Genomic DNA, 283706 nt, shown 5'->3' with positions numbered 1-283706 from the left:
AATGAAGGTGCTCATCTCCTCAAATGTTAAAGGAGTTCTCGGTGTCCTATGTTTTATTATGTAATAGTGCAACTAGATGGGCCATAGACAGAACAAAGCAGGTCTCACCTCTCCCAGGGCCACCGTTCACCCAAACCGAACTGCCTATATAATTCACAGCCATGATAAGGGCATGTGGCTGCCAAATTGCTGGTGGACAGCAGAGCCAAGACTCTATGTCAGGTAACACATTTTAGTTCCTGGAGGGGGCGCTATTTTCACCAGTCCTCTCTATATTAAAAACATGCTTGGCAATTATTGGTGATGGAGACCATGAATTTTTTTGTGGACATTATGTATGAGTCATGTTGCGGGAGGTTGAATGTCACAACGCAATGGTTATATGCTGTAGAGGGATTATGTAAGAGTTTGTATTGGTGACCATCACCCCCGCTGTCTCTACTAAGCTGCAAATATCAGTTTGTCAAGGGTCGGGCTGGCTTGTAAGTGCTGCACCCAGGCTTAATATATGCCTCCATGTTTGCCAGTAAACTAAACACGTTCCTGTATGCAAGCCACAGCTGTAAAGTAATTTACTGAGCTATGAAATCTCAGTTGGATGGAAAGCAAAAAATCAATTGATCAGTAGGATGAAGGGTGGGCTCTGGCTGCCCAATCTGACACTGACATGATGCCAGTGACAAGCCCTCTCTATATGTCCTATTAGGGCATGTGGACCATATAACGGGGATGCTCCGCTTGGGACCTCAATCTACGACATGCATACTAGATTCGGCTGAGTGTGCCTGTGTTCTAACAAGATGGTGCCAGATACTTATGGTGCAGGTATACAGTATATGCTTTGAGAGATGAAAGATGGGGAGTGTTGATCTCCAGTATGTCCAACCCTTCTTTTTCCAACATTTGCCCATACAGTGCCCATACAATTGAGTAGTTCACAAGCACGAGCTGAGATAACTAGCATGTTCATGACAAGGCTGCAGACATTGCAGGACAGGGGAAGAAACACTGTGCAACCGTGACCACCTCAATGGGTATAGTTAATGGACGTGTCCACTAGCAAAGGGAAAGAAACAACTTCCCGGACTTCTATAGACTTTTAATAGCAAAATTTTCTCAGATTCCAATTTATGATAAGGTTAAATAGGGAATTTCCAAAAATGCTATCGGCATTGTGATTAAAGGGAACGATGAAGAAGCTTTCTGGGAATTGACTATTGAGTATAGCAGTAGCTATAGCAGATCAGTGTCAGTGGCCTGAGCTTCCTAATAAATCAGACGCACTCCCATGCACCAGAATGGAGATTTACAGTTTTCTGGCGTAACATATAATAAAATTGTCAGGACAAGACGCTCTCAACCTGTTCACTATCGCAAAAAGTGGTGAGCAAGGTGCAGAACAAGGGAGGTGGCATATATTGAGCCAAGAATGGGCAATGCTGCACCAAAGATGGACCACATTAACCCCCATCTACACAAAAAAACTGACATAGATGTATTAATTCCCCCCACCACCATAGTGTACCAGGAATTACAACACAGTATACTAAGTAGTGACCACGTCTGCTTACTGCAGCTTTCTCCTATTCACATGAATGGGACTGAGCTGCAGTAACCAGGCACAGCCACTACACAGTGTATGGCTTCTGGATGCTAAGTTGTGTAATTACCTCTTGTGTGACCCTGCTGTCAACTGACCAGTGGTGGTGCGAGAAGTCAGATCCTCTGCAATATGCTACTGCTGACCTGAGAGATGATCAACAGTAAATTCCCAGAAACCCTCTTTAAACCGGGGCCCCACCTGGCGTAAATGCCGCAGAAAAAAAAACCCACATCATTTTGCAGTCACTGCAAGGTGGATGAGATTCTAGTGAGTCCCATCCACACCTTGCAGAAAAATATGCACAACATACTGTGATTTCCAAAACCGTTGCAGTTTTGGAAATCGCAGTATGTCAATTATACCTATGGAAACCACTGTGGTTCCCTATAGATATAATGTAACTGCTTTTTTGCTGCAGCCAGCTACATGAGGCCTTAGCTTTAAGGAAGAACACATTTGGATGACAATGTATCGCAATACAGAACAAGACAAGAAACACACACATTAAATAAAAACATTCACCATATGTAGCATGACATACAGCACAGGCTAACCTACATAATATAACACGCCACATGCCTGACAAAACACATAGACGTGATAATGGATGACAAAAGGGGATTGGGAGGAAAATTAAAAGAATTATTAAAATAAAGACACACTGAGGGGAGAGAGGTGCTTGCCCCTTATGAGTACAGAGCAGAGCGCAGCTTGGCTGGGTAAGAGGCCTGTGACAGGGATCCAGGGGGCATCAAGAAGGCTAAGGGGTGTTGTGGGTGATGTAGAGCTCGGCTAGGGAAAGGGTACACAGATTAGCAAAGCTTCCAGAATGTCACCTGTTGTACGGCTACTATCAGATAGATAATGAGACAGTAATTTATATAATACCCACCTGCCAGCAGGTGGCACTAGAGACACAGTTTTATTGTATTGCACACAGAACTATAATAATAATAATAATACATTTTATTTATATAGCGCCAACATATTCCGCAGCGCTGTACAATTTATAGGGTTCAGATACAGACATACATAACAAAGAACGTCATTTCACACAATGGGACTGAGGGCCCTGCTCAAAAGAGCTTACAATCTATGAGGTAGAGAGGGTGACACAAGAGGTAGCAGGGGCGGCATTGCTTATACAGTGTTCAGACAATTTTGTGCATTAGGAATTGTGATAGGCTTGTCTGAAAAGATGCGTCTTTAGTTTGCGTTTGAAACTGTAGAAGTTGGGAGTTAATCTGATTGTCCGGGGTAGAGCATTCCAGAGAAGTGGTGCAGCTCGGGAGAAGTCTTGTATACGAGCATGGGAGGTTCTGATAATAGAGGATGTAAGTGTTAGGTCATTGAGTGAGCGGAGAGCACGGGTTGGGCGGTAGACAGAGATGAGGGAAGAAATGTAGGGAGGTGCGGCATTATGGAGAGCCTTGTGGATGAGAGTAATAACTTTATATTTTATTCTATAATGAATAGGCAGCCAATGTAGCGACTGGCACAGACCGGAGGCATCGCTGTAGCGTCTAGCCTGATAGATGAGCCTGGCCGCTGCATTCAGAATAGATTGTAGAGGAGAGAGTTTAGTGAGGGGAAGACCGATTAGTAAGGAATTACAGTAGTCAAGGCGAGAATGAATCAGAGAGACAATAAGTGTCTTTAGTGTATCTCTGGTAAGGAAAGGGCGTATTCTGGAGATGTTTTTGAGGTGGAGGTGACATGAACGTGCGAGTGATTCAATATGAGGGGTGAAGGAAAGGTCTGCGTCAAATATGACCCCAAGGCAGCGGGCATGCTGCCTAGGAGTTATAGTAAGGCCTGAGACTGCAATGGATATATCAGGGACAGATCTGTTAGATGGTGGAAACAGTAGTAGTTCAGTCTTAGAGAGATTTAGTTTCAGATAGAGCGAGGACATGATATTAGAGACAGCAGAGAGACAGTCACTGGTGTTCTGAATGAGTGCAGGGGTGATGTCACGGGAAGATGTGTATAATTGGGTGTCATCAGCATAAAGATGGTACCTGAAGCCAAATCTGGCGATGGTTTGTCCAATGGGGGCTGTGTAGAGAGAAAAGAGCAGGGGGCCGAGGACCGAGCCCTGAGGAACCCCAACAGCAAGGGAAAGAGGAGAGGAAACAGAGCCCGCAAATGATACACTGAAAGTGCGGCCTGAGAGATAAGAGGAGAACCAGGAGAGCGCAGTGTCATTGAGGCCAACTGAGCGGAGCATAGTATACATTATAGAAAAGTATCTTCTATAATAACCAAAGAACTTCTGACAATATTTTATTTTACCATCACCCTCTAAGTTGTATATTTATAATAAAATAGAATTTTTTTAATCAGCATTCTCTCTACAAGACACAGTCTTATTTTTGGGGAAACAGGGTAATAGAATATATTTACATGTTCAGGTGTTCAGATAAAGTTCTTGAAGACAAAACCAGCCATGGATTTAAAAAAAAAAAAAAAAAAAAGTAGCATGTGTTCTCATTATGGCTCCTTCTGTTATAATCCACAACAGATTTTGGCTTCAAAAACTGCATCTGAAAACCAGAACACGCAAACCCAGCCTTAGAACAAGGCACCACATTGCAGAAAAGCTGCTTATTTTGCTGCATTTTTTTTTCTTTAGCCAAAGTCAGGAGTGGATTTAGCAGAAGGGAAACGTCTAAGAGCTTCCTTTATATTTTCCATTCCTTTTCAAGCTACTCCTGACTTGGGCTCAAAAAACTGAAGCAAAATCTGCAGCAGCAATATAAAATAAACTGCATACGGTTTTCAACTGCAATAATGAGTAGCATGTTACAATATAATTCACCTGAACTCTAATGGCAGGTAAGCCAAAAAGTTTTCCATTTGATGACCATTACAAAACTGGTAAAATACACAGTAACATGTACTACTCAATACTACAATTGTAAACTGCATGCATTTCTTCAGTAACCCAGGCCTTACCCCACATTCACATGACCAAGGTTCACCCATGAATCTTGGTCTACACATTTTCTGGATTTACCGGCCTGAAGAGTATGCGGGACTCCTACCATTACAGTGATCTGCCTTCCAGAGACACACTGTCCCATAGGGACTATATTATGGGGATATTGTCACTCCTTGTGGAGAGACCACCTTGTAAGGTGTGTGGAGTCTTACAAAGTGTTTTTCGCTCCACTGTGGGGAAAGTCGGGCATGATGTTCAAGGGAGCTTCCCCTAGAGGGCAGCATAACAGAGGCACTTTCTTCCTATTTACATCTTGGGAAACAGATTTGCAGATTCTTCCCATGGACCCCACAGTGGAGCGAAAACAGCTTTGTAAGACTCCACACAACTACATGGTGGTCTCTCCACAAGGAGTGACAATATCCCCATAATCTGGTCTAGAAGTCTTTCACCTCTGTCAAGTCAGTTCTCCCTCCTAGGCTGTGCTGATGAGATGCAATCAGATCGAAACAGCGTTGCCCACAGCTGGGATACTGACTTGGTAAAATCCCACATCATTGCAGCAAAGGCTTCTAGGAAAGTCAGGCATTATGTTCAAGGGAAACAGATTTGCATATTCTTCCCATAGTGACTATAGTAAGCTATTTGTGTGGAAGCAGTGTTAGGCCTAGTTCACATCTGCGTCGGTAATCCGTTCGGGGAGTCCGCATGGGGATCCCCTGAATGGACTACCAAACTAATTGGCAAGTGGTGTGGAGTGAAAGCATATGGACCCAATAGACTATAATGGGGTCTGTGTGCTTGCCACCTGATCTCCGCAAGGAACATGCAGACAGGAAAGTCGTTCACAATCGACTTTCCTGTCCACATGATTTGTGCGGGCAGCACTGGGCAGGCACACGGACCTCATTATAATCTATAGGGTCTGTGTGCTTTCACTGCACACCGCTTGCCAATGCGTTCGGTAGTCCATTCGGGGGATCCCCATGCGGACTCCGGCTTACCAACGCAGATGTGAACTAGGCCTTAGGCCTGGGCTACTTTGCAACCTTTTGTAGCGCTACAGATTGTTTTTAACTATTGAGTGACCGATGCAGTCTGTGACTGCAAACAGGATGGACTGCAGCTGTAGCCTAATAGTTAAAATCAATTGGTAGTGCTATAGTGTAGTCTTTCAAGACATGTCTGTTTTAATAAAACCTGAACTCAAACAATTCTGTAGCATCTTCTGAGAACTCTCATGCCAGTCTTCATGGCCCCAGAGCTGGCAGATGGTGCACCTAAAAAAAATGTACACTAGCTCGTACTTGGCATACATTTCCCCAAACATTTATAACAGATTTCATACCCCTTTTTGTAAAAAAACCCCCCAAAAAACGGAAAGTATTTTCCAGTCTTCCACGTGTGAATACACCCCAACAGATATACACAATCTGATAAAACACGGCACAGATAATGCTACCTGAGAATGACTTGTAAGCACCTCTGCAGCTCATCCCTTAGCTGTAGCTGCATTGTCAGTGCTGATCTGTAACTCAGGGCTCGATCACAAGCTTGATATTTCAGCCGGTAACACAGACCAGTTTTCCCAGTTTCAGCATTTTCATACCGGTCTAGCAACTGAATATCTACAATGTTTCCCTTAGAAATTTGCAGCGCTATGGTGTGAAATTCCACATCGTCAAATATGGAGTTTCCCTCAACCCAAAAACTAACATCATGAATATAATATGGCGGATATAGAGAAAAGCTTTGAAAAGGTTTTAGGTTATGAGAATGAAATTGTTCTATGAATCTTTCGTCTTCCGTCCAAAGCATTCGCCAGTCCTCAATTCCCAGAAGACACATGGCCATTAGATCTAAATTCAGAGCCACTATAAGAAATCCAAGTTCTCTGCACCGATTTCCAGGAGGAACCATCTTGATCGTCCCTATTACTTGATCACAATCGGCAGGGGACATGGTGATCGTATAATCTTCATTTACCTTATGAAACGTTACACTGAGTGTAGACAAAGGATTTTCCGTTTTCTCATTATTCGTAGTTTCGGAGGAATCAGAGATGATCGATGCTGAAACAGTCTCTATGGCATTTGTAATAGTGTCCATCAATAGCTGGAGCTGAACTGTCGGAGTGTCATCTTGGTAATCCTGTAACATGAGGACCTCATGATAAACCGGCATAGACACAGGAGAAATCAAGCACTTCCTAAAAACAAGCCCACTCACGATGGTCAGAAGGTTTGGTCTTAGGTTAGATCTATGAGTGAGCTCCTCAATATGGCATGTGAGGGATGGTCTTAGATGACACCGCCCCATGGTAGGATTTGTATGAATATTGCCCAAGTAGGCATTGCCCTCTTCTTTACTAGGCGTCATAAAGTAAAGGTTGGCTTGAGTTCCCAAATACGGAGGACGATGTAAACAATCCTTATGACAAGTAAGGGAAAAGGTGTCTTCTATGACGTTTACAGACATCTTCTGTTGACACAACTTTATCAGGTCTTCATATAGTAAACGGATAGGGTGACGTGATGCTTTCCCTAGGAAACCCCTAAAAAAAGATATAAAAAATACATTTATTAAAATTGTCTAACAAGATGTCTCTTCTTGTCCATAACAGCCAATCTTAAATGATCCTGGAAAAGTTAACGCTTTGTGAGGGCGACAAAAGTTTTTTCCACCCAGACAAAATTAATGTCATATCCTTCACTGAACAGCTGGATGAAGGGGGCGCAAGTATCAGTTTTGAGGCCCCATTAATTCTCTCACTTGCAAACTTATAACACAGCCCATAGTGGTTGTAGCGGTATTAAAGTTTCCACATACACTTTGAGGGGGAAACTATAATGAGACGCAGTCACCACATTGTCACAGCATTTCACAAAAGTGAGTAGTGACGAGGCACCCCGCCCATCAGCTGGTTGAAAGGTGCGCAAATTTGATTTCTGATGCCCCATTAATGCTCACACTTGCCAAATGCCATATCAGTCCATAGCGGCGGTCAGTGGTATTACATTTTCCCAATAGACTTTGATGGGGAAACTATGATGTGACATTCAGCCACCACATTGTCACAGCACTTGTCCAACGCTTACATAGAATATCAAGGAATAGATCACAGAATTCTGCGACTTTGTTTATATTTAGTCACAGACAATGGCACCCAATGTAGACGACTCACTGTGCAGCTTTGGTTTATTGCTGGTTAGCTCCTATTCAAGTGATTGGGAGTGAAGATGCAGTAACCCAGCACTGCCGCTGTCTTCAGCTAGGTCTGCTGTATAGTTCCGACGCTGATGGCTCTCCAGATCAGTTAGCTCAGATGTGGGGGGTATAAGGAGCTAGACTCCCATCGATCCAATATAGATAACCTGTCCTATGAAAAACCAGTATTCTCTTGTATTGAATAAGCAGGCAGCTTTTTGGTCCATCTAGTGATCCACATCACTGGCTGCACAGCTAACAATAACTTGAGCCATCACACATATTCCTGTAGAGATCTGGTGGTTTCATTCTAAGGACTGCAGAAGGAATTATGCTGAGTATTGATACATAACACCAGATATTCCAGGAGAAAATCACTGAAATATTCTTATTTTCTTTCTTTCTTTCAATGTATATGTGTTAAGGAGACAATGAGATGTTAAAGAATCCAGAATCCATAGGACTTGGATTACATAGTCACCTATCAGCTTCTACATCAATGCATTTTGCCTCCTGTCCTGACGTTAACTTCTCGATTATTTGCAACGCCTTTATGTTCTCCAATGGTAGACCTCTGGTGAAGACGTGATTCAGAGCTCCGACCACATGGAATGATTTCTCCTGGCTCCTACAGCAACAAATATTAGTGTCATAAAATACTAATATTCAAAGACTATTACAATTCCAGCAAATAAATGTTATTCCTTATACATTAAACAGTTATACAATATTCTGATATACTTATGCATCCATTCTTTGCAGCTTGATGTCATTCAATAGAAGCCTGCACAGGTTTACAGCTCTCTACAGGACATGGCATTGATACCTGTACTGTAACAAGCCATGCACCGGTTAGAAAGATGGAAGTGCACCATGAAGATTCCTAGTGAATGACTTGCAAGCAGCAATCTTGAAAAACACAAGGAATTAATGCATAAAGTATATTGGGAAATTATATGGCTTTTTTTTGGTTACATAATCGATAACCATTATTTGCTGAAACTATCGGCTGCCCCATCACATGCAGTGCACCAAGAGCAAGATAACACAGATTTCTCTGTCATGCAACCTACATGATAACCAGCCCAAGTACGTGTATACTGCTCTCCCTGTCCTCTATATACTGCTGACAGACTCTTTTCAGCAGAAAAAGCATATAGTCCCATTACCTGTACCCAGTGCTCTGGTAACCATTGTGCAGATCAGGATCAAAAGGGACCACTGAAGTGAGAATGAACCCTGCCGATGCAGCCATGGCAACCACTTGCCAGCTGTTATGCCACTCTCTCTTAGGTTGATCAGCAGGAGTGCCACCTTGCCCTTGGCATAAGGCTACATGGATTTCTCCTTTTGGAATAAGAACATCTGCACAGCTGAGACAGAAGAAAAAAAGAATAACATTAATTTAGTGTACACCATTACATCCAACTGATACAGAGCAGACATTAACAAAATTTCTTACAATGTCGATCTAAAACCTACAGGTTTTTCAATTTTGCAAGTATGGTGAGAGCTATATGTGAAATCAGTGTACCCCTTGGCAATAAATTACAAATGTAGGAGCAGCCAATCCCCGCCACCACTTATTTTAGCTCAATCACTGCTAGGTTAGGGCCTGTTAACACCATGTTTTGGCCCTACGTGTGACGTATACCCTGATGGAAGACCCAGTATATATGCCAAATATATCTATAGTGCCCCTATTGCTATGATGGTCTCTATGATACTGGTATATGTCAGCATACGGTGTACCTTTCGGTTACTGTATAGAAAAGCATAGTTGAAACAGTGACATATGTCAGACCCTTCCTCCAGAGATATACATCAGGCCATTTTTCGATGTAAATGTCTTTCAGACCGCTCTGAAAAGATGTGACCAGGCTCTTAGGCCTCCCGACCAACATATGCTCCAGCTTTAGAGTCTATGTTCAGCTCAGACCTTCACTTGACGTCATAACCAGGTAAGTGGCCCTGTCAAACAGGGAAGTTCCTTGCTCAGGGCCAATGTAACAAAGCAAAAGTACAAAAAAAAAACAAAAAAAAAAAAACATGGAAATGCATTACTTTTTTTTCTGCAGTGTTTTCCATTGTGTTTTTCTCAGCAGATTTTACTCCTTAATTAAACCTATAGGGAAATTGCCAGCGTTTCCACTGGTATATGCTGCAATTTTCGGGCGTTTTTAAAATTGCAGCTTTTCTTCTGTAATGTGTGCATGGGATTAGCCAGAATCCCATCTAAGGGTGCATTCACACTGAGTAAACGCTAGCTTATTTTGTAGTGTAAAATTACACTTGTAAATTTTGCTATCCCATTGACTTCAATGATATTTTTTTACAAGTGTAAAAATACGCCTGTAAAAAATACGCCTGTAAAAAATACGCCTGTAAAAATACACCTGTAAAATGTCATTGAAGTCAATGGGATAGCAAAATTTACAAGTGTAATTTTACACTACAAAATAAGCTAGCGTTTACTCAGTGTGAATGCACCCTAATTTGCAGGGACTGTAAAAGCGGTTTTTGCCACGGCATTTCTGCAGCAGCATAAACACTGCATTTTTTCAATGTGGGTCTTTAGCCTTTATTCCAAATGTGAGAGCTTCCAATAAAGTTATTCCTTACACAGTCGCCAATTCATTCCAATGGCTGGTATTTAATACTACTTCTACCCTGCAGCGATAGCCCTTACCTACGAAAGAAATTAGACAGCAAGTCTCTGTTCTTCTTAACCCCTGCCTTTCTGCCACAGTGTGGAAAGTTGAAAACAATCCTGTCATAGAGTTGATTGGCGAGAAAGGTGTATTCATGGAGCTTTGTAGCATCCACACCAAAGTAAACCACTGCCCCTACAAAAAACACGTACACACGTTAGAAATAGGAACGTAATAATTCTGTTACATCATGAAATTGGGAGTCCAATTCTGAACAGTAAGGCTGTATCTGGCCAGTCGCTTTTTGATGATGTGCACAGACCAGGCATCTATAAGCAAAAATTAAAATAAATGCGAGAAACGACCCTATAAAAACCCCAAAACTATAGGATCAGAACACCGTTTTTTTAGCATGCTGGAAGAAAAGCGACACACGACATATGTGATCCCATCCTATAGTAACTTATTGATGCCATAACTATCTCCAAACCGTCCTGTATGGTGCTGCAGTCACAGTGAAAGTACAGCTGGCAATGCATACATGGCTCCCTTCAATCCTCTATAGGTGGAAAACCACCGAGCACACTTGCTGGGTTCTTTTTGAAACTTTCATATGTGAAATAAAAGGGTTGTGCCAGATTTACAACTCATCCAAATACATTACTTGGCTATTGTCATAAGTTTCGTATAGGTGAATGCAGCAGCGCTAAGGGGAGCTGCTGGTGCAGGAACTATAAAGTAAGCAAAAGCAAAATGCTCATTCCACTGTGTAATGGCAGTTCCAGGTTACTGAAGCTCACCTGAATGGGAGCGGAGTTGCAGGTACCGTCACTGCACAGTGGACAGACTTCTGCATTTGGCTCCGTCCACTGCATAGATCCTGCATTGGAAGCTGGAAATATCTACTGATCAGTGGGGTTCCAGGTGTTAGATCCCACCGATCTGAGATGGAAGAACTATCCAGAGGATAGGTCATCATTGTGAAAAGAGGAACCAACCATATTGACCCATAGGCCAACTACCATATAAGAACAAAAAATCGATATAAAACGTATAAATTTATTGAAAAACATAAATAACAATAAATATGGATTCAGAGGCAATTTGTGCAACCAACAGTGGATGCAATGAAATACATACTAGCAGGTTTCCATGAAAAATGCGCTTTATAATTAGTCAATGCAATACTGAATGACAAAAACAAGAGTACTCCATAGGGTGGGTATCATTCATTGTGTTCAAATAGGTATATGAAAGGATCATAGATCACTAGCAATTGCTGAAAACTAACACATCAACCCACAATATTGCAGACATAAGAGGAAGCATTTGAGATACATTTACATTACCTGTATGTATAACATGCATTAGTACGCGCCCCGACGCGCGTTTCACCACATAAGTGGCTTCGTCAGGGGGAAAGGCTGATAGCCTTTCCCCCTGACGAAGCCACTTATGTGGTGAAACGCGCGTCGGGGCGCGTACTAATGCATGTTATACATACAGGTAATGTAAATGTATCTCAAATGCTTCCTCTTATGTCTGCAATATTGTGGGTTGATGTGTTAGTTTTCAGCAATTGCTAGTGATCTATGATCCTTTCATATACCTATTTGAACACAATGAATGATACCCACCCTATGGAGTACTCTTGTTTTTGTCATTCAGTATTGCATTGACTAATTATAAAGCGCATTTTTCATGGAAACCTGCTAGTATGTATTTCATTGCATCCACTGTTGGTTGCACAAATTGCCTCTGAATCCATATTTATTGTTATTTATGTTTTTCAATAAATTTATACGTTTTATATCGATTTTTTGTTCTTATATGGTAGTTGGCCTATGGGTCAATATGGTTGGTTTCTGTTAAATACTACCTAGATTTGCCCTATATATTTTTTTGTTTGGTACTAATTGTGAAAAGAGGGCAGTGAATTTTTAAAGGTGCACAGCCCCAAACAGCAGGGTTGTCATTCCAGTTATCTACTTATTTTACCTTTACTTCTAAGGTGCTGGACATTCCTCCAAGCAAGCTGCTGTTTACTAACAGTATCTTCAGGCTCAAAGCAGGTGGTAGTAATATGGTCTTGGCTGATATCACAGAGGGAAGCAGAGAATGAAAAGTTTCCCTCACCGACCAGCAGAATTGTAAATACCTTCTTCTCTGGATCTTGATCTGAAGAAGAAATGCAAAGTGTATAAAGCATATAAACAAAATGGATGAGAGCATGAATAAGTAGTGCGGGCTTTAGGGGTATCCAGAATCAGAACAGATTACACACAGTATAATTTTATATAATACGTTTATAGTAGCAATGTAAATACATTACTTATCTTTTGGTGACACAGGGCTGCAGGGTTTCCGCGGGTAACCATTTTTTTATGCAGATTGGGTTTCTGTTTTTCAGATTCCCAAAAGGACCAAAGAATGTAAAACCAAGCACAGGTGTGAACCTAGAGTAACATTGTTAAAGGGGTTGGCCACTCTCAGACCAATATTAAGAGATAAATGTAATTGTTTGTATAATAAAAAGATATACAATTTTCCAATATACTTTCTGTATCAGTTCCTCGCGGTTTTCTAGATTTCTGCTCGCTGTCATTCATTCTGTTACTTCTAGTGGATAAAACTCTGACCATGGTCATGTGATTTACGGTCCATGGTCATGTGATTTACGGTCCATGGTCATGTGATTTACGGTCCATGGTCATGTGATTTACGGTCCATGGTCATGTGATGAGCACACAGGCGCAAAGCTGATTATCAGGCTTATGTCTGAATATTGTGCTGTGACTGTAACGAGCGGCACCTGTGTGCTCATCACATGACCACAGTCAGAGTTTTATCCTCTAGAAGTAACAGAATGAATGACAGCAAGCAGAGATCTAGAAAACTGTGAGGAATTGATTCAGAAAGTATATTGGAAAATTGTTTCTCTTTTTATTGCACAAAAAATAACACTTGTTTCTCAATATTGGTCTGAAAGTGGCCAACCCCTTTAATGTCCATTGCTGGTCATCCTATGACGAAATACAGCAACGGACATTAACAACTGCACGTAGCTTAGTCACAGTAATAACAGAGCTTTCTAGGCCAGTGTATACAGTATATACTGAGGGTCGGACAGTTGGTATACTCTAAATACTGTATGTCCATCAAATTCAACCAGGGGAATAGTGATCTTATATTATACAGACAAGGTCAGGATGTAGAGCTAATAATAATAATAATAATGGTGCATTTTATCATGTCTGCCTTTAATCATAGAAAACTCCTCTACTGCTTATACTATACAGTGTGAATAAGATCTAACCCGACCTGTACTGAGTGACATCTGCTGACAGGACTGGCGCCCACCCTGCACGTCCTCCCGGGGTGTCACAGACATCTCTGTGTACGGCACATGGAGCTCTACAGGCTCTGCTTAGCGGAGAACTAACACCAAGACCACGTGACACGCTCCTGCTAGTGCCAAAATCGTGCGTCGCAAACTAATGACGTCACATTCTGTTACTAAGCAAAGAATATCAACAAACCGGAGTTGGGCAACAAAACATCATGTAAGTGTATTCATCTAGCCTGCGCCTATATACTGCATATAGTAGGGCCGAAGTAATAGGTGAGCTGGGTCTCCAATTATTATTTATGTACATACATATAGTAGGTATATAGGGTATGAGTTTCTTATACATCACTGTAGCAGTGGTTTATGGGTAACATTAAAATGGTAATAGTTGATCAGACATAATAAGGAGCCATCAGACAAGTGGGAGGATCTATCAAATGTAGGGAGAATCATATATATATATATATATATATATATATATATATATATATATATATATATATATATATATTATACCAGTCTTTTTATAGACAATACCTCCCAGATAATTATAGCACACAAGCCCTAACATATTTCTCTTCTGTACTCAGACTATGTACATTAAAGAAGACAATAAGTTTGTCACATCTTACAACAAGTTTTCAAAAATTGTTCAGATACAATGAGCAACTTCAAGGGGGTTTCCAGGTAGACAGTGAAGGGAGACATGCAGTTTTCATGAGAAACGGGTCTGGACACCATCCCCTGACATATCAGACATTTAGGATACACCCACAGCACCACTTCTGGTATCTGCAACGATTGGCAGAGGCAGCAGTTGTATCTAAGTAGTTAATGAATATAAAATTGGCTGTACATATGATGTGAGAGTCTAAAGGCCCTTGTTTTCTAGACATGGTGGGATCTCCTGACCTATCAGACATTTTTGACTTATCAACAGGACCACCTCTGGGATCCCCTCCTGGGGAGATAGTCATTGTATCCAGGTAGGATGTTGTGCACATAACATGTAAGTCACAGGATATGCCATAAATGTCTACAGTTGGGAAATATCTTTGGTGTCACTGGCACTACTTTTATGGGGCACTGTTAATGAGTTTTAGTAAAATGATAAGATATATGGAAGAGTATGCAGCCACAACAATATGGAATGGCGTAATCTATGTGGTCAAACCTGCTAATAAAAAAAACCTACTCAATGGGCTATGAAGGAGTCCCTAACAAATCATTACAGGGGGGAGTCATTTTTTAACTCATTTGCTTTTCTTCTGCAGAATGTTGCATTTTGGTTCTGATCTAAAAGCAGATGGCCATGGTGAAGTATGGGTAGACACAAGACCTGACACTAAATTCAAGCAGTATGGATGGAGGTGCACGACCAAAGAGGACTCATACTGCAACAAGACTCTAATTGGAAACTGGAATCAGGAGCGTTATGATCTGCGTAAACTAGAGGAAAGAAAACCAATGCCTTCACAGGTACTGAGGAGTGAAGACAAAGGCTGTTCTTTCATGGCTAATACAAATGTGGAGCCAACATAAGGGTAGGATTAGCAACAGAGTGACCTTTGAGACTGTGGAGTCTTCTCTAGGCGGGAAACACTGCAGGTCTTGAAGTTTCCTGTGCTAGTTTCCTACATTTAAATACTATGTTCCAAGCATAAACATGTATTTATGTCATTGTACAGATCGATAGGGATGCCAGGTGTCAGACCCTGACCAATCTGATATTGATGTCCGATTGTAATGATATATGTCATGAATATTTATGTCCTGGAAAACCTGTTAAGGAGGTGAAGTTACTGTGGGTGCAGGAGAAGCCACGGTGCCTGAGAGTGCACAAAGGCCCCCTCGGACACTTTAGAAGGGAGCAGTATTATATTTGGCACATAGATGGGATCCTTATTGCAGACTTTTCATTATGTCCCAGAAGCTTCACGTTATTCCTCTATGCTCTATTCCTCTATTAGTTCTCTCTAGCTACTGCCCTGAGCCACTTTCTTTAATTTCTGTCATCCAAACAGAACAGAAAGAAGAAGGTGAGAGTGATAAGCCTGTGACATATGGCATCAAGCTACCTGTTCTTATAGGAGTTTTTACAAAAATGTAAAACCTACTAACTATCCATGGAATTATTATCTGATCAGTGGTGTTCAACCACTGGGACTGCCACAATCACTTATATGTCTAGAAGTCCTATAGAGTTTGAATGGAGTATAGTTATTTTCATTATGGGAAAACCCAAAGGGGCAACATACTGCTTACACATCTTTATATATATAGGCCGTGCATAGTGGTATCTATACAGGACTAAACATAGTGTTGTGCCAGGTGTAACACACTTACCTGTAACCAGGACACTCAGACACTCCGGGTTGGGAGGCTTTTAGTGCAATTTGTCTGTGTGGTTGACTCTCAGCGCGCCTCTACTTTGCACTATTGTCTGCACTAGTTATTGTTTATTGCACTTGGTGCACTACCCTAGTGATATCGGACTGTGTAATTCTTTACTCTGTCAATTGGCAACTTCTCTGCAGGTGTAACCTGAAGATTCACAGCAGCAAAGTCCAGATCCAGGGGTTAAATGGTTAAAACCTGAAGTCCCTTAGAATCTGCTAACCACAGTGACTCCAGCCAAGTTAAACTGACAGCCAGATCTTTGCTTTAATACAGCTTTCATCACACCAGGTCCCTTCACAGAGGGCATCCACGGGCAAACGGAATAGGAGAGGACGAGCTATATTTATGTTGAGAATGACCATGAGTCAGAAAACTGATCAATCTGGTTTCTGTTTTTCAGTATGGTCACTACTATCAGACCTCGTATAATGCTGAATATCTCAGGAACAACGGCTCTGCTGGAAGACAAGGTACAGAACTAATACCGTGTTTTACCCCCAAAAGTCCCACTATGTCTTACTTTCGGGGTAGGTCTTATATTGGAAAAAAAATGTCGACGGGTTAATGTGAGGGAGGACATGATGGGGTTAACTGCTGTTAATGTCAGGCACATGGAGTTACTGAAACTAAATTAATAACTCTAAATGCCTGACATTAATAGGCAGAGTACAGCCTGTACCCGGTGCTTTCTTTTTTCACTTTCACTTTGCTGGGAGCTTCTATTTCCCTCTGCTCTGCTCCGTCTCTTGTGTGCAGTATGGAGACGGCAGGAGCCCTCACTGCAGGCGGGACCTGGATCTCTATAGGGATAAGCTCCGCCCCCTGAGCTCACTTCTCTCCTCTCATTGGTGGGCAGAGAGCAGCCAGAGAAAGAGGAGCGTCCTGAAAGCACTGAAGGGACGCTCCTCTGCTGCAGCTGCTGTCGTGCCAGCCAGATATGCCTCGCGTGCCAAGAGCGGCACACGTGCCAGGGGTTGCCGACCCCTGGTTTACTATGTCTTACTTTCGGGGTACGTCTTACATTAGCCCACCCCCCAAAAGTCCCACTACGTCTTACTATCGGGGGTGTCTTACTATCGAGGAAACACAGTAGATTACTTATCACCCTAGGAATTAGGACCATCGGGCCACTTAAGGTAACTTTGCACGGTGCATAACAGCAGTATTTGCTATGCACTTATTACTGTGCTGTGCCTGTACTTTCCATTTAAAGCAAATGAAACAAATGCAGCCTGTGAATTAGCCTTCATATGCGATTATCGAGCTGCACCCCCAATACAATAGGGCGGCAATGTATAAGAATAGGTAGGTCATTAATATGTGATTGTTACCCAGGGCCCCCATTGATTCTCTGGTTGAAGAGACTATAGTGTTTGGGTAAGTACTGCAACCTCTTCACAGAATACTAACCACTTCGCTATACATTTTGTAGGGGTTGTGTTTGGTATAGCAGTTCTGCCCCAATACCCTCATTGATCTGATACTGATGAACTTTTTTATGCAAGGTTCACACTAGAGTTTGACCCGTCCACTAAAAAAAGCAGTTACCTGAGGTCACCCTCAGCCTCCATAGACTATAATCCTCTGTGCAGGACGGAGACCCTAATGCAGATGTGAACGGAGCCATAAAGCATACTTTTCATAAATGGTTTAACCTGGTTCAGGTTAAAATTAGAGATGAGCGAACACTATTCGGAACAGACGTTCCGAATAGCACGCTCCCATAGAAATGAATGGAAGCGGCTGGCACGCAGACTTTGCCGGCAGCCGGCCGCTTAACCCCCCGCGTGCCGGCTACATCCATTCATTTCTATGCGAGCGTGCTATTCGGAACAGCTGTTCTGAATAGTGTTCGCTCATCTCTAGTTAAAATTTAATTTGTAATATATCTTATTAAAGAAATATGTTTTCCTCTCCATTTTTCAAGCAGTTACCTTCTCTATATTAGACTATGAAGATGGGATTAGAAAAGACACTCATGTAATTGCCGCTGTTCCTTGCTTTTTAACACTGCTAAGTTGTAGAGAAGAGGCTTTGAGAGCACAAAATGAGGCAATAAATCAGTTAAGAAGCTCCCAACCCCCCTCCATAGAGGTCTATATGTGAGGCTGAATATGGAAATGTACTGTATATAATGTAAACAAAGGCGTCAGATTGAAGATAAAAATAAGCTTAATAAATGGAGAAGGAGACAGACATCTCCTTAACAAGATATATTACAAAGCTTCTTATTTTCACCTGTACTATTCATTTATGAAAAGTTACAGTCCTATGAAAAAGTTTGGGCACCCCTATTAATCTTAATCATTTTTAGTTCTAAATATTTTGGTGTTTGCAACAGCCATTTCAGTTTGATATATCTAATAACTGATGGACACAGTAATATTTCAGGATTGAAATGAGGTTTATTGTACTAACAGAAAATGCGCAATATGCATTAAACCAAAATTTGACCGGTGCAAAAATATGGGCACCTCAACAGAAAAGTGACATTAATATTTAGTACATCCTCCTTTTGCAAAGATAACAGCCTCTAGTTGCTTCCTGTAGCTTTTAATCAGTTCCTGGATCCTGGATGAAGGTATTTTGGACCATTTCTTTCTACAAAACAATTCAAGTTCAGTTAAGTTTGATGGTCGCCGAACATGGACAGCCCGCTCTCAAATGATCTGAAAACAAAGATTGTTCAACATAGTTGTTCAGGGGAAGGATACAAAACGTTGTCTCAGAGATTTAACCTGTCAGTTTCCACTGTGAGGAACATAGTAAGGAAATGGAAGACCACAGGGACAGTTCTTGTTAAGCCCAGAAGTGGCAGGCCAAGAAAAATATCAGAAAGGCAGAGAAGAAGAATGGTGAGAACAGTCAAGGACAATCCACAGACCACCTCCAAAGAGCTGCAGCATCATCTTGCTGCAGATGGTGTCACTGTGCATCAGTCAGCAATACAGCGCACTTTGCACAAGGAGAAGCTGTATGGGAGAGTGATGAGAAAGAAGCCGTTTCTGCACGTACGCCACAAATAGAGTCACCTGAGGTATGCAAAAGCACATTTGGAGAAGCCAACTTCATTTTGGAAACAAAGATTGAGTTGTTTGGTTATAAAAAAAGGCGTTATGCATGGCGTCCAAAAAGAAACAGCATTCCAAGAAAAACACATGCTACTCACTGTAAAATTTGGTGGAGGTTCCATCATGCTTTGGGGCTGTGTGGCCAATGCCGGCATCGGGAATCTTGTTAAAGTTGAGGGTCGCATGGATTCCACTCAGTATCAGCAGATTCTTGAGAATAATGTTCAAGAATCAGTGACGAAGTTGAAGTTACGCCGGGGATGGATATTTCAGCAAGACAATGATCCAAAACACTGCTCCAAATCAACTCAGGCATTCATGCAGAGGAACAATTACAATGTTCTGGAATGGCCATCCCAGTCCCCAGACCTGAATATCATTGAACATCTGTGGGATGATTTGAAGCGGGCTGTCCATGCTCGGCGACCATCTAACTTAACTGAACTTGAATTGTTTGTCCAAAATACCTTTATCCAGGATCCAGGAACTGATTAAAAGCTACAGGAAGCGACTAGAGGCTGTTATCTTTGCAAAAGGAGGATCTACTAAATATTAATGTCACTTTTCTGTTGAGGTGCCCATACTTTTGCACCGGTCAAATTTTGGTTTAATGCATATTGCACATTTTCTGTTAGTACAATAAACCTCATTTCAATCCTGAAATATTACTGTGTCCATCAGTTATTAGGTATATCAAACTGAAATGGCTGTTGCAAACACCAAAATATTTAGAACTAAAAATGATTAAGATTAATAGGGGTGCCCAAACTTTTTCATAGGACTGTATCTACAACTGGTGGTATACTTTAAGGATAGGTCATCAATATGTATGTCTTGGGAAACCCCTTTAAAGGGCCCCTCATGTTTGACTCTATTTCTCCATTTCATCATTAGCCATCCATGATCTTGAGTAATAACAAAAACAGCAAAGATTACACACTGTTATCCTGGTGCCTATTGTGCAATATTGTATACATTCAGTACAATATATACAGTACAAGGAGGTATAGATACAGATCTGTGTGCATATATATCTAAACTCTAATCTTTTTTTTTTTTAGTTTTCAAGAGAGAAGCTCATGTTTTCCCAGGACATCAACCTGAACTAATCCCACCACAATGCAGACCCCAACAAAAATCCTGCTACATGATCGATTACGGCAGCTCATAACTATCAGCCAGATTTTCTTTTCTGAGGACAGTATGGAGAAAAATTCTCAACCTTTTAGACTAACTGGGTAGTTAGGAAAAGCATTTAAGGTCCTTATAATATTGCAACCCCTTTATACCAATTACCCAGGGCTAAAAATAGTTAATAGGTGCTGCTCCACTGATTGCGGTGCGATAGGAATTTTTTTCTGTAGACTGTCCATCAAACAGTCAAAGCCACCTCCCCCCAGCTTGCTGAAGAATAAAAACACAGGCAGATGCTTCTTCTGGCTTTTATTTGCATTAGTAGTTTGATTTGGTCACAGGACAGCACAAATAAATACATGTAGCAGTGTAGTACGCGCGCACTCTCTCTGGCAGGGTGGAAAGGTATCTTCTCTAGCTGAAAATGCTGAGAGACTCTACTTCTTGGGGGCAGCACCAATGGCCGCCTTCTCTTCACGGGTGATGGGGATGGAGCGTTCAGGAACGTCTGCCATTTTCCTTGGTCCAGTCACGGTCAGAACTCCATCTGGGGATAAGGATGAGGTGATGGAGAGGGGGTCAACATCCACTGGAATTTTATATCTACGTTGGAAGTCTCTGGAAACGTATCCATGTTCATCCTGGAAAGCAAGAGAAGAAACAATAACAATGTTAAAGGTTTTGTAATAACAATCAATGCTTTTTTTCTAGAGTTACTTTCCTGTCTCCCTCTTTAAAGGGGTATCCACTATATATGCCATAAGGGTTTGCAACCTTTGACACCTGTTAAGGTGTCCCTTAAGCACTTTCCCACCAGGTGAATAAAGTGGTAGTCTTACATGTTGTTGTTGTTCTTGCTGTTTATTTCTGAGGGATTTCCAAAAACAGCAAAGCACATGACCTAGGTCAGACTACCCAATTTAGGTGGGGCTGGCCAATTATCTTATAGGTATGGGGACCAACTGACTCTCCCTCCACAAATTATGTCAGGGAAGGAAAGATTAAGCCCCTCCCCTGACAAAATCTGTCATGGAAGAGTTGGGAGACCCCCATACACATAAGATAGTTGGCCAATCCTAACCAAATTGGCCTGTTATAGGTATGCTTCCTTTTAGACCCTGTTCACACCAGTATTATGGCTTCTGTTTTTTTTTTTTTTTTTAAATGCTCTGACTGCTCTGATGGATCTGTTTTTTAATGGATACTGGTGGACCTCAGTGACTTTAATAGGGTCAGGCTTCCACTATTTTTCAAGGCCTGAAGAAGACTATTATTGCCATCAAATATATCAGAAGTCTGGATGGAAACCTTAATAGAATGCCATAAAGTGAACAAAACCTACTAGAGAAGGTTCCAATTGGGATCTTCTAAGTTCCTGAATATGGAAGCAGAGTCTTCTGTACCAGTTCACCACTTATTACCTGACGTTCCTCATGTTTTCCATGGATTTCAATGAAATCTCCCATCACTTTGACTTTCAGTTCCTCTGGGGAGAAATGTTTCACGTCGATGTTAACAATAAACTTGTCCTTTTCCAGTCTCAACTGTGGAAGACAAAGGGGTAGATTTCTATAGAAGTAGACAAATCACCATGAAATCTACAATGAGATAACTATAGTCTGAAATGGTTTCTCTGCTAGTGTCAGACGCTCCAGAGTTATAAAAATTCTACAATTTTCCAATATACTTTCTTTATTAACTCCTGACGGTTTTCTAAATCTCTGCTTTTTGTCATTCATTCTGTTTACTTCCAGTGGATAAAAATCAGCCCATGGTCATGTGATATACAGTCCATGGTCATGTGATGTACAGCCCATGGGTATGTGATATACAGTCCATGGCCATGTTTTGTATAGTTCATGGTCATGTGATGAATACACATCTGCCTGATAACCAGCTGTGCACCTGTGTGTGCATCACTTGACCATGAACTGCATATCACATGATCATTGACTATATATCACATGACCATGGACTATAAATCACATGACCATGGACTGATTTTTTCAACTGGAAGTAAGCAGAATAAATGACTGCAAGCAGAGATCTAGAAAAGTGTGAGGAACTGATCCAGAAAGTATATTGGAAAATTATATCCCTTTTCATGATACTAATAACATTTATATGCTGAAACTGGACAACCCCTTTAAGGGATTTCAACCACTTAAAACTTCTTGCTCATCTCAGGTGGTCCAGTGCACCAGAATTTAATTCTACACCAGCCAGGGACCGGCGTATATTTCAGCTAGAACTTGTAGTAAATCTGTGAGACCAAGGTGTCCCCGCCCTAATCCCGCCTCGATTACCGATATCCTCTGCCCTTATTTTGTAAGTGGAGACTGCACAGGAAAAAGGATAACTTTGACCCATCTTGGTGCCACTTTGGGCCCCCCATGTCCACAGCTTATTTGGGCCCCCTTTTCCTCAGCACCCCATAGCACATGCCCAAGTAACCCCTTGCATTATGCCATCAATACCCCAAGTCCCTGTATAGACAAGTTCAGTATTTGTCAGTCGGGGTAGTGTAAATCATTACATTGTTACACTGAGCCGATTGTTTGGCCGCTCTGAGTGTTTTATTGTTAGCACAGTGGCAATGTGACAATGCGTAGTCTGCTGGCTTCTCTTGGCACTGATAAGACTGGGAGAACAAGAATGTGTGTTATGTAAGAAGTCAATCAGAGATCTGACTGACATCATCCCATCCTATATACTTCACATTTCGCTTCTTATTCCTTGTACATGTATGTTTTGCACTGGCCAGATAAGAATATTGAAACCTTTTTTTAAAAAAAAAAAATAATAAATTTTAAGCTTTTCTTCAGTCTTGACATTGATGAAAATCCTTCAAGAGATGTCAATACTGTTCATAGACTACAAATGAACATATGACAGTATAAAATAGTGGTTTTACATAGCATTAGTGTAGGAACACTGTGGCCAAATATTTGGGACACAAACTCTGAGGACCTAAATTAGTAGAGGCAACTATAGAGGGTGCAAAGGAGTCAGTGGGACTCCCTGCTGTCTTTGGCCATCTTCAATGTCGTCACAGATGTGTGGCTACTAAATAGGCCCGAAGACGATGGTGAGTTGTGCCGGACCCCAGGAGAAGTAAGTGACGCTGGTTTTTATGCTTGCTCACCTCCCCATGGCTTCTGATCATTATAACCCGGGGTCTGAAGAGTTCCCAGAGTATAATAATAGCAGTTTCAGGGTGCATTCACACTGAGTAAACGCTAGCTTATTCTGAACGTAAAACACGTTCAGAATAAGCGGCGTCTAAAGCAGCTCCATTCATTTCTATGGGAGCGGGGATACGAGCGCTCCCCATAGAAATGAATGGGCTGCTTCTTTCACTCCGTGCAGTCCCATTGAAGTGAATGGGGAGTGCCGGCGTGTACGCTCCGGCATGAGCAGAGCTTGCCGTATACGCCGGCACTCCCCATTCACTTCAATGGGACTGCACGGAGTGAAAGAAGCAGCCCATTCATTTCTATGGGGAGCGCTCGTATCCCCGCTCCCATAGAAATGAATGGAGCTGCTTTAGACGCCGCTTATTCTGAACGTGTTTTACGTTCAGAATAAGCTAGCGTTTACTCAGTGTGAATGCACCCTCAGTTCAGACATATTCTGTCCGAATGGAACCACCTTGCCCAACAAATACCCTAGCCACGCCTGCAGCCTTACCTACTGATCTCCACATCTATTCACGGCCTCCTCAGCTTCTGACCTCTAGGGGCCATGCGCATCCTGTCACTGACAACATAATATATGAGGCCCCCTTGAAGGCAGAAGTGAAAGCGGAGGCAGCCCTGAGCAGGAACCCGGACTGGTAAGTAAATGAGGCCCAGCAGATTATGGCCTATTTAAAAAAAAACAGGCCCCCTGAGGTGGCAGACCCTGTAACATTGGTAGTTATGCCACTGTTCTTGGCTTGACTCAGTGTGCTTATGTTCTCACTATGTCCAGACGACTGTGGTAGTGGCTTATATCCTCTGAGAACAAAAGAATCAGGTATATATCTATAAAAACCAGCACACAAAGCCTCTAACATCTTCTGTTGGGGAGAGTCGGGGCATCTCCATACACAAAAAGATGACTAGCCAGTCACACCAAAATTGGCGGATTTGGCTGACATTCTTCTATCTAATATAACTGTAAAGCCTTTGAACATTGGGTTATCTAGCTGTAGAAATTGTACAATAATAGGTTAAGTGCTTTTTCTTTGATGATTTTGCCCCTGTCTCAAGCCGCGGAATCCTCAGCAAGATTGAGGAGGACATTTATTTGTTTCAGAATCCTATTCCAATCCCTCCTTCCCAATGAATACAATGGAGACAGTACGAGTGCAGTATCTGCTGCTGATTTTGGAGCGGAATCCACATCAAAGTCAACAGCAGATTCCGCCCTGGGATCATACCCTAAGGGCTAGTTCACACGGGGTTCCACGTGAACACATTCCGTCGTGGTTTTCCGCTCCGGATTAGGCCTAGTCCGGACGGTGGTGTAATAAGCCGCGGAATCCACCTGAAGAAAGGGCAGCTCACTTCTTTTTTCCTCTAGCGGGAACAAACCGCTCACTGACATGACCAGCTCCCATTGATTTCAATCAAAGATTTTGACACGGATTCTGCGTCAAAATCCTGACCATTTTGCCCAGTGCGAACTAGCCCTCACCCCCAATCCTTTTGTTATCCTGCCACCAGAGATGCATGTGAATGGGAGACTAAGGAGGAATAGCTATGGGCCAAACAAGCATATGGTAATAAAAATGTATATACCACAACTGTGCACATTAATACAGTATATGACAGTGTAGTAACTCCGAAGGCTAAATTCACATCTCTGCCTAAAAGTGTCATTGAGAAAGGTCCTGCAAGGAGGGTTCAGTATGAAACTATTGGAAACCTGATGGACCCCATTATAGTCTATGGAGTCTGCAGCTGTCCATGGGTAACCACTTTTTTAGCAAACGGGCTCTCTGTCTTTCGGGTCCCCATACAGACCCGAACGATGATGAGACTATGCTAGTGTGAACCTAACCTAACTCACATATCCTGCTATGAAGAGAAAATAAATATACCTGTAATCTGACATTATTGCATAATACAATATCCTATAACATTACTGTATGGCGGGTTGTGTTCCTTTGCTTTATCAGGAGAGCTAATAATATATTAGGGTGTGCTGTTTACTTCCAGTGTAAGGTTATACGTACTTGCCAATGTGCTGTAATGGGATCCATGCATATTAATAAGGGATTCGCAATGTGACAACTGATTTATTACCGCAGGATTAGAATGTACTTCTGTGCCCACACTGGCGCCATAAGAAGACTCAATTTATTATCAGGGACAGTCTCAGGGGTTCTTAGGAGAAACTGTTTTAAAAGTTTTTCATGGCATTCATTGATCAAATATAAAGTCGTAGGAAATTGTACCAGTCTTGAATATACAAGGCAAACCTATGGTATTAAAGGGGTTGTCCCTAGATTACAACTTATCACGTATACTAAGGTACTAAGTGTCTGATTGGTGGGAGACAGACCATTGGACCTCCATTGAGACCCCCACTGGTCCCGTGTCCTCCCATTTGAATGGAGTGTCAGTCACTATCATTCTATTCCACTGTCGAGTGTTGCTGCTCACCTCTTTGGAGCAACAGCAAACCCCTAGTTGCTCCAAAGAGCTCATTTGCAATTTGACAAATCTTGGCAACAGAGACACCGATTCATAAAGGGAAACCCTATTTGATTCAGGCGATCCTAACCTACTTATCTGCAGGGGGGTTTCATATGCTGGAATCTGAATCCCTTTAAGACAGCTATATTTGTGAACGACTAAGTTACACCCCTTGGAAACAGAAACTAAAGCTTGCCCTTCAGGCTGTTAATTTAGGCATACTGCCATTAAGTTGCAAAATAATACTGCAAAATACTGCCAATATAGAGCCCATAATATAAGTGTTTGCAAATAATACTGCCTAAAAGAGCCCACATAATACCGCCAGATGAAACTACCGGATGTAGATATTGTACAAACCTTCTGATGCAGTGTGTAAAAAATATTTTTCAGCTAGGGGTGGGGTAGGGAGTGGTCACTGCTTGTTTACAAACAGTCCATAGACGTGGCATATATCCATAGGCTTCTATGTAAGAACGACCACATGTAACAAAATACTTCCAACATGGCAAAAGCAGGAATATAAGTAATGTGTAAGCTGTTAGTTTACGTATCCACCATGTTCTTCTATTATACTATATATCGCCCTATTATCTGAAAACTAAGAATAATAAGGGAACAAATACACTTTGATATCTAACATTATTATACAGCTATGCATTCTGGGACATAAATAGTTAAAAGCCATATCTCCGGACTGACACTTCAGAAATTGTCGAGGCGATGGTTCTCACATCCACCATAAAAGCATCACCATATTCAACTCCCAGCCTTTGGTGTAGGGCATGCTGGGAGTTGTAGTTTTTGCAACAGCTATAGAACAACATAGTTGATAGAACAAACAATGTAAAACAAGGAGTGCATTACCTCCGACAAGCCATTTTCTATCCAGGATGGAAGTCTGAGGAAAGGATATTTGAAGTAGAAAGGGGCCAGCACGGTTGGGAACAGGTCAGAATCTTGCAGGTGATCCCCAAAACTCTGTTCAAACATCCTGTTTGGTCCAAAGAAGGAGAAAAATTGGCGGCGGAACCAGGGATGTTGGATAGTCACATCCATCTTCCTCGGGCTTCTTGTAGTAGCTGTCAGAGAGAACTGTGTTCAGTGTTTGATTCACCCACCAAACCAAATGGTCTTATATACCAAGCGGTGGATCCTGTGCTCCTCCCCAGCACCCCAACATTGAACTTTCTGGAAAAGTGCTGTCAGATGGTTTCATTATCTCCGCACGCTTGTCTGCTCCCATTCACTGGCTCCATGGAAGATATGAGCAGTGACACATCTGCTGTTCTCTCGGCAGCCCATTGGGTCAGCACGTCGAGGTGCGGATTGTCTCTCGCTGGGCTGTGCACACTGGATTAACAGACAGGAGGATCATTTCAGCTACCGTACTGCAACATGACAAGAGATGAGTTCACACTGAGATCTGACAGCTGATAATGTCATCCCAGCTTCTCACAGACAGAGAGCAGCTTATTCCTTCTGAATAATCCAGCTCTGGCCCCTTTCCCTTCTGTGGGTCCACATTATATAAAGTGGGATGGAGAACAATGTATTGTGCCCTCTCCGTCATCTCTCACCAGTTATTTTGCATGTGTCGCTGTGCGTTTTACTGTGTCACGTTACTATTACATAACGTCTCTTTACGTATACATTCCAACTTTCTATCACAGTCAACAGGAACTTTTTAAGAATTTTTGCTACAGTAACTCTTCTATGGGATCAGATTTGATGGACTAGACTTTCCTTCAGTTCACCAACTGTCCTTCTTTGGACCACTGTGTACTATAACACCCAACAAGACTTATTACTGTGGATATACTCTGACCCAGCCATCTAGTCATCATACCGTGACCCTTGTTGCTCAGACCCTGCCTATTATTCCTGTCTATCAACTTGTACTCTTGAAGTTAGCGCTATGTACAATGTCTCCTTATGGAGACTGCCATTGCGGGCCACCATGTGGTATATAGAGTCTAGCCATGCTCTACTAGAAATTCTGAGAAAGTGATAAACAAATACATCTTCCTTGATCGAAAGACAGAAAACTTGCTCTAGCACCATCTTTTGAAAGGTAGCTCCCTATGGCTCAATGCTTGGTTTTCTACCTAGTGACAATGACTGGGGCTATAGCCAGACCAGATAGAGAGACCCATCCGCAGATAGTTGTTTTGGGGTTATTGACCTTCATCAATGTGAAGAAAACCAGACATTGATATATAGGGAGTTATCTTCCAAAAGGTAGCGATAGAGTAAGTTTTCTTATTTGCATATGCCTTTCCTAGTTGAGCATGAATAATCTGTAAGACTCTATGAAACCACAAAGTGGCCTGCAAAGACAGTTTCCCTGAGGAGACATACCGTGTTTCCCCGATAGTAAGACACCCCCGATAGTAAGACGTAGTGGGGTTTTAGGGGGGTGGGCTAAGACGTACCCCGAAAGTAAGACATAGTAAACCAGGGGTCGGCAACCCCTGGCACGCGTGCCGCTCTTGGCACGCGAGGCATATTTGGCTGGCACGGCAGCAGCTTCAGTGCTTTCAGGACGCTCCTCTTTCTCTGGCTGCTCTCTGCCCACCAATGAGAGGAGAGAAGTGAGCTCAGGGGGCGGAGCTTATCCCTATAGAGATCCAGGTCCCGCCTGCAGTGAGGGCTCCTGCCGTCTCCATACTGCACACAAGAGACGGAGCAGAGCAGAGTGAAAGAGAAGCTCCCAGCAAAGTGAAAGTGAAAAAAGAAAACACCGGGTATAAGCTGTACTCTGCCTATTAATGTCAGGCACTTAGAGTTATTAATTTAGTTTCAGTAACTCCATGTGCCTGACATTAATAGCAGTTAACCCCATCATGTCCTCCCTCACATTAACCCCTGTCGACATTTTTTTTCCAATATAAGACATACCCCGAAAGTAAGACATAGTAGGACTTTTGGGGGTAAAAAGAATGTAGGACACTGTCTTACTTTCGGGGAAACACGGTAGTACCCCTTTTAACTGACATCTGTGACCTCTCATCTAGCCTAACCAGTTCAATGCATTGCACTCATGGGGGCAATAACCTCAAAACAACTGTCTAGGAATGGATCTCCCTTTCTTTTGGAAGAGATTTTCTTGTTTGGCTTTAATACGAATCAGTGAAACTAGCTTTTTTTTTTTTTTAAAGAAAAATCAGGTATTGATATATAGGGTGTTACCCTCCAAATGGTGGTGCTAGAGCAAGTTTTCCTTTTTCAACCAAGGAGAACTTATCTCAATGTCCATGTTCTCTTTCAGGTAACAGGTGTCTTGTTACAAGATAATGCTATTCATTTCACTTCTCAATGTTTTAACTAGAGATGAGCGAGTAGTATTCGATCGAATACCTCCCCTGCATAGATATTGGTGTACTCAGTCGAATACCACGTGGTAAACGCAGTAACAATTCGATGCCCCTCCCACCTTCCCTGGTACTTTTTTTACACCAATATCTATGCAGGGGAGGTATTTGATCGAATACTACTCGCTCATCTCTAGTTTATGTTATGGATGATCTGTGTGTGTGTATGTGTACATAGTACGTTATCTTTTTAACTCAAATAAAATAATTGATATATGTGTTGATACTGCAGCCCAACTATATTCTTTTCTCAAAAACACAGCAAATAGTGCAAGTAACATTATAAAAAACATGAAAAGAAGAAATTCCATTCTTTTCTGTATGTGTGAATTCATTTTAAAGAGAGTCTAAGGAAAGTTCATGCGGGATTTTTTGGTCCGGAACCTGAGGCGGAGGCTGCCTCATGTTTCGGACCAAAAATCAGGTAGCCGCGACTGAAAGCCAGTGCACTGCATCGGCATCCAGTCGCGCACTCCGCTCCGGATTAGGCCCAATGAATGGGCCCAATACAGAGGATGGGGTCAATGGGGTCCGCCGGTGTCTGCATGTGATCGCTAAAACATTGATCTGGCGCAGATGTGAACTTAGACTCAGAGTGTGCAGGGACGCCCAGGACGGGTAACATCCACTTAATTCATCCCTAAAGTTCTTGGAGGAACTGCACAATAGACGGTTGTGAAGAAGAAAGAAATGAAGCTCCAAAATTGTTATATTTAGAGATGAGCGAACACTAAAATGTTCGAGGTTCGAAATTCGATTCGAACAGCCGCTCAATGTTCGTGTGTTCGAACGGGTTTCGAACCCCATTATAGTCTATGGGGAACAGATACTCGTTAAGGGGGAAACCCAAATCCGTGTCTGGAGGGTCACCAAGTCCACTATGACACCCCAGGAAATGATGCCAACACCTCTGGAATGACACTGGGACAGCAGGGGAAGCATGTCTGGGGGCATCTAACACACCAAAGACCCTCTATTACCCCAACATCACAGCCTAACAACTACACACTTTACACACTCAATACCACCTCTCTGACAGTAGGAAAACACCTTGAAACATGTGTATTTGGCACTTGCAGTGAGGAGAGCTTGTCACCAGCAGTGAATTTGGCCCTTGTAGTAAGTTGAGGTTGGCACCAACATTTGTTTTGAAAATCAGGGTGGATTGAGCCTCTAACCAGCAGAGTTTGGGCAAATTCATGGTGGAGGGAGCCTCTAAAAACCCCAGTTTGGACCAATTCATGGTGGAGGGAGCCTCTAACCAGCCCAGTTTGGGCAAATTCATGGTGGAGGGAGCCTCTAAAAAACCCAGTTTGGACCAATTCATGGTGGAGGGAGCCTCTAACCAGCCCAGTTTGGGCAAATTCATGGTGGAGGGAGCCTCTAACCAGCCCAGTTTGGACCAATTAATGGTGGAGGGAGCCTCTAACCAGCCCAGTTTGGACCAATTAATGGTGGAGGGAGCCTCTAACCACCCCAGTTTGGACCAATTCATGGTGGAGGGAGCCTCTAAACAGCCCAGTTTGGGCAAATTCATGGTGGAGGGAGCCTCTAAAAAACCCAGTTTGGACCAATTCATGGTGGAGGGAGCCTCTAACCAGCCCAGTTTGGACCAATTAATGGTGGAGGGAGCCTCTAAACAGCCAAGTTTGGACCAATTCATGGTGGAGGGAGCCTCTAAAAACCCCAGTTTGGACCAATTCATGGTGGAGGGAGCCTCTAACCAGCCCAGTTTGGGCAAATTCATGGTGGAGGGAGCCTCTAAACAGCCCAGTTTGGGCAAATTCATGGTGGAGGGAGCCTCTAACCAGCCCAGTTTGGACCAATTAATGGTGGAGGGAGCCTCTAACCAGCCCAGTTTGGACCAATTAATGGTGGAGGGAGCCTCTAACCAGCCCAGTTTGGACCAATTAATGGTGGAGGGAGCCTCTAACCACCCCAGTTTGGACCAATTCATGGTGGAGGGAGCCTCTAACCAGCCCAGTTTGGACCAATTCATGGTGGAGGGAGCCTCTAAAAAACCCAGTTTGGACCAATTCATGGTGGAGGGAGCCTCTAAACAGCCCAGTTTGGGCAAATTCATGGTGGAGGGAGCCTCTAAACAGCCCAGTTTGGGCAAATTCATGGTGGAGGGAGCCTCTAACCAGCCCAGTCTGGACCAATTAATGGTGGAGGGAGCCTCTAACCAGCCCAGTTTGGACCAATTAATGGTGGAGGGAGCCTCTAACCACCCCAGTTTGGACCAATTCATGGTGGAGGGAGCCTCTAAACAGCCAAGTTTGGACCAATTCATGGTGGAGGGAGCCTCTAAAAACCCCAGTTTGGACCAATTCATGGTGGAGGGAGCCTCTAACCAGCCCAGTTTGGGCAAATTCATGGTGGAGGGAGCCTCTAAACAGCCCAGTTTGGGCAAATTCATGGTGGAGGGAGCCTCTAAAAAACCCAGTTTGGACCAATTCATGGTGGAGGGAGCCTCTAAACAGCCAAGTTTGGACCAATTCATGGTGGAGGGAGCCTCTAAACAGCCAAGTTTGGACCAATTCATGGTGAAGGGAGCCTCTAAAAACCCGTTTGGACCAATTCATGGTGGAGGGAGCCTCTAACCAGCCCAGTTTGGGCAAATTCATGGTGGAGGGAGCCTCTAAACAGCCCAGTTTGGGCAAATTCATGGTGGAGGGAGCCTCTAACCAGCCCAGTTTGGACCAATTAATGGTGGAGGGAGCCTCTAACCACCCCAGTTTGGACCAATTCATGGTGGAGGGAGCCTCTAAACAGCCAAGTTTGGACCAATTCATGGTGGAGGGAGCCTCTAAAAACCCCAGTTTGGACCAATTCATGGTGGAGGGAGCCTCTAACCAGCTCAGTTTGGGCAAATTCATGGTGGAGGGAGCCTCTAAACAGCCCAGTTTGGGCAAATTCATGGTGGAGGGAGCCTCTAAAAAACCCAGTTTGGACCAATTCATGGTGGAGGGAGCCTCTAAACAGCCAAGTTTGGACCAATTCATGGTGGAGGGAGCCTCTAAACAGCCAAGTTTGGACCAATTCATGGTGAAGGGAGCCTCTAAAAACCCGTTTGGACCAATTCATGGTGGAGGGAGCCTCTAACCAGCCCAGTTTGGGCAAATTCATGGTGGAGGGAGCCTCTAAACAGCCCAGTTTGGGCAAATTCATGGTGGAGGGAGCCTCTAACCAGCCCAGTTTGGACCAATTAATGGTGGAGGGAGCCTCTAACCAGCCCAGTTTGGACCAATTAATGGTGGAGGGAGCCTCTAACCAGCCCAGTTTGGACCAATTAATGGTGGAGGGAGCCTCTAACCACCCCAGTTTGGACCAATTCATGGTGGAGGGAGCCTCTAACCAGCCCAGTTTGGGCAAATTCATGGTGGAGGGAGCCTCTAACCAGCCCAGTTTGGACCAATTAATGGTGGAGGGAGCCTCTAACCAGCCCAGTTTGGACCAATTAATGGTGGAGGGAGCCTCTAACCACCCCAGTTTGGACCAATTCATGGTGGAGGGAGCCTCTAAACAGCCAAGTTTGGACCAATTCATGGTGGAGGGAGCCTCTAAAAACCCCAGTTTGGACCAATTCATGGTGGAGGGAGCCTCTAACCAGCCCAGTTTGGGCAAATTCATGGTGGAGGGAGCCTCTAAACAGCCCAGTTTGGGCAAATTCATGGTGGAGGGAGCCTCTAACCAGCCCAGTTTGGACCAATTAATGGTGGAGGGAGCCTCTAACCAGCCCAGTTTGGACCAATTAATGGTGGAGGGAGCCTCTAACCACCCCAGTTTGGACCAATTCATGGTGGAGGGAGCCTCTAACCAGCCCAGTTTGGACCAATTCATGGTGGAGGGAGCCTCTAAAAAACCCAGTTTGGACCAATTCATGGTGGAGGGAGCCTCTAAACAGCCCAGTTTGGGCAAATTCATGGTGGAGGGAGCCTCTAAACAGCCCAGTTTGGGCAAATTCATGGTGGAGGGAGCCTCTAACCAGCCCAGTTTGGACCAATTAATGGTGGAGGGAGCCTCTAACCAGCCCAGTTTGGACCAATTAATGGTGGAGGGAGCCTCTAACCACCCCAGTTTGGACCAATTCATGGTGGAGGGAGCCTCTAAACAGCCAAGTTTAGACCAATTCATGGTGGAGGGAGCCTCTAAAAACCCCAGTTTGGACCAATTCATGGTGGAGGGAGCCTCTAACCAGCCCAGTTTGGGCAAATTCATGGTGGACGGAGCCTCTAACCAGCCCAGTTTGGGCAAATTCATGGTGGAGGGAGCCTCTAAACAGCCCAGTTTGGGCAAATTCATGGTGGAGGGAGCCTCTAACCAGCCCAGTTTGGACCAATTAATGGTGGAGGGAGCCTCTAACCAGCCCAGTTTGGACCAATTAATGGTGGAGGGAGCCTCTAACCAGCCCAGTTTGGACCAATTAATGGTGGAGGGAGCCTCTAACCACCCCAGTTTGGACCAATTCATGGTGGAGGGAGCCTCTAACCAGCCCAGTTTGGGCAAATTCATGGTGGAGGGAGCCTCTAACCAGCCCAGTTTGGACCAATTAATGGTGGAGGGAGCCTCTAACCAGCCCAGTTTGGACCAATTAATGGTGGAGGGAGCCTCTAACCACCCCAGTTTGGACCAATTCATGGTGGAGGGAGCCTCTAAACAGCCAAGTTTGGACCAATTCATGGTGGAGGGAGCCTCTAAAAACCCCAGTTTGGACCAATTCATGGTGGAGGGAGCCTCTAACCAGCCCAGTTTGGGCAAATTCATGGTGGAGGGAGCCTCTAAACAGCCCAGTTTGGGCAAATTCATGGTGGAGGGAGCCTCTAAAAAACCCAGTTTGGACCAATTCATGGTGGAGGGAGCCTCTAACCAGCCCAGTTTGGACCAATTAATGGTGGAGGGAGCCTCTAAACAGCCAAGTTTGGACCAATTCATGGTGGAGGGAGCCTCTAAAAACCCCAGTTTGGACCAATTCATGGTGGAGGGAGCCTCTAACCAGCCCAGTTTGGGCAAATTCATGGTGGAGGGAGCCTCTAAACAGCCCAGTTTGGGCAAATTGATGGTGGAGGGAGCCTCTAACCAGCCCAGTTTGGACCAATTAATGGTGGAGGGAGCCTCTAACCAGCCCAGTTTGGACCAATTAATGGTGGAGGGAGCCTCTAACCAGCCCAGTTTGGACCAATTAATGGTGGAGGGAGCCTCTAACCACCCCAGTTTGGACCAATTCATGGTGGAGGGAGCCTCTAAACAGCCAAGTTTGGACCAATTCATGGTGGAGGGAGCCTCTAAAAACCCCAGTTTGGACCAATTCATGGTGGAGGGAGCCTCTAACCAGCCCAGTTTGGGCAAATTCATGGTGGAGGGAGCCTCTAAACAGCCCAGTTTGGGCAAATTCATGGTGGAGGGAGCCTCTAAAAAACCCAGTTTGGACCAATTCATGGTGGAGGGAGCCTCTAAACAGCCAAGTTTGGACCAATTCATGGTGGAGGGAGCCTCTAAACAGCCAAGTTTGGACCAATTCATGGTGAAGGGAGCCTCTAAAAACCCGTTTGGACCAATTCATGGTGGAGGGAGCCTCTAACCAGCCCAGTTTGGGCAAATTCATGGTGGAGGGAGCCTCTAAACAGCCCAGTTTGGGCAAATTCATGGTGGAGGGAGCCTCTAACCAGCCCAGTTTGGACCAATTAATGGTGGAGGGAGCCTCTAACCAGCCCAGTTTGGACCAATTAATGGTGGAGGGAGCCTCTAACCAGCCCAGTTTGGACCAATTAATGGTGGAGGGAGCCTCTAACCACCCCAGTTTGGACCAATTCATGGTGGAGGGAGCCTCTAACCAGCCCAGTTTGGGCAAATTCATGGTGGAGGGAGCCTCTAACCAGCCCAGTTTGGACCAATTAATGGTGAAGGGAGCCTCTAACCAGCCCAGTTTGGACCAATTAATGGTGGAGGGAGCCTCTAACCACCCCAGTTTGGACCAATTCATGGTGGAGGGAGCCTCTAAACAGCCAAGTTTGGACCAATTCATGGTGGAGGGAGCCTCTAAAAACCCCAGTTTGGACCAATTCATGGTGGAGGGAGCCTCTAACCAGCCCAGTTTGGGCAAATTCATGGTGGAGGGAGCCTCTAAACAGCCCAGTTTGGGCAAATTCATGGTGGAGGGAGCCTCTAAAAAACCCAGTTTGGACCAATTCATGGTGGAGGGAGCCTCTAAACAGCCAAGTTTGGACCAATTCATGGTGGAGGGAGCCTCTAAACAGCCAAGTTTGGACCAATTCATGGTGAAGGGAGCCTCTAAAAACCCGTTTGGACCAATTCATGGTGGAGGGAGCCTCTAACCAGCCCAGTTTGGACCAATTAATGGTGGAGGGAGCCTCTAACCACCCCAGTTTGGACCAATTCATGGTGGAGGGAGCCTCTAACCAGCCCAGTTTGGACCAATTCATGGTGGAGGGAGCCTCTAAAAAACCCAGTTTGGACCAATTCATGGTGGAGGGAGCCTCTAAACAGCCCAGTTTGGGCAAATTCATGGTGGAGGGAGCCTCTAAACAGCCCAGTTTGGGCAAATTCATGGTGGAGGGAGCCTCTAACCAGCCCAGTTTGGACCAATTAATGGTGGAGGGAGCCTCTAACCAGCCCAGTTTGGACCAATTAATGGTGGAGGGAGCCTCTAACCAGCCCAGTTTGGACCAATTAATGGTGGAGGGAGCCTCTAAACAGCCAAGTTTGGACCAATTCATGGTGGAGGGAGCCTCTAAAAACCCCAGTTTGGACCAATTCATGGTGGAGGGAGCCTCTAACCAGCCCAGTTTGGACCAATTAATGGTGGAGGGAGCCTCTAACCAGCCAAGTTTGGACCAATTCATGGTGGAGGGAGCCTCTAAACAGCCAAGTTTAGACCAATTCATGGTGGAGGGAGCCTCTAAAAACCCCAGTTTGGACCAATTCATGGTGGAGGGAGCCTCTAACCAGCCCAGTTTGGGCAAATTCATGGTGGACGGAGCCTCTAACCAGCCCAGTTTGGGCAAATTCATGGTGGAGGGAGCCTCTAAACAGCCCAGTTTGGGCAAATTCATGGTGGAGGGAGCCTCTAACCAGCCCAGTTTGGACCAATTAATGGTGGAGGGAGCCTCTAACCAGCCCAGTTTGGACCAATTAATGGTGGAGGGAGCCTCTAACCAGCCCAGTTTGGACCAATTAATGGTGGAGGGAGCCTCTAACCACCCCAGTTTGGACCAATTCATGGTGGAGGGAGCCTCTAACCAGCCCAGTTTGGGCAAATTCATGGTGGAGGGAGCCTCTAACCAGCCCAGTTTGGACCAATTAATGGTGGAGGGAGCCTCTAACCAGCCCAGTTTGGACCAATTAATGGTGGAGGGAGCCTCTAACCACCCCAGTTTGGACCAATTCATGGTGGAGGGAGCCTCTAAACAGCCAAGTTTGGACCAATTCATGGTGGAGGGAGCCTCTAAAAACCCCAGTTTGGACCAATTCATGGTGGAGGGAGCCTCTAACCAGCCCAGTTTGGGCAAATTCATGGTGGAGGGAGCCTCTAAACAGCCCAGTTTGGGCAAATTCATGGTGGAGGGAGCCTCTAAAAAACCCAGTTTGGACCAATTCATGGTGGAGGGAGCCTCTAACCAGCCCAGTTTGGACCAATTAATGGTGGAGGGAGCCTCTAAACAGCCAAGTTTGGACCAATTCATGGTGGAGGGAGCCTCTAAAAACCCCAGTTTGGACCAATTCATGGTGGAGGGAGCCTCTAACCAGCCCAGTTTGGGCAAATTCATGGTGGAGGGAGCCTCTAAACAGCCCAGTTTGGGCAAATTGATGGTGGAGGGAGCCTCTAACCAGCCCAGTTTGGACCAATTAATGGTGGAGGGAGCCTCTAACCAGCCCAGTTTGGACCAATTAATGGTGGAGGGAGCCTCTAACCAGCCCAGTTTGGACCAATTAATGGTGGAGGGAGCCTCTAACCACCCCAGTTTGGACCAATTCATGGTGGAGGGAGCCTCTAAACAGCCAAGTTTGGACCAATTCATGGTGGAGGGAGCCTCTAAAAACCCCAGTTTGGACCAATTCATGGTGGAGGGAGCCTCTAACCAGCCCAGTTTGGGCAAATTCATGGTGGAGGGAGCCTCTAAACAGCCCAGTTTGGGCAAATTCATGGTGGAGGGAGCCTCTAAAAAACCCAGTTTGGACCAATTCATGGTGGAGGGAGCCTCTAAACAGCCAAGTTTGGACCAATTCATGGTGGAGGGAGCCTCTAAACAGCCAAGTTTGGACCAATTCATGGTGAAGGGAGCCTCTAAAAACCCGTTTGGACCAATTCATGGTGGAGGGAGCCTCTAACCAGCCCAGTTTGGGCAAATTCATGGTGGAGGGAGCCTCTAAACAGCCCAGTTTGGGCAAATTCATGGTGGAGGGAGCCTCTAACCAGCCCAGTTTGGACCAATTAATGGTGGAGGGAGCCTCTAACCAGCCCAGTTTGGACCAATTAATGGTGGAGGGAGCCTCTAACCAGCCCAGTTTGGACCAATTAATGGTGGAGGGAGCCTCTAACCACCCCAGTTTGGACCAATTCATGGTGGAGGGAGCCTCTAACCAGCCCAGTTTGGGCAAATTCATGGTGGAGGGAGCCTCTAACCAGCCCAGTTTGGACCAATTAATGGTGGAGGGAGCCTCTAACCAGCCCAGTTTGGACCAATTAATGGTGGAGGGAGCCTCTAACCACCCCAGTTTGGACCAATTCATGGTGGAGGGAGCCTCTAAACAGCCAAGTTTGGACCAATTCATGGTGGAGGGAGCCTCTAAAAACCCCAGTTTGGACCAATTCATGGTGGAGGGAGCCTCTAACCAGCCCAGTTTGGGCAAATTCATGGTGGAGGGAGCCTCTAAACAGCCCAGTTTGGGCAAATTCATGGTGGAGGGAGCCTCTAAAAAACCCAGTTTGGACCAATTCATGGTGGAGGGAGCCTCTAAACAGCCAAGTTTGGACCAATTCATGGTGGAGGGAGCCTCTAAACAGCCAAGTTTGGACCAATTCATGGTGAAGGGAGCCTCTAAAAACCCGTTTGGACCAATTCATGGTGGAGGGAGCCTCTAACCAGCCCAGTTTGGACCAATTAATGGTGGAGGGAGCCTCTAACCACCCCAGTTTGGACCAATTCATGGTGGAGGGAGCCTCTAACCAGCCCAGTTTGGACCAATTCATGGTGGAGGGAGCCTCTAAAAAACCCAGTTTGGACCAATTCATGGTGGAGGGAGCCTCTAAACAGCCCAGTTTGGGCAAATTCATGGTGGAGGGAGCCTCTAAACAGCCCAGTTTGGGCAAATTCATGGTGGAGGGAGCCTCTAACCAGCCCAGTTTGGACCAATTAATGGTGGAGGGAGCCTCTAACCAGCCCAGTTTGGACCAATTAATGGTGGAGGGAGCCTCTAACCAGCCCAGTTTGGACCAATTAATGGTGGAGGGAGCCTCTAAACAGCCAAGTTTGGACCAATTCATGGTGGAGGGAGCCTCTAAAAACCCCAGTTTGGACCAATTCATGGTGGAGGGAGCCTCTAACCAGCCCAGTTTGGACCAATTAATGGTGGAGGGAGCCTCTAACCAGCCAAGTTTGGACCAATTCATGGTGAAGGGAGCCTCTAAAAACCCGTTTGGACCAATTCATGGTGGAGGGAGCCTCTAACCAGCCCAGTTTGGGCAAATTCATGGTGGAGGGAGCCTCTAAACAGCCCAGTTTGGGCAAATTCATGGTGGAGGGAGCCTCTAAAAAACCCAGTTTGGACCAATTCATGGTGGAGGGAGCCTCTAAACAGCCAAGTTTGGACCAATTCATGGTGGAGGGAGCCTCTAAACAGCCAAGTTTGGACCAATTCATGGTGAAGGGAGCCTCTAAACAGCCAAGTTTGGACCAATTCATGGTGGAGGGAGCCTCTAAACAGCCAAGTTTGGACCAATTCATGGTGAAGGGAGCCTCTAAAAACCCGTTTGGACCAATTCATGGTGGAGGGAGCCTCTAACCAGCCCAGTTTGGACCAATTAATGGTGGAGGGAGCCTCTAACCAGCCCAGTTTGGACCAATTAATGGTGGAGGGAGCCTCTAAACAGCCAAGTTTGGACCAATTCATGGTGGAGGGAGCCTCTAAAAACCCCAGTTTGGACCAATTCATGGTGGAGGGAGCCTCTAACCAGCCCAGTTTGGACCAATTAATGGTGGAGGGAGCCTCTAACCAGCCAAGTTTGGACCAATTCATGGTGAAGGGAGCCTCTAAAAACCCGTTTGGACCAATTCATGGTGGAGGGAGCCTCTAACCAGCCCAGTTTGGGCAAATTCATGGTGGAGGGAGCCTCTAAACAGCCCAGTTTGGGCAAATTCATGGTGGAGGGAGCCTCTAAAAAACCCAGTTTGGACCAATTCATGGTGGAGGGAGCCTCTAAACAGCCAAGTTTGGACCAATTCATGGTGGAGGGAGCCTCTAAACAGCCAAGTTTGGACCAATTCATGGTGAAGGGAGCCTCTAAAAACCCGTTTGGACCAATTCATGGTGGAGGGAGCCTCTAACCAGCCCAGTTTGGGCAAATTCATGGTGGAGGGAGCCTCTAAACAGCCCAGTTTGGGCAAATTCATGGTGGAGGGAGCCTCTAACCAGCCCAGTTTGGACCAATTAATGGTGGAGGGAGCCTCTAAAAAACCCAGTTTGGACCAATTCATGGTGGAGGGAGCCTCTAACCAGCCCAGTTTGGGCAAATTCATGGTGGAGGGAGCCTCTAAACAGCCCAGTTTGGGCAAATTCATGGTGGAGGGAGCCTCTAACCAGCCCAGTTTGGACCAATTAATGGTGGAGGGAGCCTCTAAAAAACCCAGTTTGGACCAATTCATGGTGGAGGGAGCCTCTAAACAGCCCAGTTTGGGCAAATTCATGGTGGAGGGAGCCTCTAAACAGCCCAGTTTGGACCAATTCATGGTGGAGGGAGCCTCTAAACAGCCCAGTTTGGGCAAATTCATGGTGGAAGGAGCCTCTAACCAGCAGAGTTGTGGGAAAGCAGGGTGGAGGGAGCCTCTAACCAGCAGAGTTGGTGGAAATCAGGGTGGAGGGAGCCTCTAACCAGCAGAGTTGGGGGAAATCATGTTGGAGGGAGCCTAGTATTAGCAGAATTGTGCAACGCTTATGGTGGATGAGTATGAGGATGCGGAGGAATTGGAGAGGTTGAGTACAGACATGGAGTTTCATGTTGGGGTGCTTTACACAGGTGGGCACAAAAATGACGGCTCTACCCAGTGGTGGTTCATTTTTATCAAAGTGAGCCGGTCGGCACTCTCAGCTGACAGACGGGTGCGCTTGTCAGTGATGATGCCACCGGCTGCACTGAACACCCTCTCAGATAGGACGCTGGCGGCAGGACAGGACAGCACCTCCAAGGCATATAGGGCAAGTTCAAGCCACAGGTCCAACTTCGACACCCAATACGTGTAGGGCGCAGAGGGGTCGGAGAGGACAGGGCTGTGGTCGGAAAGGTATTCCCGCAACATGCGCCTATACTTCTCACGCCTGGTGACACTAGGACCCTCCGTGGCGGCACTTTGGCGAGGGGGTGCCATCAAGGTGTCCCAGACCTTAGACAGTGTGCCCCTCGTTTGTGTGGACCGGTGAGAACTTGGTTGCCTACTGGAGGAACTGCCCTCCCTGCCGCCAACGTCACATGCTGGAAACATCTCCATCATATTCTGCACCAATTGCCTGTGGCAAGCATTGATGCGATTGGCCCTCCCCTCTACCGGAATAAAAGACGAGATGTTGTTTTTATACCGGGGGTCAAGGATAGCAAAGATCCAGTACTGGTTGTCCTCCATGATTTTGACAATACGCTTGTCGGTTGTAAAGCACCCCAACATGAACTCAGCCATGTCTGCCACAGTGTTAGTTGGCATGACTCCTCTGGCCCCACCGGAAAGTTCAATCTCCATTTCCTCCTCATCCTCCATGTCTACCCATCCGCGCTGCAACAATGGGACGATTCGAAGTTGCCCGGAAGCCTCCTGTATCACCATCACATCATCGGACAACTCTTCTTCCTCCTCCTCCTCCTCCTCCTCCTCCATTAAACGCAGTGAAGCGGACAGATGTGTGGACCTACTCTCCAGCTGTGACGGATCGGATGCTATCCCTAACTCCTCTGTGTGATCTGAGTTATCCCTGATGTCAATCAGGGATTCTCTCAGAACACACAAGAGCGGGATTGTAAGGCTCACCATCGCATCCTCAGAGCTCACCCTCCTTGTGGACTCCTCAAAGACCCGTAGGATGTCACAAAGGTCTCTCATCCATGGCCACTCATGGATGTGAAACTGAGGCAGCTGACTTTGTGGCACCCTAGGGTTTTGTAGCTGGTATTCCATCAAAGGTCTCTGCTGCTCAACCACTCTATTCAACATCTGAAACGTTGAGTTCCAGCGTGTGGGGACGTCGCACAAAAGCCGGTGTTGTGGCACATGCAGGCGTTGCTGGAGAGATTTTAAGCTAGCAGCGGCTACTGTCGACTTGCGAAAGTGGGCGCACATGCGCCGCACTTTCACCAGTAGCTCTGGAACATTGGGGTAGCTCTTTAGGAAACGTTGCACCACTAGGTTGAAGACGTGGGCCAGGCATGGAACATGTTGGAGTCCGGCAAGCTCCAGAGCTGCTACCAGGTTCCGGCCGTTATCACAAACGACCATGCCTGGGCCCAGGTGCAGCGGCTCAAACCATATTGCCGTCTCATCGAGGAGGGCATCCCTCACCTCGGAGGCAGTGTGCTGTCTGTCCCCCAAGCTGATCAGCTTCAGCACAGCCTGCTGACGTCTACCAACGCCAGTGCTGCAACGTTTCCAACTCGTAGCTGGGGTCAATCTAACAGCGGAGGAGGAGGCGGTGGCGGAGGAGGAGGCGGTGGCGGAGGAGGAGGCGGTAGAGGAGGAGGAGGAGGGGGGTGTTCTTCTCGTGTCCCTGCCAGGAATGTTAGGCGGGGAGACGAGGTACACCGGGCCAGTTTGGGAAGCAGTCCCAGCCTCAACTACATTCACCCAGTGTGCCGTCAGTGAAATGTAGCGTCCCTGTCCGCATGCACTTGTCCACGCGTCGGTGGTCAAGTGGACCTTTGTGCAAAGCGCGGAACTAAGGGCCCGCCTGATGTTGAGTGACACGTGCTGGTGCAAGGCGGGGACGGCACACCGGGAGAAGTAGTGACGGCTAGGGACGGCATAGCGAGGTGCCGCAGTTGCCATCAGGTCCAGGAAGGCGGGAGTTTCAACAAGCCGGAACGCCAACATCTCCTGGGCCAGCAGTTTAGCGATGTTGGCGTTCAAGGCTTGCGCGTGTGGGTGGTTAGCAGTGTATTTCTGCCGCCGCTCCAATGTCTGAGAGATGGTGGGTTGTTGTAAAGAAACGCCTGATGGTGCCTTTGATGGTGCAGGAGAAGGAGATAAGACAGGACCAGGGGAGGATGAGGTAGAAGTCAACAAAGTGGCGGAGGCAGATGAAGTGGTGTCCTGGCTCGTCCTCTGGAGTGCATCGCCAGCACAGTCAGCAGTGGCAGTGGCAGAGGCAGAGGCAGTGGCAGTGGCGTGAACGGCAGGCGGCCTTTGTCCTGCCGTTGCTGCCTGCCACTGATTCCAGTGCTTGGATTCCAAATGACGGCGCATTGAAGTGGTGGACAGGTTGCTCTTCTCAGAGCCCCTAATCAATTTCGAGAGGCAAATTGTGCAGACAACACTATATCTGTCCTCGGCGCATTCCTTGAAAAAACTCCACACCTTCGAGAAACGTGCCCTCGAGGTGGGAGTTTTTCGGGGCTGGGTACGAACTGGAACATCTTGGGAGATTCCGGGTGTGGCCTGGCTTCGCCTAAGCTGCTGACCTCTGCCTCTGCCTCTAGCTACCCTTTTTGGTGCTGCACCTGCCTCAACATCCACACTACTTTCCCCGCTTGACATCCCCCCTGTCCAGGTCGGGTCAGTGTCCTCATCATCCACCACTTCCTCTTCCAACTCCTGTCTCATCTCCTCCTCCCGCACAATGCGCCGGTCAACTGGATGCCCTGACGGCAACTGCGTCACATCATCGTCGATGAGGGTGGGTTGCTGGTCATCCACCACCAAATCGAACGGAGATGGAGGAGACTCTAGTGTTTGAGCATCTGGACACAGATGCTCCTCTGTTAGGTTCGTGGAATCGTGACGTGGAGAGGCAGGTTGAGGGACAATGAAAGGAGCGGAGAACAGCTCTGGGGAGCAGGGACAGTTTGGGTTATTGTTCTGTAAAGCTTCGGAATTTTGGGAGGAAGGAAGACAAGACTGTTGGGTAATAGGAGGAGAGGAGGCAGAGTCTGACTGGCTGCTGGACAATGTGCTGTAAGCGTTCTCTGACAGCCATTGCAAGACCTGTTCCTGGTTCTCGGGCCTACTAAGGTTTGTACCCTGCAGTTTAGTTAATGTGGCAAGCAACCCTGGCACTGTGGAGTGGCGCAATGCTTGCTGCCCCACAGGAGTAGGCACGGGACGCCCTGTGGCTTCACTGCTACCTTGCTCCCCAGAACCATTCCCCCGACCTCGCCCACGGCCTCGTCCACGTCCCTTTCCGGGAGCCTTGCGCATTTTGAATTCCTAGTTAGAAATTGGCACTGTATACCAGTAGTAAAAATTGTGGGTGCACGTAACCCCAATATATTCTTTGAATTCCCAGTCAGACACTGGCACTATATGGCAGTAGCAAGAAATGAGGGTATTTGTATTCCCAATATACTCTTTGAATTCCCAGTCAGACAATGGCACTGTATACCAGTAGTAAAAATTGTGGGTGCACGTAACCCCAATATATTCTTTGAATTACCAGTCAGAAACTGGCACTATATGGCAGTAGCAAGAAATGAGGGTATTTATAACCCCAATATATTCTTTGAATTCCCAGTCAGACAATGGCACTGTATACCAGTAGTAAAAATTGTGGGTGCACGTAACCCCAATATATTCTTTGAATTACCAGTCAGAAACTGGCACTATATGGCAGTAGCAAGAAATGAGGGTATTTGTATTCCCAATATACTCTTTGAATTCCCAGTCAGACAATGGCACTGTATACCAGTAGTAAAAATTGTGGGTGCACGTAACCCCAATATATTCTTTGAATTACCAGTCAGAAACTGGCACTATATGGCAGTAGCAAGAAATGAGGGTATTTGTATTCCCAATATACTCTTTGAATTCCCAGTCAGACAATGGCACTGTATACCAGTAGTAAAAATTGTGGGTGCACGTAACCCCAATATATTCTTTGAATTACCAGTCAGAAACTGGCACTATATGGCAGTAGCAAGAAATGAGGGTATTTGTATTCCCAATATACTCTTTGAATTCCCAGTCAGACAATGGCACTGTATACCAGTAGTAAAAATTGTGGGTGCACGTAACCCCAATATATTCTTTGAATTACCAGTCAGAAACTGGCACTATATGGCAGTAGCAAGAAATGAGGGTATTTGTATTCCCAATATACTCTTTGAATTCCCAGTCAGACAATGGCACTGTATACCAGTAGTAAAAATTGTGGGTGCACGTAACCCCAATATATTCTTTGAATTCCCAGTCAGACACTGGCACTATATGGCAGTAGCAAGAAATGAGGGTATTTGTATTCCCAATATATTCTTTGAATTCCCAGTCAGACAATGGCACTGTATACCAGTAGTAAAAATTGTGGGTGCACGTAACCCCAATATATTCTTTGAATTACCAGTCAGACACTGGCACTATATGGCAGTAGCAAGAAATGAGGGTATTTGTATTCCCAATATATTCTTTGAATTCCCAGTCAGACAATGGCACTGTATACCAGTAGTAAAAATTGTGGGTGCACGTAACCCCAATATATTCTTTGAATTCCCAGTCAGACACTGGCACTATATGGCAGTAGCAAGAAATGAGGGTATTTGTATTCCCAATATATTCTTTGAATTCCCAGTCAGACAATGGCACTGTATACCAGTAGTAAAAATTGTGGGTGCACGTAACCCCAATATATTCTTTGAATTACCAGTCAGAAACTGGCACTATATGGCAGTAGCAAGAAATGAGGGTATTTATAACCCCAATATATTCTTTGAATTCCCAGTCAGACAATGGCACTGTATACCAGTAGTAAAAATTGTGGGTGCACGTAACCCCAATATATTCTTTGAATTCCCAGTCAGAAACTGGCACTATATGGCAGTAGCAAGAAATGAGGGTATTTGTATTCCCAATATACTCTTTGAATTCCCAGTCAGACAATGGCACTGTATACCAGTAGTAAAAATTGTGGGTGCACGTAACCCCAATATATTCTTTGAATTACCAGTCAGAAACTGGCACTATATGGCAGTAGCAAGAAATGAGGGTATTTATAACCCCAATATATTCTTTGAATTCCCAGTCAGACAATGGCACTGTATACCAGTAGTAAAAATTGTGGGTGCACGTAACCCCAATATATTCTTTGAATTACCAGTCAGAAACTGGCACTATATGGCAGTAGCAAGAAATGAGGGTATTTATAACCCCAATATATTCTTTGAATTCCCAGTCAGACAATGGCACTGTATACCAGTAGTAAAAATTGTGGGTGCACGTAACCCCAATATATTCTTTGAATTCCCAGTCAGACACTGGCACTATATGGCAGTAGCAAGAAATGAGGGTATTTGTATTCCCAATATATTCTTTGAATTCCCAGTCAGACAATGGCACTGTATACCAGTAGTAAAAATTGTGGGTGCACGTAACCCCAATATATTCTTTGAATTACCAGTCAGAAACTGGCACTATATGGCAGTAGCAAGAAATGAGGGTATTTGTATTCCCAATATATTCTTTGAATTCCCAGTCAGACAATGGCACTGTATACCAGTAGTAAAAATTGTGGGTGTATATAGCCCCAATTCTATTGCTAGGGGACTTGCAGGGTATTTCTGGGGTGAAGGTGGGGGGGCACACCGTTGGAACGGGTATCGGGGTATATATCGGGTATACGGGAATACACTGACAGTGTATTCCATTCAGGATCCTGGGAAAGCTGGGTTGCGGCGATTGAGCCCGTCAGTGCCACGTTACACTGACAAGCTTCTCCCTGGAATTTAGCTCTTACAAGAGCTGTTGGTTGTCTTCTCCTTCCTATCCTAGCCTGTCCCTGCCTACCCAGAATCTAAGCCCTAGCTAGCTGGACGGAAACCTCCGTCCTCGGTGAATTGCAAGCTCAGAATGACGCGAACCTGGGCGGCGCTGTTCTTTTAAATTAGAGGTCACATGTTTTCGGCAGCCAATGGGTTTTGCCTACTTTTTTCAACGTCACCGGTGTCGTAGTTCCTGTCCCACCTACCCTGCGCTGTTATTGGAGCAAAAAAGGCGCCAGGGAAGGTGGGAGGGGAATCGAGTAATGGCGCACTTTACCACGCGGTGTTCGATTCGATTCGAACATGCCGAACAGCCTAATATCCGATCGAACATGAGTTCGATAGAACACTGTTCGCTCATCTCTAGTTATATTATATGGAATAAAGTTATTTCACAAATAAGGGGGGAGAGCCGAGGGGTCCTCTTAAGATAATGCATGTTACTATTCATCTGAAGAAAATTAGTATTAGTAAGTGTTGTGCAGGCGACTTGTGCAGGCAGCTAATGATATCATATGACACGGGGATGTTTGTTCACATGGAATGCGCTGCGGGTACAGAAATAAACAAACACGTGCAACAGAGGAGACATTGTTTCCTACAGAGATGCTGGTGGATTCTTGTTTTCTCACAAAGCCATTCTACTTGATCTTGTACTGTACTTCAGGTTTTGCAAAAACATTCACGTACCTAGTGAAGCCAGGTTATTGGATAACAGAAAAATATGAGCACATGAGGAATCGCTATACCACAAAAGAAAGCATAAACCCTAATACAGAACAAACATGGCTAATCCAAGGAATCATAAAGCACTAGGAAATAATACAACACAGGGATGATGTAACACTAGCCTCAAAGACTTGATCAAAAAACAATCATATGATCAATAGAAATGTCAATACAACATTATAAGTGTGCATTTACAAATTTAGGTTTTTGCATGCAGTTTTTGAAACAAAAAAACAGAAGTGGATTGAAATGGATTATTCCAACTTTAAAAATGAATGGCCTATCCCTCTGATCAAAAACTTCATGTGAAAACCTGAACCTGTAAGCCAAGCCTCTGCTATCCATCCATGTGTGCTAGACAGAGAATCTGTTTTAAACTGTTATCTCCTGCCCCCTCCATGTAAGAGCTGACAGGGAGAAACCAATGACAAGCAGGAGGCAAGGGAGATAGGCTGAACATTCATCACATAGAAATACACTGAGACAATGCAGAAGCCTAATGTAATTGATCTATCACTTGCAGATCTTAGATAGGATTCAGAGAAGGTTCAGTGTCTGCTAAACCAGAGGCCTGATGGAAAATTAAGCCTGTATTAGGGTCCATTTACACGGAGGAAAATGGTGCTGAATTTGGTGTGGAATCCATGTCAAATTCAGTGCTGAAAAAGGAGGCTTTTTTTTTCAGCGCTGAATCTGACACGGATTCCACACCAAATTCAGCACCATTTTCCTCCGTGTGAATGCACCCTAATACAGAAGAAGAATATCTACATTATACTTTAAAGGATATTCCCAAACGATTGGTCATCAGAATGTAATATGTAGTGAACCAACATCCGAAACCCACACTACCAGAAGCTGCTGGAATATACATATACAGTCCTATGAAAAAGTTTGGGCACCCCTATTAATCTTAATCATTTTTAGTTCTAAATATTTTGGTGTTTGCAACAGCCATTTCAGTTTGATATATCTAATAACTGATGGACACAGTAATATTTCAGGATTGAAATGAGGTTTATTGTACTAACAGAAAATGCGCAATATGCATTAAACCAAAATTTGACCGGTGCAAAAATATGGGCACCTCAACAGAAAAGTGACATTAATATTTAGTACATCCTCCTTTTGCAAAGATAACAGCCTCTAGTCGCTTCCTGTAGCTTTTAATCAGTTCCTGGATCCTGGATAAAGGTATTTTGGACCATTTCTTTCTACAAAACAATTCAAGTTCAGTTAAGTTTGATGGTCGCCGAACATGGACAGCCCGCTCTCAAATGATCTGAAAACAAAGATTGTTCAACATAGTTGTTCAGGGGAAGGATACAAAAAGTTGTCTCAGAGATTTAACCTGTCAGTTTCCACTGTGAGGAACATAGTAAGGAAATGGAAGACCACAGGGACAGTTCTTGTTAAGCCCAGAAGTGGCAGGCCAAGAAAAATATCAGAAAGGCAGAGAAGAAGAATGGTGAGAACAGTCAAGGACAACCCACAGACCACTTCCAAAGAGCTGCAGCATCATCTTGCTGCAGATGGTGTCACTGTGCATCGGTCAACTATACAGCGCACTTTGCACAAATAGAAGCTGTATGGGAGAGTGATGAGAAAGAAGCCGTTTCTGCACGTACGCCACAAATAGAGTTGCCTGAGGTATGAAAAAGCACATTTGGACAAGGCAGCTTCATTTTGGAAACAAAAATTGAGTTGTTTGGTTATAAAAAAAGGCGTTATGCACGGCGTCCAAAAAGAAACAGCATTCCAAGAAAAACACATGCTACCCACTGTAAAATTTGGTGGAGGTTCCATCATGCTTTGGGGCTGTGTGGCCAATGCCGGCATCGGGAATCTTGTTAAAGTTGAGGGTCGCATGGATTCCACTCAGTATCAGCAGATTCTTGAGAATAATGTTCAAGAATCAGTGACGAAGTTGAAGTTACGCCGGGGATGGATATTTCAGCAAGACAATGATCCAAAACACCGCTCCAAATCCTCAGGCATTTATGCAGAGGAACAATTCCAATGTTCTGGAATGGCCATCCCAGTCCCCAGACCTGAATATCATTGAACATCTGTGGGATGATTTGAAGCGGGCTGTCCATGCTCGGCGACCATCTAACTTAACTGAACTTGAATTGTTTGTCCAAAATACCTTTATCCAGGATCCAGGAACTGATTAAAAGCTACAGGAAGCGACTAGAGGCTGTTATCTTTGCAAAAGGAGGATCTACTAAATATTAATGTCACTTTTCTGTTGAGGTGCCCATACTTTTGCACCGGTCAAATTTTGGTTTAATGCATATTGCACATTTTCTGTTAGTACAATAAACCTCATTTCAATCCTGAAATATTACTGTGTCCATCAGTTATTAGATATATCAAACTGAAATGGCTGCTGCAAATACCAAAATATTTAGAACTAAAAATGATTAAGATTAATAGGGGTGCCCAAACTTTTTCATAGGACTGTACATGGATATACAGTGGACATGGCTGCAGCGTCGTCCACTGGCCCTAAAAGCCCCTATAATAATCCATTACTGATTGTACCCCGGCATTCTTCACCTTATCTGTGAATACATTGTGAAGCTTTGGGCTGCTGTCCTCTATAATTTACCATCTGATAGATTTAGTGTTATTCTCTCTAGAACACCATTAATAAATCTTCCCCTTTGCCTCCATTACTTTATTATATAACATTTACATTACATAATAGTTCTCATTATCTCGCCGTTATGATGAAGTCCTCCTCATTGGCGACACATTTATAAATACTCCGCTCCAGCCCCAAATACTGGACCTGCTGCCAACTTCAAAGAGACAGGAACGTTGTTTTCTGCTGAAGGCACTTTATATATAGCTGCTGGGCAGTGGCCATACACCTGGATTTCTACTTTAACTTAAAATAGACCAGGATAAAATGGTGTCACTTTTAACATCTGCTGCAGCATCATTTGTTAACATAACCTTGTGGCTTGATTTTTGGAAACTGAATCCAATCCATCAGATACCACCTCCTCAAATGTATCCGAGCGTCATCACCTGTTATATCCACTAATGCGAAGCAGTCCTATAGTCCATTTAGGGTATGTTCACATAGCAGAATATTCTGGCATATATTCAGCAAAGAAAACTAAGTGAAAACTTCCTTAAAGGGGTTGGACACTTTCAGACCAATATTGACAAACAAATGTACAATAAAAAGATATACAATTTTCCAATATACTTTCTGTATCAATTCCTCACAGTTTTCTAGATCTCTGCTTGCTGTCATTCATTCTGTTACTTCTAGAGCAGGAGTGCTCAATACGTCGATCGCGATCTACCGGTCAATCGCAAAGGGCGTATGGGTCGATCGCGGGATCGTTGTCTGCTTGTTGACAGCGCAGGCTGAGAATCATCTCCGGACACTGGCAGGCCGGGGCCTTGCCCTCGTTCGCAGTCAGGGCTGCGGCGGCCCCGCCTGCCAGCGTCCGGAGATGATTCTCAGCCTGCGCTGTCAACAAGCAGACACCGGAGAGTTATCTCCTGCTCTCACGCTCTGCCCCGCCCACAGGCCCCGCCCTATTTTCCCTCCTAGTTGAATCTCAGGACTTCCCAAATAATTTTTGTCAACCCTTATACCAATTACCAATCTCCCACTACAAACTCACTGAGCTGTTTTCTCAAAATTGACCCAACTACCAGGGGTATCATATCTTAACTCTAATATAAGATGTTTCTTGTGGTTCAGTGGGTAAGAGATCTCTATAGTGGGCAGTTACCAGACTCCTCTTATCTCTTGCCGCATTGTGTCTATTAGGTTCTTACTAGAGATAAGCGAGTACTATTCGAAACTGCCGTTTCGAATAGCACGCTCCCATAGGAATGAATGGACACAGCCGGTACGAAGCCTGTTCCGCTGTTCGGCCGCTTAACCCCATGCGTGCTGGCTGCGTCCATTCATTCTTATGGGAGCATGCTATTTGAAGCGGCAGTTTCAAATAGTACTCGCTCATCTCTAGCACTTCCTACCTATCTTCAATAAATATATAGTTCAGTGTCACTAAACTTTTTTTAGGGTTGTGATGCTAGAAAAGTTATTCCCCATATTTGGTGGACGTTCCCAGTAGAGATGAGCGAGTACTGTTTGGATCAGCCGATCCGAACAGCACGCACGCATTGAAATGAATGGAAGCACCTGGTACTTCCGCTTTGACGCCGGCCGCTTAACCCCCCGCGTGCCGGCTACGTCCATTCATGTCAATGCGTGCGTGCTGTTCGGATCGGCTGATCCGAACAGTACTCGCTCATCTCTAGTGCCCAGTTGTCCAGTCGCTGTAGCAAAAATGTAACTGCTTGAGGATCACTTTCATAGGCTAGGTTCACATCTGCGCACGTGTCCACATCGCTCACATCGGCTGGGGGACTCGGACAACAGAAAGCCGGCCCACCGAACAGCAGTTACCCACAGACATCCGCTGACGCCATAGACTATAATGGGGCCCGCAGGGTGTCCTCCGATTTTATCCTGATTTTCGGCGGTCTGCAGTGCAGATGTGAACCTAGAATTCCTATTGGCACTCAATGGCAGTCTGCATTTCTCTCTTGCTCAGTATTGGAGGGGATCCATGTAATAATGCTTACTGAAAACACTGAGGCTGCACGGATAGACAACAGGAACCGTTTCAAAGATATATGCAGGTTCAGCCATTCTTTGTCACTCTGTCAAACAGCCCTTAAGCTATTGTATTAGAACAGGGACCCCTGACTCAGATTTTACTACTACTAAGAATGGCTAGTTCTCTGCACATGCCTGGCGTTTTCCATTCATTTCAATGGGAGGGACACAATCTCATCTCTTTTCAGACCTTTCATACACATAAGTGGAACCGCGCAAGCACAGAGAACTATCTATTCTTAGTGGCTACAGAATTAGGGTCAGTTACCCCTGTTCTTGAGATAGGGGCAGGCAAAACAAAAAAATGTATCCGGGATAACCCCTTTAACTTACTATTAAAGAGTACCTGTCATTAACTTAGGGCCCTAAACCACCAGCTTGTCCTTGTCTATCTGGCAAACCTGACAATATATGATATCCCTTTAAATGATCTGAAGAAGGAGAAAATAAGCAGAACAGGGGAGGCAGAGCACCTCCGGGCCCAAGCTGTGCTTTGCAAACCTAAGAACGGTGACCATGGGGAGACAGCATATATATTAGTACGCAGTGGCGAAACTAGGAACGGTGGGGCCCCCAAGACTGACACCCGCCGAAGACCCTGACCAAATCCCCCTGCATTCCTGTGCTCTCTATTATGCCCCATAGTGGTCCCCGTACACACTATTATGCCCCATTGTGGCCCCTGCAACACAATATTATGTCCCATAGTGGTCCCTATACACACTATTATGACCCATAGTGGCCCCTGTACACACTATTGTGCCTCATAGTGGCCACTGTACACACTATTTTGCCCCATAGTGGCCCCTGTACACATTATTATGCCCCATAGTGGCCCCTGCACACAGTATTATGCCCCACTGTGGACACTCATGAACAATTATTATAATTATTAAACCGAAGGGGGGTACCAACATATAAAAACAATGTTACTTACTTATCCCCGGCTCTGCTGTAGTCCTGATGGTGTTAGCCATCTTCAATGAAGTCTGTGACGTCCAGTAACTCCAGCCGGTAACGGCCTATTAAGAAAACAAAAAAAAACACAGCAGTAGCGGCTGTCGCCGGACCCCTAATGTCCTGGGCCCTGTGGCAGCCGCTACCCTGGTAGTCAAGCCACTGTTAGTACATGGGCTTATCCAGTAACTTTTTATTTCGCCATGTAACCCCTTTAAGGCTGAGGCCACATGTTCTGGAAGAGCTGCATTTTTTGCGTATTTAGCAGAAGGGAGAAATAAGAATTTTACATATTAGATCAACTCTTCATTATTATTTGGTTTTGGGGAAAATATTTCATATTTCTGAAAACATTTAGTTCCCCTTGACATAAAGGTGAATTGTATGATTGACCTGGTAACTGCTGCGGTGTCGCGGGTATAAATAGTCGGGCAGCTGTTTGGCCCTGATTGTCTGCTGGCATAGACAGGGCAATGACATTTTATTGAGATGACTTTGCATTCTTTAAATATGACACATACACAGGACACAACAAGTGACATTAGAGCAGTGCTGTATCTGTATCAGCAGCCCCCATGTATCCTCTATAGGATCCTTGTTTGCAATGCACATGTACTTGAAAACAAGCACAAATATGAGAAACCCAACAGAAGATGATATCACTGTACACACTGTACTTGAGGAGTTTCATTACACTTATGTATATTGCTCTGCGTAACATACACATCTTATTTCACAATCATGGCCGCTGTATAAATAACCATAGCACAATTGCATTCAGGCTGGGACTGGCCTTCAGGTAATAAGGTGAATCCCCTGGTGGGCTCATGAGTTATGTTAGACCCCCAGCCCTTCACCCCCTGCACAAGGGGTGCACAGCACATACACTCACTGTTCTATATACAGCTCCATATAATAAACTAGGAAGATATATTATCCAACTCTAGGCACTCCAGTCTCATAGTGACTCGATAGTCACTGATAGTTGAGGACAGAGGCATGACATGAAGTTCCTGTGTCCAGTGTGAAATCTTTAATGTTTAGAGTACTGGTCTTTCATACTGGGAACTGACACCCTATAGGTCGCCCTAAGGTTCCTGCACCCTCTGCACCCCCTTATGCCCCCGGTTGACAGTTGTGATTATAGGGGGGGTGTAGACTGTAGGTGCAACTGGACAGTTGTGCTTGTGAGTACCCAAAGACCAGTCTGCTACATAAGAGCATGGCAGTGCAAAAAATGACTTGGTCGGGGTTCAGGGGCTTCAGGATAAGTGTCTGGTTATCGTCTGGTCTACAAATGTAAAGGTACCTTAGACGGACTGAGTTCCATCCTACATGGATACCATAGCTGTAAATAAGTAATGAAAGGAGACTACTGTACTAACACCCAGCATATGATCTATAACCTGACCCTGCAGACTGAGCACCCACTACCAGGAGGAACAGTGACACCGAGCATAACCTTACCAGAATTACAGGGATGTCTCATCTGTCAGGGTAAGATTAGAGCCGGGGTTTACACAACACTTTCTCTTCCTACCAGGATGTCTTTACAGAAAATTGAAATAATATGGGGCTCCATAGTACAGTCTGAAATGGGGCCTCACTTCATCAAATCTGCATTCAAAGTTTACCGTAGTTTAGAGTTTTATTATTATTACGATCACAGTAACATCACAGTACAGGAATAGTGCTCACAGTGATGTCTCAGCACAATGATGTCACAGTACAGGAATAGTGCTCACAGTGATGTCACAGTACAGGAATAGTGCTCACAGTGATGTCACAGCACAGAGATAATGCTCACAGTTATGTCACAGTACATGAATAGTGCTCACAGTGATGTCACAGCACAATGATGTCACAGTACAGGAATAGTGCTCACAGTGATGTCACAGCACAGTGATGTCACAGTACAGGAATAGTGATCACAGTGATGTCACAGCACAATAATGTCACAGTACAGGAATAGTGCTCACAGTGATGTCACAGTACAGGAATAGTGCTCACAGTGATGTCACAGCACAAAGATAACGCTCACAGTTATGTCACAGTACAGGAATAGTGCTCACAGTGATGTCACAGCACAATGATGTCACAGTACAGGAATAGTGCTCACAGTGATGTCACAGTACAGGAATAGTGCTCACAGTGATGTCACAGCACAAAGATAATGCTCACAGTTATGTCACAGTACATGAATAGTGCTCACAGTGATGTCATAGCACAATGATGTCACAGTACAGGAATAGTGCTCACAGTGATGTCACAGCACAATGATGTCACAGTACAGGAATAGTGATCACAGTGATGTCACAGCACAATAATGTCACAGTACAGGAATAGTGCTCACAGTGATGTCACAGTACAGGAATAGTGCTCACAGTGATGTCACAGCACAGAGATAATGCTCACAGTTATGTCACAGTACATGAATAGTGCTCACAGTGATGTCACAGCACAATGATGTCACAGTACAGGAATAGTGCTCACAGTGATGTCACAGCACAGTGATGTCACAGTACAGGAATAGTGATCACAGTGATGTCACAGCACAATAATGTCACAGTACAGGAATAGTGCTCACAGTGATGTCACAGTACAGGAATAGTGCTCACAGTGATGTCACAGCACAAAGATAACGCTCACAGTTATGTCACAGTACAGGAATAGTGCTCACAGTGATGTCACAGCACAATGATGTCACAGTACAGGAATAGTGCTCACAGTGATGTCACAGTACAGGAATAGTGCTCACAGTGATGTCACAGCACAAAGATAATGCTCACAGTTATGTCACAGTACATGAATAGTGCTCACAGTGATGTCATAGCACAATGATGTCACAGTACAGGAATAGTGCTCACAGTGATGTCACAGCACAATGATGTCACAGTACAGGAATAGTGATCACAGTGATGTCACAGCACAATAATGTCACAGTACAGGAATAGTGCTCACAGTGATGTCACAGTACAGGAATAGTGCTCACAGTGATGTCACAGCACAAAGATAACGCTCACAGTTATGTCACAGTACAGGAATAGTGCTCACAGTGATGTCACAGCACAATGATGTCACAGTACAGGAATAGTGCTCACAGTGATGTCACAGTACAGGAATAGTGCTCACAGTGATGTCACAGTACAGGAATAGTGCTCACAGTGATGTCACAGCACAAAGATAATGCTCACAGTGATGTCACAGAGTAGGAATAATGTGTACAGTAATATCAAAGCGTAGAGTTAATTCTCATTGTCAAGTCATAGCACAGTGATAATTCTCACAGTGATGTCACAGTACAGAGATATTACACACAGTGATGTCACAGTCCAGGGATAATACACACAGTGATGTCACAATACAGGGATAATACTCACAGTGATGTCACAGTACAGGGATAATATACACAGTGATGTCACAGGACAAAGATAATACACACAGTGATGTCACAGTACAGGGATAATACACACAGTGATGTCACAGGACAGAGATAATACACACAGTGATGTCACAGTACAGATAAAGCACCCAGTTGAACAATGAAACCAGTGGTGTCACAGTATAAAGATACTAATTATGTCACAGTACAGTGTCGCTGATTATAGTGATGTCATAATGGAATAATAATGTACAAAGAGATGCCACAGAATAGAAATATTGCAAAATGTGATGTCACAGTGCATGAATAATGTAATGTACAGGACTGTAATGTCTTTTTCATGGTCTACTTACAACACCTATAGTCATCACTAACTGTAGGATTTCTGAGTGAAAAACAGAGTAAGGGGGCGTTCACACTACCGTCTGTGTCCGACAGGTAGTGTCCGCTCCTAGTGTCCGTTCAAAATCTGGCATGGACATTAGGAGCGGACACTAGCTGTGTCTGTGACACCTGTCATTTATTTAAATGGCGATCGGGTGCGTTCTTTTGCACTCCGTGCCCTTCCTTCACTGTCGGGTTTTTCTGTCTGCTTGAAAAGTCGGACATCTTTACATGCGGACAGTGAAGGACAGGCAGTGAAGGACAGACCCCCCTCCTCATGTCCTCCAACCACGGTCGGGCTGTATTATTAACATCACTTCACACAGAGAACTAAATGATCCTGCAGTGTGTCTGTTTCTTTCTTTTTAGTTGCTATGATTCCTAGGATTTCTCTATCTGCCATGAGCTGTATGTGTTTTTCTCTCTTGTTATATACTACTGTACCATCTATGAAACTGTATCACTGAAATTTCCCCATTGTGGGACTATTAAAGGATTATCTTATCTTATCATATCCTATTAATATTATAAATGTGAAAGTTTGTGAGTTTGTGGGTTTGTGGGTTTGTGTGTTTGGATGTTTGCATGTTCGGATGTTTGTTCCTCAATCACAGAAAAACCGCTCCACCGATTTGGCTGAAATTTTCCACAAACATAGTTAATACACCCGATTAAACAATAGGCTACTTTTCGTCACAATAACGCACATACGTTTGTGCCAGAACCCCCACAAAACCCAAACTCACACCACCATCTCTGCAATCTCACACACTTTGGACCATAGCAAGCCCCAAAATTCATATTGCCCTCTACAGCCTAGCCCCTAACCCCACACAATCACATATACATATACTTTACCACTTTGCCCCTCACCTTAACGATACTCCAGGAGGCTCTCTTTAACGCTCCTGAGCAGCCATGTTTGCTGACCCCCACCGCTCTGACAATCCGCGACACCGCCCACCCATGTTAGTACCCCTAGGCGGTCTAATAAATGCAAAAAAAAAGTTTAAAAAAAGTAAAAAAAAAAATAAAAAGGATTAAAAATTCAAATCACCCCCCTTTCCCTAGAACACATATAAAAGTAGTTAAAAACTGTGAAACACATACATGTTAGGTATCCCCACGTCCGAAATCGCCCGCTCTACAAAGCTATATAAATATTTTCCTGTTCGGTAAACGCCGTAGTGGGAAAAATGGTCAAAAGTGCCAAACTGCCATTTTTTCACTGTTTTGATTCTGATAAAAATTTGAATAAAAAGTGATCAAAGCAATAGCATTTCCCGAAAATGGTAGAATTACAAAGTACACCCGGTCCCGCAAAAAAAGATGCCCTATACATCCCCGTTATGGCTGTCGGAATATGGCGACTTTTCAAAAAATAATTTTTTAACACAGTTTTGGATTTTTTTTACGGGGTCAAAATGTAAATAAAACCATATAAATTTGGTATCCCCGGAATCGTAACGAAACACAGAATACAGGGGACATGTCATTTTGGTTGCACACTGAACGCCGTAAAACCAAAGCCCGTAAGAAAGTTGCAGAAATGCATTTTTTCTTCAAATCCACCCCATTCTGAATTTTTTCCCTGCTTCCCAGTACATTATATAGAATAAATAATGGTGGCATCATGAAAAAAATTTGTCCCAGTAAAAAATAAGACCTCATATGACTCTGGGAGCGGAGAAATAAAAAAGTTATGGGGTTTAGAAGGAGGGGAGTCAAAAATGAAAATCAAAAAATGCCATCGGCGGGAAAGGGTTAACTTCAAATACTTCTGTCCCAAAGTCACTATGTAAAGTTTCTCACAACACCGTATATATAGCAGCTGAAATACAAATTAACTTCAACACAAAAGTCTCACGTATTCTCAGAATTACAGCAACAACAAGATACAAAGTTACATTTCATATCCCATACCTTATACACAGTACGAAACCCTTACCCACGCCTGTATATACCCACAGCTACAATGACCGCAGACGAAGTCGCGGGTACCAGCTAGTAACCCTATATATCACAAAGCTCAGCTTCTCTCCCTCTATTACATACCCCTATATATCACAGTGCTCAGCTTCTCTCCCTCTATCATATACCCCTATATATCACAAAGCTCAGCTTCTCTCCCTCTATTACATACCCCTATATATCACAGTGCTCAGCTTCTCTCCCTCTATCATATACCCCTATATAGCACAGAGCTCAGCTTCTCTCCTCTATCATATAACCCTATATATCACAGTGCTCAACTTCTCTCCCTCTATCATATAACCCTATATATCACGGAGATCAGCTTCTCTCCTCTATCATATAACCCTATATATCACAGAGCTCAGCTTCTCTCCCTCTATCATATAACCCTATATATCACAAAGCTCAGCTTCTCTCCCTCTATTACATACCCCTATATATCACAGTGCTCAGCTTCTCTCCCTCTATCATATACCCCTATATATCACAGAGCTCAGCTTCTCTCCTCTATCATATAACCCTATATATCACAGTGCTCAACTTCTCTCCCTCTATCATATAACCCTATATATCATGGAGCTCAGCTTCTCTCCTCTATCATATAACCCTATATATCACAGAGCTCAGCTTCTCTCCCTCTATCATATAACCCTATATATCACAGAGCTCAGCTTCTCTCCCTCTATTACATACCCCTATATATCACAGTGCTCAGCTTCTCTCCCTCTATCATATACCCCTATATATCGCAGAGCTCAGCTTCTCTCCTCTATCATATAACCCTATATATCACAGTGCTCAACTTCTCTCCCTCTATCATATAACCCTATATATCACGGAGCTCAGCTTCTCTCCTCTATCATATAACCCTATATATCACAGAGCTCAGCTTCTCTCCCTCTATCATATAACCCTATATATCACAGAGCTCAGCTTCTCTCTTCTATCATATAACCCTATATATCACAGAGCTCAGCTTCTCTCCTCTATAATATAAACCTATATATCACAGAGCTCAGCTTCTCTCCTCTATCATATAAACCTATATATCACAGAGCTCAGCTTCTCTCTCGCTATCATATAACCCTATATATCACACAGCTCAGCTTCTCTCCCTCTATTACATACCCCTATATATCACAGAGCTCAGCTTCTCTCCTCTATCCTATAACCCTATATATCACAGAGCTCAGCTTCTCTCCTCTATCATATAAACCTATATATCACAGAGCTCAGCTTCTCTCGCTATCATATAACCCTATATATCACACAGCTCAGCTTCTCTCCCTCTATTATATAAACCTATATATCACAGAACTCAGCTTCTCTCCTCTATCATATAACCCTATATATCACACAGCTCAGCTTCTCGCCTCTGTCATATCAACCTATATATCACACAGCTCAGCTTTTCTCCTTTATCATATAACCTTATATATCACACTCAACTTCTCTCCTCTATAATATATCCCTATATATCACACAGCTCAGCTTCTCTCCTCTATAATATAAACCTATGTATCACAGAGCTCAGCTTCTCTCCTCTATCATATAACCCTATATATCACAGAGCTCAGCTTCTCTCCTCTATCATATCAACCTATATATCACACAGCTCAGCTTTTCTCCTCGATCATATAACCTTATATATCACACTCAGCTTCTCTCCTCTATAATATAACCCTATATATCACACAGCTCAGCTTCTGTCCTCTATAATATAAACCTATGTATCACAGAGCTCAGCTTCTCTCCTCTATCATATAACCCTATATATCACAGAGCTCAGCTTCTCTCTTCTATTATATAACCCAATATATAACAGAGCTCAGCTTCTCTCTTCTATTATATAACCCTATACTGTATATCACAGAGCTCAGCTTCTCTCCTCTGTAATATAAACCTATATATTATAGAGCTCAACTTCTCTCCTCTGTCATATAACCCTATATATCACAGAGCTCAGCTTCTCTCTTCTACTATAGCCTGCTCTCAGACAGAGTATCAGAAATTAAAGGGTTGCTTAAGGAAGGTTGTTCGTTTTTTGCAGACATAAGAGTAAAGGGCTTTGGTTCTTTCAAGTTCTACACTCCTGTGTTTGATGGATGAAAATAGCGCAGCCATACAACCAGTAAAATGGATGAGTATGATGTAAAAAACACAAGAAAGGTTAACAAGGTGATTCAACTACAAAGCTGACCTATTGGGAACATGTATGTGAGCTATTAATATGAGGCTGTCTATTTTACCAATTTGCATTACCTCCAGATATGAGTGAAATTGTGTTAACGCTCTCAAATAATAAACTGGGTTATGTTATTTAATATTACAGCCTTTGATCAGAGTGCCAAGTCCAAAACTATGTGAGCCAAAGTGGCAGACCTCTGTCCATGTGCCATGCTTCCTAAGCAGAAAATATAATTGACTGAGCATGTTAGAGATCCAGACTAGAGCCCCTCTTTTCTTCTGTAAAATGTAGGAATGCAGGTGTCGGGCCAAATGTCCGCTTTTCCTGCCAGTGTTGATAGCCACTTTTTGTCCCTGGTACTGCTAAAGCAAACAACTTGATCTGTCTTTGTTTTGCCCCCCTGGCAATGATGGTGGGACTCAGAGATCACCCAGCTTCTCATTGATTTAACCAGACACCAATATACAGACTGGCTCTGGGAAAATGGGGCTTGCCAGTGAACTTTGGCAAGCCTGGTCCCACCAAATGTGCAGCAGACTTACTTATATATGGGGTACCGTACTGTAAACATTTTCCCCTACATTTTATCTATTTCTCAAACAGTGGCATATGATGGATATACGTAATGGTGATTGCCTATGAAGCCATTTTTTTTTATTCTTCTGTGAATTCTGCATTTTCTTAATTGGAATGGATCTACTGTATGTGATAATACATGGATGGAGTGGATCTACTATACAGTGTTGGCCAAAAGTATTGGCCCCCCTGTAATTCTGTCAGATAATACTCGTGTTCTTCCAGAAAATGATTGCAAGCACAAACTCTTTGATATTAATATCTTCATTTATTTTGCTTGCAATGAAAAAAACAAAAGAGAATGAAAAAAAAGTCACATCATTGATCATTTTACACAAAACTCCAAAAATGGGCCGTACAAAAGTATTGGCCCCCTCAGCCTAATACTTGGTAGCACAACCTTTAGACACAATAACTGCAAACAACCGCTTCCGGTAACCAGCAATGAGTTTCTTACAAGGCTCTGCTGGAATTTTAGACCTTTCTTCTTTGGCAAACTGCTCCAGGTCCCCCCTGAGATGTGAAGGGGGCCTTCTCCAAACTGCCATCAAGAGATCTCTCCCCCACAGGTGTTCTATGGGATTCAGGTCTGGACTCATTGCTGCCACTTTACAAGTCTCCAGTGCTTTCTCTCAAACCATTTTCTAGTGATTTATGAAGTGTGTTTTGGATCATTGTCCTGCTGGAAGACCCATGACCTCTGAGGGAGACCCAGCTTTCTCACTGGGCCCTACATTATGCTGCACAATGTGTTGGTAGTCTTCAGACTTCATAATGCCATGCACACGGTCAAGCAGTCCAGTGCCAGAGGCAGCAAAGCAACCCCAAAACATCAGGGAACCTCCGCCATGTCTGACTGTAGGGACCATGTTCTTTTCTTTGAAGGCCTCTTTTTTTTTCCTGTAAACTCTATGTTGATGCCTTTTCCTACTTTTGTCTCATCTGACCAGAGAACATTCTTCCAAAACGTTTTTGGCTTTCTCAGGTAAGATTTGGCAAACTCCAGCCTGGCTTTTTTATGTCTCTGGGTAAGAAATGGGATCTTCCTGGGTCTCCTACCATACAGTCCCTTTCCATTCAGACGCTGACGGATAGTACGGGGTGACACTGTTGTATCCTCGGACTGCAGGGCAGCTTGAACTTGTTTGGATGTTAGTCAAGGTTCTTTATCCACAATCTTGCATTGAAATCTCTCGGCAATTTTTCTTTTCCGTCCACATCTAGGGAAGTTAGCCACAGTGCCATGGGCTTTAAACTTCTTGATGACTCTGCGCACGGTAGACACAGGAACATTCAGGTCTTTGGAGATGGACTTGTAGCCTTGAGATTGCTCATGCTTCCTCACAATTTTGCTTCTCAAGTCCTCAGACAGTTCTTTGGTCTTCTTTCTTTTCTCCATGCTCAATGTGGTACACACAAGGACACAGGATAGAGGTGGAGTCAACTTTAATCCATTTCAACTGGCTGCAAGTATGATTTAGTTATTGCCACCACCTGTTAGGTGCCTCAGGTAAGTAACAGTGCCAATACTTTTGTCCACCCCCTTTTTTATGTTTGCTGTGGAATTATATCCAATTTGGCTTTTTGACAATTCTTTTTGTGGTTTTCCATTGAAGACAAATTAAATGAAGATAATAATACCAAAGAATTTGTGATTGCAATCATTTTCTGGAAGAAAATGAGTATTATCTGACAAAATTGCAGGGGTGCCAATACTTTTGGCCAAAACTGTATGTGATAATACATGGATGGAGTGGATCTACTATATGTGATAACAGAAGTTATGTATTATTACTTAATCATTTTAGTCACATATATATATCTTTAGTGAATGTTTTACTCATCTTTGTGTTATTGATATACCTCAGTAGTTTGTGAATAGAAGGGGGAGAGGGTAAGGGTACGTTCACATGGAGGAAAAGGTCGCGGAAACCTTTTCCACCATGTGAACATTCCACAGCATCGGCATTCAGTCGCGGCATCCCGCTGCTGTGTAGACCCGAATGTTTGGGCCTACACTGGAGTGTGTCTCGCACCATGGAATCCACGGCAAAAAGGGTCATCTCGCTTTTTTCCGCTGCTAGCTAGCAGAAAATAAGAAGTGAGCAGCTCCCATTGGAGTCAATGGGAGCCGTTTTTAGCAGCGGATTTTGAGGCGGATTCCGCCTCAAAATCCACTGCCAAAAAACTGTGTGTGAACAGACCCTAAGAGAGGAAATTTCTTTTCCTGGTGTGCAAAACCAGATATTTTTTATGACATTGTGGTTAAGTAGATAGAGAAGGAGGAAGGGGGGGCGTAGTGACCCTAGGCTAACTTCCAGGAACACAGCTCTCCAAGGTAAGGAAAGGGATTCCTCTTTCCCAGATAAAGATGAGTTGCTCATCTCTTACCTCAGGGATTAAGAGGAGGGGGGCACCCTGGCAGGAAGGTGTGGCTAAGTGTGGCCTTAAGAGACTACGAGACTAGAACTGTTGTCACATCTGTGGAAGCCAACTAAAAGAGCTGGGTATGTCCAATTCTATCAGAGGAAATCTTCCCAACTTCCTGGAACCAAAAGGACTCTTAGGTAGTATCAGGTTATATCACACTATCCAAGGCTTTTTGCAATTTTGTGCTATTTTATCATCTTTTCATTGTGTTGCTCTATAAACCCATTACATTTTTGAGGTGTGTGTGCATCTGTTTGTTGGAGAGACACCAGTATATGTTTTCTTGGTTTCAATGTTCTGCCTAAATGAATGGAGAGTGCAAGACTGAGTAAGATGACTTGTGCTGACCCCCGCACCCGTATCACGTGCTAGGACGGCCCATATGTGACACTGTATAATGAGTATATTTATATATTTACTTTCCTCATAAACTCCTTACCATGTATTATGCTTTATGACATATAAGGGTGGAACCTGCTCTATAAGGATTATCATTTTCCGTGCATGATACAAAGTAAACATTAAATCACTCCTGAAGTCAATATACAGAAGATTGCAATGTCACAATTCTGTTATAATGCAATGTAACCATACAGCAAAACTATTTGTAATGGTAGTAGTCAATTGTAGTAGTCAATTGTCTTGAACAGGCCTTCTGCTAGCTGGGCTTGGTTTGATCAACTCCATCTGGCAGTGTCTAAGGGTAAGTTCACAAAATCAGCTGCAAATTCCATCCTGAATCTGCCTACCATTGTATTCAGTAGGATGCTGAAAAAAATAAGCGTCCTGCTGGATCTTGACGTGGATTCATGAGTTGAAGACATACGTGGCTGAAGCAAGGAGCTGACACAGCTCAGCTCTTTGCTTCGCCGCCACTGCTACTGGCTTGTAGATGCGATGTGATGACGTCACATCGCGTCTACAACTGTGCGCCAGTGAGAGAGAGGCGCACAGAGAGCTGCGAGGGAGCGGAGGAGAAGGTAAGTGTAATGTGTACTGAGGTGGAACGTGAAACTGGGGGCAGATGAAGGAGAGGACGGCATGACACTGGGGGCAGAGATGGAGAGGACGGCATGACACTGGGGGCAGAGATGGAGAGGACGGCATGACACTGGGGGCAGAGATGGAGAGGACGGCATGACACTGGGGGCAGAGATGGAGAGGACGGCATGACACTAGGGGCAGAGATGTGGGGACATGAATCTGGGGGCAGAGATGGAGAGGACGGCATGACACTGGGGGCAGAGATGGAGGGGACATGAATCTGGGGGCAGAGATGGAGGGGACATGAATCCGGGGTAAGAGATGGAGGGACATGAATCTGGGAGCAGAGATGTGGAGACATGAATCTGGGGGCAGAGATGGAGAGGACGGCATGACACTGGGGGCAGAGATGGAGGGGACATGAATCTGGGGGCAGAGATGGAGGGGACATGAATCTGGGGGAAGAGATGGAGGGACATGAATCTGGGGGCAGAGATGGAGAGGACATGAATCTGGGGGCAGAGATGGAGGGGACATGAATCTGGGGGCAGAGATGGAGGGGACATGAATCTGGGGGCAGAGATGGAGGGGGGACATGAATCTGGGGGCAGAGATGGAGGGACATGAATCTGGGGGCAGAGATGGAGGGGACATGAATCTGGGGGCAGAGATGGAGGGGACATGAATCTGGGGGCAGAGATGGAGGGGGGGCATGAATCTGGGGGCAGAGATGGAGGGGGGACATGAATCTGGGGGCAGAGATGGAGGGGGGACATGAATCTGGGGGCAGAGATGGAGGGGGGACATGAATCTGGGGGCAGAGATGGAGAGGACATGAATCTGGGGGCAGAGATGGAAGGGACATGACTATGGGGGCAGAGATGGAAGGGACATGAATATGGGGCAGAGATGGAGGGGACATGAATATGGGGGCAGAGATGGAGGGGACATGAATCTGGGGGCAGAGATGGAGGGGACATTAATCTGGGGGCAGAGATGGAGGGACATGAATCTGGGGGCAGAGATGGAGGGACATGAATCTGGGGGCAGAGATGGAGGGACATGAATCTGGGGGCAGAGATGGGGGGCATGAAACTGGGGACAGAGATGGAGGGGACATGAAACTGGGGGCAGAGATGGAGGGGGGGACATGAAACTGGGGGCAGAGATGGAGGGGCGGACATGAATCTGGGGGCAGAGATGGAGGGGGAGACATGAAACTGGGGGCAGATGAAGGGTGTATATGAAGATGGGGGAGAGATAGAGGGGGGACATATAATGTACGGGTGACTGTAGGAGGATTATACTGTGTGCGGGCACATGAAAAATGAATGAGAATGGGCGGAGTCAACATAACAGTGGGTGGGGATAAATTTGCCGCGGCGCGCAAAGCGCGCGCACATTTTGTCCCTCTTTTGGTTCTTCAAATGTTGGGAGGTACGGGTACAGGGGGCAATGGAAAGATGTTAGAAGGTGGACGGGGGGGGGGGGGGATTGTTGGGACATCGGGTGTGCGGCACTGCGGAGAGGGAACTGGGGCAATAATATATAATATATAAGTTTTTAGCTGGAGAAGTACAAAGCACACAATACCTCCAAAGGTCTGTGTGCTTTGTATTAATAATGATGTAGGCTGATATGCTACTAGCATAGCACCCTGTTTGGGGGTGGGACTCTCACTTTAAAGGAGTATTCACATTGTGTTTTTGGCCTCTCTTGCCGGGATATGTTGGTAACCAGTCACAATCAGCTCCCCACTTATCCCTGCACGGAGAACTGCAGGCCCCCGTTTTTTTTAATGGCCAGTTCTTCGTGCAGGGATAAGTTGACAGCTGATTCTGACTGTCTTACCAACGTATCCCGGCAAGGGAGGCCAAAAACGCAATGTGAAAAAGCCCTGAGGATTTATTAAGAGAGCTCTTATAGATGGTGTTGGCTCTCTATAGGCGCTGTCACACGTAGCAGATTTTACCTGCAAATAGAATCTGATTAAGCCTTGTAATGCTGCTAAATAAAGGGAAATGTAATACAGAATTGGTATGTCGCAAAATAAGGTTGTTTTAAAATGGCGGGGGGGGGGGGGGGGCAGACACTTAGGCTGTATGGGGCCCCAAAATTCCTGATGGCGGCCCTGTAGAAACCTACATGTCGGGTTTTGCTGTACACTTGAAAAGTCGAATATCTTTGGGATTGGACACTTAAGGACACCCACGGACTGTAAAAGAACGCACCCGATGTCCATTTAAATCAATGCAAAATGTCACAGACACAACTAGTGTCCACTGCTAATGTCCGCACAAGATTTTGCACGGACAATAGCAGTGGACACTAGCTGTCGGACACCGACGGTAGTGTGAACGCCCCCTTAACAAAGGAATCAACTACAAATTACCTAGAAGGGAGACACCTAGTGTCAGAAAGTTTAGAGGGCCATATTACATTTTGGTCCAGAATCAAATGCTCTATAAAAAGAAAGTAAGCTGTCAGTGACAAAAATTCCCTAATAGATTATTTAGCAAAAATGTTTGAAAACACATCCCATAAAAAAATCAACCAATGTAACTTAAAAACTGACTGATGCCAGGTTCACACTAGCGTTTGTCTCTCCGTTGCTCTGGTCCACATGGGAACCCTAAAAATAGAGAGCATGTCCACTAAAAAAGTGATTACCCGCGGACCCCAGGACTTTTCTCTCTGCCAATTTCAGTTGGAATCTGTGGTGCAGTCTCCTATGGAGACTCCAAGGCCAGGGGCGTAACTACCAGGGTAGCAGCGGTAGCAGGTGCTACAGGGTCCAGGACATTAGAGGCCCCGGTGACAGCCGCTACCATAGCATTTTTGTTTGTTTTTTAAAATAGGCCCCCGAGTATAATGATTGGAGGCCCAGGGAAGGTAAGAGAACATAAAAAACATTGTTACTTACCACTCTGCGCTCCAGGCAGGCTTCGGGCCTACTTGAGTGACGTCCCTGACGTCGCAATGCAGGCCTGGATCATGTGACGTGCCATATGTCATTGAAGATGGCCGACATCAACAGGGATCGCATCGGAGGCATGGCTATGTAAGTAACAGTGTTTTTTATGTTTGTATCCTCCCCCGGGTCCCTGATTATTTTACTCTGTAGACTGAAAATACCCCAGAGTATAATAATTGTACATGTATGTCCACTATGGGGCAATAATAGTGTGTACAGGGGCCACTATGGGGCATAATAGTGTGTGCAGGAATGCGGGGGGGGGGGCGTCCGGTAGGGGTCTTTGGCGTCGGTCAGGGGGCCGCATATCAAAAGTTCACCACAGGACCCCACCATTCCTAGTTACACCACTGTACAGAGGCAGATATGAACCTAGCCACAGTAGGATGGTCTATCAGCATTATGACATAACTTTGTTTACTGAATTTTCAGTCTTCTGCCATACTGATTTGTGGCCACTAGAGGTCACTAAACTCTCTTCTTATTTACCCTGCTGCTAGCTCTGAGTACTATTAGGTGACTGTACACACTGCTGTACATGACCCATTCATGAGTACAGTGAAGTAGTCAGAAAGTAGTTCATGTTACTTTTACTCTTGTTTTGAGCTCTTGACCATAAAACATGGAAAGTTGTAAGCAAATAATAACGTAATTGCCTATAACCTGCACAGATAAGTTATCAAGCGCTGAGCAATGATATGTACTGGAGTTTATTATCAGGCTATATTTATCACACGGAGTAGTTAACAATCTGTATAAACAGATAAGACATTGCAGTTACAGTATGCGGACATTATCCTCCACTATACCCGCCACATGAAATAACAACAACTGCCTCACAAAACTGGTTTTATGGCAGAAAGATATTCCATAAAAGTATCATGGACGGGAGCCTGACTGCACGCAGCTTGTAATAAATCCGGGACAAGTCACAGCAACCACCTGCTCCACTATCATGCATGTAGAATATTCTTATTATATGTGGGATATTGTCTGTTATCTGATTTATGTTCCACTCACTGAAAACTCTAAGGGCTTATTCACACAACCTCGAAATACAGACGTGTGAAAATAATGGCTGTTGCATTCACATGTCCGTGTACTTGCACATAATGTCTGTGATAAACGGCACCGCCGTGTGCAAGAGGACTTATTATTTGTAGGCTATTATCTTCAGTCCCGGTTATCTGATTTATGGTCCACCCTCTGAAAGCTATAAGGTTACAGTCAGAACACCCCCTCACAGTACAGGGCTATGGACGAGTACTGTCAAGAGGGGCGTTCCTCATAGCCCAGCTAGAACGCACTTCTGGCAGTAGGCAGAGATTGGTAACGGCACTGATATGTTTAGCCCCGGGGCACATGACGGGAAAGCCGTCGTCTTTCAAGCGGTACATAAAACTGCATGTGCCCGAGGACATGAAAGGTCCTCTTTAAGTATTAGGGCATGTTTACATGGCAGAAAATCAAGAGGAATTCCTCTTCATTTTTCGCCATCTGCATTTTCGCCCCGATTTTGCCACTGATGCAGTGAATCGGCATTCTGTCGCAGCATATCGCTTCTGATTAGGCCCGGATGAATGGGCCTGTTCTACAGGAAGGCTCAAGCTGTGAACTCCGTGGCTGAATCTGTCGCGGTAAGATCAAGAAGGATGTTTCTTTTTTCCATGACATGCTGTGAGCTCTGCCTCCCATTGAAAACAATGGGAGGTGGATTCCGGGAAGAATCTGCCCCGGATTCGGGAAGCGAAATCACCCCCAAATCCGCGGGGGTAGCAGGAGGGGGACATTATACTGTGGGGATAGCAGGAGGGGGACATTATACTGTGGGGGTAGCAGGAGGGGGACATTATACTGTGGGGGTAGCAGGAGGGGGACATTATACTGTGGGGGTAGCTGGAGGGGGACATTATACTGTGGGGGTAGCAGGAGGGGGACATTATACTGTGGGGGTAGCAGGAGGGGGACATTATACTGTGGGGGTAGCAGGAGGGGGACATTATACTGTGGGGGTAGCAGGAGGGGGACATTATACTGTGGGGATAGCAGGAGGGGGACATTATACTGTGGGGGTAGCAGGAGGGGGACATTATTCTGTGGGGGTAGCAGGAGGGGGACATTATACTGTGGGGGTAGCAGGAGGGGGACATTATACTGTGGGGGTAGCAGGAGGGGGACATTATACTGTGGGGGTAGCAGGAGGGGGACATTATACTGTGGGGGTAGCAGGAGGGGGACATTATACTGTGGGGGTAGCAGGAGGGGGACATTATACTGTGGGGGTAGCAGGAGGGGGACATTATACTGTGGGGGTAGCAGGAGGGGGACATTATACTGTGGGGGTAGCAGGAGGGGGACATTATACTGTGGGGGCAGCTGGAGGCAGTGGCGTAACTAGGAATGGCGGGGCCCCATGGGGAATTTTTGACATCCCCCCCCCCCGAAACCATAGACCTCGACTGCCCCCCTCCCTAATCTCCCGGGCCCTGTGGCATCTGCCTCTGCTGCCTTCGCAGTAGTTACGCCACTGGCTGGAGGGGGACTTTATACACGTATACCGTTTTGTCCATGCTTGTGATCCCATGGAGGACCACAAGAATTAAAATGTAGCTCGAGGAATCCCACTGACTATAATGGAGTCCATCAGCTTTTTTGTCAGGAGATTTGTGATGGCTCTGCGCCTAGTGTGAATGCAGCCTTACTGTGTGATGTGCCCTATCTGTATACCTGTACATTATATGTGTAACTGAACATGATTCTATTATATATATATATTCTGCTATATACTGTATATGTCACTATTCGCAGTCCTTCTGCTCTGTACAGTGCACGTGTTGCTCTGCCCTAGTTCACACACAGCCGCTTCTTATTTTCCATCCACTTTTTCCTTCTCCACTTTGCAGCATTGCTTCATACGTTCCCTGTGGGTTATCTGCATATCCCCGCCCTAAGCACCTGACAGGCCCCGCCCCTCCTCAATAACCTAGCGGCACGAGCAGTAATATTTTCCTATCCCCTCCTCCGTCTACCTTAGAAGCCCCGCCCCTCACCTAGCAGCACACTGTAGTCTATCAGCGTCTCCCCGCCCATAACCCCGCCCCTCAGCAGAATCACATAGCGGCACAGTGAGGGCTCTCTCTGTCCCCACCTGTCAGGCCCCGCCCCGTCTCCTCCCGTGCCAAGCACTGCACAGACCAGGAAGCTGCGGGCGCTCCATGGAGGTGCCGGGACGAGATGGGGAATAGCAGCAGTAGCGGCGGCGGCGGCGGCGGCAGCAGTAAGAGCTTCTGGCCGTAAGTATATCTGGAGTATATATGTATACATGGTGTGAGTGCTGGAGACTGTCAGCAGGGCGGCAGCTGCAGCAGCTCCGGACTAGTCACTTGTCTTACTTCTGCACCTGTTGTCCTTCCCGGAAAGTTTGTTATAATGGGGGAAAGTGAGGGCAGAGCGGAGGACTTGTCAGTGCGGAGGCCTGGGCTCATATGTGGGAATATGCTGCAGTTCACATTGTACAGATTGCACTTTTTATGAGTTTTGAGAAGTTTTTGTGTAGAAAAGTTTATCCTGTGACACCTTATGTCTAGGACTATACCAATACGTATCTATAGGGGGGATTTACTATTGTCTGGCATATAATAGTAGCAATCTTTGGTGCCAATGTTTCTGCACCATCTTATGTGATGTTTTGTAATATTACATTACACTTGACAGATTTTTTTTTTTTAAGTGGGGAGGGGCGCGGCCTCCTGGGGTACGGCCTTATACACTTGTACTAGGGCCGGGCGATTCATCAAAAAATAACCAAAACCGAATATCAACCAGAATAGGATCTTGTTCACATTGGTTATTTCAGTTTGGTTATTGTTCACGAGGCTCCGCCTGCAGTTTCGATTGGACTGAACAGAAACTGTTATTGTTATATTTAGGGGTCTTCAGACCCTAGAGAATAATGAGCAAAGGCGCAGGGGAAGGTGACAAATATTAAACAAAAAAAAACCTGTGTTACACCTATGCTCGGGTTTCCGTTTTTGGGGACCCGAAAAATTGAAACCCAATCTACTTAAAAAGCGATGACCGCCGACTCAAAGACTATAATGGAGTCCACCAGATTTCTGCCTAAAAAATAGTTACTCCGCTTTTTTCAAGCGGAATGGGGGACAGTATCCTCAAACAGAAATCGATCGCAGATGTGATCCCAGCCTTACTCACCTCCCCCGGGCTCTGGCATGGCTCTTTGCTTTCTTCAGGTCTTCTGACTGATGTCAGGGACTGCTGAAGGCTGTGATTGGGTGTCAGCGGGTTAGGTGGCGTAGTGACGCATAAGTGCAAGCATCATGATGTTATGTGACCAAATCACAGGCCTCAGAGGTCCCTAATGTCAGTCAGGGCTCGTTCACATCTGCGCCTGGTCTCCGTTCTGCAGGTTTCCGTTTCCTGCATAAAACAGAGCAGGAGACGGAAACCTGCAGGAGAAAGATGTCCGGCGGTGAGCGTTTTATGCTCTCCGCCGTGAAACCGGGTTTTTTAATCCGGACACAGAGTCGGACATGCAGTACTCTGCGTCCGGATTAAAAAATCCGGTTTCGTGGCGGAGATAATAAAACGCTCACCGCTGCTCATAGCCGGACCCGGTCTGTGCTTTCCGTCTTCTGGCATGCAGAAGACGGAAAGCACAGAACGGAAACCAGAACGCAGGTGTGAACCTAGTGTCAGAAGACGTGAATACAGCAGAGATTCATACGAGCCCAGGGGAGGTGAGTACGCAATGTATTGATCCACACATATATTTATTTAAAGCACTACTGGACCACCCATAGACTATATACATCTGGAAGTGGTTTTCTGCAAGGATGTACCGATACTGATTTTCAGTATCTCCATGAAATGGGGAGCCGATATGATGCCGCTCCACTCTAACACGGCAGTCACGTGATCCACCAGGATCCGAGTCTGTTATAGCTGATGGGTCCTACAGGACCCAGATCAACTCTATAGTTAAGGGTAGGAGGCCGTATTCCTCCTGTAACTGGGGCTAAATGTACCAGTCACAGGGGAAATCAGCCTCCCCATCAAAAACAATAGAATTCAGATGTCCCCAAAGGTCATTTATGACTTTATGGGGACTCAATGTAAAATAAATAGAAAAGTTTAAAAAAAAAATTAAAATAATTTTTTTTAAAAAATAACGCCCCTATTACAGGTTCTAGCTTCATCCCCCAATACCATGCAAAAAAATTACCATAACGGACAGGAAAAACTGTTTAAAAGAAAAAAAAATTGTAGCATTTTTTGCTATTAAATAAAAAAAAAAATATGAAAAAATGAAATAGACACTTTTTCCCTTCGTTTCTGTTTATATTTTCACCGTTATAAAAAAATTGCAAAAATAAAAACAACATAAAAATAAAGCCCTAGGTGTCATTGAAAAAAGACGCAGTTGAATAACGCAAATGATGAAAATGTGATAGCCCTCAAAACCGCACAAACAAAAAACCTGAAAATGTACTAAGGCAGTATATGAGATGTTCTTATTCAGGCAGTATATGAGATGTTCTTCTTATTTGGGCAGTATATGAGATGTTCTTCTTATTTGGGCAGTATGTGAGATGTTCTTCTTATTTGGGCAGTATATGAGATTTTCTTCTTATTTGGGCAGTATATGAGATGTTCTTCTTATTCGGGCAGTATATGAGATGTTCTTCTTATTCGGGCAGTATATGAGATGTTCTTATTTGGGCAGTATATGAGATGTTCTTATTCAGGCAGTGTATGAGATGTTCTTCTTATTTGGGCAGTATATGAGATGTTCTTCTGATTTGGGCAGTATATGAGATGTTCTTCTGATTTGGGCAGTATATGAGATGTTCTTCTTATTTGGGCAGTATATGAGATGTTCTTCTTATTTGGGCAGTATATGAGATGGTCTTCTTATTCGGGCAGTATATGAGATGTTCTTCTTATTCGGGCAGTATATGAGATGTTCTTCTTATTCGGGCAGTATATGAGATGTTCTTCTTATTTGGGCAGTATATGAGATGTTCTTCTTATTCGGGCAGTATATGAGATGGTCTTCTTATTCGGGCAGTATATGAGATGTTCTTCTTATTTGGGCAGTATATGAGATGGTCTTCTTATTCGGGCAGTATATGAGATGTTCTTCTTATTCGGGCAGTATATGAGATGTTCTTCTTATTCGGGCAGTATATGAGATGTTCTTCTTATTTGGGCAGTATATGAGATGTTCTTCTTATTTGGGCAGTATATGAGATGGTCTTCTTATTCGGGCAGTATATGAGATGTTCTTCTTATTCGGGCAGTATATGAGATGTTCTTCTTATTCGGGCAGTATATGAGATGGTCTTCTTATTTGGGCAGTATATGAGATGTTCTTCTTATTTGGGCAGTATATGAGATGGTCTTCTTATTTGGGCAGTATATGAGATGGTCTTCTTATTTGGGCAGTATATGAGATGGTCTTCTTATTTGGGCAGTATGTGAGATGTTCTTCTTATTTGGGCAGTATGTGAGATGTTCTTCTTATTTGGGCAGTATATGAGATGTTCTTCTTATTTGGGCAGTATATGAGATGTTCTTCTTATTTGGGCAGTATATGAGATGTTCTTCTTATTTGGGCAGTATATGAGATGTTCTTCTTATTTGGGCAGTATATGAGATGGTCTTCTTATTCGGGCAGTATATGAGATGGTCTTCTTATTCGGGCAGTATATGAGATGATCTTCTTATTCGGGCAGTATATGAGATGGTCTTCTTATTTGGGCAGTATATGAGATGGTCTTCTTATTTGGGCAGTATATGAGATGTTCTTCTTATTCGGGCAGTATATGAGATGTTCTTCTTATTCGGGCAGTATATGAGATGTTCTTCTTATTTAAGTTTCCCCCCTTTTGTTTTTTTTTTACTACTTTTGAAAGATAACAGCAGGCTTCATTGGAAAAAATATAGTTTTTGGTGTCACTGCAGTTCAACTTACCAGTAAGTTGTATTTTTCCATCAGTGTTGCCATATGAGGGCTTGTTTCTTTCAGGATGAGTAATATTTTAGAACTGAACTATTTTGAGGTTATATATATATATATATATATATATATATATATATATATATATATATATATATATATATTAGTATTTCTAGATAACTTTTAATTCTTTATTAAGATAGCGGAAGGGAAAAAAAAACCTGAAGGGTCGGCTTTAGCTTTCTGGCACGGGTTCCATGGGGGGGGTATTTGTAGAGCAGGTGGGTACAGACCATTGTGTTACCACACAGAGGCCCAATAGGTAAGGGGGCGCACTCTCACCCTAAATCAGCTTCCTACTGTTTACTATTGAATTCTATAGATAATAGTTACAGATACATTGTTAGAGAGACATAAGGGTGTGTTCTGTGACAAAATCTGGAATAACAAGGGGCCCGTATACTGTTCCTGTGCAGGGGCCTGCTGTAGTCTGTGTTTGCCACTATTGGACAAGTATCTAAAGACAGAAGACCATTGCAGATTCCTTTCAACATTCCTCTGTGTGAAAGTGTCCTTACTGCCTTGGTACTACTGAGATCTTGTAGGGGCAGTACTCATTAGATTCCAGCAATGGAAGGAACTAGCACCCGCCAAGGATGGATATATCGTTCATTGTCATTATCACAGCTAATTATTTAGGGGAATAACTGGACGTGAGTTCCGACCATTAGTTTAGCACATTTAGGTATTCTGTTTCCTTAATTTTGGAGCTATGGATACAGTGCAGCTAACCTGTGCTCTATGTCCATGGCTTCTATTCACCGCTATGGGAACCCCCTTAGAACAGCGCTCCTCCTGGTGGTCGGGACTTGTGACATCTTTTCCCATCTCCGCCATGATTTGCCTAGTTGGTAAGGGTAGTGAAGTCCATAGAAAAGTTTCACAATTATTTTAAAATCTGTTGAAAAGTTATCTTATGACCTGTCAGACACCATACGGAATGAATCCTTGGAGTCCTGACAACAGAAGGAGGGTCGGAGACCCTGGTGTCAGCAGTGGGGGTTGTCCTTTGTCAGTGGATGGTACTTCTCTGCTTTCTGGATCAGTGGAGATCTCAGTCTCCAGGACCGTCACTGTGCACACATTCATGGCATGTTTAAAGGGGTTGTCCTGTCATAGGAGATCCAGTTCTCGGGGTGATCAGCACGCGCTGTGGACCTGTTTCGGGCTCCCCGTCTGATATTGTGGTGAAAGCACACTGAGGGAAAATATTATGTACCAGCCATTTGTATATTTGGCCATCCTTGTAATACAAGGATGGCCAATACAAGAATCTGCTAAAACAGGGGCTAGCTATGATGTCCATATAATTGGGCATGTGGATCGGAGTCGTCTTCATGTGACATGGGAGAATCCCTTTAAAGGTAGCAGAATTGGTTGTACAACACTTGTGTGGTTTCGGCAGACACAGTTATAGTAACAATTGAATACCACACCTTGCTTTGTTGATTTTTCGGGAGGCTTCCTCCTTGTGGGAGTGCAGACTTTTACTTCCAGCTCAGTTACCTACATTGATTTCCTTTATTCTTTCTTCTAGCCGTTGTATGTGATGTATTTAACGCTTTGTTATGTAGTTGCCAACAGTCCAAGGTTATGGAGAACAAGGAGCATAGTCATTGAAGCAAGGGCACAGTCTGTGCAATCGTTTGTGGGGGTAATTTCATAGGCATTTTAGGGGCAATCCTGGGGTGAGGCTTCAATGTCCCGATTATGTTGGCAACTATGTTTTTGTTGCTTTCAGGAGGAGGCCGAGGCCAGCCATACCTTATCCATAGTCTTACCCACCGGCCATTCAGATGAAATTGATGAATGGCCAACCATGTAAACCATTGCTGGGACAGGGATGCCAGTGTGTAGGCCACTGTTTTCTAGTAGCTTTCTGTTTTGACCAATAGAGTTGGACCTTAAAGGGGTATTTTATCTCATTTACTTCCTCCAAAGGTTTCAAGATGCTGTACTCAGGGATTCCTGGTTGGTTCCCAACCTGGGTCACATATTCGAAGCTAGCAACTTACCCTCGGGCTCCTCCTCCTCCTGCTTTCACCATTACTGACCTGAGCTATGGGGGCTGGCTATACTATGGTCTGCAAACAGAAAAGGGGTGGGGGGCATTTGTAAATATAGATATATAGCCATGAGATGAAAATAAGCTCTGCAGCAATATAAAGAGTGGGGCGGATTTTCTAATGAAAATGTTCCTAAATTCTGGTACAATATGTAACAAAAAAAGAACATACGTAACCAGCGCCGCATTTATGAATCATTGTTAAGCCTCGACAAAAGGTTTGTGGTTTGTAGGGAGGGTGCGGGCTACTAGGAAAGGGGCTTGGCTTAAGATTCTACATTGAGTGCATTTTTTTTAGACAAAGCCAACAAATAAGTGATGTAAAGCTAGACCAGGCGGTCTAGAGATGCAGCAGTCACCCGCAGACCCCGAGCGTTTGTTGGGTTTCTGCCTGTTTTATACTGAAAGCAGCAGATAGAAGTCCTCCGTACAAGACTTTTCTCTCTAATTTTAGAAGGAGACTCCAACACAGATGTGAACTTAGCCTTATACTGCATCACTATCAGACAATGTTACTAAATTTGCTGTAATATTTCAGGTCTTCAGCATTTCCAAAATACAATCAGTAATCAATACTTGTTTTGGGTCAGGTGTATGTTTGGTGGTCTTGCCGATGGTAATTGGCCACTAATATGATCGAATTATGCAAATGTTTGGTACAAGTCGATTGTCATAACTCATAATTGCTATAGCTGATAGGTTTAAGGGGCACTATTTCTTATTGTGGGGACCACCAAGCTGCTGCAGGTCGCCTTAGGGCTTGTTCACACGGGGCAAGAGGGGGCGGATTTTGACGCCGAATCCACCTCAGAATCTGCCCCCTCACAATAGAGGTCTATGTAGATCGCTAGCTTCCTTTTTTCCGTGAGCAGTATGTTCCCGCTTATGGAAAAAAGAAGCGAGATGCCCTTTCTTCAGGCGGATTCCGCGGTTGATTCAGCCCCGGCGTTCGCCTCGCGATACCACCCTCCAGACTAGGCCCATTCATTTGGGCCTACTCTGGAGCGGGGAGCTGCGACTGTCGGAAGCCGCAACAGTCACGGCAGGCGCATTTTGGTCCTATTCAGGACAAAAATACGCGGTCCGGTGCCCCGTGTGAACGGGGCCTTATAGGCCAGACATTGGTCTGTGAGAAAAAGCATAGGCAAATTAGCTCTCAACCATGAGAATAAGAGCTGACAGTCTAGTGCCATATACTGAATAGATACCCTATCATTTAATGTCTGACCCTTCAATATGCCCTGAAATAGGACTTAGGATTTAAGGCAAACCATAGTCTTGTTCATAAGCAAAAAGCACCTACGGGCAGCTGTTTCAGTGTTCTTGCCCGTGTCAAGCCAGAGAAGGATACTAGGTGAGAGCAATAAGTAAGAGTCTTTAAATGTAGGTCTACTTGTGATCTGGATTTACACTGGTGGTGGCAGAATAGGTGTGACTAGACACCGGCGTAAATGTGTCACAAGCACTACGTCACTCTCATTTACAGGATTGGGGGGGTTCCAGTGGTTAGACCATCACCAGCCATAAAGTGGAGGCATAGTTATAAGTATTATATATGTAAGTTGATCTGTTATATTCTAAAATATGAATTTTCTTGTTTTTTTTCGGCTAGTTGCTTTGTATACTGTGAATTCTGAAGCTTCTGAACTTACAGCAAAGCTAGAAAGCATGTTCTTGTTCTGGATGTGACCCAAAGATCACTAAGTCCCAGTCATTCACTAGCGAATATCTAAGGGTTCATTAACACTGCCTGATGCTTTTGCACAGTAGAGTTGATCAATGCGGTAACGCATGGGAGCAAATTTATTAAAACTGATGTATCATACTCCAGTCTTAATAAATGGCCTAATTGGCGCAGGGTCTGAGGGTTTGATGTAGAGGTTGCGGCCTTTTCGTAAATCTGTCGGAGGTTCCTGTGTCTGAATGGAAATCTATGGAAGGTAGGAACTGGCATAGCTTTCCATCCTCATTCATACTAGGAAACTGACATGAGTTCCAATAAATCAACTGGGCCAAGGTGATCCTGCCTTGGACTGTCCCGCCATGCAACGCCCACATAGGCATAATGTGGCAGGCATGTTGCGGATCGGGGCTTGAGATGCAAGTTGTGCCAAAAGTGCACCTAAATATCATCCTTCATCGCCAGAAAACTGGCATAGAGGGAACGATGAATTCCCCTTATTCATTGGCATCGGTCTTTTCTTGCAAACATGCTAAAGGAACAAAGCAGAAGCGAAGCTGAGACAACATGCACCCTCATAGAAAATACAGTAAAAATTACAATCCGGAAAAGAAAAAAAGAAAAAATTACATATTTCATTATCTGGTTTTAAAAATAGATAAATACAATTGTTAGATTCCTTTTTAAGACCTGTACGGGGGAGTTCCATAGTTCACGGCTTCCTTATCTAGAAAGGGAAATAACCAGGTTATTGAGCGTCCGTGCAGTCTGCCTGGGTTATGGCCTTGTACTATGAATATACATTAGTTACATCACTTGTAAACCCTGATAATCTGGACTGATGAGTGTAATATTTTTAATAACTTTAATCTTTCCTTATATCTTGTAATGGTCGTTCCTGGTCCCGTTCTGCGATTGAGCAACGTTCGCGTAGGTCATTAGTGAATTCCTAACAGGTTAAACGTTCTAATCTCCCATTACCTTCCTCTCTTATCCTTCTGTTTCCTGTTATTAGATATTGACCAGATGGCTACAACTATGGCCGCCACTCTTTTTTTCAACTTAGTCATGGTATATGGGTGAGATTTGTCAGGGTGTGCCTGTGTCGCCTCCATTATTAAAGGGTAGATAGATAGATTTCAGTAAAGAGAACCCGTCACCGTCTATGGAATAGTTGTATTCGCCATGAAATAACAATTTTGGAGCATCTCTTCATACTACTGATAAGGTCAAAGCCGTGTTTATGACTAATTGACCAATAATCCTGAGTAACTGTCGTCGTCCTAATTAATAAGGCTGAGTGCCAGCAGTAAGGCAATGACACCAGACACACAATGTTGGTATTAGTTCCACTCTCAACCAAGAAGGAAATACTGACGCACTTTTATTAAAACAATGTGGGGTTACATAATAGCAGAGAAAGGAAGAGAGATAACAACAAGGTAAGTTTTCATCTTCATTCCTGATTGGTATGGGACATCTCAATCAAACAGAAAAAGTTTAAAGGGGCTCTATCAGCAAAAATATGCTGATAGAGCCCCACGTATGTGTGAATAGCCTTTAAAAAGGCCATTCAGGCATTGCTAATGTTATATTAAACTACCTCCTCGTTTTAAAATAATACCCTAAAAAAGAATATGATACTCATACCGTATCGTGCACGCTGGGCGGGCATGCACGGTCCGACGTCATCTTTAGCCACACCTACATCTTCTTTCTTCTTGCAGCAATGTCCTCGGGTCCCGTCTTCCTCGCCTTCTTCCTCCGGCGTCATTTCTTGTAATCCCGCGCCGGCACAGCAGCAGGGGAACTGAGCATACTGAGCATGCTCAGTTCCCCTGCTACTGTTTCCCCTGCTACTCCTCGGGTCCCGTCTTCCTCGTCTTCAATCCTGCGCCAGCGCAGTAGCAAGGGAACAGTAGCAGGGGAATTACAAGCGGGATTACAAGTAATGACGCCGGAAGAAGAAAACGAGGAAGAAGGGACCCGAGGACATTGCTGGAAGAAGAAAGAAGATGTAGGCGTGGCTAAAGATGATGTCGGACCGTGCATGCCCGCCTAGCGTGCACAATACGGTATGATTATCATATTCTTTTATAGGGTATTATTTTAAAACGGGGGTGGGCGGGGGGTAGTTTAATATAACATTAGCAATGCCTGAATGGCCTTTTTAAAGGCTATTCACACATATGTGGGGCTCTATCAGCATCATTTTGCTTATAGAGCCCCTTTAAGCAGTTGTATATATAACCAGCTACTCCCGGTCCTGGGTCCTGGGGCGCTGTCTTCTGTCACCAAGCCAAACATTTGTTTTTCTTGCAACCATCTTGGATGCAGGCGCCATCGTATCATATAAGATTATACCAGTTTCAAGCATAAGCAACTATATCTAATATTCAGTTTTTAAGGATAACAATATTTTTCATACATTATACATGCATATAGCCTTCACATTACTGTGTGTTGTGCTGGTCCTCTGTTATTCCTCAGAAAAATGTATGTATAAATTGGCAACTACGTGTTACCAATGGTAACACCCAGTTGTCCATGTATTCATATAGTTCAAGGAGGAATAACAAAGGAACAGCATATAAGGAAAGAGTCTCCAAAATTGTAAGTTCTTGGGGAATGAAAGTATTATCACAACAGACAGCCCCATTGCGATGACTGCTATGACAGCCCCTATGCCATGGTATTAGCAGGGCTGAGGGGCATCAGTCGCAGCATAGGGGCCAAGTTGGGGTGTCTAGAGTGTGACTTGTTCTGTTAGCTCTGCACCCACTTGACCTCATTCTAAAATGGAGTGAAAGTTTTGGAGGCTGTTTCCAGCCCTTGGACATCAAAGTCATGGCTGGATAACACATGAAATACGCAGTGAGGCAATAACAGTCACATTAAAATTGCAAGAATCCTCCCAAAAATGTCTTTTTTTTTTTTTAATTGTCAGTTGTGAATTTATAGCTCAAATTCCTGGCACATAACTCTGGTGACTTATGTACATTTTTGCCTTAATTCTTTGTACATTTTATTTTTTTCTGAGTTCCTGCTTTCATAACTTCGTACATTTTAGTTCAGTGTTGCTTTACAAGACTTTTTAGGCTTTTGGACGTGTTACAAATGTGGTTATAAAAGTTTTGTGTATTGTAGTTTTTTTCAATAACAAGGGGGGAAAAAACAAACAAACAATTTTTACTTTTTTTCTGGAAAATGCCTTAGGGGCTGAGATCTCAGCTCTAGCTCCCGTGTTTAAAGAGAATCTATCAGTAGGAAAATCACCATCAGACTGATGACAGTGCCTTGTAGAGCTGCTTCTACACTTTCCAAGGATGTCTCTTTTATTCTGTATTGCAGCTCCATTTTTATGAAAATCTGTGTTTTATTCTTATGCAAAAAAGCCTGAAGATTTGCGAGCGTGGGAGATGTCATTCAAGTATTGGGGGGAGGATACACTTAGCCAGACCCCTGTCCACCATTTAGAGTGCTATCCAGCCTTTCCGAGCAGTGGGTCCGGTCCGTCACGTTATGTCGCAACTTTAATTTCGATAAAGGGGGTGATTTGAATTTTTACTTTTTGAAAAAAAAAAACTTTTTTTTTTTTTTTTTTGAACCTTCGATCATTAGATTGCTTGCTCCACAGACTGCGGCACAACTGTATTGCGGTCCATGGGATCATCACTGTATAACTATTGAGGCCAGCCATCGACAAGCCTCAATACTTATTCTTAAGACAGGCTGGGGAGGCTTCAGTAGGCACCCGGCTGACATAGACACAAGACTTCCAAAATCTTGCTGTGTGGAAGTCGTAGTGTCACTTAAATTTAATTGGTGGGGATGGGACTGGCAGAAGGTGGGCATGAAGGAGCGATCACGGCCTCAGATGCACTAAATGCCTGAAGTCAGAGAGGAAGCTTATGTGTTGAAAGTCTCAGGCATGTTAATAGCATAACAGATGCTTCTCTGAGATCATTGCTGATGCCTTTCCTCTTTGCATTGCATTAAAACACACCTAAATGCTCCAGACCAGTAAACTGGCAAAACTTCTGCTTTTATAGAGGTGGTTACACTTGAGAATGATCAGCTAATCTAAGGCATTAATACCAATTAATCGGGAGACTTTGAAGGAGTCAGTACGCTATGACTAAGGGGTGTAATAACGCCGAAACGCGTCAGCGATCCTTTTAGCTTGCACTTTTTTGTATGTTTTTTCCTACTTTCACATTCTGTTTGGATACTATATTTTTATGAAGATGAAATAAAGAAATACATTTAGAAGATTCGGCGTGATGCGGACTTCTCTCTCCAAAACATATATATTTACATAGATTTGTTTTTTCCTTGTAGCCCATACTCTAAATGTAGATTAATGTGCCCCTTAGAGGCGGTTTTAGGAAGGACCTTTCTGTGTGTTTCCATGTTGATCTTTATAAGTGACAAGCTTGCCTCATGTGAGAACAGATTAGGCTTTTTGCAACCCAGGTTATTTGGAGAAGTTATTACTTAAAATCCCTAATAAAGGCCAAACTTCCCAAACCACGAGGCTCTGGTTCTAGGAGTTATTCTCTTGCAGACGTTCTGCCCCCACCTCTAGGATTACCACACTTACTGGGAGATGAGGCCTTATTGGTTTGCTGCCAGGCTGGTTGCCTAGCCTACGAATGCCATTTGGACGCTGGATTGTGTAAGTTGGCAGGAGCCGCAGCGTTACGGTCATGCCTTTCTCCTTGAATCTGGGTGACAAGTTCAAGTTGGAGTGAGTGCCAAAATAACTGAGTGTTTGGAACTGCTGCCCATGGCGAAGATTCGGGCCAGCCTTTGTCTAGTGTCTGTACTTTTTCTGGTTTCCTCCCTGTGCCCCTTTTGTACATTATTTCTTCATTCAATGAATCCCAAGTGCAACCCAACAAAACCTGTGACTTCAACAAAGAAAATAAAATACATTGTCGCTGAGAGTCTAAACGAGATAACATTAAGAAATATGCAAATTACAAGTGCCAGTTGTGCCCATGCCCCTCCTTAAACCTCATACAAGTAGGCCACAGGACATATCAATGGGGTTTTGCAAATTCCCCTGCGCACACTGCAAAAAAAAAATTCTGCACAGATCTGACAGCCTTCTCAAACTGCAAAGTATGTAAAGAGGTTTTTCCACATTGATGACCTGTTTGTAAACTTTCGAGACGGTGTGGGCTTTTTTTACATCAATCTTCTTCTTGGTAAATTTGATAATGTGTTATGCAACGAGGTTGTGACAGTGGTAGGGAAACTTGGAGAGGAGGTGAGACATTCCTGTGCACTGGGTTATGTAACCTTATAAACAGGGGTAATGTCTCTCATTAGGGAGAGACTGGTACGGAGACTTATTAGACCATATATGCCCTGCTAAGAATTCTGGGTAAGGAATATGCAAAGAATTTGAAAGCCAAGTAATAATCTATAAGGAGCCTTCCAATAGGTGACGCTAGGAGCAGATTCCTCTTCCTCACCAATTAGAACTCACTTGTATTCCTTACTTTTATAAGCCGGACAAATGTGAGCCAATGTCGCAACGATCTGCGGTTATCCCTTTATCCCTGTTGAAACAAAACATGCATGACACTCTTTAAGTGTCCATCTGAGAACTATCTAATGCTGACCATACACTTCCATAGCTGCGACTGGCATTGCTGACCGTTACTATAGTTCTTCTGACCCTTCCCATAAATGAGCACACTATGTCTATGGTCTAAAAGGGGAGAGAGGAATAAGCTGCTGCCTCGGGCGGCAGCTCATTTCCAGTAGGAACAATAGCACATGCCTATATGACTTCTCACTACATTTTAGGGCATAGAAGTCTAAGGAGCAACTACAGAATCTGAAATCTGATGTATGTACAGAGGTATTCTCCCCTAGAAGAATTGTATGGCCTTTCTGCTCTTCTGGTTTTTTTTAAAACTGGTGGAAACGCAATGGACGCCCTAAGAACCCCATTATAGTCTATGACAGGAATACGGGCCGTGGGCTACATGCGGCCCGCCGAGAACATTTTTCCAGCTTGCTGGCAGGGGCACACCTATAATGAAGCTCCTAGGGCTGAGATGGCGAACCTATAGCACGTGTGCCAGAGAGGGCACGCAGAGTCCTCTCTGCTGGCACGTGTGCCGTCGCCTGGATTGCTCTCTCCAGTACAGGATTCCCCATTAGTGAGTGATCACTTCTTTTAGCTGTATGTGTAAATGAACATACAGCTGAAAGCAACTGAAGCCTACACTGACTGCTGAGTGTGAACTCATGTCATCGTGCCTGCAGTCTGAAGGAGGTGGACACCTGGTGACTCTTCATGGGACTTCAGGTAAGTATAATTATGTGTGTGTGTGTGTGTGTGTGTGTGTGTGTGTGTGTGTGTGTGGAGTGGGGCTACTGTGGAGCATTTAATATTGCGTGGAGAAGGGGCAACTGTGGAGCATTTAATATTGTATGGGGAGGGGGGCTACTGGGAAGCATTTAATATTGTATGGGGAGAGGGGGCAACTGTGGAGCATTTAATGCTGTGTGGGGAGGAATTGGCTCATAGTTTTTTGTAAACTATATTTCGGCCCTCCAATGGCCTGAGGGACAGTGAACTGGCCCCCTGTTTAAAAATTTTGAGGACCCCTGGTCTATGGGATCTATGGGTAACTGCTTTTTTAACAGACGAGCTCTTTGTCTTTTGGGTCCACATGTGGACCCAAATGACAGAGAGCTGAACACTGGTGTGAACCTAGCATAAGTTCTACATGCAGAACGTTTTCTTCTATTCCGAAAGTAAACAACCACAATGGAAGTCAATGTCCCTCATGTTATTTATATTAGCGTCTGAGGGGTTGGACACAGACGGAAGGGGGCTCTGCTGCGGTTAATGTCCGTTGCTGTCATTCTTTAACGGTAGTATGAACATAGCCAAAATTTGAAGGGCTCTACATTTGTGTCATTTGCACCCATTGGCACTGAAATGATCATCCTTTAAATGTAATGTTAGTTGCCCCATATCATACACATAGCTAGCTGCCATTAGCATCTTCTTTTTATATGTGTAGCTTGTGTTCTGACCACAACCAGTCTCTCTTTTTGGCGCTCAGCGATGTAACAATTGCTCTTTGCATAAAGCTGTTTCCTGTATCTGTAAATATCTAATGTCATTACATATGTTTGCTCTTATGTTGAGTAGATGCCTGTCACTTGGATACTGCTTCTCCTGCTCGCCAATGGAAGAGCAATAGTATATTACCATAGACACCACAAAGTATGACTAGTGACTTGTCATGCCAAGACAATTAAAAGACATCTCTACTGTTTGCAGGGACATCCGCTGGATCTTCAGGCTCCATAAAGTGCGACATTACATGATTCAGAGCTTAGTTAGTAAGGAGGGTAATCCTATACTTTGCACTAGGAGTACCAATGGCTCCATAGTACATACTGGCATGGGCTCCATGTTCCTCTGCACACTGCAGGCTATGGTGCATTGCCATGTTGTGGTGAACACTTCAGAGCTGACATTCTCGGGCTCTCCGCCAGCGTTGGTTAGTGAATGTTTGGAAGTGAAGTTGTTTGCTTTCTTTCAATCGAAACTTCCTCGCTGAGCTGTCAGGAGACACTGACCCTGGATGTGTGACAGGAGGAGCGGCTCTGCTCAATGAATTCCATTGTCAGGACTGAAGCACATGCCACATACTTTCAGCATAGTTACCAGCGTCCCTTTAATATGTTGCTCTTAAGGAGCATCTGCTACGCAAAAGAACAATTACTTGCAAAGTTTTGGTAAATTTTGGTGATATTAAAGGTAGATGCGCAGAAGCATTGCCACGTATGGGTCTGTGAATAATGGAATGGACAGCACATTGATGATATCTGTATGCCGTCCTTGTCCTTCATGGACTCTATCAGTGAAATGTATGAGACGGACAGGAATAGAACCTGCACTGAGTTATGCAGCTCAGTCCCTTCACCCCCACATGGACCTGTGAAAATCACGTCCATGTTTATGGGGCCAAACAAATGAATGGGTCAGTGTGCTATTTGTTTGTGTACATGACGTCTTACTTTAGGTTCGCACCTGTGATTTGGTTCCACTAGGGGACCAGAGAAACAAACCCAATCCGCTTAAAAAGTAGCTACCCCATAGACTATAATAGGGTCTGCTGGGTTCTGCCCAAAAATGCGGAGACAAAAGTCCTGCTTGCATTTTTCAAACGGATTTGGGGATGAAATCCCTGAACCGTAACCAAACGCTGGTGTGAACCTAGCCTTAGAAATTTGTTTCAATCATTGTAAAGATGAGCTGACACTCATGTCCCTGCAGTTTACCCTACGAGTACATGTATTTGGTAATGTTCATGGAGTGAAAGTAGCGATCATGATCATCGACAGATCCAAAGGGAGCTTTCTATGTGGCCCCCCTGAACTTTACAACAAGGGAGTTTTGTCCCCCCATTATGGTTGATATTTGTCAGGCCTCTGTCTGCATCATGGTTGTCTGTAGGAAAATCTGGCAAAACAGGCTCCACCCCCTGGGCACTTGCAGACTGAATTGCTTATTCGTAAAAATATGATTTTTTTTTTTCTGTATTGCTTCATCAGTTTATGGCCAGAGAGGGTTTTTTTCTGATCCTATTAAAGAATTGGACCTGAAGCACTCAATAAAGATGCCTGATGAGTGTAATAGTCACATTATATATCCTACTATCCTACTAATATTATAATTTTGTTCCTCAATCACGCCCGCACCGCCGAATGGATTTCAATGTATTTTCAAACATACCTAGAATGTGCCCCAGAATCAAACATAGGCACCTTACTATCCACGTATATTCCCATGCACGCCAACCGCGAGCACCGAAAGCACGTTCCGTGAAGGCTGAAGGACCTGAGATGACTATATATATATATATATATATATCAGAGATAGCCCAAACATCTGCAATTGGTTACATTGCTGCAGTGCGAGTAAAACACAATTGCAGAAGTTGTGGTTAACGCTGCTACAGCGTTTTTTTTTTGTTTTTTTTTTACTTGTATATGAATACATTTTTGTTACATAATTTGTCCCAATGTGGTCATAAGAGATCTCTGGGGAATATTAACACTTCACTATATATATATATATATATATATATATATATATATATATATATATATTGTATTTTGCAGTTCTCCACTATGACTAGTGTCTACATAGGAGCCCCAGTTACAAGTGTACCCATCCCCTATAGTGATGGTAGTCACTGACAGCGCTGATCTAAGTCTGCTAAGAACCTGTTCGATCCACTCTTCAGGGTCTCGGGCCGTCTCTGACCTGACCTGCACATTGCAGAAGAGTTTCTGTAGCGTTACTGTCAAAGACAATGGACATTGAGCCAATACAAATAACAAGCTGCTTATTGTGCAGATTTATGTCCACACAAAGTCTTCTAAGTACAATAGAAATAATAATACATGAATATACAGTAGGCAAGAAGGCAAAAAAAATCCTAGGGAAATGTGACACTAAAAGACTTGGATTTTTATATAGCTGTTAGTCAGACCGGTTTCTGTGTCATAGGTGATTTAATCCACAGCAAAGTTCCTCATTCTTTTTATAGTCTTACATAAAAAAGTACAACTTACTTAAAATACAAAAGTAAACTAGTAAATCAGCATTACATAGCACAAGTGTAGTATCCTCAGTCAAGGGGTATACGTGGGGGATACCTTGTGGTCCATTTATAAGAATCTTTTTGGCTCCTTTTTGAGATTTACATAACTAGAAATCTCCAGCACTACTTCTATACTGGATGTCTCTGTGTATATTGGTTCCAGGACATTTACTATAACATCCATTACAGCAGAGTGCAGCTAAAAAGGACACCTCTCACTATGGCGGGCGCAGCATTACCATACCTTACCTGGACAGTCCATTGTCCATACTGTCAGTCCTCTGCTGCTCTTGTGCCAACGCTTCTTGTCCTCTGTCCAGGATTAGGTTCCAGCAAAGTTGTGTGGACGTGACAAATGACCACTGCAGACAGCCAATGGGCTGCAGCAATGATGTATCAACACCAGTAAGGGGCTGCTGCGGTCGACACCAGTAAGGGGCTGCTGCGGTCGACACCAGTAAGTGGCTGCTGCGGTCGACACCAGTAAGTGGCTGCTGCGGTCGACACCAGTAAGTGGCTGCTGCGGTCGACACCAGTAAGTGGCTGCTGCGGTCGACACCAGTAAGTGGCTGCTGCGGTCGACACCAGTAAGTGGCTGCTGCGGTCGACACCAGTAAGTGGCTGCTGCGGTCGACACCAGTAAGTGGCTGCTGCGGTCGACACCAGTAAGTGGCTGCTGCGGTCGACACCAGTAAGTGGCTGCTGCGGTCGACACCAGTAAGTGGCTGCTGCGGTCGACACCAGTAAGTGGCTGCTGCGGTCGACACCAGTAAGTGGCTGCTGCGGTCGACACCAGTAAGTGGCTGCTGCGGTCGACACCAGTAAGTGGCTGCTGCGGTCGACACCAGTAAGTGGCTGCTGCGGTCGACACCAGTAAGTGGCTGCTGCGGTCGACACCAGTAAGTGGCTGCTGCGGTCGACACCAGTAAGTGGCTGCTGCGGTCGACACCAGTAAGTGGCTGCTGCGGTCGACACCAGTAAGTGGCTGCTGCGGTCGACACCAGTAAGTGGCTGCTGCGGTCGACCCCAGTAAGTGGCTGCTGCGGTCGACCCCAGTAAGGTGCTGCTGCGGTCGACCCCAGTAAGGTGCTGCTGCGGTCGACCCCAGTAAGGTGCTGCTGCGGTCGACCCCAGTAAGGTGCTGCTGCGGTCGACCCCAGTAAGGTGCTGCTGCGGTCGACCCCAGTAAGGTGCTGCTGCGGTCGACCCCAGTAAGGTGCTGCTGCGGTCGACCCCAGTAAGGTGCTGCTGCGGTCGACCCCAGTAAGGTGCTGCTGCGGTCGACCCCAGTAAGGTGCTGCTGCGGTCGACCCCAGTAAGGTGCTGCTGCGGTCGACGCCAGTAAGGTGCTGCTGCGGTCGACGCCAGTAAGGTGCTGCTGCGGTCGACGCCAGTAAGGTGCTGCTGCGGTCGACGCCAGTAAGGTGCTGCTGCGGTCGACCCCAGTAAGGTGCTGCTGCGGTCGACCCCAGTAACTCAGTGCTGCGGTCGACACCAGTAACTCAGTGCTGCGGTCGAACTAGTAACTCACTGCTACGGTCGACACCAGTAAGTGGCTGCTGCGGTCGACACCAGTAAGTGGCTGCTGCGGTCGACACCAGTAAGTGGCTGCTGCGGTCGACACCAGTAAGTGGCTGCTGCGGTCGACACCAGTAAGTGGCTGCTGCGGTCGACACCAGTAAGTGGCTGCTGCGGTCGACACCAGTAAGTGGCTGCTGCGGTCGACACCAGTAAGTGGCTGCTGCGGTCGACACCAGTAAGTGGCTGCTGCGGTCGACACCAGTAAGTGGCTGCTGCGGTCGACACCAGTAAGTGGCTGCTGCGGTCGACCCCAGCAAGTGGCTGCTGCGGTCGACCCCAGTAAGGTGCTGCTGCGGTCGACCCCAGTAAGGTGCTGCTGCGGTCGACCCCAGTAAGGTGCTGCTGCGGTCGACCCCAGTAAGGTGCTGCTGCGGTCGACCCCAGTAAGGTGCTGCTGCGGTCGACCCCAGTAAGGTGCTGCTGCGGTCGACCCCAGTAAGGTGCTGCTGCGGTCGACCCCAGTAAGGTGCTGCTGCGGTCGACCCCAGTAAGGTGCTGCTGCGGTCGACCCCAGTAAGGTGCTGCTGCGGTCGACCCCAGTAAGGTGCTGCTGCGGTCGACCCCAGTAAGGTGCTGCTGCGGTCGACCCCAGTAAGGTGCTGCTGCGGTCGACCCCAGTAAGGTGCTGCTGCGGTCGACGCCAGTAAGGTGCTGCTGCGGTCGACGCCAGTAAGGTGCTGCTGCGGTCGACCCCAGTAAGGTGCTGCTGCGGTCGACCCCAGTAACTCAGTGCTGCGGTCGACACCAGTAACTCAGTGCTGCGGTCGAACTAGTAACTCACTGCTACGGTCGACACCAGTAAGTGGCTGCTGCAGTGAATGATTGGCCGTACGGATCACACGGCATTTCATTGCATCTTTGACACTGGAAGAACAGAGACTGGCAGGAGACCAGGAAGGTGTCAGCACAAGAGCTGCAGGGAATTGGTAAGGTGAGCTTTACTTCTTTTATTCAGGGCTGTGGAGTTAAAGTTTGGTAAAAGTTACTGATTCTGAAACTCCAGCTTCAAAATAAAAGAATGAATTGTTAATGAGACATTATGCCTTTGTTATTATTGTATAACTAGATGAATCATTTGTTACCTATTTACTTTCATAGGATTTCAGTCTCTAGCTCATACTGACTATTAGCCAAGGCTGTGGATACATCGAGGTGCTGCATAGCATTGTTTTTTTTGTTATTTTATACCATTTTAACCATTTCTATGGCTAAACCATCAATTTTACAGAATCAGGAAACAAAACCTTTAACATTCCCCAAAACTCTGCTGATGTAACATTGACATCTTCAGTCCCTAGTTTAGACAGTAAAGGGCAACAACGCTCTCTGGCCCACTGCTTTATAGATGTTGGCGCAGTTCATACTTTACATTTTTCTACTTTTTTTTTGTTTTTAACCAAAAATAGATAATAAATACAAAGTATAAAGAAGCCTTCTCTAACCTTTAGGCTCCAAAGTAGCTTTGGGTTTAAAATAAAAAAAAAAAAAACTATAAAGCACCATATTCTATCCTTGGAGCAAATGCCTATTTTTTTTCTCACATATTTTTCCATAAACTCGCCTCCATGTAACATCAGAAACATGCAACGGAACAGTATAGCCCCTAAGCAAGCTATGGGCACAAGGATCCAAAATATGACAGTGTACTGCTAGATTCACACTATTGCACAGGTCTCCATCATTTGAGTCTACAGGGGGACCCGAAAAACAGAGACACTCTTAAAAAGTGGTTACCAGTGGAAATCCACGGACCCCATAGACTATAATGGGGTCTGCCCGGTTTTTGCCGATATATACTGAAGGTGGCGGAGAGAAAAGTCCTCCTTGCAGAACCATGGAATCCAACGCAGATGTGAACCTAGCCTTTTTCCAGGATTTTAACATAGGTCATCTATCTTTAGGATAGTTCATCAGTATCAGACTGGTTGGGGCCCGACACCCCCATTAGTCAGTTGATATGTGCGGTAGAAACACAAAGGGGCAGATTTATTAAGACTTATCATAGAATTATTTAAAGGGTTATCCACTTTTTACAGTCGATCACCAGTGTTATATAATCAATTATAAATCATTCTTAAAGGAATTATCCACTTATAATTGATAGGCCATCAGTATTAGATCTGTGGGGGTCCAATACCGAGGTCCCCTACAGATCTCCAGTACCGAAGCAGCAAGTACCAGTACTGCAGTGCTATCCTATCGAATTTCATTGAGGAGCCACGCGGCCTTGGTAACTGGGATCTGTGAGTGTCCCAGGTGTCGGACCACTGCAGATCGGATATCAAATTAACCTATCATTTGTAGAAAGTGGACAATCCCTTTAAGGGTTAGATATAATTGCTTATATGGAAACTAAAAGTTTCTGGTGTGAATCTGACTATGGAATACACTGTGGGAGGGAATAATGTGAAATCATTGTTTCTTGTGAATATATCAGTGATGTATAACACTATAAATACATAATACACAATATAATATACATGTTTATAACATAAATGAATTCAACACTACTGCCACTAGAGGGCGAGTAGTTCTATGTTGTAGCAATATCCTAAAGCCTGTGTGAATGGTTGTGAGATCTTCTAGGGACAGGGCTATGGAATATGTTGGTGCTACAGTATATACCATGTGTGGATGGATGGATGAATGAATGAAAAATAAAAATGTTCCCTTTTGTGAAGGGAATATTTTCATGTCCTTGTGATATCGATTCGTATAACCGTACAGGATAATGTGGTTTAGTCCCAATTTTTGCTAATTTTTATTTTTTTTCTTTACAGAAAGCTATTTAAAAGGCAGAACAAACCTAAAAGTAAGTATGTGTGCGTATGGATGTTTCTGTAGCTAGGTATATAAACCTTGATGCATTTCTGCTGCGGTTTTTTCCCACAGCGCTTTTTTTGCTGCAGCCCACTGTGTGAGGCCTTAGCCTAAGAAGGGTTTTTTTCATAAATGTAAAGTATATGATCGATGGTGGATCAGCACCAGAATCCTGCACCGAAAACCCGATGCAACTGCCTTCAGGTGCTGGAAGCTATAGCAGAAGCAGATACTGTATGCTTTTCTTCAGGAAGAAGGCTCAGTCCACGGTATAGCAGCGGTGCCGGAGTACTATAGCTCCTAAACTATTCTTTATCAAGGTTCAGTCCGTCGCTACAGCGTCTGCTGCTCACTGATCAGATACCGATGACCTATCATTTGGAAAACCCCTTTAATGGGAAGGAAAAGCAGCACCATTCTAGTCAGTTGCGCAGTAGATGGAGCGTTGCCAAGCATAGCTCATCATTATAAAAGACCTGGAAACCCCCTTAAGTTTTGTTTTGTTATTTTTTGTAGATTCTAAAAAGAAGAAATCAAAAAAAAGAAGAGTAAATGTAAGTAAATCAGTGTAACATAGACTTGTGGGGTTATCGGGAACCAGGGCCGCCGATAGGCCAGTACTACTGGTACTGGTGTCAGGGGCCCGGCCAAATTTAAAAATGGGGGGGGGGGGCCCGGTTTTGGCCTGCCACCGTGTGCCGGCCCCCTGGCGCCCGCAGCAGTCATTGTATGTCTGCTGTTTCAACTCAGATCTGCGTCCAGAGGACGCAGATCTGAGTTGCAGACATACGCGGCTGAAGCAAGGAGCTGACCTGTATCAGCTCCTCTCTTCGCTGCTGCCGCCGGTCTCGCTGACACATATGCGGCTGAAGCGAGGAGCTGACACAGGCGGCAGCAGCGAAGCGAGGAGCTGACACAGGTCAGCTCCTCGCTTCAGCCGCATATGTGTCAGCGAGACCGGCGGCAGCAGCGAAGAGAGGAGCTGATACAGGTCAGCTCCTCGCTTCAGCGCTGCCGCCGGCTACCCGGCAGTGTAGACGCGATGTGATGACGTCACATCGCGTCTACAACTGTGCGCCAGTAAGAGGCGCCGAGAGAGCAGCGGGGGAACGAAGGAGAAGGTAAGTGTAATGTGGAACGTGAAACTGGGGGCAGATGAAGGAGAGGACGGCATGACACTGGGGGCAGAGATGGAGGGACATGAATCTGGGGGCAGAGATGGAGGGGGCATGAATCTGGGGGCAGAGATGGAGAGGACGGCATGACACTGGGGGCAGAGATGGAGGGACATGAATCTGGGGGCAGAGATGGAGGGGACATGAATCTGGGGGCAGATATGGGGGGACATGAATCTGGGGGCAGATATGGGGGGACATGAATCTGGGGGCAGAGATGGAGGGGACATGAATCTGGGGGCAGATATGGGGGGACATGAATCTGGGGGCAGAGATGGGGGGGGACATGAATCTGGGGGCAGAGATGGGGGGGACATGAATCTGGGGGCAGAGATCGGGGGGACATGAATCTGGGGGCAGAGATGGGGGGACATGAATCTGGGGGCAGAGATGGGGGGACATGAATCTGGGGGCAGATGAAGGGTGTATATGAAGCTGGGGGAGAGACGGAGGGGGGACATATAATTTACGGGTGACTGTAGGAGGATTATACAGTGTGCGGGCACATGAAAAATTAATGAGTTGTCGAAGTCAACATAACAGTGGGTGGGGCTAAATTTTGTCCCTCTTTTGGTTCTTCAAAAGTTGGGAGGTATGGGTACAGGGGGCAATGGAAAGATGTTAGAGGGTGGACGGTGGACGGGGGGGGGGATTGTTGGGACATCGGGTGTGCGGCACTGCGGAGAGGGAACTGGGGCAATAATATATAAGTTTTTAGCTGGAGAATAATAATGATGTAGGCCGCTATGCTACTAGCATAACAGCCTGTTTGGGGGTGGGACTTTCACTTTAAAGGAGTGTTCACATTGTGTTTTTTGCCTCCCTTGCCGGGATACGTTGGTAACCAGTCACAATCAGCTCCCCACTTATCCCTGCATGGAGAACTGCAGGCCCCCCCCCCTTTTTTAATGGCCAGTTCTTCGTGCAGGGATAAGTTGACAGCTGATTCTGACTGGTTACCAACGTATCCTGGCAAGGGAGGCCAAAAACGCAATGTGAATAAGCCCTGAGGATTTATTAGGAGGCTCTTATAGATGGTGTTGGCTCTCTATACGTAGCAGATTTTACCTGCAAATAGAATCTGATTAAGCCTTGTAATGCTGCTAAATAAAGGGAAATGTAATACAGAATTGGTATGATGCAAAATAAGGATAGTTTTAAAATGGCGGCGGGGGGGGGGGGGGGGGGCAGACACTTAGGCTGTATGGGGCCCCAAAATTCCTGATGGCGGCCCTGTCGGGAACTATGGCAAAGCCAGCAGCATGTGAGGCCCGGTCACATCTGTGTTCGGGTTTCCGTTCCAGGAGTCCGCTTGGGGATCCCTGAATGGAGAACTATATGCATTAAAAAACGGTTACCTGGGGTCCGTGTGGTTTCCACACAAATCAAGCGGAGAGAAAAGTGCTGCTTGCACTTTGCACTGAGTGGAAACCACACGGACCCCATTGTAGTCTATGGGGTCTGCGGGATTCTTTTAGACAACTGCTTTTTAATGAGTATAGGTTTCTATCACATGGCTGCACTGTACACATCATAGACAAGTCTTCTAGTTCTGCCTGCCTAGTTTGATATGGGGAGCTCATATATAAGGGGCGATATTTCTCATGAGCATGCAATAAAATAAAGTGTGCCCCGATTCCTTCCTAGAGGTAGAGTATGCCATATTCAGTAAGAGGGCACACGCTTCCCTGAAGATTATGTCACAAAGGATTACTAGCAATGTGGTGAAAAATCTGGATAAATGAGTTGGACAGGGTGCGCCAGTGAAGGGCCACCCGCTTTTTGGATGTAAGTGCTTAAAAGAGGTAGGGGCTTCAAAAATATGGCATTTGACCCAAATTATCAGTATATACAGTGAATATATTGATCAATCTGCTATATGTCATAAGGACCACCAATATTTTGCCTTGAAGAACCTCATAAATAGATCCAGAAAAGTTTTCCTACCAGAGAGATTTCAGGAATCTTGATGACCATGTGGTAATGTCTGTCTTGATGGAAACCTCTGGGCCACAGGTTTCAGCTTCCCAGATCTAAAGTCATTGTGTTTTTGTCTCGTAGAGCGCTCCTCCCGTATCCCCAATGTACGACACTGTAGCTGAGGTGCCCCTTTATTCAGTTGTGGACAAGAGTCGGAAAAAGAATGTCAGCCCTGAAGACAACGTGCAGTATGCGGAAATAGAGGTGGTGCGGAGACCAGCACCACAGAAGAAATCTCAGAAGAAGCCCGCCAGCTGGCAGCAGCCGCCAGAAGCCACAGAATATGCCACCATAAACTTTAACCCGCAGGAGAACCATACAGGCAAAAATGCCCTGGTGAATCAGAATAGTTCTGCCCACCACAGCCGTTCTGCTGGTCAGAGCAAGCCGGGTCGGAGATACAATTCTGTCGGCGGTACCTTGGTGTAGAAGAGTCCGCTGGGAATCCATTGGACTGAATTGCAGATAATGGAGCTGAAGGACTCAGAGATTTCTGTTTTTAATGGTTAAATGTCAATGCATTTTTGGGCATTATCTGCTGTAGATATGGTGACCTTTGGATGTATTCTTTTGTATTACCCTTTATAGATCACGTCGAGATTCACAGCTTTGTTGTCCTATCATCAACAATAACACCCTGGTTAGACTATGTTCACACCTGCAGCTGAGACTGCATTAGGAGGCACCATTGTAGAGTCCATAAACAAATCAGCGATGTAATAGCATAGTAAGCTGCCCTATCTCGTACGGTGATATGTTAGATACTATATCAGAGCAGGCGGGGTTAATGAGGGGCCGTCCTAAGATGAAACAGTCTGTGCTGGAAAAGCAGCTAGAATGTGAACTTAGTCTTAGACCATTACTTTGGTTGCTCCACTTTATTTCCTAGCTTTGATAAATTTGCACAAAGTGTGGAGGTGAATATGACAGTGATGACGGAGTCAGGGGGCATTCACACTTGTGTCTGTGCAAGGGGATGGCTTCATTTGAATGTGTTTTTAAAGCAAACCGCCGGTGTCCGTATGCAGCCTAAGGTCGGGGTCACACAAGGTTTTTTGGTCTGGAAACTGAGGCGTCAGTTTCCGGACCAAAAAACGGGTAGCTGCGACTTGGTGCCGGTGCAGTGCACCGGCATCTAGTCGCACACTCTGCTCCGTATTAGGCCCAATGAATGGGCCTAGTCGGGAGGAAGGAGTGTCTTCAGGCGGATTCGCCTCACCTGAACAATGAGCATGTCACTTCTTTTTTCCGGGAGCCGGAATAAATGGCTCCCCGAAAAAAAGAACTGACCGGCTCCCATTGATTTCAGTGGGAGCCATCTATTTGGAAAGGATTTTGAGGCGAATTTGGCCTCAAAATCCTGACCAAAAAACTACGTGTGACCTCAGCCTTAGATGGCAATGAAAATCTCAGTGAGACTGTATTCACATTGTGTTTTTTTTCTTCTTAAATTAAGGGTTGTTGTTTTTTAATTGCTGTAATGTGTAAGGGCCCGTGCACACGGAATTAACGCGAGCGTATTTTAGCATAATACACCTGTATAGAATACACGTGTAAAAATAACACTCCCATTGACTTCAATGAAATCTTTTACACGTTAAAAAAACGCATCAAAAAACGTGTTGTGTTTTTTGGTGCGTTTTTTTGACACTTTTTTTTTTTTTTTACACGTGTAAAAGATTTCATTGACGTCAATGGGAGTGTTATTTTTACATGTGTATTCTATACACTTGTATTATGCCAAAATACGATCGCGTTAACACGAGCCCTTACACATTTTACAATGCCTTATATTATTATATTATAGTTATAAGGCTGGGTTCACACAATGCATTGTCACTGAAAATAAACATGTATTCTTATGTAAAGGCAATAGTGTACAGTTCTAATGCTTAGTAAAATATGCTAGGTGTTACTGCAATCAAAAAAAATGCAGATCTTAATTAAATAAGCAAAGTGTGAACACAACCGAATACTCCCAACTATAAGCTTCACACTGAAACAGTTGTTTATCCATTTATTTGATTGGTTGATACCTTCATATAGTGTCAGCCCGAATATGAACACACCCTTTTGTCAATTTATTCATAGATTTTCAAAGGATTAACAGAGGAATGCCAAAGTTGTATGAAAAGATGTTTCACAATTGATATTTTATGTGGAATGTAATTGTAATTATCTTATAACATAGACATCGGGGGCAAGTCTTTAAAGAAAAAATAAAAACAGAAATAAGCCGGGGAAATGCCACAGAAAAGACTGTGTATTACAGTCACAGCAAAGTGAATTCCATCACTACTTTACTAAAAAACGCGCTGTGGACACACGGGACTTTCCAAACTGTTGCAGCTTTGGAAACCGCAGAATGTGAATTATACCTATGGAAATGATGGAGGTTTCCCTATAGGTATAATTGAAGCAGAAAGTTTGCAGAGGAAACCTCTTCGACCTTTCTGTCCAAAGCGCTGCAGGAAGAACCGCTATGCATTGCCGCTGCAGTTTTTCTCACATCGCTTTTTTTTTTTGCTGCGGGACGTCACATGGGGCCTTGGCCTAAGTCAGCCTAAGATCCTGTTCACTTCACTGAGTTCTTCGGACATGTGCTTTCCGTGTTCTGTGAATAAAATCAGACATGCTTTATATTTTTTCAAGAGTCGGATGCTCCGTTCCGTTATCATGGACCCAATTCGCCCATCATGATGATCATCATAATAATAATAATAACAACATTATTTATGTAGCGCCAATCATATTCCACAGCGCTTTACAAGTCAGAGGGTGAATTGAGATGAATAGGTCCATGAAAGCTTTGAATCCACACAGATGTATTAAATGCACAGCCAAGAATCTGCTTGGCCGTGTGAATAGGGTCTAAGATTGAAGCTTTTTCATCTCCAGTGTAAAGTGTTGATATCTGCAGACTGTATACCGCTATACAACAACCCTACATTCATAGACACTAACCTAAAATACACAGTGATCAAAGTGTAAGGTTGTAACTTTCACTAGTGCGTATCGATGAGTGTGACGAACAATAATCGCCGTAACATTACACTGTAACAATGTGAATTCTACTGTTACCTGCTGTTATCAGCCATTGTACGTCTGGTCTTCCTTGAATACAGTAATAAAATTTCAGCATTAGTTTCCCATATCTTATAGATCACTTATGGTTTTAGTGACCTGGTTAGAGCTCTGAAAGTACAAAAATGCCCAAGTTTGTAGACTTCGCTGTGCCCAGATGCGGCTATTTGCCCTACTTGCTATAGAAGTATGTAGATGGACTAGATTTAGGATTCACAACCTGGAAATTACAGTGATGGTGCCCCACACTGCGACTTAGGTCCTGCTCCAAGAATACATTACATTTGGTGGTTAATTTATTTATTTTATTCATGATAGGTTATAGACACATCATAGTTAATGGGCGATAACCTTCAAATTTGTGTAGCCGCAACATATGTCCTTACCCCTATAGTGTTATTGTGGGCTCGGATGTAAGGAACCAGGAAGACCTTCATTAAAGTGCTCCAAAGTGCCATCACCATTTGGAAACAGAATCTTTTTTTTTTTACCACAAATCCCAAAGAAAAGGGTTTTATTCCTCTTTTTGAATACCAGGTAAAGAATATGTCAATAAGACCTCATTGGTGAAAACGAGGAACTTCCAGCACCACCTTTTTGGACGGTAGATTCCTATAGATTACATGGATTTTGAAGAAGCCTAAGGACATAATCTAGGAATCTAGCCAAGCCAGTATAATGGCGAAAAAACGAAGAGGTTCCCATCTGCAGACAGATTTTAAGGTTATTGCCCCTGATCAGTGCTGAGCAGGGTACGGACTAGCTATACACATTAGAGAGCTGACAGCTGAATGAGGCAGCTATCCCTATCAATGCCCCCATGCATGAGAGTAGGAGGATCAAACATCGCGAAATCCAACTGCTTGATCCTTCTGTCCTCTGACAACTGGATGGTTGGCAGGTTCCTCTGGCATTTGTTTCATGTGCACAGCCAGTGTAAAAACCGGTATTTCTAAGGAACGGCGTGGTGGAGATCACATCTAAACGTAAGAGACGAATAGCCTTTCTAGAGGCTATTCCGATGTCTTATCCACAAAAAAAGGTTTTAATGGTAGAATCCCTTTAAGGCAAACCATCCACTTGGGACCTCCCTGTATGAAGCGTCTGGTGGATTTGAGCATCCATGTAAAATCATCTATATGTGATGGAGCGAGGAGCTGCCACTGCTGATTGCCAATGGGGGATTTTTTTTTCTTAAAATGGATATTACTGATGAGAAAACCCCTTTCACCGGGTCACGTGTACGTAAACTTGTTACATGAGAGGGGTAAGTTCCTGGGCCAGAATTTGTAACAGGCCCCACCTATCATGTGTCATTTATAATAGTGGGGTCTTGTTATGCGCTGAAGAGGCCATTGGGCTCCCTCAGACAATAGGACCCAGCTGACTCTGTAGCCATTGTAGCTATGTAGCATGAATGTAATATCTAATAGATCTCCCCCAGTCACATGACTTGTCATCACTATGGACAACATATCACATACTGTAACACAGTCAATAAAGTTTATTAAAAATTTGCTGAGCTTTCGCTTATTCTATAGTCAAATTCCAAAGCTTTATTAAAAAAAATAAATCAGCAGCGTACAATGACTACCAAATACAAAGCCCCCTATAATGATGACGTTAATAGTGCGCTCCTTGAAGTAACATCACACTTCACTGCAGCCCGTTCCCCATGCCGGGACACAAGTACTATAAGGTCAAATAAACAAGTCGCCATCCTATGCGGCTGACAATCATCTCTACTAAGGGACCTGTCTACCAATCACACAGCGCGCTCTAGTCCCGCCCCGCTCTTCACTTCACCAATCGTATGCTGATGGGGGGAAGTAGAGGGCAATGCTGACCAATGAGGATCCCCGCCGGCTGGACGCAGGGTTATGACCACACCCCTTCTCCGCCGAGTGTATAGGTCGCTATAGTAACTGCTGCACGCTGCAGCCTTGTGAAGGGATGCGGCTCTCGCTAGACTTCTCCGGAGTTGTCGCAGTTATCAGCCAGTGTGTGACCCCTGCAGGCAGGAGATGATCTGCTGCTGTATGGTAAGTATACGGCTGCAGCCTGTTATTGGGATGCTTTACATTGGCTATTTGTGTAGGACTAGTAACTGAAGTGACAAAGCTTCACATGTGTCATCATAAGGCTGTGATCACACTTGGCGATTTTGTTGCAGTTTTTGTTGTGTATTCTGTGCACAAAGTCACATGCAATCTGCTAAAAATCTGAGTGAGTGAGGTTTTTGCAACCTTAGTCACGCCTATTATTATATTTTGCTTCTATAGCACCATCATATTCTGCAGCGCCTTACACACATGGCGGTCACTGTCCCATATAGGGCTCACAATCTACATTCCCTATCAGTATGTCTTTGGAGTGTGGGAGAACATACAAACCCCTTACAGACGTGTCCCTGACATTATTGCTAACCACTGAGCCACCCTATCACGCTCAGTGGTGCAAAAAATCTGCAAAAATAAGTTGTGTGTCACTTATTAAAGTTTTTTCCAGACTGGGGGAATATTTGATACTGATGATCTATGTCAAGGATAGGTCATGGGTATCAGATGGGTGGTGGTCTGACATCCAGACCTGTACAGATCAGCTATTTCAGATTGCCTCTGTCAAGGAGCAGAGCTGCAGTGTTGCTATATATTGTATTATATTGCATCCGGCTCTGTCCACAGTATAGGATCCAGCTGCAGAGTATACATAGAACAGCTGTTTTGTTTGTCAGTATCACAACCCCCCCCCCCCCCCCCACACACACACACACAGTGTTTCTCACCTCCCCTGGTCTTCTCTTCTGTCCTCCTGAATGAGGTCAGGGACTGCTGAGGCCTATGGTTGGGCCTTAGCAATCACATGAGCCACGGCAGCGTAATGACGCTTGTGCCTGTGCATCATCAAGAGATTTCAGAACATAATACTAGATTGTGAGTGGCAAACCCCAAAAACTTAGTGTTTGGCCAAACCTGATATTTTTGGAAAATTCATAACAAGAACCCATTCTGTTAACCTTATGTATGTTCCATTATAGCACATTATACTATGTTGTATGTGGAGGGGCCACTATGGGATATTATAATGTATGGGGGTCAGTATGGGACATTATACTGTGTGGAGGGGCCGCTATGGGACATTATACTGTATTGAGGGGCACTATGGGACATTATACTGTGTGGAGCGTCCGCTATGAGACATTATACTTTATGGAGACTGCTATGGGACATTATATTGTGTGGAGTGGCCGCTGTGGGACATTATACTGTGTGTGGGGCCCCGTGGCGAACTTTTGACATGGGTCATTCCGTGTCAAGTGAACCAATGATTTTTCCCTCTATATTTTTAATTCTTTTGAGATTTTGTTATTTGGTAATAGTGTGTCAGAGAATGCAAAATGTGAAGAAAAAAAAATTCTAGAAATTTTTTTTTATTTTTAATTGATTTTCAAAGTTCAGAAAAAGTGCGAATTTCTGTGTTGCCTGCCTTTACATTTCTCCTCATAACTTAGGCTAGAAAAAAGATAGAGAAACAAAATAAACGCCATTCTACTCAGAACTATACAGGCTTTCACCAAATATGTCACAAGAGTATCTTTGTTAATATTTTACCCATGTGAACGCAAACGCAAAATTTTAAAACGCATTTCCGAAAAAAACGTTTTATTTAAAAATTTCAAAAAAATGCACATGGGCCTGCTATGCCCTTAGCCACATCTGTACCAAAATTCAAGTTGGGATCGCGATGGGATAATATTTTAAAATATAACTATTACAGTGTCATTCCGAAAATCTTGAATTCAGATCTGTTCAGCCTGTGGTCTAAAAGTGTGGGGTCTATATGTGAGATATGTACAGAGAATGATCCACCTCACAAAATGTTAATGTTAACTAGTGTCAGACTAGCAGTATACAGGTAATAATGTAATATGACACTGGAGTGGGACCATGTATCTCAGAGGTGTGTTTCTGGTAGGACACTTATTGTAGTTCACCTCAGATAACCACAAGAAGGGAGGTTCCAATCTTCATGTTTGATGCATGTCCCTTATTATTAAAGGTAGAGTACAGTAATTAATACAGAAGTCATGTTGTTATGTTCTCATATTGCATTGCTCAGTACAGGGGTGAACCTTCCCCTTTCGCCACCCGAGCTAACTGCAGAAAGCCGCCCCCCCCCCCGCCGGGAGGAGGGGGCGGATCGGGGGCGTGTCCGGGTGGATCGGGGGTGTGGCAGGTGGATTGGGGGCGTGGCCGGGTGGGTCAGGGGCGTGGCCGAGTGAAGGGGCGGGGCTTAGCCCCATTCGCCGGCAGAGAGTAGGCCCGGAGACTGCCTGCTCTCTGCCTGAGCGTGAGGGGAGGCTGCCGGAGCAGCGCTGCTCCAGTGGCCTCCCCAAACCACCGCTCGGTGATAAGCCAGTCCAGGACAGCTTGTCCTGGACTGGCTTAGGTTAGGAAAAATGCCGCCCTCCCTGAGGCCCTGGCATAGTGCCGCCTGAAGCGCTCGCTTCAGGTCGCCTCATGGGAGGTGCGGCACTGGCTCAGTATATGTTGATGCAGTCACTGATGTAAGGAATGACTGAGGACTTGATGCTAATGTACAATTACTAGGTAGTATGGAAGGACACTTATTGTAGTGCACCTCAGATAACCAGCCAGGTGGCTGGCTACTGTACTCTCCAAAGATTGTGAAAATGAAGACAATAAAATTGACTTTTTTGCATCCTTCTGGTCCAGCACCATCCTTTGTGTATCCAAAAAAAACAGACATTTTACAAGTCAACAAAAATCAGATATTAACTCAGGTGGAGCCAAACACCATGACAGGCCGTACATACTCTTTGACACAAAAGGAAATGGCCATTGCTAGTAAGCGCTTATGGACAAGATTACATTTCACTCACTAGAAAGGACAAATTGATGATAAAAGGCCAGTAGTTTAAAAATGTCCTATTAATTGTTTGATTAGTTCATATTTTATAGAATGAGGATTTATCTACTGGACTATTTTTCTTAATAAATTACATGTTTAGTGATATAATAAAAAAAACAATTGTTACATGTAGAAATAGATGTTATAAATATTGGTTCTTGTACTCTTGTTAACATATAATTAGGATGAGACTATTTAGAAAATCGCACTTGAGGATACGAGCAGCTTTTTTCTTTCGGTTTGTTCAATGCATTCAGGTTGAAAATGCTGAACAAGTCGTGTTCTGATGATAAGATGTATTTGTTCTGGCACTTACAGTATTTGTTTTTTATGTTTTTTTTATTGTTGCATATAAATGTTGAATTCAGCAAGTTGTAATTTGAAAAGAAAAAAGGAAGAAGCTCACACAAACATAAAATCAGATGATTCAAGGCTTAAAAAAAAAAAAAAAATTGATCCCAATTTGGTCCCAAGTTGCAAACCTGTACAAATATAGCCAAGAACACAAGTAACACAAATGCATTTTTTCACAATTTTAAAACATACGTTTTTTTCACAATTGCGCATCAAAATTTTGAATTTGATTTCTCCAAAAGAAAATATAAAGAAACATCGTCTTGTGACATATCAAATGAAAGCCGGTACCGCTCTGAGAAAAATGATGCCTCTCCCACCTATTTATCTTAATTCTAGCCCAAGATATGTTTAAAAATGTAAAGCCATACCAGGCCAAAATTCACACTTTTTCAAAACTTTAGAAGTCTATAAAAAATTAACTGATGAAGAAAAAAAATTCAAAACTTTTTATTTGTAATTAACATAAGTTGTACTTCATAAAAAATAAAAATAAAAAAAATCTAAAGACTTCAGGTAAAAAAAATATTCCTATTTGGATCACTTGATATGGAATGACCCACATGGGGCCCTCCCCCCATCCCAACTGACGCCGAAGACCTTGAACGACCCCCTCCTCCGCACTCTATTATGTCCCTTAGTAGGCCCAGCACACAGTATTATGTCCCTTAGTGGCCCCTGCACACAGTATTATTCCCCATAGTGACCCCTGCACACAGTATTATCCCCCATAGTGGCCCCTGCATACAGTATTATGTCCCTTACTGGCCCCTGCACACCGTATTATCCCCAATAGTGTCCCCTGCACACAGTATTATCCCCCATAGTGGCCCCTGCACACAATATTATCCCCCATAGTGGCCCCTGCACACAGTATTATCCCCCATAGTGGCCCCTGCACACAGTATTATCCCCCTTAGTGGCCCCTGCACACAGTATTAACCCAATAGTGGCTCCTGCACACAGTATTAACCCCAATAGTGGCCCCTGCACACAGTATTAACCCCAATAGTGGCCCCTGCACACAGTATTATCCCCCATAGTGGCCCCTGCACACAGTATTAACCCCAATAGTGGCCCCTGCACACAGTATTAACCCCAATAGTGGCCCCTGCACACAGTATTAACCCCAATAGTGGCCCCTGCACACAGTATTAACCCCAATAGTGGCCCCTGCACACAGTATTAACCCCAATAGTGGCCCCTGCACACAGTATTACGTCCCTCTGTGGACACCCATAAACAATTATTATACTCTGGGGTCTTTTCAGACCTCAGAGTATAATAATCGGAGACCCGGGGAATAAAAACATTTTAAAAAAAACGCTGTTGCTTACCTGTCTCCCGGAGCAGCGCAGCGGTAGCGGCTGTCACCGGGCCCCCTAATGGCCCGGGCCCTGTGGCAGCTGCCTCCACTGCCTCTATGGTAGTTACGCCCCTGGGGGCCACTATGGTCAATTATACTGTATGGAGACTGCTATGGGGCATTATACTGTGTGGAGGGGCCATTATGGGACATTATACTGTGGGAGGGGCTGCTGTGGGACATTATACTGTGTGGGGGTCCACTATGGGACATTATACTGTATGGAGACTGCTATGGGACATTATATTGCATGTCCGTCCCTGTCTGACATATATGTTTATGATCCAAAATAAATTTGATTTGTTACATGCTACATATTGGTTTGTCCTTTTTATATTAAGGCCCTACGTAGCGAGCTGCATTGAAAACTCGCTGCGGGAAAATGTGGTGAAAGCGTATTGCAGTTTTTCCCACAGCGCTTTTCACACAAAGTCAGCAGAGTTTTCTTTGCAGACTTTTTGCTTCCATTATACCTATACAGACAATGTTTCCGTACAATTTTTGAATATTTTTCTGTAATGTGTGGATGGGATTAGCCAGTGACTGTAAAGTGCCGCGATTTTACCACGACGTTTCCACGGTGGCAAAATTGCAGCGTTTCTGCTACGTAGAGCTCTGGCCATAAAGTACTCTTGGCTCTTGACATTTGCCATTATTTTTCTGTTCATGGATCCTAGTGATGTCATCTGGATCGAGAAATCTTGCGCCTCAGTTCCTCTTAAGGTTTTCATGTAGTTGTTAATGAAGTTGCTTGTATAGATCATGATTTGACCCCTGAATGATGCGCTGAACTTGCTGCCCTGGTCTGACTGAAAGGAATTGATCTTGAAGATTAAACATGGCAGAGACCTTTATGAAGAAGTCAAGTGACAGGGTGAACTCCTAAAGCCCCCCCCCCCTTCCCCCGTACCACCCCTGTCAGTCTTCTGCTGGTCAATTTATTCTTATTGTCTCATGACCCCATAGTTTGAACCATGGGCTCTATTCACAAAGAATGAATCGGGGGAGGGGCGGCTGGACCCATGTCTACTTAACAGACCACTGGGCTACAAAAGACGATAGTAATGTGGACTTTGTTCTTCAGTCTTGTATTTAATCTCTTTATTATATATCTTGTCTCACTTGCCCTTCCCTTTGTCATATTTGGGCTCATATTTAATGCAAGGTGGCCATACGTTCTTCTTATGCTTATATTGCCCAGAATTGAAAAGTAAGGTTTTTTTGTGTCATTCAGTTCCTTGGACCTGCTGTATCAAGAGCTGACACCATCGATAAGCACCTCTTTTATTCCTCCTTGAGGGTAAGGACACACAGTCAGGTTTTTTGATGCAGTTTTTGAAGCCAAGCCAAAACAAGAAGTGGATTGTAAAATAGAGAATTACCATCTGTCCTTTATAGGTTCTCACCCTTCTCATCCATGTCTGGACTTGGCTTCAAAAACTGCATGAAATTAAAAAAATGCTGTTATTATCCTAAGGCTGAGGCCACACTATGCAGAAATGCAGCTTTTTTTGTTGCAGATTTTGCTGCAGTTTTTTGAGCCAAAGCCAGGAGTGGACTGAGCAGAAGGTAGACGTAGAAGAACTTCCTATATATTTCACATTCCTTTTGCCACTCTTGGCTTTGGCTCAAAAAATGTAGCAAAATGGAGAGAAACAACTTTGAAGTCTTATGCAAATGAGGCAGTTGGTGCACAGGGGGCGGGCCTTCAGTTCTTGTCACTCAGACCCCTACCATCTTATACCTGTGCGGTGACAGATAACCCATTCATTTCTATGACATCACCTTTCCTACCTGAGAAGCTAGAGCAGTGCTCCCAGGGCTGAAGGTCCGCCTCCAGTGCACTAAGTGCTTCATCTGCATAATACTTCAAAGTTAATTTTCTCCAAATCTACAAAAGTGAAAAACATAAGAAAGATAAATTATTTATCACAACACAATGGTGGCAGGCACTTAGCTATACACCAACTCCAACTCTTTGCATCCATCAGTAGGCTCTGCTCCACTAGCCCCCACCATACCTGAGCAATCCTTTCTAATTTTCACATAAAATGATTAGATTGAATGGTCTGTATTGTCTATACTGTGTTCTCACAGTGTGTGACACTATTCTAGTATCATTGTTCCTTTAAACACTCATGTCTAATGTAGTTTATGGAGGTTTAGTAACAGTTCCCACCCACAATGACAAGCCCTAGGTGTAGCTGATGTGTCCGTGCCTTGTGTATAACCAGTGGTATATGTTTTTTGTATGTTCCAGGAGTAGTTGAAGCCTGGCTCGGTATAGAAAATTATGGGGACTCAAGCTCAAAACCTTCCTCCTACAACACATGTAAGTACTCCAAGACAAGCAACCCTTCTGAGGTTTTGCCATGTCCCTAAAGTATGGTCTGTCTGTACACACAGGTCAGGAGGGGTACTATGTCTCTTTGTAGGTGTACAGAGGCTAATGTTGGCCATACACATTAGATGTTAGACTACTATCGCACCTCTGAAAAGAACTGTGGTTGGTCGTACAACCAACTATTCCGAACACACGAACAACTATGAACCTTCCAACAAGCGTTTGACTACCTTGGACGCTTGAAAAATTAAGAAATGAAAGTTGTTCAATGTTGAAGGGATGTGTTTAAGATTGATGGCCTATCCTTATCAGTGGGGGTCCGACACCTGAGGCCCCTGCAGATCACCGGTATCAGTGAAGCATGGGAGAATTGCACTGCTCACAATATATAGACAACGCATTTCAGTGGACAACATGTGGTACCGTAGGAGAATTACGGCTAGTTCACATGGGGGCAAGGAGGCGGATTTTGACAGCGGATTTTGCCTCAATATCTGCCTCCATATAATGGTGGTCTATGGAGACCACTAGCGTTCGGCTACCATTCATTTGAGCCGAATCGTGGCAGGCGAGTTTTGACCTGAGAGTGACGCAGCTCCCCGCATCACTCTCGGTGCCAAAATCCGCCCCACCGCCCCCTGTGTGAACGAGCCCTTAGACTGTGGTTTCCTGGTGTCCTCAGATATTTTGAGTTTCCAGGAGCAGGACAGCCAGTGTTCAGTATTTTGTACTACAAAGGTATATTTTTGACAGATCTTAAACTCATGGAATACACTTTTAGGGCCAGGTAGGAGATGACTAATGGTTGCTTCTTCCATCTTGGAAAAAGATAAGTAATGCATTTGTTATACAAGATACAGAACAGAGATTTCCCTGTAAACATGAAGAAAAAGATGTCCGGCAGCTCTCCGATAAAATATAACTTTTAATGAAAAAATGTCATAAAATAACAAAAAATTGACATAGCACAGAAAAAAAGGAAAATGAAAACCCCCTAAAAACGCAGACGCGTTTCGGAACGAGATGTTCCTTCCTCAGAGCTCTGAGGAAGGAACATCTCGTTCCGAAACGCGTCTGCGTTTTTAGGGGGTTTTCATTTTCCTTTTTTTCTGTGCTATGTCAATTTTTTGTTATTTTATGACATTTTTTCATTAAAAGTTATATTTTATCGGAGAGCTGCCGGACATCTTTTTCTTCATGTTTATTGGATTACTAGACACTTTCGGAATAGAGTGTCTGTGCCGTGCACCCCGGACATATTATACAGCCTATGGAACCAAGATATATATGGGTGAGCTGAGCTTTCTTTTTTGATTTTTTTTTTAGAGATTTCCCTGAATGGTCATGTTTTTTTTCCTGTCCATCTCTTGTCTGTCTCCATCACATTTTGGGTAGATAAAGCTCGGGATGGTTTGTGTGATGGGAGGAGTTACTAGGCCGAGCTGTGGAGTCGGTAGACCAAGTAGGCCTAACCACTGTCACTTACGCCCCCATTTTTCCACAGCCCAAATCCGACTCCTTCATAAATGGCTGACAGCCACAGTCAGAAGCAATAAAGATCTTCTAATTCATGAGAAACCTTCTGATTATATTCTTATAATAGTAAATATGTAATAGTTAAAGTCAGTAACTTTTTTCACATTTCAGTTCTGACTCTACCCAAAATTGGTTCCAACTGCGATTCTGCATGTTCGACTCCACATCCCTGCTCAAGTTCAAACTTTATTAATTTTTTCAAAGTACAGAGAACAACAACAGTACCATAGGCAAAATAAGAGAACAGCAGAGAAAATGAGCATAAGACCAAAGACCATGACCATCCATAGAATAACAGCTGTCCATGGTATACGAAAAACAGTCAGGACCAGGCCCAAGCGCAAAGATGCGCTTCAGCATAAAGAGGCCAGAAATAACAATATCAATATAAAATTTGAAAATAGAGAAAGGTAAAGGAGGGGAGTGAGGCAGACGGGAGGGTAGGAAGGAAAAGGTAAAAAAAAGAGTGAGGGGGGAGGAGGGGGGGAGATGAGTGAAAAGAGCAAAATGAAATGAGTCGCAAACCAGAAAAAACTCCAATATGAAAACAAGCAAAGTCCGCGCAACCATCTGGAAAGAACATGGCAAACGGAGCTATCAACTCTCAGCAGAGGCCGACGCAGCATCCAGGGATTCAGAGCAACTCGGTGGAAGTTGCCAAGTCGCCGGTAACTGTAGCGCCTCTTCCTGCACCGGCATCCAAGAGGGAACAGTGATAGGAGGGATGTTCAGAGCTCCCCATAGGCGCTCCAAGTCCTGAGGCATACGGACCACCAATCTCTTGCCATTGTGAGGAACCGAAAAGCCGAAGGGAAATAACCAGGCATAGTTAAACCCCTTAGCTCGCAGGTAATCCAAAAGTGGCTTCAGCACCCGGCGCTTCTGAAGGGTAGAAGGTGCCAAGTCCTGATACAGCTTCAGCAAGTGTCCCTCATAGGATAAATCAGCTGCATCCCTGGCTGCACTAAGAAGATCCACAGTATGCATATGGGAAAAAAGGGCACACACCACGTCCCGTGGCGGGGCCTCTGCACTAGGTTTGGGGCGAGCAGCTCTCTGGTTCCCCCCAACTTCATTTTTGAAGCGACATCCACACCCACCAATGAGGAGAAGACACTGGCTGCAATAGAGGGAAGCTGTTCTTGCATGTAGGTTTCTGCGAGACCCCGTATACGCAGATTTCTGCGGCGGGAGCGATTATCCAAGTCCTCCAGCGCCAAATAAGTGTAGTTAAAGTGAGCGGCATGGGTATCTAAGAGTTCAGACACGGAGGAAGCCACATGCTGCAATTCTCCCTGACAGGTCTCCAGCCTATCCACCCGGTGGGTCACATTAGCAAAGTCCTCGCGAAGAGCAGTGAGCCCTTTCAGCACAGGGGCCATAGCATTTGAGAGAGATTGAGACAAAGTCTTTTTTAAATACCCCTTAGAGATAGATGACGAGGAATTATCCTGCAAGGAGCCATCCTCGTCGGAGTCAAGTGGCACTGCACGCTGTGCGCTCGATTCCTCAGGTGCCAACTTCCCTGGAGAAGAAGAAGATCCCGAAGCCTGCTGTTTTTTAAGGAATTTTTGCATTCCCACTGACTGGAGTGGCCTGTCTTTTGGTTCCGGAGAGTCACCAGCCTTACCCCGGCCAATCAAAACCCATTTTTAATTAGATTAATTATTTGTAATTACATTATATAGTCATTAATATTGGACAGTTAAGTAGATGGATAATTTGTTACATATTTACTTTCGTAGGAATCAATCACTGGATAATAAGTTAGAGGATCATTACTGCTTCTGGCTGGCCATGGCTGTCAGCAGTCGTAGTCGGTGGTTTGGTCTACCAATTTCACAGCCCTGGCACCGTTGCTATGAGTATGCTATTACATATTACTTATGTATGTCTAGCCAAAAATGGTGCAGCTGGTCGTGTTTGTATATGATGTTTGTTCTTGGACTATCATGGAAAAAATTCTAGGATAGATGGAAAGATATGGCATATTCTATATAAAAGTATCATGACATTTTTCATGGAGTTGTGGAATCCTGGATAATAGACTGTAATGAGAGGAGCAGCAGGCAGAGCAACGTGAGCTGAAGATTCAGGCTTTTACTAAGTGGATGTGTTTCCTCTGATCCTTTGATCTTTCCTGGAGTTATGCCGAGCTCAGTACATGCTTAATAACATAGGAGTGTGCCTTGTATGTCAGTACGGTAACATCAGTCCTGTGCTTAAAGGGAACCTGCCATGTTAAAACTGCTGGGCTGTCAGCAAACAGCATGTTATAGAGCAGGGCAGACTGATATATAGTTTTGTGTGAAAAGGTTCAGTATAACTTTTTAACTATTTTATTCAGTTATTTGCTCAGTAGTCCAGGGGGCGGTCCTACCCAGTGATTGACAGATAATGAGAAAGTGAAAAGGCCCTCCTACTAGACTCCTAAGCTAAGAATAATCAAGACAAGTTATATTAACTCCTTTCCTACAATTCCCATATATCAATCTGCTCAGCTCCTCTTGCTCATGTAACATAGATCGGTTTCCAGGCATATGGATAGCTTTGTGTTACTTGTACTTAAAGTGCATAGTTTTTTGTTCTGCATATAACAAGTTTTGTTAGGCTCTGTAGTCCTGATTACCCCGCCCAAACACAGTGATTGACAGTGAGAGTCCTGATTACCCCGCCCACACACAGTGATTGACAGTGAGAGTCCTGATTACCCCGCCCACATACAGTGATTGACAGTGAGAGTCCTGATTACCCCGCCCACACAAAGTGATTGACAGTGAGAGTCCTGATTACCCCGCCCACATACAGTGATTGACAGTGAGTGTCCTGATTACCCCGCCCACACACAGTGATTGACAGTGAGAGTCCTGATTACCCCGCCCACATACAGTGATTGACAGTGAGAGTCCTGATTACCCCGCCCACATACAGTGATTGACAGTGAGAGTCCTGACTGCCCCACCCACATATACTGATTGACAGTGAGAGTCCTGACTGCCCCGCCCACATATAGTGATTGACAGTTAGACTCCTAATTACTCCACCCACACAGTGATTTTCAGGGGCAGCCCTGATAACCCCACCCATGCACAATAATTGAAAATGAAATATCTGATTAGACCGCCCACAAACAGTGATTAAAAGTGAGAGTCCTAATTACCCCGCCCATATACAATAATAGAAAGTGAGAGACCTGAATACTCCACCCACACACAGTGATTGACAGTGAGAGTCCTGGTTACCCCGCCCTACACTGTCAATCACTGTGTGTGTGAGCGGGGTAATCAGGACTGTCACTGTCATTCATTGTGTGGGTGGGGTTATCAGAGCCCTTTCTGTCCCTCCTAGGGGTCCTCTTAAGGTAGCAAAATATAGGCTACCTTAGGCTACGACTAAGAGGATCATACATCCTCGAAACGCGTCAGTGAATAGTTCCTGATATGTTTTATACATGGATATGAACAGAAAGATATGATGATGTATGGTTTTAACCATTGAAAATAAGGGCTAAGTTTTAAGAAAACTCCACGTTGGTGCTGGATACCGTCTGTATATTTTGCTACTACTCACACCGATGGAGGCTGTTGGTTCCGGGCATCCGTGATTGCTTCAAAACACAGCACAAGTGAAGGTCGTATTATATTACCATCTGACTCGAGTAAGTGGGCTGTGATTTTCCCTTTTCCCGTACCCTCTGCATACAATATATGTCCTCTTAAAGTATACTCCACTTTATCCCTGAGGATAGAGTAGTCCGAAATAGTTGGTAATATTGCACTCACCAAATTTTATTAAGTTCCCGTTCACATGGTGAAATGTGCCGCTGACTTTGCTGCAAATTCCGCCCTGATTCTGGCTCCCTTGTTTTGAAAGAGCAGCAGATATCAAAGCATTTGGACAGTGAATGGAGCCGATCCCTGACTATATTGATTGTACTGTTTGCTTTATATTACTTTCATGCCTCTTCCATGGTTCTTCCTGTTTCTCATTCGCTGCTGGTTTCTAATGTTAGTTTGGAGATGACGTATACATGTGCAGGTGGATTAGTGACTTTTAGTAATATTCAGCAAAATCCTATATGATTGGTTTAAAGGCCATAATAGTTCTGTAAAGTACAGGTTTAATGATTTCCATCCTGCAGTTTTCCCTTTTAACACAGTAGATTGTATATTTTTTTTCTTTTTGTAATCTCTTATAAATGTAATATTTAGGGGTATACATATATCCTGGTCCAGGGAAAGCTTTGTAGCAAACAGTATGGTTGCCATTACAATTCCCAGGGGTGTAAGCACATGGCCGTGATCACTGCCACAGCAAATTCAGAACAACAAATGCTTACGGTTAAAAAAAAAGATGCCAAGAAGCAATGCAGAGTAATGTAACTTTACAGAGATACACAGTGAGGTCACAGCATTGATATAATAGACGCAGTGACATCACAGAATAAATGTAAGTCACTCATTGAGGTTACAACCCAGAAGTGTGCCTTGTGACATCACAGGAGTGGGATGTGTAAAATGTATTTCACAGTGCAAGGATAATATGCTTAGTGACGTTCTAGTGCATGTATAAATTGGTGATGTCAGAAGCAATTATAATCTACTCATTGATATCACAGTGCAAGGATAAACTAGTGATATCGCAGTACAGAGGTAATACACTGAGTGATGGTATAGTTATATTAATAGGATATCCTACTCATTAATGTTACAGTGCTGTGATAATCTACTCAGTGATGTCACATTGCAAGGACAACCTACTCAGTGATGTCACATTGCAAGGACAACCTACTCAGTGATGTCACATTGCAAGGACAACCTACTCAGTGATGTCACAGTGCTGTAATAATCTACCCAGCGATGTTACAGTGCTGTGATATTTTCAACCTAGTAATATTACAGTGCTGTGATAATCTACCCAGTGATGTCACAGTGCAGGAATAACCTACTCAGTGATGTCACAGTGCAGGGATAACCTACTCAGTGATGTCACATTGCAAGGACAACCTACTCAGTGATGTCACAGTGCTGTAATAATCTACCCAGCGATGTTACAGTGCTGTGATATTTTCAACCTAGTAATATTACAGTGCTGTGATAATCTACCCAGTGATGTCACAGTGCAGGAATAACCTACTCAGTGATGTCACAGTGCAGGGATAATCTACTCAGTGATGTCATAGTGCAGGAATAACCTACTCAGTGATGTCACAGTGCAGGGATAACCTACTCAGTGATGTCACAATGCAGTGATAACCTACTCAGTGATGTCACAGTGCAGGGATAATCTACCCAGTGATGTCACAGTACAGGGATAATCTACCCAGTGATGTCACAGTGCAGGGATAACCTACTCAGTGATGTCATAGTGCAGGGATAATCTACACAGTAATATCACAGTACAGGGATAACCTACCCGGTGATGTCACAGTGCAGGGATAATCTACCCAGTGATGTCACAGTGCAAAGACAAATTATGTAGTGATGTCATAAGGCATGAGTAAACTATTTGTAAAGTTACAGCAGTGAAATATGACAGGTGTCGCAGTACCAGGATAATGTCAGAGCACAATATGCTGTACCCACATGTAGCAGACTTTTAGTTCAGGACTGTAGGAAAGCTGGATGATAGTCGTCAGGGAGCCAGCCTGTTTGTTATATCACTTCTGTCAATGTTCACAACCTGTCTGGAGAAGACGTCAGGACTGGTCTCTCTTGTTTGCCACATGAAGACTGACATGACAGGTTCTGCGTCCCTCCTTCTCCTTATGTACATACAGTGCGCCTGGGTCTGAGGTAATAGAGATAGACATCCTGGATAAGAGTGACCCGAATGTGCCTATAAGTTCTCTCCCTCCCTCTATAGACATAACCCGCCGAGTCCAATGGGCCACTCACTGAAGAGATCGAAGAAAAGAAGAAGTCTGTGACCACCTCAATCCACATGCAGTCTATTGTCCTCAGTTATCTGCTGTTTCTGGCTGGGAGAGTTGTGTTTTCAGAGGGGAGACTGACAAGAAGTCAAGAAATAATCTGCTTGTACGGTCACTACTAGTTTATCTCCCAAATCTCCAGTTCTGAGAACCATACTATATATAACCCGCCGCTCGTATTACTGTATGTTTAGGCAGATACGGATACATGGCTGTGACACAGTTCACATGGCCTACATACATTACATGCAATGTAAGTCAATGCCACTGTGACACTATAATCGGGGTGGCATTTTTGCAATTCTCGTTTTGCAGTTGTGACAACTTGACGGTTGCAACGTGTCTGCATTTACTTTCATAAGAAGCAATGCATCCAGGGTGACACTGCGATTTTTGGATGTTTGTCACGGCTATAGCTGCATAGTCCTAGCCCTTAGGCCACTTTCACACAGTCAGTATTTGGTCCATATTATTTTTTTTTGTAGATTGTGAGCCCCACATAGAGCTCACAATGTACATTTTTTTTTCTCTATCAGTATGGCTTTGGAATATGGGATGGAAATCCATGCAAACACGGGGAGAACATACAAACTCCTTGCAGATGGTTTTTGGCCCTTGGTGGGATTTGAACACCAGGACTCCAAGCTGCAAGGCTGCAGTGCTAACCACCAAGCCACCATGTGGCCCCCAGTATTTGTTTGGTCCATATTTTGTCAAAACCAATGGTGGATCCAGACTGACCCTCAGATTTCTCCTTCTTTCACCAGCTCCATAGACAGGGAGTCTTTACTGTAAAAGCAGTGAGATTATGGAACTCCCTGCCCCAGGATGTGCTGATGGGGATTCATTGTGCATGTTCAAGAGGGGCCTTGACACCTTTCTAGAAAAGAAAAGAAGAAATATTGCAGTATGTGTATCTGTCCTTTGGGAGAATTCATATTCAGCAGTTTTGCTGCAGTAATGTTTCTGACCATCACATTTATCTGGGAGGGGGGGGGCTTCTGGAGATCCATGCACTTGCTGCAGAAACAAAGACATTCGGAAGCGATTTTCGGTCGCAGAGATTTCTGCAACAAATTTGCCAGGTACGATCTCATCCTAAGGCTGAGGCCACATGTAGTGGAAAAGCTGCATTTTTATTGCAGATTTTGCTGTGTTTTTTTTTTTTTAGCTAAAGCCAAGAATGGATACAAAAGGAGTGAGAAATATGCAGAGGAAACATTTGGGGTATGTCAGGTTTGCAGTTGATTCTAAAGGGGATATCTGGTTTCTAAGGGTCCATTCACACGGAGTAACGCGAGGCGTTTTTTGTGCTTATTTTTACGGCCGTAAAAAGACGTTTCCATTGAGTTCTATAGTAAAATACCCTACATGTCGGGTTTTTCTGTCCGCTTGAAAAGTCGGACATCTTTACATGCGGACAGTGAAGGAAGGGCACGGAGTGCAAAAGAACGCACCCGATGCCCATTTAAATAAATGACAGGTGTCACGGACACAGCTAGTGTCCGCTCCTAATGTCCGTGCCAGATTTTGAGCGGACACTACCTGTCGGACACAGACGGTAGTGTGAACGCTCCCTTAGATCCGCGGCGTCTGACACTTGCGACCCCTGCAGGTCACCGGCATCCAGGCAGTGCGGCTCTTAGGGTAAGTTCACACGGGGTTTTTGAGACAGGAACCTGAGGCAGAGGCTGCCTCAAGTTCCGGTCCAAAATACGGGTAGCTGTGACTGGATGGCACTGCACCGTCATCGAGTTGCGCACTGAATGGGCCTAGTCGGGAGGAGGGAGTGTCTTCAGGCCGAATCACGAGGCGAATCCGCCTGAACAAATGAGCATCTTGTTTTTTTTCCGGGGGCCAGAACAAACGACTCCTGGAAAAAAGTACTGACCGGCTCCCATTGATTTCAAAGGGAGCCGTCTTTTTGGTCAGGATTTTGAGGTGGATACGGCCTCAAAATCCTGATCAAAAAACCCTGTGTGAACTTACCCTTACCGTTTTCTTTACATATCGTGAGCCACACTGCTCTCTGTGTACAAACTATAGCACGGTCCAGTCCTGGTGGTCTGTTCTTGTCCCCGCCGTACGTGAGCGCTGAGACTAAATCAGTACACCACCCATGAAAAGCAGGGTGAGGTGCTGTCCATGATAGGCCCAGACCGCAGATGCGGATGTGTGAATGAAGCCTTATACTTCTTCCTTCTGCTAAATCCACTGCTGGCTGTGGCTCAAAAACACAGCTTTCCCACAACCTGGAGTCACAGACTAAGGTACATGCACACGTGTGCAATTGCAAAAAATCGAAGAAAAAAATCTGCGGTATTACTGAATACAATGGGTTTCAGGGACATTATGATGGGACCGCAGCCCCGAAGCCTAAATGACTTTTCCTCACTCCTGCATGTGCCCGTCAGTGTGCCAGTTTCTAGGTGTATATGACCATGGGGAAGATTGTCTGATCTGGAGCATATCCTGCGTGGGCCGGACTTGCCCCATATACCGCTGCTTTGATGTTAGTCTTCTGGGTCCTAGCAGGCGCAGCAGCTGCTTTTACAGACATTTGCATCTGTTTTCTGTTACTTCTTCCTGTGTCTCCATCCTATAAAGTGCTGGTTGTCTTAGTGATGTAAGGGCTGACACCACACACGCCGCTAGGAGATCCCATTACGAGCATGCTCAGTGCGGCTTTGCATCTCCCCCTTCACCCCCTCCTTCCCTGCAGCTTTGCTCTTAGTCTCACATTAACAGGCGGAGAGGACCAGCGTTATCCCCGATGGCTACTAATGCTTTGTGCTTGGAAATAGCCTGGACACACTGCAAACTCCGGTGGGATTAAGTGGAAGAGACAGGCCATTGCTGCGGTGGATGATGATCGCCTATCTGACCAGGGGCAACCTGCAGGAAATTTTACATGAAGGCTTCCCGGAGGTATCTACATGCTTTATTCATGTATATATGTATATGGAGGCTGCATGGTCTGACATTGATGTGAGCAGAAGTTTGGGAGTTCTGCTGAAGTTGGGTGGGTGTGATCGCCTTTGCAGCACGGTCAATGTCATTTCTATGTCTCACACGTCTCTACCTAAGGGCTGAAGCCAAACAGGATATGGAGAGAAAGTAAAACTATCATATGGTTTAGACAGATGTAGCCGGATGTGACTTTGTCATTTGGTCTAGGTCATTCGTGATGTAAAATTTGTGGTTTTACATAGGACTGCATGGAAGGAGGATGGGCGAGTCTTGCAATTTTGGAAAGTTAACGGCAAGTTTGTTTGGTAGTCCGTGGCTATGTGTTATGTTGTATTGTCACACGTTTCTGCATATACATTATTGATGAATGGATCATGTACAGGAAGCAGTGTGTGGTTTGTGTATTACATTTCATATGCTTCATCAGTACAGCTTGGACCATGTTCACATTTGTGTTAGGAGCCTCAGTTGCAGAGTTTGTCAGAAATTCTAGAAAATATTGCGTGACCTGCAGTGGAATGAAGACCGCTGATAGACGTCATTGTAGTCAGTGGAATCTATTGGGCATCTTTGATGTCCATCTTGTGTAAATTTTGATATTCTGATGGTAAAATGATAAGTACAAATGTGAACAGAGCCTTACATAGTTTGGTGACTGTGCAACTGCATGAGGGAGACTATATACAAACAAATGGAGTGTAGCGGTACATAAACCGAGTACCGTATATACTCGAGTATAAGCCGACCCGAATATAAGCCGAGGCCCCTAATTTTACTACAAAAAACTGGGAAAACGTATTGACTTGAGTATAAGCCTAGGGGGGAAATGCAGCAGCTACTGGAAAATTTCAAAAATTATAATGGTCAGAGTTTTTGGGTGCAGTAGGTGCTGGGGAAGGGGAGGGGGTGTTTTGGTTGTCTGTCTGCCCCTTCCCAGAGCTTGAGGACTGTTTTTTTTCCCCCCACGTGGAATTCAGCCTGGCTGACTATAGGGGATCTGCAGTGCTCCTATTAACCCCTTCCCGACAGAACAGGAGAACTGCAGATCCCCTATATTCAGTAGACCAGGCACTGTCAGACACAGGGATACCTAATGTGTATGTGTTTCACGGTCATTTTCTACTTTTATATGTATTCTAGGGAAAGAAGGGATTTAGAACTTTTATTTTTTTATTTTTTCTAAAGCTTCTTTTTTTCCCCATTATTTTATGGGAGATTCTATACATGGATATTGCGGCTGATCATAGAGTTAGCGGATACCATGTGCTAACTGCTAAAGCTGGATATACATGTAATATATTGGTTGTAGATGAAGCATCACTACATTTATGGCAGATTCCAAAAGTTAAAGCCTTCAGATTTTTTTTTTCAAAAACTCAGAACTCAGGTTCTGTTCACACATAAGACAGAGAACATAAGAACATAGGGGCATCAGAGTTCCAATGCTTTTTCTAGGCTGGTGTTCACACATCACATTAGTGGGGCACACAACCAAAATCCATCTATCCATATTTTTGACGTGCAATTTTTAGTAGCCGAGTTATACAGGTGACGCTAGGTTCACACTAGCATTTGGTTTCTATCCTTCATGCAGACCCAAAAGATGACACCCAGTCCACTTAAATAATGGGGTGCACCTGGTGCCCGATTTCTGCCAGCTTTATCATGAAATTGGTGGAGAGAAAAAGTCTTCTTTGCAGGACTTTATCCTCCGATGACCTTAGGCTGGGATCACATGTCACGTAACGTTTTACAGTCCCTGCAGAAAAATACGCGCAGAGGAAGTGCTGCTATTTACAAAATCATTACGTTTTTGGAGATCGCGGCATGTGTAAGGCATGAGGTGTAATTGAAGCAGAAAGTCCACAGAGGAAAACTCTGTGCTGCAATGGGTTGCCGCTGCGGTTTTCCCGCTACGTAAGCAGATTCTGCGGCAGACTCCAATGCAAGTGTGAATCCAACCTGAAATGTGTTTCCCCTGTATAGATTGTGCAAGCAATGATCTGACGTGTGAACCCAGCCCTGTGGACAGTATATGTTGTGTGTTACAGATGTGCCGATCACCAGGTCAGAACTGACAGATTCACTGTTGTCTTCTGTGTACTTTGACACTTGTTGCTAAGCGACATCCCAAACATATGTGACACCTATAGGCAGGATGGGTGACAATGATTCTGTAGGGAGGCAGGGACTTCTCTCACGAAAACCAGGAATATGTACCTACTACATGGATACGGCACACTCCAGCTCTGTTTGCTTTCCATTAAATTGACAGGAGGATTTACAGAGTGTCTTGAGAATATCTAAACTGAATCAAAGGAGCAAAGGAGGTGCTTAAACTGTCTAAGTACCAGATCTTGTGTGTTGTATAGGAGTATGAGTATTGGTTTACACACATGTATCCATATACTCGTACATAGAGCTCGGTGTACATAGCATGGTATGGAAATGTAAGCAAGTCACAGCTGTGTATACAGAATGGCCTCTTGTGTCGGGGCGGAAGGGGTAAATTGAAAGAATGTTATACCAAGATGATGTATTTCTCTGCCGAGGGCAGGTGACCCCATACTATAGCCCTGGATTAGTCTATGATAGTCATTCTGTAGCCAGACACTTCAGCTGTGGCCCCGCAGTCGGGATGTTACATCTGGTCCTTGCAGCTACAATGGAGCGCTGCACATTATGGCGAGGGGCCGCAGCTGCTCCTGTGTTTCCTTCAGGCTGTATTCACACAGACATAATACATCCATGTGATAGGGTCTGTATTACTGCCACAACCACGGATCTAATCACCTAAACATACAATATCATTGGTCTCCATGGTGCTGCTAGTTTGGGTTATTAGGCCTGCGGTCAGTATGGGATTTACAGCTGTAATATGAAGAGTATTACATGGACATATTACGGTTGTCTGAATGTGGCCTTAATAATATTTACTTGCCAACAAATGAAATCTGTTTAACTATTTACTACACGCCCTATTCACTAAAGCTGGCCAGCTTAGGCCATTTACCAAAATTGGTCTTTTTTTGTGACCAAACAGGCAGGACTGATGGTATATACCTGTCAGATAGTGGATCTGCTTTGCTTGCTTTTTTCTGCCATTGCAAGTCATCCATTGGTGACATCAAATGAAGCCCAGACCATGCCAATGATCAATCGTCTGCCCCTGTTTGTGAATTGTCGCAACTTTTGTGGTAATGTAGCCGTTCAAAAACACAACGTTCATATATCAATCGTGTCATAGAGAAAATGGCCATCTTAGAGGGAGTTTGTCATCCAGCATATCAACACAGCTCTGCCAATTGCAAATTAGGTCGTTGGAGCAATAAGGGCATTACCATTGCTCCAAAAGGGTAAGCGAACACATGTACAGTACTCATTGCTCCAAAGCATTTGGGCCAAAACAGCAATTTATCTGCAATGGAGGCAATGATCCACCATGTGGGTTGGTATGCTGGGTTTTTATGTTACACTCTCTTTAAGGCTAGAGCCCTATGTTGTAAAGCCAACGCAACTTGGCCATGTATACGTGCCAGATTTCGCGCCAGTTTACTCTGTGTGAACTGCCCCTTAGGGAGATTTCTAGGACTTATATTGAGGGTCTATCCTTAGCATTGTTTATGGACATCAGATTTAGGGTGTTTGATTCCCAGCACTCCTACCGAATACCTGACTGAAGGGGCGATGGTGCTTATGTGACCAGGCACAGCTCTGTACATTTTATAGCACATGTGCCTGATGCTGCCACCCCTGGTCAGCCATACTAGCCCAAGCCACTACCAACTAGCCACTCCTGACTTTGGCTCAAAAAATGCAACAACAAAAAAAGCTGCCTCAACCTAATGCTGTGTTCACACTTGTATTCAGGAGTAATACCCAGTTTTCTGTCTCCTTATCAGTATTTTGAAGGTAAGGAAAGCAAAGACTACATTGCTGTTAAAAATACTGGAACCCCAGTGGACACCAGTGAAGTCTATTGGGAATCGGCATAGCTGCCATGGCTTTCTTATGAATGGATGCCATGACACTGATATGATATTCTGAGCCCGGTTCCTGGAGAATATTCCCTTTGTAGTCTTAGCCATGTAGCACATTGTTTGTAGTGGTCTGTACACGTGTGACTAGGTTTAGAGACTAGTAAGGTTAGCTAAATAATCCTAACACCACTAAGCACACGTGCCGGGGCAGATAAAGCCAACAGCATGCAGACCCCTCTGTGTCATTTACTCCCAGCAGAGAGGTAGAGAGCATCAGGTTCCTACAAGCAGGGGAAGTATCCAAACTTCTTTTATTATAGCACATTGACGGGTGCTAAACTTGGCACCGGATGTAAATGCATCCCGAATTTACAAGACTCTGTCCCGCACATGCAAACCCACACTAGTCAGCATCTTCTAATACAGTGTGGATCCTTCCTAAAATGGTGCAGAAAATGTTTTGGAGTGCAATTGGTGCAGAGACATGTATCATATGTATCTACCAGGTAAGGGACACTTTTATTACCTCTTTTTCATGGTTTTTGTTAGTAGGTATGACTGTTTGCACAGACAGATCTGAGTCATAAAGTGTGGAAAATTTTTATAGAATTACTTGGAATATGTGCAAAACCCGTGACACAAAGCTGGCAGCAAACAACTCCAGTTAGTGGGAGCGACTGGGTAAAGGGGTTGTGCATTGTTGGGGATGTCTGGGCACAGTAGACCATCTGTTCTGTCTTAGTTACTAGGGCACAATAGAGAAAGCAGTTGTAAAGGTGTGTGCATAGATAGATAGATAGATAGATAGATAGATAGATAGATAGATAGAACATAGTTGTTGGTTCTGCTCACTGCTACTCCACCAGAACACATGCACCCATACAAGGCTGAGCATGCATGCATTCTTAATGGGAAGGGTGGAATAAGCTGCTGTAAGCACTACTGCCATTGTCTTATCTCCCACAGGAATAAAGAATCAGGCATGTCAAAATCCAACACGCCCAATCCTTATTTTTTCACACATCTTCCGATTGGAGTAAGAAATCCCCCATACACATTAGGTAGTCACTTGGTTGGACTAGTCCTGCAAATACACAAAGTTTTTAAATTGTAAAACTTCATATAAGGGTATATAATAATTGGGGTGAATGAGGCTTAGAAGGAAACCTGTCACATTGTGTATGCGTCCAGGGGTAAACAAAGAAGAGAGCAGGAGGCACGCTGGCCCAAGTCAAGTACTTTTATTTAACACACTTGAAAAAGGGTGGCTAACCCGAAACGCGTTGTATTGTAAAATAAGATTTATTGATTTGGACCAGCGCGCCTCCAGCCATTTTCTTTTGTTTACCCTTGGAGGTCCTAGTCGCCTACACCAGCAGTCGTCGTTACAGAGGTTTGGCTGCTACTGGAGTCCATTTCATCAGAGGGGTTCCTCCTACAGGTTGGAGGCCCCCAACTACATGTCTGCATAGTGGTTGTGAGCTATCATCACAACCACAGAAGGTGAGCCTTCATGCATGTGATTTTTATATTGATCTTATCCATCACAGTATCACACTATTAGCGCTTGGCGCTGCGCATTTTTTTTTCTTCTCGGTACACTGTGTATGCAGTCAGAGCAGGAGGAGCTGAGTGGATTGATATATGGTGAAACCTACTCAAAAGACCACCTCTTTAAGAAGACCAACTTTTTCATGCAATTTTGGGTGGTCTTCTCAAAGAGGTTTTACTGTATGGTTAAGGGGGTTGTTCTAGAACCAAGTGTAATGGATAATAATGACATAGCTTCAGGACTGGTCATCAGTATCAGATCAGTGGGGGTCTGACTCCTGTATTCAGCATCGATCAGCTGATTCGGCTTTCTGTATACAAGGTATCTGGTTGGAAGCAACTTCACTCCTATTCAAGTGATTGGGAACAGAACTGCAGTGCCCTAGCACCACTACTACAGTGTACAGAGCCGGAGCCACACACTGTAGCGTTGGGTGCTGGAGAACTTGAGCTCTGCCCCCATTCACTTGAATAGGAACAGAGCTGCTTATCTCTCTATATACCTTGTATATATTTACAAGCGGCTGAATCAGGGTGTCAGACCCCCACCGATCTGAATCTGATGGCCAATCCTGTCTCATCAGCATCCATTGGGCTTGTATCTGTGGCACGTGCTTTACATCAAAATATTTTTAGTATAACTTATATATTTTTTGCATTTTATTTCTTGTTCACTTTCGGCTTGGAAGTTCAGTGGGTGGTTCTACTAAGTGAGTGACAACTATCTCTATATGGACCCTCATACAAGGGGGGTGGTCTGTCACTTATAAGCCCGCCCACTGGACTCCCAATTCCCAAGCAGGAATTAACGTGAAATTGTTCTGATTCTTTTCCCAAAAGCTATGAATCAGCCTGCTCAGCTCCTCCTGCTCTATAACATATAACATACTGCCCAAGGACACGACATGATCTGCAAAGTGACAGGATCCCTTCAAGGAGAACCAGCATTCAACAATTTACACGATATGTAGTTCATAGGTCATCTACTCTTGTAATGTTATAATTCCAGTATTAGTATGTGACCAATTCACCATTATATTGTGATTTATTACACTGCAATTGTGTCATATGCACTGATATTATAAACTATAACCTCCTTCCCCTAATGACGCATGTTCATTAAAGGGTCTGATGTATGGCTGGTCATATGGCAGCCCTTTATAGGATAGATTTGAGCAGATGCATTTGGTATAAAAGTACCAGACCCTGCATAATGATCACTCAGGATGGATAATCTGCCAGTATGATAAGCACATAGGGCCAGACACAGATGCAGTAAGGGATATTCCAGCCGGATTAGTCATAGTTAATACGTAACATTGCTGATAAACATACATAATTAAAATGTGAACGACCATGGCCGGCACGCCACTATAGCAAGGGGAGATCTGTAAAGTTGTAGATCTCCTAATACTAATTGCTCTGCATTATTACATGTTCATTCATTTGATATTCATCTACACAGTATAATAGTGAGTAATGGCCTGGAGGCAATGTAGGCACAATGCGGGCTGTAACACTCCTAAATACGCCAGTCAGACCCTGTCCTTACTCCGCTCGGAGTGATGATGTCATCGCCATGAGATTAATTAGTACACCACTTCTACTCTCAGTCCTCACATTAGAGAAAACCCTCAATTTCCCCCCATGTCCCAGCCTTCATTGCTCTAGCTCTATTGAAAGCAAATTCTATAAGCCTGGCGTGAGACTGCACTTTCCTAGGACTGTCTGCATCATCAAGTCTTAGGGTTTTATAATTGTTATCTTTATATTGATGCATGGGGATAATGCATGCAGTGATGTCACTGTATAGGGATCACACACACAGTGATGTCATAGAACAGAGATAATGTACTGTACACAGTAATGTCACAGTTCAGGGATCATGAACACAGTACAGAATGAATACACACAGTGATGTCACAGTACACAGATTATTCAGTGATGTCATCACACAGCAGTGATGATGTCATGGTGTAGAGAAGGGATAATGCACAGCGTGGGTGTCTATAGTAAAGAAAATTAGAATGGGGCCCACTTTCATCGTCATCAGTAATTGACCTCACATCTGACTGGACGTCCGCTATCCTGAGCAGTGATAGTAGTTACGTCCATGATAGACTATGAACTATTATCCCAGGAGTCAGCAAAATCCAGTCTGGAGACAATGGACACAACTAGCCACTGTAGTCAGTCTATTCACAGAGTACAGGTTGTAGTAAATTGGGTTTATGTTCTGCTGACAGGATAGGGGTAGATAATTTCCTTAAGTAAAGGTTCAGATTTCATTGGGTACATATTTTGCAATTACTCCCAATTCTTGGGAGTTGTAGTTCATCAATTTTGGGGCTTTCAGGGAACTCTGAATCCGCTTTTCTAATCATGAGGTTTGCGGTGGTGTTTAATACCGTCCTACAGCGCGACTAAGCTTAGAGTTTATGGTATAGGGGACATCCTGCCTGACATTAGACTACAGGATATACATACAGAATAAACAACCACTTCCTGCACTGTCGATAAAGCTGGTTAAAACCTTTAATCCTACTCTAGACGCGAGGTAGAAATGGCAGCTAAAGCTTATCTTTACACAGCGAGGCATGTAAACACTACAGCAAATACCGCACTGTCAGATATGTCCATGACGGCCGCCGCATGATATATAAGGACAGATTTATCAAATGGGTCTGAAAGATAAACTGATAAAGATAAACCTACATGTCGGGTTTTGCTGTCCGCTTGAAAAGTCGGACATCTTTGGGAACAGACAGTTAAGGACAGGCACAGACTGTAAAAGAACGCACCCGATGTCCATTTAAATGAATGCAAAATGTCACGGACACAGCTAGTGTCCGCTGCTAATGTCCGCGCAAGATTTTGAACGGACATTAGCAGCAGCCACTAGCTGTCGGACACCAACGGTAGTGTGAACGCCCCCTTATTGTTGTCCGCAGTGACCAATCACAGCACTGGTTTCATTGCACTAGAGTATGTAAAAGAAGTAAAAGCTGAGCTCTGATTGGTTATTATGGGCAACAAGGACAATTATGGCAAATGAGACCCATATTAATGGCTTCTTCTTGGGATACGCCATCACTATCAGATACGCCAGGGTCTGACTCTCTCTACCCCAACCATAAATGTCAGATTTTGGAAAACCCCCTTAATTTGTTTGAAGACTACTTAATGTTTGGATATGTTTACTAGCAATAGAAGTAAGACGAAGTGGGTGACAGCACTAAGTGGGTGACAACATTAATGTGCTCCTTGCTTTGTCAGCTGACAATCTGTGGACATAGTAGAGACCAGATACTGATGATGCTTCTCAGGATTTTGGGGTCTGTGGTGAGGATTGTCTATTTCAGGGCCCCTCTCCCCATCTCTGATAGTGGCGGTAGATTCATTCCAGGTCTATGATTATTATATATTACAAGCCTCTGTCTGCGACTTCGTCTGCGGGTTGTTGGAGTGAATGATCTGCCTATATTCAGCAAATTGCTGCCGTCAATGGTTTGCCTGCGCTGGGACGCCGTATAATAAGCGTGTTGTTGGTGTTCATGATCTGCCTGCTCTGGCGTTTCGGCAACTCTCAAGCTGGCCTGCCGCTGAACTCATTCCTCGCGCTGTGCCCGTGATTCTTGCAACATCTCAGCAGCTCGCTGGGACGCCATATAATGACCATGATTTTGGCGTTGATGATCCGCTTGCTCTGGAGTTTCTATAGCTCTCGAGTTGGCCTGGCACGGAAGTTGTTCTTCGCACCGTGCCTTTAATTGTTTCGGCATCTCAGCAGTTCGCTGCGATGCCATATAATGCATGTGTTGTTGGCGTCGATGATCCCCCTCAGCTCCACTTGAGGAGAAGTCTGTGACTTCTGACTACCTTCATAGCTCTTGTTGTTTGCAACAAATTAGATTCTCTTTTTTCAGGCATGTTTAAAATTAACAAACTGCTAATTTGGATTAAAGGTGTTTGCCCATGTCAGTTTGTCTGCACTGCCTGTAGCAGATAATATGCAAGTGCATGTACACTGAGGGTTAGTGTGTTTTTACACGGAGAGATAACAGACCTGGGACCTGAGATAAGCTTCTGCAGGAGCAGTGTAATATAGTATAGTATATTGATACTGCTTTTGTCATCAAAGACTGAAGGACCCTTCACGACCTTTCGGACGATTTTTACCTGTTACGTTTTTTTTAGGCTCCCTAAGGGCCACATAGCAGCCGCATGCTCTGCTCTGTGATACATAAGCACTTGTATCTGTGGTCCCTATTTACTTGTAGATTATATAACCGGACATCACCAGGTCAGGCTCTGCCCAACTACAGTCACGGTAATCTAATTACACTAAATGCAGATTAGGTTTACCCATTACTAGTTCTCATGTAAACCGGAAGATCACCTAAGGCCGCAGTCAAGCTTCAAATCCTTAGCAATGTCTTACAGGTATCCAAGAGGGTTTGTGAGGAGCCCCTGTCACAGATACTGTCCTAAATCATGGGTGGAGAAGTCATGCATGCTGGACATTATCATATAGCGAAATGAGGGACATTATAACAGCCATATAATAGTCAATAAGGTCTGCTATAAAGAATAGCCTAAGACTAGAGCAGATATGGTAGTCATAGAATAGATAGCATATATTTAACCCCTTCATACTAAAAACATTAACCTAAGGCTAGCCATACACATTAGATTGCTGCACCAGGTTCGGCCATATCAGTAGGTGTTATACACATCAAGAAGAGGACAAGCTGCTTCCAGACACCCCTTCCAAAATGAAGCCCATTGACACACCCTATACACTCACCGGCCACTTTATTAGGTACACCATGCTAGTAACGGGTTGGACCCCCTTTTGCCTTCAGAACTGCCTCAATTCTTCGTGGCATAGATTCAACAAGGTGCTGGAAGCATTCCTCAGAGATTTTGGTCCATATTGACATGATGGCATCACACATTTGCCGCAGATTTGTCGGCTGCACATCCATAATGCGAATCTCCCGTTCCACCACATCCCAAAGATGCTCTATTGGATTGAGATCTGGTGACTGTGGAGGCCATTGGAGTACAGTGAACTCATTGTCATGTTCAAGAAACCAGTCTGAGATGATTCCAGCTTTATGACATGGCGCATTATCCTGCTGAAAGTAGCCATCAGATGTTGGGTACATTGTGGTCATAAAGGGATGGACATGGTCAGCAACAATACTCAGGTAGGCTTTGGCGTTGCAACGATGCTCAATTGGTACCAAGGGGCCCAAAGAGTGCCAAGAAAATATTCCCCACACCATGACACCACCACTACCAGCCTGAACCGTTGATACAAGGCAGGATGGATCCATGCTTTCATGTTGTTGACGCCAAATTCTGACCCTACTATCCGAATGTCGCAGCAGAAATCGAGACTCATCAGACCAGGCAACGTTTTTCCAATCTTCAATTGTCCAATTTCGATGAGCTTGTGCAAATTGTAGCCTCAGTTTCCTGTTCTTAGCTGAAAGGAGTGGCACCCGGTGTGGTCTTCTGCTGCTGTAGCCCATCTGCCTCAAAGTTCGACGTACTGTGCATTCAGAGATGCTCTTCTGGCTACCTTGGTTGTAACGGGTGGCTATTTGAGTCACTGTTGCCTTTCTATCAGCTCGAACCAGTCTGGCCATTCTCCTCTGACCTCTGGCATCAACAACGCATTTCCGCCCACAGAACTGCCGCTCACTGGATGTTTTTTCTTTTTCGGACCATTCTCTGTAAACCCTAGAGATGGTTGTGCGTGAAAATCCCAGTAGATCAGCAGTTTCTGAAATACTCAGACCAGCCCTTCTGGCACCAACAACCATGCCACGTTCAAAGGCACTCAAATCACCTTTCTTCCCCATACTGATGCTCGGTTTGAACTGCAGGAGATTGTCTTGACCATGTCTACATGCCTAAATGCACTGAGTTGCCGCCATGTGATTGGCTGATTAGAAATTAAGTGTTAACGAGCAGTTGGACAGGTGTACCTAATAAAGTGGCCGGTGAGTGTATATTTAACTGAGAAAAGTCATGGCCAGCTAGGAATATTCTCTGTAGCATCCGCTGTAAATGAACCTGATGGATAAGCAATGACTTGAGTCTAGACCAATAATTTCCTTGTGCGGCCTCATCTCTTCCCAGCAGTGATTCATGTGCTGTCTGGCAGTAACGTGCTCGTCTGCGTAGTCCGGCGCAGCCCCTACCCACTGAGGTTTTACGGCGGTTTTACCTCATTGATGTTAATGGAGGATTCATTACAACTGTCAATACTAGTCTTCTGTACCACAACAGCCTGCCACACAGAAAGAGAGTTGTGATATCATAGATAGTACTTCCAAAACAATAAAAATTTCCAGCATTGACCGACAATTATCCACGTAGATGTAAAATTAAAAATTAATTTTTATTGGGCAGAAATAAAAAGGTAACCACCAGTTACAGTATGAAAAAATCTTGATCCATGAGAAGCCTACGCGTTTCAGGGTGTTATCCCCTTACTCATGGGGCTACTCTTATTTTTTACATCTACATGGATAATTGTCGGTCGATGCTGGAAATTTTTATTGTTTTGGAAGTTCTGGTTACTTGCATGAAGGAGTCTGTATAGCGGTTTTCCTGCATTCCAACATGGAGTCAGCCTGTTTGGATATGGTGAGCTGAAAGAGCGTTTTTTCTTGTGGGACATCGTAGATGGTACCTGACTAAAACAGATTGTGATGTCACAGATAGCACCTGACTAATACAGGTTGTGATGTCACCGATAGCACCTGACTAATACAAGTTGTGATGTCACAGATAGTACCTGACTAATACAGGTTGTGATGTCACAGATAGTACCTGACTAATACAGGTTGTGATGTCACCGATAGCACCTGACTAATACAGGTTGTGATGTCACCGATAGTACCTGACTAATACAGGTTGTGATGTCACAGATAGCACCTGACTAATACAGGTTGTGATGTCACAGATAGTGCCTGACTAATACAGGTTGTGATGTCACAGATAGTACCTGACTAATACAGGTTGTGATGTCACAGATAGTACCTGACTAATACAGGTTGTGATGTCATAGAGTTCTATCTTGCACAGTGATACCTCACTTTACCTCACGTGTGATGTCGCAGAGTTTTATTTTACTTATGATCTTCCAGAAGCTGACAGCCATTTGCCTGACTGAAGGTTGCGCATGTTGTCACAATATTTTACATGATGGAAATGCATTTATGATGTCACAGTAGGTCATCTCACAGAAACGTATTTCTGACATGTTGGAAACCTACCTAACTAAAATCCACTTAGCGTATTCGACAGATGTCACAGATGTTGTCATGTCACAGTACCCTACCTGACCTAAACAGATGTTGTGATGTCACTAGAACTTTCTTGACAGAAACACACTGAAAAACACAGTAGTGATGTCACCGACACATCATTTAGACAGATTCTCTATGGAGAAGATGTCATTATAAGAGTTTAGGCTTTGGGTTCTCACCACATAGTCCCCAATAGTCAGAACAACTGACCCATCTATATAATATGCCACAAGTTACTTAAAGTTATTTGAGACATTATATGAGTATATAGCAAGTTGTTTAAAAGGTTATTCCCATACTGAGATAGGAATAACTGGTCCCTGTACTGACCCCTATGACCCCTTCAATTTAATGGTGATACCTGTGTGCTCTGACTGTGGTGGCAGTGTGTACTGGGGGTGTGTGGAGTGTGTTGGGGCGATTTACGCTCAGACTGAGTGAGTGGAGTGAATTAACCCTTGATGGCTGAACCCACGTCACACGCTAGGACGGTCCGTCATGTATGAAGCATCTACCCTGTCCCGCTCATAGATATATACGCCTTCTTCTGAAAGTGTATATCGGTGAGATTAGAGTGCAAGAGAGGTAACTTTTATCCCCAATGCAAAACCCAAAACAGTGTTCTACCTCCCTTGTCCCATTTATAATACTGACTGCTACCCCCTGTGATTTAGTGCATGTATATGTATACTTGATTCTGAATAGGTTAATGTTCAGCACTTGCGTATATATTGCGTATATATAATGGGTTTGCTGTTGATATGTGTATGTAGCAGTTCTGGCATATAGCAGCTGTGATATATCTACGATTGATGACTTTATTTGTAGTGTCCCCCTTATCTATCTTCCTTCTACTTGGCAGGTCTCCTTGGCAATGATAAGATTATTTCTTGGCGTAATTAAAATTAAGCAAATTAATTAAGCTGCCAGTTATGTATAATGGATGCCTTATCTGAGCCATTCATGGTTTTCTAATCATTTTATCCAAAGAACTAATATCTTGAGCACCCCCACCCCTCCCCCTTGGGCTGTTGGCAAACTCTGATATGTATCGAGCTAAGCCTTGTACATATGGCGTATTACAGACAAGACTAGAAGTAACAGAACACACATGGACGGTGTTAGATATACTCAATTCCGTGATCATAAACGGGATGGAGATCTAATACCCAGCTCTACCATTACTATATGGATGGTTTGCACAAGCCCCACGTCCCTCCCATCTGTTAACTGGTGCGTCTGCCAAATTCAGACGATCACCCACCTGATATTGATGGCCTATATCAATGTTTTGAAACTGGAAACCCCCCCCCCCCCTTTAAAGTCAATATCTTGCTTTTTAATACCTTGTCTTGATATAGATTTAAAGGGATTTTTCCAAGAGTCAGATATTGATGATCCTTAGACTAGGTCATCGATATCTAGTTGTTTGGGGTCTGACACCCGGGATCCCCAACTGTTTGCAGAGACTGCGAGTGAGCACTGCAGCCTTTTCACTGAATGCCATACAGTGCGTAAGGACTGTGCTTGGTATTGCAGCTCAGCCCCATTCACTTGAAGGGGACTGAGCTGCACACAAACTATGTGATGAATGAATGTCACTTACTGACCTGTAAAGCCTAAGCTCCACTGCTGCTTTATTCAGCTGATCTGTGGGGGTCGCAGGTATCAAACCCCACCAATCATATATTGTAACGCCCTGAAAATACCTTTAAATGATGAGTGGCTCTCTTCTGACGCCACTAGAGGGAGCTTGTGAGCTTACTGCAAACTACTTATTATGGAGTTCTAGGTATAACTCATAGCTCATTAGCTCCCTCTAGTGGAGGATAAAACGCAGCTATATCTAGGTAGGGTATTTGGAATCTCTGGCTGCAGATTTGTTACAAAAACATACAGAGCATTTAGATAATAAAAACCATATTGCTATTTAAAGGCTCACATTTACTTGAAGATGTCCTTTAAGTATCTGTACTTTAGACACATCTGTTCACGGACAGATGCTCTTTTAGGTCACATCTGGTTTGGGTCTAGGGCCTGGATCTGGTTTCACAGAAGGTTAGCCTTTACAGTAACACAGATGACAACATTTCTATCAAAGATTTCTATATTAATGCTGTAAGACGGGGCTTATTGATGTGACCGCCTACACTTACACTCGCCCGAGTCACTTATTTCAGATCTGGGTGTATGAAGCCTGCGGTCAGATGCGGCCATGATAAATGGCTGCCTTCCGCTGACAATAATCAGGTTTGCAGGCTCAGCAGTCGATGACGGGATCTGCCGAGATGATTTATCTGACGCCGGATGAAAATGTGCTACCAAAAGCTAAAAGGATAGATCAGCGTGGTAAATACGCAGACCTACCGAGAGCCTAAAATATGGACCGATGGTGACAGGACCATAGAAGAAGGTAAAACTGTTTAATATAGAACAGCACAAACCTATACAGTAAAGATAATGCTATATCCTACTATACAGATATAACCATACACATACTGAAGCGCATGGCTGCCACTTATTCCCCTCTCCCACGCTCCCTTTTATGACAAACCAGCACCCAAATGTTGAGCATGCTGAAAAATTCTAGTTCAAATTAGATACGCCACATTGCGCTAGAGATGCGCCACACTGCGCCAAAGATGAACCATGCTTACGTCAGTGTTTAGTCGTACTCGTAACCAAAATGATAAATCAGCGTCAATAAAGGGGGATTAAGATTTTGAGCTTTGTACAGCGCTGTGGAATATGTTGCTGCTTCTTCTCGTTCCATTAATTGTCATATATATTGCCAGGATGTCCGCCCCCAGCCCCCATAGCTATTACTAGAGATGAGCGAACACTAAAATGTTCGAGGTTCGAAATTCGATTCGAACAGCCGCTCAATGTTCGTGTGTTCGAACGGGTTTCGAACCCCATTATAGTCTATGGGGAACAGATACTCGTTAAGGGGGAAACCCAAATCCGTGTCTGGAGGGTCACCAAGTCCACTATGACACCCCAGGAAATGATGCCAACACCTCTGGAATGACACTGGGACAGCAGGGGAAGCATGTCTGGGGGCATCTAACACACCAAAGACCCTCTATTACCCCAACATCACAGCCTAACAACTACACACTTTACACACTCAATACCACCTCTCTGACAGTAGGAAAACACCTTGAAACATGTGTATTTGGCACTTGCAGTGAGGAGAGCTTGTCACCAGCAGTGAATTTGGCCCTTGTAGTAAGTTGAGGTTGGCACCAACATTTGTTTTGAAAATCAGGGTGGATTGAGCCTCTAACCAGCAGAGTTTGGGCAAATTCATGGTGGAGGGAGCCTCTAAACACCCCAGTTTGGGCAAATTCATGGTGGAGGGAGCCTCTAAAAACCCCAGTTTGGACCAATTCATGGTGGAGGGAGCCTCTAACCAGCCCAGTGTGGGCAAATTCATGGTGGAGGGAGCCTCTAAAAAACCCAGTTTGGACCAATTCATGGTGGAGGGAGCCTCTAACCAGCCCAGTTTGGGCAAATTCATGGTGGAGGGAGCCTCTAAAAAACCCAGTTTGGACCAATTCATGGTGGAGGGAGCCTCTAACCAGCCCAGTTTGGGCAAATTCATGGTGGAGGGAGCCTCTAAAAAACCCAGTTTGGACCAATTCATGGTGGAGGGAGCCTCTAACCAGCCCAGTTTGGGCAAATTCATGGTGGAGGGAGCCTCTAAACAGCCCAGTTTGGGCAAATTCATGGTGGAGGGAGCCTCTAAACAGCCCAGTTTGGGCAAATTCATGGTGGAGGGAGCCTCTAACCAGCCCAGTTTGGACCAATTAATGGTGGAGGGAGCCTCTAACCAGCCCAGTTTGGGCAAATTCATGGTGGAGGGAGCCTCTAACCAGCCCAGTTTGGACCAATTCATGGTGGAGGGAGCCTCTAAACAGCCCAGTTTGGGCAAATTCATGGTGGAGGGAGCCTCTAACCAGCCCAGTTTGGGCAAATTCATGGTGGAGGGAGCCTCTAAACAGCCCAGTTTGGACCAATTCATGGTGGAGGGAGCCTCTAAACAGCCCAGTTTGGGCAAATTCATGGTGGAGGGAGCCTCTAAACAGCCCAGTTTGGGCAAATTCATGGTGGAGGGAGCCTCTAACCAGCCCAGTTTGGACCAATTAATGGTGGAGGGAGCCTCTAACCAGCCCAGTTTGGGCAAATTCATGGTGGAGGGAGCCTCTAACCAGCCCAGTTTGGGCAAATTCATGGTGGAGGGAGCCTCTAAACAGCCCAGTTTGGACCAATTCATGGTGGAGGGAGCCTCTAAAAAACCCAGTTTGGACCAATTCATGGTGGAGGGAGCCTCTAAACAGCCCAGTTTGGGCAAATTCATGGTGGAGGGAGCCTCTAACCAGCCCAGTTTGGACCAATTCATGGTGGAGGGAGCCTCTAAACAGCCAAGTTTTGGGAAATTCATGGTGGAGGGAGCCTCTAACCAGCCCAGTTTGGACCAATTCATGGTGGAGGGAGCCTCTAAACAGCCCAGTTTGGGCAAATTCATGGTGGAGGGAGCCTCTAAAAAACCCAGTTTGGACCAATTCATGGTGGAGGGAGCCTCTAACCAGCCCAGTTTGGACCAATTAATGGTGGAGGGAGCCTCTAAACAGCCAAGTTTGGACCAATTCATGGTGGAGGGAGCCTCTAAAAACCCCAGTTTGGACCAATTCATGGTGGAGGGAGCCTCTAACCAGCCCAGTTTGGGCAAATTCATGGTGGAGGGAGCCTCTAACCAGCCCAGTTTGGACCAATTAATGGTGGAGGGAGCCTCTAAACAGCCAAGTTTGGACCAATTCATGGTGGAGGGAGCCTCTAAAAACCCCAGTTTGGACCAATTCATGGTGGAGGGAGCCTCTAACCAGCCCAGTTTGGGCAAATTCATGGTGGAGGGAGCCTCTAAACAGCCCAGTTTGGGCACATTCATGGTGGAGGGAGCCTCTAACCAGCCCAGTTTGGACCAATTAATGGTGGAGGGAGCCGCTAAACAGCCCAGTTTGGACCAATTCATGGTGGAGGGAGCCTCTAAAAACCCCAGTTTGGACCAATTCATGGTGGAGGGAGCCTCTAAAAAACCCAGTTTGGACCGATTCATGGTGGAGGGAGCCTCTAACCAGCCCAGTTTGGACCAATTAATGGTGGAGGGAGCCTCTAAACAGCCAAGTTTGGACCAATTCATGGTGGAGGGAGCCTCTAAAAACCCCAGTTTGGACCAATTCATGGTGGAGGGAGCCTCTAACCAGCCCAGTTTGGGCAAATTCATGGTGGAGGGAGCCTCTAAACAGCCCAGTTTGGACCAATTCATGGTGGAGGGAGCCTCTAACCAGCCCAGTTTGGGCAAATTCATGGTGGAGGGAGCCTCTAAAAAACCCAGTTTGGACCAATTCATGGTGGAGGGAGCCTCTAACCAGCCCAGTTTGGGCAAATTCATGGTGGAGGGAGCCTCTAAACAGCCCAGTTTGGGCAAATTCATGGTGGAGGGAGCCTCTAAACAGCCCAGTTTGGGCAAATTCATGGTGGAGGGAGCCTCTAACCAGCCCAGTTTGGACCAATTCATGGTGGAGGGAGCCTCTAACCAGCCCAGTTTGGGCAAATTCATGGTGGAGGGAGCCTCTAAACAGCCCAGTTTGGACCAATTCATGGTGGAGGGAGCCTCTAAAAAACCCAGTTTGGACCAATTCATGGTGGAGGGAGCCTCTAAACAGCCCAGTTTGGGCAAATTCATGGTGGAGGGAGCCTCTAACCAGCCCAGTTTGGACCAATTCATGGTGGAGGGAGCCTCTAAACAGCCAAGTTTTGGGAAATTCATGGTGGAGGGAGCCTCTAACCAGCCCAGTTTGGACCAATTCATGGTGGAGGGAGCCTCTAAACAGCCCAGTTTGGGCAAATTCATGGTGGAGGGAGCCTCTAACCAGCCCAGTTTGGACCAATTAATGGTGGAGGGAGCCTCTAAACAGCCAAGTTTGGACCAATTCATGGTGGAGGGAGCCTCTAAAAACCCCAGTTTGGACCAATTCATGGTGGAGGGAGCCTCTAACCAGCCCAGTTTGGGCAAATTCATGGTGGAGGGAGCCTCTAACCAGCCCAGTTTGGACCAATTAATGGTGGAGGGAGCCGCTAAACAGCCCAGTTTGGACCAATTCATGGTGGAGGGAGCCTCTAAAAACCCCAGTTTGGACCAATTCATGGTGGAGGGAGCCTCTAAAAAACCCAGTTTGGACCGATTCATGGTGGAGGGAGCCTCTAACCAGCCCAGTTTGGACCAATTAATGGTGGAGGGAGCCTCTAAACAGCCAAGTTTGGACCAATTCATGGTGGAGGGAGCCTCTAAAAACCCCAGTTTGGACCAATTCATGGTGGAGGGAGCCTCTAACCAGCCCAGTTTGGGCAAATTCATGGTGGAGGGAGCCTCTAAACAGCCCAGTTTGGACCAATTCATGGTGGAGGGAGCCTCTAACCAGCCCAGTTTGGGCAAATTCATGGTGGAGGGAGCCTCTAAAAAACCCAGTTTGGACCAATTCATGGTGGAGGGAGCCTCTAACCAGCCCAGTTTGGGCAAATTCATGGTGGAGGGAGCCTCTAAACAGCCCAGTTTGGGCAAATTCATGGTGGAGGGAGCCTCTAAACAGCCCAGTTTGGGCAAATTCATGGTGGAGGGAGCCTCTAACCAGCCCAGTTTGGACCAATTAATGGTGGAGGGAGCCTCTAACCAGCCCAGTTTGGGCAAATTCATGGTGGAGGGAGCCTCTAAACAGCCCAGTTTGGACCAATTCATGGTGGAGGGAGCCTCTAAAAAACCCAGTTTGGACCAATTCATGGTGGAGGGAGCCTCTAAACAGCCCAGTTTGGGCAAATTCATGGTGGAGGGAGCCTCTAACCAGCCCAGTTTGGACCAATTCATGGTGGAGGGAGCCTCTAACCAGCCCAGTTTGGGCAAATTCATGGTGGAGGGAGCCTCTAAACAGCCCAGTTTGGACCAATTCATGGTGGAGGGAGCCTCTAAAAAACCCAGTTTGGACCAATTCATGGTGGAGGGAGCCTCTAAACAGCCCAGTTTGGGCAAATTCATGGTGGAGGGAGCCTCTAACCAGCCCAGTTTGGACCAATTCATGGTGGAGGGAGCCTCTAAACAGCCAAGTTTTGGGAAATTCATGGTGGAGGGAGCCTCTAACCAGCCCAGTTTGGACCAATTCATGGTGGAGGGAGCCTCTAAACAGCCCAGTTTGGGCAAATTCATGGTGGAGGGAGCCTCTAACCAGCCCAGTTTGGACCAATTAATGGTGGAGGGAGCCGCTAAACAGCCCAGTTTGGGCAAATTCATGGTGGAGGGAGCCTCTAAACAGCCCAGTTTGGACCAATTCATGGTGGAGGGAGCCTCTAAAAAACCCAGTTTGGACCAATTCATGGTGGAGGGAGCCTCTAAACAGCCCAGTTTGGGCAAATTCATGGTGGAGGGAGCCTCTAAACAGCCCAGTTTGGGCAAATTCATGGTGGAGGGAGCCTCTAACCAGCCCAGTTTGGACCAATTAATGGTGGAGGGAGCCTCTAAACAGCCAAGTTTTGGGAAATTCATGGTGGAGGGAGCCTCTAACCAGCCCAGTTTGGACCAATTCATGGTGGAGGGAGCCTCTAAACAGCCCAGTTTGGGCAAATTCATGGTGGAGGGAGCCTCTAAAAAACCCAGTTTGGACCAATTCATGGTGGAGGGAGCCTCTAACCAGCCCAGTTTGGACCAATTAATGGTGGAGGGAGCCTCTAAACAGCCAAGTTTGGACCAATTCATGGTGGAGGGAGCCTCTAAAAACCCCAGTTTGGACCAATTCATGGTGGAGGGAGCCTCTAACCAGCCCAGTTTGGGCAAATTCATGGTGGAGGGAGCCTCTAAACAGCCCAGTTTGGGCAAATTCATGGTGGAGGGAGCCTCTAACCAGCCCAGTTTGGACCAATTAATGGTGGAGGGAGCCGCTAAACAGCCCAGTTTGGACCAATTCATGGTGGAGGGAGCCTCTAAAAACCCCAGTTTGGACCAATTCATGGTGGAGGGAGCCTCTAAAAAACCCAGTTTGGACCAATTCATGGTGGAGGGAGCCTCTAACCAGCCCAGTTTGGACCAATTAATGGTGGAGGGAGCCTCTAAACAGCCAAGTTTGGACCAATTCATGGTGGAGGGAGCCTCTAAAAACCCCAGTTTGGACCAATTCATGGTGGAGGGAGCCTCTAACCAGCCCAGTTTGGACCAATTAATGGTGGAGGGAGCCTCTAACCAGCCCAGTTTGGACCAATTAATGGTGGAGGGAGCCTCTAACCACCCCAGTTTGGACCAATTCATGGTGGAGGGAGCCTCTAAACAGCCAAGTTTGGACCAATTCATGGTGGAGGGAGCCTCTAAAAACCCCAGTTTGGACCAATTCATGGTGGAGGGAGCCTCTAACCAGCCCAGTTTGGGCAAATTCATGGTGGAGGGAGCCTCTAAACAGCCCAGTTTGGGCAAATTCATGGTGGAGGGAGCCTCTAACCAGCCCAGTTTGGACCAATTAATGGTGGAGGGAGCCGCTAAACAGCCCAGTTTGGGCAAATTCATGGTGGAGGGAGCCTCTAAACAGCCCAGTTTGGACCAATTCATGGTGGAGGGAGCCTCTAAAAAACCCAGTTTGGACCAATTCATGGTGGAGGGAGCCTCTAAACAGCCCAGTTTGGGCAAATTCATGGTGGAGGGAGCCTCTAACCAGCCCAGTTTGGACCAATTAATGGTGGAGGGAGCCTCTAAACAGCCAAGTTTTGGGAAATTCATGGTGGAGGGAGCCTCTAACCAGCCCAGTTTGGACCAATTAATGGTGGAGGGAGCCTCTAAACAGCCCAGTTTGGACCAATTCATGGTGGAGGGAGCCTCTAAACAGCCCAGTTTGGGCAAATTCATGGTGGAGGGAGCCTCTAAAAAACCCAGTTTGGACCAATTCATGGTGGAGGGAGCCTCTAACCAGCCCAGTTTGGGCAAATTCATGGTGGAGGGAGCCTCTAAACAGCCCAGTTTGGGCAAATTCATGGTGGAGGGAGCCTCTAACCAGCCCAGTTTGGACCAATTAATGGTGGAGGGAGCCGCTAAACAGCCCAGTTTGGGCAAATTCATGGTGGAGGGAGCCTCTAAACAGCCCAGTTTGGACCAATTCATGGTGGAGGGAGCCTCTAAAAAACCCAGTTTGGACCAATTCATGGTGGAGGGAGCCTCTAAACAGCCCAGTTTGGGCAAATTCATGGTGGAGGGAGCCTCTAACCAGCAGAGTTGTGGGAAAGCAGGGTGGAGGGAGCCTCTAACCAGCAGAGTTGGTGGAAATCAGGGTGGAGGGAGCCTCTAACCAGCAGAGTTGGGGGAAATCATGTTGGAGGGAGCCTAGTATTAGCAGAATTGTGCAACGCTTATGGTGGATGAGTATGAGGATGCGGAGGAATTGGAGAGGTTGAGTACAGACATAGAGTTTCATGTTGGGGTGCTTTACACAGGTGGGCACAAAAATGAAGGCTCTATCCAGTGGTGGTTCATTTTTATCAAAGTGAGCCGGTCGGCACTCTCAGCTGACAGACGGGTGCGCTTGTCAGTGATGATGCCACCGGCTGCACTGAACACCCTCTCAGATAGGACGCTGGCGGCAGGACAGGACAGCACCTCCAAGGCATATAGGGCAAGTTCAAGCCACAGGTCCAACTTCGACACCCAATACGTGTAGGGCGCAGAGGGGTCGGAGAGGACAGGGCTGTGGTCGGAAAGGTATTCCCGCAACATGCGCCTATACTTCTCACGCCTGGTGACACTAGGACCCTCCGTGGCGGCACTTTGGCGAGGGGGTGCCATCAAGGTGTCCCAGACCTTAGACAGTGTGCCCCTCGTTTGTGTGGACCGGTGAGAACTTGGTTGCCTACTGGAGGAACTGCCCTCCCTGCCGCCAACGTCACATGCTGGAAACATCTCCATCATATTCTGCACCAATTGCCTGTGGCAAGCATTGATGCGATTGGCCCTCCCCTCTACCGGAATAAAAGACGAGATGTTGTTTTTATACCGGGGGTCAAGGATAGCAAAGATCCAGTACTGGTTGTCCTCCATGATTTTGACAATACGCTTGTCGGTTGTAAAGCACCCCAACATGAACTCAGCCATGTCTGCCACAGTGTTAGTTGGCATGACTCCTCTGGCCCCACCGGAAAGTTCAATCTCCATTTCCTCCTCATCCTCCATGTCTACCCATCCGCGCTGCAACAATGGGACGATTCGAAGTTGCCCGGAAGCCTCCTGTATCACCATCAAATCATCGGACAACTCTTCTTCCTCCTCCTCCTCCTCCTCCTCCTCCATTAAACGCAGTGAAGCGGACAGATGTGTGGACCTACTCTCCAGCTGTGACGGATCGGATGCTATCCCTAACTCCTCTGTGTGATCTGAGTTATCCCTGATGTCAATCAGGGATTCTCTCAGAACACACAAGAGCGGGATTGTAAGGCTCACCATCGCATCCTCAGAGCTCACCCTCCTTGTGGACTCCTCAAAGACCCGTAGGATGTCACAAAGGTCTCTCATCCATGGCCACTCATGGATGTGAAACTGAGGCAGCTGACTTTGTGGCACCCTAGGGTTTTGTAGCTGGTATTCCATCAAAGGTCTCTGCTGCTCAACCACTCTATTCAACATCTGAAACGTTGAGTTCCAGCGTGTGGGGACGTCGCACAAAAGCCGGTGTTGTGGCACATGCAGGCGTTGCTGGAGAGATTTTAAGCTAGCAGCGGCTACTGTCGACTTGCGAAAGTGGGCGCACATGCGCCGCACTTTCACCAGTAGCTCTGGAACATTGGGGTAGCTCTTTAGGAAACGTTGCACCACTAGGTTGAAGACGTGGGCCAGGCATGGAACATGTTGGAGTCCGGCAAGCTCCAGAGCTGCTACCAGGTTCCGGCCGTTATCACAAACGACCATGCCTGGGCCCAGGTGCAGCGGCTCAAACCATATTGCCGTCTCATCGAGGAGGGCATCCCTCACCTCGGAGGCAGTGTGCTGTCTGTCCCCCAAGCTGATCAGCTTCAGCACAGCCTGCTGACGTCTACCAACGCCAGTGCTGCAACGTTTCCAACTCGTAGCTGGGGTCAATCTAACAGCGGAGGAGGAGGCGGTGGCGGAGGAGGAGGCGGTGGCGGAGGAGGAGGCGGTAGAGGAGGAGGAGGAGAGGGGTGTTCTTCTCGTGTCCCTGCCAGGAATGTTAGGCGGGGAGACGAGGTACACCGGGCCAGTTTGGGAAGCAGTCCCAGCCTCAACTACATTCACCCAGTGTGCCGTCAGTGAAATGTAGCGTCCCTGTCCGCATGCACTTGTCCACGCGTCGGTGGTCAAGTGGACCTTTGTGCAAAGCGCGGAACTAAGGGCTCGCCTGATGTTGAGTGACACGTGCTGGTGCAAGGCGGGGACGGCACACCGGGAGAAGTAGTGACGGCTAGGGACGGCATAGCGAGGTGCCGCAGTTGCCATCAGGTCCAGGAAGGCGGGAGTTTCAACAAGCCGGAACGCCAACATCTCCTGGGCCAGCAGTTTAGCGATGTTGGCGTTCAAGGCTTGCGCGTGTGGGTGGTTAGCAGTGTATTTCTGCCGCCGCTCCAATGTCTGAGAGATGGTGGGTTGTTGTAAAGAAACGCCTGATGGTGCCTTTGATGGTGCAGGAGAAGGAGATAAGACAGGACCAGGGGAGGATGAGGTAGAAGTCAACAAAGTGGCGGAGGCAGATGAAGTGGTGTCCTGGCTCGTCCTCTGGAGTGCATCGCCAGCACAGTCAGCAGTGGCAGTGGCAGAGGCAGAGGCAGTGGCAGAGGCAGTGGCAGTGGCGTGAACGGCAGGCGGCCTTTGTCCTGCCGTTGCTGCCTGCCACTGATTCCAGTGCTTGGATTCCAAATGACGGCGCATTGAAGTGGTGGACAGGTTGCTCTTCTCAGAGCCCCTAATCAATTTCGAGAGGCAAATTGTGCAGACAACACTATATCTGTCCTCGGCGCATTCCTTGAAAAAACTCCACACCTTCGAGAAACGTGCCCTCGAGGTGGGAGTTTTTCGGGGCTGGGTACGAACTGGAACATCTTGGGAGATTCCGGGTGTGGCCTGGCTTCGCCTAAGCTGCTGACCTCTGCCTCTGCCTCTAGCTACCCTTTTTGGTGCTGCACCTGCCTCAACATCCACACTACTTTCCCCGCTTGACATCCCCCCTGTCCAGGTCGGGTCAGTGTCCTCATCATCCACCACTTCCTCTTCCAACTCCTGTCTCATCTCCTCCTCCCGCACAATGCGCCGGTCAACTGGATGCCCTGACGGCAACTGCGTCACATCATCGTCGATGAGGGTGGGTTGCTGGTCATCCACCACCAAATCGAACGGAGATGGAGGAGACTCTAGTGTTTGAGCATCTGGACACAGATGCTCCTCTGTTAGGTTCGTGGAATCGTGACGTGGAGAGGCAGGTTGAGGGACAATGAAAGGAGCGGAGAACAGCTCTGGGGAGCAGGGACAGTTTGGGTTATTGTTCTGTAAAGCTTCGGAATTTTGGGAGGAAGGAAGACAAGACTGTTGGGTAATAGGAGGAGAGGAGGCAGAGTCTGACTGGCTGCTGGACAATGTGCTGTAAGCGTTCTCTGACAGCCATTGCAAGACCTGTTCCTGGTTCTCGGGCCTACTAAGGTTTGTACCCTGCAGTTTAGTTAATGTGGCAAGCAACCCTGGCACTGTGGAGTGGCGCAATGCTTGCTGCCCCACAGGAGTAGGCACGGGACGCCCTGTGGCTTCACTGCTACCTTGCTCCCCAGAACCATTCCCCCGACCTCGCCCACGGCCTCGTCCACGTCCCTTTCCGGGAGCCTTGCGCATTTTGAATTCCTAGTTAGAAATTGGCACTGTATACCAGAAGTAAAAATTGTGGGTGCACGTAACCCCAATATATTCTTTGAATTCCCAGTCAGACACTGGCACTATATGGCAGTAGCAAGAAATGAGGGTATTTGTATTCCCAATATATTCTTTGAATTCCCAGTCAGACACTGGCACTATATGGCAGTAGCAAGAAATGAGGGTATTTGTATTCCCAATATATTCTTTGAATTCCCAGTCAGACAATGGCACTGTATACCAGTAGTAAAAATTGTGGGTGCACGTAACCCCAATATATTCTTTGAATTACCAGTCAGAAACTGGCACTATATGGCAGTAGCAAGAAATGAGGGTATTTATAACCCCAATATATTCTTTGAATTCCCAGTCAGACAATGGCACTGTATACCAGTAGTAAAAATTGTGGGTGCACGTAACCCCAATATATTCTTTGAATTCCCAGTCAGACACTGGCACTATATGGCAGTAGCAAGAAATGAGGGTATTTGTATTCCCAATATATTCTTTGAATTCCCAGTCAGACAATGGCACTGTATACCAGTAGTAAAAATTGTGGGTGCACGTAACCCCAATATATTCTTTGAATTCCCAGTCAGACACTGGCACTATATGGCAGTAGCAAGAAATGAGGGTATTTGTATTCCCAATATATTCTTTGAATTCCCAGTCAGACAATGGCACTGTATACCAGTAGTAAAAATTGTGGGTGCACGTAACCCCAATATATTCTTTGAATTACCAGTCAGACACTGGCACTATATGGCAGTAGCAAGAAATGAGGGTATTTGTATTCCCAATATATTCTTTGAATTCCCAGTCAGACACTGGCACTATATGGCAGTAGCAAGAAATGAGGGTATTTGTATTCCCAATATATTCTTTGAATTCCCAGTCAGACAATGGCACTGTATACCAGTAGTAAAAATTGTGGGTGCACGTAACCCCAATATATTCTTTGAATTACCAGTCAGAAACTGGCACTATATGGCAGTAGCAAGAAATGAGGGTATTTATAACCCCAATATATTCTTTGAATTCCCAGTCAGACAATGGCACTGTATACCAGTAGTAAAAATTGTGGGTGCACGTAACCCCAATATATTCTTTGAATTCCCAGTCAGACACTGGCACTATATGGCAGTAGCAAGAAATGAGGGTATTTGTATTCCCAATATATTCTTTGAATTCCCAGTCAGACAATGGCACTGTATACCAGTAGTAAAAATTGTGGGTGCACGTAACCCCAATATATTCTTTGAATTACCAGTCAGACACTGGCACTATATGGCAGTAGCAAGAAATGAGGGTATTTGTATTCCCAATATATTCTTTGAATTCCCAGTCAGACAATGGCACTGTATACCAGTAGTAAAAATTGTGGGTGCACGTAACCCCAATATATTCTTTGAATTCCCAGTCAGAAACTGGCACTATATGGCAGTAGCAAGAAATGAGGGTATTTGTATTCCCAATATATTCTTTGAATTCCCAGTCAGACAATGGCACTGTATACCAGTAGTAAAAATTGTGGGTGCACGTAACCCCAATATATTCTTTGAATTACCAGTCAGACACTGGCACTATATGGCAGTAGCAAGAAATGAGGGTATTTGTATTCCCAATATATTCTTTGAATTCCCAGTCAGACAATGGCACTGTATACCAGTAGTAAAAATTGTGGGTGCACGTAACCCCAATATATTCTTTGAATTACCAGTCAGACACTGGCACTATATGGCAGTAGCAAGAAATGAGGGTATTTGTATTCCCAATATATTCTTTGAATTCCCAGTCAGACACTGGCACTATATGGCAGTAGCAAGAAATGAGGGTATTTGTATTCCCAATATATTCTTTGAATTCCCAGTCAGACAATGGCACTGTATACCAGTAGTAAAAATTGTGGGTGCACGTAACCCCAATATATTCTTTGAATTACCAGTCAGACACTGGCACTATATGGCAGTAGCAAGAAATGAGGGTATTTGTATTCCCAATATATTCTTTGAATTCCCAGTCAGACAATGGCACTGTATACCAGTAGTAAAAATTGTGGGTGCACGTAACCCCAATATATTCTTTGAATTCCCAGTCAGACACTGGCACTATATGGCAGTAGCAAGAAATGAGGGTATTTGTATTCCCAATATATTCTTTGAATTCCCAGTCAGACAATGGCACTGTATACCAGTAGTAAAAATTGTGGGTGCACGTAACCCCAATATATTCTTTGAATTACCAGTCAGACACTGGCACTATATGGCAGTAGCAAGAAATGAGGGTATTTGTATTCCCAATATATTCTTTGAATTCCCAGTCAGACAATGGCACTGTATACCAGTAGTAAAAATTGTGGGTGCACGTAACCCCAATATATTCTTTGAATTCCCAGTCAGACACTGGCACTATATGGCAGTAGCAAGAAATGAGGGTATTTGTATTCCCAATATATTCTTTGAATTCCCAGTCAGACAATGGCACTGTATACCAGTAGTAAAAATTGTGGGTGCACGTAACCCCAATATATTCTTTGAATTACCAGTCAGACACTGGCACTATATGGCAGTAGCAAGAAATGAGGGTATTTGTATTCCCAATATATTCTTTGAATTCCCAGTCAGACAATGGCACTGTATACCAGTAGTAAAAATTGTGAGTGCACGTAACCCCAATATATTCTTTGAATTACCAGTCAGAAACTGGCACTATATGGCAGTAGCAAGAAATGAGGGTATTTGTATTCCCAATATATTCTTTGAATTCCCAGTCAGACAATGGCACTGTATACCAGTAGTAAAAATTGTGGGTGCACGTAACCCCAATATATTCTTTGAATTACCAGTCAGAAACTGGCACTATATGGCAGTAGCAAGAAATGAGGGTATTTATAACCCCAATATATTCTTTGAATTCCCAGTCAGACAATGGCACTGTATACCAGTAGTAAAAATTGTGGGTGCACGTAACCACAATATATTCTTTGAATTACCAGTCAGAAACTGGCACTATATGGCAGTAGCAAGAAATGAGGGTATTTATAACCCCAATATATTCTTTGAATTCCCAGTCAGACAATGGCACTGTATACCAGTAGTAAAAATTGTGGGTGCACGTAACCCCAATATATTCTTTGAATTACCAGTCAGAAACTGGCACTATATGGCAGTAGCAAGAAATGAGGGTATTTGTATTCCCAATATATTCTTTGAATTCCCAGTCAGACAATGGCACTGTATACCAGTAGTAAAAATTGTGGGTGCACGTAACCCCAATATATTCTTTGAATTACCAGTCAGAAACTGGCACTATATGGCAGTAGCAAGAAATGAGGGTATTTATAACCCCAATATATTCTTTGAATTCCCAGTCAGACAATGGCACTGTATACCAGTAGTAAAAATTGTGGGTGCACGTAACCCCAATATATTCTTTGAATTACCAGTCAGACACTGGCACTATATGGCAGTAGCAAGAAATGAGGGTATTTGTATTCCCAATATATTCTTTGAATTCCCAGTCAGACAATGGCACTGTATACCAGTAGTAAAAATTGTGGGTGCACGTAACCCCAATATATTCTTTGAATTCCCAGTCAGACACTGGCACTATATGGCAGTAGCAAGAAATGAGGGTATTTGTATTCCCAATATATTCTTTGAATTCCCAGTCAGACAATGGCACTGTATACCAGTAGTAAAAATTGTGGGTGCACGTAACCCCAATATATTCTTTGAATTCCCAGTCAGACACTGGCACTATATGGCAGTAGCAAGAAATGAGGGTATTTGTATTCCCAATATATTCTTTGAATTCCCAGTCAGACAATGGCACTGTATACCAGTAGTAAAAATTGTGGGTGCACGTAACCCCAATATATTCTTTGAATTACCAGTCAGACACTGGCACTATATGGCAGTAGCAAGAAATGAGGGTATTTGTATTCCCAATATATTCTTTGAATTCCCAGTCAGACAATGGCACTGTATACCAGTAGTAAAAATTGTGAGTGCACGTAACCCCAATATATTCTTTGAATTCCCAGTCAGAAACTGGCACTATATGGCAGTAGCAAGAAATGAGGGTATTTATAACCCCAATATATTCTTTGAATTCCCAGTCAGACAATGGCACTGTATACCAGTAGTAAAAATTGTGGGTGCACGTAACCACAATATATTCTTTGAATTACCAGTCAGAAACTGGCACTATATGGCAGTAGCAAGAAATGAGGGTATTTATAACCCCAATATATTCTTTGAATTCCCAGTCAGACAATGGCACTGTATACCAGTAGTAAAAATTGTGGGTGCACGTAACCCCAATATATTCTTTGAATTACCAGTCAGAAACTGGCACTATATGGCAGTAGCAAGAAATGAGGGTATTTGTATTCCCAATATATTCTTTGAATTCCCAGTCAGACAATGGCACTGTATACCAGTAGTAAAAATTGTGGGTGCACGTAACCCCAATATATTCTTTGAATTACCAGTCAGAAACTGGCACTATATGGCAGTAGCAAGAAATGAGGGTATTTATAACCCCAATATATTCTTTGAATTCCCAGTCAGACAATGGCACTGTATACCAGTAGTAAAAATTGTGGGTGCACGTAACCCCAATATATTCTTTGAATTCCCAGTCAGACACTGGCACTATATGGCAGTAGCAAGAAATGAGGGTATTTGTATTCCCAATATATTCTTTGAATTCCCAGTCAGACAGTGGCACTGTATACCAGTAGTAAAAATTGTGGGTGCACGTAACCCCAATATATTCTTTGAATTCCCAGTCAGACACTGGCACTATATGGCAGTAGCAAGAAATGAGGGTATTTGTATTCCCAATATATTCTTTGAATTCCCAATCAGACAATGGCACTGTATACCAGTAGTAAAAATTGTGGGTGCACGTAACCCCAATATATTCTTTGAATTACCAGTCAGACACTGGCACTATATGGCAGTAGCAAGAAATGAGGGTATTTGTATTCCCAATATATTCTTTGAATTCCCAGTCAGACAATGGCACTGTATACCAGTAGTAAAAATTGTGGGTGCACGTAACCCCAATATATTCTTTGAATTCCCAGTCAGACACTGGCACTATATGGCAGTAGCAAGAAATGAGGGTATTTGTATTCCCAATATATTCTTTGAATTCCCAGTCAGACAATGGCACTGTATACCAGTAGTAAAAATTGTGGGTGCACGTAACCCCAATATATTCTTTGAATTACCAGTCAGACACTGGCACTATATGGCAGTAGCAAGAAATGAGGGTATTTGTATTCCCAATATATTCTTTGAATTCCCAGTCAGACAATGGCACTGTATACCAGTAGTAAAAATTGTGGGTGCACGTAACCCCAATATATTCTTTGAATTCCCAGTCAGACACTGGCACTATATGGCAGTAGCAAGAAATGAGGGTATTTGTATTCCCAATATATTCTTTGAATTCCCAGTCAGACAATGGCACTGTATACCAGTAGTAAAAATTGTGGGTGCACGTAACCCCAATATATTCTTTGAATTACCAGTCAGACACTGGCACTATATGGCAGTAGCAAGAAATGAGGGTATTTGTATTCCCAATATATTCTTTGAATTCCCAGTCAGACAATGGCACTGTATACCAGTAGTAAAAATTGTGGGTGTATATAGCCCCAATTCTATTGCTAGGGGACTTGCAGGGTATTTCTGGGGTGAAGGTGGGGGGGCACACCGTTGGAACGGGTATCGGGGTATATATCGGGTATACGGGAATACACTGACAGTGTATTCCATTCAGGATCCTGGGAAAGCTGGGTTGCGGCGATTGAGCCCGTCAGTGCCACGTTACACTGACAAGCTTCTCCCTGGAATTTAGCTCTTACAAGAGCTGTTGGTTGTCTTCTCCTTCCTATCCTAGCCTGTCCCTGCCTACCCAGAATCTAAGCCCTAGCTAGCTGGACGGAAACCTCCGTCCTCGGTGAATTGCAAGCTCAGAATGATGCGAACCTGGGCGGCGCTGTTCTTTTAAATTAGAGGTCACATGTTTTCGGCAGCCAATGGGTTTTGCCTACTTTTCTCAACGTCACCGGTGTCGTAGTTCCTGTCCCACCTACCCTGCGCTGTTATTGGAGCAAAAAAGGCGCCAGGGAAGGTGGGAGGGGAATCGAGTAATGGCGCACTTTACCACGCGGTGTTCGATTCGATTCGAACATGCCGAACAGCCTAATATCCGATCGAACATGAGTTCGATAGAACACTGTTCGCTCATCTCTAGCTATTACAATTTGAATAGGGTCTTCATGTAACCGGTTGGGGTGCTGGCTAAATATTTTTAGTGCTGTTTTAGGTGACTGTGTTGACACCCGTTACTTTTTCTGGCAAATTCCCAAATTCACCACAAGTCTCTCGCCACAATACACATGATAAGGAAATCTCTTATGTTTGATCTCCTGCATACAATTGCTTTGCTTTGTTTTGCATCCGTTCTGCTATTGTGCACCACAGCCCAAATATTCCTAAAATCGGAAATCCCAAAGTTTATTCACAGGCCTATACAGGGAGTGATGGCTATGTGTTACAGTACTAGCCTGAACCCATGTGACCCCAGTCTGTGCCTCTGATTTCCCTCGCCGGCGTGAGTGAGCAGATGGGGGAAGTGTGGCGTGTACAGCCGACTGTTCAATCATTTATGTGCCGTACTTTGTGGCTCCTCTGTAGCCTAGTATACTGTACTGTGACTTTAATAAGACTTGTCTTCTGGATGACTGCATTGCTCCATGTCTGAATCAACTTATTCTGGGACAACAAATAGAAGAGCTATATTTATCCAGAACGAGGGGACTGAGCAAGACGTTCCTATCCCAGCATGTATGGGAATGTCAGCATCATTTCCGACCCAAACATTGCCACATTTTCTTACTTCTTGTGTTACAGTCAGTCTGTGACTATTTATAGCCTCTTGTAGTAGTATACAGTATGCATATGGCTGGTCTACACAGAGGGCTGTCAATCATTCTGTGTGGGCGGAGTAATCAGGACTCTCACTGTCTCTCCTCCTGAGGTCCTGTCACGGTTTACTGAGAAATCCTGTTCCAAATGATATAAACATATATTACAGATTATCCATCTCTACCATCTAAACCTATATATCACAGAGCTCAGCTTCTCTCCCTGTATCATATAACCCTATATGTCACAGAGCTCAGCTTCTCTCCTCTGTCATATAACCCTATATATCACAGAGCTCAGTTTCTCTCCTCTATCATATAACCCTATATATCACAGAGCTCAGCTCCTCTCCTCTATCATATAACCCTATATATCACAGAGCTCAGCTCCTCTCCTCTATCATATAACCCTATATATCACAGAGCTCAGCTCCTCTCCTCTATCATATAATCCTATATATCACAGAGCTCAGCTTCTCTCCTCTATCATATAACCTATATATCACAGAGCTCAGCTTCTCTCCCTCTATCATATAACCATATATATCACAGAGCTCAGCTTCTCTCCTCTATCTTATAACCCTATATATCACAGAGCTCAGCTTCTCTCCCTCTATCATATAATCCTATATATCACAGAGCTCAGCTCCTCTCCTCTATCATATAACCCTATACAGTATATCACAGAGCTCAGCTTCTCTCCTCTATCATATAACCTATATATCACACAGCTCAGCTTCTCTCCTCTATCATATAACCCTATATATCACAGAGCTCAGCTTCTCTCCTCTATCATATAATCCTATATATCACAGAGCTCAGCTTCTCTCCTCTATCATATAACCCTATATATCACAGAGCTCAGCTTCTCTCCTCTATCTTATAACCCTATATATCACAGAGCTCAGCTTCTCTCCCTCTATCATATAATCCTATATATCACTGAGCTCAGCTTCTCTCCTCTATCATATAACCCTATATATCACAGAGCTCAGCTTCTCTCCCTCTATCTTATAACCCTATATATCACAGAGCTCAGCTTCTCTCCCTCTATCATATAATCCTATATATCACAGAGCTCAGCTTCTCTCCCTCTATCATATAATCCTATATATCACTGAGCTCAGCTTCTCTCCTCTATCATATAACCCTATATATCACAGAGCTCAGCTTCTCTCCTCTATCTTATAACCCTATATATCACAGAGCTCAGCTTCTCTCCCTCTATCATATAATCCTATATATCACAGAGCTCAGCTCCTCTCCTCTATCATATAACCCTATACAGTATATCACAGAGCTCAGCTTCTCTTCTCTATCATATAACCCTATATATCACAGAGCTCAGCTTCTCTCCTCTATCATATAACCCTATATATCACAGAGCTCAGCTTCTCTCACTTTTCTAAACCTAAATATCACAGAGCTCAGCTTCTCCCCTCTACCATATATAGCTATGTATCACACAGCTCAGCTTCTCTCCTCTATCATATAACCCTATATATCACAGAGCTCAGCTTCTCTCCCTCTATCATATAATCCTATATATCACAGAGCTCAGCTTCTCTCCTCTATCATATAACCCTATATATCACAGAGCTCAGCTTCTCTCACTTTTCTAAACCTAAATATCACAGAGCTCAGCTTCTCCCCTCTACCATATATAGCTATGTATCACACAGCTCAGCTTCTCTCCTCTATCATATAACCCTATATGTCACAGAGCTCAGCTTCTCTTCTCTGTCATATAACCCTATATATCACAGAGCTCATCTTCTCTCCTCTATCATATAACCCTATATATCACACAGCTCAGCTTCTCTCCTTTATCATATAATCCTATATATCACAGAGCTCAGCTTCTCTCCTCTATCATATAACCCTATATATCACAGAGCTCAGCTTCTCTCCTATATCATATAACCCTATATATCATACAGCTTAGCTTCTCTCCTCTATCATATAATCCTATATATCACACAGCTTAGCTTCTCTCCTCTAACATATAACCCTATATATCACAGAGCTCAGCTTCTCTCCTCTATCCTATAACCCTATATATCACACAACTCATTTTCTCTCTGTCTATCAATAATATCCAGCTGTCAGATATGGCAGCAGAAATGACAGGTTTAGGTGTTAGTATGACCACATTGCTGATGCTACTAGTAAGATGTGAGTTGTGTGTGATATATTAGCCAGTAATAAGGTATATAGGGCTGTGGGTGGTATCTGGTGATGATGTCACTTTATTTAATAATATGTAGTGGCTATATACTTATGGTAGCTGCAGCTATGTCTTTATATCCATCTTTCAGTCAGTAGTTATCGGTCCCAACTGGAACCAAACCTCCATGGTATCTCAGTAGCATAGAGGGAGACAGGCTGCTGCCAGCCATCTCTGGTGACGCTTATCTTTAGGTTGCCATCAGATAGGTGTTACACTGCACAAACCCTTGTGATAAGACATGTATGGTGATATGAAGATATACTTGTCACGGAGGTGCTGTACTCAATAGTATGGACTGGCAGCTTACACTATTAGACTGATGAATTGTATTCCTGCGGTTCACTTGCCGTAGCTTTATTGTGTAGCTCATGTAATGTCAGCAGCATCATTGAACCCAATGACAAGTGTGGCTAACAGTGATGTATGTGATGTATGCCGTTCTGCTCCATGTGTTGGTTAGATTGTGATTGTTCCAGCTAACATGTATGATAAGGCGGTATGTCAATGTCCGCCACTTGTGAGGAGGAGGATTAAGAATATTTTTGTTCTTCTATTACTCTGAATAATTTGACAAGTGGGTGTTAACATTCCTCTTGTCAAAGCGATGTCTCCCTGCACAGTCTGGTACTACCAAGTATATTTGTCCTATAGGGTTACACCACTCTATTAGCCAGTGCAGTGGGCTAGTGTATACATCGGGGGGAAGCTACTAACCCATCTACAGTACTTTTCTGGCATAGATCGGTGTATTTGTGGCTCATCTTGGGCATTGGGCCCTTTCTCGTGCCAATGATTCACCACTTCATTCATTCTGTCCCTCAGTCGCTACTTTTTGCGGGATGGAGAACACGATGAATTTATTGTAAATCACACCAAAAATGTGTGTTCTTTATACATAAAATCTATGTCAATTCCTGACTGGCGTAGATCCCAATTCTTTCATATGGGAGTGCACCTGAAATATTCACAGAACCTCTTAATACTTCAAGTGAGCCTCAGGGATTTTATTAAAATTTTGCTGTATGAGCCCCACATATGCGTGAATAGCCTTTATAAAAGGCTATTCAGGCACCGCAAATCTTATTTTAACCCCCCCCCATTTAAAATAAAACCATAAAAAACATATATGCAAATCATACCTTATTGTGCACGATGGGCGGTCCAGCACTGTCCGACGTCATCTTGCTGTCACACCTTCCTCTTCTGCTTGGTTGAATTGGCTTTGTCTGTTCTTTTTATGCCTTTGGAGCTTGGAGATGTTTGCTAATATCTTTTATCTCACTCAGGCAAAATATACAGAAATTCAGCAAAAATACAAAAACCACTCGCAGGACAAAGATTACATTTCTTATACATGTTGTTATTTTCTTTATAAATACAGCTTTTTAGCGCTGCCAACGCTTGGCGTCTCGGAATAGCTAATGAATATGAGCAGACAAGGCTATTGAATATCATCATTACCCCCAGAATGTCTCTGGATCTCATTGCTTCAACCTAATTGAGTTGCGTGGCTTTTGGCTGAAACCATGCCAGTTTCCCATGGTACGACACCACAGGGATGTTTTCAGTGGAGAATTTTCTTTGTAGTAGACAAGCAGTTCTCTTGGGAATGTCAACAAGTTTGTCCGTAAGAACAAGAATGGCGAAACGTTGCGATTGGTTTTCTTTGATGCGTGCCATCTGAGGTGAAGGGAATATTCAGAACTGAGTGGTCTGTGACTAATCTCAGACTCACGCCCGGCAATGTACACCCAAATAGATGCAGAAAGTCTAATTTGTCTTAAGTACAGATTGGTGTATGAGGATTGCATAGCCGTCTCCTACACAGAGGTGCAAGGCCATTGCTTCACTAAGACAGAGAGGACTCCTGCCTTGGGGATCAATGGGTTTCCAGCAGCTACCATGCTCTTGTCCAAGTGCTGTATGTCTTTTTCATAGGCCCTACTAAGTCTATAAAATGGAGACCTTGCAGTGACTAGTAGCTGAATCAGAGGTTCTGCTGAGATAAGCCTTGGCTTTCAGTGCTAGCATTGTATAAGTCAGCAGTACAAATGAATATAAGAGAAAAATGCTTCTTTCTCCACTTATTTGTTTTTTTCCTCTTCTTCCTCCAACCTGCTAAACGGACTTTCACTCTGAAAGTTGTACTAATTTCTGTCTTGCTAGAGCAAGACAGCCACCGTTTCACAGAGTTGTCAGAATATAGCTCATCATAAAAGTCTGTGGGGCATGAGGTGAGCAGGATCTGAATGAGAGAGGAGAGACAGAGGCATAGAAAATGACAAAAAGCAGCTAAATAGGAAGTTTCTTTCTCATCCCAAGTGCTTTATTCACACCTCAACAGGTCACTACTTTGCTATACTGTCCGACTGATGCTTCTGACTGTGAGAACAGACTCTCCTCCTCTTCCTGTGTGCACTCTATGGGAAACGTTATAACCTAACAGCTCAGGGAGAACTGAAAATGAGAGTTGGGTAAAAATTACAGAATTCTAGTCATATAATGGTCAGAAATAGTTCTACTCTTCATGTACATACACTGTACTATGGATTTATGCAATGTCTGTTGCAAGTAACAAATGGGGGTAAGGAATGGGATGACACTGCTGTATCTACTAGGAAAAGAGACATGTGTTAAAAGCTAAGCAGCTGTCCCTTGGTTTACAGACAGTCCTTTATGATCATTTATGGTGCCTATAGTCACCCTTCCTTATTCCTATAGTAATGATGGATGCTTTGTACAGATCCTACACAGTGCACTACCCGTCTGCTCTTGAATTTAAAGCCATGCAGCGTCAAGGTGACCCATGGGTTCATTGGTGTATTCAGGTGGCCTCTCCGTGCCATTCAGTGTTCCTAATCTCTCTGAGACTCCTACTATTTTTCCTGCAATTGCTAAGATACAGAGTGGTTACTCGGAAGGTCGGCATCCTGCACGTATTGATTTTTCCTTTGCTGTATAAACGTTATCTTGAGTAATTGTTGCATGGCAGCTCGATATCTGACATGGAGCCAAAGCCTGGAGAGCAGCCCCGGGTAATGAGAGGCTTGTAAACAATGTCTTCAGTGTGATAGACACAGATGGGCTATTCTTCCCCAGGAGCACAGCCACCGACCTTCTTGTCCCAAGTAAACAAACGTTGCGCTGCAATGACAGCAGAGACTGTTTGTTAGTGTTAGCATATGTTTGACGGCTGTCACTTCAGTCATGCCATGGCTGCCGTCATTTGCAAGGCAAATCTATTGCTACTTTGGATGGCATGACGTTTACGCCTCTTTCTGAGAAGGCTTTAGCGATTTCTTTTGAACATATTTGGTTTAGAAATAGGATTAGAATGACTTTTACAAAATTGGTTTCCCACTTAAATATGTTATGACGTATTACTAGGATAGACCTTCATGGGTGAGACCGCAGGACTATCTTGTACTAGGCTCACACCAGCGTTACATCTCTGTTTTTTGGGTCTGTCAGGGTTACACACGTAGTCTGGAGGACCTAATTGACTATAATGGGGTCTGCCGGGTATCCGCCATTTTTAAACTGAAACTGGCGGAGTGAAAAGTCCTCCTGGATAATCCCATCCACACGTTGCAGAAAATGGCAGTATATTAGTGATATCAGAGGAAATGCTGGTGGTTTCCCTATAGGTTTAAGTAGGGAAGAAAATCCATTGTGAAAAACTTTCCGCTGCATTTTTGGCTGCATTTAACTATGTGGGGCCTTAGCCTGTCAGTGTTTTCTTCACTCCGGTGTTCCCTACCATCTGAACTACAACATGACTCAATTTACTTGGGATCTGGAGAGGTTTCCAAAGGTAGGGCTTATTTCTGATCACGATGTTATGGTATATGGCAGTGATGGCGAACCTTTTAGAGACCGAGTGCCCAAACTGCAACCCAAAATCCACTAAATTATCACTAAGTTCCAACACGGCAATTTAACCTTAATACTGTGCAGGTCCACAAATGTGGACAATTATGGACCCGCAAAATACAATTGTGCAATTGAGATTTTTGGTATAATTTTGAACAATTAATGTTCACTGTTTACAGATCTGTTTTATAGTGACCGTGCAATGTTATTATGACCTGTAATAATATCACGTCTTCTGTAAAACAGCTACTGTGTGATATAAATAGTGAAGGAGCCCCCACACAGTACAATCTGCTCCACAGTGACCCCCACATAGTGCAATTTGCCCCACAGTGGCCCCCACACAGTGCAATCTGCTTCTTAGTGACCCCCATACAGTCCAATCTGCTTTACGGTGGTCTCCACACAGTCCAATCTGCTCCACAGTGGCCCCCACATAGTACAATCTGCTCCACAGTGGCCCCCACACAGTACAATTTGCTCCAAAGTAGCCCCCACACAGTATAATCTGTTCCACAGATGGGTGCCCACAGAGAGGACTCTTGAGTGCCACCTCTGGCACCCGTACCATAGGTTTGCCATCATGGGTATATGGTAACGACAGGAGTCCGAAAAAAAGTTACGGACTCTGGCTTAAAAATAAATGGATTACTTCTATTACACAATTATTAATATTGTATAACTAATTAGAGGCATAGCTTGTAGCATGTTTACACCTATAGGAATTCAGTCACTGGATTGTTAATGAATAGAGAGACATTCCGACACGTGATAGACTTTGTGATATCAGAATGACTTGTTAGGCTGCTACATCCATCGCATACATCTGCAGAATAATGCAGTAAGAGAGATAAGAGTCTTCATGTTCCTTTCTTCTTCATTTCCTCTCCTTTTGGTAATGTAAGTGTAATATTGAACCCCCTGGATCAGTATATCACCCTCCGGCAGAGTCACGGTCACTTTTACCATGTGGTGTTTCAGTGTGGGATATCCTACAATGGATCTCTTTCGGCTTGTCTGTGGTTTCCTGTTATTCTGTTAAGGTTCATTGTCATGTGCATGTTGGATATCCGACTGACTCAGCAGCTCCCATTATACGGGCTCATTTACACAGTGCATCTGACCTTGCACAGACCTGGGATTTACCCTGCCAGAACAATCTCTGCAGGTCTTTGATCCGTGACCTTGGGGCATGTGGTAATTCCCGATGTTAAGTCATGTACACTTCAGACCTTTAGGTGCCCATACACATAGAGTTGGTGCTAATGGAGGATTTCACAATTCTTTTAGCTGGCTGGTGACCATCATTATCCGTGATAGAAAGTCACAGAAAATTTCCCAGTAAATTGTTCATTCTTCAGCCGGTATCTTGAACATATGACCAGTTTAAGGCTAAAGCCACGATTTTGGAAATCACAGCGTATCTGCTGCAAGTATTTTTACGCAAGGTGTGGTTGGGATTCGCTAGAATGCCATCCACCTTGCAGTGACTGTAAAATGCTATGTTTTCTCCTTGGCGTTTCTGCCACAGCCAAACCATGGCCCCCGGCCTGTAGGAGTATATGGGCCAATACAGGCCAAAATATATATAATAAGAGGGTTAGTTGTTCAGCAGGGTGACAGCTCACATAGAGCCCCGTGTCATAAGAGCAGGTTTACCAATAAGGGGGCATTCACACGGAGTAACGCCGGCGTGTACTGTACAGTATCACAGCCGTACACGCCGGCGTTACGGCAGACTGCCGAACACTTCCCATTCACTTCAATGGGAGCGCTCGTAACAGCGGCGTTTACGAGCGCTCCCATTGAAGTGAATGGGAAGTGTTCGGCAGTCTGCCGTAACGCCGGCGTGTACGGCTGTGATACACGCCCAGCGTTACTCCGTGTGAATGCCCCCTAACATTGAGTGGTCACCTGAGTGGGCAGAGTTTTGGCCATATGCAGATACTATACAGTCGCTTGTGACTTGTCACATTCAGACCACTTATGTCTCATATATGGCCACCAAATCTATAAACATTTATGGTATATTTATAAAATGTGCCTTAAACATCTTATCAGTGGAGGCCTGTACCTGAGATCCTGATCCTGAGAACGGTGGTCCATATCTTCAGTGACCGACAAAACTGATTGCTGAGCACTCCCATTTCTATATTATTGGAAGTCTAAGCCCCCTTGCAGACACCCGTGTGTTAGGTCAGTGTGCTATTCGGGTTTTTCCCGGATAGCAGACTGACCCATTAATTTCTATGGGCCCATACACATGTCCGTGAATGATGAACAAATACATGTGCGGGCCAACAGTCTGGGTTGCAAAATATGAAATGGGTCCTATTCTTGTCCAATTTTGCGGGCCTGCTTCCGTGGCTTCTATTCATTAAATTAAAGGGGCTTGTGCATGGGTGGCAACTTGTGCAAATGGGTATGCTCACACAGAGTTTTTTCCAGGCTAAAAAAATCTGCTACTGGAAACGTTTTTTTGATGCAATTTTTTGCACAATGCGGTTTTTGATGAATTGCTTTCAGTTTTTTACGTTTTTTTTTTTGTTTTTTTTTCACTCCATCACACTCGACACATCGACCTAGAATATTCACTGCAATTCCCCCCCCCCCCCAAACCATGTTAAAAACGGGTCATGTTTTTCCCACCTCCCATTGCTTTCAATTGATTTTTCAAGGGGGGAATCTGCCTGAAGATGGGTCATGTCACTTGTTTTTTGTCCTCTGGTTGGAAAAAAATCAGCTAGAGGAAAAAAAACTGCTACTGATTCCCATAGAAATGAATGAGATATGTTTTTTGAGGCAGATTCTACTTCAAAATCCTCCTGCAAAAAAAAACTCTATGTGAACTCTTCCTAAGCTGTCAGATCCACAAGAACCATCCTATAAGTATCAGTGATGGTAAAACGGGAATGTCTGCAGGAGGTTGTGCTATAAAACACTTTATTGTGTTACAGAGGGTCAAACCCCACCAATCCCAACAATATGGCCCCTGGCATTAGTGGAGAGAGGTCACTGGAAGGATTGGACGCGGGTGACTGAAAGGAATAAAAGTTACATAACCCTAGGAATGAAGGCTCTTGTAGATTTCTATGACTTGGCCTTCTGTTCTAGGAATCAGGGAAGGTTGTGATCTCAGTGTGATCCTCTCTCATGTGTCTATGACATGACCATCATATTGACTGGATTTACTCTGTAGTGTTTTTGTCACGTAACAGAGACTCGTCAAGGCTAGAGCTGGCCGTGCACTTTGGCTAACACCTTAGGCAGAGGCCTATCTCCTGAAAAAATAAGTATTAGGCATATTGAAATGCAGCTGCCCCATCCTACTCTTCCTCAATGTCTACTATATGGGAGACTCCCGTATACATTAAATGGGAATCCGCAGCAATTCTGAACAAGAATGAATATTCTGAAAATGTGTAAAGTGGACTGATTTCCATACACTTTTATTTTTTTTATGCTGTGGATATATTGTACTGTACTGCGGCGGATTCATCTCATTCATGTTGTTATGGTGCATGGTGCTTTACACTATTTGTCACACTTTAGATTTTATGTATGTTTATTCTACAGATTGATTTTACTGTTCATTTCCTTATTTTACAGCAGCAGCTTCAGGCTTATGTTGCCTGGGTGAATTCGCAACTCAAAAAGAAGGCCGGGGTTAATCCCGTACAAGACCTTCGGCTGGACCTTCGAGATGGGGTGGTGTTATCTCACTTGATCGAAATAGTTGGTGAGTACAAAGTACCAGGTACTAGTCTGTAAAGGAGGAAGATCACTAGCTAAACTGGCCTTATTTCTGGCAAAATGGCAAAACCTTGATTCTCATAGGTATGGGTCTTCTGGTTCTTTTATATTGTATTAGGGAAAAAGGGATTTGTAGATGATCTGCCGTGTCCTATTCGGAGCATAATCTGTACATCCACATCTAAATTTCTCGCATCTTCAATGCAGAATTTGAGTTGAAATCAGCAATATAAATTGCTATGCTATGGGCCATATTTTTACCCACAGCATGTAGATGAGATTTATTAAATCTCATCCACTTTGCTGCTACTGTATTACACTGCGGATTTTCCTACCACAAATCCAAATAGAGAATTTGCAGCGTATAATCTGAGTGGTAATATACCATATTTTTCACTTTATAAGATTTACTTGTTTTCCATCCAAAATGTATGGGGAAAAGTCAGTCCTCTTATAAAGCTAACGTACAGAAAATCTAGCTGACATCCACATCCAGGAACCCCTATTATTCTCAGGAGTCTTTTCCTAGGGATGTGTTTTAAAGGGATCCTATCATTGGATACCCTTTTTTTCTGACTAACACATAGGAATAGCTTTAAGAAAGGCTATTCTTCTCCTACCTTTAGATGTCTTCACTGGGCTGCCATTCGGTAGAAATCCGTGTTTTTGTCGATACGCAAATGGTTTCCCTCGCAGCACTGGGGTTGGGTCCCAGCACTCAAACAGCACTGAGGGCATCCCCAATGCTGACAGAGAACTCTCCAGCACCGCCTCCATCTTCTTCTGGAATGCCCTCTCCCTGTGTCTTCTTCCATTCGTGGTTTCAATCTTCTAGGTATGCGCAGTTGCGAAGATGCGAAGAAAGTGACTGCTTACACAGTAAGCTGTGTAAGAGGCCATTTTCTTGTGGCCGCTTACACAGTAAGCTGGTGTAAGCAGCCATTTTCTTGTGGCATGGGCATGTGCAGTCGGCCTTTGCCCATGCCTAGAGGCCAATGTGACTGCCTAGACTCAATCACAGGCCTCAGCAGTCTCTGACATCATTTAGAGATGAATCCCTAAACATTTGTATGCTTACTGATCAGTTATGCAAAACTGTATCCATGATTGCAGCATGCAGATCTAGAGTTTTATATGAGTTCTTCTTTGATTCAGTGTTTCCATCTATTAGCCTTTATTTTCATGTTCTAGTCCATGAAATAATCCTCAAAACAACTACTGGTCTCTTGTAACAATAAGAAGGAGGACATGCTGGTCACTGACTAGTCATTCTAGTGATTCCTGTGTACCGTCTGCATGTGACTAAATAGGAAGAAAAATATATCATGATGACTATTAAAAAAACAATCATACAGGATATTTTGCATCTACAGACATGAATGTTACTGTAGACTCCTGCTTAAGTTGTATCATTGACCCCGGCCTAAGAACTTTCATATACCCATAGAACATAAGTCAGACAGGTTTATAGATTGTAGGGAATGTTTAGGTGTACGGATTGTCTGATTTCTGGGACATGTACAAGGTCCCTAAGGAGCTATTATGAGCAAACATCTGGCTGAAGATCTCCTTTCTGAGTATACGTAGGCTGTCATTATAGTATAATCAAGGGAAGGATTCATTACAGACTGTTCTGGGGGTCCGCCATCCATGTTACCTAAATTGGATTAAATTACATGTTACCCTAAAGCAGTCTGTTTCCAGGATTGTTCTGTGGTCTTAGAGAATGCGGTAGGGAATAGCCTAAATGTGTCGTCCATCAGACACTGAGATCGCTTATTAGGAGATGGCATTACCCAGGCAGTAATGAGGACTGTGGGATTTGCTTGATGGCACATGTGGCCACTGTATCAGGTCAACTGTCTGAATGTCACTAGCCACCCCATGAACCAGCTCCATGAATACTGTGGTCCATAGGTGATGCTTAAGGTTGATGAACATTGCATTCATTACATTTTTCCTTCTATTAAACTGGACTTACACCTGACACATGTGAACAAAGCCTGACGTTAGAAAACCTACTATTAAGCACCATATTAGTGAATTCTGGGCTTTCAACACCCGTACTATACACAACACATGGCCGTTGCCCCTATGCCCTGCGTAGTGACTAGATGGCAGTACTTTAGCCAGGTTTCATCAAAGATAATAAACACAGATCACTGGGAGACCCTGGAGGGGATCTGCTTATTGGCATTAGGTAATAAATCTGACTTTTTCAGAGAAGAGAACCCCTTTAGATAAGGATTATTGCATTCAGTGGGTAGGACATTACTTGGATAAATTGGATTTTTCAGGTATATCTAATAATTCTTGTTTCTCTCTTCTGCAGCTGGTGAGAAATTGAATGGAGTTCACTGGGATCCGAGCAGCACACAAGAAATGAAGGACAATGTGGAGAAAGTTTTGCAGTTTGTGGCTTCCAAAAAGATCCGGATGCATCAAACATCAGCCAAAGGTGAATATCACCAGGGAATTGTATATAGTATTAGGGGTACCCCTATACCTTCAGTAGGTATCAACTCACTGACCAAAAGCTGTTGCTCTCACTTATTCCCTATTGGTGCAATCTAGCATGCATGTGTTCTGTATGGGGAGAGGGGAGTTAATGGAGACCACCACTGTCCGCAGCTTATCTTCTGTGATACAGAATGATTGGGCATTGAAGTGAACTGCCCAATCCTTCTCTATGTTGGGGGAGCCTTGGAAAGTCTCCATACACATAAAATAGTGTCTTCTCACTCGTAAAATTCCTCACTGGCTCTGATGCCCTAGACTCCTTCCATTGAATTAACGTGACCGCTAAGGCCACGGAGAGGAACCGGGGACATCATAGGTAGGCATTACGTGTCCTTCGCTGAGTTTACTATTAGGCCTCAGTAGTCATGTGCGGCAGGGAATTCCACCGGAAGACAACAACGGACCAGAAGGACTGGACCACGTGAAGAGGCACTGGAGCAACTGGGAAAGGTGAGTATTTTTTTTTTCTTCATTTTTTCACCTCTCTGGACTTTTTAAAAAATAACATTTTTGCCCGGACAACCCCTTTAACTGAGGTGATTGTTGTAGGAACTAGAACCCCTGTGTATACTGCACATTGCACACACATTGCACTTTGAGAATTGCAAGCTTATTATATAGTATAGTAGCATATTGTAAATATACTTATTTAAAGGCGTGTTCGACTTCAATTTATATCCCTTAGGAATGCTTAAAATATCAAACACTATATACTGCTCTGTCCGTTCAGACAGGAAACCAATGGAAAGTCTGTGTTCAGGCCCCGGTCTCTGTGTACTTTCTGCCTGTACACAAGCACATGAGCCCATCTGTGGCCGAGCGCTGATGCTTCATTTGGTTCTGGTATCACATGAACGCTGAGATTCATATCAGCTAGTTAAAAATACAGTCTGTACCTACTGCAATGAGCACTGGCAATGATTAGTTAGAGCATTGCTAGTGGGTACTTTACAGCCTGTTTTCTATTAAAAGAAAGTTACATAGGTTAATTAAGTATATTACAAAAATGCCCACCAAACACCCCCAATACAATAGAAAGAAAAGAAATTGTCACTTTTACTTTAAATCCTAAGTGCACGTCACTGTTTCCATAGCGCTCCATAAACCATAACCTCTATATCCCACCACCCAGCTTCCTTTACATAGCAGGGGTCTTAGTACTACATTTCTTCCAAAACCCCAGGACCCCACTTTGGAGACACCTATGGCATATGTAAGTGCAACACATTCAGTATAATTCTTCACTGTGAGGGGGAGGAATCATTTAGAGACCCGATAATAGGAGACGGAGAGTCCTCTGGGGTCACCTGGAGACAAGATTTCTCATGAGACCTAATTACGGTGATGGCTGCGGACAGGAGAAATCACAGAAAGACTGCACGACTTACTGAACATAGGCATCTTGGCAGATACTTGGGTTTTCTGTTTGATAGATCATTAACCACTTGTTATTTTATTGTTTTACTACAGATATAGTCGAAGGCAACCTGAAGTCTATTATGAGACTAATACTTACCTTAGCGGCTCATTTCAAACCAGTTTCCGGACGATCTGTCAACCATGGTGCTTTGGGTGTGTCAGGAAAGAATCAGTCTGCTTCTGCCAATCACAGACCTAACTCTGCCACAGCAATGGCACAGGGCGCTGCCGCTGCTCTTGCCGATGTTCGCCAGGACATGTCTCGCTCAGGACGGGATGTCTACCGCTATCGGCAAAGGTAACTGTGTTCAGTAACACCATGAACTGTACTTGTATGCGGTACATATATGTATATTATAGTGCTTGTGTGTCGCACTTCAGAGAGGGTCAAGGGAAGGGGCTGTAATTTTTGTCTATAAAACAAGTTCAGAATGGGTAAAAACTATTCAGACGTATTTCTCATCAATCCTCCAACGCTTTTGTTCCAAAACTTGAGTTCCCGCCGCTCTTTATCATGGACACACCCCAAGCCAACAAGGGCTTAGGGTAAGTTCACACAGGGTTTTTTGATCCGGAACCTCAAAATATGGGTAGTTACGACTGGATGCCGATGCAGTGCACCAGCATCCAGTCTCGCACTCCGCTCCCGATTAAGCCCAAATGAATGGGCCTAGTCAGGAGGATAGAGTGTCTTCAGGCGGATGTCGCTAGGCGAATCCACCTGAAAGAATGAGCATTTCGCTTCTTTTTTTCCAGGAGCCGGAACAAACGGCTCCCGGAAAAAAGAACTGACAAGCTCCCATTGAAATCAAAGGGAGCCGTCTTTTTGGTCAGGATTTTGAGGCGGATACGGTCTCAAAACCCTGACTAAAATACCCTGTGTGATCTTACCCTTAGGTGTGTGCTGAGATGTAGCCATCGACCAGCTATTACTTGTGTATGGCCAGCAATAGTTCTGTGACCTGTAGCGCTATTCAATCTAGTCAACGTTTGATCAGTGTAAAACAGAAAATGGATGTCCTCTGTGTGCCGTACCTTTTTTGCCGGCCCCATAGACTTTAATGGGCATCTGTTATCATTAAAATGGATCGAAATACAGCAAAAGTCCATTTTTATTGTTATGGGCTCATAGTCCAAAAAAAAATATTATATCATATAAGGCCATAGACTCTGACCCAGGTGTGTGTATGTTTATGGGAATAGTTCTTCTGTATATTCCTACTATGTATCAGGTTTATTTCCATTCTAAAAACATAGCAAATTACATTATGATGTTGTGTCTGGGGATTTGCACAGTTATATACGGAAGTTTCATTGTCAGATAACAAACTTGGCTCTGCTACATCTGCGCTGAGTGTGACTTCCCCGGCTGGTTAATATTCGGTGCTGAGCGTTCTCTAGATCATTAGCCGGTGCCTAAAAATAAAGGCATTTCTAGAGAAGATGAGAAGCAGAGCGGACGCTTAGCCTTTGCTTGTTGTTTGCTTCTCCTCTGACATCAGTGCTGTAATTTACATTGACATAAATGGCGTGATAGGAGCGGCCTGCAGTTTGTTTCCTATAGCAACAGGCGGCCCGATCCACCTGATCGCATGATTCATCCCCTGCTCTCTGACGGCAGTGACACTTTGTTCTCTGTGAGATGCTAAGCAGCTGAGAGCTAGGAGGCATTATCACGGCGAGGTGGTGACTTTATTGTCTATTTATGTTTATTCCGGCGCGGTGACAGAAGTATAAATCACGCCTGTAATCCACACGCAGGAGGGTTGTGTGAAAGCCGAGCACAAACCACAGGTTTAATATGAAACCTTCTGTATGTAGGCCTGTATCCTGCGGGGGATCTCTGCTTCTATTTATGTCACTGAAGGGTAGCCATGATGCTCGGCCATCCTGTGCCATAAACTGGGCACTTTTTTTTTCTTTTTAATGTAGATTGTGATCCTATATAGAGCTCACAATGTACATTTTTTCCTATCAGTATGTCTTTGGAATATGGGAGGAAATCCACGCAAACACGGGGAGAACATACAAACTCCTTGCAGATGTTCCTGGCGGGATTCGAACCCAGGCACTGGGCACTTTATTTCAATGGTTAGAACTAAGAATAAAAGCTGCAGCCACTGTCCGGTATCTCGGAAGTTATGGAGAAATGTGTTTATCTGGTCTAAATTAACCTTAGTAGATAGTCTATATTAGATTTGTGGGGCTCTGACTCCCAGCACCCCCGCCGATCAGCTGATTAATGGGGCTGTAGTGCCTTGGTGTGTTTTTAGTAAGGCTGAGTTCAAACGTAGTTTCTTGGTCAGGATTTTGAGGCGGAATCAGCCTCAAAATCCTGTCCAAAAAAACGGCTCCCATTGAAATCAATGGCAGCTGGAAAAAAGAAGCGACACACTCATTCTTCAGGCGGATGCGCCTCGCGAATCCGCCTGAAGACACCCCCTCCTCCCAACTAGGCCAATTAATTTGGGCCTAATCTGGATCGGAGTGCCGTGACTGGATGTTGGTGCACTGCACCGGCATCCAGTCGCAGCTACCTGTATTTTGTACCAGAACCTGAGGCAGCCTCCGCGTCAAATTCCGGTCCAAAATACCCCGTCTGAACCCGGCCTCACTCTGATTTCATATCCACCAGTCACTTGGTTCTTCAGTGAATAGGGTTAAAGGGGCTATCCACCTTGTAATATTGATGGCCCATCCATATCTCTGACAGATCTGCTAGACAGCGCGTTTCCTGGCATTGTTTGCATGGAGGGAGCTGCGCTGCTCAGTTGCCATACAAGTGTAGCAGCATCTTTAGGTACTGCGATACTGCACCATTGAAGTCCGTGAGACATCCCCGTAGTACCTAAAGCCATAACTAGGCCATCAGTATTACAAAGGTAGAAAATCCCTTTAATCTCTATGATACAGTATACAGCACTGTGCCATGGCATACAGATCAGCACTTACCTAACATGGGTCTGTCAAAAAGCTGACAGACACCCATCAATCTGATTTTGATGGCCTATCCTAAAGATAGTTCATCAATAAAAAAAAATCTCACAAAATCCGTGTAAGGTTGAAACCCCACATTGTGGAAATACAGCTTTTTTTTTTTTTGTTCTAGATTTTGTTTTGTTTTTTTGAGCCAAAGCCAAGAGTGTTTACAAAGGGAATGGGAAATATATAGGAAGTTCTTGTACTTCCACCTTCTGCTTTATCCGCTCCTGGCTTTGTCTCAAAAAAACGCAATGAAATCTGCAAAAAGCTGTGTTACCGCAATATGGGGTGTGAGCCTTAAGGAGCAATCTCGCCACACCCAGTTTTCTCTACCAAACCACCAAATATATCTTTTTTTTGCATATATTTATATATTTCACATCTGTGCTCAGGTTTCCATTCGAGGAGTCTGCTTTTGGACCCCCCCCAAACGGAAACCTGTCCACATAAAAAAGCGGTTACCTAAGGAAACCCACGGACCCCATAGACTATAGTGGGTTCTGTTTGGTTTCGCTCAATGTGGAGAGAAAAGTGCTGCTTGCAGGACTTTTCTCTCCGCATGTTTTGTGCGGAAACCACATGGACCCCATTATAATCTATGGGGTCCGCGGGTTTCCTTAGATAACTGCTTTTTAGAGATGAGCGAGTACTGTTCGGATCAGCCGATCCGAACAGCACGCACGCATTGAAATGAATGGAAGCACCTGGTACTTCCGCTTTGACGCCGGCCGGCCGCTTAACCCCCCGTGTGCCGGCTACGTCCATTCATTTCAATGCGTGCGTGCTGTTCGGATCGGCTGATCCGAACAGTACTCGCTCATCTCTACTGCTTTTATATGTTGATAGTTTTCCGTTTGGGGGTCCCCAAGCGCCCTCCCCGAATGGAAACCCCAATGCAGATGTGAATAGGGACTAAGGGTCCTGACTAGAGATGAGCGAACACTGTTCGGATCAGCCGATTTGAACAGCACGCTCCCATAGAAATGAATGGAAGCAGCTGTGACGCTGACTTTGTCACAGGTGCTTCCATTCATTTCTATGGGAGCGTGCTGTTCGGATCAGCTGATCCAAACAGTGTTCGCTCATCTCTTGTCCTGACTCTGATCACAATCTTCGCCTCAGAACAATTGCATACAAACATTCAGTAAAACATATGGATAATCATCTGTTCGCTGGGGACCTGATAATGGGAACCCAGAAGTGTCGAAAACAGGGTTTCCCACATCTCCTGTGAATGGAATGATGGTGTGTATGTATGACCATAGTTGTATTCCATCAAGGAATATGTAGCCCATGTTCTCATGATGATGATCATGTTGTTGGCTCCATCTATTGGACACCCAGTGATCAGACTCTCCTGTAGATAGCGGATAAGTCTAGTTCATAGAGGCTGGCCAAACATGTTCGGACTGTGCTAGGGTTAGTGAAAACTGTCGACTTTGTCACTCCCAGCCTAAAATCTACTGGTTATTTTACATTTGGCCAATGTTCGTTCACTTTACAGCATGTCGAGGAAAAATTGAGTAGCAGCTTACTCCACTCTTCCCATTCAGAACACATGCACACTTGGCAAAACTTAGTGTGTGTGTGCAAGGGATGAATATTTGGTGCACAGCTATTATAATTGTATAACCTGCTTAGATCCCTGTGTCTGAGTAACTAACAATGTATTCCCATCTTCAGGAAAAACAGTGTGGACGAAGAGATTGGAAACCCTTACTGGAGTGTGCGGGCAATGGTGCAACAATATGAGGGACACCAGAGTAGTCGTTCACCATCAGAGTCATCTAGGTAAGACCCTGGTTTTCTGTACACTAATCTTACATGTGACACAGAACATGCATGTTAGAAAATTTAGCATCGTTAAATGGCTGATGTCATACTAGTGATGTCATACATCTACTATAGGATATTGTACTATAGGATTGTAAGGTATCATTTCTGATTCTTAGCCATTTCTTACTGTTACTTTTTCCCATTCATCTCACTGTATACCTGAAGCTAGAATAGCAAATAGAGGGATAGATGAATTATCTCCATCTACTACCTCACCCAATCTAGTAGTGTCCTATGTTCCATCTGGCACATGTAGACAGTGAACTACACTTGTGAGCACTCGGTTTTCTTATGGTAAATGTCTGCATATTGCACCACAGAACGCACACAAACACAGCAGGCTGATCGAGGTCACGTGGCTGAGCGTGGAGTGGTCACAGGATTTATGGATTTGCAATAGTTTCTCTTCCCATTGATTTTATTGGGAAAAATCACTTAATAAAATAGACTTACTGACGATATAAATAATGCACCAAGAAGGAGTTGTCATAATGATGATATATATATATATATATATATATATATATATATATATATATACAATATTAGAGCAAAGTTTATTGGGAAAAATATGAAATTGAAAGGCGGCTCTAGGACCCTGCTATACAGCCTCTAGCCTGGATACAAGATGAGCTACGTTTGCACATGGACGCATACAGGTTCTGTATAGTGTCCTGCTGCACATTTGGGCCTATAGATCTTGTACTTGTTGTTGAAACTGGTGTCCAAGTTTTATCCTATAAATGCCTGGTTGGTGATAAATCTGGCAACGTGGCCGGCCAGGGAAGTGTTGCAGCATAGCGCATAGCAGGATCTGTCCTGGATATCCCTAGCTGTGTGGGGGCGAGCATTATCCTGCTGAAAAAATGCCAATTGGAAACTCTGCCATGATTGGCAACACAAGTGGCTGTGGGATGTCCTGCACATATTACTGAGTTGATAGTGTCCCTAGTATCACTATTAGGGGTGACTCTCGTATGTCCTAGCCCCTCAAAGGAAATGGTGGCATTGTGTCAAAGGCAGGGCATGTAATGGGTTCTTTGACAATAAATTTCCTTCTGCTCAGCACTTGGAAATGATCGCTAGTCGCTTTATTTAGGATTGGTCTCTAAGAGGGATGTGTAATAAAGGTGCCACATGTGTCCAGATAGTGGTCAAGGAAACCGTGGGAGCTTTTCATGCTTGTCGGGGGAACAAACAAGCCCTCCATTGGTGGTCTGTCTAGAGCTTATTTGCCATGTGTGTGGGCAACAGCTTCCAACACTTCCTCACAGCCAGACCTAGTTGTCAGGCAATTTGTTGAAAGGATTATTGTGTTTTTCTCAGCCCAATGTTGTGCCCTCTCTCAAAGGCATGACTATCAGTCAATGATTTCTTACTCAGAGGTGGAGTACCCAAAAGTAACCTCTGAGAACCTTTTTATAGTACAGCAGGGGAAGCACACTTGTGCCCTCTTGTGGAAAGACCCAGTGGATAATCAGACCACATGCAATCATTAACACATCTGCCTGACAGATAACTGTATGTCGGGTTTTACAGAAATCTGACATTTCTATCTGGGTACGGTATTTAGTTATTTTTTTTGTCAATGAAAGTATTTTGTATGGAAATGTCTTATCACTGTGTCTTTTAAATAGTCACTTACAAATTTTGCATAATTGTCAATAATACAAGCAAATATAAGAAACTATGTAATATCAGAGAAAAATGCTTCTTTCTCAATTTTTCACTTTTTCCCTCTCCCTTGTAAAATCTTCACACACTCTACAATCTTTGCTGAATCCATCTTGGTCTTCCAAGATACTCTTCTAACGCACTGATGTATCCCATTTCATGTGCCTCTAGAAGTGTATGGAGGATTAGGGGATCAGGCAGGTAGGGCCCTGCGAGAGAGAAGCAGAGACACAGACACGAAGATGTTTTCTTTAGTTAGTAAGATTTCCATCTCTCTCCAAGTGCTGTATACACATCAGTAGCGGTGTGTACTCTTCTGTAATGCCCTGTATAGTGCTGCTGCTACTTCTGAGTGAGTAATAGAGAGTTGTGGAGCAGAATCTCCATATGCTTTTTATTTGAGACATCAGAGTCTCTGCGCAACAGCTCAGGGAAAACTGAGAATTAGGGATGGAGTCTCTAGAGAGGAGATGTCCTAAAAATGCACAAGTAATGACTAGTAATAGTGATATTCCTCATACACACACATGGCAGTTCATAATCATCATGTATTAGTATGGGCTAAACTAATTTCTTGACTATTTTGGGCACAGCTGACGGTTCTTATTTTAGCTGTGTTAATGGGTTTTCAGCCTTCTAATATAATGTTTCTACTCATTAGCAGCAAGCAAAGGTCTTGAAAAAGTTGATGAATTAAAACATAAATGTTATAAAATATTTGCATAAATTCACTGTTATTATAAATATGTGCTGGGGAATATCATAATGAATTCCCTTAGAGAACTGTACTTTGTCTGCCGAGCTGCCCGTAACTGATAATTATCTTAATTATGGCGGGGATACCTTTTCCTATTTAATTAGGATTTAATTGGTGTCTGTAAGGCTGACTGCTTCCAATTAATTACATTGGACATATCATAAGGCTAAACAAATATAGCGTCACCCATAAAACGGATTATGGATTAGACACACCATGCTGATTCACTAACTCCCTGTAGTGAGTCCGTCCTGCGACTCAGACCTCATGACACGAATATAAGCAGATCCATTTCTGAGTGTGTGAACTGAAATCAACAGAAAAGAATTATTATTATTTTAATGGGATTTGCTGCTTATTTTTTTTGCAGATTTTGCTGTGGTTTTTTTGAGCCAAATGAATACCTACAAAGGGAATGGGAAATATATAGCAAGTTCTTACACTTCTCCATTCTGCTCAATCCAATCCTGGCTTTGACTCGAAAAACTGCAGCAAAATCTGCAACTAAGAAAGCTGCGTTTATGCAATTTGGGTCTTTAGCTTTATAGTGTGGTCCTGTGTATTGACTACAATGTGCACCTTTTCTATGGAGAACTATGGAGCATCATGTCACCAATCAAAGGGACCGTACAAAATCAGAGGGCCATCCTTTGAACTGATAAATTGGTTTTTAAATTGTTTATTTGTGTGTATACTGCTTTCCATCACCTGATTCCTCTGCCTCTTTTTGTGCATGCCTTCAGATATTGTCATACCATGCCTGATGAAGAGACCTAGTAGTCTCGAAAGCAATCTGTCATCATTTTAGTTAGCCATTAAAAAGGTATCAACTACTGAAGACTCTCAACTTTATATTTCATATGGAGTACTGTGTAATAGCTCATGTCACCTGTGGAGGAGCTGTAGGGAAATTGAACAGTTTTTCCTTGTGGGATGATTCAGGAATTACCTTTAGTTATAACAGGGAATTTCTATAGACCAGATGTTTTCCATATATTTTTTTTCTAGAAATAACTGATAACCCAGACAAACATCTGCAAGGAGTTTGTATGTTCTCCCCGTATTTGCGTGGGTTTTCTCTGGGTACTCCGGTTTCCTCCCACACTCCAAAGAGGTATTGATAGGGAATTTAGATTGTAAGCCCTATATGGGACAGTGACTGACAATGTGCGTAAAGCGATGCGGAATATGTTGGCGCTATATATGTTAGCAAAGGTAGACTTTCTGCTTCCATTATACCTACAGGAAAACCGCCATTGTTTCCGCAGGTACAATTGACATACTGCGATTTCCAAAACCACAATGGTTTTGGAAATGATAGTGTTTCAGCTGCACATATTTTTTCGCAATGTGTGGATGAGATTCGCTAGATTCCCACCCACTTTGCAGTGACTGTAAGGGTAAGTTCACACAGGGTATCCTCCTCAAAATCCTGACCAAAAAGACGGCTCCCATTGAAATCAACGGGAGCCGGTCAGTTCTTTTTTCCGGGAGCCTTTGGCCCGGAAAAAAGAAGTGACATGCTCATTCTTTCAGGCAGATTCGTCTCGCGACATCTGCCTGAAGACACCCCCTCCTCCCGACTAGATCCATTCATTTGGGCCTAATCAGGAGCGGAGTGCACGACACAGTGCACCGGCATCCAGTCGCAGCTACCCGTATTTCTGTCCGGAACATGAGGTGGCCTTTGCCTCAGGTTCCGGACCAAAACACCCAGTGTGAACTTACCCTAATAAGTTGGCACATAGGGCCCTGGCCTTAGACAACCACCCAAAATTGTGGTCTTCTAGAGAGGTGGTCTTTTCAAAGAAGGTTAATATGGAAAACTCAAAATCCATGACAGAAAATCTGGTGTAGGTAGGGAGGTGGTCTCCTTAGAGAGGTGGTCTTATTATAGAGGTGGTCTCCTTAGAGAGGTGGTCTTTTGAAGAGGTGTCACTGTATATATACTGTATATGCACCAATCTTATATACTATTAGGTACTTTTATTGGTCATTTATTGTTACTTTTTTGTTACGCTTCTTTTTTCATCCAAATTCACCAACGCTTTCCATTTGTCCCCCTGTCATTTATTCCATTAACATTGTTCCATCCTGAGGTGCTGTGTATATAAATAATTCAGATAAGAGATGCCAAAAAAGCAAAAAAAAAAATCACACTTATTCCCAGGGTACCAAGACATCCCCTATGCCTATTGGATAATGAGGACCTCCCTCCCCCCTCATCCTAAGCCTGTATTCATCTTCTCGTGACGCTGGGTGGGAAGAATATTCTACAAGGCTCAGGGTGACAGAACGAGGAAAGCCGACAGCTCACCAAATAAGCAAGAAGAGCCCGTGAAAGGGATCAGTGAATGGCAGCGATTACTGCAAGGATGGCTGCATTGTAATGAAGATGCCCTTAATTTCTTCCACGCCTGCGATGAAGACAGCGCCTGCCTGCACCTAGAATGCTACCCAGAGGAAGCAAAACAAGCTGAAGGGTTCTGGGAAAATGTACTGTGCTATGGAGCTAGGGGCTTGCAATGAAACCCGCCCAGGAAGGTCTGATGTACAGGAGACAGGGATGCCTGGGATAAATCAGTCCTGTTGCTGAGGAGCACCAAACTACAGATGATGGAGGAATCGCAGCATTGCCGGGATTCGGTAAACAGGGGTGGCCAGTAAGCATCTGGAGAGGACGGGGCTAATAGACTACGCGTGGCTGGCACCGCTGCATGGCTCCAGAGTTCGTGATGCCAAGAGCTTGAATCACAACCATGGGAGGCAAGCTGGTGAAATGGTGAGGAATATGGCATATATAGGCAGGATGTTTTTACGTCATGTCACGGTACATAGGGCGCAGAATAACGTTATTACGTCATCAGTCACGATCTGGGGGAAAGTTGTTGTCATATGTAACATGTTTATGATCACCGGTGTCGTGCTTCACACGTTTGGCGCTGTTTTACATGTATTCGGTGGTATTATACAGCGGTATTATTGCGATTGAGCTGTCATTTGGTTCCATCGTGTGGGTACAGATTTGGCATCTGGTTTACTTCACATTTTTGTAAACACATTTGCTCCCCCCCCTGCCGGAGCACCTTCTGGCGTCACACATTTGCTATGGCAACTAATTTGCCCTGTTTGATGCTGCATTTCTCCCCCGCCAATTACAAATTTTGGCAGGTGATGTGACTAGTAGGTTGTGAAAGTGTCATCTAGATGTAAATAGTGACCGTGGATTGTGGTTTTGCTGTGGTTCTGTGCCACAATGCCATAACTTTCACCTATGTATGAGCATTCGTGATGTGGAGACGTGGAGATGTATGCTACAAATATGGCTGTACACCATGCGGAGTTTTATTAAACTGTGATAGAGACTGTACTAGAGATACCATGTCATGGCTGGCACAAGGGTATCGGGCAGCATAAGAGATACAAATCTGCTGCCGTTCCAGATGTTCAACCTTCCCACTTTGAAACGTTGTGCGCCTGTGTCAGTTTCCATTGACTTCTATGCAGCACAAGTTGTATTGGATCATACAAGTTACATCCTGGCAGATGCCATGTGACGGGCACATGGACCTATAGGCATTGTTTAGATGTTTATTGTGCCATCTCTGTGTCCAAATAGATGTGACAAAATGATGGCCTACAGGACATGCCGTGGTGTAATTGATGACCCGGCTAGAACACAGATGGGCCCGTCTGTGTCTAATTGGCCATATCCTTAAATCCTGTCCTACCTAATGCCATGGTGAAGCCCTGATGCCAAGGGAGCCATCTTGACTAATTACATGTGAACTTATTAATTACCACCGCTCCGTCTAGATTTCATTTACGCACGCCACTTCCTTGGATTCTAAGAATCCTTTTTGATCTGCTTACTTGTTGCATATAGGATAGGTACGTGGTTAGCAGACGGTTATTTATTCCTGTTCACACTGCAGTTTTTATGCTGACATTATACATCAGTTTTTAGAAGCTTATGTGCTTCAACTTCATTTTTGACATTTGTTCATTTTTTTTAATTAATACTTTTGACATCGATATGAAAACCAGATGTGCAGTTTTTTGGGAAATCTATTTTAGAACTGTTTTGTATTCAGTGTATCCCCATCCTAAAATGAATTGCATGATTTTTTCCATTTTTGGGGCTGGTAAGAGTTATACAATTGTGTGACTTGTCTGCAAATTATTGTTGCACAATTTTTTAGGGCTGTATGGCTAGGGTGACATGAGGACTATGGCTGACAAAATTCAACGTATCACTTGCGACTCCTATGCTAATATAAGTGTATAGATTTGCATTGCAACCTGGAGGGTACTGTGACTTCTAGTTGCAAAAAGATCAAACATTGCTGAATTATTTTTTTTGCGACCAGGTGTTTCACTCATAGCACCCTTACATTAGTGTAGGAACGCAGGGTGACATGGTGATCTTTGGTCACACAATGGGAGTTGCAGCCAATGTTGCCATTTAGCTTTAGACTTAAAGGGGTATTCCCAACTCCCTTGTTCTCCAACATGCAGGCTGTGTGCTTTGTTCACTTCCTGGTTTTCTTGGTAAATTGGTGGGCGGGATTTCACTTGCTGTCTCCCAGACAAAGTCAGCTCTGCTATCTCTCTTCATAGCAGTACATGTTTGCAGTCAGTAATGAGGGATGCTTGTAAGTAAATTAGCACTGTATCACTGGAAGATGCACAATATGAAGCTGATGTAGCAGAGCTGGATTTGTTAGGTGATGAGAATCCCAAACTTACACGCTACAGGACCATGAGTCAGCTTGCAATATATTCACTTTTAGGTCTGTGTTTAATGGTCTCCCTGTCTCAGCCCTTATCAGCAAAATTCAATTAGCCAACTGATAACTGGAGAAGCCGGAGTTAAACAGCTCAGAAATACAAGCACCGAGCACTCAGCTCCCCCTCCCCTTCTGAGAGCAGGGAGCTACGTCACTTGTCCTGGGCAGAGAGATAAGATCATCCCCAGGTCTGTGGTTATGGAAACGCAGAGTAAACAATAAAGTGAATAATCTCAGATAGCAGCCAAACAAAGCAGTTTTACTTAAGCAATGTATTTAAGAAAAGTCTTAAATCCATGTAAACTAAGAGTATAGATAGGATCCTTGAGATGGGACAACCCCTTTAAAGGAGTTATGCTTTTCCTAGTATTGATGGCCTATGCTAGGGACAAAGGCACATCGGTGGTCTAGGGACTGTGAAGCTCCCAGTAATGTTTACATGCCAAGAACGGCACTGCTCACACAGCGTATGATGTGTAGTAGCGGCGTTAGGTATCGCAACGCTACCCCATAGACTTGTTTGATTGGTGAGTGAGCAGCACAGCTCCAGACATATAAACATTATAGGCAGCCATGTTGTCCCGGTACAGATATGGATAAACCATCAGTATTAAGAAATAGAAGATTCCTTTAAGCGGACCATTCATTGAAGATGTCTTGTTCAGCTAGCAGCTATGCTTTTGGACTTCCTATAGACATGCACACTCAGCTTAGTTGAACGTACATGTCTTCGGAATAGGGAGAGGGGAGAAAGACGCTGCCAGTTACCTCAAGTGGTGGATTGTCTCCTGTGAGAGCAAAGGATTGGGCATGGTAAAACAGATCAGTTGGGTTTCCACGTAATAGTAAGTTGCAATTCACATTAGGCCTAATGCACAAGTTAGTACAATCGCAGATCAAAGTACAGGACATTCATTTATTCTATTTTATTTAGCTTACTTGTATAGCACCATCAGACCTATGCACACAGCCATAGTTTTTGTGGCTGTGCGCCTGGGCCATAGTGAAGAGCTGCAAAATATGGAGCAGGTCTTATACATGTCCGTATTTGCAGCTTGGTTCTGTCATTTCAATGTATGGGTCAGTAAAAATCATGGATGACATCCGTGCTGTTTTTACTGACCTGTACACTGCACATGGTTGTATGCTTGTAGCCTTTGGTGGTTGGTTGGTCCTTCTGAAATCAGCAGACACTAACCTAATGTATACCCGCAGCTAACACTAATATACTTGCTGACCTATATACCTACTATATACCTATAAGCAAGTGCAATAAAGGGGATACCATTTTGATCAAAAAATAGTGCAAAAATAATCAAAAAGGAGACAGCTAGGGGTTAATAGACAGACAAGATTCATACACATAAGAGACTGGCAGGGCCAACCCTCCACTGACTTCATTGGGATGGATCTGGCATGAAATATGCCCAATTTTTGTTTCTTCCTCAGTTATACAAACAACCCCCTAGAGGTACCTGGTGATGGCCTAGTCCCATCATCCCCCTGTTAACTCATGCATGCACGGCCATGTCAGAAGTGATAGGTATCAGATAAATAGACTGGACTGACTGCTGTTGGCCTTGACTCTAATGTCCATTCTTTATATTATAGTGCTGAAACTGACCTCACCGTAATTATTAACTTTGTAAATATGTCATCAACTTAGCCCAGACCTTGTCTTCTAAGAAGTATGACTTTAAGCTTCTTCCACAGTAAGTTTTAACACATAGTAATTTAAAGGGATCCTATCATTAAAACTCAATTTTTTGTGACTAAGACGTTGTAATAGCTTTAAGAAAAGCTATTCATCTCCTTCCTTTAGATGTCTTCTCCGTGCTGCCGTTCAGTATAAATCCTGGTTTTGGTGGTATGCAAATTAGTTCTCTCGCAGCACTGGGGGCGTCCCCAATGCTTCGAGAGAACTCTCCAGCGCCGCCTCCATCTTCTTCAGGAACAGCCTCTCTTTGCGTCTTCTTCCGGTGCTGACTTCAAACTTCTAGGCCTTGGGCAGCCGACTGCGCATGCCTGCCGGCAACAAGAAATTGGCCGCTTACAATACTGTGTAAGGGGCTATTTTCTTGTGGCCAGTAGGCATGCGCAGTCGGCTTAGCCCTAGGCCAGAGGCTAGAAGTTTGAAGCCAGCGTCGGAAGAAGACGCAAAGAAGACCAGTTCCTGAAGAAAATGGAGGCGGTGCTGGAGAGTTCTTTCATAGCATTAGGGACACCCCCAGTGCTATTTGAGCGCTGAGGCCCGCCCCCAGTGCTGCGAGAGAACTCATTTGCATACCAACGAAAACCGGGATTTATACCAAACGGCGGCGCAGAGAAGACATCTAAAGGTAGGAGACGAATAGCCTTTCTTAAGGCTATTACGACGTGTTAGTCACAAAAAATTGAGTTTTAATGATAGGATCCCTTTAATGGTAGGCAAGGATAGGCTATGGCCATTTTGGCTGCCAAAAATAAAGCAGGTTGGTGAGTGTCTTGGGTAATAGCCAAATTAGGTGCTTGGGGTTCACTTGTATTCCCTTTGGATAGAATGGTTCATTGAGATTGTAGAATAGAAGGAAATAGATAAGAAAGTGGATAGCCAAAGGGTAAGAGAAGATCAGAGAGGTGGCCAAAGCTTGTCTACAGAAGGTTGCAGTCCAGTTAGGGTTGGGTTTACACTGGAACATACTTAATTCAATGCGCAATCTACAATTTAGATATTTCTGATACCCAAGATAACAAATCACCATGAGAAACCTGAGGCTTTGGAGGGTTTTGTAGTAGGACAAGTCTGGATATCAGTGATCCTTCCTTGAAGGGGAGGGGGTTGTGTTGTAGGATAAGTCCTATCTGGTCTCTGTGGTCCTTCAGCCCCAGAGGGTGTGAATGGCGTCTTTGTACAATATTCTGAAATAACTGGCAGTGATTATTTATAGATTTTCTGTGATTTCGCGCTTTGTTCTTCTGTTATTGTCGGCCCATGTAGAAGACACTGACACATGTTCTAGGTCAATAAGTGACAGATGTGCCTTATGGATCTCTATGTATAATCAGGGCGACAGTCACAAGGGAGCAGATCAAACACCAGGTCCTTACCCTTCATCTAGGGGTCACAGGTGTTCTCCCGGCCCCTTAATTGGGGTGGGGGCTTTATATTTTATTGGTCCTGTATATAATCAGTGAGCACTAGATATTACATCGGGTAGCATTAGCTATTTATTACTGTTCTATTTTTGTAGGTTTTTGCTGCAATTATTAGCTGGGAGACTTTTAGATGCAGATTTCCTCTAATTCAATGTGAAACTAGTGATTTGGATGAACACGTAAAACATTGTATTCGCTCTATTGTATGACTTAAGAGAATTATTTTAGCCCTTCACCCAACTTTTGCATTTCACTAAGAGTGAACCTTGACCCTACACGTAGTACTTTCTTAGCTGTCAGTATGTACAGCACTTTCTACTTAGGATGACATCATTGTCAATTTCTTAAGGATTATAGATCTTGCATATATCAGGATTAAAGCTGGGAGCTGTCACATCCCCTCCAACCTCTCTCTACATGTACATGTGTCAGACATCTCTGGCGGCAACATATCTCTCAAGAACAAAGGGATCAGGCATGTTGAATTTACACATGCCTGACCTTCCTTTCATCCAAACACTGCTGTCGGGGGACAGTCAGACATCCTCTTTCACATTAAATGATGGCATGGTCTGGCGAAAATTGGTAGCTTTAGTTTACATTCATCAGAAACTATGTTTTTGGGGCCAGGAAGAATCGCCATACCAAGACTCAATCCAACGGCTGTATCTCGGTACTTTTAAAGGGATTCTACCATTAAAATCAAATTTTTTCTCATTGACATGTAGGAATAGCCTTAAGAAAGGCTATTCTTCTCCTACCTTTAGATGTCTTCTCTGCACCACCATTCGGTATAAATCCCGATTTTCGTCGGTATGCAAATGAGTTCTCTCACATCATTGGGGGCAGGCCCCAGCACTGGGAGCGTCCCTGATGCTGCAAGAGAACTCTCCAGCGACACCTCCATTTTCTTTTGGAACATTCTCTCTCTGTGTCTTCTTCCGTCCTGGGTTTTCAATTTTCTAGGCCTCAGGCAGAGCCGACTGCGCATGCCCGGGCCACAAGAAAATTTCTGCTTACACTGTACACTGGGCATGTGCAGTCGGCTGTGCCCGAGGCCTAGAAAATTGAAAACCCAGGACGGACGAAGACACAGGGAGAGGGTGTTCCAAAAGAAAATGGAGGCGTTGCTGGAGAGTTCTTTCGCAGCATTAGGGACGCCCCCAGTGCTGTTTGAGCGCTCTGGCCCGCTCCCAGTGATGCGAGAGAACTCATTTGCATACCGAAGAAAATCCAGATTTCTACGGAATGGCGGCGCGGATAAGACATCTAAAAGTAGCAGAAGCATACCCTTTCTTACGGCTATTCCTATGTGTTATCGAGAAAAAAAAGGGTATCCAATGATAGGATCCCTTTAATGTTTCAAGGGATTGTCCAAACATTTAAAATGTTCTTGAAAACAGCCTAAAACATTATAAAATGATAAAAAAAATTCATACATTACGTATCCCCCGCAACTCCTGTACCAGGGTTCCCCATAAGTCTCCGTACCGCTCCAGCGATGAAGTCACAACATGGATATGAGACTTCGGCCAATGACTAGCCACATCAGGTCACCTATCAGGTTTACCTATCATTTATTTGTAGGTTTAGGTTTAATACATTGCTCACTATAACTATAGAGCAGGATAGTTTTTCTATATGTATTTACCTGCCAGCAGAATCAATAGGAACATTAGAGAATATATTTATATGAACACAAAACATAGTAAAAAGAACTTAAAAAATCACCATAATGTTATCAAACCAAGGATGCAATCATCTAACTATCCTATAGCATGGACATTAAAGCAAAAATTCCTCCATTACTATCCCATGTCTCATTTGTCTTGCTAATAAGATTTGTCATGGACGGTGTAAGCCAGCAGAAGACATAGGGAGATGGATCATGTGATCAGCGCAGAAGGGGAACAAGACTGCTAATTTCTCAGAGGATGTGTAAAAAGCAAATATATTTTAGGTCGTAAAAGCCTGAGTAGGCCCTTGATAATTCAGAAAGCCTGGCTATAGCCGCACATCTCCCCTTTCATGTTCATTAGAATAGCTTGAACTGCAGGAGGACGCTAGAAAAGCATCTGCCATGTCTAGGAATAATTCATACTGACAGTATATGGCGGCAAAAAATACATATTTCATAGGGTCCAAGAAGATCAAATCAAAAAAAATCGCAGGTGGTCTCCAACTTTGACTATCAACGAGACAAGTCCCTGAAATGGAGGTCGGTGTCACAGCAACATTACTAGCTAAAGTCACCATGTAGCCCTAGCCTGAAGGTGGCCACATATACAATAACTTTGGGTTATTAAGAACTATAGAGCATTTCTATTATAAGACCTCCATGTACTGTACCCCCATTCCATCCACCCTGGCATCTTTGGCCAGCTTGAGTTGTACAGGATTGGCCTATTACTATCTCAAGCTGATAGACCATTATGTTTTCACCAGGGCTCTTAGTAGGCCAAACTACTAACTCTGACTTCTCTGTTTTTCTTCAGCCCGACTCGGAGTCTGACTGTATTGCAAATGGCTGACAGTCCTGGTCAGTCCAAAGCAGTTAAGATCCTCTAATTCATTAAAAATTTAGTGATTGAGTTCCTACGAAAGTAAATATGTAGCAAACCTTGCTTAAAGGAGGTGTCCGCCTCTTATTTTTATTATTTAAAGAGATCCTATCATTAGAATCCCTTTTTTTCTAACACATAGGAATAGCATTATGAAAGGCTATTCTCCGTGCCGCCGTTCGGTAGATATTCCATTTTCCGTCTTTATTAGAGATGAGCGAGTACTGTTTGGATCAGCCGATCCGAACAGCACGCTCCATAGAAATGAATGGATGCACCTGGTACTTCCGCTTTGACGGTGGCCGACCGCTTAACCCCCCGCGTGCCGGCTACGTCCATTCATTTCTATGCGAGCGTGCTGTTCGGATCTGCTGATCCGAACAGTACTCGCTCATCTCTAGTCTTTATGCAAATAAGTTCTCTCACAGCACTGGGGGCGGCCCCCAGCGCTCAAACAGCACTGGGGGCGTCCCCAATGCTGCGAGAGAACTCTCCTGCGCTGCCTCAATTTTCTTCAGGAACCGGCCTCTACGCGTTGTCCTCCGGCCTGGCTTTCAATCTTCTACGCATGCGCAGTCGGCTCTGCCAGCGGGCCTCAGGCAGAGCCGACTGCACCTGCACGCGGCTATTTTTTTGTGGCCGCTTATGCGAGCTCTTGTAGTAAGCGGCCACAAAAAAATGGACGTGCACAGGTGCAGTCGACTCTGCCTGAGGCCCACTGGCAGAGCCGACTGCGCACGAGTAGAAGATTGAAAGCCAGGCCGGAAGACGAGAGAACTTATTTGCATAAAGACTGAAAACTGAATATCTACCGAACAGCGGTGCGGAGAAGACATCTAAACGTAGGAGAAGAATAGCCTTTCTTAAGGCTATTCCTACATGTTAGTTAGAAAAAAAGGGATTCTAATAATAGGATCCCTTTAATAGTGCTGCTAGTAGTACTCGCCTATCCCCAGGCTCCCATCTCCGGCAGCTCCATTTGTTTATATACAGTTGTCCAACTGTTAGTGCCAGGTGACCATTGTAGCCAATCACCGGCCTCAGTTGTCACCACATCACAGTAGTCACGTGCCGTTGATGAAGAGGTCACCGCTGAGGACTGTGATTGGCTGCCACACCAAATTCCTCACCATTTTCCTCCGTGTGAATGGACCCTTAATAGGCACGTAAAACAAAAAGGATCAGACGGGTTAAAATCCAAAATGCCCATCCCTTCTCTCCCTCATCCTCTGCTGTCCGGGGAGGGTCAGGAGACCCCAAACACATTAGATGGTCGTCCATTCCTTCTGAAGGTACTGTGTATGGGCAGACTACAAGTCTCTGCATTGGTAAGCGCTGTCATTGGTATTATTACTCTATGCAGAATTGGTGAGTTTCCCCTGAAGTCCAGTGAGTATAAGTTAATGGTGATATATCTGTCACATGCACATTTATACATTGATTTTAGTTCCCCGCTGATTCTGATAAATCACGGCTCTGTAGTATTCCATTTGTGTCATATTGATCATCGCTCCACACCATGACTTATACATGAACACGTGACCTCAATTTCAGGCTTGTCCCTGGCAATTTGTTACTGCAAATTGGTAGTCTAATACATTAGATCAGTTATTAAGCCTGAGCTCAGACCGTTTAGTGCAAAGACATTGCATGTGAAGAAATCTCCAGAGGATTGTTTTCTGGCATTGTCTCATCTCATAGAAAATCCCATACATAATATATAAGTGTTTCATGGTGGCTGATGAAGATCTAAATGAGAACTATAGGTGTCAGCTTGCGATAACTGGGGGGGGGGGGGGGGGGAGGGGGAATTGCTTTCGGGTACGGAATTTGCAGGGGTTGTGCTCATGGAAAAAAAAAATCAATATCAGGGGCTTATTTAGAGACTTTATATTGAGTCCTGTTCTAGACAGAAGTGGAAGTCACTTGATATTGTATCCCATAGGCTTGCATTGGGTCTTTCAAGGTGGCAGTGTTATCCAGGTACTTGTATTAAATATCTACTAGACAAGGGCAAAGCTATCTCAATTTATCATCACCCCCCATTTCTCTCAAACCCTCTACGAAGAGTGAGGAGTCTACAAAGATATGCACCGATAGTTTAAGGGGTCCTCCAAGATATAATATCAGGTCCTTCTCTTGTCCATCCCACATATAACTTTTCCAAGATTTCTTCTGTGCATCTCCCATACTCGCAACTCCAGCTTATCAGACTGATACATACATCAAGGGCACCAATAGATGGGAACGGGGCCAAGGATGCATTATAATATTATAAAGGGGTTATCCAGGATATTAGACATTATAGCCTAAGATAGGCTATATATCTGATCATTGGGGGTCAATACAGCTGTATAGGGCTGCTTCCAGATCCCACTGACTTCATTGGAACTGAGCCGCAGTACCAGCCTCCCGCCACTATACAGGGCACAGAGCCAACTGCTACTGGCCCTATGTTATATATAGTATGAAGTCCTATACAGCCAGTCAGTGCAGGGGCCAGCTGTCAGTCCCCCAAGACGATGATCATTTGGATCGGGAAAATGAGCAAGCATCCTGACACAAATCTTCAGGAATAGTTGAGGACCATGGCAGAGTTCTAGGTTTGGACTTGGCCTCCTCCAAATTTCTCAGATTTCAATCCGAGTCTGAAGGATGTGCTGGAAAATCCAGTGTGAAGCATGGAGGTCCCACCTTGGTGACAGATATTGTACTACAGGACACCTTCACAGATCTTGTGGAAACCATTCCTGGATGGGTCAGACCTGTAATATTAGGCAGCTGGATTTAACGTTACAGGATCCCCAGGTATATTAGATTTTTTAGCAGAAGATTGGAAGGTTTCAGCTCTTATGTCATGGTAATGTCCAATTTATTCAGTAGAGAATATCTATGGATTTGTAAGTTGTTGGGTTGGAAGCAGGTTCCGGATGAATGGCGAGTATCACTGATAAAAGCGCTCATTGTTGTTGGTTCTGCTTTCTTCTTAACTAACCAATGTAACACAGTGTTGCGTGGTTGAATTCTATTAGTTTTTGGCTTCTAAAGAGTTAATGGTGATTTTTCTTGAAATTAATTTTCATCAGGGGCCCCATCTGCCTGCGAGAATTAATGAGTTGTGTGGCCTTTTAAGCTGTTGAAAAAGAGGAGCGGTCCGATCAAGATAAGAGCGTTTTACTGCCTGATCAAAAGCTGCCACCTGGCGAGCTGTCACTTTATATCTGGATTTATAATCTATACCACATGTAGAAATGTTTTTGTAACCCCCCCCCCCACACACACACACACACACACACACTGCAAGGATTGGATTAGAATTATGTTCTGCATTGTATTAGGAGATTGATGATTTCTTTGTCACAGTGGAGGAATAAGGCAGACAGTGATGTCACAATAAGGAGTAATAACCAAAGTGATGTCACACTATAGGGATAGTAAAAAGGGATGTTACAATATAGGGATAATAAACACAGTGATGTCATAGTTCTGGGATAATATACACAGTGATGTCACAGTACAGGGATAATGCACACAGTGATGTCACAGTACAGGGATAATATACACAGTGATGTCACAGTACAGGGATAATACACACAGTGATGTCACAGTACAGGGATAATGCACACAATGATGTCACAGTACAGGGATAATATACACAGTGATGTCACAGCACGGGGATAATGTACACAGTGATGTCACAGCACGGGGATAATGTACACAGTGATGTCACAGTACAGGGATAATATACACAGTGATGTCACAGTACAGGGATAATATACACAGTGATGTCACAGTACAGGGATAATGCACACAGTGATGTCACAGTACAGGGATAATATACACAGTGATGTCACAGCACGGGGATAATACACACAGTGATGTCACAGTACGGGGATAATATACACAGTGATGTCACAGTACAGGGATAATAAACACAGTGATGTCACAGTACAGGGATAATATACACAGTGATGTCACAGTACAGGGATAATACACACAGTGATGTCACAGTACAGGGATAATAAACACAGTGATGTCATAGTACAGGGATAATACACACAGTGATGTCACAGTACAGGAATAATAAACACAGTGATGTCACAGTACAGGGATAATACACACAGTGATGTCATAGTACAGAGATAATAAACACAGTGATGTCACAGTACAGGAATAATATACACAGTGATGTCACAGTACAGGGATAATAAACACAATGATGTCATAGTACAGGGATAATACACACAGTGATGTCACAGTACAGGAATAATAAACACAGTGATGTCACAGTACAGGGATAATACACACAGTGATGTCACAGTACAGGGATAATAAACACAGTGATATCACAGTACAGGGATAATAAACACAATGATGTCATAGTACAGGGATAATACACACAGTGATGTCACAGTACAGAGATAATAAACACAGTGATGTCACAGTACAGGAATAATATACACAGTGATGTCACAGTACAGGGATAATAAACACAGTGATATCACAGTACAGGGATAATATACACAGTGATGTCACAGTACAGGAATAATAAACACAGTGATGTCACAGTACAGGGATAATACACACAGTGATGTCACAGTACAGAGATAATAAACTCAGTGATGTCACAGTACAGAGATAATAAACACAGTGATGTCACAGTACAGGAATAATATACACAGTGATGTCACAGTACAGGGATAATAAACACAGTGATATCACAGTACAGGGATAATATACACAGTGATGTCACAGTACAGGAATAATAAACACAGTGATGTCACAGTACAGGGATAATACACACAGTGATGTCACAGTACAGAGATAATAAACTCAGTGATGTCACAGTACAGAGATAATAAACACAGTGATGTCACAGTACAGGGATAATAAACACAGTGATGTCACTGTACAGAGATAGTAAACACGGTGATTTTACAATATAGGGTTAATGAACACAGTGATGTCACAGTACAGGGATAATAAAGTGATGTCACAGTACTGAGATAGTAAACACAGTGATGTCACAGTACAGGGATAATAAAGTGATGTCACAGTACTGAGATAGTAAACACAGTGATGTCACAGTACAGAGATAATAATGATAGCAGAGATATGATTTCTTTGTCTTTCATCCCATTAACTTCAATTGGAAATAAAAAGTCAGTGGGAACCTCCTGACCATAAAAAAATCAATTGCAGGGACGTTTCTATTTGATGGTTTCAGCCCCTCCTGTTCCTGACAGATCTTAGGAAATGTCTATGGGAAATAATCGGAGAAGTGTAAGGTTTTTCACAGAACAGTTTCCCGCTGTGATTTTCATTGTACTCATTATTACCGAAATGTATTTGTAAGTGGGAGGAAGGATCGATAACTGCGCGGCCATTTCCTTCGCTGTGCACTACTTGAGCTCTTGCTACGTCTTCAAGGCTCCTTTTAGGTAAAGCATGTATCTTGGTAAGAGGTAAAATCATTAGCACTGGCCTAGGTTGAGCTTCGGGCCAGCAGATGATCAGGGTCTCTCCATAAAGGATTAGATACCACTAAGCCCACTACCCCATGGAGACTAATGCGATTGCACTGTCTGATCGTTGGGGATGACTTGAAGCCAGTCTGACAGCTGCAATTTTCTATAATTCAGTAGGGACCCATAAATTAGTCCAAGCCTTAGAAGAAAAATTATATTGCATCTATTTATTATCCAAAAGGACTATGTATGGAAAATCAACCTGGTTACATTTCACACATGCCGTAATGGTGAAGCCCCATTTTTACACCCCATGCTGAAAATACGCTGTATCATTGGATGTAACAAAGCAGCTGTATCTGCCTATGCTAATATTTCACAATATTTCTTTTTAGCCTGGCATCGCCAAGTCCTGTTCACAACTCAAAGTCGGAGGTAAATGGAGTCCAGTGTGAAGAAAAGGCAGAAATTACAATCATACAATGCGAGGAGAACATATCTAAGAAAGGTGAGCTTGTCTTGTGTGCTGTCTTGTGCAGATACAACATGGTGGACAGAATTGTCCTGTGAGATTTGGCTTTATTGTTGAAGAGGACACTTAAAGGGGTTGTATTAACAGTGATATGTTATTTTAATAAAGGTTTCTTCCAAAATATTGCACGTATCTGCTTGTAATAGCTCCCCCTGCTGTCCACAATGTTTAAATCTATGCTGGTTCCAGTGAAGCTTTGTCAGATATGCATTCGCATTAGAATACAGTACAGATTCTGCTGTATCCATAGTGAAAAGATCTTTAGTTCCCACAATACTGCAGTATAATTTCCAAATCAAGTTACCATACACAGATAAATAATACTGGGTGGTTTTAGTTGGCTTTAGGATTTAGTTGTCCCATATTTTTGCACTTTATACATGATGCTTACGTGTTTGTTGACAGATGAAACCTCCGTACCGCTATCTGAATGTCAGCCCACCAGCCCTGCCATGTCCCCGGACACCTCCTGGGAGGACCATCTCCTGGAGCAACAGGATCATTTAGAGAAGGAGATGGAGGAAGCCAAAAAAATGATATCCGGTTTACAGGTGTGTTCAAAAAGTGCAATAGATCTGCTGAAAAGCTGTCCTGTACAATTCCTGTGGAGCTGCTCATAAGGTATACAAGGGCCAAAGTGACCATGATATGCGTATTATTCTAATAAATGATACATGACATAATACGTAGATCATTTGGTACTATCATTAAGGAACATTCTCAAAAATGAATCTACATGAGCTGGACATTTATCAGACATATTTCCAAATTTAGGTCTTTTCTATAACGTTGCTGACCTGTTTTTAGGAGATAGTATTAGACTGGCTTCAACACCCAGCACCTCCACTGATCAGCTATCTGAAGTGGCAGCAATGCTCAGGTGAACGAACGCTGCTTCATAGAAATGTGACATTATATTCAATGATCACATGGCTTTCTTGCAGCTCAGTCCCATTCATGTGAATAGGGCTGAGGCGCCATACCAAGCACAGCCACTATAAGATGTATGGCACTATACTTGGTAAACGCTGAAGAGGCAGCAGAAAAGAGCTTGGAAAATAACAAAAAAGTTATGGCGTTTGGAAGGTGGGGAGTAAAAAAAACAAAAATTCAGAAATAAAAAATGGTTGCGGCAAGAATCCTAGGGATAAGGTCATCAGTCTCATAATTCAGGGAAACCCCTTTCACTCCAGTGGGTGTATACAACTTTGGGATCATAGTGATCACATCTGAGGCTTTAGCTTTGGTGACATGTGAAAATTAAAGGCATAGTAACAGCTTTACTGTGGTCGAAATAGCACCTGAGAGGTGTGAACAGAGCCTGATGTCATTGCCATTCATGTGCAGGCTGTAAATGAGAAGGAGTATCCTGTAATAATGGGCTTGTTACAATCTAATTATAATGTGGATAGGACAGTAGTGATGGCTGCATCTGTGGTGTGAAACTATAATGAATATTGCATCACTTTATCAGTCTTGTCTGTTACCTATGTACACTGGGGGGCGACTGTCTGTCACATTGTGGAGATGGTTTATGTTGTGGAAATAGGGTTAGATTGACTGCTTTCCAGTTATCTAAGGCTGAGTTCACACAGGATTTTTTGGTCCGGAATTTGACGCGGAGGCCGCCTCAGATTCCGGACCAAAAAACCGATAGCCATGACTGGATGCTGGTGCAGTGAACAGGCATCCAGTCACACACTACACTCTGGATTAGGCCCAAATGAATGGGCCTAGTCAGGAGGGAGGTATCTTCAGGTGGACGTCCGGCCGCGACATCTGCCTGATGAATGAGCACCTCGCTTCTTTTTTCTGAGAGCCAGAACAAACCGCTCACGGAAAAAAGAACTGACTGGCTCCCATAGATTTCAATGGGAACTGTTTTTTGGTCAGGATTTTGAGGCGGATTCTGCCTCAAAATCCTGACCAAAAAAACCCCGTGTGAACTTAGCCTTAAGGCGCTCTACAGCTATTCCTCCTGAACTCCCTACCTACATGCACACTTCATTTGACTGAGCATGCATGTATCTTCAGCGGTGAAAGAAAAGTGAGTGACTGCCAGATCTCTTTGGCATTGACATATGTTTCTGGAGACCACAAGGATCAGCATCTAAAATTCAACCTGTGAATTTTTTTCCCTCACATTCTTCTACGTGAGGAAAGTCAGGAGGCCCCCATACACATCAGATGGCCATCCAATCCTGTTAAGGGGGGCAGGTTTGGCAACTTTTAGTCAAATGTCTACCACTTCCCGAGGTCATAGTCAGCAAGGATGGTGCTCGGTTTCTGCTAGGCCTAGTTCGGAGCGGAGTGCATGGCTGGATGCTGCTGCAGTGCACCGGCTTTCAGTCATGGCTACCCTGTTTTTGTTCTGGAACCTGAGGCGGCCTCCACCTCGGGTTCCGGAGCAAAAAACCCCATATGAACTTACCCTTAGCGTACCTGACCTCTGCTACATTTCAGTCTTAAGACAGCAGCATGAGATAAGTCACATGAAGGATTGGATGTTTTTGAAGAGAAAGATTGAGAAAAAAACATTTCTACATAAAGAAACTGTGGCAGCAATTCTCTGGTTAATTGGACAATAAAAGCAATAAATTCTCATCTTTCCTCCACCCCAGACACTCGAGATCGCTCTTATAAATGTCGTCTTCTTTTAATTTTGACAATGGGGCTCTTTATCTCCGTGTACATGCTCTCCAGTATCAGGAGGTACAGCTCCATTCTTCCTCTTGGTTACAGTATTATGTTTCCTATTCAGGCCTTACTGCTAAATGGATCCCTTCCCGAAGACGAACAAGAGAGTCTGTTCTGCCTGCGAGAAGATGGGGCGTGCCCAGAGGAACAATTGGTGAGACCATACCTTCCTGTACCAGACTGTATACACGCTAGCACCTCTCTACCGCCCTCCACTAATATAACGTCTCCTCGCAGGTTATCATCAAAAGTCGCCTTGACCAAAGTATGAGTGAGAACCAATCTCTAAAGGTAAGATGTGACCGAGTACTCGGGTGTGTCTGATGTAATACTACATGTATGCAGTGTGACTAGCGGTGCTGTGAAGGTGCTTGAGGAATATACAAAGATTGTTTCAAGGTACAACAGGTACCATAACGTTTCACTATGCTCTGGTTGTGATGTTGGGGAGGGGTTGGTTCTGTGGATTTCCATGCTTTAATCCATGTACTTTTCACAGGGTATCATGTTTTAGTTGGCATTCAGTACTTAGGTTGTCTGCAGAATACTCACATATCTTCATGACCCCATGTCCGCTTCCAGGAGCCAAACTTAGAGGTCTTACCCTTGGCCCTTTTATCTCACCCACTTTTCTACAGGTTTTAGGATTGCACACCAGTCTGTCCTTGAATCTTCAGTACAATTTTATGGAAAGTCAACTGAACCTGCCAATTTTGGTGGAACTGGCCATGTGTTTCATGTGTTGGGTGCCAAATGGACTGGGCATGTTGAACTTTACCAATTCCTATACTATGTTTCCCTAGATAATAAGCTGCCCCTAGGGGTGTTTGACAGCTGTTTACTCACCTTTCCCTATTTGGAACATATAGTATGTAGAGATGAGCGAGTAGTATTTGGTCGAATACCTCACCGTCATAGGTATGCGTGTAAGCGGCCGAACATCAAGAGGTTAAACACATCGAATATTCGATGCGAGTAAGACCTTGGTGTTCGGACACTTACACGCATACCTATGGCGGTGAGGTATTCGATCGAATACTACTCGCTCATGTCTAATAGTATGCATGCTCAGTTGAACTAAGCCATACATGTGTATAAAAAAATGCAAAAAAGGAAAAAACGCTCAACTCTATAATTAAATATGAATGGAATTTAAGTGATAAGGGGTGCACGGAACCTCCGACTGAGAGGTGATTGTGACTGGAAACCAAAATAAAAGATCCAGCACGCCCCACACTGATTAATAAATAAAATATAACTTTTACTTCACATTATTAAAAAAGAAAAAAGAAGTTTTTTTTCTTACAGCATGGATCCAGAAGATAAAAGCATGAAGGCCTACGCGTTTCGAGACACATATGTTGGTCTCTTAGTCATGGCATAAAGTCTGCAGATTCAGGAACACATTTATATCCTTACAAATTACGCTCACTGGTGATAACAATCAAGTATATGAAAAACAACTGCGTTTGTGACGTCAATACAAATTTGTAGAAAAACAACAACAGAACACATAGAAACACACAAACTATGCAAAAAGAAGATCCAAACAGCATATATCAAATTTCAACCATTTCTAATGAAATAAATAATTACAATGTCCATCTAGAACATTGTCATATTCATGTAATTATATATTAATCCATTAAGACACATTATATGGAATAGCATCCAACAAACCTCATCCTTAATCCTCCATGTAGGGAAATGTAACAAGGTAGTACTGTAGTACCCACCCCGTTATAAATAATTAGTAAAGAAAAAGATACACTCACCCCAATCATAAAGATGTACACCTCCATGTTCTGTTGTTTGTGTACCGGGGAATTATGGTCACGTGTTGTATACACATGATCGTATTAAAAGATCACATGATCGGATGAGTAAGGATTTCTATTGGTCAAATGACATCCCATAGAAGACTATATACATAGCTGCTGGATGATAAATTGTGGTGACGTAATGTATACACGTGATCGTATTAAAAGATCACATGATCGGATAAGTAAGGATTTCTATTGGTCGAATGATGTTCCATAGAAGATTATGTACATAGCTGCTGGGTGATAGATCAACTGTTAAGTACTACAAAGATTAAAAAGGTAAGTACAAACATTATAATGATGAAACCGATGAAAATTTCTATTAATTGGATGAAGTCCCACAAATTATGAAAAAAACCACTGACAAATAAATAAACAATACTAATATGTTAAAAAGGTAAATATAAACATCACATGACGAAAAATGTTGACTACCTTATGGATACCTATAGAATACACAAAAATTAGTATTTTGATTGGCCATATATTTTTTTTTTGAAAGATGAATATTTAATAAATCAGTGACAGATCCTGTCTGATGTTCAAACCACTTGGGACTCTGGTATTCAACTTCCAGATCCAGAAAGCCTCCCGTTTGAGAAGTAACTTTCTGTGGTCCCCTCCCCTTATTGGTTGTGGTACATGTTCTATTGCATAGAAAGTGAACGATGTAGTATCACCACCATGCTGTGTTGAAAAATGTTTAGAGACATTTGACATTTGATCAGTGGCGGGTTTTGAGCAATCTGTCAAATGTTCCGATATTCTAATTTTAATTTGGCGGATAGTACAACCTACATATAGGAGATTGCAAGATTTGCACTCTATGATGTATATCACAAATTTACTATTGCAATTTAGATATTCCGAAATATTGAAAGATTTTTTATTTTCTGTATCACAAAAGTTGGAAGTTTTTCTAGCAAATCTACATACCGCACATCGATTATGTCCACATTTGTGGAAACCCATACTTTTTAGCCATGTTGTTTTTGTATCATCTCTCGAAATAAAAAGGCTTGGTGAGAGAGAATCTGCCAAAAATCCTTACTCATCCGATCATGTGATCTTTTAATACGATCATGTGTATACAACACGTGACCATAATTCCCCGGTACACAAACAACAGAACATGGAGGTGTACATCTTTATGATTGGGGTGAGTGTATCTTTTTCTTTACTAATTATTTATAACGGGGTGGGTACTACAGTACTACCTTGTTACATTTCCCTACATGGAGGATTAAGGATGAGGTTTGTTGGATGCTATTCCATATAATGTGTCTTAATGGATTAATATATAATTACATGAATATGAAAATGTTCTAGATGGACATTGTAATTATTTATTTCATTAGAAATGGTTGAAATTTGATATATGCTGTTTGGATCTTCTTTTTGCATAGTTTGTGTGTTTCTATGTGTTCTGTTGTTGTTTTTCTACAAATTTGTATTGACGTCACAAACGCAGTTGTTTTTCATATACTTGATTGTTATCACCAGTGAGCGTAATTTGTAAGGATATAAATGTGTTCCTGAATCTGCAGACTTTATGCCATGACTAAGAGACCAACATATGTGTCTCGAAACGCGTAGGCCTTCATGCTTTTATCTTCTGGATCCATGCTGTAAGAAAAAAAACTTCTTTTTTCTTTTTTAATAATGTGAAGTAAAAGTTATATTTTATTTATTAATCAGTGTGGGGCGTGCTGGATCTTTTATTTTGGTTTCCATACATGTGTATAGGGGAGTCAGGAGACTGGCGGCTATCTAAAGTGTATGGGCAGCTCACCTTAGGATACCAGTCCACCCAATCTGACAACCCCTTCCCACTCAGCACTGTACTATTGAACATATAATAATATGGTGCTATCATTCTCCAGACGCAGGAGTTGTGCCTGTAGCATGACTTACACCAAATTCAAACATATCAGGCACCAAAAGGTGATGGAGGGTCCTCTTTAAGGACCTAAAGTTCAGTATTGCAAACCCTAAATCGTTTTCCTTAAACTTGTAAATAGCACCTTTAAGGAAGACTCAGAAGCATTTACTCATCTGACTTTGCTTGTATTGGTGACATGGTGAATGTTGTCATTGCAGAAGGAACTTCAAAACTGCAAGCAGGAAAACCGGAACTTACAAGCGGTTAAGGTGAGGGGGAATATTATGTGTGTGTGGGGAGGAGTGAAATCGTGTGTGTTTAGGGGGGTATTGTGGGGGAAGGGGAATCGTGTGTGTTTAGGGGGGTATTGTGGAGGAAGGGGAATCGTGTGTGTTTAGGGGGGTATTGTGGAGGAAGGGGAATCGTGTGTGTTTAGGGGGGTATTGTGTGGGAAGGGGAATCGTATGTGTTTCGGGGGGTATTGTGGGGGAAGGGGAAACGTGTGTGTTTAGGGGGGTATTGCATGTGTATTACATGTGACTGGAGGTATCATGTGTGTCTTGTCGATGGAATAGTATACCTACTAGATCCAGACTTGGCACGTTTCCTCTGCCACTCTTATCTTAGAAAGCTATCCCTGCTGTTACTATGATGGGGAATTAATCTCACTATTATGTGGCTAATACTATAATGGTATTAGGGAAAGAGCCGCTATCTGCTTACTGGAGGTTTAGCACCTGAGAAGTATTAATGTATACATGACGGATGTCATCTTAGTGTTTTATGCACATTAGATATGTATATACAGATCTAGCAGGTAACCTGAATTTCTGTAATTGGTTAAACTGCTGTAGAGCGATATCTTATCACAGAAGGCGACAAACACTTATGCATGTTTTTCCAATGATTTTTCATTGGTTTTTGTTGTCTTCTGTGATAAGATATCACTCTACAGCAGTAACAGAAGTTTGGGTTACCTGCTAGATCTGTGTGTACCAAATGTAATGCCCAAATGCACATCGCTTTAAAAATAGCATATCAGAATATGGTTATAGGACTATAGATGGCCATTGCTATTAGATCTCTGACCTCCAGGCAGACCATTTACATGTTAACGGGAAAATATAAAAACGTTAAGTTGTCAGATTCTTTGTACGTCCTGGAGATTATACGTGCCAGGGGTGCTAGGCGGCCTATTTTCTCCTATTAATATGACATATAAATGATAGCTGTAGCCGGAGTATTTATTTGCACTGAAGCTATGTAGTCCATGGCCGGCTTTAGGTTCTGCTGTGATGCTTCTTGGCATCTATTCTCACCAGTCACCGCAGTCGGCACCGTCACATTAACAACCCGTCTACAGTCATGGCCAAAAGTTTTGAGAATTATACAAATATTAATTTTTACAAAGTCTACTGCTTCAGTTTTTCTAATGGCAATTTGCATATACTCCAGAATGTTATAAAGAGTGATCAGCTTAACAGCAATTACTTGCAAAGTCAATATTTGCCTAGAAAATGAACTTTATCCCCCAAAACACATTTCAACATCATTGCAGCCCTGCCTTAAAAGGACCAGCTAACATCGTTTCAGTGATTGCTCCATTAACACAGGTGTGGGTGTTGATGAGGACAGGGCTGGAGATCAATCTGTCATGATTAAGTAAGAATGACCCCACTGGACACTTTAAAAGGAGGCTGGTGCTTGGCATCATTGTTTCTCTTCTGTTAACCATGGTTATCTCTAAAGAAACACATGCAGTCATCATTGCACTGCACAAAAATGGCCTAACAGGGAAGAGTATCGCAGCTAGAAAGATCTATCGCATCATCAAGAACTTCAAGGAGGGAGGTTCCATTGTTGGCAAAAAGGCTCCAGGGCGCCCAAAAAGGCCAGCAAGCGCCAGGACCATCTCTTAAAAGTGTTTCAGCTGCGGGATCGGGCTACCAGCAGTGCAGAGCTTGCTCAGGAATGGCAGCAGGCAGGTGTGAGTGCATCTGCACGCACTGTGAGGCGGAGACTCTTGGAGCAAGGCCTGGTCTCAAGGAGGGCAGCAAAGAAGCCACTTCTCTCCAGAAAAAACATCAGGGACAGACTGATATTCTTCAAAAGGTACAGGGAGTGGACTGCTGAGGACTGAGGTAAGGTCATTTACTCTGATGAATCTCCTTTTCGATTGTTTGGGACATCTGGAAAACAGTTTATTCGGAGAAGACGAGGTGAGCGCTACCACCAGTCTTGTCTCATGCCAACTGTAAAGCATCCTGAAACCATTCATGTGTGGGGTTGCTTCTCAGCCAAGGGAATCGGCTCTCTCACAGTCTTACCTAAAAACACAGCCATGAATAAAGAATGGTACCAGAATGTCCTCCAAGATCAACTTCTCCCAACCGTCCAAGAGCAGTTTGGCGATCAACAATGCCTTTTCCAGCATGATGGAGCACCTTGCCATAAAGCAAAGGTGATAACTAAATGGCTCAGGGAACAAAACATAGAGATTTTGGGTCCATGGCCTGGAAACTCTCCAGATCTTAATCCCATTGAGAATCAATCATCAAGAGACGGGTGGACAAACAAAAACCTACAAATTCTGACAAAATGCAAGCATTGATTGTGCAAGAATGGACTGCTATCAGTCAGGATTTGGTCCAGAAGTTGATTGAGAGCATGCCAGGGAGAATTGCAGAGGTCCTGAAGAAGAAGGGTCAACACTGCAAATATTGACTTGCTGCATTAACTCATTCTAACTGTCAATATAAGCTTTTGTTACTCATAATATGATTGCAATTCTATTTCTGTATGTGATAAAAACATCTGACAAACACACATAAAAACCAGAGGGCAGCAGATCATGTAAAAATAGAAGATTTGTGTCATTCTCAAAACTTTTGGCCATGACTGTAGTTACTGGTCCTCTTGTATTACATCGGGTATGGCTGACAATATAGAAAAGGAAAATCACTCATACGCCTCAGGGCGCCATGATCTGAACTCCATGAGTGCTGTGAAGTGCTCAGCACAATCTGACTTGGGTCTCGCTGTACTCCAAGTTCCATAGTCAGATGATTTGCAGAAAAGTGAAGGGTTTTATTAACTAGTTATGTGCTGCTTCTGTTATATATGAGAGTTCATGGTTACAGGTGCACTGAGGTTTTATTTGCTGTAGATGATTCTGCAGAAGATCTGGATGACAGTGCATAAAACAAATCCAACAAATGATATGGATTCTGTTTACATACACATTAGGGTAAGTTGTAATGTGTAAGTTCACACGGGGTTTTTTGGTCCAGAACCTGAGGCGGCCTCCACCTCAGGTTCAGAACCAAAAAACGGGTAGCCGTGACTGAATGCCAGTGCAGTGTATCGGCATCCAGTCGTGCACTCCGCTGCGGATTAGGCCCAATGAATGGGCCTAGTTGGGAGAAGGGAGTGTCTTATCGCGAGGAGAAATCGCAAGGAGAAACGGCCTGAAGAATGAGCATCTCGCTCCCAGAAAAAAGAACTGCCTTTTTCCCATTGATTTCAATGGGAGCCATCTTTTTGGTCAGGATTTTGAGGTGGATACGGCCTCAAATCCTAACCAAAATACCCTGTGTGAACTTACCCTAAGACTGGTAGGTGAGAATACTTCTTTTTTATTTAACTTTATCCTCATTTACAAATGTGATTTTTGCTGCAGATAATCCACAGTAACCCAAAGCAATACATTATTGGTAGGTTCATTGTGGATTTGACTTCCCAATTGAAGTCAGTGAGGAAAATTAAAAACAGATCCACAACCAATATGCAAATATCTGCACTGAAGGTCAATTTCTCTGCTGAAAAAGTCTTATGGATCTGTCTGTTACAGGCAAATTCTCAGCATCTCTGTCCCATGTGGACGTATCTGTAGAGTTGCTTTTGATCTTGAGGATGGGAGGATTTGGCGCGCCGCGCAGCATGGCTACATGACCTTTGTAGCTGTCTTTATGACTGATGATGTCAGCGATTCTCAGTATTCACATGTCGTCCTTCTCACAGGATGCTCTGCAGCAAAGGATGGCTCAACAAGAAAGTGTTGTACTTCAGCTGAAGCAAGAATTACTGAGGAGCAGCATGGACAAAGATGAGCTGCACAATCAGAATGTAAGCTATACGTCCCCACTATGGGTATCTATAGGAATGGGCAGAGATGTCACCTGATACAGTGACTGGTTGGTCAACCATAGAGATGATCACAGTAGGAAATGGCAAAAACTGATGTAAAGAGCCAAAGAGATGTCCAGAGAGGTGTCCACTAATGGAAGTGCCATAGTTATTATTGTTATTATTGTTTATTTATATAGCGCCATTAATTCCATGGTGTTTTACATTTGGGGGTTTACATAAAGTGCACAAAATATACAGGTAGATATAATACTAACAATGACCTACTGGCACAGTGGGGTAGAGAGCCCTGCCCGCGAGGGCTTACAATCTGTGAAGGAATAGGGTAGAGACAGAAGGAGAGGAGACTGTACAGATGGTGGTGTGGTGACAGTGGTGTTATTGGAGGTTGTAGGCCTTCCTGAATAGGTGAGTCTTCAGGGCCTTCTTGAAGCCTGTGATTGTGGGGGTCAGTCTTATATACTGTCTCAGAAAATGATTGAAACTGACTAGTAGCTATGGACATCTCCTCTCCTGGATTTTATTAAATCTCTCCCAGCTATATTTTAAGCTGTCCTAACCCTTGTTTAGCCAACAGCCATTCCTTCTGTCCCGCTCCTATAAGTGCATGCTTGGCTCAGCTGCTAAATGGGAATAAGGCAGTAAGCCACTGCTGTGGCGGCCTCTCCTCGTAGAACAAAGGAGCGACTGGGTGTGTTGTAATCCAATATGTCTGAGTCTTCTTTTCCCCTCTTCAATGGGAAAAGGTCAGAAAACCACCATATGCATCACATGGTTACACAGTCCAGCTGACATTGCCTGGCTTAGCCTACATCAATCTAATATGTATGACTTTCAATGGCATTACCTGCATTATGACATTTATGGGTACTAAAATATAAAGCCCCATCACACAACATCAAAGACAAAGTCATATACACGGGGTCATAGAAATGAATGGGTCTATGGGTTTTACATAAAAAAAAATCACATGGTTCTGTGTGAGGACATGAGCCAGGGTCACTAAACTTAGGGAAGGTCTTATTCCTGTCCAATCTCATTCACTCAAATATAGGGGTTCATGGAACACATGAATGCCAAGGTGTAAGAAAGTAAACTCTAAGAATTCATTGAAGACTGAGATTTACTTGAGACTTTTTATAATATATGTTATTTGTATTAGGTGGATTTACAAAGAAAATTGGAAGAAAGAAACCAGTTTATTGCAGAATACAAGGTATGTCTTTATTTTTATATTCATTATGAAATAGATAGATAGATAGATAGATAGATAGATAGATAGATAGATAGACATGAGAGAGAGAGAGAGAGATAGATAGATAGATAGATAGATAGATAGATAGATAGATAGATATGAGATAGATAGATAGATATGAGATAGATAGATAGATAGATAGATAGATATGAGATAGATAGATAGATAGATAGATAGATAGATAGATAGATAGATAGATAGATAGATAGACAGGAGATAGAGGTATGAGATCGATAGATAGATAGATAGATAGATAGATAGATAGATAGATAGATAGATAGATAGGAGATAGATAGATAGATAATAGATAGATAGATAGATATGAGATGATAGATAGATAAGAGATAGATAGATAGATAGATAGATAGATAGATAGATAGATAGTACTATATTGTGTGACGTAGAACTACTTTTCTGAATTGCACGACGTGTAGTCTATGTATAGTCTATGAATACACGTACACAGCACAATTTTTCCTGACCCGACTATGCTGGAAAATGTAAATGAAATTTCTAATCCTCATCTCCGCCCTACAGAAAGAAATCACACAGAAGGATTGGCTTGTACAGCAAATGCAAGGGAAACTGGATGAAGCACATCGAAAATTTTCTGAAGCCACTTACCAAAAGGTACTGAATGTAGAATATGAAGTATTACTAAGTGATCAGGCTATAGGCTATATAATAGTATTAACCCTTCAGAAGTGAGACCTAGTCATTAGGCTTCTTAACCCTTTGGTACCCATATCCAGTGTTATTATGTGCTCTCTGGCATGATGAAGGACAAACCAATTTATAGGGGTCCTCCTATACAAAACCTATAGCATATCAATCACATTTGCCATTAAAGTCAAAATAGTAGGGATAGAAATTCAATAATAATGTCATAAAGGTAAATTTCTATTAAAGGGAAAATTGCACAAACCGTGCCGCACTTGTCTGCAGGTTGTGTCCAATATTGCATGATGTTTTACATGTATTACCATGCGGCCAAAAAAACTCACCAAGAAAAAAAGTAATTTATGGGAAATCTGTATGGTAGACTGAGGCTGCGGTCAAATGGCAGTTTTTGGTCCAGCAAACATGGTCCATGTGACCGCTGCATATTCCGGATGTATTGTTGCTTGATTGAACTAAATTCTCTTTACGTAGGGATCTATTATGCAGTGAGCTCCAGTCTTCTGTGGCACAATTGTTCTGAGTTCTGCATTCGTAACACGGCAGTCCATATTACCCAGACTCACAGCTATCTGAGACTGGCCTAATGTAAGGTGTATAGGCTCCCATATGGATATGTTACTTTTGGCTTTTGTTAAATATACTCCAATTAAATCTGGCCATATATATTAGATGTATATTTCCAAACCCACTGGGAGCTTAAAACCATCTGAAGTAGGTAGTGATAGTGGGTATAGCCTGAGACATAAAGCCATAGGCTACCCCTGAATTTACATGTACAGTATACCCCATAACATCTGCAGTGGGATCTATAAGCCTGAGTCATTTACTAGTCCCTGGCTCCAATACCTGGTAGTTGCCCTTCAGCCATACATATGTTCAGAATATATGTGTGGGTGTAATGTACGCTCTCCAGATGGCGCCTTGCAAAACAACCCATGAATTATTCAGTATTATTTGTAGGTTTCACAAACCTCACGATCCTCCTGTCAGCCATGAAATTGTACCTTAAAAGAGAGAGAACTCCCTAGAGGAGCACAATCCTCACCTCTTCTAGGCAGCCCCTAGGTTATTAATCACTGGATACTTCTCCTAATCGTTTCTAAGATACTATACTAGTCACAAGTGTAGCAGAGATGGCACCAGGGAGAAATATAAATGGTATGATATTGTGTATTAGGAAGTTACCTTATATACAACGTATTACATTTTACACTCACTGGCAAAGCATAAATAAGATTTTTTTACTTGCACGTGTCAGTATGTTTCTGATATAGATATATTTGCTTTCTCATATAGAATGATCTCCAGAAAGAGTTAGACAACAGGAAGGTTCTGCTGCAGCAGTTCCTGAGCAGGGAGGATGACCAGGTAGATCTATATCATCTCCTACTAGTATCTCGCTCCTCTTATGACGTCATTTATACGTTATACATGGATTCTTTTGTACTTTATCCGTGTGTCAGCAGTGTTTCTCTCGAGCCCAGAGTAAAACTCATGACAGGTCTTATTTATTTCCTTATTGATGGAAATGGACGGGCCCGTACTGTTTCCAACAGACCGTACAATGCATATATGTGTGCATGCAGCTTTATCTAGTGATTAATGGACATAAAAAGGGATAGCTTGCAGATTGGTAGGAGCCTGAACAGCTAGACCCCCACCGATCAAAGGATGGGGGACGATTTGTCCCCTGTTCAGAATACAGCGGTTGCTGGACGCATGCTGCCTTTCATTTCAAGGGGACTGCCAAAGATAGTCACAGTGCAGTACTTGGCTATCTCCGGGGTTCCTATTGACATGAATAAATGAAGTGGTGTACACATCAGCCCGACCACTGCTGTGCCCTAAGAAAGTTACAGGGTTAGTAATATTATTGGCAGTTTTTCACCAACATACATAAGAGAGCCAGTGATGTGACAATTTATTTTTTTGACTATGCTGCATGAACCAGTCCTCACGCAAGCAACTATACAAGCGCAGGAATAGTAACCACTGCTGTCCTGTGTGGCAGGTACATGATCATAGTCATAGCACCCTCTGTGAGTAGGTCTCCAGCACCCTCTGTTACTAGCTCTATACCACCTTCTGTTACTAGCTCTATACCACCCTCTGTTACTAGGTCTATACCACCTTCTGTTACTAGCTCTATACCACCTTCTGTTACTAGGTCTATACCACCTTCTGTTACTAGGTCTATACCACCTTCTGTTACTAGGTCTATACCACCTTCTGTTACTAGCTCTATACCACCCTCTGTTACTAGGTCTATACCACCCTCTGTTACTAGCTCTATACCACCTTCTGTTACTAGCTCTATACCACCCTCTGTTACTAGGTCTATACCACCTTCTGTTACTAGGTCTATACCACCTTCTGTTACTAGGTCTATACCACCTTCTGTTACTAGGTCTATACCACCCTCTGTTACTAGGTCTATACCACCTTCTGTTACTAGGTCTATACCACCCTCTGTTACTAGGTCTATACCACCCTCTGTTACTAGGTCTATACCACCCTCTGTTACTAGGTCTATACCACCCTCTGTTACTAGGTCTATACCACCCTCTGTTACTAGGTCTATACCACCCTCTGTTACTAGGTCTATACCACCTTCTGTTACTAGGTCTATACCACCTTCTGTTACTAGCTCTATACCACCCTCTGTTACTAGGTCTATACCACCCTCTGTTACTAGGTCTATACCACCTTCTGTTACTAGGTCTATACCACCCTCTGTTACTAGGTCTATACCACCCTCTGTTACTAGGTCTATACCACCCTCTGTTACTAGCTCTATACCACCTTCTGTTACTAGCTCTATACCACCCTCTGTTACTAGGTCTATACCACCTTCTGTTACTAGGTCTATACCACCCTCTGTTACTAGCTCTATACCACCTTCTGTTACTAGGTCTATACCACCTTCTGTTACTAGGTCTATACCACCCTCTGTTACTAGCTCTATACCACCTTCTGTTACTAGCTCTATACCACCTTCTGTTACTAGCTCTATACCACCCTCTGTTACTAGGTCTATACCACCCTCTGTTACTAGCTCTATACCACCCTCTGTTACTAGCTCTATACCACCCTCTGTTACTAGGTCTATACCATCCTTTGTGACTAGGTCTATACCACCTTCTGTTACTAGGTCTATACCACCCTCTGTTACTAGGTCTATACCACCCTCTGTTACTAGGTCTATACCATCCTTTGTGACTAGGTCTATACCACCTTCTGTTACTAGGTCTATACCACCCTCTGTTACTAGGTCTATACCATCCTTTGTGACTAGGTCTATACCACCTTCTGTTACTAGGTCTATACCACCCTCTGTTACTAGGTCTATACCACCCTCTGTTACTAGGTCTATACCATCCTTTGTGACTAGCTCTATACCACCCTCTGTTACTAGGTCTATACCATCCTTTGTGACTAGCTCTATACCACCCTCTGTTACTAGGTCTATACCACCCTCTGTTACTAGGTCTATACCACCCTCTGTTACTAGGTCTATACCATCCTTTGTGACTAGGTCTATACCACCTTCTGTTACTAGGTCTATACCACCCTCTGTTACTAGGTCTATACCACCCTCTGTTACTAGGTCTATACCATCCTTTGTGACTAGGTCTATACCACCTTCTGTTACTAGGTCTATACCACCCTCTGTTACTAGGTCTATACCACCCTCTGTTACTAGGTCTATACCATCCTTTGTGACTAGCTCTATACCACCCTCTGTTACTAGGTCTATACCACCCTCTGTTACTAGGTCTATACCACCTTCTGTTACTAGGTCTATACCACCTTCTGTTACTAGCTCTATACCACCCTCTGTTACTAGGTCTATACCACCCTCTGTTACTAGGTCTATACCACCTTCTGTTACTAGGTCTATACCACCCTCTGTTACTAGGTCTATACCACCCTCTGTTACTAGGTCTATACCATCCTTTGTGACTAGCTCTATACCACCTTCTGTTACTAGCTCTATACCACCCTCTGTTACTAGGTCTATACCACCTTCTGTTACTAGGTCTATACCACCCTCTGTTACTAGCTCTATACCACCTTCTGTTACTAGGTCTATACCACCTTCTGTTACTAGGTCTATACCACCCTCTGTTACTAGCTCTATACCACCTTCTGTTACTAGCTCTATACCACCTTCTGTTACTAGCTCTATACCACCCTCTGTTACTAGGTCTATACCACCCTCTGTTACTAGGTCTATACCACCTTCTGTTACTAGGTCTATACCACCCTCTGTTACTAGGTCTATACCACCCTCTGTTACTAGCTCTATACCACCTTCTGTTACTAGCTCTATACCACCCTCTGTTACTAGGTCTATACCACCTTCTGTTACTAGGTCTATACCACCCTCTGTTACTAGCTCTATACCACCTTCTGTTACTAGGTCTATACCACCTTCTGTTACTAGGTCTATACCACCCTCTGTTACTAGCTCTATACCACCTTCTGTTACTAGCTCTATACCACCTTCTGTTACTAGCTCTATACCACCCTCTGTTACTAGGTCTATACCACCCTCTGTTACTAGCTCTATACCACCCTCTGTTACTAGGTCTATACCACCCTCTGTTACTAGGTCTATACCATCCTTTGTGACTAGGTCTATACCACCTTCTGTTACTAGCTCTATACCACCCTCTGTTACTAGGTCTATACCACCCTCTGTTACTAGGTCTATACCATCCTTTGTGACTAGGTCTATACCACCTTCTGTTACTAGGTCTATACCACCCTCTGTTACTAGGTCTATACCATCCTTTGTGACTAGGTCTATACCACCTTCTGTTACTAGGTCTATACCACCCTCTGTTACTAGGTCTATACCACCCTCTGTTACTAGGTCTATACCATCCTTTGTGACTAGGTCTATACCACCTTCTGTTACTAGGTCTATACCACCCTCTGTTACTAGGTCTATACCACCCTCTGTTACTAGGTCTATACCATCCTTTGTGACTAGCTCTATACCACCCTCTGTTACTAGGTCTATACCACCCTCTGTTACTAGGTCTATACCACCTTCTGTTACTAGGTCTATACCACCTTCTGTTACTAGCTCTATACCACCCTCTGTTACTAGGTCTATACCACCCTCTGTTACTAGGTCTATACCACCTTCTGTTACTAGGTCTATACCACCCTCTGTTACTAGGTCTATACCACCCTCTGTTACTAGCTCTATACCACCTTCTGTTACTAGCTCTATACCACCCTCTGTTACTAGGTCTATACCACCTTCTGTTACTAGGTCTATACCACCCTCTGTTACTAGCTCTATACCACCTTCTGTTACTAGGTCTATACCACCTTCTGTTACTAGGTCTATACCACCCTCTGTTACTAGCTCTATACCACCTTCTGTTACTAGCTCTATACCACCTTCTGTTACTAGCTCTATACCACCCTCTGTTACTAGGTCTATACCACCCTCTGTTACTAGCTCTATACCACCCTCTGTTACTAGGTCTATACCACCCTCTGTTACTAGGTCTATACCATCCTTTGTGACTAGGTCTATACCACCTTCTGTTACTAGGTCTATACCACCCTCTGTTACTAGGTCTATACCACCCTCTGTTACTAGGTCTATACCATCCTTTGTGACTAGGTCTATACCACCTTCTGTTACTAGGTCTATACCACCCTCTGTTACTAGGTCTATACCATCCTTTGTGACTAGGTCTATACCACCTTCTGTTACTAGGTCTATACCACCCTCTGTTACTAGGTCTATACCACCCTCTGTTACTAGGTCTATACCATCCTTTGTGACTAGCTCTATACCACCCTCTGTTACTAGGTCTATACCACCCTCTGTTACTAGGTCTATACCATCCTTTGTGACTAGCTCTATACCACCCTCTCTGAATAGGTCTACACCACTCTCTGTTACTATGTCTATACCAACCTCCATGACTTGGTCTACACACTAGATCTATACAGTCCTTCATGACTAGGTCTATGCCACTCCCTGTGTCTAGGTCTGTAATACAATATGTGACAAGGTCTATACCAAAATCCTCTACTAGGCCTTAACCAATGTCTATAGCACCGTGCATACTAGGTATATACAATACTGTGTCTGTATCACTCTCCTTCACTAAGTCTATACATCTGTCTGTGACTAAACATATACCATCCCCGGTGACCACATCTATACCATCCCATGTAACTAGATCTATACCACCTTTCATGACTAGGTATATTGTTCCCAATACATGCTTAACTGTATGCATAGAATAATATATATCTGGAATATTTTTGTAACTTCTAGTTTTGATGTCTACAGGTCAGTAGTTACATCAGTCATCCACCACAGACTAATGGATTCTTGCAACCATCTGGCAAAGGCCCTACACGGGATCCGGCACCTCAGAGAACGGTATATAAAAGTGTAGCATGCTACATATGGGCAGTACAGGGTTATTGTATGGCATTACCAAATCTTCTATAGGTATTGTATTGTACTACAGGATCTTGTATCATGGATATTGTATGATACCACAGGGTAATATATGGTACCACAGGATCTTGTATGGGTATGGTATTGTATGGCACCAGTGGATCTTGTATTTGTACTGTAAGGTACCACAGGATCTTGTATTTGTACTGTAAGGTACCACAGGATCTTGTATGGGTATTGTATGGCACCACTGGATCTTGTATGGGTATTTGCTGTAGTTATGAAAACTGTGACAAAACTGTCTCATTTAATTGTACTATATGGGGTAGTTCACACGGAGTAAACTGGCGTGTATTTTGGTGTGTAATTTTACATGTGTAAAATAAGACTCCCATTGACTTCAATGACATTTTACATGTGTATTTTGATGTGTATTTTGATGTGTATTTTGGCGTGTTTTTTTTCATTGAAGTCAATGGGAGTCTTATTTTACACGTGTGAAATTAAACGCCAAAATACACGCCAGTTTACTCCGTGTGAACTACCCCTAAGACTTGCAAAAACACAACTCCCAGCATGCCATTGTCAGCAGCAGCACCAGGTTGGAGCAGAGCAACAGTGACACCTAGTGGTTATAATGAATAACTACACAACAGCCAGTCTGTCTGTCTATCTATCTATCTATCTCCTATCTATCTATCTATCTCCTATCTATCTATCTATCTATCTATCTATCTATCTATCTATCTGTTCCGCTTTCCCTCTCTTTATCTCTTATCTGTCTATCTACTTATATGTCTGTTTCTCTATCTCTTATCTATCTCTCATATCTATCTATCTATCTATCTATCTCCTATCTATCTATCTATCTTACATAGATAGTTACTTAGGCACATGATTATGAAGTTCCACCTTTCTCCCACACTGGCATGCAGGAAGGATAATGTCAGAGATCAGGAATCCCTATAATTTATAATATTGGGGTAAAGGCATAGCACCACATTAATAAACTATTAAGTCTTTCCAGACTTCAATAGAAGATAATAGGTCATTATATAATGAAGTCTGGACAAGTCATACTATAGTACTGATAGAGTTTTATGCCATTTTTACTATATGCAGTACATCTGTCAGATCATCTATCACATGGAACAGCTCATCTCTATTTTTATATTCAAAGTTTATTGAAACAGCACAGCAAGCAAACAACACATAGTACATGTAAAAGAATACACTGAAAAATACAAGGCAAAATACTCTAGTTAGTCACGCTTTGCTTATATGCTCATAAGTTGTGTTAATTGTTTTTTGCTTTTGTAGAAATGTAAATCACTTTTCTTTCTGTTCAGGCCAATGATCTGCAGTTGGTCCGTGATGCTCTGCGCAGTCTAAGAAACAGCTTTAGTGGTCATGATCCTCAACATCACACTATAGACAGCCTGGAGCAGGGCATAGCCAGCCTGATGGACAGACTGCACGCCATTGAGAACCAAAGGAGACAAGACAGGAAGGTGAGCTGTGTGTGTGTGTGTGTGTGTGTGTGTGTGTGTGTGTGTGTGTGGTGTTTTTTTTTTTTAATTTTTAATATAAATTCTTAAATTATAGCAGATATACAAATAGACAAAAAATACAAAAACAGAACTGGCCCAAAATGGCAAGGGCCTGTAAACATATCAAATAACGGAGAACAACAGAAATGCCGGAGCACAGCAGATGACCCAATGGCTAATGACTAAAGGAAGAAGAGAAGAAGAAGAAGAGGAAATAGGGGAGGAAAGAAATGAGTGGTGGGAGCATAAGGAAGTAGAAAGGAGGGGGAGGAAAAAAGGAGGAAGGGGGAAGCAAAGCAAACGGCCCCAGCCCCCTTTTCCATGAGCGCACGACCTATGGACCAGCATTTAACCCCTTCCCGCCAATGGCATTTTTTGATTTTCGTTTTTCGTTTTTGACTCCTCTCCTTCTAAACCCCATAACTTTTTTATTTCTCCGCTCCCACAGCCATATGAGGTCTTAATTTTTGCGGGACAAATTTTTCTTCATGATCCCACCATTAATTATTCTATATAATGTACTGGAAAGCAGGAAAAAAATTCAGAATGGGGTGGATTTGAAGAAAAAATGCATTTCTGCGACTTTCTTACGGGCTTTGGTTTTACGGCGTTCACTGTGCAGCCAAAATGACATGTCCCCTATATTCTGTGTTTCAGTACGGTTCCAGGGATACCAAATTTATATGGTTTTATTTACATTTTGACCCCTAAAAAAATTCCAAAACTGTTAAAAAATTTTTTTTTCTAAAAGTCGCCATATTCCGACGGCCGTAACTTTTTTATACGTAAGTGTACGGGGATGTATAGGGCGTCTTTTTTTGCGGGGCCGGGTGTACTTTTTATTTCTACCATTTTCGGGAAATGTTATTGCTTTGATCACTTTTTATTCAAATTTTTATCAAAATCAAAACAGTGAAAAAACTGCGGTTTGGCACTTTCGACTATTTTTCCCGCTACAGCGTTTACCGAACAGGAAAAATATTTTTGTAGATTTGTAGAGCGGGTGATTTCGGACGCGGGGATACCTAACATGTATATGTTTCACAGTTTTTAACTACTTTTATATGTGTTCTAGGGAAAGGGGGGTGATTTGAACTTTTAATTCTTTTTATATTTTTTTTAACTTTTTTTTAATTTTTTTTTTGCATTTATTAGACCCCCTAGGGGTGTTGAACCCATTGCAATGCATTGCAAAAAAGCATCCTTTCTTTTGCAGGCTGCATAGACCAGCCTGCAAAAGAGAGGATTTGCAGACAAGCCTGGGAGCCTGTACAAGGCTCCCGGCTGTCATGGCAACGGGACGTCAGCCCTGGAGCATGCTCCAGGAGCCGGCGATCCCGGCCAAAATGGCGGCGCCCATGCGCCGCCGGGAAAATATCGCCTCCGGCGCCTTTGACCGCGGCGCCGGAGGGGTTAATGCCTCTGATCGGTCTGGGGACCGATCGGAGGCATTAGAGCCGGTTGTCTACTGCTTAAAGCAGTAGACTATTACGGCGCATGTCGGGAAGGGGTTAAAGGGTATTCCCATGTACATAATCATATCTATATTTGTAGATAATTAAATGTTAAACATTTTTGCCAATATAAGTAATTAAAAATTCTGCAGAGTTTTAAAGATTTTCTCTAACTTTCTTAGTGGTGACCGTCTATATTCTTGATCGGTTGCCATGGATACGACCACTAATGCAGAAATTTTCTATGGTCGGGGACTTGTCAGGAACCCAGCTATGATTTTCTTATTGTAGCCGGGTTATCAGGCAGGGACACTCCATGTATCAGAAGATATCCCGGCCACAATAAAGAAATCATGGCTGATTTTCTGACCTTATAAAATTTCTGCATTAGTGGTCGTATTCATGGCAACTGATCAAGATAAAAGACTGTCACCACTAAGAAAGTTAGAGAAAATCTTTAAAACTCTGCAGAATTTTTAATTACTTACATTTGCAAAAATGTTTAACTTTTAATCATCTACAAATTAAAAAATAATTATGTAGATGGGAATACCCCTTTAACTCACCAGGTCCCTATAGGTCTGAGTAGTCTGGAAGAGAATCCACAGTGTCCAGGCGTCCATGACAGACTCACATGCATCTCGAAGAGACGCAGTGAGATCCTCCATGCCCCGAATGTCTTCCACTTTGCGGATCCAATGGAGAAGAAAGGTTGGCTTGGGCGATTTCCAGAGCACCAGAATACACGCTGTGGCGACATTGATCATGTGGCGTAAGGAAGATCTGCGGTAGGCGTGAAGGGAGTGGTCTTGAGAGGTGGAGCAGAAAGAAGGCCGGCGTGTCAGGGAGGGGAACTTGGAATGCCTGACAGATCAGCCTATGAACACTGTGGTGAGCCTTGTATGTTATGTTATATCCCTGGCACTAATAATAAACTGGAAGAGCTGCACTATATACAGTCCTATGAAAAAGTTTGGGCACCCCTCTTAATCATTTTTAGTTCTAAATATTTTGGTATTTGCAGCAGCCATTTCAGTTTGATATATCTAATAACTGATGGACACAGTAATATTTCAGGATTGAAATGAGGTTTATTGTACTAACAGAGAATGTGCAATATGCATTAAACCAAAATTTGACCAGTGCAAAAGTATGGGCACCTCAACAGAAAAGTGACATTAATATTTAGTAGATCCTCCTTTTGCAAAGATAACAGCCTCTAGTCGCTTCCTGTAGCTTTTAATCAGTTCCTGGATCCTAGATGAAGGGATTTTGGACAAACAATTCAAGTTCAGTTAAGTTAGATGGTTGCCGAGCATGGACAGCCCGCTTCAAATCATCCCACAGATGTTCAATGATATTCAGGTCTGGGGACTGGGATGGCCATTCCAGAACATTGTAATTGTTCCTCTGCATGAATGCCTGAGTCGATTTGGAGCGTTTGGACATTGTATTGCTGAAATCTCCATCCCCGGCGTAACTTCAACTTCGTCACTGATTCTTGAACATTATTCTCAAGAATCTGCTGATACTGAGTGGAATCCATGCGACCCTCAACTTTAACAAGATTCCCGATGCCGGCATTGGCCACACAGCCCCAAAGCATGATGGAACCTCCACCAAATTTTACAGTGGGTAGCATGTGTTTTTCTTGGAATGCTGTTTCTTTTTGGACGCCATGCATAACGCCTTTTTTTATAACCAAACAACTCAATCTTTGTTTCCAAAATGAAGTTGGCTTCTCCAAATGTGCTTTTGCATCTCTCAGGCAACTCTATTTGTGGCGTACGTGCAGAAACGGCTTCTTTCTCATCACTCTCCCATACAGCTTCTCCTTGTGCAAAGTGCGCTGTATAGTTGACCGATGCACAGTGACACCATCTGCAGCAAGATGATGCTGCAGCTCTTTGGAGGTGGTCTGTGGATTGTCCTTGACTGTTCTCACCATTCTTCTTCTCTGCCTTTCTGATATTTTTCTTGGCCTGCCACTTCTGGGCTTAACAAGAACTGTCCCTGTGGCCTTCCATTTCCTTACTATGTTCCTCACAGTGGAAACTGACAGGTTAAATCTCTGAGACAACGTTTTGTATCCTTCCCCTGAACAACTATGTTGAACAATCTTTGTTTTCAGATCATTTGAGAGCGGGCTGTCCATGTTCGGCGACCATCAAACTTAACTGAACTTGAATTGTTTTGTAGAAAGAAATGGTCCAAAATACCTTCATCCAGGATCCAGGAACTGATTAAAAGCTACAGGAAGCGACTAGAGGCTGTTATCTTTGCAAAAGGAGGATGTATTAAATATTAATGTCACTTTTCTGTTGAGGTGCCCATACTTTTGCACCGGTCAAATTTTGGTTTAATGCATATTGCGCATTTTCTGTTAGTACAATAAACCTCACTACGATCCTGAAATATTACTGTGTCCATCAGTTATTAGATATATCAAACTGAAATGGCTGCTGCAAACACCAAAATATTTAGAACTAAAAATGATTAAGATTAATAGGGGTGCCCAAACTTTTTCATAGGACTGTACCCCCATACACATACCTGTATGTAGAAACTGAAGGCCTGTACTCTGAAATACAATGCCTTCTGCAGAATCTCTTGAAGAACAAAAGAGCAAGTTTCCTACCGGTACCAAAGTTTAGGAATATCAGTAGATTCATTAACCTTTGCTTACCCAAGAGGTTCTGCAACAGTTTGGTGGGGCCGTATAAACATTATAGAGTACTGTGAGCAGTATGACAGTGTTTGTGTATGTATGTATACAGTCACTGAGCTCCTTTGTGAGTTCTCATGGTCTTACAATATACAGAAGAGGCACATTATCTACATTTACCATGTTTCCATGATGGAAACTCTCATCTAAGAACTAGTCACGGTCCTGTGATTTTTATGTTTTATTTTTTTTTTTTGCCATGTGACTTTGTTTATGAAAAATATCTAATGTAATGTTATTTGTCTCCTCCATCTTTAGGCACGAGGAAGGTTGTCTGGAACTAAAGAGTTAAATGAATACAGAGACTCATGGCCGCCAAACTCAAGTAAGTCAACCTGAAAAGGTCACTTTTCCTTATGCAAGTGCACCCATAGGTATCAAACTGTGTCTCCTATACATTGCCTTAGGAAATAGAACAGTGGGGCACTAGTAAGATGGCTAATATATATATATATATATATATATATATATATATATATATATATATATATATATATATATATAGGTGTTGGTCAGATATTTCTCCTGACTTCCTCAAACATGAGCATTCTTGGCTTGACTGACCATTCGTGTGTTCAGAATGGGGAGAGAGGTGTGAGCCGCTGCCAGATATCTCTGGTGGCTTATCCTCGCTAAAGGATCAGACATGTTTTGAAATCCAACATGGCTGACCCTTGTCCCCAGACATCTGTTACAAGGTAGATTGTCAGGAGAACTCCATACACAGTAGATGCTGGGCCAGTCCTGCCAATATTAGACAGCACCTAATGTACATGTACCTGTGATATTCTTGACCATGACGGATCTGGTAAAGTGATGGATTCACTGGAAGGATAGCTGTGGTGCAAGACAATATAGACAAAAGCTGAACTATAGTAAACACATATGGAAAGAACATATACTGGTAAGCATATATGGAAAGAAGCAGGCAGTACTTTTCAAGGTGCATATGGATCAACTTTAACAGCAATAATCCCAGGAACGTCACAGTAGTTATTGTAACCCAGCACCAGGGTCACAATCACATTTCACCAGCTTAAAGGGGTTTTCCAGTAGTAAAACAGTGATGGCCCACTTTTATACGAGTAATGTGACTCGTCCATGTGCAGTTGTTCCTGGTGTTGCAGCTTTGTGTCATATTTAATAGGATGAACTAGCTAAGGTATACTGTTAGGCTGGCCTTACACGAACGTAAGTTAAATCCACAAATGGTCCGCAATTGTGGGTTCTCAATTGCAGACCATTTACGGACACATTATATTCAGTGCAGCTTCTTACACCACCGGATATTTTATCCGTGGTGTGTCGTGCCATGACCTGGGTCCGCACTGAATATCGCAGGTCCACAAAGTCACGGACATCACGGCACGGACTGTGCACTTTGCAGATGGACACGGACGGAGTGAAATTAGTGTTGATCAGCAAATTGCGGGCCGCAAAAACCACCACTGTCGTGTAAGACCGGCCTAATTGGGTAGAGTAGCATGAACAGTATACAATGATCATATAAGATTCCTGTAGGCTTCATTACTGTTTTGAGCTTCTTATTACTAATATGATATCTAACCCAATACATATATATTATAATTACTATATATATATATATATATATATATATATATATATATATATATATATATATATATATACAGTCCTATGAAAAAGTTTGGGCACCCCTATTAATCTTAATCATTTTTAGTTCTAAATATTTTGGTATTTGCAACAGCCATTTCAGTTTGATATATCTAATAACTGATGGACACAGTAATATTTCAGGATTGAAATGAGGTTTATTGTACTAACAGAAAATGTGCAATATGCATTAAACCAAAATTTGACCGGTGCAAAAGTATGGGCACCTCAACAGAAAAGTGACATTAATATTTAGTAGATCCTCCTTTTGCAAAGATAACAGCCTCTAGTCGCTTCCTGTAGCTTTTAATCAGTTCCTGGATCCTGGATAAAGGTATTTTGGACAAACAATTCAAGTTCAGTTAAGTTAGATGGTCGCCGAGCATGGACAGCCCGCTTCAAATCATCCCACAGATGTTCAATGATATTCAGGTCTGGGGACTGGGATGGCCATTCCAGAACATTGTAATTGTTCCTCTGCATGAATGCCTGAGGATTTGGAGCGGTGTTTTGGATCATTGTCTTGCTGAAATCTCCATCCCCGGCGTAACTTCAACTTCGTCACTGATTCTTGAACATTATTCTCAAGAATCTGCTGATACTGAGTGGAATCCATGCGACCCTCAACTTTAACAAGATTCCCGATGCCGGCATTGGCCACACAGCCCCAAAGCATGATGGAACCTCCACCAAATTTTACAGTGGGTAGCATGTGTTTTTCTTGGAATGCTGTTTCTTTTTGGACGCCATGCATAACGCCTTTTTTTATAACCAAACAACTCAATCTTTGTTTCCAAAATGAAGTTGGCTTCTCCAAATGTGCTTTTGCATACCTCAGGTGACTCTATTTGTGGCGCTTGCAGAAACGGCTTCTTTCTCATCACTCTCCCATACAGCTTCTCCTTGTGCAAAGTGCGCTGTATTGCTGACTGATGCACAGTGACACCATCTGCAGCAAGATGATGCTGCAGCTCTTTGGAGGTGGTCTGTGGATTGTCCTTGACTGTTCTCACCATTCTTCTTCTCTGCCTTTCTGATATTTTTCTTGGCCTGCCACTTCTGGGCTTAACAAGAACTGTCCCTGTGGTCTTCCATTTCCTTACTATGTTCCTCACAGTGGAAACTGACAGGTTAAATCTCTGAGACAACGTTTTGTATCCTTCCCCTGAACAACTATGTTGAACAATCTTTGTTTTCAGATCATTTGAGAGCGGGCTGTCCATGTTCGGCGACCATCAAACTTAACTGAACTTGAATTGTTTTGTAGAAAGAAATGGTCCAAAATACCTTCATCCAGGATCCAGGAACTGATTAAAAGCTACAGGAAGCGACTAGAGGCTGTTATCTTTGCAAAAGGAGGATGTACTAAATATTAATGTCACTTTTCTGTTGAGGTGCCCATATTTTTGCACCGGTCAAATTTTGGTTTAATGCATATTGCGCATTTTCTGTTAGTACAATAAACCTCATTACAATCCTGAAATATTACTGTGTCCATCAGTTATTAGATATATCAAACTGAAATGGCTGTTGCAAACACCAAAATATTTAGAACTAAAAATGATTAAGATTAATAGGGGTGCCCAAACTTTTTCATAGGACTGTATATATGGATTAATCACTGTTATAACTATATACACTAACTTGTTTTCATCAGAACTATATAAAAAAATCTATGTATATGTAATGTGGTTAATGAAAGTAATCTGAATTATTAATTTTTCTTACAGAGATGCCCCATTCTCAAAGTGCCCCAGTAATGGGAAGTAGTAATTCCTGCACCAAAGTGCTCTATTTTACAGATCGCTCGCTTACACCCTTTATGGTCAACATACCAAAGAGGTAAAACTTCTGAACTGTCTGTACCTATCAATGTGCTCCAGTTACCACATCTCCCTATTTTTAATATCCGGCTCTACCAGATCACTGTATCCTATATGGCGCTGGTCATAATTCACATATTTTGCACATTTGATTTGGCAGAAATAATGGTAAATTGTAGAGAATGCCAGATAATGAAGTCATCGGCACTAATACACATTAGAGGTTTATTAGCTGAACCTGTTGATTTCAGTAGTGTATAAGTGGATGGCAGTGTTCTGACTTTCGTCTGGAGATAGATGTCAGGGGGAGAGAAGAATAGGGTTGTTGGGCTGCAGCATGCCTGATCCTTCTGTTCACAGAGGAGATGGGCTGCTGCCAGAAGTGTCTTCTTAATCTCTTCTCCCCATTAAGAGCACACGCACCAAAATGTATTGAGTGTACATATGTATATGGAGTTGGGCAGAATAGCTGTCACTGCCAAATATCATATTCTCTTCATGTTCGTTTGGTTATTAATAATGATATGTCTTACAGGTTAGGGGAGGTAACACTGAGGGACTTCAAGATAGCCATAGACAGAGAAGGAAACCACAGATACCACTTCAAAGCTCTGGATCCAGAATTTGGTACCGTCAAAGAAGAGGTAAGTAATTTTTTAAGATCGGTGGGGTCCCAACCAGCACACCCTCACCCTAGTGAGTTATCGACACCGCATCCTAGTCATCTGCCATCAACAGCTATACGAACCATTTATCCCCTGAACAATGTGCCAGATGTTTTTGTGGGAGGTCACATTTATAGCAGCTCCCTTTGCTATTAGTGCATTTACACAGAAGTGTGTGGGCTCTTACAGTACCGCCATATGCCCATGATTTATGTTAATTTTTTTTGGGTATGGCAATATTCTTCTATAGGCATATATTGGTACATATAGCACCTGACAGCAGCAGCACAGAGATCATGTGGCTTCATACTTGTCACTTGATTCCTGTGCCCTATTTGTGTATAAGTATGCTTGCCTTCAGAAATTGTGTCATACCATGCCTGATGAAGGGACCTAGTAGTCTCGAAAGCTTGCAGTCTGTCATCATTTTTGTTAGCCATTAAAAAGGTATAAACTATTGAATACTCAATCTTTATATATCCTAAATACCGTATATACTCGAGTATAAGTAGAATTTTCAGCACAGTTTTTGTGCTGAAAAAGCCCCCCCATGGCTTATACTCGAGTCAGCAAAAAAAAATTAATTATTTTCTTTTTTTTTTGGAGGGGGGGGGGTCTATGACCAGCCGCAATATCAATGTATAGAATCTCCCATAAAATAGTGGAAAAAAAATACAGATGCTTTAAAAAAAAATAAAAGTTGCAAATCCCTCCTTTCCCTAGAATACATGCAAAAGTAGAAAATGACTGTAAAAGACATACACATTAGGTATCCCTGTGTCTGACTGTGCCCGGTCTACTGAATATAGGGGATCTGCAGTGCTCCTGTTCCGTCGGGAAGGGGTTAATAGGAGCACTGCAGATACCCTATATTCAGCCAGGCTGAATTCCAAGTGGAGGGGGGGAAAACAGTCCTCAAGGTCAGGGAAGGGGCAGACAGACAACCAAAACACCCCCTCCCCTTCCCCAGCAACTACTGCACCCAAAAACTCCGACCATTTTAATTTTTGAAATTTTCTAGTAGCTGCTGCATTCCCCCCCCCCTCCCCCCCTCGGCTTATACTCGAATCAATAAGTTTTCCCAGTTTTTTGTGATAAAATTCGGGGCCTCGGCTTATATTCGGGTCGGCTTATTCTCGAGTATATACGGTATGTGTAAAGCTATGGCTACATGGCGAGTTTGGCTGCAACACAAAAGTATAACATAAGACTGCAGTGTACCGCACCATGTAGACCTATCCTTAATTGTACTGGATGGCAAATATCCATGCACACATACAGTACATGAGGTTTATAATCCTGTTTATACTGACCACCTCCATTTTTTTTCTATTCTCTCAGGTATTTCATGATGAAGACATCATTCCCGGTTGGGAGGGTAAAATAGTGGCATGGGTGGAAGAAGACCACGGAAGCAACTAAGTGTGAGGAGCGCTCTTACCTTCTTGACCAGTACAGAAGACAAGTGATGGACTCAATGTTAGGGTGAGGATTCTTCAAGCTGCCAAAAAAGGTCCCTATGGGCACCAAAAGAACATTGTTTATACACGACGGAGCAATGGAGTCGGCTTTTTAGGAAATAGCGGGCAACGTATATAGAGAATTCCCGCGGATTGAAGAGGAGCATTGCAGACATTCCAGTTTACAGAGGAGCTTGTCCATGATGGATGGATAGTAAAAGCTTCTTGACTGTACATATCCTGATGGAGCAAATTCAGTATTTTTACAATGGGCAAAAAAGTTACATCTAAGGTTTTGGAGCGTCCTATTTTGATAGAGTACATGTTAGTTTTCCAGTAGACACTTTTAAGACGTCTGTGTTTTCACTAATAATGTATAAGGTACCTTAATGGACGAAAGAGTTCCAAACCTCAGCTGATACGTAGGAACGTCATGTTCTGATACAGATGGTAAAGCTGGAGTCCAGGTATGAGTATCTGCCTTCACATAGCATTAACCTTCCAGAGAGGAGAAGAGCCATCTTGTGGGTAATAATGAAAACCTTGGCTCTAGGTATATTGTGCTACTATATGTACATAATAAGTTGTCACATAGAGATAACACTGACGTATAGGAGGAAAGGTGAGTGATGCCATGGGTACCGTGATTCATTCACTCTATTAGATCCTGTTCACACCATGTTTTTGCATCTTGTTGAAAAATACAGTAATGTTTTTATTTCAAGATTGAAAACAGAACCTGCATCATTTTGTGTTATGTGGCGTCCTGTTTTAATGACTAAAACAGTTCGGCACTTTTCAACAAGTTGCTAAAACGTTTGCCTTAAAAGGGTTTTCCATTAATGACGTTTATTACCTATCCACTCGATATAGGATAAGTGGCTGGTCGCTGGGGTCTGAACACCGGGACCCACATTGATCAAGGGAATGAGGGTCTCAAAGTGTCCCACATGAATGATCCACAAAGGCCTCCATTGACTTCTGTCTGACTTCCACTTGATCACTATTAGTCCCTAAGAAGTGAACGTGAAGTCTGTTAGCATGCGCATCACTACTCCAATCACATGGGGCACTTGGGGACCCTCATTCGGCTGATTGGTAAGGGTCCCAATGGACAGATTCCTAGTGATCAGACACTTGTCCCCTTTCCTTTGGATAGAGGGGAACTGTTAGAAGATAAAATCCTTAATCGGATTATTCAGTTAGTCTTAAAGGGTGCACTCCCATTTGTCCCTCTTTTTTCTGATCAGTGAGGGTCTGTGCGGTCGGACCCACACCAATCTACACATTAGAACTGGAGATAACTTCCTTTGGTGGGAAAGCCATTTGAATGAAATATCATAAATCTTATAAGAGAATATTGTTGAAAAATCCCTGTTAAATGTTTAGATTTTTTGATATTTATTTTGCATATTAGATGTGACAAGTATATTGTCCTGTAATAATATCAATGCATACCCGTAGGGGTTCACTTATAAATGTAATGCAACGCCTGCTGAAGGGTTTTACTGACGGGAGGCCGAAGTTTGGTCTGAAAGGAGTGTCTGGATTGGAAACCTCATTTTCAACCCCTCTACTACAGGGAATCCTGTGGTTTCATAGGGTATCTCTATTTATGTAGGATCTGGCACAGACATGCATTACATGGGCAGCCTACTTATAAATGGAGACTGTAATACTTAATTCCCTCTGTGGTGGCGCTGTAGAGAAAGGAAGCATTGCCATTCCCTACTCCCAGCAGTGGAACAACAGTATACACAGAGGACCCTTATAAGAAAGGATTGCATCTAATCTCTGTCTTACATGACACGTCTGTCTGATGTCTGAAAGTTGCTTTATTTAATATTCGATTGCACTGATATGTCTGAAGTACCAGCAGTAAGCACTAGGGGCACTGATATTAAAGGGAACCTGCCACTTACATTCTGGGACACTAAAACACCGATAAGTCCTTACGGCCTGGTGGTATAGCGTCCCAAATATCCCTGTATTATACCTTTCTATGCCAGGGATAAAAAATAAACTTTTATACTTACCTAGCACCAACAGTTCTTGGCGCATGCGCAGGTCTGCAGTGGTTTCTGGGGCAATACAACTCCTGATGTCCAGTGGACGCGCAGCGAACCCAACGTGTACAGGGAACGTCAGAGTTAAGTCCAAAGAGGTTTACCGGACTTCTCTGTGGATAAGTATAATCTGGCAGTATATTGGATATTTGGGACACTGAACCACTGGTTCTAAGGACCTGTTGTAGTGTCTCAAAATTACATATTAGGTTCCCTTTAAGGCCGAGATGTTGTACTACATTATACTAGGCCTTTACGGGTCTCATATATGTATCTGTAGTGTTCACTTCTCTGCCTTCTGGTTTGCACTGGTTACTGGTCTGAATACTGCCTTTACTGTAATGTAGGTTCTTATTTCACTGTTTGTGGAGATGGCTCTGTGCTTGGTTCTAAGATCCCTGTTCTCCTCTTGTGAGATCCCCTTATAATTCCCCTATTCAGTCACCCCCTTTCCTTTATCTGCTTTTCGGGCTGAGCATACAAGTGCCATTTAAGATGGCCATATACTTAGAAAAATATGCAAATCTGTGTCTCAAGATGTAAATAGGAAAACAGTGCCTCTGCTTGCTGCCCTCTAGGGGCAGGCCCCTTAAACATCGTGTTCCTTTTGGAATACCGTATTTTTCGGACTATAAGACGCACTTTTTTCCCCCAAAATTTTGGGGGAAAATAAGGGTGCGTCTTATAGTCTGAAGGTGGCGCCTGGCACCCGCAGTAATAGAGAGGCGGAAGCCGGCAAGTGATAGACGCCATTACAGGTGCCGGGGCCTGCGACATCGCTGCCCTGCCCTGCATGAAGCCAGCAGTGGGAGGAGTGATGCTATTCCTCTCCTCCGTCCCCCCGCCGCTGGCTTCATGCAGGGCAGGGCAGCGATGTCTCAGGCCCCGGCGTCTATCCCTCCCCGGCATCCGCCTCTCTAGTACAGCGGATGCCGGGTCAGTATCAGCGGCCCCTTCTCCCCCGGGGCCGGTCCCCACCGGCCCCGTACCTGTGACGTTGCAGGCCAGCTCCTGCACGGCGATATCACAGGAGCCGACCTGTTCGGGTGACAGCCGGGAGCCTAACGAGGCTCCCAGGCCTGTCACTGCTATATTAGTATTGCGGCTGGTCTCTATGACCAGCCGTAATACTAATAGACAGAATGTCCCATAGACGGCAATACAGTTGTATTGCCGTCTATGGGACTTGCGATCAAGTGACCGCAGGTTCAAGCCCCCGGGGGGAATAAAATAGTAAAAAAAAAAAAGCTTTAAAAATATGAAATAAATAAAAGTTCTAAATCACCTCCTGTTTTTTTTTCAATACAAGGTGATCTAAGCAATAGATATCCCCCAAAATGGTATAACTAAAAAGTACAGCTGGCCCCGCAAAAAAAACGCCCTATACATCCCCGTACAGCTGCAGGGTCACCTGTCAATGTGGCCTTGCAGCTGTTGCAAAACTACAACTCCCATATATTAAATATTTTACCAGTTTTTGCTTCAAAATTTTTTTTCCCTATTTTCCTCCTCTAAGGAGTGATATTATCCCCATATACTTAGAGGAATACTTCACCAAGAAAGTGTAAAGAAAAGTCATGCAATCTTCCAGCCCATTAACCTTATCCTTTCTTTTGTTTTGTCTCATATTACAGATAAAACTAAAAAAATACATTTAAAAAACCCCTCTCCTCTGTGTCCCAGGTGCTCAGCCATGTCCCCCTCCTCCTGCTCATACTCATGTTACTGTCTGTAATACAAGTGGCCTCCCTGCTGTGCCCCAAAGGCTCCTTAAGCCCTGCCCCCTTGACTAAATCAGCAAGACATTTCCACCTTTGTTCTAAGTAGTATTTCTGTTCTATATTTCTAGACTGTTAGTCTAGAAGATCACAAAGAACATTCTTCAGAATTCTTCTTGGTCTAGTGTTCCTTTAAAGTAAAGTCATGTGAGATCTTCTGCCCCCCTCCAAGTTTTGTCAGGTCTGACTGACTCTCATGTGATATTGGGGGAAGGATCAGCCAGTTGAATTTCAGGGCTGATAATCCGCCTCCAGAGGTGCCTACAGCAGCTTAAAGGGGTTGTCCAGGATTTTTTTTTTCATAGCCTCGCTTTACGATAGGCCATAAATATGTATTTTGTGGGGCCCAACAGCTGGCTCTCAGATGGATCAGCCGTTTGACTCTGCATCAGTTCCCCTTACTATACCGTATTTTTGGGCCTGGCCATCTGTAAAAGGTCAAATCATAAAACTAAGTCCCTTGTATAAATGACACCTGCCTGTCACAGCCCTTGTCCTGACTACCTCCTAGTTCTTCCCTGTTTGCTGCTATATTCATTGTGACATCACTGGTAAGAACATATTACATCATCAGATTCACAGGACATCACATACGTTCACCCCCAAACTGCTGCTATACACGCCTGCTATACCTCATATCTGCAAACATTACCCTCTTCTATGGGGCTACATTACATGGTGTCTTATTTGCAGGGACCCTGTCATGAGGATTTAGGGCTGCAGTATGCCACCAACCTGATGCCCAGGAGGGTTCCTCTACTTTATGCAATATAATACTACAGTATTCCCATGACTACATAGTCATCAGGGTGGAGCCACTTTCTGGAGAAGTCACACTGGCCAGTCCCACTCCTGGCTTATTGACGTCGTATAGGTCATGTATGCCATGTCTGGTGCATGCGCAGTAAAGGGAGGCGTACTGGCCTCCATCTGTGCATTGTACATGGGCCTGATGCCACAGGAGGTGGCTTGTGAATAAAGCATTTTGCATACATGACGCAGAACTTGCCACTATATAGGACGACATTGCTGGGAACCTGTTGGGGTATGTTCACACAGAGGAATTTGAGACAGTCTTCCACTTCAAAATCTTCTCGAAAAACCGGCCCTATTCTGCTTCCCAGTGTTTTCAATGCAGGGACAGACGCCTGGTTTTTTTCAACACATTAAAAAAAGTGTACTAAACGAAGTGTACTAAAGCCGTGGCACTAGGCGCAGGTCCCAAAGGGCTCGTTTTTACAGAGGATTTTGAGGCTGTGTGAATATAACCTTATACTCGTGGATAGCAGGATGGTGGTGGTTTTGGGGCCCAATTCCTCATGACAAGTTTCCTTAACAGGGGTGTTCTGACTCTATCCATTTTTTCATTATTATTTCACAGTACTCCTGAGGGGGCGATAAATATAAAAAACCTTTACTCACCTCTCTTCAAACCTCTGTTTGCTTCAGTCGTCTGTATACAGGTCCCCCAGTGATGTCTAAGTGACCGCTGCGGTCAATTACAGGTGAACTCTTCACAGATGGAGTGTGACGGTCACCACCGGCGCCAGCAGTCACTTGGCACCAACATCCAGGGGAGTTTTAGACTAAAGACCGAACCTGCAGCCTCTAGAAACAGAGGCCTGGGGAGAGGCGAGTAAAGGTTTTTCTATGTATGGCTCATTGTATAAAGTTCTAGATGGAATTGACTCCCCCGCCATCCCCATTCCTCCATACTCCAGCAGTAGATTTCTATTCGCAATCCTCCATTACCTGCTATCTAGAAAGCATTGTAAGGAGGAGAGAAGAAGGTCGGGATTTTGGAGATGTGTTGGTCAGTATAAGAAGAATGTTACAGAACATTCCCAAGATATCCAAAGCCAAATCTATATGTACAGATGTTATTATAGTGGACTATATTGGGGTCCTAGTACTGCTCGAGGACTGGTCGCTCTTATGCAAGAAACATTGGCAGCAATATAGTGGCCATGTACATGGTAACATAAGACGCCACGCGTGGATGAAGTGCCTGTACAGTCTGCTACTTTATAGAAAGTGAAAGGAATTACACCCTGTATATATTTCTACTTTTTCAGTGCTGTAAAGACTTTTGACAGCCATCTTTGTAACATTTGTGTAGAAATTGTGATATGTGTGATGTGTTGGCTAAAATGTCTGGATCACTTTTAATTTTTTGATGATTTATAAAAACAGTAAAAGCCGGCAGTGATGGGGTTCATTTAAAGGACGACGTCATCAGAATTGTCTCATTGGTCCTGACAAAGAGTCGATTGCGCTGGGTACGGTCCCGGCCTCTACAAAGCCTATCATTGTATTAATATTCTGGTTTATGTAAATAACGCTTCTTTACTTTATAAGTCACAACTTTCTGTATTACTTTGTTTCAATGTCTCATCACTTTCAACATGTCCGCTAGATGTCAAGGAATAGAAGCCTCCTCCAAAGGCTGACAACCTGTTCAGATGTAATACTGATTGTATCTAGTACAATCGCTGGACTGATACATTGTAAGGCCTGGGTCACATCTGTGTTCGGGTTTCCATTCGGGGAGTCTGCTCGGTTTCCGCACGAATCATACGGAGAGAAAAGTGCTGCTTGTTTCATGCGGAAACCAAACCGCTTTTTTATATGGATAGGTTTTTGTTTGGGGGGGGTCCGCAAGTGGACTTCCCCAATAGAAACCCGAACACAGATGTGACTAGAAACCATCAGGGCAGGAGAGATGAGTGCTGTTATGGCTCACTCACAGAGGATTGTCTGGCTTACAGTTGTGTGTTTTATTACTTATGTTCACTGTGTAGGTGCAGTTTGTGCTCCTATTGTGAAGGGAACTAAGAGCAGGACATCCTTAAGAGCGGGGAGGGGGATATAAGTCCAGGGCCGGCTTTAGGGGTGTGTGACCTCTGCAATTTCACAGGGCATATCATTCTGCCCACTGAAAAGGAGGAGCTTTGATTCACCTTAGGGTAAGTTCACACGGAGATTTTTGGTCAGGATTTAGAGGCCGTATCCGTCTCAAAATCCTAACCAAAAAGACGGCTCCCATTGAAATCAATGGGAGCGGGTCATTTCTTTTGTTAGAGAGCCAGTTTGTTCCAGCTTGTGGAAAAGGAAGCAACATCTCATTTTTCAGGCCGTTTTGCCTTGTGATTCGGCCTGAAGACACTCCCTCCTAATTGGGCCTAATCCGAGGCGGAGTGCGCAGCTGGTTGCCGTTGCAGTGCAATGGCTTTCAGTTGCGGCTACCCGGCTTTTGGACCGGCTCAGGTTCCTGTCCAAAAAATCTTGACTGAACTTACCCTTACTGTGCAGGCAGAAGACGAGCCTTAGAGTACTAGACAGTGGCTTAAGAAATAAGTCAGTGTGAGCCTAAAGGGCATTCTGAGGGCATACGCATGGCGACATACCTAGAGGTGACGTACATTTCTGCATAGATGATGTCCATACAGTCAGTATTGGGGGGCCCTCAGTGACCGACAACTAGGCTCATCATCGGTGAATCCACATCCACAAGCCACAGTAAATGGGGGGCAGAAACCTCCAAACTGGGCACCATCTTGCCCTACTTTGGTCATAACACCTTGTGGGGCACCAGTCAATGAAACAGATAGGGCAACAACAATCATAGACTATTATCTGGAGAAAAGGCAAGGAATGCAGCTCTTGCAGCACTTAATTCAGCCGTATGTTAATTTATTTGTATATTTTTAGCAGTTTTTCAAGTGCCATTGCGAATATTTCCAGCAAAATGATCGTTTCCAACCAATAGAAGAATAACATGTCCACCATGGATCCCATCACTTATTATAGCTCGTGGGTTGGCCAGTGCAGACACGGTAGCTTATTGTATTGGCTTTTCTTACTGACATATCTGTATATATGTGATGCTACCAGTCTGTAACATGGGATTTTATTCCTTGCCTATGCCTGGCATGTCCTGGCACAAGCCCCCTCCTGGGTGTGTAGGCGCAGTGGTTTGTGTGTGAGTGTAGACTGCTTGTGTCTTTCTTTTCTTGTACACATTTTGTATAACATTGTATTTAATATTCTTGGTTTGCCCAGAGTTGTGTCTATTTTTACACTGGTACGTCTTTGTATTGGCATATGTATCATGACCAGCAGACATTTCTCTACATGACTTGTATGGTTATTACTGTTTTATTGCCACAACTTCGTACTGAGCAGATTTCACGATTAGCTTTATTTTATTATGAAGATGGGGATTGTTACATCCCGCCATGTATATAAAACGAGTATATATCATTCCACTTTGTGGCCTCTTCTGTACATAAAGGATGTGTATGAAACCAATGTGGCGTCACGTTATTTCTCATAATTCACTGCAATATCTACATCCTATATGACATCTGGATGGCGGTGGCGACTTCTGGACACGAATGGTGAAAACCCTCACTGAACAAGTTTACAAGCTCTACCCAAGGGACTCACAGTCGGCCATCTTGTCACCTCCTCCTAATTGATGCTGCACCTCCTTTATAGATTGAGACTACAGTACATGAACACTTCTTAAAGAGCCAGTAGCACCAAATCTCCTTATTGTCAAGGCCCTGGACCTGAATTTTAAGAGCGATCTCCCCATTAAGCGATGGTTCCTGGAATTTGTAATGCTTCTTGTGATTTCCCCACTGACTAGTCCTTGTACAGGTGCTGCCACAAGAGCGTGTTTACCTGCTTCCTCAATGAGTTGACTCCAGTCTATTGCTGCCAATAACCAGGACTGTGCTGCAAGTCATATCACTAAATGCTGTTAACACAGCAGAGGAGGAGCTCAGGCAAAATGGCCGCCCCCATAATCATGTACCCTGAGCACACCTGCGTCATCAACAGGACCTGCATCACCCTGCCCCCTTTCTTGATAGAAACTGACTCCTTCTGATCCTCTTCTTAGCTTCCTCCTCTCGTCAGCGTGAACCAAATCTTGTGCACTTGAGCTTATAGAATCCCTTTAAAGGGGTTGTCCAGGAATCTCAGTACATGGGAAAGAGACCTGGGAGAGTGAAATGGAAAAAAATTATACTCACTTGTGATGGCAAAAGCCTTCAGTGGCCTTAGCTGTCACAGTAAAAGAAACTGGTTGTCACGTTCGTGTCTATGCCCAGACCCAGAATCTGGACTGCAGACTGCACCGCTAAGGGAACAGGGGAGGGAGACTTTCCCTGACGCTACGGCGGCTAGCTAGGCCCTGCCTGCGGGTGGTGGTCAGCTGTACCCAAACTAGCCTTGGCCCCGACAACTCCTGGCTCTCTAACAGGAAGGCCTAGCCAACAGATAGGGCAAGAGCTACAAGAGAGCTAGGGACTGGGGATACTAAGGTGGTGACCCCTACAGAAACCAAGGTGCAGCTGCAGACAAAACAAACAGGATGGGATGTGCTGGACAACAGACACGCAGCACAACACAATACACAACCAGAGAATGAGGAGAGGGAAAGTGAGGAAAGGGTTAACACAGGACTGGGGCACAACAAACTGGAACCCAAACTTCCTCACAAATAACCAGATAGTGCCAGGCAAACAGAACTGAGGGACAGGGTAGAGTAGAAGTGTGGAGGAACAAACCAGACTCACACACAAGGCAACACTCAAACTCCTTCCTAGTCAGCTGTAGTTACCATAAACAATCCTCCTCCCTGAGCCTCGAATTCTAGGTGGTAACCACGAAAACTGGCAACTGGGAAAGCCAGCCCTCCTCCTTATACAGGCCCCAGAAGCGTCCCATAGGATAATGGTAACAACTAACACCCGAGGGTCGCTCCAGAGAACCTCAAGTATACTCTGAAGGCCGCACAATGTAGGCTGAGACAACGGTCTGACCCCAGCCATGCACGGATAAGACCTGGAGACGACGCTCAGCTTCCTTCCTACAATGCATGTATCTCATGGGAGAAATAAAAATATAGCAGAATTTTTACAAAGGTTTAATGTAATTTTGCAGTGTAGTCTGATTCACTTCAATGATTCTAAGCTGCAGTACCTGACACAAGCCATAAACAAGTGTGGCGCTGTTTCTGAAACAAAGCCGCCATGTTTTCTTTCAATCCTGTAACACCCCTTTAAGAATTTAGAGGGCATGTACTTCGAATCTGCACTTCCTCTGCCCTCATATTAAATAATAGAAATCATCGTCCTTCTGCCATAGTCCAGTAACTCTCATGTGAACTGTAAGCCATCTTGTAAACCTAGTGATCGTCTTCACGACAAGGGCAGGACAGCGACCACAGGCACATTCCAGTAGAACGAGATCACGTGACCGAAGCGTTGCCGGGAGCGCCCGTCACTCAGGGACACGCCCCCGCCCTGTCACCACCTACGCTTCGCTGTACGTACACCAACGTCAGAAGGCGCCATCTTACTCCACCTCAGCGCGACTGCATCACAGGGCTTGAGGTCACCGGAAGTCTATGGCCGCCATCTTTGTCCTCCAGCTTGTAAGTCTAACTTTGGAGCGTCTAAAGACCTTTTGCCTACATTTTCCAGCCCGTCACGTTACATTGATAATAATAGTTACAGGCCAGCCTTAAAGGGAAACATTTCTCCGGTGAAACTACCGGGATTTTCCTTTCGCTTAGGTGTACCAAGATGGCGTCCTTCGATGAAATTGTAGAAGCGCGACCTCTAGGGGAAGGTTGAGGTTAAAGCATTTGCCGTGAGTGTTCCCGTATCGCCGGGGAGGTCATTGAAGAAGGAGAGGACCGAGGCCCTGAGTGCTCCCTCCGCTGACATGCTCCGCCTGTGCCTGAGGCTCCGCGGGCCTCTCCGCTCTGCTCTACCGGCCCGGGGAAATGGGAACCAAGTGGGGCGGCTCCGGCGGTACCACATGGGGACAGGCAGCCGGCTCAGAGCCTTGATAGGTGCCCCAACCAGGGTGCCCACCGCCCGTGTGCCGGGGCTGCAGGGATCGGAGATCGGACGGCGGTGGTACAGTCTGCCTCCCCATCAGAAGGTGAGGAGGGGGTTATGGGGAGACTGACGGCATGTCTGGCATAGAGGGCACCTGACTGGCATGTGCCCATGATGCCAATGTATAACACTCTCCTGCTAATGGTAATGATCTCTTGTGTCTTCTATATAGTATGACCCCCTAAGGTGGCACAACTTTACCAGGTGCCCAATATGTATAACCCAGTATTTGCCGTCCCACTTGGCACTATATTGTCCTGCAGCAGTCGCACTTCCATAGGGAAAATCATGTAAAGGTCGTAATTCTATGATGGTCATGTTATAGGGAGCATCACCTTACATAGGTGTCCGTGTGTCCTGAGTACTAAGAACGAGACTGTCAGCAACCGTCTGTGCAGACATAACTATAGTGACGTGCCAGGGGGTTTCTGTTCTGGTCAGGTTATTAAGAGGGTGGCTAAGTCCCTTGTAGTCCAAAAGCTTAGAAGGGTCTAAAATAACAAACTGAGTATACTCCCCTTTCTGATTCCCCGCCACCCCAAGCCTCCACTTTCCAGGTTCCCCCGCAAGTTTCTGTCTCTTGGTCTTCTGCAATGACATCTGGACACAAACATGTGACTGTAACAGCCAATCATCAAGCTAGGACTGACAGGACCGATGGTGAGTATAAGGGGATGTTCACAACGCGGAAATTTTCCTAGCAGAAAAACTCGGCTTCAGGAATTTGAAGCTGAATTTTTCTGCTGGACCAAATTCTGCATCAAATTCTGCAGCTGTCAGACTGAATTTTCTGCCTCCCATTCACTTCAATGGCAGGCAGAATCTTCCTGGAGATCGAGTGTAAGGCCCCGTTCACAAGGGCACGGGATGGCGTATTTTGGTCCTAATTTTGATGCGCCAGAACAGGACCAAAATCCGCCTGTCGCGGCTTCCCACTCTGGAGTAGGCCCAAATGAATGGTCCTAGTCCAGAGGGAATAAACTGCTAGCGGAAAAAAGAACGCTAGCGGTCTACATAGACCTCTATTGTTAGGGGGCGGATTTTGAGGAGGATTCAGCGCCAAAATCCGCCCCATGTGAATGAACCCTGACACTTATTTTTTCCGCTAGCTGAAGAGATCAGCATCTGCCTCCCATTGAGATAAATGAGGGCTGGTCTGAGTTGGACTCGGAGCTGATTATGAAGCGGAATCTGCCTCAAATTCAGTGACAAATTCCTCTGTGTGAACATTTCCTTATTGTCCAAAGCCTTGAAATTATTTATAAATTTTAAGCAGTTGGACAACCCCTTTAAGATGCAGGGTTACGTCAGCAAATCTATACCCCAAATATATATGCAACTGCACTGAGTTTCATACTGAAGTCCCATGTGGCGTTTTACAGTCCCATCTAGCGAATCCCATCCAGACATTGCGGGAAAAATACACGCAGTGGAAATGCAGCGATTTCCAAAACAGTTATATGGTTTCCGTATAGGTATAATTGAAGCAGAAAGTCCACAGAGGAAAATTCTGCAGACTTTCTGTGAAAAAAGCTGCACACACTGAACGTTCTCCTGGTATTTGTAGTTCCACAGTAGACAAGATGCGGCAGTGCTGAGCATTGCCACGTTCTAGGGGTTAGGTTACAGACAGGGTTATGGTGGTGACTATAGAAAGCCTGGAGGCTAAAACAGCACTGGTGTCAGATGAAGGGCAAGGGAAATAATGCATACACTTCAAGTGTCACGGAGCAACAGCTCCTCTTTAAAGGGTTAAAGGGGTTGTCCCATCACAAGGATCCTATCTATACTGCTTGTTAATGTGGATGTAAGACTTTTCCTAAATACACTGCTTCAGCAAAACTGCTTTGTTTGTCCACTATCTTACTTTATTCATTTTTTTGGCACACATCCCTTGACTTATCTGGTCATAAGTCAAGTGATGTATCTGCTGCTCTGAGGGAGGAGGGGCTAAGTACACGGGAGCAAGCCTGGAGGGGGGGGGGGGGGTAGTTTGCCCTTTGGGGGGAAGGGGCCGCCAATACAGACCCGGCATCCGCTGTAATAGAGAGGCGGATGCCGGGGACGGTTAGACGCCGGCACAGATGCCAGCAACATCGCTATGCTTCTTCCCTGCATGAAGTCAGCAGCGGAATAGCAGCATCGCTTCTGCCGCTGCTGGCTTCATGCAGGCCAGGAGCATAGCGATGTTGCTGGCATCTGTGCCGGCGTCTACACTCCCCGGCATCCGCCTCTCTATTACAGCGGATGCCGGGATTGTATTCACATATGCATAAGACAAGCGGCGAGATGCCGCTGGCCCTGCGTGCATGCTCATAGACCAGTCTAGCCTTCACAATGCGAATACAGACCCGGCATCTGCTGTAATACAGAGAGGCGGAGGTCTGTATTCGCATTGTGAAGGCTAGACTGGTCTATGAGCACGCACGCAGGGCCGGCGGCATCTTGCCGCTGGCTTTGCATATGTGACCCCTCCCACCAATGACACAACAAACCCGGAAGACAGAAGATTTTAGAGCAACGAAGACTGGTGAGTATGCGACGTGGGACAACCCCTTTAATGTGTTAACCAGATAGTGAACCCCCATTGGTGCAGGGACCAGTGTGTGCAATATGTTATATATTTGGTTTGTCAGTGTGACGGCTGCCATATTTGCGGCTAGCACACTGACCCATTTGTCTCTATGACCCCATACATACCTCCGTTTATGTGGCTGTAAGCCCAGTGCAAAACCCAGGACAGGGCCTATACATGTCCGTGTTGCGGCCTGGGCTCACTAGATGAAGTGAATTGGTTTGTAGAGACACGGGTGACGAACAGATCTCATCCATGTGTTTATTTACCACAGACCGGGCACATGCACATAGTTGTAAGTGTGTAGCCTCAGATTATGTGAGACAACAGTCCTAGCATTACGTCCTGACACGGTCTATAACATGCACAAAATATAGTATACACATAGTAGCACAAAATATACTACTTCAGCCATGTCGCCCTCCTGGTTATTGTGGGGTCTGTCCATAATACTGTTAGCATAGGGATCAAAGACCATTTAGTGTATGTGCCACAGAATATGTACACATGCTGAAAATATTCATACCCAGTAATGGACCTATAATATTGTTTTCAATATTGCAGAAGTTCAGATTAACTCTATATGTTGTATACAGTTGTCAGTAAGTAGCGCTGTTGCCCAGTGATCACACTGCTGGGGTCTGTGATCAGACCAGACTGCAGCCCCCCTCTCTTTTTGCCCTGCATTCATTGCTTTTGTCGTCTCTTCAGGCCAGTGTTGTTTGGCATTAGCCGGCCATTTTTAGCTGCCACATCTCATTCTTCACCCATCAGTTCCTTGGCAATTCTCAGTGCGCAGATTATACTAGAATTTCAGGCTTTTTTTTAACACGTTCTCTGTGATCTGATTATCTGCTGTATTATTGTGGGTTTATACTGCACAACACTATACATGTTCCTTGCCCCCCATTATGTGAAATGTTGGGTTGCATCCAGTTGTTCTATGTCTTCCATCTGAATGACAATCTTCTTCTCTCTTGCAGGTGCCTTTGCCCGCTCTTTCCCCCACAATGCAGATGGGGACCATTGCCCGATGGGAAAAGAAAGAAGGAGAAAAAATTAATGAAGGCGATCTCATAGCGGAGGTAAAGAAACAGCTGGATTTACCTCCAGTTTTATAATGTTTAATCCTTTGCCCAAAGTTTACAAATGCCCCTGAAGAACACAGAGCAGGCAGTGCTGTATCATGTACAGTATTGTGCCATGTTTGTGGTCATGTATTCTGTTGGCGATGTTACTCACATCTGATATTTTTCGCAGGTAGAGACTGACAAGGCCACAGTAGGTTTTGAGAGTATAGAGGAGTGTTACCTGGCAAAAATCCTTGTGGCAGAAGGGACAAGAGATGTTCCTATTGGTTCCGTAATCTGCATCACAGTAGACAAGTAAGTGACAGGGAGCGTCCACCCAAATTATATTCTTAGGGCTAGTTCACACGGAGTCTTTTGACAGCGGATTTTGATTCGGAATCTGCCTCAAAATCCGCTGCCAAAAATGGCTCCCATTGACTACAATGGGAGCCACTGGCTACTTTTTTCCTCTAGCTAGTAGCGGAAAAAAGAAACGAGCTGCCCTATCTTGCTGCGGATTCTGCAAAGCTCCGCCCCATTTATTTGGGCCTAATTCAAAGCGGAATGCCGCGATGGGATGCCAGTGCATTGCACCGGCATCACGTCGCGGCAGCTGTGACAGAATGTGTACACGTGGAACTCCGTGTGAACTAGCCCTTAGTGGTTGTGACTTAAACACTTGTACATAGTCATTGCTCTTTTTCTGTCCACATTAGACATAGTAAGACATTTTTATTTTTCCTGCTGCAGGCCTGAGCTTATTGATGCCTTCAAGAACTACACCTTGGACTCTGCAGCTCCTGCAGCCCCTGCAACCCCACCACCAGCTCCAGCACAGCAGGCCCAAGCACCTGTTCAAGCCCCTGGCAGCTCATATCCCACTCACATGAAGGTAAACCAGACACTGCTAGGCTATGTTTACATCTGCAGTGAATTCTTCAGGAAGTTCAGGAAGCACTCCAATAAAAATGTTTTGTTCCCTCTGCTTGAGAATGAGCCTGTGTGTAGTTTAACATTACTGAATAACTTAATCACCTCTTTATATTTAAGTTAAGTGCACCCCTCTGGAGCATCTTCCTCCCCTCTGCTCCGTTGATGCACAGAAGTGTTCCCTATATTAACAGGAGGTCAGATTCACAATACTATTCTATTAGAGCCTCAATTTGACTCCCGTAGACCTACATTATGATTTTGACCTCCTGTTCATACAGGCAGTGGCGTAACTACCGCTATAGCAGCGGAGGCAGCTGCCACAGGGCCCAGGACATTGGGGGCCCGGCGACAGCCGCTACCGCTGCTATCATTATACTGGGGGGGGGGGGGTGTCTTTTCGGACCCCCGAGTATGATGATTGGCGGACCAGGAGAGGTAAGAAACATAAAAACCATGTTACTTACCTCTCCACGATCCTGCCAGGCCTCCTTCCTGACGTCACATGAACACGGCCTGCGTCCCGGGTCATGTGACGTCCGACGTCATTGAACAAGGACAGCAGCGCAGAAGGCAGCGGAGAAGACCGAGTAGGAGCCGGGGACAGGTAAGTTACAGTAGTTTTTTATGTTTTTATTCCCCCAGGTCTCCGATTATTATACTCTGGGGTCTGAAAAGACCCCAGAGTATAATAATTGTTTATAGGTGTCCACAGTGGGACTTAATACTGTGTGCAGGGGCCATTATGGGGGATAATACTGTATGCAGGGGCCACTAAGGGACATAATATTGTGTGTAGGGGCCACTATGGGGGATAATACTGTGTGCAGGGGCCACTAAGGGACATAATACAGTATGGAGGGGCCACTATTGGGGATAATACTGTGTGCAGGGGGCACTATGGGCATAATACTGTGTGTAGGGGCCACTAAGGGACATAATACTGTGTGCAGGGGCCACTATGGGGGATAATACTGTGTGCATAATTAGAGATGAGCGAACACTGTTCCGAACAGCACGCTCCCATAGAAATGAATGGAAGCGGCCGGCACGCGGGGGGTTAAGCGGCCGGCCGCCGGCAAAGTCTGCGTGCCAGGTGCTTCCATTAATTCCTATGGGAGCCTGCTGTTCGGATCGGCTGATCTGAACAGTGTTCGCTCATCTCTAGGCATAATAGAACTTGCAGAAATGCGTAGGAGGGGGTCAGTCGGGGGGGGCATGTCAAAAGTTCGCCACGGGGCCCCGCCATTCCTAGTTACGCCACTGCATACAGGAAACGCTGTTCATCAGAGAGGAGGTTAGTGCTCCAGAGAGAGCACATAACTGCACAGTAAAGCTGTCAGTAAGTTACTCACTACACATTTTCAAAAAAGAAAAATAACGAGTACGTCTTTAAAGGTGTCCATCTTGCACTGGAGCCAGCTTTGCATTTGGTTGTTACAGATGGGCCTTACTGAATGTGTGTCATTGTCCTGAGCTTCTATTCCTCACTTGATGCTTCCCATGATTTTATTTGCCTTAGCAGCAGCTGCCTGGCACTGGTTGCTAAAGTTTACTATCGAGCAATATTTCCAAGTCTTTTTCAGCAGTAGTCTTACCCAGTGTTTTACAATCTAATATGTAAGGGTAAGTTCACACGGGGTATTTTGGTCAGGATTTTGAGGCTGTATCCGCCTCAAAATCCTGACCAAAAAGACAGCTCCCATTAAAATCAATGGGAGCCGGTCAATTCTTTTTTTCTGGGAGCAGTTTGTTCTGGCTCCCAGAGAAAAGAACGGACATGCTCATTCTTCAGGTGGAGTCGCCTCGCACATCCGCCTGAAGACACTCCCGACTAGGGCCATTCATTGGGCCTAATCCGGAGCGGAGTGCACTTCACCGGCATCCAGTCACAGCTACCTGTATTTTGGACCAGAACCTGAGGCGGTCTCCGCCTCTGGTTCCTGACCAAAAAACCCTTTGTGAACCCGGCCTAACTGTAGAAATAGTTTCCGTGGCCCAAGTCCATACCTGCACATTTATCCACGTTATACGTTATCTACCATTTTCCTGCCTAAGTTTCCACCTTCCCCAAATCCCTTTGTATAGTTTCTGGGCTCATTTTTAGACCCCTTTTTTTTAATATTGGCATTGCGCTGATTCTGTGGAACTTCCCCAGTCATTATTGAACCCTTAAGTATTTAAGGTACGGGATGTACTTTATTTTATCAGAACCCAGGAATGTATGCCATAGTATTATGAAAGTAGTGGTTCACCTCTTGCTTGGTTAAGCAGGTGAAATTTAACCCTTTACACCAGATGTACTATTATGTCATGGTGTTACTGTGCTGGCAGTTTTACACAGAAGGCGCCCACTCCTGCCTACACTGATTGTACCTTTTACCTGGGGATCATGCAGGCAGACATTATAGTGGTAAATCTCTTTTATTACAGCTAGCCCTATTAAAATCCAGTTAATATTGTCGCCATTTTTAGATATGTGATGCAATGACGTTGTGTATGTCTTGTGCCAAACAGATCATGTTACCTGCGCTGTCACCGACTATGACGATGGGCACAGTCCAGAAATGGGAGAAGAAGGTCGGAGACAAACTCAGTGAGGGGGATCTGCTAGCAGAGATTGAAACAGACAAAGCAACTATAGGTATCTGCCTGCTAACCCATAGTGTATGTTAGACAGCGGCTCCCCCTACTGCAGCTGGAATGGGGTTGCTGAAGCCCCTGTTCATCTTCACTGCTTGACCATAGTGAGTTGGAGATTAAATAGAGTAGATGTCGTATATACACCCTGCCACTCTATTCTCAGACTATGGGTCAGACTGACAACGCTGAGAACTGTGCTCCATAGACAGTGAATGGCAGGGCATCCCCCTCTCCAATTCAACTCCCTCTTCATATAGTCAAGCACTGAGGTCCAACAGATTTCCTTTCTTTTGTTTGATGGAGGTCACAGTATTGGAGCCCCTTATGATCATACACTGTCACTGGACAAGTATCATGGCCCCTTCACATAGCTGATCAGCAGTGGTCCTAGGTGTAGGACCCCAACTGATCTATTACTGATGACCAGGGCAACCAATCCATCACTTCTCCTGGCCATCCATGGTTCCTTCAATCACCTAGAACTTAGGCTGCGTTTCTACATTCAGATTTTCTCATGAAGCCAAAATGTAGAAAGGACAGATGGGACTTCTCTCTTGTCCAGTTCTAGTTTTGGCTTCAAAACTGTATCAGAAAACCTGCACGTGTAAACGCCCTACAGGAGTAGTTGCTTTTTAGTTTATATAAGGTGGCTCAGGATTGTGGTAGTAATGGAGGCGGCTGCCCATGTTACCATAGCATGGGGTACTACTAGTATACAACCTGCCATGGGCGTCTGTGGATTACATGTGACTCTACGAAAACATACTGGTGGTTAGATTACCATCCCAAATAATTGTCCCTATGGTGTCCAGAATTATGTTTAGTGGTAGATCAATGTGAATGAATTACAGTCCTTATAGTAAGGGTTAATAACCTTCATTTATTTTTTATTTCATGTAGGTTTTGAAGTGCAAGAAGAAGGGTATTTGGCTAAAATCCTGATAGCTGAGGGCACTCGGGATGTACCTCTCGGGACACCCCTCTGCATAATAGTGGAGAAGGAGTCTGATGTTGGAAGCTTTGCAGATTACAAGGAAGTAGCCGGCACAGTGGATATTAAACCTCAGCCGGCTCCGGTTAGTTATGTATATTACGTCTTGCTTTATATATGACTTTTTATACTGCGTACGGGCTCAACCATCTAAAGGCACAAAAAGATGTAAAGCTCTATTCATACCTGTGTGGTAAATGGACACTGTATGTATACAATGGAGTATATCCGGCTCAGCGAGTCACAGGTTACTTACCTTGTTATCAGTGGATACCCATCTAGATCCGCAATTGGGTCCTGCAAACAGGCAGTCTGTATAGACCTGTATACATTGCAGAACACACAGGCTGTATAGCACTGCTGTTAATGGACACCATGGGGGTGGCACTATTGACTTAAATGGTTTGTCTGCTTTTTGCATATCTGTCAGTATAACGGTGATAGTAGCCTCCTTATCGCTACAGGGCTTTCTATAGCCTGGATGAAAAAGCCACATCCATACCTTCCTATGATGATAACTGTGCCATGTACTGTGCAGATATGGGAGATATAGCATGCCCATTGTTTGCCTGTATCTGCACTGTAGAGGACACAGCTACCATCGTAGGAAGCTATGGGCTTGTACATATGGGCACCATGGGGGCTTTTCCAAGTTTTTCAATGGCCCCTTTGAGAAATGAAAGCTATCCGTTGCACCAGTTTTTGATAACGCCTCCCACTTTGATCTTCATCCTAATGTACTCCTTCCTACTGGAAATAAGCATTCATCTGTGACTACAACTCCTTGCATTGTCTCCGTATATAATATATCTGCCCAGTGATCAGCGATACCCACTGTCCACATTGCAACAAAATTAAGCAGATTTCTTCAGGAATTAGGGAAGATTTTGTTAAAACTGATGAGATTTAATCGGCATTTCCACGAAAGGTTGTATAGTCTATTTGAGAACTTGAATTGTGATCTTTATGGTGGAATTGGATTGTTACCTATAGAAAGATGTGAACTCCCCAGTTCTTATATTATTCTCACATTACGCTGTGTATAGCCAAGCCCTCAATGGTGACTATTTTGTATTGAAGGCTGCAACATTGCCACCAGCTGCACCTCCTTCTGCGCCTGCACCAGCTCATACACCGGCTCCTACTGCAGCGAAGGGGAGAGTGTTTGCCAGTCCTTTGGCTAAAAAGCTGGCTACTGAGAGAGGCATAGATGTCAAGCAAGTGAAAGGTGAGTGTTTTTTGTCATAATCTCTATTACGGTAGTGGCACTGCTATTTATAAAATGCGTTGTGAATTATAAATAAGTGTGTTACAGTATGGACGGTAACATAGTAGTGCATGTATGTAGGTTGCATTAATTATTGGTATTGCCATAATAGGTTGTCGTTTCGCCTATAAATGTTTGATAGGCCCCCTCTAGGACCTGCACCTGTCTTCAGGATAGGGGTCCCTAGGTGTGTCAGCTACATCACGATGCAGGACCCTTGTTTTTGACAGACCCAGGACTTAATCAGACCTTCATGGCACATCCTATGGATACATTTTGATGGTGATACTACCACTTTATGGTCATAAGGCTTGGTAACATGTATTGCACCACCAAGGGTGTAAACAGGTTGTTGAATTGTGTTCTATCAAATGTATCTCGAGCTCTCGGAGCCCCATCATTTCATGGTCTAATATCAGTTCTGCTGTGTCTATGACTGATCTAAGGTTTACATTTTGGTTTTCTGGTCATCCTCCAGGTACTGGGCCAGATGGCAGAATTACAAAGAAAGATATTGAGTCATTTGTTCCTCCTAAGGCCGTTCCTGTAAGTATCCCTCAGTTATTGAATTTCAGATGTTTTCTAGTCTCATTCAGAACAATTGGTAAAATAATAAGGCTGTGACGTCCTCTATGGCCACGTTTATAGCTAAACCAACATTGACGTCTTTGGTTTAATATATAGAAGTAGCCTGACTCTCAGTAATACCCTTGTTATAATGTCATTCTGACATATTATACAGAGTATAATACACAGTATGTGCTTTAAGTTATGTATGGTACAGTACATTGATTTCATTTCTACATAATCCTGCTATAGCATTAGATTTGTTCTTATTTTTTTGTCTATAGGCTCCAGCTGCTGCTGCTGCCCCGGCTCCTGCGGCTCCGTCTCCAGGTGTGGCCGCTGTTCCTACTGGAGTTTTCACAGATATCCCTATTAGCAATATCAGAAAAGTAAGTCCAGTGATTCATGAATTCACATTCCTCCTTTCACAAGGCATGTTCATATGGCAGATTTTTCTGATGGAAAGCTCCAAAGTGGAATCAGCTAAAGATCTGCGTCTTGGATTTCTGGTGCAAATTCGTAGCTTGAACTGCTGCAGAGCTGCTCTAGGATTTAGCACCTTTCAATTTGGTTTATCCATATGTGTCCACCCACTGCACGTTTTTAGCAGAAACCACATCAGGACTACATATCCAATCTCAATGAGGTTTTGCACTGTTATTATTATCATTGGGATGCAGATCTTGTGGTCTTGAGGCAAATTTTGGCATGGAGTATTCATCAAAATACATGTAAAAATGCTTTGCGAACATAACCCTAATGTATTACTTTTGTTTGCTATAATACAGTAATGGCTAACAAGCTAATGCAGCCACTGTCATTGATGTTTGACTGTGACATATACAGAGCTAAAGTCGTTGTGTTCATGTATTTGAAACCTTGCAGCTTCTTGTCTGCGCGGGGCTCTATCATTGGGAAAAGTCACTTTCAGCTAAGCACATACTTGTACAGCCTTTAGAAAGACTATTCCACACCTATCTTTTGTATGTAAATTGCCTCAGTAGTTTTTATTCATATGCTAATTAACCTTCTCCGTGCACCGGAAGTGTCTGTGTGCACCCTCTGCTATTCTCTATGTGTATGTAGAGCAGGGAGATGAGTCATCAGCACAGCAGCCTTTCTGCTCTCATACACATAGAGAATAGCAGAGGGTGCACACAGACACTTCCGGAGTGCACGGAGGAGGCTAATTAGTATGTGAAGAAAAACGGACGTATTCAAAAACTACTGAGGCAATTTACATACAAAAGGTAGGTGTGGGATAGTCATTCTAAAGGCTATGCAAGTATGTGCTTAGCTAAAAGTGACTTTTCTCAATGATAGAGCCCCTTTAAGCACAGACAAGAATCGGCAAGGTTTTAAATACATGAACACAACGACTTTAGCTTTCTATATGTCACAGTCAAACATCAATGACAATGGCCGCATCAGCTTGTTAGGCATTACTGTATTATGGCAAACTCTGGAGCTCATTATTCTGAAATAGATGGACTCAATAAAAAGTCCTGCTCACTTTATGGTATATTTACACTTGCAGATTTTGTTCAGGTTTTTTGATGCAGTTTTTATACCAAAACCATGTGAATTCAGAATAGAGGAGAAGTATGATCTGCCATTTATAGGTTCTCTCCTTTTAAGAATTTTTATTATAGCTTTAAGACTGAACATAAACTCTGAGGCTAAAGCACATAGTAGAAACAGCGTTTTTGGCTGCTGCAGGCAAAGAGCACCGTGTTACAGTACCAGGAAAGTAAATGAGATTCTGGTTAATCTCATCCACACATTGCTGAAAAATAGAGCAGCGGGAAAGTTGTGTTTTCAAAAACTTAGCAGGTCAATTTTCCCTGCAAAGCGCTTTCCTATAGATTAAATAGAGGGAGGAAAATAGGCAGAGAAAAACTGCAGCAAAAACTCAATGAAAAACTTTGTAATGGAAAAAAAAAAGCACTGCGGTTTGTTTTTGTTTTTTTTGTTTTTTTCTGCAGCAGTTTTTCAGCAGTGATACCCTACGTGGGGCTTGGCCTTATGCCCTATTCACATGAGCGTTTGGATTCCTTCCGGGGAAGTCCGCATGGGCACCCCCCCTCTGAACGGAATACCAAACGCGAGTGCAAAGCGCTGTGCTGTAAAAGCACACGGACCCCATAGACTATAATGGGGTCCATGAGGTTTCCACCAGATCACCGCAGGGATTGTGCAGACAGGAAAGTAGTTCACCATCTATTTCCTGTCCACATGATTCATGCAGGCAGTGCGTGGCAAGCACACGGACCCCATTATAGTCTATGCGGTCCGTGTGCTTTTACAGCACAGCGCTTGCAATTGCGTTTGTATTCCGGTCGGGGGTCTCCATGCAGACTCTCCCTGGACGGAATACAAAAGCAGATGTAAACGAACCCTAAGTCTGTATGGTAAAGTTGACCATGAGGTTTGTAGTGGCCAACAGATGGAGTTCTTGACCGCTCTCACAGACTATCAGATTGAGCAGACGTTAGCCAGCCGGGTGGAACTATAATGCTAGTAGTAGTATTGCAGTATTTTATGAGATATTCACACTGATCTCTTGCTCCAGGTGATTGCCCAGCGTCTCATGCAGTCCAAACAAACAATACCTCATTATTATCTATCCATCGATGTGGACATGGGAGAAATATTGAAGTTAAGGAAGGAGTTAAATGAGGTATGACTAAATTTGATGACCGTATATGTTTTTACATCCTCCATGTATATAACCACCATCTTCTTCTCCATGACCATCCATATTGTCATTGTATTATATATTGTCTGGATGTTTGCTTGTTCTGATATAAAACCCACTAAATCTGACCTTTCCATGTTCATTATTTACAAGACAATTCCTTTAATTAAAGAGTTATTCTCCTAAAGTGATAACCTATTCCTAGGATGTGTCCTCACTGCATCTTATGAATGGTTATATGCTATGTCCCATATTAATATATCTCTGCACATTGGCCGTCTGACAACCTGACTGCAAGGGATTTGCAGCTAACCCCATTCACTTGTATAGAGCCGTGCTGCACAGCATATGGCACAGAAACACTGTAAAGGGAAAGCACACAGATAACACTCCATCAGCGTGACCCTTTATCCTGTGAATCAGTGGTAGTCCCAGGGCTCACACCTCTGACTTTGGATATGTTCTCTTCTGTAGGTTACAAAGTCTGAGAACATTAAGCTGTCGGTCAATGATTTCATTATTAAGGCATCGGCTTTATCATGTCTGAAGGTTCCTGAGGCCAACTCCTCCTGGATGGACACCGTTATCAGACAGTGAGTATGAGGGGTCCTGCGATACGCGGGATCAGAATTTTACTACTTGTCTAATCTGATTATCCTTCTTTTTTAGAAACCACGTGGTGGACGTCAGTGTGGCGGTCAGCACGCCGGCTGGGCTCATTACACCTATAGTCTTCAATGCGCACGTAAAGGGCTTGTCATCCATCAGCAAAGATGTGTTGTCCTTAGCTACACGGGCAAGAGAGGGCAAACTAAAGCCCCATGAATTCCAGGTATGTACCTTGACTTACAAAATTCTATCTATCTATCTATCTATCTATCTATCTATCTATCTATCTATCTATCTATCTATCTATCCTGTGAAAAACTTAACTTTTTTCCCCACTGGTAGAGCTGGAAGGGGAATTACTAGAATATTTTATAGACTTCAATACCGGTCTTCATCACTTAAGGGAACACTTCAGGCAAAGCTGTTATACCTGTTACAGGGCGTGGGAGGGGGCATACTATACTACGTACTATAGAGAATCTCTGTTTCATACCTCACTGCCTCAAGCCCTGCACCAGGTATAACACACTGAATCAGCTTTGCCCGTAGTGTTCCTTTTAAAGTTACAGGCCTAAAGCCTGAGGTTACACTACTGAGAGATTCTGATGGCAACCTATTGGATGGTGTGCCATTGTGTGGTTTCAAATCTGCAGATACAACAATCTGTTGGTCCTTCTCGGCCTGGCATGGAGGAAGTCTGTCACCACAGAAAGGAGACTTAGAATCTATTGATGCAACATTGATGTCTGATCAGTGAGGGTCTTATTGCTGTGGTTTCTGTTCATCTCTAGACTTCACTATAGCCAATTTCCGAGCACATCACCACTTCATTCTAGGTGTCGTCAGGTGTCATAGCTGGGACATTTGCAGTTATTTACTGTGAGCATATTGTAAGATTCAGGTAGTTTTCACAGTAGTTTATACTGCTAGCCCGCGTCCCTATTAAATGAATGTATGAATATCAGATTGTAAGCTCCACTATGGGGGCAACACGTGGCTCAGTGGTTAGCACTGCATCCTTACAGTGCTGGAGTCCTGGGTTTGAATCCTGCCAAGGACAACATCTGCAAGGAGTTTGTATGTTCTACCTCTGTTTTTGTGGATTTCCTCCCATTCTACAAAGGCATACTGATAGGAAAAAAGTACATTGTGATCCCTACATGGAGCACACAATCTATATTTAAAAAAAAAAAAAATGATTGTAAGCTCCACTAGGCCAAAGACTGCTTACGATGAAAACATCTGGCTGCAGGTGTGATCTGTCCCCACACAGACAGATCCACCCTAGTAAACGTGTTTTCTAGTGTTAGCAGCATACAGAAGTAGAATGATGATCCTGTCACCAGCGGCCACATTTCGGTTAACACACCAGGCTAATGTTGTCCATACACATGAGATAGCAGTTGATCACCCCATACACCTGCACACATGGCTAAGTGTTCTCTGTAGGGAGACCCTGGTGTAAGAGCTACTCTGCACCTCTGGTGGTGGTTCATCTTCCTTGAATACAGTAGAATTGGATGTACTCAGATACCACAGTCCATTCCTTCGTACCTATCACCTGCTGTTGGGAGAGAGTGATATCCCATACATATTACTTATTGACTGTCCAACCAAAATCAGTGGGTATGGCTGACATTAATCTGTGTACGGTCACATTACATTAGAGAGGCAGGGTAGCACGCGATGACATCCATAGTGTTGGCCATGTGGCTGCGCCCATTAATATAAAGCTATATAGTAATTGTGAAGCTTTGTGCACTGTAAAATCCTGGAAAATGAATAAAATATTATCTGTGCAAAGTGAGAACATCAGCTGGATAATTGTCTTCAATGTCATCTCTTCTAGGGTGGAACTTTTACTGTCTCCAACTTGGGTATGTATGGAATCAAGAACTTCTCCGCCATCATTAACCCACCTCAGGCGTGTATCCTTGCCGTGGGAGGATCCGAGAACAGACTAGTACCAGCAGATAATGAGAGAGGGTAAGGAGGTTACAGGGGCTGCCACGTACAGACTAGGGTAACTTGTGGCTGGCTGACTGTCCTGGATTCTGCTCTGCATTGTAAAGGGTGAAAACCTTACATGCCGCGGCTTGAAAAGGTTTGCGCTGCAGGTTTTTTGCCTGTGTCTGCATGAGATTTGCTATAATTTCATCCATCTTGCTGCTACCGCAAATGACAGTGGGTTAGATGTGGCATCAAATCCTCAGTCATTACAGTGTGTCCCTTGTGACAATCCCAAAGAAGGAATTTGATCATTTAAAGAGAACCTTTCACCAATTCCAGTTCTTAGCATCTGTTAATAGACACCATTCCACTGATTCTAGCACAGTTGTTTGTTTTTTTGGGGGGGGTTTTCCCTCTAACTCTCACTGTTCCTGAGTAATCTGTGCAGTTAGTCTTGGTGCACTGTCAGGTGGAGGCAGACAAGGGGTGTGACTCAGAGCTTAGTCTCACGCCCTCTTGTCTGCTCCTGCCTGACACCGCCCTCCTGACAGTACAGAGACTGAATAGCATGTCAGTGCACCAAAACTAACTGCACTCAGGAATGGTGGAGGCTAGGGACAAAAACCCAACTGTGCTGGAAATGGTGGAGCAGCATCTATTAAAGGTTTTAAAGAGCTGGACTTGGCAGAGGTGGTGAAATGTCCTCTTTAACTTAATGTATAAACAGGAACTGGAATCTGTGGGCGTGATATGGACATATCAAACTAGAGAACATTTTCCTTATAGGTTCTTCTTAATATCTGTGCTCCATTTATCTTCTACGTCCAATTGATAAGAATCCATAAGTGTCCATAAATATCCATAAATAAGCATGTATGACCCTTAGGAAAAACAGGTATCCAAAGTTGCACCGACTGTAACCTGAGAACCAATTTCTATATATTTTACCATAGTTAAAATCATATTTTAGACTTTATCTGTACTACGGACACATAGTGAGATGATAGAAGGCGGCCCTGCTGTATCTGGGTAGCTGTTTGTACAGTGTTGGGGCCAGATAAAGATGGTCCTGAGCCCACTAAATTCACTCCCTGCTGTTAGCGCTTGTGCTAAGGGGTTACAAGTAGAGATGAGCGAACACTGTTCGGAACAGCCGTTCCGAACAGCACGCTCCCATAGAAATGAATGGAAGTGGCTGGCATGCGGGGGGTTAAGCGGCCGGCCGCCGGCAAAGTCTGCGTGCCAGGTGCTTCCATTCATTTCTATGGGAGCGTGCTGTTCGGATCGGCTGATCCGAACAGTGTTTGCTCATCTCTAGTTACAAGTGTTGTCCAGGATCTAAAGAAATTTCAGATGGGTTGGGGTCCGATACCTGCATCGATCAGCTGATGCGGATGCTGGAATCCATATACTGAGTATACAGCTGGAAGCAGCCCTGCTCCTATTCATGTGAGTGATAGTGGGGCTACAGTGTACAGAGCTTCTGGTTCGTGCAGTATACCTGTGGCGTCTGGAACTTCAGCCCCTTGAATAGGAGCAGGACTGCTTTCGGTTAGTATATAGCTTCCAGCAGCCGCATCATTTGATCGGTACGGAGTTCATGTGTCATACCTGTAAGTAGGTCCTCAGTATCATATCTTCAGATCCTGGACACCACATTTTATAGTCTGCGGCTTCTTTCCAAGCCACTTGCCCATTAGTAAAATTTTCACGTCGATTACTTTTGCAGGTTTGAAGTCGCCAATATCATGTCGGTCACATTGAGTTGCGATCACCGTGTGGTGGACGGAGCAGTCGGTGCTCAGTGGTTGGCTGAATTCAAGAAGTTCCTGGAGAAGCCGACCACCATGCTGCTATAGATGACGGGATCTTCTGCGGGTCATCTGCTGTGCTCGTACAACTATTTATATGCGCCTATCTCAGAACACTCACAATAACCATACGTTACTTTTTTATTTAAGCGAACAAAAAACAAACCAACCCCTAGTTCTGTGACTGTACAGTCCACCAGTGCCCCACTCCACTAATGGATCTCCTGAGGACTGTGTGTGTCCAGGTCATCAATGTTCAATGTCTTCTTACAGAGGTCAATGTTTCCTAAAAATCCTAGCGATCAAGACAGGTCTTCTGACTATATTCTGTACATGAGGTCTGCAGATTTTGCCAATGTATGAATAAATGTCTGTTTAGACAATGCTGAGGCTTTGGATTTTGTATATTATTATAATGTTGTACATGTACCTGTAGTATTAAATAAGATTTTTGTTACCCACAAAGCCACTGTTTCCATTGCACTCTACTAAGGGATGGTGAACTGGCCGTGAAACTAAGAAGCTTTCCTCAGCCCCCTTGTAGGCGACCGTGTGCTAGGTCAGTGTACTATCTGTGTCTTTCTTGGATAGCACACTGACACTTGTATTGGCCCGTATACGTAACTGTGAATTGCACGGTCACGTGTGCGGGCTGCAAAATATGGAACAGGTCCTATTCCTGTTCAATTCTGCAGATATGCTTCCGTGGCCCCTATTTATTAAAGAGCGCAAGGACATCCTTGTGTCACCTGCGCGCCGTCCGTGCCGGTTAGCATACAGTCGTGTGCAAACAGCTTGACTCAGTGAAAGTCTACCGTGGCACAGACTCCCAGAGCGCTTTCCTTAACTGTTTAAGGCCCTACATAGTGAGCTGCAGCCAAAAAACTCTGCAGAAAAGGCTGACGGAAAAACATTGCATTTTTTTCTGCAGTGTTTTCACAAAAAAGTGGACTTTCTGCCCCTATTATATCTATACAGAAAACCCACACGTTTCCATAGGTGTAATTGACATGATGCCAAATGTCAAAATTCTGCTAGTGGGAAAAAAAAAAGCTAGTAGAGCCCATTGATATCAAAGGTGTTTTTTTTTTTTTTTTTTTTCAGTGTGGAAAATTCCACACCATTTTCCTCCGTGTGAATGTACCCTTAAGCTAAGGCCCCACGTTGCGGAAAAGCAGCTTTTTGTGTTAGGCTAAGGCCCCACGGGACGTCCCGCAGCAGTAAAGCGCTTCAGGAAAAACGGCGGCGGCAACGCATTGTGGTTCTTTCCAAAGTGCTTTGAACAGGAAGTTCCTCTGTGGACTCTCTTACAATTATATCTATGGAGAAACCGCTGACGTTTCTGTAGATACGTATAATTGACATGCTGCTATTCCCAAAACTGCACCAGTTTTGGAAATTGCAGCATGCCCACACGGCGGTTTTTACTGCAAAGTGGGCATGGGATTTTCTAGAATCCCATCCACTTTGCCCGTATTGTAAAACTCTGCGTTTTTTTTTTTTTGTTTTTTCCCCTTGGTGTTTCCATCCCATGGGGCCCCAGCCTTACAGATTTTGTTGTGGTTTTATAAGACAAAGCGCGGGGATTTATGAGATTAGGCAGAAGGGAGAAGTATAAGAACTCTCTATATATTTCCCTTTCCTTTTGTAGCCATTCTTGGCTTTGGCTCAAAAAAAATGCAACAAAATCTGCAACAGAAAAAGCAGCGTTTCTGCACTGGAGGGGCTCAGTATAGTTTGGTTGTTAAGGTTCTGTATTTTTTTTCATATTGTCCATCTCCACCTTTGAAATTTCATAGCTTATCTTTCTGTCGACCTGGTCATATAAGGGCTTATTATTAGGGTGAGGCCTTGGCATGATTTTGGGGGACATATATTTCGTTTTGATTACCCTTTTATTAACATTTTTGAGGGATCTGTGTGAAAAATTTTTAATATTCTATAGTTTTACATTTATAATCTTCTGCATTGAAAATGGCAGAGGGTCAGCAGATCTATTTTAGTTTTATCATGTTTTACCACAGTTACTTCACCAGAGGCAATTAGAAGGGGATAATAGCCGGTTATTGAGACCTGACAGAGTACACCTTAATGACATTGGGTTGGCCATTTTCCTGTCTGGGCTCCAAGTTGGAGTGGAGCAAGCCCTGTTTCTTTAGGGTGGGGGTCAGAGCCTGGTGTAGGGGGTACATGGGCCCCTCAGTGGTGGTGCTTCAAAAAAAAATAGGGTAGACAGGGAGAGGGGAGATGACTGACCCTCCGCATGACAGTGTTGGGCCATCCGCTCCTAAATCCTAAAAATTAAGTTTATTTTTTGGGTTGCCATGGCAACAAGTTGTTTCTAAGTTACTATTAAGTTATTTATAAATAAAAGCTGTGGCCAACCTCTGTCCGCATAAAAAGTAATTTATGTGAGGGTGAAGTATAAGTGGGCCTCCCTCCCCCATTGCGTTCACTATTTCCTTCCTTCTCCATTGGCGTGGGGACCATTGGTATGTCCCAGGTTACTACTGGCCTCCCCTGCGGTGGGCGGCGTTGGTAGGGGCCTGAGAGGTGGCCATTAGCTTTACATACCCGGCATCCGCTGTAATAGCCACAGCATCGCTCCACTCCTGCTGAAATAATATAAAAAAAACTGGCCTGCATCTATAACAAAGGAGAGGGGTGTTCCTTGCATTTGGTGTTCATGTGATTTTCTTTTCAATAATTTTTTATTGAATTTTTCAGAGTATAGAACACAACAGAACAAAAGGTGACAGGAAGGACCACAATAACAGAGACGTTACATACATTTGTTATAAACAAGCGTCTCTCCATGAAGACGAATATCATACATTACTATATCAGTAACAGTATATATATATATATATATATATATATATATATATATATATATATATATATATATATGAGAAAACACAAGGGAGTGCAGCAGGGTGGAGAGGAATAACGGAGAAGTTTTAATGGGTTTTTATTTACTTCCAATTCATCCACGTGTCCTGTTCACAAGTCACAGCAGGACGGGGGAGATGTCTGGGCCTCCGCATGACGGTGCTGGGCCATCCGCTCCTGATCCTCAGTTGTCAAGTTTATTATTTGGGGGGCCATGACAGTGGTTAGCAGGGCAACAAGTTGTGAATAAATAAAAGCTGTGGCCGTCCTCTGTCCATATAAAAAGTAATTTATGTCTCTGTTTTTATTTCATTTCATAACCTGGGGAGGTTTATTGGAGGGGAATATGTGAAGGGAATCGGCACAGTCTGGTAAGAAAGTAATACTGTACGTAAGTGTACTGCCACAGTCAATGCTCCTCCTCATCTTCCTCCTCCATATTATCCAGTTCTCCAATTATTGCTCCAATGACACCTCCCATGATGGTTCCTAGTAGGACTATGGGCTTGTCCACAACTAGCAATCTCAGTAAATATAGAAAAAATCTCTGTGTCCTCATTGCTGCTTATACAGAACATAAACCCCTCTCTATACCTATCGTAATGTTCTGCTCTAGGCAACAGGGGTGACACTGTCTAAATAGTGGTGGGTTTTTTTTCTTTTAAAAACCTTTATTAAATCGACAATAATGTTAAGTTCAATCATTATTGAACATCATTCTGTTTTTTGGAGTTTTTTTTGTATTGAAAAGATGCAAAATATTTTTTTAATTCTTTATTTAAATTTTCAATAGAAAATTAAACTGGGGGTAACTGGAGTGTAACATTAAACTCTTAGCCGCACTCCCCACAGATCTCTCTGTCACCAAACAGGCCCGAAGCCTTCCGGAGCACAGGAGAGGTAAGTAACAGTGTTTTTTTATGTTCCCTCACCTCCCCTGGCCCAACGATCAGTACGAGGGGGGACCCAAAAGATTCCAGAATGAGGCTGCTGCGTGTGCAGTTTTCATAGTACGTGATTCTGCAGCTAGTTATTTGTTCAACCACGCCTTCTCAGTCAGTGTGCCAAGTGGCGTAGATGCGGAAGGTTTCGTCTACTCACAGTGAATTTTCTTGCAAGAGTTGTTTTGTCCAGCCGTCGTTTTTCTTCGTAGAGAAGTTTTATGAGCAGCGCGCGGCTGTGAAGTTTTGCTTTCTGCTCGGGGAAAAAAGCATCAGAAACCGTTCAAATGTTGAAGACCGCTTACAAGGATGACGCTATGTGTCAAGCTCAAGTTTACTCGTGGTTCACCCGCTTTAAAAATGGTGAAATGTCAATTGATGATCAACCGCGTTCTGGACGTCCGTCAACTTCCTGAACGGACAAATGTGTCCAAAAAATCAATGAGCTTGTGCGTGAAGATTGATGACGAACCACTGAGGAACTCGAAGAGTTGTCTGGAGTGAGTTGAAGCTCGATTCAGTGCATTTTATCGGAGGATTTGGGCATGTCACGGGTCGCTGCAAAGTTTGTGCCGTGGCTCTTGACTGATCAACAGAAAGAGCGTCGCATCGAAACATGCCGTGCCATGACAGAACATGCCGAAACCGACCCAGAATTTTTTTTCTAAAATTATTACGGGAGATGAGTCTTGGTGCTATGCTTACGACCCGGAAACCAAACAACAATCAAGCCACTGGAAAATGCCATTCTCACCTCGCGCCAAAAAGGCTCGTCAAGTGAAGTCGAATGTGAAGACAATTGTCATTTGTTTTTTTGATGCAAAAGGGATTGTGCACTCAGAATTCGTTCCAACAGGTCAGACCGTCAACCAGGTTTTCTACTTGGGGGTTCTCAAGAGGTTGCGCAACAGTGTGCAGCGAAAAAGGCCCAAAATGTGGCAGTCTGGTGATTGGTTTTTCCACCACGACAATGCCCCAGCCCACACCGCCATCTCGGTGACCACTTTCATGGCAAGAAACAGCATGGCTGTCTTGCCCCACCCACCCTATTCGGCTCCCAGTGCCTTTTTTTATATTCCCACGAATGAAGAGGAACCTCAAGGAGAAGCGTTTCGCCGACGTGGAGGAGGTGAAGAGGAAAACGACGGAGGCGCTTGCACACATCAAAGTAGATGAGTTTAAAAAATGTTTTGAACAATGGAAGACGAGATTTGACAAGTGTATTGCGCTAAAGGAGAGGACTTTGAAGGAGATTGAAGGAATTTTGTACAAAAAAATAAATACACGCTTCAAAAACAACTTTTCTGGAAACTTTTGGGTACCCCCTCGTATATTCTGGGCTCTATATATTAATTAATGATTAGAGAAGTTGTGTTTAAGGTGCTAGGGACAGTCTACTGGATAAATATACATCCGGTTTTCTTTTCCTGTTATCAGGCTACCATGTACGACCGGTATGGTACCGTCATAGAGCATAATTAGCTGCTAGGAAACAGAGTGGTCGTATGATATTATGCTCGATTGGTGCAAAATCATTCATTTGATATTGAGGATCCAATCTGGATTAGAAGCTGGCATTAAAGAGGCAGAGACTAACATTGAGGAATATATACCTATAGAGGGATTGACCTTATATGGATTCTGTATGTATAACGTTTAATATTGGATTATGGGGGTGATTGTTCTAGTTGTCCACCGTTATCCATTGTCAAGTACCACGCCTTGAAAGCATATTCCCACGTACCTTACTAATGATCTGGTCATAATAAAGGATCAGCATTATCTGCCCTCTATAATAGAAGACCTGCTAATGTAGGTGATGGGTGGCAAGGTAATATGTCAGATCTAATAATGGCCAGCATATACCTTGATGGACCATTGAATGCTAGACACCTATATATCCATATAGATAGGGAAGATTGATGGCTCATTTTAGTCATTGCCCACCATGCCAGCTTACACAGCCCTAAGTATGGGTTAACGCACTTTTTACCGAAGGCAGAACAGCTATTTGCCTGATTTCACTGCGAACCACCAGTTGGTCACACTTAGTCATTTATCACACAGCCTGATTATGTAGGGAAGTGGCAAAAAAATCTATTTTTTTTTCTTTTATAGATAGGTCGCAACCTGAAGTAAACCCAGGTAATGGGTCCAATTGGTAATGGATTCTATTTACTTACCAATCCCTATTCCTGCCCATGGCCGCCTCTGCTTCACCCTCAGCCTCCCTGGGGGCCCTTTGTGTCCCATATCACGTCGTTGACAAGGTTATTAAATGGGATGTATGGCGTGGTGATGGGGAAACAGATGCAACTGTGAGCAGGAACAGGGATTGGTAAGTAAGGCCGCGAACCTTAACAAATACTGCCATTACCGTACACTGGGGTTTCTTCAGACCCCAGAGCATAATGATCGAAGGTGCAAGAGAGGTGACCAAACATAAAAACTTGTGTTACTCACTTCTCTGGCGCAACTTCATGCTGTCGTTGGCCTCTGTAGTGACATCGCAGACATCACGTGGGTCAGGCAAGCATCGCAACGCCAGAGTGACTCACATCTGTGATGTCATTGAAATGGGCTGAAAACATCAGGGAGTCGCGCCAGAAAGGTAAGTACCACTGTTTTTTTTATATTTTGTCACCTTCTAGGGCAAGTCAAATGTTTGCTATTGAGCCCAGTCTTTGTTAGATACGCCCCCAGGTAATAAGATTCATCTTCCCCATTTGAGAAAATCTATTCTTATTCAAGGATACTTTACATGTGTAACATGGTATGTGGTGTATAATACACCCCCTCCCCCCTCATATTGCAGTCTTTATAAGGCTGCACTTTAGAACCTTGGCTCCTATAATACGATTCGGGTCCTCCTGGGAAGTGTGCATGCGCCTCTAAAGCACAATCACGTAAGTAGGCATGCGGGCTAGCGCATCCTGCTCGTGTCATCAACAGGCGTCAGAGACCGCTATTTAGCCCACACATGCCATGATCACAACACTGCTGTATTATAACGTTGGGCTGTGGTGGTGTTGTTACCACGTTATGGTTATTTGCCCCACCATACTAATCTTGGCTGTAGAGAGATGCTAATGCAGGCTGGATAGGGCAGCTGCAGAGGAAACCACTTATGGCGGAGGCCACACATTGCAGAAATGCAGCAGTTTTTTGAGCCAAAGTCAGAAGTGGCTAAAAAAAGGAATGAAAACCTTAAAGGAAGCTTTTAGACGTTTCTGTTAAATCCACTCCTGCCTCCTCTGTGAGTTATCCAATTCCTGGACAACCCCTTTAAAGTTCTACAACAAATTTAATCCATAAATCCTAATGTCCACAATACTAGAAGGTGTTTTGGCTGTTGCCTCGGCAATGGTTCTGCTCAGTGGACAGCGGTCCAAGGTACTGGAGAGATTGTCGGGACAGCCACAGCTCAGAGCTATGCCATTTTTGTAACTTCCATAGAAATGACTGGAAGTTATGGGAACAACGTAGCTCTGTAAGGCAAGGAAACCCTCCCTAGGGGGATTACTTACTAGATCCCTCATTGTGCTGCAGGTAGGTAGTAAGGGAATTGTTGATTATGAAGATAATCCGTTTTCCCTTAGTCCTAACAGCAGCACAAGCTTCCCTCTATAAGTCATGCCTTTATTGTACTCTTGTATTAATACATGGGGGGAGGGGTCTCTGTGCCCTCTTATAGAGTTGTAGTCATTCATATTCATTATGTTGATTAAAAGTTCCGCCTGTCCTACCAGCACACAGGGGCAGAAATACCCTGCATTGTGCTGCTGTTAGGACTAAGGGAAGACAGATTATCTTCGTAATCAATGATGGACATGAGCATTCCCTTATTGTTCCAAATTTCACTGTGGTCTGTGAACACTTCAGCCGTATTATTTGCACAAAAGCAAGCTGGATGCAATAAAAAGTAGTCAATTTATTAATTTAAGCTTAAAACTATGAATATAATAAAGGTTAAAAACTCAGCAGACACAGAGGAAACAAAATTGTTAAGGCACCAGGGGCAAACATACAAAAAGTATATGAATATGCAAAGTAGGTCAATCCTATATGCATAGCCCGATCAATTACATACATACATAGTGCAGCAACAAGTGATTAGAAGCCCCCAAAGCCAGCAAACTTACAGAACCCCCTGAAGACAGGGGCTGAAATTTAGTATCACTACAAAGAGCATCAGCCTACCCATAATGCATTTCACAGGGGCCTATCCGGAGGACATACAGTATTTACTTGCAGGCACCAATTGCTTTATAACAGGGAGATTTGGACACTAAACCCCCAATCTCTAAGGACCTGTGGGTGGTTTAGTGACCTAAATTTCCCTGACAGATTCCCTTTAAGTCTGGGCAGATACATATCTAAACCTTTATTAAACAGACTATTAAAATAATACAATAAAACACTGTTTATTTAATTCTCTGAGATCTTCTGTACCAGATTGCATAAAATCTATTGTGCGCCTCGGATCTGCCCAGTTTGGGTTTTGTTGCTAATTGATCCCCGTTTGGGTTCTTTAAACTGCTCATGGTGTGGAGATTCTGTGGAGCGGAGTAATACTTGTGAATATGCAGCGTCTACGTGGCCGAGATCTCCGCAGTACTGCTTCTATGTGTAGGTGACAGGCTCGGGATCCCTTTATTGAACTGGTCAAGGACTAGAGAAACATGGCTACCTTTTCCCTCAAAGGGAAACCTGTCCATGGCTGTATTTTGCATTGGAACTCAACCCCTTTCACGTCAATGGAGTAGAGTTATAACCAGATATAACTATAGACAGTTATGACACCAGTTTTTGGGGAAAGAGACGCCCATTTTCCTAATCCTGAACTACCCCTTTATATGTTGACATTTTAGTTGTTTGCTGGCTGTGCCTCCCTTACTATACAGGCAGCACTTTATGAAGCCACGGTGGTAGCGTTGCATTACAGGACACACATGGTGACGGTCAGGGTGCTGTTTGCTTTGTTGTACTTTGCAGTGACTGTTTCTTCATTGACCAGCGCAGGCAGATTTAAATGAAGTCTGTATTTTCCAGGGACTTCAAGAATCAGATCATCCTAAAAAGTAAGCACAAGTCTACATCAATTTTCTGAAGTCAGGTTTGCTTTATATTGAAAAGAATGAAGCTTAATGAAAGTTGTCCAGGATCAGAAATAATGGCTGCCTTCATCTTCTTAGTCATCAGGGACATACATCATTGTCCATCCCATTCATCTGTAGCATTGCCAAGTGACCAATAGATGTGATTTCACTTCCTGAGAAGAAAGCAGCCATGTTTTATAATCCTGAATAACCCTGAATTTAAAAAAACAAAAACAAAAACAAAAAAACAAACTACGATCTAGTAATTGTAGTTCTGATGACTACACATCTGATTACATAAGGTTGGCAGTACTAGGAGATGACCATCCCGCTTCTCACACAAGTCCATGTCTTCTAGTGCTTCATAGAGACATTTCTAGCAGTCAATCTCTCACCAAGAGACAGTACTGTGCAAAAATTTCAGGCATGTGTGAAAAAAATAATGCATAGAAAGAATACTTTCAAAAATTGAAGTGTTAAAGGGATTCTACCATTAAAAACCTTTTTTTTTTTTTTTCTTGTTGACACGTTGGAATAGCCTTAAGAAAAGCTATTCTTCTCCTACCTTTAGATGTCTTCTCCGCCCTGCCATTCGGTTAAAATCCCATTTTTCGCCAGTATGCAAATGAGTTCTCTCGCAGCACTGGGGGCGGGCCCCAGCGCTCAAACAACACAAGAAGCGTCCTCAATGCTGCGAGAGAAATCTCCAGCACCGCTTCCATCTTCTTGAGGAATGGGGGTCTTCAGGCATCTTCTTCCAGAGGTTGGCTTCAAACTGCTAGGCTTCGGGCAAAGCCGACTGCGCATGCCCGCCGACCACAAGAAAATGGCCGCTTGCACAGTATTGGAAGCAGCCATTTTCTTGTGGCCGACGGGCATGCGCAGTAGACTTTGTCCTAGGCCTAGAAGTTTGAAGCGAGCATCGGAAAAGGACGTGTGAAGACCCTGTTCCTGAAGAAGATGGAGGCGGTGCTGTAGAGTTCTCTTGCAGCATTGGGGACACCACTGGGGAAGCAGTATTGCTTCCACTGCGCCTTTAACTTTTTACATTATTATAGACTACCCAAAACTAGCCTCTGAGAGCCTTTTTATAAGCCTGGGGAAACACTTAAGCTAAGGGTGAGTTCACATCTCCGCCCCGGTTTCCGCTGTCAGGTTTCCTTCTTCTGCCCGAGAAATTGGACAGGAGAGGGAAACCGGCAGTCAGTTTTCAGTCAGCTTTTGGTTTGCTATAAAAAAACAAACAAAAAAAACTGGTTTCTCCCCGGAGATCAAAAGACGCTCACGGGCGCTCAAAGGCAGACACTGACTGCCGGATTTCTGTCTCCTGTTGGCAGAAGATGGAAACCCACAAAGCGGACACCGGGAGCAGGTGTGAACCCGCCCTTAGCGGAAATGCGCCTTTTTTTGCAGCAGCAGTTTTTTGTAGCCATATCCAGGAGTGGCTACAGATAGAAATATCTAGGATGCTTTTATACGCTTCCCTTCTGAGCAATTCACTCCTGACTTTCTGCAACGTGGGGCCTTAGACCCTGTTATAACAACACTCAGTGTCTTATCAGTCCACACAATCATTTACATATCTGTCTCAGACATAACTGAATGCCATGTTTTTTTCATAGCAATCTGACATTTCTATCTGACATTATTTTATTCTTTAGTCAGTAATTGTAGTGCTTATGATGAGCGCCTGGCACTTACTGACTACAGGATATATTCCGTATGCAGAGCTGTCTTCTTACCTTGGATACATTAAGATCACAGCAGGACACGGAGCGCACCCCATGTAACTGTGCCGTCAGAATAATTTTCTGTGGGTTTTGAGCCTCATCCTTTATTACAGACAGTTCATGCTGTGGGGGAGGGGGCAAGTCTTCCTCGCTCAGTTCTGTGCTGGAGATCACTTCTATCAGTCCTGCTTTCGGTCTGGTCTTGTTCTCTGTCATTATCTCGATGGGTGGTTTAGGTTTCTCTGCATCTTCTTCTTTTGCTGTGAGGTTTCTTAGTTGTTCCAGTAATGATCTGTCAGGGACTGGGGGACACAACCAACATTATTACTTTGCACTCTTTACTAGACCTGCAAGTCCCAGAAGCCTTATGTGTTTGTACTTAAATACAGCATGGGTAACTCTAGTGTTCCCTTTTGCAAGTGCATTTTATAAAGGCCTTAAAAGGAAAAAAAAACCTCTGATCTACAGGGATTTTCAAGAACTTAAATATAGTAGGATAGGTTATCAATATCAGAACGGATGAGCTGATACCCAGCACCCCTACCGATCAGCTATTAAAGTGGTAGCAGAACGCAGCCTGTGCTTCCCAGGCTATGTGATATCACATATAAATTTGCAGCTCTTTCCTATTCAAGTGACTGGAATGAGCAGCCACTATATAGTGTATTGTGCTGTGCTGGGCAGTAGGGTGTGCTGCTGACCTATCAAACAGCTGATTTCCCATTCTGAGCCCTCGCTGAAGATCTATCGGTGCCGTTGCCGTAGCTCTTCAGTGTCAGAAGGGTGTTTCTGACAGTCTGTCAGGAACGCCCCTCCTCACAGTAGCGTCTATTCCGCTGTACTGTGAGAGGGGCGTTCCTTACCACTCAGCATCATGGCTGGACGGTAAGGAACGCCCCCTCTCACAGTACAGCGCAAGTGCCGGGCCAAATAAAACAAGGTGCGGGCCCCGCCCTAGTGAGATGGGAATAACCCTTTAGCCAAAAGAAAAAAAAAGTCCATCTTGCGATATAGTTTAAATGGGTGTTCCTGTGTGATAAAATAAAGGTTATGTCAAGTTAGACAATATGTGATGGACATATTGGCACAAGGCTTGCCCCTTACCATCCTCTGCTTTACCCTTTGGCTTTATACCAGTTCCCTCCAAGCTGCTTCTCAATTGCAGTTTGGTGCCCCTCAGATTGAATGGAGCGGTGCGGTAGGAATGGCAGAGGGTGACTTTGTGCTGCTGTTCTATGTACTTAATTGCCAGGCGGATAAGCTGGTCCTGCTCCACGGGGTCTTTATCAGCTTTCTTCAGCATGTCCGGGCTATAGGCAATGCTAATAACTGGCCGAAAAGACGACATGACGTAGTTATTAACCAGAAGCAAATCTGCAGCTCTAGTCAACAAGTAAATGTAAATTGTATATACAAATAAAGGATCAAAAATAAAGTATACCAACAGTTTTTAAATAATAAACTTCTAGACAATTTTCTAAAATATCGTACATTCACCTAAAATTCTGCTCACGTTTCTTATATCACTGCAGTTGTCCCTGCCTGCACCTAAATTGTGTGGCTTGTGTAGAGCGTCCATGGGCTCCTCGGGCAAGTGATGAAGGCTAGGTATGGCATCAGTCATGTGACCACTGGTATGCAGTTAATACTCCCCTGGTAAAAGCTGAATAGTAATTTATTAATGGGAACCCATCAGACTGTCTGCACTGTACTCTTTGGTTACTGATGCTTTCACTTCAGAAGAAGGTCAGTTGTATTTATTTACTGACTACACGGTAACAGCAACACCACATGGTCAGTAATGGCTGCCAGCTAAAATGAATGGGTGTTTTGCCTACAAAGAAACAAAAGTCACCACCCTAAGCAGAATATCCCTAAGCCCCTTTTATTGCTGGAAGATTCATTAAAGATATGAAGCAACTTTCTACCCAAACTGATATTGGTGTGAATGGCCCTTAAACGATCAAGTACGCAGCACAAGGCTCTTCCAATGCATTCAGGGCACATCTTGGAAGGGCTTCAGGGCTGCAGACTTAATAGAAAGCAGGAAGTCTTAGAATACTGTAAATTGCTGAATTGTGCTAAAACATCATCATTACTCTATAAGGCCCAATAATCCATAAATCGTAATCAGTCCTGTTGACAAAATGAAGTGAGAGGAGCCATGCTGTCAGACCTCACCCCCCAGCTCCTGGTATCAGATGACGTCCTGGACATAAGGGGCCACCGATGTTCAACACTACAGTATGTGTGATATCCTGTATGTGTATAGGTCTATGCCAGTCCTAGATTAGACAAACTCATTGTAGCCCTCTCACCTGCTCCATCAGATGCATCCTTTAATTTCCCAGCTATGAGCGGCACGGGATGTCCATCAGATTCTGGAGATGGGACCCGTCTCCATCCACAAATGTTAATATACAACAAGCGTTCATCTGGATCCTGCAAACGCAATTACATTTTAAGAATATAATGAAGCAAAAAATAATTGCCCTATCCTTTAAGTAAGCAGTGTGAGGGAACCGCTAGCCCTCATCTTGAGCTGAGATCCCCACTGATCAGATATCCATGTCCTACCCTCAGGATAGTCAAAATTATTTCAATGGCTTTTCCATGAACATAACCATGTTTAAATTTCCATCAAAACATTTTTGCAAATATAAATTCATCTTAGTGGTGACAGTCTGGTTTCCTGATCAGTCGCCAATGGATACACTCATGAATGTAGCAAGTGTTTATGGTCTGAAACCCAGCCATGATGTCCTTATTGTGGCCAGGTTATCCTCTCATACATGTAGTGGCCCTGCCTGATAACCTGTCCAAAATAAGGAAATCATGGCTGGGATTCTGAAAATGCCAAACCATAGAAACATCCTGCATTCATGGTCGTATCTGCTGAAAACCAATCAAGCCAAAAAAAGACTGTCACCACTAAGCTGGCTAGAGAAAATCTAGGAAACTGCAAAATTTTGACTTAGGGAGCGTTCGCACTACCGTCGGTGTCCGACAGCTAGTGTCTGCTGCTAATGTCCGTTCAAAATCTTGCGCGGACATTAGCATTGGACACTAGTTGTGTCCGTGACATTTTGCATTGATTTAAATGGAGATTGGGTGCGTTCTTTTACTGTCCGTGCCTGTCCTTAACTGTCCGTTCCCAAAGATGTCCGACTTTTCAAGCAGACAGAAAAAACCTACATGTCGGGTTTTGCTGTCCACTTGAAAAGTCAGACATCTTTAGGAACAGACAGTTAAGGACAGACACGGACAGTAAAAGAACGCACCCGATGTCCATTTAAATCAATGCAAAATGTCACGGACACAGCTAGTGTCCGCTGCTAATGTCTGCACAAGATTTTGAACGGACATTAGCAGTGGACACTAGCTGTCGGACACAGACGGTAGTGTGAACACCCCCTTATTCATATTTACAAACATTTTTAACTTTTACTTGTCTACAAATTTATATATGGTTCATGGGAAAATCCTTTACCATAGCAGCTTTGACCCTGATCTAGAGAACTCATTTAAAGATGTCCTGTAAAATCTACCACATTATATAACGTTGTACAGCTGACAGTATCTGCCCCCGTGCCTGAAATATTGATGCAGTTACTTTCAACTACCAATATCACTGCACGGTCAGAGGGGCCGGCCTCATGGATCAGCGTTGTCTGTACTGACGCCAGTCTTCTATAGACTTGTACTGTACCGAGGGGCCGGCCTCATGGATCAGCGTTGTCCGTACTGACGCCAGTCTTCTATAGACTTGTACTGTACCGAGGGGCCGGCCTCATGGATCAGCATTGTCTGTACTGACGCCAGTCTTCTATAGACTTGCACTGTACAGAGGGGCCGGCCTCACAGCTCAGCATTGTCTGTACTGACGCTAGTCTTCTATAGACTTGTACAGAGGGTCTGGTCTCACAGCTCAGCGTCATCCATATTGACGCTAGTCTTCTATAGACTTGTACAGAGGGGCCGGCCTCACAGCTCAGCGTTGTCCGTACTGACGCCAGTCTTCTATAGACTTGTACTGTACAGAAGGGCAGTCCTCGCTGAGCTATGAGGCCGGCCCCTCTGACATTTCAGTGATATCGGTAGCTAACACTAATATCGCTGATATCTCCGAAACTAGAAAAACCACAGCAAAACACAAAAGCTGTACCACAGCATATATCAGGCCACATCTTGTGGACAAGAAAGGTCCCCTTTAAATGAAACCTGTATTAGAAGGTAGAATAAGAACTATTATGTTACCAGTATTTTAGTTTGAAGACATAGGTGCGGTTCAGGTGGAGCCATGAACTCCTTCCCTTCTTTCAGATGTCGCTCTATGAACTTCTGGTAGCTCTGTGGATTGTTCTCAGCCATGTCGTCCAACATGCTCCAGAACTGGTTGACCTGAGATAACAGCTGGTCTGGGCTAATCTTCAGGTCCATTTTGATTTCTGGGAGGTAAAGCTGTGTATGGATTCCCTACCAGATGAAACAAGAGAGTATGGTATATGAAGAAAAAAACACACAGGAGACTACTGACAATCAGATCAATATAATAACTATAGAGCAAATATTCCATCAATCTGTCTAGGCTCAGCGTGAAGCTCCAGGTACACCGAACGTGAGGGGCAGGAGGGAATACTATACCGTGTCTCCTTATGATCACCATATCAGTGCAAAGAGACAGGTTTTTTCCAGGCCTAAAATACAGTATTGAATACCTATCCTGAACCTTACAGATCAGCCAATCTTAGAAGCAGTAGCACTCCAGTAAGAGGCCATGTGACGTCATGTTCATCTGTCACATGGCCTGTTGTAATGGAACTGACCTGCAATACTATAGAATGTACGGAGCCATGTTTGTCTGATCAATCAGACTCTCTAAATAGCTGAACAGAGGACTATCGGGTATCCACATACAGGACACAATTCTCTCTCCAGCAAGGAAAACTACCGGTAATTTACATTCCTTTTGTCAAGTTAGATCAAAATTTTTCTTGGGAGTTAAAACAATGTTTATGTCATGAATGTCGTATACCACCCCCAGAAGGGTAAGCCCATTCTCTCTTACAGGAAAGCATCATAACACCAAAGACTACAAAAATCCAACATGGCAGATCTATTTTCATCTGTCACACTCATCAGGACTGTGACGTCAATAGGCCAAACCACCAACTCTGACAGGTATAGTGAGATAGAAGCAATGAAGCTCCCCTAAACCATTAACAATCTATGAAAGTAAATATAAGTGTATATATATATATATATATATGTCACAAAATATCAGACTCCACCCTACGTGTCATGTCTCCTGTCTTACAGATTCTCTACCCATTCGTTGCCACAACTGCTGGCACTCCAGTGATGATGCCCAGATAACCGTGCTGCAACCGGCCTGCCATGAATTAAAAGCATGGGCCACACACGGGAAATGCCCTCGTGTGCCGCCCCGTGCACAGGCCGTAGTTCCACGGCTCCTTTACTTAAAGGGATTCTACCATTAAACTACCTTTTTTTCTAATTACCACGTTGGAATAGCCTTAAGAAAGGCTATTCGTCTCCTACCTTTAGACGTGGTCTTTGCTGCGCCGTTCCGTAGAAATACCGGTTTTAACCAGTATGCAAATGAGCTCTCCGCAGCAATGAGGGCGGGCCCCAGCGCTGAAACACCGATGAGCGCGTCCCCATTGCTGCCCAGAGCTCTTTCCTGCACCGCCTCCTTCTTCTGCAGCAACTCCGCCTCTTCTGGCTTCTCTTGTAGTTGTATACAGGAGCATAGAGAGGCCACTCCAAAATGGCCACCGACCAGCTCCTGTATTGAACTGCAAGAGCGGCTACCCCAAAATGGCCGCCGGTCGGCTCCTGTATTGAACTGTATGCTCCTGTATGGCCAGTGGCCATTTTTGGGTAGCCGCTCTTGCAGTTCAATACAGGAGCCGGCCGGCGGCCATTTTTGGGTAGCCGCTCTTGCAGTTCAATACAGGAGCCGGCCAGCGGCCATTTTGGGGTAGCCGCTCTTGCAGTTCAATACAGGAGCTGGCCAGCGGCCATTTTGGGGTGGCCTCTCTATGCTCCTGTATACAACTACAAGAGCAAGAGAAGCCAGAAGAGGCGGAGTTGCTGCAGAAGAAGGAGGCGGCGCAGGGAAGAGCTCTGGGCAGCAATGGGGACGCGCTCATCTGTGTTTCAGCGCTGGGGCCCGCCCTCATTGCTGCGGAGAGCTCATTTGCATACCGGTAACCGGTATTTCTACGGAACGGCGCGGCGGAGACCACGTCTAAAGGTAGGAGACGAATAGCCTTTCTTAAGGCTATTCTGACGTGGTAATTAGAAAAAAAAGGTAGTTTAATGGTAGAATCCCTTTAAATGAAAAGGAGCCAAGGAAGCAAAGGCCACAAAATAGGACATGTTCTATCTGGCGCGGTGCGAACTGTCGGCCCACACATGGGACTGTGAAAAACAAGGTTGTGTGTATGGGCCCATAGAAAAGAATGGATCAGTGTGCCATCTATGACATACACGGCTAGCACACTGACCCAATGCACAGTCGGCAAACAGACGAAAAAAATCAATAGCAAAGGAAAAGCTGGAGATTAAGGGTAAGGTCCCACTCTGCCTCTCTATTCACCTCACACAGGTTCGGTTGTTCTCAGACCTGCCAAAAAAGTGAATGGCTCCCCCTCTACTCACAAGATGGAGGTCAGGCAACTTCCATTCTTGAGCTAGGAACAGACCTTTACCAAAGATGATTGCACTTTATTTACCATTAATCATGTCCATGAAACTATCTGTAAGTCCCGCTTACCACATGTGCACGGTTTTCAGCCACGTGACTACCTGCACGTACACGTCAGACTGCGCCATCACCGATAGCAACCAAATCCCCGCTCTCATTCTTCAGCTGCTTTTTGACAAATGAGAACGCTAACCAGAATTAGTTGCTATTGGCAACCACAATTATTAAAAACTAGGGAAACCATAAGACATGTCTGCCAATGTAGCACAAGACATGGCTATGGCCTCCAGCAGGGGGCGATCTGCATCTTCCGGGCAACAAATCAGTCTCTTTAGTGGTAATTACTGGTCTTCCTACATATTTTGGGTATTGCGATACATGCGGGCGATCTTTGGTGGGCGTTCGGACGTTTCTCCCATTTCTGCTCGGTCCTGGTGTCTTTTCTTGGCCATCTCCTCCTCTATCTGGAGATGGCGCAGCAGTATGTGTGTGTAGTCAGTGACTATGGTCTGCTGGGAGGGGGACTCCTCTGTGGGCACATGAAGTGGCATCTGCTTTTCTGAGGCTATACATGGAGATCGTGACATTTTGGTAAAGTTCCTCTCATTGTAGGATGGAAGATCTTTTAAAAAATCCGCCATGTTCTCCAGTCCACTCCCGCCTGACTACTTGGTGTCCTCCTACGTCACCGGACCGTCACGTGACCTATACAGCGATTAAATCTGCGGCGCAGCTGGCAGCCGAGTGATCACGTGACACAGCTGAGGAGATGATTGATGACCTAGTCTCCCCTGCTGCATTGTAGCCTGTGTGTATATAACATGGCATACATAGTATATACCCAGCAGGAGACCGCCAGGACAGACCGCCAGGACAGACCGCCCGCCATACTCACCCGCACCTTCCAAAATCAACGAAGAGACAGCGGTTTCTATAGAAACCAGGACGCAGTGCTTCATTCAAATGCTTCCCCCTCGCAACCAGACCTTCACATCACACGTTCCGCCCCCAGACTTGTGCCCTAGGGGCTGAGAGGTATTTCCGGGAGGGACGGGAAGCGCCGATACTGTAAGCACTGGGGTGGGAGTACTGTACGGCCTTATCACTGATGTCCAGTCTGTGCTGCTGAGGATGAGCAGAGAATGGCACTGAGGACGAGAGCTCACAGCGGAAGTGACCGTGTGCTTTTAATAATGTCCCACTGACACCTCACCAGTCCCCAAGAGCTGTAGTCCTAGTATGTGGCAGGGATTGTAGCGGAGATCTGAATATAGCCGGGGCACTATCATACTCTCCTATGTAGCAGTTATGTGTGTAGATCTAGTAGGTGCTCAGTGACATACAGACGGATGTGGATGTGGGATGATGCTATTGTGGCTCTTCTATGTTACTGGTGTACAAATGCTTGTATACAGGGGCCTATGATGTTATAGTGGTATGTATGTGATATGTGGCAGGGCACAGAGGTATGGGGCTGCTATGGTGTGGGGTCATACAATATGTCTGTGATATGTGGTAGGGTATTTGGTTATGGCTGTCGTATATGGGCCTATGATGTTGTAGCGGTATGTCTCTAATATGTGACAGGGTCACAGAGGTATGGTCCTGCTATATTGTGGGGTCATACAATATGTCTGTGATATGTGGTAGGGTATTTGGTTATGGCTGTCGTATATGGTATGTATATGGGCCCATGATGTTATAGCAGTATGTCGGTGATATGTGGCAGGGTCACAGAGGTATGGGGCTGCTATGGTGTGGGGTCATACAGTATGTATGTGATATGTGGTAGGGTATTTGGTTATGGCTGTCGTATATGGGCCTATGATGTTATAGTGGAATGTCTCTGATATGTGACAGGGTCACAGAGGTATGGTCCTGCCATGTTCTGGGGTCATACAGTATGTCTGTGATATGTGGCAGGGTCACAGACGTATGGTCCTGCCATGTTGTGGGGTCATACAATATATCTGTGATATGTGGTGAGGGTATTTGGTCATGGCCGTTGTATATGGCAGAACAGGTGAGTATGGCCCTGGTATGTGAAGGTGTATGTCGGTACGGGTCTGTTATGTAAGGAGGATATAGGTGTATGGCTTTGATGTGTCAATGGGGCATGTGGATATGGCTCTGGTATGTGGTGAGGACATTCAGATATGGCTATGGTATATGTGTATGGCTCTGATATGTGGCGGGAGCATGCAGGTATAGCTTGGTATGTGGCAAGGGCATACGTGTGTGGCATTGGCATTACTATGGTATGTGTATCAATAACAGTATTGGTTTGTTGTGCACATGGGTTAACGTAGATAAGTGAAGACAGTGATCTGTGCCAGGGCCACACTTTTATTTCAGATTTGCTTTATGGAAGGGTTACATTTATAATGTGGATGTAACATGTGACACTTCTAAAGTACATTCCATATATAGAAAAGTATATGCCTAGATAATGTAGTATATGACAGGTCAGCCTCTTCGTTTATAACTAGTATCCGCAGGCGTGATAGGAGTTAGGATAACATGAATAATAAGACTATCACCATGGGCACTAGTCAGAAAGCAGTCTATGGGCATGTACAACTTGTAGACATGGCTTCTTCATGTGATGGGAATGCGTAGTAGTAAATGATTGGATGGTTTGGATGGATCAATGGTTGTAATGACATTTTCTCTCTTCATAGTACATAAGATGTCCCGTGTTCCGCTTGGAAAAGTTCTGCTAAGAAATGTTATTCGCCACACAGACGCACACAACAAGGTAAACCTGTCTGATGAACATAATGCAATATAATATCTATATACTGTATGTGTATTGTTTACTGTGGGGGCAACCTAGAGGGTGGACATGAAAATGTGGAGGTAACTGAAAGGGGACATTATAATATAATATTTGAGTGGCTATAGGGGGGGGGGGGGTTAATGTGCGATACATGCAGGGACATTTGAGGGTGTGATGAGACACTGAGGGGTATTATATTTTATGGGGCCACTAGGTAAGCATTATACTATGTGAGAGCCATTGGGGGGGGGGGGGAATTAGTATTATGAACCTTTGCACTGGGTTCACCAATGTGTTAAAATGGCCCTGATTATACTTCCCTCCATTGTTACTGCACTCTCCTCATCAAAATAACACAAAAATAACATGTTCTAAATCTACTTTTATGTTTACTATGGACAGATCCAAGAAGAAAGCGAAATGTGGAAGATTCGGGAACTGGAGAAGCAAACAGAAGCTAGTGGGACAAAGCGGAGACGTGTGTCACCGGAACTTAACAAGTCAGTAAATGAAAGTGGAGTCTGAAAGGGATTCAGCCTAAATAGCAATTAGTGGAAGTCCAACAAAGACCAAGTCCGATCAGTAGAATCCAACAACTAGGATCCTCATTCCTAATAGTGTAGTCTATTCTCCCTGTATTATTGGAGGGGCAGGTAGTGCAGGAGCATTGCTACATTCATCTCTTTTGGTACTTCTTTTTGGTTAACTGTAATAGTCCCAATAGAAATGAATAGAGCGGTAGTGCCCCTGCTCAATCTGCCATTTCATTCACCTATTCTCAGAATAGGTCATCAATGTGATATTGATGGGGGACAGATGCCCAGAAGTGTTACCCATCAGTTGATATCAGTAACTGCAAAACACAGTGCACAGAGCTGGAAACAGACAGGCTCTGTCCACTGTGTAGTGGCAATTATTTGAAGGGACGCCTACCCTACTCCTGATAGTACTTGTCTATAGACGAGTACTGGGGGGGTCATGGTTGGGCGATAAGGAACGCCCCCTCTCACAGTACTGCACAATAGACACTACTCTGAGTAAGGGCGTTCCTGACAGACTGTCAGAAACGCCCTTCTGACACTGAAGAGCTGCAGTACCGGCACCAATAGCTCTTCAGTGGGGTCACAGAACGGGAAAGCCGATAGTGCGCTGAATTTAGAGCAGTGTTGGCTTTCTAGCGGTGTATTACACTGCATATGCCCTGAGGACATGAGGTCTTCTTTAAATAATATTTGTCTGAGTTTTAACCCCTTTTTTATTTTCTTGCTGGATTATTGTACTGATTTTCTGGATTTTCTTTTTGCTTATATAATTTCTTTTACCACCTAGACTTCCAATTCAGTCATTCCAGCGTTTCCTTCCTTTGCAGCTTCAGTCATTCAGTGTGATCATACCATAGATGCTCATAGAATATAACATGTATTATATCTTTCTGTGTGGGTATGTAACTGTATCTCTTTCTTTTACAGATGGGATCACAATGGTTATAAGGAGCTGTACCCAGAAGAGTTTGGTAATGATAAAAGGTAGGTTATGAATGCCACTATAAATTGCTATTTAGCATGTGTCGTAAATGAAAGGGGTTTCCCAGCCAAACTGGATATTAAATTTAATCTTTAAACAGGCCGAGTGCAGTAAAACAAATAAAAGAAAAATTATACTTCCCTTTCCCTGATGCTCTGGTGCCTCACAGCGTGGTACGATCTTCCAGCTGCAGCGTTGATGTGTGGCAGAAATCCCAGCCACACATGACCGCTGAAGCCAATCGGCGGCCTCATCGAAGGACCAGAGATGTCGCTGCCTGTGACCTCACGGGTCTCTATAGATGAGTACTATCGGGAGGGGAGGGGGGTGTACCTCAGCACTCAATGTCATCACTGGGTGGTAAGGAACGCCACATGTCACAGTACAGAGCAATAGATGCTACTGTGAGTAAAGGCGTTTCTGACAGTCTGACACTGAAGAGCCACGGTACCGGCACCGATAGGTCTTCAGCGGGGGCACAGTATGGGAAAGCCGACAGTGCGCTGAATTCAGCTCACTGTTGGCTTTCTAGAGGTGTATTACACCGCATGTACCCGAGGACGTGAAAGGTCCTCTGTAAGTTATTTCTCCCAGTATTACTAAGAGAGTCAGAGATTTTTTCTGCTTGCTTATACATCAAATGGACTTATTAATGTCATGTCCTATCCATCATGTACAGGAATACTGTACAATTTATATTGTTCTACAGGGAACTCTTTTAAATATCTCTTTAGTATTGGTTATAGTAAATACACAGGTTTGGCTGGAATATAATAGAAATAACTATACCAAATTCATCCATTTATTGCTAGGAGCCGGATGAGATCTGATGGTTTTGATGCGGAGGGAAGTCACGAAGGTGTGAGCAAGGCGGCTTCAGCAGAAGTGACTCTGAGACCCCCTGCACTGAGTGTTCGTGCATTGAACAAGAAGTATTTTGAGTGCGAGTCTAGCATTCCCGACAGGTGAGTATTCTTCCTCTGTCCTCCTGAAGGTGGCAGCATGGGTATATATAATACAACTGACTTGTACATTACACGGCCACTAACACTAGATGTATCTACCAGCAACTTTTGCAATTGGCAGATGCAGCATTGGACTGTGCAGTTAACTGCCCAACAAGCAAAGCCTGCACATCATACAATCGTACTGGCAAGAAGACGGCCATGTCTGATGCTGCCTGTCCCATTGCTGGCTGCTATATTTGCTGGGAGATGCGTCTAAGTACTGTGACGTGTGACTTTAAGGAGAATTGATGTATACACGCTGAAATATGTGGTGCTGGATATCATTTTTTAAATCCGTCTTTTTTTCTCTGTACGTGTTGTTTCACCTGATGTTAAGAAATATACTTTAATAATAAATGGCCTAAATTTAGGAGCAGGCGTAGTCACTGCCTTGGTAAAACCTGTATTTTTATATTTTTCAGATGGGGACATAGTGGCTATAAAGAATTATACCCAGATGAATTTGACACAGACAGGTATGTGTGGTGAATTAAGATTAGAAAAAAATGTTAGAATTAGGCTGGGAGGGAAGTGAAAAAAAAAACCCAAAACAAAACATACTCGCCTGTCCCCGGTGCTCTGGTGTGTCCTCCCAACACAATTCGACCCTGCTGCTCGGCTGTCTTGTTTTACTGGAAGTTCTCTCCGGCTGTGACATCTTGTGTTCTGTGCTGAGGCCGCTGATTGGCCTTAGTGGTCACGTGCAGCTGGAACTTCCACCAGAACACTCCGGAAGACATTGGAGCAGTCTTGTGTGTGTGTGTTTTTTTTTATTTTTATTATATATACATATATATTATACACCTTCAACCTCATTGAATATGTCATAGTAACAGTTGTAATAGTTGATAAGGTTGAATTAAAAAGTGTAAAGGGATCCTATCATTCAAACTCATTTTTTTTTTCTGCCTAACAAGTCGTAATAGCCTATTCTTCTCCTACCTTTAGATGTCTTCTCCGTGCCGCCATTCGGAATATAATCCAGTTTTCTTTGGTATGCAAATGAGTTCTCTCGCAGAACTGGGGGCGAGCCCCAGCGCTCAAACAGCACTGGGGGCGTCCCCAATGCTGCGAGAGAACTCTCCAGCGCCACCTCCATCTTCTTCAGGAATGGGTCTTCTTCGCGTCTTCTTCCGGCGGAGGCTTCAAACTTCTAGGCCTCGGGCAGCCGACTGCGTATGCCTGCCAGCCACAAGAAAATGGCTGCTTACAATACTGTGTAAGGGGCCATTTTCTTGTGGCCGGCGGGCATGCGCAGTCTGCTTTGCCCTAAGCCTGAGGCCTAGAAGTTTGTAGCCTCTGCCAGAAGAAGACCTGTTCCTGAAGAAGATGGATGCGGCGCTTGAGAGTACTTTCGCAGTGCTGTTTGAGCGCTGGGGCCCGGCCCCAGTGCTGCGAGAGAACTCATTTGTATACCGATGAAAACCGGATTATATATCGAACGGCAGCGCGCGGAGAAGATATCTAGAGGTAGGAGAAGAATAGCCTTTCTTAAGGCTATTTCTACGTGTTAGGCAGAAGAAAATGAATTTTAATGATAGGATCCCTTTAACTACATTCAAGCTCCATGTATAATATCACATGTTCATACCGTGGTATGTAAATTGTGTAGGGCTATTGAATTACCAAATAATGGCCTTTCATTCTTTTTTTACAGTGATGGAGAGGAAAGAGGAAGCAAGAGAACAACAAATGGAGAAGAGAAATCTAGACGTAAACATCAGAAGGAGCAGGAATCTCATAAACGCAAACGGTCCAAAAAAACTCACAAGAAAAAGCAGAAGAAGCGTTCACACAAAAAGCTGAAGAAGAGGAAAAAAGAGCAGGAAGACAGTACAGAATCCTCAAGTGAAAGCGACAGTTCAGACCACACAGAAAAGAAACCAAAGAAGTCCAAGCGGAAGAAGAAGACTCGGAAAAAGACCTCAAAAAAGCAGCCGTCATCATCCGGGCAAGACAGCGACACCTCCAGCAATGAGATGAGCAGCACTGAAGACCACGATGCAGAGGAACGATGGACTGAAAAATCCAGCAGGAAACATCACCGAAGATCAAAATCGAAAAAAGACTCTGAAATAGAAGCCAGGAAAAACCGGAGGACCAACTGGAAAGTGGCCAAAGACGAGAGCTCAGACAGTTCTGACGAGGACTAGTCACTCCACCTCAGACCACGTCGTCGTATCAAAATCAAGAGAGATAAGCAAAAACTTATTCTTCACCATTTCATATGTGCAATATGACTTTTTTATTAAGGGGTAAAATGAGGATGAATTTTTGTAGCCATATCTACCAAGCGTCGTATTTCAGATGGAAGGAGATGTACAGAGGTGTCTAGGTTGGCATGCAACTTTACAAGCTTTTCCTCCTAAGAATTTTTTTGTAGAATACAAGTTATTGTGCCGTGGAGTAAATGTCAAGTAGAAGCTTGGCCATGACAGAATTGTCCATATTACAGTTGTAAGGATCGTGTAACATAGTTTGTTTGTACTAAAGACCAATACAGTGAATAAAGAGGTGGAGAAGGTGCTTTCTAGTAGACGTCTGGTGGTCATCTAGGCCGGTGCTTCTCAAACTCCTCTGTACAGTACTTGTCAAAATGGGGCCTGAAGAAGAGGATTTTACCCTGGTAAGGAAGGTTATACAACAGCTGCCTCTAGAGTGCCACCTGTTGGAGGCAGTTACCCTATAAGTCGACGCCCGACCCTTTAACAGGTCCTGCCACAGGGCTTCATGTCATAAGCTACTGTGTAATGGCATAAGAAGTGAATTTCTCAACTTCAGGACGTGCTGAAGACACCGCAGATTGTCACGATTATCACTATAAACAGGCCACACCTCCATACAGGCCATTTTATTATTTGCATATGGCGGTAAATGAAATGGGATGACTTCATATCTGACGCTGGGGATTGTCTCACGCATTGAATGCTTTTTATTCCATTTTTTGGGTTGGCAAAGTATAGATTTTTATTTTCTAGATTTTTTTTTTTCTTCCTTCCATTATGGTGTTCGCTGTATAGGAAAAAATGTTCCTATGTGTTTACAGTGCAGAAATTGGCGTGGAGATTCCTGATATGTTTCTGTTTATAAAACTATTCAAATTTTATTTTTACATGCCTTGAGCCCTAGGGGGTCTGATCACCCAAACAATATACTGCTATACTATTGCAGTCTATTGTAAAATCCATGAACTTCTATTACCGTACTAGAATCACAATAATGACCTGTTGTCATGTTAATAGATCGCCACCCTCAGATTTCGTCTGTGTTCTGACGCTCTTCCAACGCCCAGTCACAGCTAACTGAGGTATCTGAAGCAAAAAATTCTAGCCATTAGGCTGAATTCAGGCGGGGTTTTTTTGTCAGGATTTCGAGGCGGAATCTGCCTAAAAATCCTGACCAAAAAAACCATCTCCCATTGAAATCAATGGGAGCCGGTCATTTCTTTTTTCCGCAAGCGGTTTGTTCCAGCTCCCGGAAAAAAGAAGCGACATGCTCATTCTTCAGGCGGATGCCGTGGCCGGTTCAGCCTCGGACGTTCGCCTGATGACACTCCCTCCCAACTAGGCCCATTCAATTGGGCCTAATCCGGAGCCGAGTGCCACGACTGGAGGCTGGAGTGCTGCACCGGCATCCTGTCGCGGCTACCCGTTTTTTAATCTGAGGCGACCTCCGTGACAAATTCCAGTCCAAAATACCCCGCGTGAACCCGGCCTTAGGTAGTCACATTGGATGAGTTGTGCTTTCAGAGCTTCACTACTTTTTTTGGACCCATTCCAGAAAGATAATTGGATACTGTCAAATCAAATCCTTTATAGATAAGGTCTTGTTCAGCGCCATTCAAATGTATCTTAATTTAACAATGTTATTTTTGAAATTTTGCCAAAAAGTGCACAATTCCCCTATATCCTCTCCATAGAGAAAGACAAGCATCTGTTTCAAGGTTCTTGTGCGTTACCAATGCTGAGCAGGGTACTCATTGGTTTGGTATGTACACTCAGGTGACAAGGCCTATTATAGGGTCGGACATTGATACAAGGTATAGTTCCCTCCAACAGGTGTCACTACTGAGGCAGCAGCGGCCATCGTCCTGGATAACGTCTAATGTGAATACCCCCTATTTCCCTAAGGAGCATTGCTTAACCAGTAAGGGCCAGTTCACGCGTAGTTAACGCGTGCGCATTCTGGCACGTATACACGTGTCAGAATGCGTGTGCTCAAAACAGATCACATTCATTTCAATGGGTCGTTTTGCGGCCGCAAAATTACGCGCGTTATACGCCCGTAACAACCCATTGAAATGAATGTGATCTGTTTTGAGTGCTCGCATTCTGACACGTGTATACGTGCCAGAATGCTCGCACCTTAACAATGTGTGAACTGGCCCTAAGACTCCCTTTGCCAATTGTTGGGTCTCCACAAGGGTAAACGTTGCCCGCTTATCAGATTGAGTCATCTGAATAGACATTAGTTTGGGGAAGAAGTTACGAGTCTGCTCTTGAGCATTCGGTTTTCTTTGTACTTTATTCCTTTGCGAAAATTGGCAGCCCTATTGTTGGTTGTGCCGTAAAACAGATGTTCAGTTTGGACACATCTAATATTAGAGACCTAGGACCAATGTTTGACTATTTTTTTGTGCCTAAAATTCGTGATCTTCCATATTGTCAGTCTACTAATACTCCAAAGGGATTGCATTTTTTCCCCAGAAACAGCAGCACTGTGCGGTCAGGTTTGTGGGCCTAAACCCCTTTAATATCAATATATTCATGAACACAACCCCTTTCCTGATGGAGCATATTTTGTGGATTCATCCTACGTTCCCCATACAGATCTATAAAAATTACTGATATGTGTATACGGTCATAAAAATAAAGGGGTCTGCGATAACAGCGCATGGACCAAAACTATAGTCCTCTACATGGCATGAAAGTGCTATCCACAATATACACAGCTGGCCAGTCGTGTCCATAAGAAGCTGACAGAGACCATGTCTAAATATTCTACCCCCAATCCCAGCTGCAAAATGAATGCTGAGCGTTACCATGCCAAGGACTGAGATGAACGTCTAATGGAGTTTGCTTCGCCCTCGCTGTAAGTTACCTGTGACTAACGTTAAATATTTGCAGAGCGGTTCAGACTTCGTATGACTTGTAATATTCACCTATATCACTAGATTTAGTGACTTTTACTTGTTTGCATTTGTGACATGATCAGTATTGTTATCTTTACAATATCATTTGCTTTTCTATAATGTCTTGCGGTTTATCATTGTAATGTATCATCACCGGTAATAACCAGAGGTGTAACCTGAAAATCCCAGAGCCCGAATATCACTAATAGAACTGATTACATATTGGGCAAATGGATCTGATACCTCTGCACTTACTATAGTCCCTGCCATGATAACAAAATGGTAATTCTTTCAATTCATAGATACTGTAGAATATTACTAGTTTAAGGGGTTGTCTGGATGAATAGGATGCTTCCCTGATGGTGGCAGGTACATCCTCATTGTTGTGTGTGCTCTGTAAGGGCGCATTCACACGGAGGAAAATGGCTCTGAATTTGGCGTGGAATCTTTAAAAAAAAAAGCCTTCCTTTGACTTCAATGGGTTCCTTTTTTCTGCTAGTGCCATTTCCCTCCATGTGAATGCACCCTAAGGGCTACTTCACACAGGGCTCCACGTGAACACATTCCGTTGCGGCTTTCCACTCCAGATTAGGCCCAAATGAATGGGCCTAGTCCGGAGGGTGGTGTCACGAGGCGGACGCTGCAGCTGAATCCGTCCAAAGAAAGGGCAGCGCTCTCCTTTTTTCCGTGAGCGGGAACAAACCACTCAGGGAAAAAGAACGCTAGTGGTCTACATAGACCTCTATTGTGAGGGGGCGGATTTTGACACCGAATCCACCTCTTGCCCCATGTGAGCTAGCCCTACAAACTCGAAAATGTGTCCACCTGGTTTAGAAGCTACATGGGAACTGCTATACAATGAATTACCTGCACAGCAGTAGAGCTTCATCTTAGAAATATTTGGGGTGGTTTTTGCTGCATTCTTGGAATGAAAAATATATAGGAAACACTTATTCTTTTCCCTTGTAATGAATCCAGCCATGGCTTTGGCTTAAAAAAAAAAAATCTAAAAAACCAAACAAAACACGCAGGTTTTCTGCAACATATGACATCAGTCTCAAGGGAAGGTTTCCCGGCTTTCAGTGATAAGTTGGTGAACAAGCTTAGTCTGCATGATGTACAGCTCAGGCCAGCAGTGTGCTCAGACTGTTCTCTCTACTTTTAACATACAGACATAAGGGGCACTGAATAAGGACAGGGCTCAGCAGCTAAGTGCACTTTGCAGAGCTGACAGATTCCGTTAACAGGGATTGCTGTCACCATAGATATGTCAACTTACCTGATTCTGGCATAATAACTTGTGTCAGAATAAGTGCTGCAAAACAGAATCTCATTGACTTCACACAGTGTGAAGATCTGTGCAGGTGTGGGCATATAATACTGTGTGGGGGCCAGTGAGGGCATATAATACTGTGTGGGCATATAATACTGGGGGGGGGGGCTCATTTACTCCGTGTGAACGGGCCCTTACTTATATAACATACCGCCGCAGCCAAGGAACCGCTGCTGCTAAACATTATAATACACCTCTTAGGGGGCATTCACACTTGTGCCCCGTGTCCGGTATGTGCATTCCACTGGGTTTCTATCCTCAGCCCCAGCGACACTGAACAGGGATCAGAAACCTCGCGGGCAGCTTTAAAACTCATTCGCTTGAATGGATTTGTAAAGGTGACTGCCGGTGTCCGCCTGCGGCCTCTCTGTGGGGAAACATTTTTTTGGGGGGGCCGGACACAAAGTCAGATATGCAGAGCCGGCTAAAAAAAAAAAAAACAGGCGGACCCGGGCAGCCATTGAAGTGAATAGGTCTTAAAGCTGTCCACCGGGTTTCCGTCCGCTGTCCAATTTCGCCGGGGTTGAGGACAGAAACGCGGCGGAATGTACACACTGGACACGGGGCACAAGTGTGAACAAAGCATTAGCTGCTAATAAAACGTCTTATATACACCTCAGCTGTTGTAGAACCTCCTTGGACATACCACAGCTGCTGCAGAACTTCATTATAGGCACTTCAGCTAATACAGAACATTATAGCACACACCTCTGCTGCTGCAGAACTTCATTATAGGCACTTCAGCTAATACAGAACATTATAGCACACACCTCTGCTGCTGCAGAACCTCATTATACACACTTCAGCTACTACAGAACATTGTCATACACTTAAGCTGTTGCAGAACCCTACATATACATCTCGGTAGGTAAAAGAATCAGTTTGGGGCCAGAAAAGCCTTTCATTGATGTGATGTTTAATAGATTAGAAGTCTGTGTAGTGCTCGGCTATGGTCTCTGATTCATTATACAATGTAATGGAGGTCATCACAGTGTGGAGGTCGTGTACTATCTGGTCCTTGTATATAGATGGCGTTGGTCTATATATGATATGTTTTGTTTGGTAATTGTATAGTGGTAATAATTCTCCCCAGTATAGCTGCAAGGTTGATCGGCCTCAGTGGATATGCGAGGCAAGGACTACCACCAGAAGAGGCACCGGGTGCCACTAGACTGCACCACGGCAGATGACACTGGAGCACTGGGGATAGGTGTGTATAGACTTTTTTAAAAAAATTTTTACCTGTATATCCTGGAGACCCCTTCAAAATGGGTTTTCCAGGCATTAAAAAACTTTATTTTTTTTTTTTTTTTTTTAAAAAAAGGTATTTTAGGGCTATTAATGGGCTAAAAAAAATTAATAAGGTAATAATTTCACCAAAAAACCTTTAGCAGTGTTTTGAGTGATTTCTGGCTTTCTCTGGGAGCTCCTGGCATCCTCTGCATTTGTTTACTTGGATAGCTTCCTGTTGTCTTAGCCTACAACTCCCATGATCCCCCTCTCACTCCTTCTCTCACACCCCCTCCCTGTTTAACTAGCTAGCCCCTGGACTAGTAGCCCCACTTAACAACCTAACTCAGCCCCAATCCTCCACCCAAATCATACTTACCTGTTTTCTGTGTCCTGGAGATGAATTTCTTTGGTCCTGCCAACATCTTCTTCTGTGGATTTCTTGCGCATGCGTGGTATGTGCTCCCCACTGCTGCTGGTAAGTGTACAATAAAGCTGTATTGCGCAGGTACCGGCAGAAGCAGAGGAAGTGACACTTCATGACTAAAGACTGAAGATAGGTAAGTATGATGGGGATGGAGAGGGGAGTATTAGTGATGCTAACGTAACGTCACCGGATCACATGACCACCCCAGGTATATAGGTAAATATAGATTATTTTTTTTTAATGAGGTTTATTAGAAGTTAGGCGGGTGAGGGGGTTTAATTTACGAATTCATTTTCAATTTCCCTTTAAGTACTGGGAAGAGGTTAACTGGTGTGGGGGTGACTGCCTGGGTCGCAAAATAGATGTGTTTATCTCCGGCATGTGTAAATCACATGTTTTTCAGCACAAAAACTGTGCTGAAAAATTTGGCTTATACTCGAGTATATACAGTCCTATGAAAAAGTTTGGGCACCCCTATTAATCTTAATAATTTTTTTTGTTCTAAATATTTTGGTGTTTGCAACAGCCATTTCAGTTTGATATATCTAATAACTGATGGACACAGTAATATTTCAGGATTGAAATGAGGTTTATTGTACTAACAGAAAATGTGCAATATGCATTCAACCAAAATTTGACCGGTGCAAAAGTATGGGCACCCTTATCATTTTATTGATTTGAATTCCCCTAACTACTTTTTACTGACTTACTGAAGCACAAAATTGGTTTTGTAACCTCAGTGAGCTTTGAACTTCATAGCCAGATGTATCCAATCATAAGAAAAGGTATTTAAGGTGGCCAATTGCAAGTTGATCTCCTATTTGAATCTCCTCTGAAGAGTGGCATCATGGGCTACTCAAAACAACTCTCAAATGATCTGAAAACAAAGATTGTTCAATATAGTTGTTCAGGGGAAGGATACAAAAAGTTGTCTCAGAGATTTAACCTGTCAGTTTCCACTGTGAAGAACATAGTAAGGAAATGGAAGACCACAGGGACAGTTCTTGTTAAGCCCAGAAGTGGCAGGCCAAGAAAAATATCAGAAAGGCAGAGAAGAAGAATGGTGAGAACAGTTAAGGACAATCCACAGACCACCTCCAAAGAGCTGCAGCACCATCTTGCTGCAGATGGTGTCACTGTGCATCGGTCAACAATGCAGCGCACTTTGCATAAGGAGAAGCTGTATGGGAGAGTGATGAGAAAGAAGCCGTTTCTGCAAGCACGCCACAAACAGAGTCGTATGAGGTATGCAAAAGCACATTTGGACAAGCCAGCTTCATTTTGGAAGAAGGTCCTGTGGACTGATGAAACAAAGATTGAGTTGTTTGGTCATACAAAAAGGCGTTATGCGTGGCGTCCAAAAAAAACAGCATTCCAAGAAAAACACTTGCTACCCACTGTAAAATTTGGTGGAGGTTCCATCATGCCTTGGGGCTGTGTGGCCAATGCCGGCACCGGGAATCTTGTTAAAGTTGAGGGTCGCATGGATTCCACTCAGTATCAGCAGATTCTTGAGAATAATGTTCAAGAATCAGTGACGAAGTTGAAGTTACGCCGGGGATGGATATTTCAGCAAGACAATGATCCAAAACACTGCTCCAAATCCTCAGGCATTCATGCAGAGGAACAATTACAATGTTCTGGAATGGCCATCCCAGTCCCCAGACCTGAATATCATTGAACATCTGTGGGATGATTGGAAGCGGGCTGTCCATGCTCGGCGACCATCTAACTTAACTGAACTTGAATTGTTTGTCCAAAATACCTTCATCCAGGATCCAGGAACTGATTAAAAGCTACAGGAAGCGACTAGAGGCTGTTATCTTTGCAAAAGGAGGATCTACTAAATATTAATGTCACTTTTCTGTTGAGGTGCCCATACTTTTGCACCGGTCAAATTTTGGTTTAATGCATATTGCACATTTTCTGTTAGTACAATAAACCTCATTTCAATCCTGAAATATTACTGTGTCCATCAGTTATTAGATATATCAAACTGAAATGGCTGCTGCAAACACCAAAATATTTAGAACTAAAAATGATTAAGATTAATAGGGGTGCCCAAACTTTTTCATAGGACTGTACGTATATACTCAAGTGTATATATATATATCCGCATCTGTATATTATGCGTGTGGTCCTGAACTTAGAACAAACCGGTTTAATTTCAGAATGGTCACGTGACTACCACAGACCAATGAGAAAAAAAGCTCCTCCTACCCCTTTCATAAAAACCCAAAGAATCTATAGTAACTCCTCCTCCTCTGTCACATGACCAAACCAACACCAATTCCATTCCAGCAAAAAAGCTCTTCTTCATCCAGGACATCAGAAAAGACGCGCACTGGTTTTGAACGTTGATCTCAGGTAAGTATGTTTTTTTTTTGGAAAATGTATTAAAACTCGAAACCTATTACTTTTTAATTTCTTCTATAATTATATATTTAGAGCCCTCAATCAATCGAATAGAATTGGTGTTGTGGGAATGTTTAACCTTATTATATGTAAGTTACATTTCCCAACATCACTAAACAAGATCTAATAAATATATGTCAGGTCAGATGTAACATTCATGCCTATTGGAGATCTACTATTAAATGTAAGAATCCAGAATGCCTCTCCAATCTCCTCCTCGAATCAGCTTATCTATCTTCTCCAAGCCATAAAAATGCATTGATGACAAATCCGAATTATGTACCGCAGAGAAATGTTGGGATATACCCGACATACTCGCACTTGGAAATTTGCTTGCATCTGTTATATGCTCAGAAATGCGCTTCTTGTGTGGTCTAATCCACCTGAATCTGTCTCCTATTGCTTTCAATGGGAGGCAGAGATCGCAGCAGGACGCGGAAAAAAGAAGCATCCTGCTCGATCTTGCCGCGGATTCCATGACTCGAGACTCCCTCCTGATCATTTGGGCCTAATCAGGAGCGGGATACCGTGACGGGATGCTGATGCACTACATTGGAATCCTGTTGCCGCTAGTCGCATGAAAAAGCCAGCAGCTTTGTGAAATGACCCCTTAAACTGTGTCCTCCAGAACGGTGTTAGATTATAGGGTCATTCCGTGTCAAGTGAACCAATGATTTTTCCCTCTATATTTTTAATTCTTTTGAGATTTTGTTATTTGGTAATAGTGTGTCAGAGAATGCAACATGTGAAGAAAAAAAAATTCTAGAAATTTTTTTGATTTTTAATTGATTTTCAAAGTTCAGAAAAAGTGCGAATTTCTGTGTTGCCTGCCTTTACATTTCTCCTCATAACTCAGGCTAGAAAAAAGATAGAGAAACAAAATAAATGCCATTCTACTCAGAACTATACAGGCTTTCACCAAATATGTCACAAGAGTATCTTTGTTAATATTTTACCCATGTGAACGCAAACGCAAAATTTTAAAACGCATTTCCGAAAAAACCGTTTTATTTAAAAATTTTAAAAAAATGCACATGGGCCTGCTATGCCCTTAGCCACATCTGTACCAAAATTCAAGTTGGGATCACAATGGGATAATATTTTAAAATATAACTATTACAGTGTCATTCTGAAAATCTTGAATTCAGATCTGTTCAGCCTGTGGTCTAAAAGTGTGGGGTCTATATGTGAGATATGTACAGAGAATGATCCACCTCACAAAATGTTAATGTTAACTAGTGTCAGACTAGCAGTATACAGGTAATAATGTAATATGACACTAGAGTGGGACCATGTATCTCAGAGGTGTGTTTCTGGTAGGACACTTATTGTAGTTCACCTCAGATAACCACAAGAAGGGAGGTTCCAATCTTCATGTTTGATGCATGTCCCTTGTTATTAAAGGTAGAGTACAGTAATTAATACAGAAGTCATGTTATGTTCTCATATGGCATTGCTCAGTATATGTTGATACAGTCACTGATGTAAGGAATGACTGAGGACTTGATGCTAATGTACAATTACTAGGTAGTATGGAAGGACACTTACTGTAGTGCACCTCAGATAACAAGGAGAAGGGAGGTCCTAATCTCCATGTTTGATGCATGTCCCTTATTATTACAGATGAATGTTAATAAAGATATTAACCACACCAGTGTCAACTCATTAGGTGTGCAACATATAATTACCAAATAATCCATGATTTTTAGATATCACTGTATTATTTTATTATGTTGATGATAAAAGGCCAGTAGTTTAAAAATGTCCTATTAATTGTTTGATTAGTTCATATTTTATAGAATGAGGATTTATCTACTGGACTATTTTTCTTAATAAATTACATGTTTAGTGATATAATAAAAAACAATTGTTACATGTAGAAATAGATGTTATAAATATTGGTTCTTGTACTCTTGTTAACATAATTAGGATGAGACTATTTAGAAAATCGCACTTGAGGATATGAGCAGCTTTTTTCTTTCGGTTTGTCCAATGCATTCAGGTTGAAAATGCTGGACAGTTGTGTTCTGATGATAAGATGTATTTGTTCTGGCACTTACGATATTTGTTTTTTATGTTTTTTTTTATTGTTGCATATAAATGTTGAATTCAGCAAGTTGTAATTTGAAAAGAAAAAAGGAAGAAGCTCACAAAAACATAAAATCAGATGATTCAAGGCTTAAAAAAAAAATTGATCCCAATTTGGTCCCAAGTTGAAAACCTGTACAAATATAACCAAGAACACAAGTAACACAAATGCATTTTTTCACAATTTTAAAACATACGTTTTTTTCCCAATTGCGCATCAAAATTTTGAATTTGATTTCTCCAAAACAAAATATAAAGAAACATCATCTTGTGACATATCAAATGAAAGCCTGTATCGCTCTGAGAAAAATGATGCCTCTCCCACCTATTTATCTTAATTCTAGCCCAAGATATGTTAAAAAATGTAAAGCCATACCAGGCCAAAATTCACACTTTTTCAAAACTTTAGAAGTCTATAAAAAATTAACTGATGAAGAAAAAAATTCGAAACTTTTTATTTGTAATTAACTTAAGTTGTACTTCATAAAAAAAAAAAAATAAAAAAATAAAAATCCAAAGACGTCAGGTAAAAAAAATATTCCTATTTGGATCACTTGATATGGAATGACCCTATAGGTATAGTATTGCTTGCTGTCTTTGATCTGTCAGTTTCTTGAAGAACTTTTGGAATTTGCTTAATAAGCAATTCCATCACTTGGGAATAGCTTAATTGGCCATTCTATTATACGCAGTATGCAGAGCTGGAATCAGGCAGCTCCATACTCTGAGGTATAGGGATTATTTCTCTGTGGTCCTAATGGCTGTGCCTGATGCACATTACACATTTCTTGTCACTAACATGGCTACTTATGACATGACTGGGTACTCTAGGGTGCTGCAAACATAAGATGAGGTGTCTCTTCTAGTCATGGTTCACACGTCATGCATATTTCACTTAACTCTTAAAGGGGTTGTCCAATTATGGACACTTATCCATAGGACAGGGAATAAGTGTCCAATCGCTGGAGGCCAGATTGCCGGGTCCTCCAGTGATCAGAAGGATGGGGGACCTAAAGTCCCCATAAAGCCTCCATGTGAAAGGAGCACCAGTGAACGTTTGGTCCCCTCTCCTCCTGATCACCGGCGGACCTGGTGACTCTGTCTTGTGGATAATGGATAAGTGTCTATACAAGGACAACCCCTTTAGCCTTCCAATACCCATGACAGAGACCAAATGCCTAGTGATAAAATATGACTGGAGTCCATCATAAAGGTAGTCTTATAGCAATAGCAACCAGTAAGCATCTGAATGTAGCATGGAAATCCGGGAAGAAATATAAGCAGGCCACATATTTTAAATTCTCTGTAAAATCTGTAGTAAAATCACCATAAATGCAGATCTGTCAGTGAATTTCCACAGATTTGAAGCCACATTTAGCCTCAGATAGCATTATGGTCACATGCAAAAATTATAACAAAATGAATGTTCTACTAAATGACAAGTCACTGCACAAATGGAAACGACACAATAATCAATTATTTTATATAAATCATTTTTATTAATAAAAATAAATATTCATTGCACAGAGAAGTCACAGGGCTCAATAGTAAAACTTAGTCTGAGCCCTCCAGTGAGAATTCTGACAAAGTTAAGCAATGACCGCCATCATTTTTACAGATGTCTTTATAGGGGAGCTCTGGTAATAGCGGATCGGGGA

At 43.9% G+C, this 283706-nt stretch overlaps 7 protein-coding genes across 16 annotated transcripts; 4 read left to right on the top strand and 3 right to left on the bottom strand.

Annotated features, from left to right (window-relative positions):
* Positions 1-5966: 5966 nt before the first annotated feature.
* Positions 5967-13799, bottom strand: FDXACB1 (ferredoxin-fold anticodon binding domain containing 1). Its single transcript, XM_075278484.1, has 6 exons — positions 13727-13799; positions 12404-12583; positions 10444-10600; positions 8924-9127; positions 8236-8382; positions 5967-7101 (listed from the first exon to the last, which is right to left on the bottom strand). Exons 1-6 carry the CDS (start codon positions 13794-13796, stop codon positions 6006-6008), a joined length of 1854 nt encoding a protein of 617 aa, XP_075134585.1. The 5' UTR covers positions 13797-13799; the 3' UTR covers positions 5967-6005.
* Positions 13800-13950: 151 nt separating this feature from the next.
* Positions 13951-20582, top strand: CFAP68 (cilia and flagella associated protein 68). Its single transcript, XM_075279822.1, has 4 exons — positions 13951-13968; positions 15029-15233; positions 16555-16624; positions 20287-20582. The coding sequence occupies exons 2-4, from the start codon at positions 15030-15032 to the stop codon at positions 20394-20396; spliced, it is 384 nt and encodes a 127-aa protein (XP_075135923.1). The 5' UTR covers positions 13951-13968; position 15029; the 3' UTR covers positions 20397-20582.
* A 71-nt stretch (positions 20583-20653) lies between these two features.
* Positions 20654-27287, bottom strand: LOC142210562 (alpha-crystallin B chain). Its single transcript, XM_075279820.1, has 3 exons — positions 26911-27287; positions 21781-21903; positions 20654-21000 (listed from the first exon to the last, which is right to left on the bottom strand). Exons 1-3 carry the CDS (start codon positions 27100-27102, stop codon positions 20797-20799), a joined length of 519 nt encoding a protein of 172 aa, XP_075135921.1. The 5' UTR covers positions 27103-27287; the 3' UTR covers positions 20654-20796.
* A 90792-nt stretch (positions 27288-118079) lies between these two features.
* Positions 118080-219494, top strand: DIXDC1 (DIX domain containing 1). 6 transcript variants are annotated; one of them, XM_075279786.1, is made up of 21 exons: positions 118080-118301; positions 160795-160921; positions 163268-163393; positions 164926-165172; positions 169540-169647; positions 188473-188585; positions 189015-189160; positions 191371-191460; positions 191544-191597; positions 195230-195280; positions 199032-199136; positions 200320-200373; positions 200950-201042; positions 202390-202461; positions 203045-203104; positions 207422-207514; positions 208885-209046; positions 213523-213589; positions 216627-216738; positions 217255-217363; positions 218726-219494. In XM_075279786.1, the coding sequence occupies exons 1-21, from the start codon at positions 118239-118241 to the stop codon at positions 218804-218806; spliced, it is 2133 nt and encodes a 710-aa protein (XP_075135887.1). In that variant the 5' UTR covers positions 118080-118238; the 3' UTR covers positions 218807-219494. The 6 variants fall into 6 exon arrangements, with proteins under 6 accessions (XP_075135887.1, XP_075135885.1, XP_075135889.1 ...); XM_075279784.1 differs by having other exon boundaries at positions 160792-160921; XM_075279785.1 differs by lacking the exon at positions 118080-118301 and adding an exon at positions 122713-122829 and having other exon boundaries at positions 160792-160921.
* Positions 219495-229336: 9842 nt separating this feature from the next.
* DLAT (dihydrolipoamide S-acetyltransferase) lies at positions 229337-247104 on the top strand. Of its 3 annotated transcripts, none has more exons than XM_075279765.1 (14): positions 229337-229651; positions 233167-233268; positions 233444-233568; positions 234004-234145; positions 236701-236827; positions 237727-237902; positions 238898-239045; positions 239563-239624; positions 239936-240040; positions 242224-242331; positions 242824-242942; positions 243019-243181; positions 244808-244944; positions 246638-247104. In XM_075279765.1, the coding sequence occupies exons 1-14, from the start codon at positions 229430-229432 to the stop codon at positions 246765-246767; spliced, it is 1866 nt and encodes a 621-aa protein (XP_075135866.1). In that variant the 5' UTR covers positions 229337-229429; the 3' UTR covers positions 246768-247104. The 3 variants fall into 3 exon arrangements, with proteins under 3 accessions (XP_075135866.1, XP_075135864.1, XP_075135865.1); XM_075279763.1 differs by having other exon boundaries at positions 239563-239630; XM_075279764.1 differs by having other exon boundaries at positions 239563-239634; positions 239943-240040.
* Positions 247105-255491: 8387 nt separating this feature from the next.
* On the bottom strand, positions 255492-265051 carry PIH1D2 (PIH1 domain containing 2). Its single transcript, XM_075278483.1, has 6 exons — positions 265010-265051; positions 261639-261857; positions 259700-259823; positions 258486-258710; positions 257394-257683; positions 255492-255626 (listed from the first exon to the last, which is right to left on the bottom strand). The coding sequence occupies exons 2-6, from the start codon at positions 261819-261821 to the stop codon at positions 255492-255494; spliced, it is 957 nt and encodes a 318-aa protein (XP_075134584.1). The 5' UTR covers positions 261822-261857; positions 265010-265051.
* Positions 265052-265140: 89 nt separating this feature from the next.
* Positions 265141-271852, top strand: NKAPD1 (NKAP domain containing 1). Of its 3 annotated transcripts, none has more exons than XM_075279761.1 (7): positions 265141-265182; positions 266796-266872; positions 267296-267393; positions 268363-268419; positions 269230-269382; positions 269847-269900; positions 271082-271852. In XM_075279761.1, the coding sequence occupies exons 2-7, from the start codon at positions 266804-266806 to the stop codon at positions 271575-271577; spliced, it is 927 nt and encodes a 308-aa protein (XP_075135862.1). In that variant the 5' UTR covers positions 265141-265182; positions 266796-266803; the 3' UTR covers positions 271578-271852. The 3 variants fall into 3 exon arrangements, with proteins under 3 accessions (XP_075135862.1, XP_075135863.1, XP_075135861.1); XM_075279762.1 differs by lacking the exon at positions 265141-265182 and adding an exon at positions 265190-265295; XM_075279760.1 differs by lacking the exon at positions 265141-265182 and adding an exon at positions 265190-265351.
* The last annotated feature ends 11854 nt before the right edge of the window (positions 271853-283706 follow it).

The sequence above is a fragment of the Leptodactylus fuscus genome, chromosome 6 (genome assembly GCF_031893055.1).
Source record: "Leptodactylus fuscus isolate aLepFus1 chromosome 6, aLepFus1.hap2, whole genome shotgun sequence".
Classification (NCBI taxonomy): domain Eukaryota; kingdom Metazoa; phylum Chordata; class Amphibia; order Anura; family Leptodactylidae; genus Leptodactylus; species Leptodactylus fuscus.
The sequence above is the reverse complement of the archived record's forward strand: the minus strand, read 5'-3'. Positions and strand labels throughout refer to the sequence as shown.

Bases quoted from the DNA above. Each gene is read 5' to 3' on its own strand.
- CFAP68 (XM_075279822.1), top strand. From the start codon at position 15,030: ATGTTGCATTTTGGTTCTGATCTAAAAGCAGATGGCCATGGTGAAGTA. The intron at 15,234-16,554 runs GTACTGAGGAGT...TCTGTTTTTCAG, and splicing joins GAAAACCAATGCCTTCACAG to TATGGTCACTACTATCAGAC. The intron at 16,625-20,286 runs GTACAGAACTAA...TTTTTTTTTTAG, and splicing joins CGGCTCTGCTGGAAGACAAG to TTTTCAAGAGAGAAGCTCAT.
- NKAPD1 (XM_075279761.1), top strand. From the start codon at position 266,804: ATGTCCCGTGTTCCGCTTGGAAAAGTTCTGCTAAGAAATGTTATTCGC. The intron at 266,873-267,295 runs GTAAACCTGTCT...TACTATGGACAG, and splicing joins ACACAGACGCACACAACAAG to ATCCAAGAAGAAAGCGAAAT. The intron at 268,420-269,229 runs GTAGGTTATGAA...ATTTATTGCTAG, and splicing joins GAGTTTGGTAATGATAAAAG to GAGCCGGATGAGATCTGATG.
- LOC142210562 (XM_075279820.1), bottom strand. From the start codon at position 27,102: ATGGATGTGACTATCCAACATCCCTGGTTCCGCCGCCAATTTTTCTCC. The intron at 21,904-26,910 runs GTAATGCACTCC...TGTCTTCCACAG, and splicing joins TAGAAAATGGCTTGTCGGAG to TTGAGACTGGAAAAGGACAA. The intron at 21,001-21,780 runs GTAATAAGTGGT...CTTGCTTTCCAG, and splicing joins GAAAACATGAGGAACGTCAG to GATGAACATGGATACGTTTC.
- PIH1D2 (XM_075278483.1), bottom strand. From the start codon at position 261,821: ATGGACCTGAAGATTAGCCCAGACCAGCTGTTATCTCAGGTCAACCAG. The intron at 258,711-259,699 runs GTGAGAGGGCTA...CTTTTCGGCCAG, and splicing joins GGATGCATCTGATGGAGCAG to TTATTAGCATTGCCTATAGC. The intron at 257,684-258,485 runs GTAAGGGGCAAG...TGTGTCCCCCAG, and splicing joins AAAGGGTAAAGCAGAGGATG to TCCCTGACAGATCATTACTG.
- DIXDC1 (XM_075279784.1), top strand. From the start codon at position 118,239: ATGATGATCGCCTATCTGACCAGGGGCAACCTGCAGGAAATTTTACAT. The intron at 118,302-160,791 runs GTATCTACATGC...CTTATTTTACAG, and splicing joins TACATGAAGGCTTCCCGGAG to CAGCAGCTTCAGGCTTATGT. The intron at 216,739-217,254 runs GTAAAACTTCTG...TATGTCTTACAG, and splicing joins ATGGTCAACATACCAAAGAG to GTTAGGGGAGGTAACACTGA.
- FDXACB1 (XM_075278484.1), bottom strand. From the start codon at position 13,796: ATGTCTGTGACACCCCGGGAGGACGTGCAGGGTGGGCGCCAGTCCTGT. The intron at 10,601-12,403 runs GTAAAATAAGTA...TGTTTTTTGTAG, and splicing joins CCAGCACCTTAGAAGTAAAG to GGGCAGTGGTTTACTTTGGT. The intron at 9,128-10,443 runs GTAAGGGCTATC...CTTCTGTCTCAG, and splicing joins CTGTCTAATTTCTTTCGTAG to CTGTGCAGATGTTCTTATTC.
- DLAT (XM_075279763.1), top strand. From the start codon at position 229,430: ATGCTCCGCCTGTGCCTGAGGCTCCGCGGGCCTCTCCGCTCTGCTCTA. The intron at 233,269-233,443 runs GTAAAGAAACAG...TATTTTTCGCAG, and splicing joins AAGGCGATCTCATAGCGGAG to GTAGAGACTGACAAGGCCAC. The intron at 234,146-236,700 runs GTAAACCAGACA...TGTGCCAAACAG, and splicing joins CATATCCCACTCACATGAAG to ATCATGTTACCTGCGCTGTC.